Source organism: Rattus norvegicus, chromosome 10 (assembly GCF_021556685.1).
Source record: "Rattus norvegicus strain SHRSP/BbbUtx chromosome 10, alternate assembly SHRSP_T2T, whole genome shotgun sequence".
Lineage (NCBI taxonomy): Eukaryota > Metazoa > Chordata > Mammalia > Rodentia > Muridae > Rattus > Rattus norvegicus.
This window is the reverse complement of record NC_141543.1, coordinates 36,572,651-36,852,937: the sequence shown is the minus strand read 5'-3', so window position 1 is coordinate 36,852,937 and position 280,287 is coordinate 36,572,651. Positions and strand designations below refer to the sequence as shown.

At 46.1% G+C, this 280,287-nt stretch overlaps 5 protein-coding genes and 2 long non-coding RNA genes across 28 annotated transcripts; 3 read left to right on the top strand and 4 right to left on the bottom strand.

The window, feature by feature from the left end:
• Window positions 1-23,605: 23,605 nt before the first annotated feature.
• On the bottom strand, window positions 23,606-27,768 carry Med7 (mediator complex subunit 7). 4 transcript variants are annotated; one of them, NM_001286183.1, is made up of 3 exons: window positions 27,717-27,762; window positions 24,949-25,117; window positions 23,606-24,562 (listed from the first exon to the last, which is right to left on the bottom strand). In NM_001286183.1, exon 3 carries the CDS (start codon window positions 24,543-24,545, stop codon window positions 23,844-23,846), a length of 702 nt encoding a protein of 233 aa, NP_001273112.1. In that variant the 5' UTR covers window positions 24,546-24,562; window positions 24,949-25,117; window positions 27,717-27,762; the 3' UTR covers window positions 23,606-23,843. The 4 variants fall into 4 exon arrangements, with proteins under 4 accessions (NP_001273112.1, XP_087425356.1, XP_087425357.1 ...); XM_087569230.1 differs by lacking the exon at window positions 24,949-25,117 and having other exon boundaries at window positions 23,608-24,562; window positions 27,717-27,768; XM_087569231.1 differs by lacking the exons at window positions 24,949-25,117; window positions 27,717-27,762 and adding an exon at window positions 27,537-27,625 and having other exon boundaries at window positions 23,608-24,562.
• A 20,611-nt stretch (window positions 27,769-48,379) lies between these two features.
• Garin3 (golgi associated RAB2 interactor family member 3) lies at window positions 48,380-63,788 on the bottom strand. Of its 4 annotated transcripts, none has more exons than XM_087573558.1 (3): window positions 63,515-63,780; window positions 62,080-62,354; window positions 48,380-49,830 (listed from the first exon to the last, which is right to left on the bottom strand). In XM_087573558.1, exons 1-3 carry the CDS (start codon window positions 63,555-63,557, stop codon window positions 48,490-48,492), a joined length of 1,659 nt encoding a protein of 552 aa, XP_087429684.1. In that variant the 5' UTR covers window positions 63,558-63,780; the 3' UTR covers window positions 48,380-48,489. The 4 variants fall into 4 exon arrangements, with proteins under 4 accessions (XP_087429684.1, XP_087429686.1, XP_087429685.1 ...); XM_087573560.1 differs by having other exon boundaries at window positions 63,519-63,621; XM_087573559.1 differs by lacking the exon at window positions 62,080-62,354 and having other exon boundaries at window positions 63,519-63,788.
• Window positions 63,789-67,166: 3,378 nt separating this feature from the next.
• Itk (IL2-inducible T-cell kinase) lies at window positions 67,167-128,579 on the top strand. Of its 5 annotated transcripts, none has more exons than XM_087573378.1 (17): window positions 67,167-67,487; window positions 88,550-88,651; window positions 90,443-90,524; window positions 92,267-92,395; window positions 95,754-95,794; window positions 100,189-100,340; window positions 102,113-102,178; window positions 108,015-108,069; window positions 112,451-112,533; window positions 113,353-113,486; window positions 113,866-113,940; window positions 115,906-116,077; window positions 117,512-117,728; window positions 119,082-119,146; window positions 119,231-119,349; window positions 122,187-122,344; window positions 126,276-128,579. In XM_087573378.1, exons 1-17 carry the CDS (start codon window positions 67,350-67,352, stop codon window positions 126,345-126,347), a joined length of 1,860 nt encoding a protein of 619 aa, XP_087429504.1. In that variant the 5' UTR covers window positions 67,167-67,349; the 3' UTR covers window positions 126,348-128,579.
• Window positions 128,580-140,782: 12,203 nt separating this feature from the next.
• On the top strand, window positions 140,783-260,412 carry Cyfip2 (cytoplasmic FMR1 interacting protein 2). 11 transcript variants are annotated; one of them, XM_087571628.1, is made up of 34 exons: window positions 140,797-140,864; window positions 141,064-141,151; window positions 154,128-154,276; window positions 160,109-160,248; window positions 162,050-162,139; window positions 165,668-165,745; window positions 167,638-167,739; window positions 172,081-172,262; window positions 174,046-174,142; window positions 175,274-175,402; window positions 177,300-177,404; window positions 179,734-179,825; window positions 181,769-181,886; window positions 185,600-185,719; window positions 186,261-186,386; window positions 190,491-190,657; window positions 191,151-191,298; window positions 193,362-193,436; window positions 194,415-194,568; window positions 197,828-197,984; window positions 198,423-198,519; window positions 199,718-199,794; window positions 202,660-202,768; window positions 204,974-205,093; window positions 209,168-209,367; window positions 211,996-212,083; window positions 228,273-228,416; window positions 229,933-230,023; window positions 231,070-231,200; window positions 246,726-246,798; window positions 247,647-247,741; window positions 253,622-253,860; window positions 255,358-255,505; window positions 257,751-260,412. In XM_087571628.1, exons 4-34 carry the CDS (start codon window positions 160,132-160,134, stop codon window positions 257,916-257,918), a joined length of 3,837 nt encoding a protein of 1,278 aa, XP_087427754.1. In that variant the 5' UTR covers window positions 140,797-140,864; window positions 141,064-141,151; window positions 154,128-154,276; window positions 160,109-160,131; the 3' UTR covers window positions 257,919-260,412.
• LOC148002836 (uncharacterized) lies at window positions 203,616-210,470 on the bottom strand. The gene is made up of 2 exons (XR_015631551.1): window positions 210,414-210,470; window positions 203,616-203,914 (listed from the first exon to the last, which is right to left on the bottom strand). It is a non-coding gene; the product is annotated as an uncharacterized LOC148002836 (long non-coding RNA).
• Fndc9 (fibronectin type III domain containing 9) lies at window positions 212,195-216,880 on the bottom strand. The gene is given in 2 exon segments (NM_001430325.1): window positions 212,195-214,753; window positions 216,763-216,880. A coding segment is annotated over 1 exon segment (681 nt). The 5' UTR covers window positions 214,747-214,753; window positions 216,763-216,880; the 3' UTR covers window positions 212,195-214,065.
• A 9,625-nt stretch (window positions 260,413-270,037) lies between the features above and the next one.
• Window positions 270,038-272,278, top strand: LOC148002835 (uncharacterized). Of its 2 annotated transcripts, none has more exons than XR_015631550.1 (3): window positions 270,038-270,139; window positions 270,571-270,705; window positions 271,872-272,278. It is a non-coding gene; the product is annotated as an uncharacterized LOC148002835 (long non-coding RNA). The 2 variants fall into 2 exon arrangements; XR_015631549.1 differs by having other exon boundaries at window positions 270,038-270,153.
• Window positions 272,279-280,287: the final 8,009 nt, after the last annotated feature.

Genomic DNA, 280,287 nt, shown 5'->3' with positions numbered 1-280,287 from the left:
GTGTTAAGTTCCAGCCATGTCATTTATGACCATGGTACCACCTAAGACTTCAGCACTCTCAGCCATTAGCAAGTGACATTTATCTAGACACCTTCAAAACCGAAGCTTTCCCACAGAGGGAAGTCAGCTCCCAGGCTGTGTAATTTCTGAAAGCCTGGTGGGTTTCCGCTGTGTCAGCCCTTCCTGAGCTCCCCACCACTCATCTTTATGCCTTAAATGCTTTTAATCTAAATATCTGTGGGAAACCCTGCTAAAACATCTAAGTGAACTTCCACAAAATCATGGAATGGGGGCTGCTCGAGAGGTGCTGTTTAATTTCCTTATTTTACAGACAACAGAGACTCAAGAGAATGGCAGATTCAAGGCATGTGTCTAGAGTAATAAGAAGCCCCCTAAGCCCTAGGCTTGCTATAAATTATGTTGCATGAATTTAATGTCTTTACTGTCAGTCTATATCACGATTAACAACTTGCAAAATTTATTTCTGTCTAATGGAGAGAGGATTAAACTGGAAGTCAGGGGCCATATTTAACAAAGATTCTTGAGTGTGGCTTCTAAAGCACCAGCTTGCAGTAGAACTGCTACTGAGACCAACTCCTACTGCTTTGCTCTGTCCTGCTTGGTTTCGTCTGGTTTAACATGAGGTCTGTTGTAACCTAGGCTAACCTGGAACTCTATGTAGCCCAGGCTAGCCTCAAACTTCACACACACACACACACACACACACACACACACACACACACACACACACACCCCTCCTCTACTGCCCAAGTACTAACAGTATACATAGGTCCCACCATGCCCATTTCTGTGAGCGACTCTGTAAAACACTGGTCTTTTTCCATTTTGTTTTGTTTTTAATTTACTAACATGCAGCCCTTGAGAGAGTCTATAGAGGCCCACCTGGTCCTCTGCCTGTTTGTAAGGCACTCGGTTCTGAATCTTTTACAAGCTAATTTTTTTTCTTCTTAGTGGGTTTTTTTTTATTGTCATGCTAAAACACAAAACCGGCATCATAAACGGCTACATTTAGCAGTAAACATGAGAGAGGGGAAAAAGCCAGAAGTACAATAAACCCCTCTATGGAAATACCTTATCATTTCCACAGCACAGAAACTGAAACAATCTATTAACCAACTAGTCAAAATTACAGCCCTTGGAGGGGTTTTGCCCACACATATGAGTATTGCCTAAAGCAGATTGCTAGTGTTTTATTGAATTAGTTTTTTTAAAAAAAAAAAAACTTAAGTGATATTTAATTCATCTTCGTATTGCTGTTGCTATAATTTGCTTATTTTTTGGTACAGAGGATCACCATGTAAATCAGAAGACAACTTGTAGTCAGCTCTCTCCTCCCACCGTGTAGGTCCTGGGGATCAAAGTCAGGTTTTTGGCTCCATGATAGATTGTCTTTACCCACTGAGCCATCTCCCAGGCCTGTCTTTGTTAGGGTTCCTATTGCTGGATTGAAACACCATGACCGAAAGCAAGCTAGGCAGGCAAGGGTTTGTTTGGCTTGCACTTCTACATTGCTAAAGTAATTTTAAAAGAGTCATAGATATATTATGCCATCTTCTCAGTCTTCAATGTGTATCTACTTCCAAAAGAGGAAACCCTGCCGTGTATACATGAGACCACTACTATTCGAAATAGTTACTGATGTTACTGTATACTATGTGTACTAGACCACACTCATGTTCTTCTATCGCAAAAGTATTATTCGATTGATTTGTTTTTATCCAGACTCAGACCAGGCGTCTACATGCAGCTGGTCGTCGTAGCCTGATGTCTCTTTTAGTCGGTGGCAGTCTTTCCTTCCTTTCTTTCCCAGGCACTTGCTGGTTCTATGAATCTGTTCTCTGGGAACTGCTCTACATCCTGGCTTGTCTGGGTTCTTGTGGCGTCTTTTCACTTTTGGTTCCTGTTTCCGTTACAGTTCCTGAAAGTGGTGTTCAGCTCTTGAGGTGTGGCGAGCATCAGGTTGGCGTGTTTGCTACAATGCCTCACGGCCTGCTTTAGGTTTGATATCACAACACAGCTATCTGATGGCTGCACCTCCAGAGATGACAGATCGCTCGGCCTTTGGCTTTCACTTTTAGCACTGGGTACTGAAAATCTTTATCTCCTGCAGTATATTTTCATCCTTTGCCACAGACTCATGGATTCCGCTGGGTGAAAATAAACTGCGTGGTGGTTCATGCCTATGATCTCAGCACTCGGGAAGTTGAGGCAGAAAGACTATTATGAGTTCAAGGCTGCCTTGAACTACATGGTGAATTCTAAGCCAGCATGAAACACTGAGTGAGATCCTGCCTCAAATGGGGGAGGGGGAAGGAGACAAGGGAGACATAGCTAAGCGATGAGCGCTTACCTACTAGATCCTTACTATTACATAGCCGTGAGTGGTGCCCTACAACCGTAAAACCGTAGCCCTAGCACTCAGAAGGGGCAAGCAGAGGAGGATCAGGAGTTCGAGGTCACCCTCTGTTCCAGCTTGAACTACACGAAACCTGTCTCAAAATAAAAAATCGGTTCCTTTGCAACTCACATTTTGTGTCTGTCTTCGTTTGCAAGGGAGATTACCAAAGACCCACCCGTATCCGATGATTCCGGAATGACATACAACTATATCATAAACTGGGCGAGACGGACTGTGAACTCAAGGCCAGCCTGAGCTCTGTGGTGAAGCTCTGTGGTGAACTTTGGGTGGTCAGTGCTGTGTGCCAGATGGTGCGGGCTGGCTGTAATGATTTGAAGGACGGACGCTCTGCTACGGATTACATTTGAGACTCTGCTGACTCCTGAAATGCTTTTACGGTCTCTGTACTTTTGTTCTTGTCTGTTTACTTTCAACACATTTACCCTTCTACCAGAGCCAGCACTGGAAGACATATTTTAGACACACTTTACAAATTCCTGCCTTACTAGTGACCACCTCCCCCAGTATGGTTCCAGCACATTTCTACCTTGATTGGCCAACGTCGTCTCGCCAAAGACCCAGTATATTCTTTTTTATGCTGCAAGTGGCAGAGAACCCAGCTAAAATTACCTTCGAGGCAACACAAACCTATTGACTGACAACAATGAGAACCAGTGGACAGAATGCCTTGGATGCTTCCGTGAAAAGATTTATACGTGTTCACACAAGTGGATTACACATTCATTCCTCAATAATCACAGTCTCCAAAGAATCAAAACAAACAGTGCTCATTGGTCCCCACCTATGTCACCTCCCCAAACCTAGTATTAGTCTCAAAACTAGTTCAAGAGTGACATTCTCTATGATCAAGCATTGGCTGATCTTAAGAAGGCGCAGGAGATAAAGCTATCCAGGCAGAATTGCTTAAAGTCAAACAAATAATAAAGGCACAGAAAGATAAAGAGAAGGCACTGTATGCAAAAATGTTTGCTTAATAAGAATTAACGTTTCCTTAACTATTATACATTGATTATATAAAGGACAATGTATATTACTGTCTACATGATCCCTGATGTGTTTCCCTTGACCTTTGTCATTGTTTACATAGTAGTGCTGACATAAGTTCTTTCTTAATAAAGTATTACAAAATACAAAAAAAAAGAGTGACATTCTCAAATAAAAGTTGCAGTGTGAGAACATGAAAGGGAAGAAGATGGCTAAGTAAGCTCCTCCAGCCGTGTCTCCCCACAGACACTCTAGTTGAGAAAGCTATTCACGCACCAGATACCTATACAAGAGGGAAAGCCGTGTACGAAACCAAATTTGATAACCTGAAGAAATAGAGAAATTACCAGAGCTATACATTTTCCCCAGACAGAACTAGCAAGACTTGAAAAGACAAATGGGTCGATAACAAGTAACAAGGCTAAGTCAGTCAAAAAGAGCTTCCCACTGAACAAGAAAGAGGGTGAAGCACTTAGAGTATAAGCTGCACTCTTGCAGAGGACCCAGGGGTGGTTCCCAGCATCTTCACTGGGTGGCTCCCACCACCTGTAAACCCTGTGCCAGGGGATCTGATGCTCTCTTTTGGCCTCTGTGGGCACATCCACATGCACACACACACACACACACACACACACACACACACACACACACGCACACAGAGAGAGAGAGAGAGAGAGAGAGAGAGAAACAGAGACAGAGAGAGATAGAGAGAGACAGAGAGACAGAGAGAGATTTTAAGAAGTGATAATCAATTTCCCTGAAATAATTCCAAATTATGAAGAGAAAGGAATTCTCCCAAACACCTTCCACAAAGCCAGAATCACCCCATGCCAACACAAATGAGGACACAAGAAAAAAAAGAACATGACTGGCTAATGTCCTTGGTGAACATGGATTCAAAAATGCTCAAAAGAACTAGATGTGGCAATGCACACCTTTGAACATGGAATTTAGGCAGCAGATATAAGGTTCCCACATTTGGATGCTTTAAATTTGATAGTGACTTTAAATACATAGTAAGTTGCCTTAAATAGAAAGAAAGGAAGGAAGGAAGGAATGAGGGCCGGAAGGAGGGAGGAATGAATCTGGGGTCTGGTGATGTGACTCAGTGTTTGCTTGCAAGCATGAAGCCTTGGGTTTGATACAAGTACCAGAAAAAAAAAAAAAAAAAGCACAATAGCACGCACCTGTAATCCCAACATATGGGAGGCAGAGGCAAGAGCATCAAAAGTTCAAGGTCATCCTTGACTGCATATGAAGTTTGAGGATAGCCTATCTCAAATAAAATTTTAAAGAAAGCATTCTCGTTATAATAGCTACAAAATAAATGAGTAAATAAATACCTCAGAATTAAGTTTAACCACAGAGGTGAAATATCTTGACCATGAAAATGATAAAACACTGATAAAAAAATTAAAGAGTTACAGATGCAAAAAGTACAGAGTCTGGAAGAATCCACACTCTTTAGGCTCATACTAATTTTCAGGTTAATGCAACCCCTATCAAAATGGCAATGGCATTTTTGACAAGACTAGGAAAAGACAGCCTAAAATTTACATAAATACACACACACACACACACACACACACACACATACACGAACATGCACATGTGCACAGAGTCCTAGAACAAAATACCAGGATACTTGAAATAATAAAACTTTTTACTTTAGATCTTAAAGCCACAGGAAACAGAAGCAAAAGGAGATAAAGAAAATGGATCTAAATCTAAAAATTGTCTATACCACAAAGAGAAAAATGCAGATCAAAATCACAAAAAGATAACATCTATCATAGCTATTTTAAGACGACTGAGTGCTTGCAAGAGTGGAAAGAAGGAAAACCTTGCAAACTCTCGGCGGGAAAGTAAGTTAATATACATAACAAAGAGTGCGGAGGTTCCTCAACAACATAAAGAGAACTACTGAGCCATCCAGCCATTCCGCTATTGGCTATATACTCAAAGGAAATGATGTCAGGAGGGCAGAGAGTCATCTGCACACCCTTGTCATTACAAAACTAAGAAATGGAAGCAACTTAAACATCTAGACAAAGTAGAGGCAGAAAAGCTCATCCTAAATGTAGACAGAACCATTCCCTGGGCTGGGGTCCCATGCAGAACAAAAAGAGCACAAGTTAAGCACCAGCACCCACTCCTCTCTGCTTCCTGTGAATATAAGGAGACAAGCTGTCGTCCTTTCCCTGAAGCGAAGGGCTGTATGGTCAAACCGAGCAAAGGCAAACCCTCCTTCTTCAACTTGTGTTTTGTCAGGTGTTTTATTGCACCAACAATGAAATCACTAACGGGACTGTCTTTCCAAATAAGTTTAGATGTTGGACTATGCCTATAGCTAGGCTGATAAAGAGCTCGCCTGGCTCGCCTGAAACCCTGGGTTTTATCCCCTGTACCCAGCAAATCAAGTGCATGCTGGTAGTCCCAGCACTTAGGAAATAGAAGAAAGAGTATCGAGAAGTCAAGGCCAGCCTAGTCTCAAAAACAGAAAGCTACCAAATTACGTATGCTTGTTCTTCTTAAAAGAGAAAGAAGCGCTGTGTGTTTCACAAGAACTTCAATGTCACCCAGGAAGAAACCAGCTAGGGTGGCTGGTTATTTTAGATTGCCAACCTGATGGGATTTAGAGGTACCACAGGAACAAACCTCTGAGCGTGTCTGCGAGAGAACTCCTAGATTAGGATGACGGGGTTGGACAGACACATCCTAAATGTGGACAGAACCATTCTGTGGGCTGGGGCCCCATACTGAACAAAAAGAAGCTTTACCCAGAAACTCAGAGAACAGTGGACCAGCGAAGGCAGGCTGTCTTCCCAGCTGGTCAAGAGACTTCTAAGAGAAGTCAGATCCTACTGGAAACAGCAAATGTCCTCATCACGGAGGAGATGAGAGGGCGCTGGAAAGACTGCCCCTCATCAGCTCTCTCAGGTCCCAGCGACGCCGCTGCAAAGGATGAAAAGGGTCCACCAGTGAGAACGCTCTGCTGAGCTGTGACTCGCGGTGGGAAGTCCTGTGGTCTCATCTTGAAAATGAAGCCCCCGCTATTGCGCGGAGAGGCTGTGCAGATGAGAAGTGGTCTGACCTGTCCTTTAGACTGCTCTACAGTACGGCTCTCTTCTCTCTGCCAACTTCCTGAGGTTCACAGGTTCAGATAGCTAGGTCTCCACTTCAGGTCACAGACACACCCACCACCAGTCAGTCCTGATGAGGTACCTTCTAAGCTTTTTGTTTCTTCTTTCTAGTTTGTCTTTATCCCGGCTTCATGCACCCATTCTATTCTGATCAAAGACATCCATTTTAAAAGATCGTGCTTAGGAATGGATACAGAAAATGTGGCAACGGAGTACTATTCAGCTACTAAAAAACAAGTGACTTCTTGAAATTCATAGGCAAATAGATGAGACGAGAAAATGTCATCCTGAGTGAGGTGACCCAGTCACGAAAGAACACACATGGTATGCACTCACTGATAATTGGATATTAGCCCAAATGCTCGGAATACACAAGATACAATTCACAGACCATATGAAGCTCAAGAAGAAGGAAGACCAAAGTGTGGATGCTTTATTCCTTTTTAGAAGAGAGAACAAAATACTCACAGGAGGAAATACAGGGACAATGAGTGGAGCAGAGACTGAAAGAAAGGTCATCCAGAGTCTGCCCCACCTGGGGATCCATCCCATATGCAGTCACCAAACCCAGTCACTATTGCTGATGCCAAGAAGTGCTTGCTGACAGGAGCCAGATATGGGTGTCTCCTGAGAAGCTCTGCCAGAGCCCTACTGATACAGATGAGGATGTAACCAGCTAACTATTGGACTAAACAAGAGGACCCCAATGAAGGAGTTAGAGAAAAGACTGAAGGAGATGAAGGGGTTTGCAACCCAATAGGAAGAACAACAACATCAACCAACCAGATCCTACCAGAACTCCCAGAGACTAAACCACCAACCAATGAGTACGCATGGAGGGACCCATGACTCCAGCCACATATATAGCAGAGTATGGCATTGTTCAGCATCAATAGGAGGGCAAGTGCTTGGTCCTGCGAAGGGTCATTTCCCCAATGTAGGGGAATGCCAGGACGTTGAGGTGGGAGTGGGTGGGTGGGAGTGGGAGCATCCTCATAGAAGCAAGGGGAGGGGGAAAGGGGCCTGGGAGAAGGGGAAAGGGGATAACATTTGAAATGTAAATACATAAAATATCCAGGAAAAATAAAATAAAATAAGTCATGCTTAGCTGTTTTCCAAAGTGCCTAATCCACACTATCTGTCCATCGGCAGCAAGGATTCTTCGGATACTCCGTGTCTTTGCCAGAATCTTCTCGACAGACAATATTTTTTCAATAAAGGGGCTGGACAATGGTTTCACAATATGGCTTTAATGTTTAAAATTTGTTTAATGAAAACTATAATAGAATGTTGTATAAATACAAATGTATGGATTATTCATGACTCAGAAAGCAATACTCATTTAATCTGGACTCAAAAATATTTGTTACTCTACTAAAGTCCATTCGATGCCTCATTCTAAGTCATCTGTTCCTTCCTGACCACGATACTTTGCCTCTATAGGTAAGTATTATCCTTGATATTGCAATTTTGTGGTAATAATCTTTTTCGGTTATTTCTTTTTCTTTCTTTTTCTTTTTATTTCAGTCTTACATATCCCAGGATGGCTTCAATCTCCCCATGTAACCTAAGATGACCTTGAGTTTCTCTTTCTTCCAACTCCCTAATACTTTGATTATCTGTGTCACCAAACCCAGTGATGGGACCAAACCCAGGGCTTTTAGCATGCCACTCTATCACTCCAGCACCGGCACCAATCATCAGCCTTCTCCTTGTCTTTTTAAAAGTTTTACTACTTATACACAGACCTCAAAGTTATTCATATAACTCTTCTTGGCTTTGAACGATTTATGAATGAAGTCATGTGAAATGTGGTGTTTTGTCATTTATTTAACTGGATGGTGTGTCTAGAATCCTTTCTGGCTATCTGTGCCCTTATAGGTTAGTTGTTATTGAAGTTTTTTGGAGAATGGATAAACTTCAAATTACCCATTCTCCTTTCTCTTTACTTCTGCGAATTTCATACAAGTATACAATGAAACATGATCATTCTATTCCCCAGACCCCTCCCACCTTCCTCGTGTCCCCAAGAAGTCCCCCTCGATACATCATGAAGCTTTTCTTTTGTTTCATAACCCATTAAGTCCAGTTAATGCTGTCCTTATCTGCATGGGTATGGGCCATCACTGGGGCATGGATAACTTACAAGAGGTCATATCTTCCAAAAAGTTGATAGTTCCCCCTCTCAGCTATCAACCACCAAAGGCTACTCCATAAGGAGGGACAAAGACTATCTACTCCATCTGTGCTGGAGTTTGGCTGGCTTGATCCTTGCAGAGATCTTTTTCTGGTAACCACTGATGCTGTGAGATCATGATTGTCTTAGCCATCTTGTGTCCAGAAGACAACGCCCAACACCCAGATTCTTTCTATCCCTTCTTCTGAAATGTTCCTTGATTCTTGAGGGAGGGGGGACAGCCATTAATATAAATACCCTGGTTACACCTGAGCACTGTCTCTTATTCTTAGCACACTGACCTGGCTATACAGCTCTCCTTTTGACTGCTGCACAGTACAGGAAGTTGCTTCTCTGGTCAAAGTTAAGAGCAGCATGGGTCTTTTGGCACTAGGACCTAGGCTAGGCCAATGGGGACCATTTAGGCTTTTTTTAAGTGCTGTTGGTAGTGTGAGAGTTTAACAGGTTTAAAGTACACTCAAACTAATAGAAGAAAAAGTGGGAAAGAATCTCGAACACATGGGCACTGGAGAAAATTTCCTGAACAAAGCACCAATGGCTTATGCTCTAAGATCAAGAATCAACAAATGGAATCTCATAAAACTGCAAGGGTTCTGTAAGGCAAGGGACACTGTTGTTAGGACAAAACGGCAACCAACAGATTGGGAAAAGATCTTTATCAATCCTACAACAGATAGAGGGCTCATATCCAAAATATACAAAGAACTCACGCACAAAGTTAGACCGCAGGGAGACAAATAACCCTATTAAAAAATGGGTTTTTTAATAAATTCACAGCTGAGGAATGCCGAATGGCTGAGAAACACCTACAGAAATGTTCAACATTTTTAGTCAAAAGGGAAATGCAAATCAAAAAAAAACCCTGAGATCCCACCTCACACCAGTCAGAATGGTTAAGATCAAAAACTCAGGTGACAGCAGATGCTGGCGAGGATGTGGAGAAAGAGGAACACTCCTCCATTGTTGGTGGGGTTGCAGACTGGTTCAACCATTCTGGAAATCAGTCTGGAGGTTCCTCAGAAAATTGGATATTGAACTACCTAAGGACCCAGCTATACCTCTCTTGGGCATATACCCAAAAGATGGCCCAACATATAACAAAGACACATGCTCCACTATGTTCATAGCAGCCTTATTTATAAAAGCCAGAAGCTGGAAATAACCCAGATGCCCTTCAACAGAGGAATGGATACAGAAAATGTGGTACATCTACACAATGGAATATTACTCAGCTATCAAAAACAATGACTTTATGAAATTCATAGGCAAATGGATGGAACGGGAAAATATCATCCTGAGTGAGGTAACCCAATCACAGAACAACACACATGGTATGCACTCACTGATAAGTGGCTATTAGCCCAAATGCTCGGATTATCCTAGATGCACAGAACACATGAAACTCAAGAAGGATGACCAAAATGCGAATGCTTCACTCCTTCTTTAAAAAGGGAACAAGAGGGGCTGGGGATTTAGCTCAGTGGTAGAGCGCTTGCCTAGGAAGCACAAGGCCCTGGGTTCGGTCCCCAGCTCCGAAAAAAAAACCAAAAAAAAAAAAAAAAAAAAAAAGAACATTTTGGGCTGGAGAGATGGCTCAGAGGTTAAGAGCACCGACTGTTCTTCCCGAGGTCCTGAGTTCAAATCCCAGCAACCACATGGTGGCTCACAACCATCTGTAATGAAATCTGATGCCCTCTTCTGGTGTGTCTGAAGACAGCTACAATGTACTCATATAAAATAAATAAATAAAATATTTTAAAAAGGGAACAAGAATACCCTTGGGAGGGAATAGGGAGGCAAAGTTTAGAACAGAGGCAGAAGGAACACCCATTCAGAGCCTGCCCCACATGTGGCCCATACATATACAGCCACCAAACTAGATAAGATGGATGAAGCAAAGAAGTGCAGGCTGACAGGAACCAGATGTAGATCTCTCCTGAGAGACACAGCCAGAATACAGCAAATACATAGGCAAATGCCAGCAGCAAACCACTGAACTGAGAATGGGACCTCAGTTGAAGGAATCAGAGAAAGGACTGAAAGAACTGAAGGGGCTCGAGACCCCATATGAACAACAATGCCAACCAACCAGAGCTTCCAGGGACTAAGCCACTACCCAAAAACTATACATGGACTAACCCTGGGCTCCAACCTCATAGGTGGCAATGAATATCCTAGTAAGAGCACCAGTGGAAGGGGAAACCCTTGGTCCTGCCAAGACTGAACCCCCAGTGAACGTGATTGTTGGGGGAAGGGCAGTAATGGGGGGAGGATGGGGAGGGTAACACCCATATGGAAGGGGAGGGGGAGGAGTTAGGGGGATGTTGGCCGGGAAACTGGGAAAGAGAATAACAATGGAAATGTAAAGAAGAAATAACCCAAGTTAATACAGATGAAAAAAAAAAGAAATACCCAAGTTAATAAAAATGGAGGAAAAACACCCGCGGATCCCGGCCCGCAGCAGCTCTCTGCTCCCAGACCCGGTGAGAGAGAGACCCAACCGCCTGGTCAGGTGGGCACTCCTGAGGCTGCAGAGCAGAAGAGACCACCAACACTGCTCACCCCTGCCCACATCCCTGGCCCAAGAGGAAACTGTATAAGGCCTCTGGGCTCCCGTGGGGGAGGGCCCAGGAGCGGCAGGACTTCTGCGCCTGAGACACCGCCGGAACCTGAAGGAAACAGACCGGATAAACAGTTCTCTGCACCCAAATCCCGTGGGAGGGAGAGCTAAACCTTCAGAGAGGCAGACAAGCCTGGGAAACCAGAAGAGACTGCTCCCTGCACACACATCTCGGACGCCAGAGGAAAAAGCCAAAGACCATCAGGAACCCTGGTGCACTGAAGCTCCCGGAAGGGGCGGCACAGGTCTTCCTGGTTGCTGCCGCTGCAGAGAGCCCCTGGGCAGCACCCCACGAGCGAACCTGAGCCTCGGGACCACAGGTAAGACCAAATTTTCTGCTGCAAGAAAGCTGCCTGGTGAACTCAAGACACAGGCCCACAGGAACAGCTGAAGACCTGTAGAGAGGAAAAACTACATGCCCGAAAGCAGAACACTCTGTCCCCAGAACTGACTGAAAGAGAGGAAAACAGGTCTACAGCACTCCTGACACACAGGCTTATAGGACAGTCTAGCCACTGTCAGAAATAGCAGAACAAAGTAACACTAGAGATAATCTGATGGCGAGAGGCAAGCACAGGAACCCAAGCAACAGAAACCAAGACTACATGCCATCATCGGAGCCCAATTCTCCCACCAAAACAAACATGGAATATCCAAACACACCAGAAAAGCAAGATCTAGTTTCAAAATCATATTTGATCATGATGCTGGAGGACTTCAAGAAAGACATGAACACACTTAGGGAAACACAGGAAAACATTAATAAACAAGTAGAAGCCTACAGAGAGGAATCGCAAAAATCCCTGAAAGAATTCCAGGAAAACACAATCAAACAGTTGAAGGAATTAAAAATGGAAATAGAAGCAATCAAGAAAGAACACATGGAAACAACCCTGGATATAGAAAACCAAAAGAAGAGACAAGGAGCTGTAGATACAAGCTTCACCAACAGAATACAAGAGATGGAAGAGAGAATCTCAGGAGCAGAAGATTCCATAGAAATCATTGACTCAACTGTCAAAGATAATGTAAAGCGGAAAAAGCTACTGGTCCAAAACATACAGGAAATCCAGGACTCAATGAGAAGATCAAACCTAAGGATAATAGGTATAGAAGAGAGTGAAGACTCCCAGCTCAAAGGACCAGTAAATATCTTCAACAAAATCATAGAAGAAAACTTCCCTAACCTAAAAAAAGAGATACCCATAGACATACAAGAAGCCTACAGAACTCCAAATAGATTGGACCAGAAAAGAAACACCTCCCGTCACATAATTGTCAAAACACCAAACGCACAAAATAAAGAAAGAATATTAAAAGCAGTAAGGGAAAAAGGTCAAGTAACATATAAAGGGAGACCTATCAGAATCACACCAGACTTCTCGCCAGAAACTATGAAGGCCAGAAGATCCTGGACTGATGTCATACAGACCCTAAGAGAACACAAATGCCAGCCCAGGTTACTGTATCCTGCAAAACTCTCAATTAACATTGATGGAGAGACCAAGATATTCCATGACAAAACCAAATTTACACAATATGTTTCTACAAATCCAGCACTACAAAGGATAATAAATGGTAAAGCCCAACATAAGGAGGCAAGCTATACCCTAGAAGAAGCAAGAAACTAATCGTCTTGGCAACAAAACAAAGAGAATGAAAGCACACAAACATAACCTCACATCCAAATATGAATATAACGGGAAGCAATAATCACTATTCCTTAATATCTCTCAATATCAATGGCCTCAACTCCCCAATAAAAAGACATAGATTAACAAACTGGATACGCAACGAGGACCCTGCATTCTGCTGCCTACAGGAAACACACCTCAGAGACAAAGACAGACACTACCTCAGAGTGAAAGGCTGGAAAACAACTTTCCAAGCAAATGGTCAGAAGAAGCAAGCTGGAGTAGCCATTCTAATATCAAATAAAATCAATTTTCAATTAAAAGTCATCAAAAAAGATAAGGAAGGACACTTCATATTCATCAAAGGAAAAATCAACCAAGATGAACTCTCAATCCTAAATATCTATGCCCCAAATACAAGGGCACCTACATACGTAAAAGAAACCTTACTAAAGCTCAAAACACACATTGCACCTCACACAATAATAGTGGGAGATTTCAACACCCCACTCTCATCAATGGACAGATCATGGAAACAGAAATTAAACAGTGATGTCGACAGACTAAGAGAAGTCATGAGCCAAATGGACTTAACGGATATTTATAGAACATTCTATCCTAAAGCAAAAGGATATACCTTCTTCTCAGCTCCTCATGGTACTTTCTCCAAAATTGACCATATAATTGGTCAAAAAACGGGCCTCAACAGGTACAGAAAGATAGAAATAATCCCATGCGTGCTATCGGACCACCACGGCCTAAAACTGGTCTTCAATAACAATAAGGGAAGAATGCCCACATATACCTGGAAATTGAACAATGCTCTACTCAATGATAACCTGGTCAAGGAAGAAATAAAGAAAGAAATTAAAAACTTTTTAGAATTTAATGAAAATGAAGATACAACATACTCAAACTTATGGGACACAATGAAAGCTGTGCTAAGAGGAAAACTCATAGCGCTGAGTGCCTGCAGAAAGAAACAGGAAAGAGCATATGTCAGCAGCTTGACAGCACACCTATAAGCTCTAGAACAAAAAGAAGCAAATACACCCAGGAGGAGTAGAAGGCAGGAAATAATCAAACTCAGAGCTGAAATCAACCAAGTAGAAACAAAAAGGACCATAGAAAGAATCAACAGAACCAAAAGTTGGTTCTTTGAGAAAATCAACAAGATAGATAAACCCTTAGCCAGACTAACGAGAGGACACAGAGAGTGTGTCCAAATTAACAAAATCAGAAATGAAAAGGGAGACATAACTACAGATTCAGAGGAAATTCAAAAAATCATCAGATCTTACTATAAAAACCTATATTCAACAAAATTTGAAAATCTTCAGGAAATGGACAATTTCCTAGACAGATACCAGGTATCGAAGTTAAATCAGGAACAGATAAACCAGTTAAACAACCCCATAACTCCTAAGGAAATAGAAGCAGTCATTAAAGGTCTCCCAACCAAAAAGAGCCCAGGTCCAGACGGGTTTAGTGCAGAATTCTATCAAACCTTCATAGAAGACCTCATACCAATATTATCCAAACTATTCCACAAAATTGAAACAGATGGAGCCCTACCGAATTCCTTCTACGAAGCCACAATTACTCTTATACCTAAACCACACAAAGACACAACAAAGAAAGAGAACTTCAGACCAATTTCCCTTATGAATGTCGACGCAAAAATACTCAATAAAATTCTGGCAAACCGAATTCAAGAGCACATCAAAACAATCATCCACCATGATCAAGTAGGCTTCATCCCAGGCATGCAGGGATGGTTTAATATACGGAAAACCATCAAAGTGATCCATTATATAAACAAACTGAAAGAACAGAACCACATGATCATTTCATTAGATGCTGAGAAAGCATTTGACAAAATTCAACACCCCTTCATGATAAAAGTCCTGGAAAGAATAGGAATTCAAGGCCCATACCTAAACATAGTAAAAGCCATATACAGCAAACCAGTTGCTAACATTAAACTAAATGGAGAGAAACTTGAAGCAATCCCACTAAAATCAGGGACTAGACAAGGCTGCCCACTCTCTCCCTACTTATTCAATATAGTTCTTGAAGTTCTAGCCAGAGCAATCAGACAACAAAAGGAGATCAAAGGGATACAGATCGGAAAAGAAGAGGTCAAAATATCACTATTTGCAGATGACATGATAGTATATTTAAGTGATCCCAAAAGTTCCACCAGAGAACTACTAAAGCTGATAAACAACTTCAGCAAAGTGGCTGGGTATAAAATTAACTCAAATAAATCAGTTGCCTTCCTCTATACAAAAGAGAAACAAGCCGAGAAAGAAATTAGGGAAACGACACCCTTCATAATAGACCCAAATAATATAAAGTACCTCGGTGTGACTTTAACCAAGCAAGTAAAAGATCTGTACAATAAGAACTTCAAGACACTGAGGAAAGAAATTGAAGAAGACCTCAGAAGATGGAAAGATCTCCCATGCTCATGGATTGGCAGGATTAATATAGTAAAAATGGCCATTTTACCAAAAGCAATCTACAGATTCAATGCAATCCCCATCAAAATACCAATCCAATTCTTCAAAGAGTTAGACAGAACAATTTGCAAATTCATCTGGAATAACAAAAAACCCAGGATAGCTAAAGCTATCCTCAACAATAAAAGGACTTCAGGGGGAATCACTATCCCTGAACTCAAGCAGTATTACAGAGCAATAGTGATAAAAACTGCATGGTATTGGTACAGAGACAGACAGATAGACCAATGGAATAGAATTGAAGACCCAGAAATGAACCCACACACCTATGGTCACTTGATTTTTGACAAAGGAGCCAAAACCATCCAATGGAAAAAAGATAGCATTTTCAGCAAATGGTGCTGGTTCAACTGGAGGGCAACATGTAGAAGAATGCAGATCGATCCATGCTTATCACCCTGTACAAAGCTTAAGTCCAAGTGGATCAAGGACCTCCACATCAAACCAGACACACTCAAACTAATAGAAGAAAAACTAGGGAAGCATCTGGAACACATGGGCACTGGAAAAAATTTCCTGAACAAAACAGCAATGGCTTATGCTCTAAGATCAAGAATCGACAAATGGGATCTCATAAAACTGCAAAGCTTCTGTAAGGCAAAGGACACTGTGGTTAGGACAAAACGGCAACCAACAGATTGGGAAAAGATCTTTACCAATCCTACAACAGATAGAGGCCTTATATCCAAAATATACAAAGAACTCAAGAAGTTAGACCGCAGGGAAACAAATAACCCTATTAAAAAATGGGGTTCAGAGCTAAACAAAGAATTCACAGCTGAGGAATGCCGAATGGCTGAGAAACACCTAAAGAAATGTTCAACATCTTTAGTCATAAGGGAAATGCAAATCAAAACAACCCTGAGATTTCACCTCACACCAGTGCGATTGGCTAAGATCAAAAACTCAGGTGACAGCAGATGCTGGCGAGGATGTGGAGAAAGAGGAACACTCCTCCATTGTTGGTGGGGTTGCAGACTGGTAAAACCATTCTGGAAATCAGTCTGGAGGTTCCTCAGAAAATTGGACATTGAACTGCCTGAGGATCCAGCTATACCTCTCTTGGGCATATACCCAAAAGATGCCTCAACATATAAAAGAGACACGTGCTCCACTATGTTCATCGCAGCCTTATTTATAATAGCCAGAAAATGGAAAGAACCCAGATGCCCTTCAACAGAGGAATGGATACAGAAAATGTGGTACATCTACACAATGGAATATTACTCAGCTATCAAAAACAACGAGTTTATGAAATTCGTAGGCAAATGGTTGGAACTGGAAAATATCATCCTGAGTGAGCTAACCCATTCACAGAAAGACATACATGGTATGCACTCATTGATAAGTGGCTATTAGCCCAAATGCTTGAATTACCCTAGATCCCTAGAACAAACGAAACTCAAGACGGATGATCAAAATGTGAATGCTTCACTCCTTCTTTAAATGAGGAAAAAGAATACCCTTGGCAGGGAAGGGAGAGGCAAAGATTAAAACAGAGACTGAAGGAACACCCATTCAGAGCCTGCCCCACATGTGGCCCATACATATACAGCCACCCAATTAGACAAGATGGATGAAGCAAAGAAGTGCAGACCGACAGGAGCCGGATGTAGATCGCTCCTGAGAGACACAGCCAGAATACAGCAAATACAGAGGCGAATGCCAGCAGCAAACCACTGAACCGAGAATAGGTCCCCTATTGAAGGAATCAGAGAAAGAACTGGAAGAGCTTGAAGGGGCTCGAGACCCCAAAAGTACAACAATGCCAAGCAACCAGAGCTTCCAGAGACTAAGCCACTACCTAAAGACTATACATGGACTGACCCTGGACTCTGACCCCATAGGTAGCAATGAATATCCTAGTAAGAGCACCAGTGGAAGGGGAAGCCCTGGGTCCTGCTAAGACTGAACCCCCAGTGAACTAGTCTATGGGGGGAGGGCGGTAATGGGGGGAGGGTTGGGAGGGGAACACCCATAAGGAAGGGGAGGGGGGAGGGGGATGTTTGCCCGGAAACCGGGAAAGGGAATAACACTCAAAATGTATATAAGAAATACTCAAGTTAATAAAAAAAAAAAAAAAAGAAAGAAAAAAAATGGAGGAAAAAAAAGGTAAGAGTAAAATATTGAAGAAAAAAAAAAAGGTGTTCAGGAAGAAATAAAGGCACACCCCTGAACATGGGTGTGGACTTCTGAAAAGAGTTGTCCTTTTTATTTTAGATGTTTCCTCTTCATTTCAGCCACATACAATGCTGGACATTCTCAGATACATAAATGCTGCTCTTCGTGAATCTTTGAAATGTCTGTCCAAAAGTAAGTCAATGGCTCAGAGGGCACAGACATCTGAAATCTTGTTAAACAAGGACTACTTAGTTTCCAAGAGTCCCTCCAACAGCATATAGAACATATTTGCCGGATGACAATAGTGTGCACCTGTGATTCAAACAGGGAGAAAGGAAGGAACACAATTTGAGGACACAACGGGTTACAAAACAATACTGTATCTTGAAAAAGACCACAAATCTTGAGCCACCATATTGTGGTTTTTGGGGTTTTGTTTGTTTGTTTGTTTTTGGTTTTGCTCTTTTTTTATTTTTTATGGTTTTTCTCAAACTGGTAAGGGTATGGAAACATGCCATGTGGTTTCAACTTACATATCCCTTGTTACTAACAAGAACCTGATTGTTTGTACGGCATTTGAATTTAATGTCGGAGAAATACTTGTTCAAGTCCTTTACCCAGTCTGCTGGGTTTCTGTGTGTTTCATATTGACTAATACAAATAATTTATATCTTTTGGATGTCAGTCCTCTACTGCCTTCATCTGAGGCAAATATTTCCTCCCACACTATAGCATTTCACTGTATGGTTTGTTTTTGTGAACACAACAATCTCTCTCTCTCTCTCTCTCTCTCTCTCTCTCTCTCTGTGTGTGTGTGTGTGTGTGTGTGTGTGTGTGTGTGTGTGTGTGTGTGTGTGTGTCTAAGTAGATTATCTGCACTTTGTACATATCTACTACCTTAGATGTCAAATGTCTCAGAGCCCCTGGAATTGGAGTTACTGATAGCTGTCAGCCACCATGTTGATGTTGGGAAGCGAACCAGGATCCTTTAGAAAAGCAGCAAGTATTTCTAACTGCTGAGACATCTCTTCAGCTCGGGAACAATGTAATTTTATTGTAATGGAATAAACCAATCTTTTCTTTTGTGAATAGTAATTTTGTATTTTATCTTTAGTATAAAGATTCTCTTATTTGGAAGTTTAAAAAAATTTGCCTTTATTGGCTTAAAAAATTTGGCTGATAGGAGGGGCAAAGATGGTGGCCTGAAGTATCTTAAAGCCAGCTGGCTTCTTGGTCCAGTTGGGCTGACACTTCCCGGTGCCACCCACCGTGGAAGTCTGAAGACAGTTTCTAGGAGTAAGTTCTCTCCTTCTATACTGGAGTCTAAGTATTAGTCAGGCTTAGTGGGAAGCTCCTGCACATGCTGAGTCTTCTCTCCCAACTGTGATTCCATTTCTTTAATAAAAGCATAAACAACTTTTGCTTTAATAAAAAGTAATAAGCCATTTTGTAGTGAAGTCTTTAATTCTCCTGGAGCTGAGTTTTTCATGTTTTACTTCAAGTCCACCTACTGAAAATTCCAGCATTTTCCATTTGTAATGCCATCTCTGTGATGTTTCAAAATGATAGACAGACAGATTTCCTGGCCTTCAGCTCCATGCCTATTGTCTATCTATCTATCTTCCTGCCAATGCAACATTTTGCTTTAATTACAGAAGCATGATACACTGATATCATGCAGGGGAGATCCTTTCCTTTATTCTCTTTCAAGGACTCTCTGGGTCCTTTTAACGGGACCTACGAATCGCAGAACCAGCTTATCCAATTCTAGAATGTGGTGGAAAACTATTAACTTGCATTGGAGCTACAAATGAACTCAGGATAAATTTGGCCTCTTTACAAGCTCAGCGTCCCAATCTACAGATTTTGTTTCTATTTATATTTAGGTTTTTAAAAATATTGTCTTATTTTTATAGAGAAGTGTGTTCTGTATAAAACTCAATTGTTTCCAGATGTTTTCTAGGTCTTCCACACTACTAAAGCTATTTTACATAGTATGCTTATATTTTTTTCTTCTTTTTTTGGCATTTTTATTTATTTTTTTTTATTAACTTGAGTATTTCTTATTTACATTTCGAGTGTTATTCCCTTTCCCGGTATCCGGGCAAACATCCCCCTCCCCCCTCCCCTTCCTTATGGGTGTTCCCCTCCCAACCCTCCCCCCATTGCCGCCCTCTCCCCAACAGTCTAGTTCACTGGGGGTTCAGTCTTAGCAGGACCCAGGGCTTCCCCTTCCACTGGTGCTCTTACTAGGATATTCATTGCTACCTATGGGGTCAGAGTCCAGGGTCAGTCCATGTATAGTCTTTAGGTAGTGGCTTAGTCTCTGGAAGCTCTGGTTGCTTGGCATTGTTGTTCATATAGGGTCTCGAGCCCCTTCAAGCTCTTCCAGTTCTTTCTCTGATTCCTTCAACGGGGGTCCTATTCTCAATTCAGTGGTTTGCTGCTGGTATTCGCCTCTGTATTTGCTGTATTCTGGCTGTGTCTCTCAGGAGTGATCTACATCCGGCTCCTGTCTGTCTGCACTTCTTTGCTTCATCCATCTTGTCTAGTTGGGTGGCTGTATATGTATGGGCCACATGTGGGGCAGGCATATGTTTATATTTTTTATTTTGGACAGAATGCTGACCTAAAATGTATCATTTAACATTTCTGCAACAATCAGTAGCTGTTTACTAATCCATTATCTTTAGATTGTATGTGATTATTTATGCTGAGGGTTATTTTCTGTTCAGTGATCGCTTATTTTCTTCCTTTTCAGTGTTTTACTTTTTGTGCTTTTCTGGTTAGGAAGCTTTGATAGCAGGCATCCTTGGTTTGTTTCTGTTCTCAAAGGAAAGGCTTTCAACTTGGGCAAAAACACATGCTGCAGAATATTTTTTTAGAGTTGCTGTTTAAGGCAATTCCCTTCTATTCTTGCTATTTTTAAGTTGCTTTTCTTTTTATGAATAGATTCTAATCCACACAAATTTTACGTCTATTGAGAAAAGTGATTTTTATTCCTAAGCCCATTGTTTAGCAAGTTACATTAATTAATATTCCACATTCTTGAAGTAAGTAAAAATTGGCTGGAAAAATTCTCTTAAAAAACGTATTACCATTTTTAGTTTAATATTTGGCTTATGCTAGCTTTATAAGACTTGGGAAATGTCTTGTCTATTCATTCACAGAGTTGCAAAAGATTAAAACTTTTTATTCTTTGTGTATGTGCACAAGCATGTGTGGGAGTCTCTTATATACCGGCAATGCTTATCAGGCTTCCTTGCCTCAGAAGCTATTTAAACTTGAAACATTTTTTGATGAGATCTCCACCTCCACTTCTAGTTCAGTTTTCTTCTGTCTTTGATTATTTTATTTACATCCCAAATGTTGTCCTTCCCCCGTACCTCTCGAAGAAACCTTGAAAAATGATTCAGGTTTATAAGTGCTGATAATTTTCTGAGCGTCTGTCCTCTTCCCCAAAATCTTTAAATGCGTTAGGCTAAACTTGTCCATGTTTTATTACTTACTGCCTACAATGTCCATTTTTCTATTATTTGTGCTCTAACATTTTTTTTTCTTTGTCGTCCCCTATTCCCAAAAGGAGTAATGTCATTAAAACCCCAGGCTCAAGGCCTAGCCTAGCCTCTGGGGCACCCACAAACCATTTCAGATCAGATGCTTCTGAGCATGTGACTGGTTAGCCTGAAGCTTGAGTACACTGTTTGGGGTTGAATGGGTTTCAGAAGGAATTAGGGTGGGGTGTTGTCTTTACTGACAGGATTACTCTGGGACGACTACTATAACTGTAATGAAAATGAGCATCCATGGATATTAATAAACCAAATCAAAGCTACACAGTCAATAGAGGCCAGACTCTAAAACTAAAGGTTGCTTTTGTTTGTTGAAGGTAGCTTTTCTGTGTGTTGTACTTTGTTAACATGTCCTTCAAGGTCGCCCACATTAGCCTGGAAATCTCACCCTCTTGCATGCTCCACCCTCCAGAGTGCTGAGATTCCAGGAGTTCGCCGCTACTTTCCGTCGAGGTATGGGTGCATTTCAACGGCCATCCCCGATTCAACCAGAATGTGAAGCCTAAGTGCTGAGTGAGCAGTTCATAAGCAGTGCCTCTGGGTCCTCTCTGCAACTGGCTGCAGTCTCATACACTTAAGCAAGACTGCCACTTACAGGTAGCATCATCACATTACAGTATGCAGCCAGTTCTTAAAATCTTAATGCTAAATATCAATGGTTTCCTAAAGTTTAAACTCAGTATACTTGCATGCAAACGTCACATTGAGCCCCATAAGTTTTCCGTTACTCGCAAATGACAAGTACAACCAGAAGCTGAATATGGTGACACCTGCCTAGAACTCCAACACTGAGGCCGAGGCAGCAGGATTACTCAGATTGAGACCAGATTGGTCTACATAGTACGTTTCACGTCAGCCAGGGCTACATGGGAAGACTGTCTCAAAATGCCAAAAGTAAGTAAAACTTTTAATGAGTGGTAAGAATATTAGCTGACTTTTATCTCATTCAATCCTTAAAATGATGCTATGGAGAGTTTGTCGTTTTTACTTGTGTAGTGTATTTATTGTCATTATCAGTGTGTAGGAATCAAAGGACAACTTCAGAGTCCATTCTCTTCCTCAACCATGAATTCTAAGCAAACGCCCTTACCAAATGGCCCTACATTAGTATCTCAGTGATAATGTTTCAGGATTTAAACTAAACCACGTAGCCCATCAGCCAAATCTCAGCCAAACCTACTCTTATCTCATTTTAAACTCCCACAGTGTAGAAACTTACATTTAAGTGGCCCCAAAAAGTTCAAATTTCAGTGTCTGTATTTTACTCCCACTACTCAGATATAATCACTGGATTTGAGCAGCATTTACCTATCGCCCATGACCGCTGTCCAGCCACAGCAGACAAGTGTATAAGACAAATTATACAGCTCTCTGTGCCTATTACATAGATTTACAGTTTATCACCTAATGGAGACGAGGAACCAAAAAGGAGGGAGGACATAAAATCTCTGCCAATTTCTTACCCCAGGTAGACTCCGGCCCAACCAAACCGTAAATGCTAGGTTTCAATTCTCAGGAGTCTTAGGAACACTACCTACTAAAAAAGGTTTTAGGTAGAATTACAAGCACCATCTTAAGATACGGATGTCTTAACCGACAAACCATGCCTCTTCAGTATGTTTGAAGAGAAGCCATTCCTCCAATCCACAAATGTATCCTCTCGAGTCTAGTGTCGTGAGATATTTTACAAGGGTGGATTTCCATATTAGAAAACTGGAGTAGCTCTAGTTATGATTTCCAGCAGATAGACAGAGAATGAAGTTCAGTGCTTTGGCTATCAAACTGAATACCTACTTTCTAACCTGATTGTGCCACTCACTAGTTGGTTAAGTCAAGCTCTCTGAACCTCTTCTTCCTCATCTGTAATGACTGAAATGGACTGAGTTGTGGATAAATAACTTTGTATGTGATTAGAACACATGGATCTGAAAAGGATATAAACTGGGCAAGGTATTCTGATTAGGCTACTTTGGAAGCAAGACTCTTCTGAGGATGGTATAATGGCTACGTGACTAGGATACAATCTTAACAAACACATACCAGAAAAAAATATAATTGAGACTAAAGAGCAGCTGCTCCACGGAGGCATCTACTTGAGGAAGCCTATATCCATCTGTGAAGGCAAAGTATATACATTTCCCATAGAATTGGACCACAACACCACGTTATTACCTGACTGGGGCAAAGAAGAGCCCCTATCAAATATTCTGTGGAGAATAAGGAGAACAAAAGCTGCAATACTGAGTTGCTGGAGTCATCCGGAAAATAAACATTTTACATTGTTTTAGAATAAGTCTAAACATTTTATAACTTCACAAGGCTTAGTCTTGAAGCAAATAACTTTTTTTCCCCCAAGAATGACAATTTGGTATTACTTCAAGTTTTTATTCCAACTCCAAAAAATAGGACTATCCCAAACAATAGCAAACATTCGGCTTTTTTATGGCAGTTACTCAGATATACTTGCCAGCCTATTTAGTGTTAAATTACCACCTACAGCATTTCAACTGAAAACAGTCTCTATCTTTAGTTATCCCTCTTAAGACTGTCTGAGAGAACAAAAACTAATACATGATGCTATCACTAAAAGGAAAAAAGGAATACTCTTCATGGCCTTTCATTCATTTCATCAATTAACACACATAAGGCAGCATCTTTTTCTATAATCTGGTCCCTTCTGTGACCTGAACTTTCTCTTTGCTGTTCATTCTGCCCAGTACAATTGCTGTTATCATCAGTATCCATCGGCTCCGTTTTAACTCTCATCCCTGCTTCTGAGTGAGGTAAATCATCAGGCAAAGAAGCCAAGCAGTTTTGAATCATTTCAATTACTCGTTCCAGATGTTTCTGAAACCTCTCAGCTGTTTCAAGGCGCTGGCGTTTCTGGACCTCCATCATGACTCTCAAAGTCTCTCTTGCTTGGTGGGGTCGATATTCATTTATAAGATGATGCACATGTACAAAAAGCAGCTTAAGATCTTCTAGCTTTTCTTCTCGTTTGATACTCCCAGGACTCCTTATTAAGATGTCTAAAAGGTCTAAGAAATTAATCAGTATAGACATATTGAGTTTTCTCAGTTCTTTCTTATGATCAAATTGCATAGGATGAAGTCGTTCAATGCCCTGACTTTCTAAAGGGCGAATGATAAGATCATCGCATTGGAACTGGTTGCCAAACATCATGTAACTGTCTTTGATTGGAGGGGGAGGCTTGGGAGCCAAGCCTTCCTGAATGTTTTCATCTGTATATTCCTTGATGTACTGCATTGGAGGTGGGGGAAGTGCACTCACTTGCTGTGGTTCACCCATTGTGGACAATCAAGAACCTAAAGAAACAGAACACAGTTCAGAACGGAACATCACCACCACCTCCCCACTGCCGCCCCTAACGAGTGACTTCGGAATATGGTCTTTTTTCTGACAGTACGGGGTACAAGACAAGATGATCTTAGATTTTAAAGTTAACATTTACAACAGGGAATAGCTATCAATTCTTTTCTAATTAAATATTTTGTTAACACCCATATATTTTCCTTTGTCTCCTTGGTGCTTTCAATGGCAGTTAATAAAACAAAAGCTATACCTTTTTTCATCTATAAAGAGAATCTGAGGGAACTGGAAGCTGGGGCAGGGCAGGGTGTGAGAGGGTGGGTCTTGTGACATCGGTCACTGTGTCATGAAACTTCACTGATGAGAGAAAAAAAATACCAACCTAAGACCAGAGCAGCCTGATCAACACAAGTACAATGTTCAGTACAAGTTCGTTGTGGGTTCAGACCATATTATCTTCAAGCTTCCTGATGGGAAGTATAAAAATTGAGAACTTGTTGGCCAGCAAAGACAACAGGTGTGCTAATTTCACCCTAGGGAGACAGGTAATCCTGGCAAAGGAGGAAGAAGTGAAGAGAAAAATAAGGCAAAGCTATGGCTTTATGAAGATCTGATTAGTCCCTTGTTAGACTAATGGGATAGAGCAGGGAAGGTGCAGAAAGTTGCACACAAAGATGGCCTTCCAAAAAGGTCTGCCCTCTGTCTACTTTGTGATAGCATGAGTTATGGTTCCAACATTCAAGTATAAATTCCCATTGTACAATTTCTGCAACTGACAGTGGACAATGGCAGGCTCCTTTTTACTGTAGAATCACCACTTACACATACTTAGTCACGGACTCCCAGGTACCATGTCTTCTTTACAATACCTGCTCTGGTCCTACGGCCTGCTGTGTCCTGGCTCTTAACTCTATTCACCCAAGACTACAGGTTGTTGCTTAACTGAATCAGGCTTTAAAATGCTGAATCGCCATGTTCACTGCAGTGAGGATAACAGAAGTGAGAACCATGAGACATGTCTAGTGTCTAACTACACACCCAAGTCGAGGTGTGCAAACCTTGTCTATGAAGGAAATTCTGAGAACACGGAACAGCCTCACTTGGAAATCCTACGATTATTTTTAATCTCTTCGAGCCCTTCTCACCTGTTAAAGAGCACTCATATGATCGTTCAGTAAGATCTGTTCTGCTTGTTTAAAAAATGATGTTAGCATTAAGGACTCACACATTGTAGATAACCTGACAAATGTAAATAAAGCATTCAAAGTGGGAAAACAAGCAGCAGAGTCCACTGCGGGTTTGCAGAGGACTTTATTTACTGTTATTTTTAAACAATTTTTTAAACTGCCCTAAGCATGATGGTTGTTGAGTCCTAATGATTGAGAAGCATGATAGCTGTGAGTTCAAGGCCCATTTGAACTACATGGGCCAGCCTGTGCTAAAGATCCATCTTTAAAAACCAAGAAAATATTTTAAAAATATATAAAATTGGGAGTAAGATATGGTAGTGGTCTGCAAGATATTAGACGAGTGAGGAAGCAAGCATGATCAAAACACACATGTTTGTGTGTGTGTATAAAATTCTCAAAGAACAAACATATATTCTGAAAACTAAGAGAAAAGGGTCTGTATTGGGGGGCTTATACATGGTATATGATATACTTCTTTTTCATGCCTGACTCCTTTTGGTAGGCATACGTTGAAACCTACTCTGGGAAAGAACAGTTATATACAAAGTCATATGCCTTATTTATTTCTCTTTTCCATAATCAAACTACATATGGTGTCTATCAATCTCACTTTGCTTTCTACTGTACAGTGATTTCCAAAACCAAACACTTAAGATTCTCTATACGTCTTGACAAAAATCACTTGTTAAATTTCATACTTCTAGAATTTTCCAAGGTTTCTGAGGGAAGCCTCATCTTACAAACATCTTATAGTACAGTTTTATTGACAATTGGCATTTTAACATCTTTTCTACATAAATTTAACACCTAAGTCCCAACACTGCAACATATATGGTCAAAATACCCTCTGCTTTTCCAATTTGAGTTTAAGTACATTATACAATGAGAAGATTCTTGAGCGCTTTTTCACACTGAGATTCAAGGTAACAGGGGAAAGTAACATACAGGTTCCGTACACCTGGAATACATTAAATCTGAGGGAAGTCACTTCAAATTCTTCAGGTCGTCCAACTCAACTATTTCAGGGTATATATACCTAAGATACTAGTGTCTATTTGCAGTCACATCAAGTCAACACCCAGCCTAAATTTCGTCCCCTGAGGGCTTTTGAAGATGAGATCTGCGCTTCCCTTAGCCACACCCATACTAAATTCCCATTTCCCAAAGGTTTCTAATAAGTGACCGGCATCCTCACTTCTATCTTCCTAACGGCACAACTATTCCCAATTTGATTTTAGAAACAAGAAGCCAGTTTCCAATGTGCAGAAGTGGGTAAAATGTATAACGGGAATTTGTACTCCGTTTTTGTTTTGTTTTGTTTGGCTGTTTCGTTTTGTTGCGCGGAAGTGCAAACCCCGATAACTCAAGCATCCCGTTTTAGAGCCTGCCACCTTACAAAAACCGCCCTCACCGGTTTAAACTGAACTTTTCAGAGCCGCTGGATGTCCTCACTTGCTAACACTAACAAAATTCAGTTTCTAGCATTTGCTTGGGGGGCGGGGGGGGGGGAGTGGTCGCAAGCTCAGACACTTGGCTCACTTGGTCCCTGTCCCTCGTAAAGTCTGGTACAGGATAAGATCCGCCCGAGGCTCTCCCTCCCCTCCCCCAGCCTCCGCGCTCCCAGGTGGCTACTATCATTTTACTAATGCCGACAGGGCAGGCTAAGGCCACGACACTTTAAAAGCCCGTGGCGTGGGGACGAGAACTCGGACCTCCCAACCTCCGGTCCGGCTCGTCGTCCGGTCCGCGAGACGCCCGGAGCGAGCCGCACTCCGCGCACCTTCGGCCAGCCGCCTGCCTCAGGCCCCGGGGAGGCTCCGCTGAGGGACGTGGGAGGAAGGCGAGCCCGGGCTTCCCAGGTTGTCCCGCGCCGGACCTCGGCGTGGCGCCGGGAAAGACGCAACCGCGGGGGCGGAGAGACAGACTCTGGCTGCGGTCGCCAAACGCCGCGCCGGCTCACCTCAGCTCTAGCTTTTCCCGTAGCGACTTTTTCCTCAGCGCAGCGGAAGCACAAGTTCCGGTTGCCTTCTCAGGAAGAAGCCTCTGACGCGGGCCTTTAATTGGCTACGAAGCCTGTCCTATAGCAGGTCCTACTCCCGCCCTAAAGATACTGCGCATGCGCACTCCCGCGTCTCCCGCTTCTCCCGGGAAAAGATCTCTTGTCTATCTTCTTGGTCAGGTCAGGAGAGTGTTTCTTCATACTTCTTGTTAGTAAAAGAAAGTACTCTCTAGTAATTCGACTCCTCGCCGCCCACCCCCTTTATATAAGACTCTTAAAATTAAATATTTGCCTTATATAAGTCAGAAAATACAGATAAGCAATATTTAAAAATATCAATGCTAACCTTATCATCAAAAAAAATTTTTTTAAAGCAAGTTGTACTCCATGATATATTCATACATACATGGGGATATTTGGGAACATGATTAAGACTAACATCCTACACCTTCATTTTCCCCCTTCCGTTCACTTTTATTTTCATTTAGGAATTCAAAGATGTATATGACAATTCTTCCACAAACCGACAAGTAAAAAAAAAAATTAATGTAATTTTTAAAATTAGAAGGAGTGGGCAATTTCACTGTGTAGCCCAGGCTACACATGGTTTCAAATGTCTCTTCCGAGCCTCAGGAAAGCCAGAGGTTCAGAAATGAGCCATCAGGACCAGCAAGAAAACTTTCCATTTAGGCCTTCCCCCACCACACATATAAAAGAATTGTTAACAGATGTCCTAACTCATGGGAGTCTTAAGAACGCTTGTTGCAAATTAAAAGTGAGATAAGACTGTTCTGCTAAAACAGCTCTGCTTCAGAGACAAGAATGTCCCAGTTTCTTCCTTTAAATATGTGAAGAATTGCAGGCATAAAAGCGAAAGAACAGTCTACTCATCACCAACTTCCACAGCTATATGCTCCCCATCAGTTCGCCTCTAGTCCAGTATGAGCCTCTCAAAGGTAAGGGCTCTTCGCTTTTTCCCATGCCCATAGCATTACTATCTTACTGAAAGTGTACCAGGGGTTGTTACACTGATCAAATGAGTGTGTGTTCACACATGGATATATATGTCATATAACTTATTAGAGTGGCTTACAAGATGCAGTTCAACTAGTCCAACAATGGCTGCCTCCAACCTGAAAGGCTGAGAATCCCGTAGCTGCTCAGTCTAAGGGGCTGGATGTCTCAGCAGACCCCACCTGGCGTTGGAGGCCTGGAGGATTTTTAGAGAGCTGCTGCTCTTCAGTCTGTGTTGGAATCCCAAAAAAGTTTGGATCTAATACTGGCAAAGGAATGACACAGCAGTGGGACAGATGAAGTTGCCAGTGAGAATGAGAGCAAGCAACGAAAGAGCAGTTTCCTTTCTTCTTGTCCTTTTATCTGGGCAGCTACAAGAAAATGCCATTCGGTCTTTCTGCTTCTAAAGATTAGCCATCACCCAAAGTTAAATGAATAGGGGTTCAGATGTAACTCAGTTGGTGGAAAGTTTGCCTAGAATAGTACATATAACGCATAGGGGGTAAAAACGGAAGGATCCGAAGTCCAGAAACTCAAGGCCATTTCAGCTACATAGTTTAAAGCCAGCTTAGGCTGTGAGAATTTGAAAGGGGGTTGGGGGAGGGGAGGACTTTTCTAGTTTTCAAAATCAACTACCATCTCAATATTTGGATTCAGACTCTCTGTCATCCCAATTAAGAGCTACCCTTTCCTAAAGGCCGATATCTTTTAGTTGGCTTGTGATCTTTGCGTTCTCTCCCCCATCAGTGTTCCTTTTGAGTAAATGCATCCATTGTTAACATGCCCGAATCAAGTGTTCCCCTGACTCCTACGTGTTCTACACCAGAGACTTGGCAGTGTTATTTCCAGTCCTCATTGTACTCAATCTGGCTCAGTACTTGGCATATTTGGTCTTGGATCACCCCGGGGACTTAGAGCTGTGAAGCCACTTCTCAGTCAGAAGCCATCCACGTGATGGGACCCAGGTAATACCATTCAGATCCCGGAACCCCTCCCCTCTGCACTTCAAACCCTAACTCTATACTTCAGCTTTACCCAAATGCACTGCATCCGTTTGCAAAAAGCACCCCCTCCCCTTCCTGCAGTAAAAGCCACCATACCGACCTCTCACATTGGGTTTACTTCACAGTGTTTCAGGTATGAGAAATTGCCACCACACCCGTGACTCTGTTGTCGCTCATCCTTACCTCCCAAATGGTTTCTCCGCTTCCACGTTTGTCCCCCATGATCTTCTTCCCACACTGTTCTGACAGAAAAGATTGGACTCTGCTCAAAATTCTCCAAGGCAGTTTCCATCGCATATAAAATGAAGTCTGATGCCCCTATCGTGGACATTAGAAAGCTTGACAAAATGATGGTCCCCCAAACCTTTTAATATGTACGAAACATCCTTCTTAGGGTCTGCCTCCAACTGAAGTCATCTTGCTGTAGCATATTCAATCTGCTGTATTCTCCGTCTGAATGCGTGTTGATGAGCACAGAAATGGTTCCCATTTCATTGTCAGCACCTAGAGCAGTGTCTGAGATGGGCAAGTGTTCGAGAAATATTTATTGAGTAAATAACAGAGTATCTCCTGTAATTTGAGGGGATATATTTCATAATCCCTAGTGACTACCTGAAAGCATAGTTTCTAACCCTGTAGATACTGTTTTATTATGCCCACCTATAATAAAGTTTAATTTATAAATAAGCACATATTTATAAATGAACCACTGTAACTGACAATGAAATAGCATAGCTATGAGAACATATTGTAATAAAATTTTGTAAGTGTCGTCTCTAAGTATCATATCACTAATTTACTTGAAGGAAATACTTTATGACTTCCCATTGACATAGGCAAATAACCAGATTAATTCCTCTCGCACCTTGAAGTCACTATTAGGTAAAAGAAAGATTGCTTGAGCACAAACACAGCAGTAATGTAACAAAAATCTGATAAATCTGATAATTTATGGTGTCTACTATTATACATATGTACATATGTACACACACATATATATGTATATATATGGCAGGTGGCATATAATAGCATCTATACTTCGGACAAGAGGATAATTCACACCTTTGGCAAACCAGACTGAATATTCTCCCACTCTCTTCAAACTGATGAGCCCTTTAAAACACAAAGTACACAATTTTCCACTGGTATATTTATGTTTGAGCAATTGGAAGCAGAACCTTAGATAAGTGAGGACTCTGTGGTCATCAGTTTCACGTGAAGCTGTCATGTGACTTTAATAGATAGACCACACCCTGCCCGTAGTCATAGCCCTGCAGCATGACTTTCCTTTCCTCTAGGGTTTTGCTATCATAATCACTGGATTGTGAGCTTCTCAGTCCACACTTGGGTTTTTTGTCCACACTCATTTTTTTCATCCTGAGATAAAATCCTGGATGTAGCCCAAAGCGCAAGTGTCTTACAGCTAGTGACATCATCAAGGCAGAATGTCAGCTTCTCGAGTCTCATTTTGGTGTTCTTGTCAGTAAAATACAAAGGAATGGTGCCCAAGAAGTCCATGTCGTGATAGGAGCTGGTGAAAATAAGGCTGTAATAAACACTTAGTTTTATGTAATATTTGCTATATTTGCAAAATCTGAATGGAAAATTTAACAAGGAATACATCTATTCAATACATCTTTATGGTGTCTCCCGTCACGCCAGGCACTTTTAGAAGGTTAAGGACACATATCCAGACTTCCAACGGAGAGACGGAGACAAACAAGGTGCAAACATCCTCAAATAGCGAGAAGGGCCATGGAGACAAACTAATGCACACGTGTGATGATGGTGTGGGCTAAGGCTGGCTGCTTTGCAGAGGGCACCTAGGGGAGTGACAGATGGTGACTTTGGCAATCATCTGTGAATATGGAAAGAGGTGAAAGTTTCAGGGGTCATGGAAAGAGCGACTGGAACAAGACCAAGGTCTCCATGATGGTCTTGAGTTAGAGTCTAAAGGGAACCTAGGCCCCCACCCCACCCCCCAAATCCTCTGTAGCAAGCACATCCGTGCCCTCTCCCCAAGCACAGGAACAAGTGAACGTAATGTTAAAACCTTTGGGTTGTAATTGCTCTGCATCTCAGCTCGCCCTTGGTGACTGTGTTTTTGCTTTGCCCTTCCTAATAGATGAGCAGCGGTTTAATTCGTCATTATTTGGTGTTAGGGATCTTTCCTTTGGCTATTTGCTATGTGCATTGAGAAGAACTGCTCAATTGTTTTTCACTCAATTTGAAAAATTGGCTTGCCTTCTCTATTGAGTTGTGTGACCACACACACACACGCACACACACCACACACACACACGCACGCGCGCGCACACACTCTCACTCTCTCATACACTCTAAGTATAATAAGTTATTTACTGGATATATGTGTCATAAATATTATTTAAAACTTATGGTTGATCTTTTTACTTCCCCTAATAGTATCTTTTAAACAGCAAGTGTTTTTTTTAGCTTCAGTGAAGTCCTATCAATTCTTATTTTTTAAGATTTATTTTTTTATTTACGTATTTCTGTGTGTGTGTTTGCCTACCTGTTTGTATGCACACCACATGCATGCCTGGTACCCACAGAGACCAGAAGAGGGTTTTGAATCCCCTGGGGCTAGAGATACAGATGGTTGTGAGCCACCATGTGGAAATCAAACCTAGACTGTCTGCAGGAACAACATGTGCTCTTAACCGCCGAGCCACCTCTCCAGACTGACACTTATTTTCTTCTATGGCACCTACTCCATACATTCTATCCAAGAACCTATGTTTATCCAAACATTGTAAGGGCTTTTTATGATTTTAAGATTTGAATAGATATTTCTAACTTTGGGCAGATTTATTTCCATGCATAGTTTAGGTAAGACTCCAGGTTCCGTTCGTTTATTTGTTTGGTTGGTTGATTTTTGTGTGTGTGTGTGTGTGTGTGTATAGAAATCTAATTTCTCACAGCACCTCAGCATCTCACTGATCCTGCCGGTATTGTGGTGCCATTGATAGGAAGCATGTTTGTAAATAGTAATAATAATAATAATAATAATAATAATAATAATAATAATAATCCCTCTCAGCAGAATAATTAGAAGCTAGCAAATGAAAATAGTTGCAGCCAGCATCTCCTTACTCACATCTTGCAATATATACTATATATAGTAACATATAGTGTGTATTTATGTGTGTGTGCATTTGTATATATACATATCCATACATTCATATATAGTCTATATAAGTAAAAATATAAAAATAAAAATCAGATGTATGTAATCTAAAGGATGCACTTCGAATGAAAATTGTTGCTAATGAGTTTTCCTATGAAATACACAGTATAGTTTCAATCCATAATAATCAGTTTTTGGTTTTGTTGCTGTTGGTTTATTGGTGTAAACAGATTTATCACTAACCTAACAATGAAAACCTGGTACAGCTTGGTACAGAGGGGCAGTTGCTTTGCTTCTTATATTTTCCTACCAGCAGGGGGCAGCAGTAACTAGATCCTCTGAGTTCAGGCTGTGTGGCTTCTTCGCTCATCTCCCCCATAGTCTCCCACTTACCATCTGTCCCACACAGCCCTGCCAAGCTGCTGTGTGCTTAGTGCTGGTATGTTATTTCTCACCTTCTATTCAGATAGCCAGGCTCTCTGGGTCTCTCTGCTGTCTATCCAATAATAGACCTCAGGCACCCATCTCAGAGGGAGTCATTTGCTAGCTTTTTGTTTCCAAATGCAGGGACTGGGAAATGCTAGATGCTTCTATGCTGCCAACATGGCTGCCTGTGTTGTCTTTGCATCTTGTTCTCCAGTTTTTATTAACCTGTAATTGTGTGCCTGTTTTATTTGCGCAGCTGGAAATAAGTTGCTGCCCTACCTGGGCATTGGCTCAGACAATCTCGAACACAGCCACTGTAGGATATTTTTCTAGTGAGAGATGGATTATGAATAAAAGTGAAAGCAAGCAGAGAACACTTCCCTGCGTCCGATATACGCTGTGTATAAAGACAAGCTTCCTGACCTCAGCATCGCTCTACATCCGGGTCCATTTGGCCTCTGATTCAGGGGAGGGAGAATGGGGATGTAGCTCGTGGTACTGCTGGTCACTTTGAGCTTCTGGGTTTACTCTCCAGCACAATCTAAAAGGGGGACAAGGGACAACACTCAATAATTAAGGCAAGAAATAAGTTTAATAAACTTCCAACAATAAATTTCAGACAAGAAGCGTCTATAATAGACAAAATATGACCATTTTAAACAAGGTCACCATTTAGTTCAGTGTCACCACTGAAAGGCGGTCTACACAGCCCTTCACATTTGAAGATTGGACTTATTTGCCAGACTGCAGGGGTGACAGGCTCTTAGGCTTTTTGTAATGCACCGATCTTCCAGGGTTGATTCCTCAAGCATTTATTGTCCTCAGTGTTGCAGATACAGTGTTCCAGGCACTACACGCAGTTGGCCTTTTTACTGTCTGCATGATGTTTTTAAAAGATGTATTTATTTATTATGTACACAGGGTTCTGTCTGCATATATACCTGCACGCCAGAAGACGGCGCCAGATCCCCTTATGGTTGTGAGCCACCGTGTGGTTGCTGGGAATTGAACTCCGGACCTCTGGAAGAGTAGTCAGTGCTCTTAACCACTGAGCCATCTCTCCAGCCCCTGCCTGAATGATTTGGCCATTCCTTAAATATCATATAACTGGAGCCACAGATAGTGTTTTCTGGTAGTTTTCTTGTACTTCATTCAAGATTCTCCCATGTTTTTCGTGACTTTATATCTTCTTCTTCTTCTTCTTCTTCTTCTTCTTCTTCTTCTTCTTCTTCTTCTTCTTCTTCTTCTTCTTCTTCTTCTTCTTCTTCTTCTTTTTACCATTTAATAACATTCCGTCTGTGAGCATACTTCCTTATCCATTCACCTGGGGAAGAGCATCCTGGTTGCTTCCAGGGGGTAGAAACTGTGTCTAAAACTGTAAATCTCCACAGAAAGACATACATGGTATGCACTCATTGATAAGTGGCTATTAGCCCAAATGCTTGAATTACCCTAGATCCCTAGAACAAACGAAACTCAAGACGGATGATCAAAATGTGAATGCTTCACTCCTTCTTTAAATGAGGAAAAAGAATACCCTTGGCAGGGAAGGGAGAGGCAAAGATTAAAACAGAGACTGAAGGAACACCCATTCAGAGCCTGCCCCACATGTGGCCCATACATATACAGCCACCCAATTAGACAAGATGGATGAAGCAAAGAAGTGCAGACAGACAGGAGCCGGATGTAGATCGCTCCTGAGAGACACAGCCAGAATACAGCAAATACAGAGGCGAATGCCAGCAGCAAACCACTGAACTGAGAATAGGTCCCCCGTTGAAGGAATCAGAGAAAGAACTGGAAGAGCTTGAAGGGGCTCGAGACCCCATATGTACAACAATGTCAAGCAACCAGAGCTTCCAGGGACTAAGCCACTACCTAAAGACTATGCATGGACTGACCCTGGACTCTGACCTCATAGGTAGCAATGAATATCCTAGTAAGAGCACCAGTGGAAGGGGAAGCCCTGGGTCCTGCTAAGACTGAACCCCCAGTGAACTAGTCTATGGGGGGAGGGCGGCAATGGGGGGAGGGTTGGGAGGGGAACACCCATAAGGAAGGGGAGGGGGGAGGGGGATGTTTGCCCGGAAACCGGGAAAGGGAATAACACTCGAAATGTATATAAGAAATACTCAAGTTAATAAAAAAAAAAAAGCTGTAAATCTCAGTCCCTACGTTGTTATACAGGAATAAGTTTTCATTTTGAGACCAGTGAGCTCATGGGTTGGAGCTGGTGGCAAAAGGATTTCCAGCTTTGTTAAAAAAAACTAAACAAGAACAACAAAAAACCTTTCACAGTAACTCTACAACTTCATTCATTCATTCATTCATTCATTCATGAACAAGAGCTCCTGTTGTACTTGCTGATAACGTTAGCAACTCCAGCTGATCTTCATACTGTAACGTGATAACGTCATGAGACCTGGACCATCTTTTCCTGTGTCTATTTGTCACACTTCTGCGTGCTACGGGGGTTAAACCCACGCCAGCAGATTTGCACAGCGAACACCTTCACCTGCTGAGCCACCCCCCTACCCTTGCTGTGTGCGTTTGAGTCCTTGAATATTTTGGGTAATAACCTTTATCAGATGTGTCTTTTGCAAAGTATCTCTCCCACTCTACGGCTCATCTCCTCCTTCTCTGGAAAGTATCTTCATAGAGCAGATTCCTCCTGTTGTTCTAACAAAGGCTGCCTTGTGCTTTCATAGGTTGTATGTTGGACGTGATGTAGTTTCGCATTTTACAGGCAAGCCTATGGCTGGGGTTCTGTTGATTTTTATGATACGTTAAGGTCTTTGAGTGTCTGGTTGCTTCTATTACAAAACTATCCTGCCTCCAGTGAGTTGCTTTTGCCTCTTTACCAAGATTTCACTCTCTTTTCAGGCTTTCTACCCCGCCCCCATCGGTCTGTCTAGTGGCAGAACAATGATCTATTATTACACCAATTCGCGATGAATCTTAAAACCCAGTACTGCTAATCGCTTGGCTTTGTTTCCTTCCAGTGTTGCCCTGGGTGCATTGAAGATTTCATGTCCTTCCTTATAAAGAGTCAGGTTGTCGGTATCCACACAGTAACCCCTGGATTGACTAGTTATTCAAATTGGAGACGATTATAGGTGATTACATGAAGTAGTTCAGTAAGTCCCCTGGTCTACCTGCTCCAGTTTACCCTGACAGTCCATCTCTCAGCTTGATAGGAGAGCACAATTATTACAGCCAAGATACATTACAGTCAGGGACCCTTTCCGTCGCATGGTGCCTTTCCAATATCCGTTTCCCTCACAGCTCCTGGCAACCACCCGCCTGTTGTCCGTTCTGTAACATTTTTATTCCGAGAACACTGCATAAGTGGAACCAATCAGTGTGTAATTAGGGCTGGCTTTCTAATCAGAACAGTCCTTCAAAGTCAGGCAGGTCGATTCATAGAAAGCCTACTTTTTTCCCTTTATTCTATGACATGGTTTTAAGAGGCTATTTTAACAACCGAAGGTCATCATTCAGGACTGCTTTTTAGTATGTGGGAACTTACCGTAAACATTCATGTAAATATTTTTATATCGAGATGCACCTTCATTTCTCCGGGGTAAATGCTCAGGAGTGAAGTTGCCATATGATATTTGCGTGTTTGGTGTTTAAGAAACTACTAAACGTTTTCCACAGTGGCTGTGTCTCTTTACATGCCCACCATCGATGTGTGACAGGTGAGCGACATAATTTCCTCTGCATCACTCTTTGTATGTTCCCTATTTATTTATTAATTTTTTTACTTTAACTTTCTTAATAGTCACATAGGATTATATAATTGTGATTTTAATTAGCATTTCCCTAAAGGGTTTTATGGATTTATTTGCGTTTATTTTTGGTGAAATTTTTATTTTTTTATCTTTTACCCATGTTTTATTGGATAGTTTGGTTTATTTTTTTTTTAAATATTTTCATTTTTGGTTATGTGTGGGTAAGGGGATTGTGCACATGAGTGCTGTGCCAAAAGCAACCAGCAGAGGGCATCGGATCCCGTGGGATCCCTGGGGCTCCCTTGAAGGGTGAGTTGGTGGCGGTTGTGAGCCACTGGGAACAACAACCAGACCCCCCTCTCTGATTGTGATCTGAACTGATGACCATCTCTACAACCCCAGACGGCTTTCCTAATGTTGACATCTGACAATTTTAAAATATAGAAACTATTCCTTCATGGGCTATTTTGATACACAAATATAATATTTTTTCGAGTTTTCAACTTGCTTTTATTTGCTTACTAAGATCATCCAAAGGACTAGTGTTTTTAATTTTGAAGATGTGCAAAGGATAGTGTGTTTTCCTCTATGCACTACATTTTCAAATTCTCCTATGTTTTTTTCTTAACACTTCTTACAATTTTATCTTTTATTTGAGTATATCTTGACTGAGTCTTGGCTCACTTTGACTGCCGTCTAATAAGGTTTGACACTAATCACAATGTGCATTTTCTTTGTTTGTTGCTATGTAGTACCATATATTGAGAACCTTTCTCCCACTGAGCTGCCTCTGCACCTTCTTTGGGAGCACGGTAGCCGTCTCTACACTGTGTTCCATCGACACGGTGTGCGTTCCTCCATGTAAGCCACACAGTCTTGGTGACTACCACTCTACGGTGTCTTGAAATCGGGTAGGCTCATCCCTACTGTTTAGTTATTCTTCTTTTTTATGTTTTTTTTTAATCTGGGAAGTTGTATTTATTTCTCATATGCATACATTTTTATGTAATTTTGTTTCTACAGAATATCTTGTTAGGGTTTTAACTGGTAGCGTGTCACACCCATAAAACACACTGGGAAAAACAGAAATACTAAAACCTTGAATTCATGAATTGGATGTATCTCTCTAACGGCTTAGCTGTCTTGGTTTCTTCCCTCAATGCTGTGAACAGGTTTTTTTTTTTTTTTTAGACTCACATGTAAATCCTTGTATTTTGTATTCTGTGAACTCGGTGAACTCACTTCTCAGTTCTCGGAACTTTATTGTGAATACCTAGGGAGTACCTACATAGCACTCACGTTATCTCCACCCAGGGAGATAACGTTCTTGCTCAGGGCACTGCCCACAATTCCGGACTCTGCTGAGTGAGTGCAGACCTTCTTTCTCACTTGGCTTTGAACCTTGAGAAGCACGGACCTTCGTCACAAAATAAAGTGTTATCTCAAGGGGTTTTGTGCCGTTTCATAATTGTTCCGTTTCTGTTATATGAGAGTTCATCGTGAGTAGGGGTTGAATTCTGTCATATTTCTCAATGTTTGATGTGATTGTGTGATTCCTTTTTCTGTAGCCTATGTGGTGAATTCAGCAATCGATTTAAGATATTTCTAACCCACTTGGTCATAGTATATAATTGTTGTATACGTTGTAGAACCCTATTTGCTAGTAGTTTGCTGGGGATCTGTGTACCCATGAGGGACATCAGTCCAGCATTCTCTTCTTTCTCCTCCTTTTTCCATCTCTAAAATAAGTGGTTTACCTTCTTGGGTTTTTTTTAAAAAATGTTTATGTGTATGACTGCTGTACTTACATCTAAGTCTGTGTACCACGTGCATCCCCAGTGCCTGCAGAGGTCAGAGGAGGTTTCAGTTGGCCTGGTACTGGAGTTACAGATGGCCGTGAGCTGCCATGCAGATGCAGAGAACCAAACACAAGTCTTCTTTAAGAGCAGCAAGTGCTTTGATTCATGAGCCATCTCTCCAGCTCCTTTTCTACCTTGAGGCAAGGTCTCACTGTGTACCTCTGGCCTTTAAGTCAACATCTTGACGCCTCAGTCCCCTTGCTGCTGGGATGGCGTGTACCTAACCACACCTAGCCCTTCTCTTCATTGCTCTCTCCCGTTTTGGAATCGGAACTCGACTAGCTTTGTGAGGTAAATGAACAAGCGTTCCACCTTCTAGAAGGCACCGTGTTAAGCTGATCTCACTCCACATTTTCCCTCCCACCTCAGCCTCGAGGATGCTAGAGTTACAGGCAGCTACGGACCGTGTTTCTTTTAACTTGGAGAATCGTCCAACGAAAGCATCTTGGTTAGGTCCGTCCTCAGGGGAACCGAGTTAAAATGGCAGTTCAGTATCTGTTTTGTGTGTGTACATGCTGTCTCACTTTCGGCTTCACTGCCTTTTGCTGTTGTCCCACTGTGCCTTGTCTGTTTGGACTTGACTTCCACTGCTTTAGGTTTTCTCTTACGGCTTTCATCTTGGGATGAGGACGTAAGTCATGCAATGGAGACTTCTGTCTTCTGTTGTATACAGATGATGTGAACATTTGTCTCCACACTGGTTTGGCTGTATTCTACAGGCTTCAATAATATTTTTATTTCAAGTCTTTGCATCTATTTCCTTTTAGGCTCTAAAAACGGAGGAGGCTATAGCCCCTGCCGTAGAACAAATCCATTCTTAAGCACCAAAAGCACAAACCGACACAAAAAGGAAACCGTGGATTTCCTTTATGATCAAGGATAGTGAGAATTGTGCCGGTGAGATTTTGGATATGAGGAAGGCTTGATCCCTGTTATCTTTCTGTTGTTGATCTCTGGCTTCATTCCATTGCAGCCAGATAATACACAGCATCATTTCAACTCTATTAGGTTTTCCAGCATATTTCTAATCTGAATGTCTTATCCATGCTTTGTAACGGCTTCAAAATAAAGCGTCTCGGCCGATGGTGAGTGGAGTGTCCTGGAAACACTACCTGGATCCTTGTGGTAGAGAGCATCTTTGATGTATTCTGTAGACATGCCGGGCTTCGTCTAGTGGTCACCATGCCGTTGAGGAATGTAGAACTACAAATGGAAATCCAACTGCAACTGGAAACTTGTTTCTTTCAGTTTGATTTTCACTTCCCATATTTTATGGCTTTCTGTTTGATGGATACAACGGTAAGATTGTTGTTTTCTTGGTCCCTTTAATGTCCCTCTGCCTTTCCCTCCCTCCCACAGGGCTCACCCTACATAGCCCAATTTGTAGTTGGTTTGTGGCTTCCCTTACAGGGATCTCAAAGTTTTACACTTCCTGTCACCTGCTTCTTTCTCCCCCTTCCCCCAGCATCTCTCTCACTAGTCTCGCTCTGTAGTCTCGCCCCATGACGGTTTGCCTTCACCACCTTGCCTGGACAGTGTTTTTAGCTTTAGGCATCCACTCCATGGCCGGATATGGTGCAACATGCTTAAAATCTCCACTTTTAAGAGGCTTAGATGAGAGGTCCATGATTTCCCAGCTACTCTAAACTACATAACAAATTACAGACCGGGTGGTCTACACAGTAAGAACTGTAACTACGAAACCACACACGCAAAAAAAGTAAAGACACCAGCATCACAACCTGCGAGTGGTCTGACGACTCTTGGCAAAAAGACCCTGTTATCGTTGCATTTCTGTGAGTCTGTACCTTAAGTCTGGAACACTGGTTGGTAATCAGCTGCCTGTTCCTTCACTGCCCTGGCAGCAGAACTGCTGCTGTGGTGATAAATATTGCTGCTGAGACTATCGGTCTTTATCTGATGAGGATTTAACTTGATAGCCCGATTGATATCTCCCTCCAGAGGAAGGGGCCTGCTGCTTTGAGGCACATAGGCATTTGTGCATGTTTCCTTTGGTGACTTATCAAGGTGGAAGGTGCTAGGAGGACACACAGCAGAGCCTGCTGCGGTGAGCAAGTCCCCCGCCTCCATTTTACCTTAGTGACGTGTGCTACTCGTGGGGCTGCTTGGCATCCCTTCATACTGGATACAGTAGAGTCATGTTTAACAAAACAAAGAAAAGCCCCACCAAGAAGGCAAGAGTGTCAAAAGCAGACCAGAAGGAGAAAAGGTGAACTAGAGAAACCGAACTGTTTGTAGCTGAGACTGTTTAACCTCTGTAGATCTGAACTATGGACTGAAGACTTGGGAAAGTCTTCTTATCTTCTTTCCTTTGTATGCCCATCTCCCTTACTCCCAAAGACTTCTCCAAAGCCCTGCTCAGACCTTTAAACTACACCTCTCTCATCCTATCTGTACCCGTTGTTGAAGGATCAACTCCAAGGCCATCTAGGTTTCCAGTATTTCCTGATCGTCGAATGTTGAAAAATCACAAGGTTAGGTTTTTTGCAAGTACCTCCCCCATGCAGCTGCTGAAGGCTTCTTGTTACTGCAAATCCACCATTCCCCCCCAAAATACCTTGTTTCTCTCTCTCTGCAAACACATTTGTTCCTTTTTAAAATTTAGATTTATTTTGTTGCTACTTCATAGCTGTAATTTTTGCTACTGTTATGAATCATAATTAAATATCTGTGTTTTCTGATGGTCTCAGGCAGCCCCTGTGAAATGGTCCCTTGACCAGTGGGGTTGTGATCCACAGGTTCAGAACTGCTGCTTTTCTACAATTGTTTGCACCATCTGGTGCCCTTGAGGTCCGAAGAGGGTTTTGGATCTGGTGGAATTTAAGTTACGAATGGTTGTGAGCTGCTAGGTGGCTGCTATGAGTCAAACCCAGGTCCACTTCAAGAACGAGTGCTCCTAAAGCCACCTCTCCTGCCTCGACACATTGAGTCAAACCCAACTTCACCATGCAAACAATATGCGCACATGTGGGTTTTAAACTTCATATATATTATATAGTTTAAAAATTAAATAAGGCAGTTTATCCTAAAGGTTTCAAAATTTTATAGTTTCATGCATAATATAGCATACTTTTGGAATTACTTCTGTGGTATACATAATTCATATACTTAATTAGTATACATTACTATGGAGTGTTCAGTTTCCTTTACGGGGGGAACCCTGTGAACTGAGAACAGGACTTCACTCACTAGACAAGAGCTATAAACCTCTGAGCTCCACTCTCAGGCCTAGCTTGTCACTTATAAATATATTGAAATAGTTAAATATTATGACAATTCCTTTGTAATGTCACTTAAAATTTTAATTTTATATTTATGAAAGACATTTCAAAATAATGTGGTTTGTCATAAAGCTCTCTTCTACCTAATCAAAAGAGATAAACTTTTTGTTTGTTCATCTATTGTTGTTTTGTTTTCAAGACAGGGTTTCTCTGTGTAACAGAGCCCTGACTATCCTGGACTCGATAGACTTTGCCACTGCTGAAGTACCTGCACATGTGCCTCTGATACCACACACCCTCTTCTTATTCCGTAAATACCTGCACATGTGCTTCTCACACCACACACCCCTCCTCTTATTCCGTAAATACCTGCACATGTGCCTCTCACACCACACACCCCTCCTCTTATTCCGTAAATCATTTCTATCCTGAATTTTGTGTTTATCATTTCTTTGTTTCTATATAGGCTTCCAGCAGATGTGCTCTCTATGCATTATAGACTCTTACTTTTTTATTTTAAAATTTATTTTATGTATATGGGTATTTTGCATGCATGTATATCTGTATCACGTGCATGTCTGGTGCCTGCACAGGTCAGAAGAGGGCATCCAGATCCTGGGACTGGGGTTATAGATGGTTATGAAGGGCCATATGGGTGCTTGGAATTGAACCTGAGACTACAGGAAGAGCAGCCGGTGCTCTGAATAGCTGGGCTATCTCTCTAGTCTCTGCTCTACAAGTGGAATGGCATTCGATCAGCCTGTCTGGATTTTATTAGTGCGTGTTATATAAAATTCATTCATGGGAGCATGAGTAGCTGCTGTTTGTTTTCACTGCCGAATAATAGGGCCCCGCAGTCATATACCACAGTTTATGGATTTTCCTGTTTGATGAATATTTGGTCTGTGTCCAGGGTCTTATTACAGATTGTTTTTCTATAAACATTTTCTCTGGCTGGCTCCTGATAAGTGTTTCTCAGAGTTTCTCCAGGGTAGGTGTATATCAGAGGAAGGGGAATTGTTAGCATTTCCTAGACCAGGGGACAACAAACTTTTCCCTAAAGGGCAAGGTAGTAAATATTTAAACCAGGTAGGCTCAGAATATACAGCGACTCAAATCTCCCATATTAACATGAAAACAGCCACGGACAGCACTGGCTACAGCTGTGTCCAATATTCAGGGCAAGGGAGATGACTCAGGAAAGGGCTTGCAGCACAAGCGTGAGGACCTGAGTTCGGATCCTCAGCAAACACATTAAAAGCCAGGTGCTGACACAGGGAAATCCCTCAAGTTCACTGGCCAGCTAGTCTAGCTAAAAGGGTGAGCTTCAGTTTCAGTGAGACACACTGTCTCAAAAATAAGGTGGAGGAAGAATGAGGAAGACACCCGACCTCAACGTTTGGCCTACAAGCACGCACATGCACACACATCTGTGGGTACTTCTGAAACACATGTACATTCAAACTCGGTTCACCTTAATTGAAAATCCAAGTGCTCTGTATTAGATCTCAAACTCAGGACAAATGGCTAACTGGGTACCTATTTAACATACCGAAGCTGACCTGGCCACCAGGTTCTCCCTGCATCCCTTAGTCCCTTCCCGTTAAAGGATATAGTGACATACCCTGTCCCCTATCCTAATATTCTCCAGCCCAGGACCTGAGGTGCCACCCCCCAGCTGCTCTCCACATGTAATTCAGCCATTTTGGTTCCCTGGCACCCCCTTTTCCCCTGCCCTTTACCTTCCTGGCCTGCTGGAAGGTCTGCTGGTTTCCTGGCTCTCAGCCCTTCCCTCTCCTCACACAACTGGGCTCCAGGTCATGTTCACTCTGGACTCTCAGATGTCTGTGCCCCTGACTATGTTCTCCCTCACATCTACAGTAAACCTTCTCCTCTCCCATACCTGAGAGCAATCATGTCCTTCTTTTTCTCGTTCTTATCTTTTCATTCAATCTTCAAGACTTGGTCATCTTGAACATGGCCCTCCAATCCTAATCTAGATGAAGCCTCCTTAACTCTTCTTTCTGCCTTTTGACCAAGAAATTCTTACGAGACTCCAATTATATAGATGTTTAAAATAGGTATACATGTAAAATTGTTGCTAAAAATGATTCAATTGGTTGTGGGTAGGTATGGTGTATTAATGGAGAAATCTCTCTCAAAGGCACATGTATTTGAACATCCGGCCTCTAGTTGGTATTACTGTTTGGGAAGGCCATGGAACCTTCCAGAGGTGGATACTTGCTAGAGAGAACATCATCACTAGGAGTGGCTTTTGAGATTTTATAATCTTGCCTCACTTCCTGTTCTCCCTCTCTTTGCTTCCTGTTGTGGTCGAAAGACATGACCCGCCAGCTTCCTGTTCCCACTTCTGCTCATAAGGCCTGCATCTGTCTGTGCCTTCCCTGCCTCCAGAGACTCCCTCTGGAAGGGTAAGCCACAATAAACTCTGTCTTCTCTAAGGTGATTCTAGTCCTGTGATGACAGCAGCAAAAGAGTAACTAATACAGGGCGGCAACCTGAACCAAGGGAGTATGCAGACCCCTGTGGGAGTCTGAGAGTTAGTAAGTTAATTTCAGAATATAACTTTAAAAGGTATTAATGGAACTGCCCTGCGTTGGTGGACAATTTGCTTCTAGAAGACAAAGGGTTTTGGATGTAAAACACAGCACAAGCCATAGGAATATGTCCCTTCAGGTATTTGGACAAGGAAGTCCCAGCAGTCTCACACAGACTATTTTCATCTGCCTCATTTGTCTTTCGTGACTGTGGGGTGAGGCCCTCCTGCTGAAGACTCGATACTGTGACTAGGGACATAAAGAAACCATTCTCAAACTGACTGAGAAGCTTCCTCTGTGCTGGCTGGCTAGCTAGCAGTATGGCAGCAGAAGGTTCTATACAGGCTGCCGGGAGGGAAGACACGACAATGGCCTCGCCTAGCACTGGACCCTGTATGCCCCTCACTCATCAGGCAAGAGTGGCCAATGCTGCGATAGTCACACATTTGTTACAGGGCGACTGATTGATTTCCGGTTGGCTCTGAGGCCTGATCCTCGGGAGAGATGTGACCGTTTGAGTGAGAATGGTCTCCATAAATAGGCTCGTATGTTAGAACACTTGGCTACATGGTCATGCTGCCAAATAGCCTTCTAGCCATGAATGTTTATGTTCATACCCATAGACCCGGGCTATGGCCAGAGAAGCTTCCTTATGCCATGGGCAATAGTCAATGGAGAGATGTTTGGAATAAAAGACTGCATGCTCAGCCCCATACGGGGCATACATGCTCTGTACCTCATTGCAAATGCTCAGGGAACACTGTACCAACAGGAGGGTGAGGAGGAGCCCTGTGGAGGGCTGTCTTCTAGGCGTGGCATGGTTATTACATTTGTAAACCCGCAGCAGCTGTGGTTCCCTGCACATGGTGAAGCCACACACACTTAAGGCATAGGTGGGGTAAATGATCTCCAGGCCCCACTCCTTGTTGAGAGGCTAATGGCAGTTGATAGCTGCTTGGAGAAGGGGAATTCTTACTTCCAGAGGATTATACATTGGTTACAGAATGACTGAGTTTTTGTAGACTTCAAAGCATGTTCCACAGGAGGGACGTGGTGGTTTGAATAAGAATGGCTCCCGCGGGCTCATATGTTTGAATACTTGGTCCCAAACTGGTAGAGCTCTTTGGGAAGGATTTGGAAGTGTGGCCTTGTTGGAGAAGCTGTGTCACGGGGTAGGAGCATTCCACGTAACAGTGGATGGCCCTACACCCTTGCAGATGTGGGCAGCACTAACTAAACTTTAGATTTTTTTTTTTAAATAAAGCTGAGAAGGTGACCTGCTGGGAAAGGTATGGGGGGAGTTGGAGGAGAAAATAGGTAATAGATGTCATATTTCATTATGTACAAGTAGGAAATCCTCAAGAGAAAAGAAAAATGAAAACATTATTTTTAAAAAGTTCTTTGGAGCCTCCACCCAGTGCCACAAAGCCGGGGGAGCAGAGTAAACCTGAGACAACCCTCCATCCAGTGCCATGTGGCCCAGGCAAGCAGAGCACGGCCGAGACAACCCTCATCAGGTACCACGTGGCACAGGCAGGACTTAGCACTCCTGAGATGACCCCAGACACCCAGAGGCCCGGGGCACCTCTAAGATGAGCAAGTAAATGCAGAGGGAATATGAAAGAGAGAGAGAAGCAGAAAGTGTCTAGTCCTCAGCTGAAGATCTCTTCTCACCAAAGGCCAAGGGGATATCCCTGGTCTGCCTGGTGTCTGGGGCTGTGTTGATGTCTGAGGGCTCTGCAGAACTGGCTCCACCCCTCACTGGTCACATGGCAGCCTGGGTCACTGGAGTGATGCCCCTCTTCACCCCATCCCTTGCCACCCCTGAAGCAGGCTGGAGAGCTGGCCCCACCCCTCACCAGCCTTAGTACCTTGGAGAGTGCACTCTGCACCTCAACTGGCAGCACAGCCCTGCTGGCAAAGGCAGAGCAGGAGAACTGGCCTGTCAGATAGCTGGGGCAGTGTTGGGGAGCTCACCCTGGTAGTGTGGGTATGAGAGAGCTGATAGGTTGACCAGCTTAGCTACCACCCAGGCCCAGATCAGGGGCTCTGAGTTGGCCCACCCCAATGTCTACCCCATGGATGAACTGCTGGGGAGCATGAAGGGGCCAGGCCTATAGATCCAGGCTGCAGAATCTCTATCACACAGGGCAACAACAGGATATCTGAGAGAAGTCCTGGTGAGGATCCAGTGTTGATCTCACAGATGCCAGAGGCCTCGAACCAGACGGATGACTCCTTGCAATGAACATTTGCAAGTCAAGATGTGTGAACAAAAGGGTACAGTGTGTGACACACTGACACACTGCAGCTTCCACAATGAGATTTTTGGGGGGGGGGATTTGGTTGGGGTTTTTGTTTTTTTTTTTGTTTTTTGTTTTGACGAGAAGGGTGCAAGGGTGGAGGGTAGAATGGAGAGATAAGTAGGATTGGGGTGCATGATGTGAAATTCACAAGGAATAGAGAAAAACTCCTTTGGAATACATTGTATCGTTTATTAGGGAATAAAGCAAATTTGCATATGAATGAGATGCATGTTATTTTTTCATAGAAATTAAATATTGGGTCTAGAGAGATGGCTCAGTGATTAAGCGTGTCCTGCTTATGCAGAAGACCTATGTTTAGACACTTCAGCTCCATGAGGATCTGGCCTCTAGTCCCTAGGATACCTGCACATACACACACACACACACACACACACACACACACACACACTCTTTAAAATAATGAAAACAAATACCTAAAAAGTCAAATCACAACTGAACATTTGATACTTCAAGATAGAACATCTTCAACATTTTTCAGACTTGACCTATGCTTTAATAATTATCATTGCTCAGATTACCACTTGGCATAAATACATACTACAAAATGACATAAACAAGTTCAGGGCTTTTTTCAGAAATTATGAGGAACTGATCCCCGATCTCAAGCCAACATGCATTTATCAGTATTTTATAAAACCATCAGCAACTCGAATAGCACTTTTCCAAGTCAAGCACATTCACACAGTCCAGTTCCTTTCTGAGAGCAGAGAACTGTTGTAAGAGCACTGCAGCCCCTAGCTTGCAGTAGCCTTTACTGAGTGGTATTTCGTACACCTTTCATTGGTGAATGCTGTGAGAGCGTGTCCAGTGAGAAGTGTGTTCAGAGTCAAAGCTGCCCTGCAAGGTTATCTCGGGTTCATTCATTTCGATTTCAAATTCCTCGCTTTTACAAATTCAGAAAGCTTTAACTGTTGCCACATTTTTGTTCTTTGTCTGTCTGCCATTCTGCATTTAGGATTTGCAGCTACAGTTTAAGAAGTGTTGATTTAGATCATAGACTTCCCTATGCTAATTGCATGATAAGGCCACAGCATCTTCTTGCTCTGTGTCCCCTCAACACGGACAAGACTCACTGACCCCATTCATGAGTGACCATTTGGGAAGGAAGGGAGAATGGGTACCCAGTTCCCGCTGTGACTCATGCCCTACCCTTAGGAACCAAAGACAGAAGGGGCTAAAACCTGCTCTTACTTCAGCATTGGCTTGCCAGGACCTGTACTGGGAGGACTTACTTCACTGGAGCACTCATTGTCACAGAAGCTACTGTGAAGTCACTGTCAGGGTGTGACAATGCAAACAGAGGACAGAATTCTTTTGGAGTTATGTAACTTTTATTATTGAAACTGCCATCATGGAAGCTGGAATGCGCTGGTGCTCCTCTGAGCCCTGGTCTCTGTTGCTGCTTCCTGCTGTGGGTCGTCTTTAAATGGGTTTGGTTTCAAGGATGATCTTCTCCATTGACTCAGAGGCCATAGTATCACTGAACTCTAAGTCCTTGCTTTTCTCCACCGTTGTCTCTATGTCTTGCTTCTCCACCAACTTCGTCACAATATCTACCCCTCCTCTTTCACCTGAGGTGTTCTCTGTTTTTAAAGTAGGCCTTACTAGGAAGGCCCTGAAAAAAGATCTGATCTTAGTGGCTCTCTTACTCACAAACCCCCCACTAGCTGCTGGTCGGTTCTTCCTGGATTTGTGACCAGTCCTGGACTCACTTCTGTAAGAGGAGCTGTGTCTCTGGTCCCTTAAGCTGCCACGCCCTTTCTCCTTTTTGTCTTCTCTTGTTTTCCCGTGGCCAGATACAGACCGGTAGGAAGATGTTTTCCGGCCCTTATCCTTGCTTGAACTATGGCGACTTGCTCCGGTCCTTTGGTGGTGAGAACTTTTCCTGCTACCCTTTCTGTCCGATTCTCGTCTCTCTCTCTTTTCCTTCTGTGTTTCAGAGCTAGTGTGAGACACCTTCTGGCTCCCATCCCTTTCACACATGTAGCCTTCACTCTGCAAGGTTGACACTAGGGGAGCTTCAGGTTTATCCTCAGCAGGCCCCTTGGTTGTTATGCTGCCTGCAAATGCCACATTCAGGCCAGTGTCTGGGGAGCCATAAGCATCACCCTCTGCAGAAGGGGACTCCGAAGTAAAACTGGCAGCTCCTGCCAAGACCACGTCCACACTTTCTGTGGTTATGTTTGCAACAACTGCCATGGCCTTGCTGGACTCACTTCTTTCTTGATCTTTCGAGGCCGTTCCCGTCAAACCTGTGGCTACCTGGCCCGAACCTGGAGACTTGCTTGTTGTTGCTGCTATGCTTATAACACCTGAGACTGGGCTTGTAGGTGTCCCTGCTCTTGCCAAGCCTGCCAGGGGGGTCATTACTGCTGCAGCTGTGTTGCCACCTGCCGCCCTTGCTGATCCTGTTGCCCCTGCCGCCCTTGCTGACCCTGTTGCCCCTGCCGCCCTTGCTGACCCTGTTGCCCCTGCTGCCCTTGCTGACCCTGCTCCTCCTGCTGCCCTTGCTGACCCTGCTGCTCCTGTTGCCCCTGCTGCTCCTGTTGCCCCTGCTGCCCCTGCTGTCCCTGCTGTCCCTGCAGCCCCTGTCCCCGCTGCTGCCCCTGCCGCCCTTGCTTTGGCAAGTCCTGTAGTAAGAATGGCTGCAATATTCGGTTGTGTTCTCTCTCCTCCTGCAAATGCAGCAGAAGTGGCTTCTGACACATCTTGGGATGTTTGAAACTTAGAATCTCGATCCCCTTCTCCATGGATTTCTGAGACCTGTGCCAAAGGGGAGAAGAACCAGTAAGATAGAGGTGACAGAGAGGCCAGAGTGCTCAGCTCCTCTCCTTCTGGAGCTCAAACCCAGGGGCTTTTTATTGAAACCGTATCTGAATTCCCATGACAAGATCCCTTCCACAGCACTGCGGTCATGGCCACTTAGACTCAGGGGTGCAATTCTAGGGCAAAAGGAAGCAAAATGGGCTCTCCATGTTTGTGTCTGTCTCTGCAGGACACATTTCTACACCAATGCAATTGTTGGCTCAAGGGATACCCTGACATATTGACAGCCTTGAAACTAGTTGTCCGTGTACACACATGGGGATTGTGCTTACTGAAACACACACACACACACACACACACACACACACACACACACACACACACTGGTACAGGGTAGTAGATCCTGGCTCAAGGGAAGGAAGCAAAAGGTGTTCTACACAAAAAGCTGATTCCAGAAATAGACTAGTGGCTACCAGGACCTGGGCAGGCTACTGGGGAGCAGGAACATAGAGAATATGGCTAATAGATAAGAGGAATAACTTCCTATGTTCTATGTTCTATGGATATCTATGACTGACAATCATTAATCCTATTTATCTAAATAAGAGGATTTTGAATATTCCCAGCACAAGGAAATGACAGATATCTGGGGTGATATACATAACCAGTCACCCAAATTTGATCATAACATATTAGATATCAATATCAATGTCACACTGTACCATATTAATATGTACAATTAATATATATTAATCAAAATTAAAAATTATTTTGGTCAGTGGTGGTAGTACCTGCCAGCAATCTCAATATTTGAGAGCCTAAGTCAGGAGGATGCTCAGTCCAAGGCTAGCCTCGGCTACATAGTGAATTGAGTTCCAGGCCAGGCTGGACTACATCTTGAGAATTTGCATCAACAAAAAGAGAATACATATAATGTACCCCCTTCGTTTAATATATTATATAATATATATACATAATATTCCATAACAATTGTAACACATTTCCCAGGTGGGCCTAAGAAAGCCCTAACGTCTCTGTGGGGCCTGCTCTGAGATGCTCCCCAAAGCTCCCCATCCCATTTGAGTCTTCAGAAACTTACGAGTGTGCTTTTGGTTTCAGTGCTTGTGTCTGCAGTGGGAATGGATGGGTTACTGATGCAACTGTTCACTGGTGGCCTGAGGAGATAGACAAGCTTTTCCCAGTAACAAAAGAGGTCTTCCCTTGCGTCAGAGGAGGGACACAGCTGCAGGTAAAAAGTTCGGCCAGTGGCAAGCTTCAGGCGTAACTGCTGCTTCTCGTGATCATGAATGGAGATCTTGACAAACTTCAAAGGAAGCAGCCTAGTGAGCTCTAAGGTCTTGGAAGGCTTGTAACCTCTCCCCTTGATGAACCGGGCCCGCCTGGCATGTTCTTCACAGACTTTAGCTGGTCGGGCCAGCAGCATGACGTCAGGTAGCGGAAGGACCGGGCTGGTCGATGCGATGCACACAGTCACCATTCGGACGCGGTTGTGAACGTCAATCACCTCTCCCTTTTTGCTAATCTGGATAAAGTCGCTCTCAAACATTGGTGCATACTTAAAAATATCGTACTCTCCTCCCTTGTACAGCTGCCTTTGTAGGTTTCCCATGGAGGTGTTGAACACGCCCATGGACCGGTAACTGTGAGCAGTGTAATAAGGTAGCAAGCATTCACTGCTCATGGTTCTCTTCATTCCGGGCATCTCTGCCAGCCACAAATCGTGTCCCCGAGAAAGGGAGGGAGTGAAGGCAATCGCCCATCTCCCAGCAAGGTTTCTGCCCACACCTCCTCACACCTGCACAGTTATCCTCTGCCATCCTTTGTGACCTGTCACCAGCACATACCCCTTTGTCCTGCCCTCCCAAGCAGTCAACCCCTCAAATCACACCAACAGTCTCCTCCACACCCAAGCCACACCAGCCGCTGCCAGAGTATAGGTGTGGGTGTTGCTGGGCATTTAAAAAAAAATCAGACTGTTGGAATGCTTAAGTTATAAGCCATTCCGCTTGTGTCAGCATCTAAGTCGGGTAGCCCCAGTTCCGTTGTCAGCCTTATTACAGATTTCCCAGGACTGTTTTCCTACAGATACATTTTGGCTTCACCGGAATGGCCTCCTGGGGATAGAATCCTCGTGGCGGAATGTGGTTTGCTACAGAATCCCAATCTGGCCTCAGTGTATAACAGCACGTCTGAGCAGGGTTTCTACGGCTGTTAAAGAAAGGGACCTCAGCACTTCCTGCGACATGCCAAGGCTAGAGTTTTTATCAATACAGTTGGGATCTCTACAGCTTTCTTGGTCACTTTTCCATTTGGAGAAAGTTAATTTTTCAAAGCCATAGAAGTTAGAGCAGGAAACCAAGGCTGCAGATTCTTGCTTGGGGTCAGAGTTGAGCGCTGGATTCTAAGCCAGCCTTGTCAACTGCTGTCAGAGGGTTTCTCCATGTGGGGCTGTGGACTGTCCAACTCCAGCTCTCCACACATAAAGAGGCTTGATGGTCAGCAGTGTGTGGAGTTGGGTGTTGCTAGGAACAGCAAGGACTCAGAGGTACTTGAATCACTGTAGGATTCCCCCGCATTTTGTGCCTTTGACCTCACCCCTGTGCCTGCCTCATAAACCACTGAGGTTTGGGTTCTTGGAATAGTTTTTCAGAGAAATTGTAGCAAATGTGCCTTTCTTTGCTTGGCAGAAGGTGATGAAGCTGAAATCCCCCTCCTCCAGTTAGAAAAATATTTCTGAGGTAAACCCACACCCACCCACCCCTACTCCCCACCCCATCCCTCAGACCCAGTGGAGAGACTGTAGAGATCTTGAAATAAACTCCAGCCACAGAATACGTTCTGCCCTCATGTTCACCTCAGCATGGAGTGCTCTGTAGGTTTTCAGTAAAAATGGACCTGTGTCCACCGAGGCTAACTCTCCCATGCATTTCTGCAACAAAAAATTTCAGCAAGCATTTTGTTCATTACCAATAAGGGAAGGAATGGAAAAAACAACGTTGTTTGCCACAGAAGAACTAAAATACTTTTCTAAGGATATTGACTTCTCCAAAAAGAGTGGCAAAGTGTCTTGCAAGGGGATAATGATTAGGAGTCCATAATATTAGACATTATTGACAAGAAATAAGACACTAGTTGCCCCCCACATCCTCCCAACTCATTGTCAATCGGCCCTGTCTCCATACAATGTACATTATATATTGTACTATTCATATTATAAAGTATGTATTCTCCCAAGTCCATCACAGATGTATTACTGAAATGAGAGGTTTGCCCAGCATGTGTGAAACTCTGAGGTGGATCTTTTGCACTGAACATTTTTATTATTTCCTTTTTGATTGAGATGGGGTTGGCCAGATAACTCAGTAGATAAAGGCTTCTGTTGCTAAGCCTGGTGACCTGAGTTTGATCCCAGGAACCCACATGATAGAAGGAGAGAACCATCTGGCAGAAGCTGCCCTCTTGACCTCCACACATTCATCATGGTGTGTACACACACACACACATACATTCTCTCTCTCTCTCTCTCTCTCTCTCTCTCTCTCTCTCTCTCTCTCTCCCTCCCTCCCTCCCTCCCTCCCTCCCTCTCTCTCTCTCTCTCTCTCTCTCTGTCTCACCTGAGATAAATCATGGTAATATTGTTGAGAATTTAGCTGTGAGCCAAGCATGGTCCTAATCAGTTTATATTAAGAAAAGATTTCTCTTCACAACATTCTTATAAAATGTAGGTCTGACTACCATCCTTATTGTACAGGGTGGAGGTGGGGTGGCATCAAGGCTCAGAGAAATTAGACAACTTCACTAAGGTCACAAGGGGGTGAAAGAAATGAAAGTCCCTAAACATACAATTACACTAGATTGGGCCACACTAGTGCAAAGGTAAAATGTAAATACTATGCAACACAAATGTCCCTAATTTAACGTCCTTTGTACTGAACCCTGTCTTGAGAAAGCAGTGATGAACAAAACAGATAAGTGAACTCTGTCCTGTGGAGCCTTGGAAACACTGTGAGCCAGTATGCGACACAGGGTGTCCAATGCTGATAAGAACTGTGGAGACGTAAGTAGGCCTGTGGGACAGGAATGCTACCCGGAAGAACTGAAGAAGGCACAGCAAAGACCCAGCTTTGAGTTGTCAGTGAGATTCCTGAGCATGCCAACATTAGTGCCAGCATCTGTGTACACTTCCTGGGCTTTTTCCTGCCAGCTCTTTTCCTTGTTTGATTGTTTTGTCCTATTCTGATCTGTTCCTTTTTATTTATCTTATTTTATTATTCTTTCGATGTCTATTTGTTTTCTAATGAGAGAAAGAACTGATTGGGAAGGGAGGGGAGGTAGGGAGGGACTGGGCAGAGGGAGGGGATGGGAAATCAGAATCAGAATACATTGTATGAATAAAAGCTATCTTCAATAAAAGAAAAAAGGAGGAGGACAAAGAGGAGAAGGAGGAGGAGGAAGAGGAAGAGTTGGTGACTTTTGAGGAAAGGCATAAAGAGGGTCAAGGGAAAGCCAGGCAGGAGTCAAGCTTGAGGAAGAACTTCTTGAAGGCATAGGAAGAAACCACAGCCATGCAGCAGAACATGCTTGGCATGTTTAAGGAAACTCCAAGGAGGCTGGGGCCAGGAATGGATGAAGCCGGGGAAGTGGGGTTGGAGTTGAAGCCAAGAGGCAGCTAGTCATAGGTCTGATGAACTGACAGGAGGGATTGTCCACATCTGCTGCAGCCCCAGCTCAGATAAAGCTGGGTCAGTGTTGCCACAGAAGGCTTTCATGGTGAGCCACAGTGAAGCAGAGTTAGTGGCTTTACTAAGTCGTTAGGATGTCACATAGGAAAAGGACAGTCGACAATCCACGGCATGGGCGTAGGCTTTTCAAGATAGAGCCATGCTCGGGTGTGCACTGCAGTCATGTCTAGGGTCCTGTGGCTTTCTAAGTTTAATCCCCAAGCACATGATTACAAGGGTTAATAATTAAGCAAATCCTAATGTTGGAAGTTTTTAAATACATGAGCTGGTACACATCTTTTACAAAAACTCTTAGGTGTGTAGGCCAATTTGCCACATTGTGCGAGTAGAGGTCAGAGAACAACTTATAGAACTGAGCTTTCTCTTTGTACCCTGCTAGGGGGACATAGTTTGTTCCACTGCACCTAGAACCTACATGAAAAGAAATAACACTTCTGGTTTACAGATGTTCAAGACCTGTACAACTACATCCTTAGATCAACAGTGATTCAAGCATAGATACAAGAAATAGCTGTATTCAGATCTTACTCTTGTTCAGAATTTCATGGCATGAGAATGAGAATCCAAATTCAAACTTAACTCCCTGATTTTTAAAGCTGTGTAGAAACGTCCTTTCGCTTTCCAGAGTTGAAAATCAAACAGATGGCCCAGCGTTGAGATACGTCTGTTGATTGCCCACCATGCTGTGCCCATCACTATGCCAAGGGTATGCAGGTTGTCAAAACACATTTCAGAAAATGCGAACCACAACTCTCAGGCAAGCATAGGAATCAGTGTAATTCACTATTCCAGATGTTTGAAGCTGGTTCAGGTGAGAATTAGAAAAAGACACTGGCATTAGAGAAAAGAATTTAGAGTGCCATTGCCAGGTTAGAAAGAAAACCAGTTGATTGTCCCCAGTGCATTGAAACTGTGAGCCTTGGGGTTGCCATTTCTGCTGAGTGGAAATTATTTGTGTCTCTTGAATGAAGGTCTACAGGTTATTAAGGAACTTCACAGAACTAAAACTCCAATCAGTAATATATAGCTTTCACGGAAGGTTGGCATGTGATGGTTGTCCAATACCATAGATACGCTATAAATAATCAAGTCATACAGTCTCACTGGTTCAATTTTTTGGCATGTGAGACATATCTTATTAATGTATTAAAATTAACAGTACCTGGTGTATGTTTTGCCTTAACTAAATAATTTATACCTGCATGTATTTAGTGTGTCTTCCCAAACCCACCCATGAGTTTGTGTGTGTATGTGTGTGTGTGTGTGTGTGTGTGTGTCTGTGTGTGTGGGTGTCTGCTCATGTGTCCATAGACAGTGTGTGTATGTAGGGTCTATGTGCATTTATGTAAGTAAATATGGGCACACACATGCCATTACATGCATGTGGAGGTCAGAGGAAAACCCAGCCGCCTCAGCTTACACAGCAAGCACCTTTACCCGCTGAGCCCTCTCACTGGCCACTAACGTTATTCTTAATAAATCATGTTATTCCAAGAATGACAATAGAATGTGATACGTAATTCTTAAGTAGTCAGTGCAGTACCCTGACTCTCATCCACCCTATGGGATAATATAAACTTCAGGGTGGGGGTGTTAAATAACACTTTAGTAAGATACAGTAAGTGCACGTTGCCTACGTGTTTTTAATATACTTTTTCTTCAAAGGGAATGTCATGGCACACACATGGGCTATGCTCTCTCCTCAGAGAGTCTTTAAGCTGCAGAACATTCATTAAAGACACAAGAGAAACAGGGAGGCAGATAGACAGTTGGCAGAGTCACAGTGGATGAGCAGAACAGAAGATGCATCTAACATGTATCACCGTGCTTAAAACCAACAGTAGCTTTTTGTAAGAAGGAATGCCATCAAAAACTGGTTCTAAAATTCCTTGTCTGTGCATTTTAAATGGGGCTGAGGCAAGGTGAAGGAAGAGAGACAAGACCGTATGTCATGTGTTGAGTATAGACACCCACGGCTATAGACAACTGGAATCGAGCATTTACTATGCAAAGAGGTTAGAGGTCGATAGAGTTTGTTCCCCGTTAGTATTTTTGAACACTGGGCAGAGAGCAGCTATATATAGCCTTTTCAATGAGCCTGCAGCTTGGGGAGGAGAGGGGGGAGATGTTATGAGTTAGGCAGGATGTGAGGGTGGGGAGATTTCCATACTATACACAATACATGCCTACTGGGTAAATCCCCAGGCCTAAAATATAATCCACAGTGCTTTCATGTTGGGTGCTACAAGGCGGGTGGCGTAGGATGAGCCGCACTTTGCCTTGGGCACTGGGACTTGAGGAAGCCAACTTGATTTCTGCATTGCCTTTGTGCTGTCTGGGAAGACCACAAGGTACCCAAAACTTCCCCTGAGGGCCAGCATGCAAATCAACCAACTCCTGCCTGGTGGCTGAAGGGAAAGAAGCTGGTATACAAGATACCGGGCAGCCGATCAAAAGAACGGTGATGCTCAATGCCACGGTCCACCCGTCTCCCTCCTCCTCCTCCCTTCTGCCCTGCTCAGTCGTACTCAGCTGTACTCAACCAAAATTCTTCCCTGATCATCTGACTTTTAGGACTAGTCCCTGAATTTCTTACTGTGCTCTATTTATGCAATGTGAGATATTCCACCGCGAGTCATATCTTTGTTTACTGACTTGGGCTCTCGTTCAACCCGACCCTGATACAGCAGGACTGGAGCAGCCAATGAACCCTCAGTAGGACAGGGTTTTATAGGAAAAGGGAGCAAGTGCGGGGTGTCTCGTCTGGCAAGCCTCTAGTAGAGTGACTGTTGTAAGTTGGCAGGTGGGTGCTCTCAAGCAAGACTGTGAACAGTCACGATGGATCCAAAAGAACATCTGAAACAGTCAGGCTAACCTTTGACTGTTGTTAGGAAGTAGCTAGGGAGTGACTCTGGCCAAGGACAAGCCTTGGGGTCCTTCCTGGTACATGGGTACAGCTTGGGTTCAGCTATTGGTCGAGTTTTCAGGCTTTTTTTTTCTCTTTTAAGACGGAGGATGGTCCCATGATGGAGTAGGTTTGGCCTCTCAAGATAAAATAATCTATCAAGGGGTAAAGATGTGATCAAGTAAATAATTTAGCTCTGAAAAAGATATCAGAAAATGTAAAAACATTATCACCGAAAAGTGAGAAGCGACTTTAAATTTCATTTACAGACTTGATTATTACATCAAAAATATGCGACGCTTTTGCAACTAGATTCGTATTTAGATTTTGTTTTCTATCTTTATATTTATTTTACATGGCCAGATAGGTGTTTTACCTGTATGTCTATGCACCACATACATGCAATGCCCTCAGACGCCAGTAGAGGGCAAAATTTCCTGGGACTTTAGTTACAGATGGTTGTGAGCCACTGGGTAGGTACTGGGAACTGAACCTGGGTTCTCTGGAAAAGCAGCTATTGCTCTTAAGAGATAAGCTAGCTCTCGAGTTCCAGTTAGATTTATTATGGTGGGCACACCTTTAATCCCAGCATTAGGGAGGCAGAAGCTGAAGGATCTTTATGACTTTCCAGCTTTGTCTACATAGAAAGTTCCAGAACAGCCAGGATTACATACTGGGATCCTCTCAGAAAATAGAATAGAATAAAATAAATAATTTTAATAAAAAAACCCTTAGTTTTAAGCTTCCTGGCCATTTCAGCTGTCACTGACAGTAACTTCTCCTCTTTTTTCTGAATCTCCTCTTTCCACTTCTTCCTCCCCTCCTTCCTTCTCCTCCTCTTCCTCCTCCTCTCCTTCATCATTGATTTCACTCTCCTCCTCTTCTCCCCCTCCTTCTCTTCTTCTTTATTCTATGTGTATGTACATATACCTGTATGAAAATATGCCATATGTGTTTAAACGCCCGTGGACGCTGGGAGAGAGTATTGGCTCCCCTGGAGCTGGAGTTACAAGTGAGCTTCCTGATGCACGTCTGGGAATGGAAGTCCGTCCTGCTGGATGCACGTATCACTGACTTCTAGTCAGACTGAAAATTTCTGATAGTTTATTCTTTTATTTCAAATTAGAAATTTAAATACTTTAACATTATTTTTGCTTTATGTGAGTTAAAAAGGATGTATCTACCATTCTGGTTCCACTTGTTAGAAATGTGCTATATAAATTTTCTTACATTAACGTACGCGCGCGTGTGTGTGTGTGTGTGTGTGTGTGTGTGTGTGTATACATGTATGTGGGTTCCCACGGAGGCCACAAAAAGGTCCAGGAGCTGGAGTTACATGGAGTTCTTAGAGAATCACCCCTCCCCACTCTCAACCCAGACAGCTGCATAGAGCTGACTCATACTGCACCCCAAACCTGGGAAGACTTAGAATTTCATAACCAAATCCCATTGCCATGGCTGTGTTCTATATGGTTGCGGAGTCCACTGAAATAAATCCAACATATTCAAACACCAGGTCAATAGGACAACAAAATTATTACAGTGAAGGCACTGCTGATGGATCGGGGCCGCAGAACAGACTTGGAAGCTGTGGGGAGTTGGCGAGCACATTTAAAGGATGAAGCCATAGAGAGAAGGGAGCTGAGTAAGCTATAGCATTGTCCACTCATATTTTGACACAAGGGATTGAGCAAAGGGATTTTCCATCCATCAGGATAGGAGTTGGTTCCTGGGCCCAGGAACTTAGTTTGATCCTGCCAGCAAGATGGAGAAGTTGTCTTTGAGATGTCTGGACTCAGATAACCGTTTCCTTATAATAGAAACTTGTCATCTGTCGGGAAGTCCCCAGCTCCCCTAGCGCCTGGGACCTTGAAATTAGTTTCTCCCTATGATTAAGTGGAGTCTGAAAATGAAATGTTAGTACTTAGAATAGTTTTCTTTTGCTCATTCCCAACAATGTAAGCACCCTCCCCAAGCTAAGCCAACGACTGAAGGGAGATACTGGTGTTACCAAACCAAGGGGATAGGCTCCTTTTGCTCTACCCAGATAGAAATTGCAGGCAGTGACAGAGAAAGCATTTGACGATCAGGTCTTCTCGTATCCCTTGGCGTTTGACAACAGCAAGCAGGTGGGAGCAACAGTCAGTGGCACCTTCTAGCGTTACGACTCCCACGCAGACCTCTGGGAGTAAGATCCTTAGCCCTACAGATGTGACAGTTCTTGCCTATGCCTTAGAAGTCAGGATTCCTCAGCTCTTAGAAGTGACCAGTATTACAGTTTACAGGCCTGGCATATGCAAGATACTGACCTTAAAGGAGTGAGAGGTCCCTGGAGTTCTTTCAGTAATGAGAGCCTGCAGTTTCTCTTCTCTGGCCCTTTGCCCATCGTCAACCTCAGCTCTCTGACCTTTTCATACTTCATCCATCCCTCTTCCTCCTGCCCAGGAAGGTCTCTCAAATGGCCAGCCTCTTCATGTGGCTACAGTTCTCGTCACAGTTGCCACCGACTGGGAGACGGCTACTGCTGCTTCTTCACACTGCTGTCATCCATTCAGTCTTATGGCTCTGCCCCTTCTTTAGCTGCCAAGCTTGTCAGTTCTGCGACTCAGTCTGAAAGCTACTCTGAGGTCACCATTGTGGTTACCCTGCAGCCTTTTCCACCATTGCTGCTCCACTGCCTACAGCCGCCTCTCTCTTCCCTTTACTAGCTCAACATGGTGCAGTCCTCTAGAAGTGGTCAAGAAAAGACCGCTGCAAAGAAATCATCGTGGGGCCCAGTGTGGCAGCTGCAGTTAAAGCAGCCCATGGGGGTGGGGGGGCAGCAGTACTTAGCAGTCCACTCTCCAAGTGAGGCTAGGAGCTCACTTATATAGCTTAGATGGGTGTTTGCGCCAACTACAGCAAATTTCCCATGCGAATGAAGGCCTGTGTTTGCAACAGTCCCAGCACTGTCCCCTCTATACCAGCTGTAGCACTAGGCCACTGTGGTCAGTGCCTCCACTCCCTGGCCTAGGTGGAAAGGGTTAAGAACCATCTAGCATTCACCAAGGTTTGGGATATAGCCAACCAAACCAAACCAAACCAAACACAACAAACCACGGTACAAACTGAACGTCCATGTCTGGAGCGTCACCTCCAAGAACCAGAGCAAGTAGCTCTGCGTGCAGGGTAGATTCCTCATGGAGTCTGCACAGTTTCAGAACAGCTGGTGCTGGCACGAGGGCAGACCAGGTGGGTATTTAACTGACAGCCTTTTGCTCAAGGCAGCTGGAGAAAGCGCAACAGTTGCAATGTAAGAAGTTAAGTCGCTGTATAGTAAACTGAATGTGGAAGAATGGGAGGTGCTTATGAATGTTGAAAATGAAGGAAAATGTAGATGCCAAGGACCTCAAGGGCATATGATTAACACCAGCAATGATGCTAAGACTGTTGTAACAGTGCTGAGCCCCTACCTAGTGTCCCACAGACAGTGTCCAGCCTCATTTGTGTCACTGGGACTCATTTCTTCTTCTTTAATTAAAAATTAGCTTTCCAACATAATATACAAAGTAATGGCCTCCACGGACATTTTGACCCCTGCCCTGTTCTTATTCATCCCTTTCTCCCACCCTCCTACAGCCTCCTGCTTCCTCATGTCCCTTTTCCACACCTCCCCAAGGAGCCACCTGCTCACCCTCCAGTCACATGTGTCCATCCCCCTTCCTTTTAGACCTGTTCTTCATGACCCCCTCTCTTACTTTCATGACCAGCACCCCTCATAACTCCAGTGCCCCCCTACTCATTTAAGTCTAGGATCCACTTATAAGAGAAAAAAAACTGTGCCATTTATCTTTCTGAATTGGACTTGTTTATTTTAAACATGGTGGTTTCCAGTTCCATCAATTTCCTGGTAAATGTCATTTTTCTCTAGTGCTAAATAAAATCACACACACACACACACACACACACACACACACACACACACACACACACACACATATATATATACATATATATATATATATATATATATATATATATATATATATATATATATATTACATTACATGTTTCTTAATCCATTATCTGTTAATGGACATCTAGGCTTTTTCCACTTTGTATTTCTAAGATGCTTTCAGGAAGTATTGGTGAAATATCCAGGCCCCAAACATGATAAAATGTCAGACTGTTACTCCTAGCAGCCACCTTTGTGCCATAGAAGGCAACTTTAGTAAGCAGAAGTCCGAGCAGAACCAAGGAACAGCAAGCAAAATTCCAGACATCATTGTAGATGTACCTGGACCCCCCAGAATTAAGTTGGATTGTTTTGTTTTGCTTTGCTCCCCCCACCCCAATCTGTTGAAAGACATTAAGTGAAGCTTTCTCAGTTCACTTCAGGCTCCAAAGGCTCATAAAATATAATTAAAGGAGTGAAATATTTCTGTATAAAGTATGGGTGTTGTCTCACCCACTAAGACACAGAAGAAGCAAAACCAGTTCTGCTGGTAAATGTCCACTGTCCCTACTCCCAGACTTCAGAAACCAAGGCTTAAAGAATCAGGGGACTGAGTCCTTGGGGTTCTGTAAATTTCTTCTTACCATCAGCCAGGCAGAAGAGTCCTGAATGTTTGTGTTCCCCTGAAGCCAGGTAACGGGGACTTTAAAGGTGGTTTGATTGGGCCTTGGAAGTGGAACAGTTGTGTCTAAGTCCCAGTAAGACAACAGCAAAAGTTTGTCAACAGAGAGAACAGGTGTCCTTGGGACTTGTGTCACATCAGCAGGGGCAGGGTAGGAGTCTTGGGATCGTGGGTAGAGACGTAAAAGTCGGTGAACAGCAAAGAGCGGGGCCAGTGATGGACCCTCAGCAGGAAAGCCTTGAAAACAGAAAAACTTGGAACTAGAGTTTTCCACAAAGAAAGAAAGCGTGTGTATCTACATCACACCCCAAGGTTGCCATCATATTCCGTTCCTTGCCTTTGCTTCTCCTTCTCCTCTTCTCCTTGTCTGTCTCCTCCTCCTCCTCCTCTTCCTCCTCATCCTCTTCTTCCTCCTCCTCCTATTCTTCCTCTTCCTCCTCCTCCTTGTCTGTCTCCTCCTCCTCTTCCTCCTCCTTCTCTTCCTCCTCCTCCTACTCTTCCTCCTCCTCTTCCTACTCCTCCTCTTCTTCCCCCTCCTCCTCCTCCTCTTTCCCTCTATCCTGAGCCTGAATTCGTATAGCAGAGTTGCAGCTGGTACCTCAGGGAGGAAGAGGTAGAACCAATGGAAGAGTCGGTGTGTGTCCTATGACAATGGGTAAGTCAGTATGCATCAGCTGATACTGAGGTAAAGCATCCATGAGATGTGTGCTCAGAGTGCCTTTTTATTGCTGTGTGTGTGTGTGTGTGTGTGTGTGTGTGTGTGTGTGTGTGTGTGTGTGTGTGCATTGAGTCTATCTTTATGTGGACAGGTGAATGTGGGTGCAGGTGCCCATGGAGTCTAGAAGAGGGTGTCTGCTGCCTTCGAGTTGGAGCTGTGAGCCACCTGTTCTGGGTCCTGGAAACCAGACCTGGTCCTCTTGGTCCAAGAGCCGTGTATGCAGTTAACTGCTGAGCTTTTTCTCCAGCCCTGTGCTTAGAGTTTGTATGAGCAACGGGGAACTGGTCTGGCTGTTCTGACGTGTTCATTACAGATGCCAGTGTATAGACCCCAGGGACAAACTCCAGTGTTTGTCACCCAGTCACAGCAGTTGTCAGTTCAGGAATGTCATTTCCCTATGTTTCCTCCCAGGCCTCCACAGCATTCTGACGAACGAGATCTCAGACACTGGGTCACTTTATCAATCATTAGTGCAGACCCATAAAACATGCAGCCATGGTGTCAGTAGCGTGCCTTAAATTTAGTAACAGTTTGATTTCATCACATACCCAGTCAGCATTTAAGCTCCCCGAGATGACTTACAATACCTTTACACAGTTGATTTGTTTGGCTCTGAATTCTAAGTCTTCCCATATCGAAACCATCCCCTGAGGTCCTTTTCTCATTCACAGATTCCTACCTACTTTATTTGTTGCGGATCCTGGTTCTTTCGTCCTTAGCATTTGGTGTATTCTGGACTTGCCCAGCTACGTCTCTTCCTGTTCTCCGCCACGTTCCTTCATCTCTTGAGCTTCCGGGCAGGTCAGATTTAGATCTAAAGCTCCCACCAGAGTCATATGTGACTCTGTTCTCTCTCCACAAGGCATCCGTGTGGGTGGCTTATTTGCCTCCTAGCGAATTACAGCAGAAGCCACGTAGTGTGAAGAGTGGTCAGCCTGTCCCTGTGCGGTCACTTCTTACTGATTGCACATTTCCCTACCGACCCGTGACACAGCAAGTTTAACATCACTAGGGTCATCAGCCACACCCGGACTGTGAAGTAGCAATGCTCTGTCTTTCCTTTTTCACTGTGTATTATTAAATATCTGGTGTCTAAGCTGAAGTGTAATCCTCCATAAAGAGCAGAAGGATCTGGTTTACTTTTTTCCCAGTCTCCAGAATATTACGTTGGCTATTCATCACCCTCTGAAAGTAATCCCTGGGGTGGGCTATTTTCAGCTCTCTTTTGAGCTAACTCGTCACACAGTTTTTGGTGCTCAAAATCATTCCATCAGTAGCTAGTAAGAGCCCTTTTGTGTCGTCGAGGTTTTAGTTACTGATAATTTATTTGGTTTCTTTCCCCTGTGTGTGGTGTATGTGTATGTGTATGTGTGTGACTTCAGGAGTCTTCTGTCATCCTCTGTGTTCTTCATTTCCTGGAAGAACAGCCAATGAAGATGTCCCACTTCATTGTCCCACTCTGCAGCTGGAGCACCTGGTTTTCATCTAGGCTGGCAGCCATCTACCTCTAGGAATCTACCTGCCTGGCTCCACCTTTCCAAGTGCTGCAGTTAGAGGCGTGCAGGAGACCATGCCTGGCTTAGGACCTGAACACAGTCCTTATGTTATAAAGCAAGCACTCTTGACCACTGTGACATCTCCCCAGCTTCCTTTGCGTTATTGTTTGATTTTCTTTCAGACAGGGTATCACCAAGTAGCCTTGTGCTGGTTACAGGCACTGGCTTTTGGAATTTGTCTCCCGTAAAACAAACATTTAAAACCAAAATAAAAATAAAGAGACTGTCTATCTTAGCACGGTAGGGGAAATATTGGGGTTCTAACATTACGTTTAAGAGTGGGCATAGAGTAGTCCCTGTAAGTGGTTTGCAGTGCTCTGTGTTGTAGAAAATAAATTTTTTTTTATCGTACTACATGGAGACTTTGCAAATGAAAGACAGTAGTGCCTCATGTTCTGCTTTCCCCAGTGAAAAATACCATATAAAGCCTGTCAGTCATTGTGCCTGAATCAATCTGGCATAAACCCACCCTTTCCAAAGTAACTTACAGTCACTGAGAAGGCAGTACATGAGATTACGTGATATTAAGTCGGGTGTACACCAGTAACAGAAACTAAAATAACAGAGTCCTAGAAAATGTTAATGGTGTATTTCTTTTTACATTAAAAGGGATGATCCTCTGCTCTCAGCCTTTTGTCTAAGAAGGAGTGTGGAAAGGGCACTCCACAACTAGAATGAATGACCCGATCTGGGGCCATTACAACCCCAGACTCCTCCTAGCATGGGTCCATTGCTCTCACATGTAACGTCCACAGTAAGTAGTATAAAATAGTTCTTCCAGTTCCAACCATCAAGGTAGCACCCTGGTCAATAGGAAGAGAAAGGAGGGGGTTGGAAGATCCCCACTAAGGAACCCCCTCCTTTTCCTGAGTCCGCCTCCTAAGAGCTGAGATTACAGACGTACAGCATCACATCCCGCAGGATGCTTCCAGTTCTGCCATAGTCTCCTGGTCAGAAAAGAGTTGCATGGCTATACCAAGTTACAGGAAAGGCTAAAAATAATGTAGTCTTTATTCAGGCTGCCCAGATGTCCAGATGATCTCCAGGCAATCAGTTACCCTGGAGAAAAGAAAGAGAATGAAAATACTAATCTTTGCTACAAACTGTATTTTTAAACATCTACCTCTTTTGTACATATTTTCCTGTCTTAAAATCTTAGCATATCTTCTCTTACCTTACCTTCTCCTTCCCTTCCCTTTTCCTCCCCTCCTCTTATCTTCCCTCTTCTCCCTTTCCCTTCCCCTTCTCTTTCCACTTTCCTTCCCTCCCCTTCCTTCTCCTTCTTTTCCCCTTCTCTCTCCTCCTCTTCCCTCCCATCCCCTCTCCTCCCCTTCTCTTCCCTTCTCTCTCCTTCCCTTCCCTCCCCTTCTCTTCCTTACCCACCTCTTTTTGCCTTCGTTATTAAGCAGTATCCAATACATGATGTGAAAGGAGGCTATAATTAGCAATTTACATCTAAAACTAAACAGGAAAGTTGTTCCTCCCCTCCCCCCCTTGTCTCATCCTCATCCCTCTCTGCTGTGCTGGCTCTGCTTGCACTGGGACTTCTTGGTTATTAACTTCTTGGTCACAGTGGACCTCACATAAGTTCTACACCATAACGTTGTCCTGACTAAGCCAGACCCTGTGTATTATCCACAGATGAGGTTCAGTTCCCAAAGAACCCTTATGAGGAGGTAGCTTGCTATCTGTCTGTGTGTCCTGCCTCCTACTAAGGGTCCTCCTTATGTTAGAGGAAAATAGGTGAGGAAAATCTGAAAGGCTTCCCAGAGAAGGGTGCATGCTAGCTGAGGCTGGCAGTATCACTTAGGCATTCACCAGAAAAGAAAGAGACAAAAGAATTCATTCAGACACAGGACACCCCATTTGTGAAGTGGCATACCCAGAAGACTGACAGGACACCCCAGAAGCCAGGCAAAGGTGTCAAAAGGGGGCCCTGCAGTACCGCATCTCAAGCCCCCATTGCTTCCTTTCATGGACGAAGGAAATGATGTTCAAAGCCACTGACTGGGCAGATGGTAGGTGGTAGGGATGGAATTCAAACCGATAGGTAGAACAAGCAGCTCTGAGCAGATCTCTCCATGCCCTCATCCCCACAACCAGTGACTGTGTGAGGTTGGGTGACAAAGGGGAATTTACACTCCAAGTGGAGTTGCAGTGCCCATCTACTGACCTTAATATAGGGATCCTGTCCTAGATGACTATTGTGAGATGGGCCCAGAGTGGTTCTCAGGATGATTAAATGGAGCAGAGGTAGGAGGATGAGGTTTCGGCAATATGGAGCAAGCAAAACTTGGCCTGCAGTTTTGGGGTTTGAAGATGGAGAAAAAGAGTAAAGACTGAGGACACCAGGGTGTCCCTCAGGAGGTAGGATAGTCCTAGAGGCAGTATCCCCTAGAGACCTGCCAGAAAGGAACACAGTCCCACAGTCACCATGATTGTCACTCAACCAGACACATTTCAGACTTCTAAACTAGAGAATTGTAAGGTAACCCCATGGTGCTTTGAGCCACTAAGCCTGTGGGAATCCCTAATAAAACAATGGGAAACTTACATACAAGCTGAGCTCCACTGAATCCTGGACCCCATCTCTTACTCCCTTGTCTACATGACTTAACTGTTGCAGAGGCTAATCCAGGAGCTTTAAGAATTAAAATGGAACTCCTCTTATAAGTCTAAATTTCTTCAACCCTCATTTCCAAACCATGTAACTAAGGGTATGCATGTGCCTCTTAGCTCGGTGAATTTTGAAAGGATGTGGTCGTGGCCTTTGACATCAGAGGAGGGAGCTCAGCGGTGAGGCTGGCTGATGCTGATAGAAAAGATAAGGCTAGAGGCAAGTTGCCTTTGAACGACTCTCTAAAGATCAACTGCATCCTGTCGCGTTCCCAGCCGTTCCTCTCCTTCAGTCGAACTCAGGGGTGATGCCCGAGGCGCCTCACCTTTCAGAACTGGACCATGAACAACTTCATCCTCCTGGAAGAACAGCTGATCAAGAAGTCCCAACAGAAGAGAAGGACTTCTCCCTCGAATTTTAAAGTCCGTTTCTTCGTCTTAACGAAAGCCAGCCTGGCATACTTCGAGGACCGCCATGGGGTATGAGAACACTTACTTTGTGCTTTGTTTATTTGCCATTCTGTGTTTGGACTGAGTTGATTCATGGGATAAACCTGGACGCCTGGAATATAGGCACAGTGTGCTTAGCAGCCACAAAAGAGACTGTACCAAATGCAGAGAGTCCTGAGACTCCAGTTGTTTAGACTTGGCTATCTCAGTTCTACAACCTGTAGGTTTGACCTTCATCCATTTCTCTTCTCCACACGGTCATGTTTAATTTTTTTAAGCATAGAAATATCTTACATGGTGAATGTTGTGGACAGAGCTTTATGCAAAAGTGAAGTATATGGCATTTACAGTCTGTAGGGCGGTAAAATATTCATTATTGTTGGTGATTAGTACATAAGGGGCAGCCTAGCCCAACCTCCCTGTCTTACAAAAGAAATGCTTCTTAGAGTGGTGAACGGGAGGTCCCATGTTAGGTTTTTATGACTTGAACTCTCTTCGTCTCAGTGGTCATCAGTCCCCCGAGGCCATGGGATCATGCTTCCATTCATGTAATATTCTAAAGTTGTAGGGCACATGGTAACCCTCTTCATGGCAGAACATCTCAGGAGACAAGGGGTGTAGAACCCAAAGTTTCTGCCAGCAGACCAGGGATCCCTGCTAGAGGGTCTCTGGCTACTCAGCTAGTTGTATCTAATGACATCTTCATGAACAGAAGCAACAACAAAAGCAAATGAGTGTGTGTGAGTAATACAGTGTGATAGAAGCACTGGGTGGTGCCAGGAGCTCAGCCCTAGGTGAAGTCTTTTCTGAAGCAGCCAAGGGCCAAGAGCATCAGCAGGGGCAAGACTTGGTCTTGCAAGAGAATAGGGTTGCTTTCTAAAGTAGCCTATGTCCATCTTGACAACATTGTTACTCTGAGACTACAGAAGCTACAGGCCTCTGGATCTATTGACACTTGTTGCTTACAGTGAGGGGGATTAGGTAAAGGATTATTGCTATAGCACCGTTCTCTGACTTGATATATACATTCACACATATATTTACATTTCATTCACATTCCTATTTACACATTAACACATTCACGTTTTTGTTGGACCCAATCACCTGTCTCAGACACTCCACAAGTATTCATGCATGCTTACATACACACATATACTTACACACATACATATAGACAAACATATACATTTGGATAGATGGGTGGATGGAGCAGAGCCCTCCAAGCTAAACTATCCAACTAACCACTTTATTTCTTTTCTCTGGCTTTTTTTTATACTTTCTCAGACAAAAAGTTCTTTTAGAAAATTGCCTCAGAGATAAAATGTTACATAAAATGGGAGTTTCAGAAGAATGCTGACATTTAAGTTCAAAGGAATGTTTCATTCGATGAGCTCCTTATAAGTTCAAAGCAACAGTTTTTACATGGCCTTGCCTTATCATAGTGCACACCTGTGGTTGTATCCTTGGACCTACATGTTTTTCCTTGAACACGAAATTTGTCCCAAGTTTATTTCTCTTTTTAGTGTAATTCTAAAAGCTCATTGTATTTCTTATTATGCAGCCTATACTTACTATTCTGCGGAGTGGGAACATTCTATTCTTGATTCTAATCTTACTACAAGTTTCTAGCAAAACAAGTAAGACCATCTCTTCAAACTTTCTTCCTAACATTATTTTATTCAAATCAGGAATTCTATAGAATCACTCATTCATCTAAACAGCATTAATTCATGAGAGTTCACCTTTATGTTGATCCGCAGGAAATCTGATCAATAGGGTGGGCTAATGCCTAGAGACTATCAATTGAATAATGACAGGAAAGGCATATCAACTGCAAGAAGCAATCCTGAGATGAAGTCTCTTTGGGACCCTGCCATCCAGCTCACCCATTGCACATCATGCAACAAAACAGCGGCCCACCTCTGGGAATGCCACCTGCTAGCCTTAGCCTAACCTAGATGGCTCCTGACAGGGTCGGAGTCAAGTAGTCCCTGTGTCAGTGAGTCGCCCTGGGCAAATATCCTTCTCCGTCAGACTTAACCTTCGTAAGTACACAGACTAGACATCAATCCCAAGTCCCACTCTTTCTTTTAGAACCTTTTTGTTTGTACACAGTGGCTCTTGGTTAATCCTCCTCAAGTACTTTTCAACGCTTGTTTGATTTCTTGTCATATCACTGTAGTATGTTTACATCTTTTGAGAGGCAGGGCAAAGATGGGTTTTAGCTTGGTGCTCACCAAGGCAAGGATGCTTCTGTTCCTTGCTGGTGTCTCACTAGATCCACGTGAGGATTTTCATCAACTTGGAGCAAATCACTTGGAGGGGGTAAAATGCCTCACCTTTTAAGTTTCAGGTAAAATAATGCCGCCTCTCTGTACTTTTGCAGTGAAGAGAACCACTTGTCTTCAGCAGGGTCTCACTGATAGCTTACTAATAGATTAGAGGCAGATAGAATGACATACATTTAGGTCCCATTGGTCAGCGGCCAGGTGCCGAGCTGTGGGCCTGAAGGATTAATAAATCACCTGTCATCAACTCTGTTTCTGTGAATGGAACATGAAATTCGTGTTTCACAATGAAAGCAAAGCACCTTTAAATAACTTTTCTCTAAATGGATTTTATACTTCAACCAGTTTTTTAAAATAGTTTTTAATTTTTGAGATTATAATGTAATTGCATCATTCCCTCCCCCTTTCTTTTCTCCCTTCTAATGTCACTGTATAACCCAAGCTGGAGCTTGAAGTCATCTAGCCTCAGCCTCCAGTGTGTCTCGATTATGAGCAGATTATGGTGACACCACTCCTGCTTTACCGCTCAAGAATCATAAAAAATTCCTAACACAAGCTGGATGTGGCGGCACCAGCACTAAGGAGACTGAGATAGGAGGAGCAATACAAGTTCAGGGGCAGCCTGGGCTCCATGATGGAGTCCAGACCAGCCTTGGCTATTTAGCAAGACTCGATCTCGAGAAAGCAAAGAATTAGACAAATAATCCAGTCTGGAGCCCTTGGCTGTGGTGTCTAATGTTTCTGCGATGGACAAATGTGTATGTCATTTCTTGCTTTCTACTGCCAATTGTTTATAATTATATCTAACATTTTGAAACTTTTCTTTAAGCATTACAGAGTTTTTTATTAGTTAGTTATTCAAGGTCGCTGAGTTATTATTGTATATGCCCTGCCTATAATGTATTTCCCAGGCCATCAATGAACACAAAACAGTGTACCACTTAGGAATGGATAACACTGTACTTGTGTGAAGAACTTCTTGGTTTTTTTCCAATAAAAACTTCAATCCTCCTCACCTGTGAAGTGGGTATAAGGTACCCATCTCATGACAACATGGCCCAGACACAGATAACCTGTGTGAGCTGACCTGTTGAAATTAACATTTAGCAAATAGAAAAAAAAAGTCAGACACTGGCAAGTTCACACAGTTCACGTTAAGACATGGCCAGCTGTTACCCCGTCAGCACCTAGCAAGCATTCACCATTGTATGTGTCATGTTCACGTCCCTGAGGGAACTGGCAGGCTAGCATAAGTTACTTGTCTTCAAATAGTGGGAAAAATTAGAAGGCAGGATCAGAGCCAGACAAGAGGGGGACCGCTGACGGGAGATACACACCCATCCAGGGCTACACAAGCTGGAGTCGCCCCACTTAAGCCCCTAGCGTATGCAAAATTGTGTTCCTTAAAGTGCAGATCTTCTGTCAAACTGTAACACCATGTGAGAAACACTCAAGAACAAATGCTAGCATTTCACAAATCAAGTGTTCAGTCCAACTGTAAACATCCATGCCCACCGTCCTACGCTCGGAATGGAGCAAATGTCTATTTAAATATGAATATAGTTTGGGGATCATATGCCTCTCTCCCTGAATTATGCTGTGGAAGTGGTTCTGGGCTTCATCCTGCTGAGGCAATGGCTAGAAGGACACGGGGTGCTCGCTATGGTACCCTTCACATAAGCACAGCATCAGATGCCCCCGGGGTGTGCCACGCATCTCTGGCATCTGCAGTTCTTTAGCCCGGTAGCGTGCTGGTACAACGTGACAGTCACTCTGTTAGTAGAGGGGAGCTGTGGAGCCATGATTTGTAGCGTTTATTGATTGCTCTGTTATAAATAACTCCTTTATAGAACTGGGATGTAGGGCAGTTAAAAGAGTATCTGCTGAGCATGCATGAAGCCAAGTTCCGTCCCTAGCCCTGTGTAAAGTAAACATGGGGGTGCACAATTATAAACCCTCACTCAGGAGGCAGAAGAGAACCAGAAGTCCAAGGTCATTCTCAGCTACATAGAGTTCGAGGCCAGTCTGCAATGTAAGAGAACCCGTTTCAGAAAAGAAGAGCCCCTTTGGCCATTCAGTTAATCAGTGTGGATCATAAATTCCTGAAAATGTAGCGGCTTGCTCTCATAGGCCAGTATAAGACAAACGGAGCGCACTACTGGCAGACTGAAGTGCAGTCTCCGGGGAGGTTGATGACAACTGAACCATAAACAAAGGAGCAAAAACAGAGAGCCCTGAGCACCAGACGGAAGGAGCAGCACGGATGGAGACAAACAGTGCAGGTTCGAAAAACCAGTGTAGCTGGTAAGAGCTGGGTTCAAATCCCCCCCCTCACTTTCTAGGTATGATATCGCTGGCAAGACATTTCATCTGTTTAAGGCATTTTCCTGTTTGCAAAGTCAGGGCCCTGATGGTTCTCCCTGTTCCACAAGGTGCTGAGTACACTCTAAGAAAAGCATATTGTGAGCTTCATGCTCACTGTGGGACATGGTGGGCTGGTCATCATGCGTCATACTCTGAAAGGCCCTAGGGAAAGGAAGGATTCTTTATTCTAATGACTCTGCACTTAAAGGATCAAGCTTACCAAGCTTCTTGTGGCATGGGGACAAAAAGAACAGCCAAGATCACTATCCCGGCTATTGCCCAGGGCTATCCCCCTCTCTGAGCTGCAGTCTGACCCATGCAGCATCTCTGAATGAACGAGGACAGGTGGGGAGATGGCCCCTTCCTGCTTTTGGTAACCATTATGTTGCATCACCAAAACACACTTTCTGGTATCAGACAGATCTGGGTCAAAGACCAGCTCTAGTGTGACTTTTGCTATAAACCTCATAATGCTATGAGATCTCGAAACAGCCATGTATTTGAGAGATTGGCTAGTCCCCTTGTTTTCTTTTCAATGAGGTGAAGGTCACCATCATTCTAATACTAAACAGTGACTAACATTGGGGACTTCCTGTCTGTAGGTGTGTTCACCTGGATTGTCTCGAGTAAACACTACAATCATCCTATGAGTAGGAGCTGTTACTCCCTTGTTCATAAATCAGGGAAGGAAGTTCGGAGGGTTTAAATAACTCCTCTGAGGTCCCTTATGTCTCCAGAGCTCACACAGTTCCATGGCAAATGGTGCTTCTTACGGCTAGTGTTACTGCCTGGTTATTACAAAATGCCATGTTCTTTTGCTCTGTAAAGGGTTCGACAGTCGACACCTCGTGTCCTCCGGATCTGTCACAGTGAAGTACATTATGAGCTCTGTCTCTTCCGTGCACGCCCCAAGACAGATCTCTCCCTACTTCACTGTCTGGAGCTCTAAAATAACATGAAGTTTTCCTCACATTTGCTACTGATGTTGCTGCAGTCCACCAGCATTTCCTCAGGCACATTCCCAGCAGAAGTCCACGTGTCCCATCTAGCCCTGCTGCTCCTGTGCGATCGCCTTGCCCCACCACACGGTACATAGCAGTCTAGCTGAGTGCTCACGTTGTGAATGTGATCGGTTGATACGTTTCTCATCATAAGCAAACAGACTTATGACAGGGTTATTCCCATTGACCCGGGGCACTAGAATCTAAGGCACATGTCCCTCTTTGTCTTTGCTCTGGGCTCTAGTCACACCACGCCTGTTCATCTCTAAATGTCCCTTCCTTAGAGAAGCCTTCCTGGATTTCTGTAGAGTGGGTCAACCACCCATTATGTTCTGCCATAGCAATGTGTGCCTTTTCTTGAGGGTCCATGCCAAAGTCACAGTTGCCCATTCACTAACGTGAGCCTCCATTAGACAGAAGGTTTATAAGGACAGGTATCTGATGGTACCATCAGTCTCCACGATGCTTCCTGCCTCTAACAGTCATTAGATTTTGCTTGTTTGGTTTTCTTTTTGTTTCTTCCTGTAGAGAAAGTAGAAGGAGAAAGGAAGAGAACAAAGGAAGAAAATGTAGATTGGGCGTGGAGCGGAGTTAGTGTAGCTCAATTGAACCCTGTTAGAAAAGGGCTCCATACTCAGAGTAATCTCATGACATGGGAGACCAGAAGGGAGGGTTTAGGATATAAGAATAAGTGGAGAAGTTTCCATTCCATGAAAGAAATAGTCACGACCATGTCTTAAGCGAGAAGTGGGAGTTGGGTGGTCAGAACTGTCAGCTAGGTCAGAGACACCTGTAGGAAGTCCCCAACTGTTTCTGGAGAACCATTGACTCTAGTCTCCTTTCCCCTGAGTCTTTGGGTTTATCTTTCCTCCCTTTGGGTTTATAGTAGACCTTCTGCAGTCTAGTATTCTTCCTTTTTTTTTTTTCGGTTGATTTGGTTTGGTTTGGTTTGGTTTGGTTTGGTTCTGGATTTTGGATTTTTGAGACAGCGTTTCTCCGTGTAGCCCTGGCTGTCCTGGAACTCTTGCTGTAGACCAGATTCACAGAGATCCACTTGCCTCTGCCTCCTGAGTGCTGCTGGGATTAAAGGCACATACCACTTGTACCCAGCCCCAGCAAGTATTCTTAAAACTACCAGAGCCTTTCTGCTGGAGACTTTTACCACCCATGGCCCCTCCTCACATCATCCCAATGTGATTTCATTGATGCTACCTGGGGTCCCATGGACAGTTGAGGCTCTATATCAATCTGTCATTGCCACAACATCAAGTGAAGTTTTAAAATTACCACTGTCTACCTCGAAGCTCTGTGTACTTCATTTTAAGTACCCGGAGTACTTAATTTTTAGCTATGGCCCCCAAGAGCCTTCTCTGCCCATCTCTCTGATTTCTCTCGACACCACCACATTTGCTCTGCGTGCCTCTCGCACATCTTCCTTCCTGAACTTTCAGTGCTTCAAGTTCGCTTTTTCTTTGGGGCCCTGACACTGAGAACTGGAGTGTGGCATTGAAACGTGAACTACGGGGATACTGTGCCTCTGCCGAGCACAAACTCTGCAGTGACTCTTGGAACAGCCAAGGTTGCAGCGAGGCTGCTTGCTCCTTTCTTTCCAGCTCTTCCCAGGTTCACATCTTCCCTCTCCACCCTGTGATATGCTGGGCGTGATGGTGAACATCTTCAATCCCAGTACCCAGGAGGCAGAGGCAGAGGCAGAGGCATCTCTCTGAGTGACTTGCACACCTTTTCATTATTTCCTGCAGGAGAATAAAATCAGACTCAGAGAAATACTGAGGAGAAGAGCACCTAGTTTGGAAGAAAGGATTAGCCAGAAAGCTCAAGAGCAGAGTTTCTGTGGGTTCCAAACAAGACTCACACATTGAGGACCAAGCGAGAGGTCAACACACTTGAGTGCTAAGGAAGTTGGCTTAGCACTCATCTCAAATTTTCATGGGCCACCTGCTCCATCTTTACCTGATTTCCCTGACTACTAATAATAAATTTTCCCATCTGTCAGTGATCTATTCAGACATCAGAAAAAGTAGGTCTCCCAGGAGGTGAGTTTTGCCAGGATATGAGTTGGAGTTCCCAGAGGAGGGAACTGCTTCTGAGTGCACATAAAACTCCCTGTGTAGACCACCTATCTGCCTTTCAAAGTCAATACAAGTTTTATAGATTTAGTGTAATGAGAGCTTGGCACGAGATGCCACGTCTCCACATATTTTCTACAGTTATTCATAAGTTGTTGATACGTACAAGCTTGTAAAAGCCATCCACAGGGGGGTTTGTATACAGACTAGTTAACCAACCTAAAAACTTTAACAGTGAAGCAAGTTAATTCAAAAAATGCTTAAAGGATAAGAATAGATTCTTCTAGAAAGAATAAATTCAAATAATCAGCAAGTTTATGGGGGGAGGTGTTCAACCTAATTAGCCATCAGAGAAATGTAAGTCAAAAACACAATAAAATATAATTATGTCCAGCTCCACATCCATTTTTTTTTCGGAGCTGGGGACCCAACCCAGGGCCTTGTGCTTCCTAGGCAAGCGCTCTACCACTGAGCTAAATCCCCAGCCCCTCCACATCCATTTTTATTAGGTTGTTATTTTGAGAACATCATACCTGTGTACTATGTCTACATCACCTCTACCCTTCTCTGCCCCTTCCAACTCCTTCTGTGCCCTTCCCTAATCCATGGCCTCTTCTTTGATTATTATTGTTACATACAACTCAGTGAGTCCACTTAGCATTGCTCCTGTGTACATGTATGTGTTCAGGGATGACCACTTGGGATTAGACAACCTATAGAGGGACTCAACCCCGGAGGAAACTGATTCTCCGTCTTTTAGCAACCATTTACCAGCAGTAACTCTTCCTCTAGAGGTGGAGGCTGGTAGAGTTCCTCCATCTATGTGGACATGTCAACTGGTTTGTTTTTATCATTATGCTCGCCTTGTCCAGACCATCGTGTTGTGGAGAGTTCACAAGTGCGTTTTTCCTGTTGTGTCTAGACAACACCACCTAGCAGCAGGCCCACTGATCTTTTGGTTTTTAAAATAATTCTGCTCCCTCTTTGGTGATGTTCCCTGAGCTTTCAATGTAGGGGTTGTGCTGCAGCTGTGTCAGTGGGGGTTGAAATGCCCACTCTCACTTACTGTCTGCATTCTGACCAGTTGTGGACTTCCGTAATCATGTCTATCTGTTGCACAAAAGATGAAAGATGAGAGCCACACCTATCAGTGGGGGATAAAGATAAGTATTTAGAATACAGCTAGACATTACATCAAGAAAATGACAGTACTGGGTTCTCCTCTAGGGTCTGTGCTTCTCCAGCTGGCTCGTTGGCTAGGTTTATAGTACTAAGCATGGACTCTGTCCCATCAAGTGGGCCATAAGTTCAACTAAACAGGTGTTGGTCCCTCCTAAAATGAAAGTGTCACTATTGCATAAGGGGATGTCTTGCTACAATAGTCACTGTGGTTTGTAGGCTTCAACACCTGGGTAGGACTGCCGAGTCCTCCTCTCCCTTGGCAGCTTGCATAGCACCTTCTGCAAAAACACTTTTTAAATTTTTATTGTTTGTTAATCATTTCTTAATACCTACTATGTCAAAACCAATGAGGTGGGCGTGAGGACTACAGTGGTGAATAATACGGGGGAGGTGTTTGTCCTCATAAGCAGGCGAAAGAGACAGCCCAGAGTGGAGTACACAACAGCACAAGGTAGATACAGATAGGCAGGCTGTACGGCAGACCTCAGCAGCAACTGGGGCAGAGTTGGAAGGAAGTGTGGTTAGAGAGGGAATCTGTATCTGGGCCAGAGTCAGAGTTTGTGGGATGATGGAGATGCCAGTCAAGTGAAAACAAAAACGTAAACCCCAGAATGTCAAACTGGACAGTGGGGACGGCAAGCCCAAGGAGCCTGAGGTAGATAAAAGACAGAGAGAGTCTGAGCGTACTTTAAGAGAAGGCTGCAGTTTGAGGGTGCAGAAGCCAAGCTGAAGAGCCACGGCGGGGCATGGCAAGAGTCTGATCGTTCTCCCAATGGCAGGAAGCTGCCAAAGGGCGGAAGCTGCCCTGCAAAGGCATTTGTTTTCTGTTTGCAAGTGGCTGCTCTGACTGCAGTGGGGATGGCAGATAATCCGCAGGCAAGGCCAGGGAGCAAGGAAGCCAGGGCGAGGCTGGTGACCCAGCTCGTGATGTCTCGTTCTATATTTGCTTTGTAATTATTTCACATTTTAACTCTATCGTGTCTTCCTGAGGGCTTGTCTAGAACCAAGGATAGGTGGGGATCAGCCTGTTTTATTACCTGGGTCACGGCCAGGTAACCTCTAGCAATGAAGATGGATGGTGAATACCACAAAGCAGAATAGAAAGACTTTGGATTATTAAACCACCAAAAGTAGTTAATAAAACTAGATTCAAACTATTTTGTGCAACTTTTTGTGTAAACTATCAAATTACCATGCAGATATAATTTTAAATATTTATGGTTACCATCCATAACAATTTTATATTCTACTCCCCCACTCATTATTTTACATAAATACACTTCCGTATGTCTACGGGAGCTCAAAACTAATCACTTTCCCATATATCTGAATTTTTAATGGTTCAATCCACTTGTTGCAAATATAAACTTATTCGTTTTATGTACCCAGATGTGTATGGATGAACATTCAAGTTGTTTCCAGGTACAACGAAAACACACACATAGTAGAAGACTGTTCCTTTCTTTTTAAGGTTTCAGGATGCATTTCTGTGTGTGGAATATCATAGAATAAGATATTTCTTACTTTTATTTATTTAGTATAGCAGTAGGTGCCTGCAGGCCACAGTCCACAAGGGAAGTCAGAGAACGGCTTTTGGAAGTTAGTTCTCTCCTAATGTGTGGGTGATGGGGTCAAATCCAGGTTGTCAGTTTGGGGGCCAGTGTTTTTCCCTTCCGAGGCATCTCACCAGCCCGGGATAAGAACATTTTCTGGACTCAAACATTTGTTGCTCTATCCTTTTCCAAAGATAAAACAGTGTGCGAGCCACCAAAAGTGGTCCTGTATTTGCTGTGGAACCATCCCTATTGTCTAAGAATCATTTATTTTTCTAAGAAGTAATTATTCTTTTTAAACTTCCACAGCTGTATTTTCAAATGCTTTGCTTTTATAGGCATCCTCCCATATTACATCCTTATGTGGATGAAATAATCCGATTCAAAGTCGGCCGTGTGCTTGTGTGCCCGTACACTAAGATTGAAGGGATACCCAGGGCTTGCTCGTCTGCACTACGGAAGTGTCACTAATGACCGCTGACTAACTGATCGTCTCGGGCCCCTGTGAGGCTCACATGGATGAGCCCTAGAGCTAGATCAGTTAGCATTTGATCAAGGAACGAATAAGGAGCAGGAAGCTCTCATGTAAGCCAGTCTTTCTGTTCTCTAGTGGTGCCTTGTAACACTCAGCCAAGTTTCAAGCTTTGACCATGGCTAAGGGGATGGGATTCTAGGCACGTGGCAGAGCTGCCTAACAGAATCTGCTCGCCCTCGCCACTCCCTCACTGAGTCTTCGTTTACCTTTGTTTACCATAACATCAAGGATTCGAACTAGATGAGCGGGATCCCACGCTTTTCAAACTCTTTTCCATACCTTTAATTCCTCACAGCTTCTATGAGGAGTGACTCTTTAAATGGTGACAATTTACTTCACATTTCCTTTTGGGGTAAGTCTGTTTATGTGCGTTGAGTCTGGGGTACGTGTGTTAGTTTATAACATGCTGTCCAGTCCTGTTTGAGGGCATGAAACAGCAGTAGAAACTAAAGCCTGGGAGACAGACTTCAGGGATGAAGACCAGGAATTACAACAGTACACAGAGCTGTTTCCAAGAGGAAACAGGATCCAGGATCCAGGACAGTTTGATGTGTAAGGTCAGGGTCAGTGGAGATGGGGGAAGGGTGTTCCTCACCCACCCTTAACTCTGTAGACGCCTGAGTCCCTGGATGCAGTGAGCAGATGAACCTGCTGTCCCAAACAGACCTCGGCTCGTTCTCAAGGAAGGCAAGTCTAATGAAAAGAGAACGGGTACCCTCACTTTGTCAGCACAAAAAGCTGGAACGGTCAGGAAGGTTAAGCCTGGCCCTTGCACCAGGAAGCCTCCCTTAGCTCTTATCAATCATGGTATAGCGTACTGGGAAAATAAAATACTTTTGAACTCTAAAAACCAAAAGATCCACCTCAGAGCTCAGGGGCATTAGGCCAGGACTTTCCTTGGTGTTTTTTCACCAGTTTCAAATTGCTCCAGTCGGAGCCTAGAACAGACTGACTGTCGGGGCCTGGGCCCTGCCCTGTACCTATTGGGCCTCTCACCTCCGCACTCCTCATCCCCATATTCCCACCTTCATCTCCGTACAGAAACAGACAGAAGCAGAAATGCTGTGGCAACCGGGCACTCACAAAAACTCCCTAACATGTCATAGATCTGCACAGTTTTTAAAGTTACCAAATGCCACATAATAATAAAATTTCCCTTCCTTGTCCCAAACTCCATTTCTCTAACCCTACTTCGACCAATATCAGCCAGCAAGGCGACTCAGCAGATGATGGCGTTTGCTCATTTGCTACCAACATCAGAGTTCAAGCCCTAGGACAGAGATGGTGCAGAGAGGGAACCAACTCCCAGACATTGTACTCTCCATACACACACACACACACACACACACACACACACACACACACACACACACACACACAAATGTAAAAGAAGTTAACAAACATAACCAACTCCTTCAGATTTTTCCAAGATGCCCTATTCATATACTTGTAATACAGATAGAAAAGTCTCTTTCTTTTTTATATAACAGCAGCATAGTCTACACATCCTACTTAACTCCTTTTCTCTCTGTATTGGTTAACAGCCTCGTTCAGAGATCAGTCCAAGGTAGACTCTGTGTAAAGAGCCTTTTCATCTTTAATGAATGGAAAATGGCTCGTTATATGGATTAAACATTTCCATTGTACACTTAGCATGCCTCTGACTGCTTTGTTTGTACAAGCAACGGGAATGAATAACCTTGCAAAGTATGGCACTTTTAGTGACTATAACCACGACTGTTCATTAGTCAGAGGCAACCAATGGACGTTTGGACTCACGGGGGATGTGGAGATGTAGTTGCTACTGGTGCCCAGTGGGTAGAAGCCTGGCCCAAACGGTCAACAGTACAGAGGCTGAGAAGCCCCACTGAAAAGAAGGCACATCCAGATGTGGACTTCCTGAGTTTAAAGATATGTACAGTGCTATTTACTGACCAAGTCGCTGTCCACAGAAGATGCACTTTCCCCCAGGCCTCGTGTGTGAACCTTATTCTCAAAACCTCAACCACCATTATCTGATGCTTTGATCTTTGCTGGTCTGATAGGTTTAAAACAATCTAAGTGGAATGTGTTTGCATTTCTGTCATCATAGCAACCAAGTGTCTCTTCCTATGTTTTGAGAATCATTTGGATTCCTCTTGCCCATTTCTCTATCCAGATGTTCATAGCTTGCAGGAATGCTTGGTGCCAGCCTAGTGTTAACTTGTGGGATGATGTCACAGGTGAGGCAGGTACAAGATAGAATGAGGCCAGTCATTGGATAAGAAGGAAGGATGGGAGAAAAGTTTGAAGGAAGAGGAGGAGAGAGAGAGAGAGAGAGTAGCTGGGAGACAACATGGAGGCTGACGTTAAGATTCCATGCTGCACCTTTACAGGTTGTTATAAATGTTCTTAAGGGATGGATGTGTTCAGGGTTTTGTATGTTTAGGTGAGCAATTATATCTTATCAATTGGGTCAAAGGTTATTGTGTTGTGTGTTCTTTCATGTAGAGATTTAAGTGTAAGAGAGTGTGCAGCTGCTAGAGACACTGGGCACCGCAGAGTTGGGAATGTGTGTTTCTGGCATGGAAACCTGCCTTGGGAACTAGGTAGGTAGAGAGATTGCTGCCAGACTCAGAGAGAGGCCTTCAGCAGTGTGGTATGGGATGGAGCAAAGTGGGTGAGAGGCTTTGCTGACTGAGAATTAAGATATCCAGCAGATACCTTGGGGCACTGCGGTGCAGGATCTAAGCGGGATAAAAGACAGCATTTTAATTTTTTTATATATATATATTTTTACAACAACAGAAACTTTCCTTTCCACTCCCAGAAGATCTTTATTCACCTGCCACTGATTCTGGAGCTCATATCCTAACTCACTTCCATACTGTCCTGGTGTCCACACACCGCTTTCTACTACAACACTCCTGCCTGCTGCTGCTCCTCACAATTGGCCAATTAACAAATACCATTTAAATCGCCCCTGTGAAGTGATCTCCTGAACTGCAATGAAGCTGTTCCCTATCTATGTTAGCTGCAGACTCTTTAAGGCTTAATAATAAAATAAAATAATACATTTTCCAAACTCACTAAACATCTCCCATGCCCTCCCCTGGAGAAGTCACAAACTAGACATGCTGAGAGATGGTGCACAGGACCTGGAGGACCTGTGCCGACCATGTGACACTTAGTTCTTTCTGAGACCTGGTCCAGCGTTGGAGCCCAGAGTAACCTGGAATTGATCATGCCTCGTTCCCAAATGCTGGGATCACAGGCTCGCTCCAACATGCCCAGCAACACATACTTCTTGTAAACAGATCTAAACTAATATTTTTATTCCATTCTCTCTCTCTCTCTCTCTCTCTCTCTCTCTCTCTCTCTCTCTCTCTCTCTCATCTAATGTGAATCAGGCTTAAAAATTATTGCTGAATCATTGCCTCACAAAATACACATGTCCACAGAAATCTCCATGGTTTTCCTTGAACAAAATGAATAAAGGAAAATGGCCACCCATGGAGAACATCAGAGAAGCTGCCATGACCTTGAACATCCAAGGAGACACAAGGGCAGGTGGCAGCTGCTGCCTGGCTACAGCTTCTTGTGAATGGGGTTATGAGGTTACCAGGGCAGAGGTCATTTTACACACCCAGCTTTTTCATTTGGAACTCCTTTATCTTTCCCTCCTATTCCTCTGTCCTTGCTGTACTGCAGTGTGGTGTTTTTAATGCTTTTGGATCCTTTAAAAATACTCTTTAGAGTTTTGTTCCTTTCATTTTTCTCATGCTTACCCTTTTAAAAACTCCTTCAAGTATCATCGAACATATTACTTCTACTATGAAACTCTTCTATTTTGCCCCATGAAAAAACTGGCATTAGCAGCGTGCAATCTCTTTTCCCCCTCTGCATCACTTTTTTTTTTTTAGATATTGTCTATACTAATATCTACTTTATCTGTTTCAAAAAAAAGTGAGGATTCAGCCATTGCTTTAAGTCGTCTTCTTCTTCTTCTTCTTCTTCTTCTTCTTCTTCTTCTTCTTCTTCTTCTTCTTCTTCTTCTTTTCTTCTTCTTCTTCTTCTTCTTTTCTTCTTCTTCTTTTCTTCTTCTTCTTCTTCTTCTTCTTCTTCTTCTTCTTCTTCTTCTTCTTCTTCTTTTCTTCTTCTCCTTCTCCTTCTTCTTCTTTTCTTCTTCTCCTTCTCCTTCTCCTCCTTCTTTTTAGTTTAACGTATCTCTTCCTTGTTAATGACTACAGAGTTGTTGCAGGGTGGCTGAAGAGCATAACTAAGTCAAGCATTTGCCTGTTGATGAATGTTTAAGTCTCTTGGTTCTCTAGCGTAGTAAGTAACACTGTGGTGAGTGTTGTTTCTTTCATGTCTTTACACATTTGAGCAGTCGTTTCCGTGGGGCAAGTACCACATGAAAAACATATTTGTGTTCATTACCTCGATACAATAAAACAATAAAATGTATGGGTTTTGGTAAAATGTTCAAACATCATAAGAATATATAAGAACAAATATAAGAATATATACATATACATATATATTCTTATTTTTCTAATATATTGCTCTTTTTCTGCCCCTTATTGCCAAACCTCATCTCCACCCCACTGGTTTCTATTTTTAATAATTTTTTTGAGAAACTATCATAACTTGATTAGGGAAGCCTCAGTTGTCCTCTAAAAGTTAAATAAGAGTATACTTCTGTCTCTTTTCTTTTTGCCAAATTCTCACCTTTTGCCTAGTCAGGGCAATACTATTGAAAAGATGGCCGACACTAAAAGAAGCAAGATGCTTTCCACTACATCCAGCTCCGTGGTAAATGACAGCAAGAAAACATGGCCGAAGGGAAAGCCAGATGACTACAGCTAATGTCTGAGTGAGGGGTCTCCTGAAATCGGGGAAAGAGAAGAAGGCACAGTGGGAGGAAGCACGGACACTTGAAGCATGCCTTGCTAAAATCCTGATTGTAACTAAGATTTGAGAGTGGGGCTGGTGGCTCCTCTCGTAGTCTGACATCCGGGTGGGCCAACAGAGAGACACACTCAGGAGGCCAGGAAAAACTGCCCTGCATATAAAATCATCTTTAAAATATTTTTAATACAAAGTTACTAAGAGGTTGAAAGCCTTGCCTAAGCATAAACAGCAAGAGAGTGAGCGAGGGTTTGAACCCTGCCCGACCTGAAGACTTCCCTTCTCCTCCATTCCGCTCTACCAAAGTAGAAATTCTGTCGCTCATCAGACACTCGTGAATGTCCCCTTGAGGGTGTGTGACATGTAACTTGATATTGATGTATCCACTGGACTCAGCAAACAGGGATGGCACAAAGGGGCTGCCCTGCTGTGAAACCAGGGATCATGCCCAAAGCCAGCTCTGAACAAGCCAGAGCAGCAGAAATAATACTGCACTGAACCACAGCCGGGAGGAATGGGCTGCGGAATAGGCACTGAGTTTGGGCAATGGAGGTTTCCTGTGAGCGTCAGAGCAAGCACGGCAGTCCAGGGTCTCTCTTCACCAAGAATGAGGAAGCTGGCCTTCCCGAAACTCAAACTTCTCACATATGTACTGGAGAAACGGTACTTTGTTGGGTCACATTAAATGCATTGGAGCGTAGAAAGAAGTTAAAAACATTACTGACTTTTATTACTTTCCCTTCCCTCTCTCTCTCTCTCTGAAACTCACAGCCCAGTTCTATTTTATATAAACTATTGGTTCAACAAGAGGGTTTAGAATCCACAGTCTTTGTGCAGTTTTGTACGTAAACCAGGTTGGATTGTGTTTGACACATAAGCTATATCTATAAACACATGGAGAGGATGTAGCGCTTCTTAAATGTTTATGTCCTTATGTCTTTATTATAATTTGAAGATGTTTTCAGTTACTTGTTGTACGTGGTATTATGTCCCGTGAGAACATCCTCACACAAGTATATATTGTGTGGTACGCATCCACGTAACCCTCCCCTCCTCCTGCCCCCCTCCTCCACCTTTGTTCTCTGCAGTTTCATTTCTACTTTCATTTCCTATGTGCACACATGATTTTATGTAACTACATAAAATCCAGGAACTACACATGAGAGGAAAACATACAACCTCATCTTCCTGAGTCTGGCTATGTTGTCACCAACTGCATCCATTTTTCTACAAATTACGTAACTCTTCTGTTGTGTCCCTCTAGAGTCTTGCCTTTACTCTTGCTACCATCGATAGACACCCTGGTGAGCCCATCACTTAGTTGTTGTCAGTAACGCCGCCGTGTAGTTTCTCTGTGACTTGGGGCCCTTCAGGTAAATGCTCAGGAATCACTGGCTCGTGGGCTAGATCTGCTGTTGGTTTCTAGAGAACCCACCCACCATGCTGACTTCCAAGGTGGCTGGACTGGTTTGCATCCCTCCTAGCAGTCTGTAAGGATCCCCTTCTGCCACACCCTTCCCTGCATTTCTTTATTTGTCTTCCTAATGATGGAAATTCTGACCAGGGTAAAGACAGAATCCCAACAAAGTTTTAATTTGCAATCCCGTGACAGTGAAGCTCAGCCTTTTTTCGTATGTGAAATGGCATTCGAGATTCTCTTCTGGGAACCATCTGTTCATTTAGTAGTCGAATGTAATGGTGGGTCTGTTTGCATTCCTGTGGTTGGAGGGTTTTAGTTCTCTATACATTCTATATGTTACTCTTCTGTCAGGTGTATGGCCGGCAAAGACTTCTCTCAGACTGTCTCTTTACTCAGCTAATGGTACGGTACTCGCTGACTGTGCAGAAGCTTAACCTCATACAGTTCCATTTGTTGACGGTTGGCATTATTTCCTGAGTTGGTGTAGCATTGGAAATGGCAAGAAAAGAGACGATGCTACCCAAAGTCTTACGACCTTGTGTGGTGCAGACAGTCAGAAAACAAGGAAGAGTAAGGACAGGCTGACAGTCTCTCTGTCTGCTGGTGGCTTTCGTGGGGTTTTCTTGGCAGGCCTCACCCTGATGTTTTTCAGAAATAGCACAGTTGTTTGGGAAGATTGCAGGCAACTATCATTTCTCACAGACTGAACTGTGTTTAACTCCTGACCGGCTGCTCCCATTGACTGCTTGGGGAGGGAACATCCATGCACGCCTGCTGTTTCCCAGATGCAATCTTGTGAAATTCAGGGCGACCTACTGTCAAGGTCTCCAGAGAGACTGATAGGACAGATGGGTTGGAGGGGAGACCCAGGCAGCTACCAGAGGCTGAGAATGTGGTTAGTGGTGGACAGTCAGGCCTCTCTGACCAAAAAGGCTCATCTGAATGACAGTTAAGGCACAAGTGTCTCTTCAAGCCCATGTGTGGAATGGATGGATACTAGGAACCCTCTGAACAGAAAGGAAGACTCATGTGATGTCTAAACCCTAATATAGCAAGTCCAAACTGAAGTGTGTGGAAAATACAGGATTCAAAGGTTGGGACTAAAGAGGAATGCAGCCGATCAATTTTATGCTCAGTTTGAATGATAATAATTGAGATGCTTGGGGTTAAATAACATTGTTATCAAAATTAGTTTCATTTGCTATGGCTTTTCTGAACAGGTTTACAGGAAGGAAATTATTTTGAGAAGGGTAGCCTTAATTAAGTAGCCCAGGATGGTTCTAAACGTGTGGAAATTCCCCCACTTCAACCTTGTAAGTGCTGGAATTATAGATGTAGGCTACCATGCCCAACTAAAAAAACTTGAAATTGCATGTAAGGTTCACATTCGACTTCAATTTTTATTAGACACTGCTGGAAATTCACATAGAATTTTCACCCTATTTTTTCCTCCAGATACATTTCCCTCCACTTTATGACCTAACTGCAAGGAGATACTTAATTAGCACTTTGCTTCCAGGCACTCTGCCCTAGTGGCTCACCTCACTGAGAGTGCTCACCCCTATCTGGTCACAGACGGCCCCTGCTAGACTTCCTGATCTGTTGAAAGCACCCTCTCTCCTGAGGGCTGTCTGGATGACATTTACCTCTCCCATAGCCTTTTCAGCTCTTGCATTGGCTTTCTGACCTTCCAAATGTGTGAAGGAGTTACATGAAGATCCTTATAAACCTACTGAGCTGGCCTACCAAACACCACAGCTTAGCAGTGCTAAGAGAGCACTGCAGAGAGCCTGGTGGCCACTAATAACCATCAAGACCTGAGTTCCAATCCCCTGGCAACCATGTAAGAAACACTCTGGCAGTGTGGGCCTATAATTCCAGCACTGGGGAGATGGTGACAGGAAGGGCTCAAGGCTGGCTAGTCGAGTCACTTGGGAAACTCTAGGTTCAGTAAGAGATTCTATCATAAAAATGTAAGGTCAAGAGCAGTTGAGGAACTCATCTCATTTCCACCTCTGGCCTCAAATACACACACACACACACACACACATACACACACATACACACACATACACACACATACACACACATACACACACATACACACACACATACACACACACATACACACAGATACACACACACATACACACACATACACACATACACACATACACACATACATACACACACATACACACATACACACATACACACACATACACACACACACACAAATTACACACATAAACTGTTCATCTTGACTGCGTCAGGATTATAAAAAAGGGTAGAAAAATTAGTCCCTATAAATATTTACTTCACATGTAATTTTTCATATTGTTTTATTTGCAACCATGAGTAGATTTGATTTTGTATTTTAAAAAAAGACTGGAGCAATTTTGCAAGGGAAATTGGAAAAGAAACACCACAAAGTTTTCCTGTATTCAGCGGGGATTCATTCTGCCTCTCACATCTGGGTTGTTTCCATCCCTTCCGTGCCCCCTCAGCTAGAAGATGAAGAATGGCTCCCAGGCAGAGGATCGAAAAGCAGGACTGATGTCAATTCTGGAGAACTTGGTGGTGTTACCAAGTCTACCCATGTGTCTGTCACAGTTCTCTTGCAATAGTCAGCCCTTCCTTAACCTTGGAAAGTGCCCTTTGTTAAATGCGCCGGCCATAAACCAGGCAGTGTAGTGACATCCTCCTCCCTTATGCTGTAGTCAACCCTAAAGGGCAAGACTTGTCCTCACAAGCTATGAATAGAAGGGTTCTTGGAAGCTAGATGATCCGCCTGAGTTCATGGCTCTAACAAGAGGCGAAGCCTCTTAAAACCCACTCCGCCTCCACCTCTGTTGTGTTGGTTTTACCCCTTCAGAAAGAATGAAAATCTACACTCTGTTCTCAATGGCAGCCACATTCTAGCACCCAAGAAAGGTTCTGCCTTCGGAAAGCATTTCCCAATCTCATCTTCCCTAGAGCGGGATAGTCCCACAAATAGAATCTGTCTCACTGGGTAAGGTGACCCATCTCCTAGAACCCATTTCCTAAAGACAATGGCATTTATACACAGGTAACTTGAACATCCTTATCAAAGAACATACCATCAGTTATTCAGAAAACACATCTAGCAAGCTCCCCAAAGGACTGACGCCTGGGACCAGCACGATTTTATGTGAAAGGGCAAGGCGGCTGGCAAAGGTAGTTACAGAGAAGGAATGTGTGGTAGAGGTGTTACTGTGGAACTTTGAATAACCTAGGGACACGGGGAAGCCACATGTGGCAAAGACATCACTAATAGTATGTCTCACTGTCCTGTCAAGCCTGAGCACAATTGCTAATGAGCTCACAGATTGCACAGAACAGGGAATGTTGGCATACATGTGACTTTGTCCCCACTGAGTACAGAACTCGGCTCAGCCGTGAGTTTTACAAACATTGCTGGGTCAGCAGGACCACGCTGTATGGCACTACGGCTAACTGAATAAAAAATCAGTCTCCGTCATGACCCTTTAAAGGCCCTTCCCCCAAGAGCTTCCTCAGAGTCCCTCTCAGACTGAGCCAGGTAGCAACTTTGGGATATTTCTTTGGCTGGCTTACAAAGGGAAGGAGAATTTCTGAAGAGTAAATTTCTGGAAACGATTTGCATTAAAACATTGTCTTCTCTCTCACTTAAAAGGACATAATGTCTCTAGTAGTAAATTTCTGGAAATGACTGGCATAAAAACGTTGTCTCCTCTCTTACTTAAATGGATGTAATATTTCCTCACAGAAGAAGCGCACGTTGAAGGGCTCCATCGAACTCTCCAGAATCAAGTGCGTGGAGATTGTCAAGAGTGACATTAGCATCCCGTGCCACTATAAATACCCTTTTCAGGTAAGCACACTGAGACTACAACTGATAGCTTCCTGTCTGTCCCTGGACGTGGGGAAAGGATGGCTCTCCCCCATGCTGAGAGCTTAGACCAAGCCCATAGGAAGGCTTTTTGTGTTATTCTTCCAAGCAGTGACATTCATTCATTCATTCCACAAAGGCATGGACTCTTGAAAAGGTTCTTGGTTTCCCATGGTGCTGGGGATTGAACCTAGGATTTTACACATACTATGCAAGCCCTCTGCCACTTACTACAGCCCCAGCTGTGAAAAGGTCCTAATTCCGGCTTCTCGACTGGAGTTTCTGAAATTTCACAATCTGAAAAACATCTGGAGATGGTTGTACTGTCCGCCACCTGCAGAAAGTGAATGTTTCCATATAAATGACAAGAGTTAAGCAGTATTAAATAAGTAATAATTTTCAAAGGGTCAGCAAAATGGCTGACCACATATGTGCAGGCCTGGTGGCCTGAGTTCCGTCCCCTGATCTCAGAAAGAGAGTGGAAAGAACTCTGAGAATTGTCCTCTGATCTCCACATTCAAGCTAAGATGTACTCTCATAGTGTGTGTGTGTGTGTGTGTGTGTGTGTGTGTGTGTGTGTGTGTGTGTGTGTGTATGAAAGAAAGATTGATTGATTTGAAAAGTCAGTTTGCCAGTTACTACTTTGGCAACATTGTAGATGTTGAGTAATCACTTGCTCCTAGAGTGCTGCCTTGATAGCACGGGTCACAGATCTTTCTCCGTGAAGAAAGCTCCATTAACTGGTACGAGTACCTTTTAGTCTTTATCTTGCCCACTCTCCTTTGTGTTCACAGTTCCAGTGGAGTGGATAACTCCTCCCACATCCCAGACACCTCTCTTGTCTGCCCACTGGAAGGCAGATATTCCTAGGCTACTTTTTTCCAGTGCTAGGAATTGGACCTATGATCCTGAGCATACAATAGGCAGGTATTCAAGCTCTGAGCTCCATCTCCAACCCAGACGGTCCATTTTAATAAGTCACAGAAAAGAGCTTTAAAAAAAACACTAGAAAAGTAGCCCCCCATGAGTTTGGTCCCCTCTCCCCTCCTCCTCTCTCTTCTTCCCTCCCTTTTTTTCTTTCTTCTTTTTCATATCACCAGGCTGGCTTGGAACTTGGAATCCTATGCCTCAGACTCCCCGAGTGCTGGGATTCCAGATGCCCCACCACACTCAGCCTGAGGTGGAAGTTTTAAAGACGAAAGTCAAAGAAATGACAAATTCCCAGTAATTGAATGTGTCAATCACAAATGACTCAGGAGTCTGGGGGCAGAGTACTTATGACATTTCAAAGATTGGTTAGCAGTTTCCTGCTTTAGAGTGGTGCTTGGGCTCTGCACGATGCCACCTTCGAGGAAAGGTGAGCTAACACTCAGGTTCCGTGCTGGGGAGCTCCTGGTGGAGCTTATACTTCAGTGAGAATTTAAAGAGAATCTTCAGTCAATGTCCGTCATCTAATAACTTACTCTTCCATACACTGGGGAGGCTTCTCTAATGACTGAGAAGTCAAAATCAGATATGAGCATGGTATCTAGTCAAGAAACCAACTTTTCTTTCTCTTATTTCATAAATTGGGCAAATACCCCCTGGTGGCACGACACCCAGGAGAATCCACCTACAAGGTGACCCTAATGACACAGCACCCAGGCACTTTGATGAAAAGCACACAGGTCCCCAAGTCACCGAGATTAAATGATGATTAATACTGAGATGGACCTGACGTGGGTTCCTCACTTCTGGGTGCTCTGTTCATCTTGGACTCTTACGTCCTTCCAGGTCATGCACGACAACTACCTCCTGTACGTGTTTGCTCCAGACTGCGAGAGCCGTCAGCGCTGGGTGCTCACCCTTAAAGAAGGTAATTAGACTCCTGTGCTGAGTCACGGACGGGCCTGGATCCTGTGCTGGGCTTGGGCTCCATGAAGGGACACAGGGGACTCTGTGAGCAGCTGGTGTTATCCATTTATCGTTGGTCAGTGTCTGTCATGGGCTCAGGAGCAGTAACAAGGGATTGGCCAAATCTCGCTCACCACCTGTTCATGTAAGGCTTCAAGATAAAAACGGTTCCTGTATTTTTAAATCATTTCAAAGGACTGTACAAGCACCCACATGATACCCTTGATTTTGCCTCTTGGCTAGTCAAAACTAAAATATTTACTATCTGGCATTTAAAAACTGTTTGCTTACTCTAGTAGACCAAGGAAGGTTAGAATGGGAGCCCATTCAGTTAGATCACAAGACATCCTGCCTCTTCCTTCTGCAGGGAACTTCCTTGGGCAAGTTCCTAACTGCAGACTCCCTAGCTGTTAAACAAGAGAGGGAAAGGCACTAACAGAACCTCTCCTAGAACTAGCAACCATAGCCAGTGTCCAGGAAGCATTAGCGTGTTTGTTTGTTTGTTTGTTTATTTGTTTGTTTTCAAGATAGGGGTTCATGGAACCCAGTCTGGCCTCCAATTTTCTAAGTAGTCAAGGCTGACCTTGAACTCCTCATCTTCCTGCCTCCATTTCCCTGATGCTAGTACTACAGGTGTGCACCACCATGCCCAGTGAGCTACTTCTTCAGCCCGGTATTCCTGACAGCGTAGTTAGACCCCACACAGTGTTTACGTCTGTGGGATGTGGAGACAGGCGCTGCAGTGAAAATCCAGAAAGTGCCGGTTGTTGTGTCTTATCTGGACCTTCGTGTGTCTCGGGTTCCTCTGCTATAAAAGTTATCTAAGCACAGTCTTAGGGCTGTTGTGAGAATTACATGAGTTAGGACAGTTATGGTGCCTTTAAAATCGTATGAACAGGACCCAGCAAGCACTATACCAGCTACAGAGTGCTCTCATGCCCGGTAGCCATGGCTCGCAGACAGACACCAGGGCAAAACCAATAAAGAACCCCGTCTGCACTCATTTCCCTGTATCTTATATTTGGGGTTTTGATATGAATGTAAAAACTGAAAGGAGCATTAGAGATTAACTAATGTTGAGGGTTTCTTGTTTTTCAGTAACAGAGTCCCGTTTAATCCTAACAAATTTTACTTCAAAGCCACAAGCCTAGAGGGAACAGAAGCAGAGGGCCTCAGGGCAGCTGGGTTGGTAGAGTACGTACCTATTTGCGTGGAGCCCTGGATTGTAATACCAGCACTATACATGACATGGTGGCACCTACCTGGAATCCTGGGACATGGGACATAGGGGCAGAAGAGCATGAAATCTTTTCTTAACTGAAAAAAAAAAAGGCAGAGTTGCTGTCATTCAAAGTGACAGAGACGGGAACCCCCACCCTCCCAACTTCCTCCTTAACCCCTCATTATAGAGCCCACTCATCCAGTTGATGGCATAACAGGGAAATCTGGGGAAACCGAGGCTCAGATGAGGGTTCCCCGTCCTACAGACACACAGCCAACTGGAAGCAGATACGGAAAAGACCGAGATCCGTTGCTGCTGCCTGACTTAGCCCGCACTTCCTGAGTTAACATCCTACGGGGTTGCCTGACTGTTCGGGTTGGGACTTGGACGGCCTCGCGGTCCGGGCTCAGGGAGTGAGAAGATGGGCGGTGCTTGATCAAGTGGCCTAGAGATGAGCCCTCCATTGCTTCCAACTCTTTCAGAAACGAGGAATAACAACAGCCTAGTATCCAAGTATCACCCTAATTTCTGGATGGATGGGCGGTGGAGGTGCTGTTCCCAGCTAGAGAAGCTTGCCGTAGGCTGTGCTCCCTACGACCCAACGAAGAATGGTAAGACTTCGGGAAAGAGATAAAGAGGAAACCGCTTCCCATCAACAGGGCGTTAGAGATGGACGGCTAAATTCTCTGTTTCCAGAATTCTCACTGGGGCTCCTCCATCTACCACCAGTCTTTCATGCTTTGCCCTGTCAAAAACTGATACACTCCAAGTGTGGCCATTGGTCAGCCATCTATACTACCTAGAAGCTAGTTATGGAAATAATACATATGGCTCTGCCCTAGTCCACAAGATCAGAATGTTCATAGTAACAAGATCCATGAGGGACTGGTAGAGGCAGTAAAATTGGAGATGTACTTCAGTAGCCTATTGGGGAATTTGAACAGTATTAGATGTAGACCAGAGTGGGAAGCTGGCCTCAAACTCACAGAGATCTGCCTCCCTCTGCCTCCCGAGTGCTGGGATCAAACTATGTGACACCACTGCCCAGGCTACCTTCTTAGATCGTAAAGTACAGAGACAGCCTTAAGTACACCATATTTATTTCTTTTAGTGACGTCACACCATGCATGTGTCTAATTATATAATTCAATTCTAAAGGCTTAAGGGAGAGAGAAAACTTCTCTTAACTTTAACTCTGGCTTCTTCCTTCCTGATCTCCAGACTTGCCTTGGGCCTACTTAGTCTCAGAGAAAAGGAACCCATAGTCTAAACGCAAAATAGAAACAAAAGAAAGTTTGTTCTTGGCTTTCCCATCAAAAGCTCAGTCCTGGGGGTTAGACTGGGTCTTAATTTTTATCAAATGCCGTGGTGACTTGGAGACCTCCACCTCCCACTAACTGTAGCTCTACTCAAATGCACTTCACAGCATCATACTCTGCTTCCTCACAGCTCTCTCCGGTGAAATGAACAACCTTGAGCAGTTCGAGGTAACACAGAAAGGGATAGAAACGATTAGTTGCTGTCCTTGCATTTTTCTCATCCCTTGGCCTCTCCTGCCACCGATACTATTTCTTACCCTGTGGTTTTTACTGCCCTAACACAAGGCGGATATAACACTTGGTTGGGTTTTCCATGGCTTCCTGAGTCACAGCCTCTCCTCTCCACTTTAAAAACCACGGCTGTTCACCTTGCACTCGGGAAAGAAAGAGTCAAGGTCATCAGTCTGCCGACCTGCATGAATATTTTGCATTGTAGAGATCACGGCCCACTCCTTGGTGAGTTGATCCGGCTTGCTGTATCTGAGCAAAGAGAACAGGTTTGATTGTGTGGGTCTCCTTACAGGGTTGGCAGGATGCCTGGCTCCTGAGGGGAAGCCCTCCCAGAATCAGAACTGGTCTCTGATTCCTTCCAAGGGTACTTCCTTGGGCCCTTGGAGAAGTCACCCAGTGACCTGGGGCTCTAATGTCCTCAGTGCTAAAGTGGTAATGAGAAAGGTCTCAGAACCTTAAGGTGATGTAATCCCCCACTGGATGCCCTTCTAATCTGCTTCCGCTTTGCATATAGCTTGCATATAGCTTGCAGGGTTCATCAGCAGGGTTCATAGGCTTTCCCTCACCCTGAGACATGTGGTTGGGGTCCTACAAGTGATTGAGTAACTCACTATGACTACCCTCAGGAAGGACTGGTCTTCGCAAGCTCCTCCACGCTGTCTCCGGTAGCTGAACAGCTCTCAGCCACAACAGCCCACGGCCATCTCTTCTGACGTAGTTAAAGAGCACCACTCCCCATAGCTTTAGCGGGATCACAAGCAGGTTTGAGCACACTTCACTGTGCACACAGCACATCGTATTCCTGGGGTAAAGGCTCATAAAATCCCTGGTATTGAATACATCAATAGTCTATGAGCACAGGACTCTGGGATTACACACACACACACACACACACACACACACACAGAGAGAGAGAGAGAGAGGAGAGAGAGATCCTAGCCACAACCTCTTCTTGTGTAACTTTATGTTCCTTAACTTCTCAGAGCCCCTCAGGAAATTTCATCATCAACAGACAGAATACTAGGCCACGACTTTGACTGACTGTCAGAAAACTCGGAGCTCATTCCCAGCCCTTCACGAGCTCTCAGTCCAGGAGCATTTCTTATTTGCGATGAAGGCATCTGAGTCTGAGATCTAGCAGCGTCTGAGAAACAGCAGAATGGTTGAGAGGAAATGACCTGGCAATACACATTTCTTCCACCATCGCCAGTCCCAACTACACAGAGGGAGAATGGGAACAAAAAAGAGCAAGGTCACCACAGAAAGAGAAAGTGACCAATCACAGACAACAGGGCAGAGAAAGGGTCATTCTGGTCATTCTAAGGTTAATCCAGTTTCCTGGTCCAAGTTCCAAGCTAAATTGAAACCAGATGTTACCCGACTTTGTGTGTGTGTGTGTGTGTGTGTGTGTGTGTGTGTGTGTGTGTGTGTGTGTGTTTTGCTGGTGACTAAACCTGTGGTTCTTGGATACAAATGATCTACCATTGAATTTTTAATAACCCCAACCCAGAAGCCAGAGTTCTGGTTATCATGATTTCTCTGTCTGTTCTCTGTCTACACAAACTAATGGGGTTGAACACCAGTGTCCACATATGAGCTTTATCTACCACATCCATGATGTGGGCTACCTTCACATGTACTGTGTGTAGGGATGAAAACCTTACAGCTCGGCTATAAAGACCATTCTCCTATCTCCAGTGCTTAAAGAGATCTGCGTCCTGAACTACAAGCTGTGCACATATCTTTCACACTCCTCTCTCTCTCTCTCATGCGCACGTGTGCACGCGCGCGCACACACACACACACACACACACACACACACACACACACGAGGTAAAGATAAAGGAAGCAGATAAGGATAAGAAAGAAAGATAAGAGCTGAGTGAAAGGAGATATGAAGACAGAAATAAGAAGAGAAAGAGAGATCGATTTGAAGGTGTGCAGTTTGAGTGAGGCCTCGAGACCATGTATTTAAATGCCTCCAGACAACTAAAAGCAACCCCAGCCCACTCAGAAAGCGCAGAGCCTTCCCACCTCATCAAACCCACAGTGGCATCAGGAAGGTAGTGAGTCACTGTCTCTGAGTCACACGTTCCCACTCCCGAGCTCAGAAGGTAACACGTGTATTCATGGAAGTCTCCACCTGCAGAGAAGATCCCAAATCTTAGCCCCCTCCCCAGTCAGGGGATACAGAAGAAAATGCCAAAATACTGACTTCTGGAAGTTCCTGGTATCTTGTAGAAAGGGGAATTGGAAACTAGCAAGTGGAAGAGATAGAAGACAGGTTCTACCAAAGTTGACTCCGGTGTCTCTGTTTCATCATCTCCTTCACCCCTTTCTCTCTTTCCTTCCTTGGGCCCCTTTTCTCTGAAAGGCTGGGGTTTCATGTTCATTTTCTTTCTCTGTTTTCTTATTTCAGCTTCAAAGAAGCCTCTTCCTCCTACTCCTGAAGACAACAGGGTAAGTGAGGTGGGCCTGTGTGCTGTAAGCCCAACTGTGGTCTCTGTGCCTGTTAGGTCTATGTGCTTGTAGTAGACAGATACTGGGGTATATTTAACACGTTGTGTTTGGGGGTGCTATGTAGTGCAGTGGTTCTCAAACTTCTTAACACCATTGCCTTTTAAAACGGTTTCTCATGTCATGGTGACCCCAACCATAAAATTATTTTCATTGTTATCTCATAACTGTAATAATGCTGCTGTTATGAATCATAATGTAAATATCTGATACTTGACCATGTTTAGAACCACTAATTAAGTGGGTCTGTCCACCAGAAGGACCAGTGAGGTTCTGAACCACCACCTTGCCTTATACAGTCCATAAACACTGGTACCAAGCTATTTTTATGCCTCACCATAGAGCACTCCAGTAACAAACCCCTGATAATACTTCATATATTTCTAAGTACGCCCAAATTTAACAAGAAGTCTTAAGGCTTTCCCCAAGGCTACTCAGGTACTAACAGGACCTGGAGTTTCTGGCATATGGATATAGAAGTAGTTGTTCTCTGGATATGAGCCATAGACCTCCAGCATCAGCCACACTGGAGAACATGTAAGAATGAAGAGCCCTAAGGACACACCCAGACCCACTGCAGCCATAACCCTGGGGAAGATGCACTTTATCTGCCTACTAATTATTTCCCATGATCCTGAGATATACTCAAGTTTGAAAAGCACTGCTCTGTGGTAAACTGGTTTACAAGACTTGACATGAGCCAACTCCAGAGAAGAAAAAATAAGGAAACAAGCAGCCTTCACATTCTGGCCCTGTTAACATCAGTGCTACCATTCAAGTACTCTCCCTCAGAAACTTTCCACATTGTCCCCCTCATGCTTCCTCCCAAAGAATGAGCTCTGATTTTCACCTCTAGTCATCACCATAATGTCTCAAAACTGGCAGCATCCTCAGTAGGGAAGCTCTCCTCAGCTGACTCTCAAACAGCACAGCAGAGACACATTGTTGCAGAAACCGAGTGCTGCTCTTTCTGACTGAGCATCTCTCCAACAGCCTCCTTGCAGCTGTGACTTGGAAGCCCACTGCCCACTGCCCCCTTTTTCCCCTTAGAAGGCCCACCCACACCCACTGCTCTCTCAGAAGTTCTCTCATTCCTCCCTTACCCTCAGTGTCAGTGGAAGTAAAGCCAGAATATGCTGCTTGTCCACCACTCCTCCAACTCCACCATTGGGACTTTCGGGTTCCTTAGAGATTCAGTGCCTGTGGTGTTTTGTGAGCAGTCTCATCACAAGTTTGGCGTCCTCCATGTTGCCCATATGCCTAAAACCAGTGCAGTGTTTTTCTTATTCCTTGCCACTTGAAGTCATTTCTCTCATCCCCTCCCTACCTGCAGGGCAAGTGGCATCTCAGGTTGAGAAACAATATTTAGCACCATATTTTCTGTCCGTATGCTCTGTCCCAGCGTCATTTCTCTTGCTGTCGCAAGATAACCTGACCAAAAGCAGCTTAGAAAAGGGTTTATTTGGCTTAAATTTCCTCTATCATTGAGGAAAGTTAAGGCAGCCCCTCCAGGCAGGAACTTGTAGGCAGGCTTGATTGCTAGTCCACACAGCCTTACCTCCAACAAAGGACCACACTTCAAAGCCAAGGACGTGTGGCAGAAATCACAGATGCTTGTTACCTAGCCAGCTTTCTTGTGTTTTTCAGGGCTACCTGCCTAGGGAGTGGTGCTGCCCACAGTGGGCTGGGCCCTCCTATGTCAACAACAAGGCAATCCCCCACAGACATGCTCATGCTCATAAGCCAATCTGATCTAGGAAGCTCCTCATTTCTCAATTCTCTTCTAAGACAATTCTTAATTGTTCTAGCCAAGACTTGTTCTACTTGAGGAAGACTTTGGGGTTGACCTCAAGAGGAACAGTATAGTTATTGTTGGTCAAGATGGAGGATATCAATGGTCATAGGAACCCATAATCACAGGCTTTCTATTCCGTGGCTACACATGAGGCCAGGTCCAGATGTCTAAACCCAAGTTATTTCCAGTTCTCTCACCCACAGAGCTCACTACTTTATATCAGGTCCCTCTTAGTTAACCCAGAAAAGCTTCCTAAGGGGCCACATAAATGTGTCTGCTTGTGCCCTTCTCCCTGACTCCCAAGCAAGGAATCCTTTTGCCACTTCTGCCTGACCTTTGAAGTCTCTCATCATAGTGGAGCTCAGCTCACCTACAAGGAGAGCTCCTAGAGGCCAGAACTGTTCTTAGCCATGCTGTAGAGTGACTAAGAAATGAGACCTTCACCTACTGCAAGCCTCTCCTACACAGCCAGAGCCTCAATTTGTCCTTCTTGTGCCTCTGGCCCTCTTTTTCTACAAATGCCAACTCCTGATTTAATCTAGTGAGTCTCAACCACATTATACCCTAATGACTCTATTTTATGAGAAATGTTTTATAAAGATCCTTCTGTCACCCTGAGGGGAAATCCATTAAGTAGGGCCTAGAGAGACGACTTGACAGTAAAGAGCAATGACAGCTCTTTGAGAGGATCCAAATCTCTTCCCACACCCATGCTGGGTTACTCAAAGCCAGCTGCCTGAACCTCCAGCTCCACCTGATCTAATGCTTTCTTCTGGCCTCTGAGATCACCAGTACTAATGTGGCGTGCGTGCACACACACACACACACACACACACACACACACACACACACACAAAGAAAATGAAAAATAAGTATTTTTTTAAATCTTAAATAATACAACTTATGTAAACAGAAACCTCTAAAGAGAACCAAAAAATATATTATAATATTAAAAATGGGAAAAAAACAGAATAAGTTGATATGGTGCCATGAGTGTATGGGAAGTCATGGTGAAATGTCACTGACAAACTCATTGACAGAACCCACTGTATTTGGAAACTTAAGTGCAATAGATACAGGGATGTTTTATTGATGGTTCAGTTCTAGAATTTCCATGAGTGATAAGATTTTCCAGAATGGCAAACAAGTCCCCAAAGTGTCCTAAATTAAACCAAGTGGAAGCGCCCTCTGTGCACAGCTAATGACACTCCTGGAAAAACCAGCCCTTTACGTTGAGTAGAAGTGGGATCTAGCCTATGGGTCTTCTTGATTATTGTAAAAGTCCAATGAGCTATCCATTGTGCAATAGAGGCCTCTTTTTTTTTTTTTTTTGGTTCTTTTTTTTCGGAGCTGGGGACCGAACCCAGGGCCTTGCGCTTCCTAGGTAAGCGCTCTACCACTGAGCTAAATCCCCAGCCCCGCAATAGAGGCCTCTTGTGTATTATAATTCTATGCATGGTTTTCCCCATGTGGATGTCTATTGGATATTCAGAAGTTGGAAAGTCTGTGAGACACTGCAGAACCATTTTGCGTCCCCGACCCTCGCTTTTTAAATACCTGTAGTACACTTGGCAATATCTGATGACCCCATTATGTGTTCTACATGATGCCTGGGAAGTGTACCACCATTGTCTGAAACTCTGCCCTAGCCTTTTGCCTTTTCTTTTAAGGGTTAATCAGGGAGTTGGGTCTATAGTAACATGAACAACTTATCACTTTGGTACCTTCTGTAGGTGCTTTGAACACAGTTTATCCATCTGTTAGTTCTGTGCATGGACTTGGGTCCACAGGCTCTTAGCTCTCTGGAGGACCCAGCCCACCACCCTATTTCAAGTTCTATAAATACCCAGACTCCAGTGTACTCGAATTTGTGACTTCTCAACACTACATCACCTTCTAACCAGTAACTTAATCTTTTCCCATATTTAGCCTGTCCCTAAATCTGTCACTCGGTTCTCAGGTGGGCTCACCTTGATCTCTGGCAGTTGTTTGTCTTATGATCTATCCCTCATGTCATTAACAGCTTGTGGTAATTGAAATATGGTATGGAACAGAGGCGTAGGCCAAGGTTTCTGCAAGAGGAAGAAAGGAGCCAAATGTTACTGTGGAGGGAACATTGAGATGAATTCTCTGGGAATTGGCGATTACTACAGGACACAGATTTCCCATTCTGAATGAAGTATTGGTGAAATGGGCTCTTGAGGCCCTGCTAGCCTCTGATTTGATGGATCTGGGCAGACCTGTGAATCAGATGAGCCAACATAGGAACCAATAGATTTCTGTGAAAAGTGAATGGCTCCTTGGAATTCACTGGGATCAGCATCTACCTCACAGAATGCAGGAAGTGGGGCCTGCTGCTCCGCGTATCTGTTCAGCTCCACGATTCCAACTCATACAGAATGCCTATTGGAAGAAAGCAGCTGCCTCTGCAAATGGCCCTAGTGGACAGAGAGAGCTGACAGGCTGACCTAACCTAAATCCAGGGTCCCAGGGACTCACTCCCTGCTCATGTCTTTGCTTGGTTTTATTGTCTCCTCCCCAGCGGTCATTTCAGGAACCTGAAGAAACCCTGGTCATTGCCTTGTACGACTACCAAACCAACGATCCTCAGGAGCTCGCGCTGCGGCGTGATGAAGAGTACTACCTGCTGGACAGCTCCGAGATCCACTGGTGGCGGGTTCAAGACAAGAATGGGTAAGGCAAGCTACTGTGGGAACAGAACGACTGTGGGAAGGAACGTCTCATCTCCTGCTGCTGCCCCGAGGCTGAGCAGGGATGCTCCACCGCCATACCTACTCCCTGTGCCTCATCTTTAGCCACTGTCCTCAACTGCTGTATTTTCCACTCACATGGGCAGTCTGGGCACTTGGCAACTTGTTCTGTTCTGTTCTTGAATTTTTAAATGCATATTAAATACACAGCACTGTGATGTAAGTGGAAAGAAAAGGCATGTAAAGGTGACACAGAGTGGCGGTCATGTTAGAACGTCTCAGACAATACCCGAGACTCCATTATGAGATCAGTCTTTAAATGATGTCTGGACACAGGTTCTGCAAATGCTAATGACCTAATGTGGGGTTTGGATGAAAAACATCTCCAGAGTCCTTGTCTAATATCAAACAATTACTGTGACCAATATTCTAATATACTAATATTAAGTGTTACTATTAGGAGTATCGCGTGTACCATGTGCATGCACTGGGTCCCCTGAAACTGGAGTTACAGGTGGTTGTGAACCACAGGGTTGGTGCTTATGGGAGTCAAACCCAGGTCGTCTGCCAGAGCAGCAGTGCCTTTAACCACTGAGCCACTGCTGAAGCCCCTACTGTGTTATTTTGAACAGAGTTTGAGTGGAGACCAGGCATTGTTTATGTAGCATGACAGCCTTTAGGTGCCTACATATATATGCACATATATCCCAATTCTAACTATAGAAAGGTTGAGTTATGGTAAGTCATGGTATGTGATATTTTAATTTTACCAAATTTGCATACCCCCCAACAGGATTGTAGAAAAGCCAACTCCGGCTGTTATTAAGCTTTGAGAGGGTAGAAGAAGGATATCTTTTTGTTCCTTGGCAGAATCTGGAGACATTTTACATGTAATCAAGTTTACATCACTCATTTCACCGATTAAATCTGGAAGCTAAGAGAGTTGAAGGGACTCTACCAGCTTTCTGGTGGAGAGAGGGGAATACAGAGCACCTTCATATCTACAGCGCTATCACGATAAAAAAGTGTTCGGAATATGAATATGGATTACTTCTTGCCATGTTGTTTCATATCTCTATTATTAATTTCAACTCAAATGTGGCACTTCACCTTGGCATCGAGCCTGACCTTGACCTTGTTTTTAATCTTATGCAGGGTCTCATACGCTACCTCAGGCTGGCCTGGCACTAACTGTGTAACCCAGGCTGGCCTCAAACTCACAGCTATCTTCCTGCTTCGGCCTCCTCAGTACTAAGATCACAGGCATGGGCTGTCTGTTCAGCTTGACCTTATCCTTATCTCCTGGTTCTTTATCCGAAGGTGCTCAATTAGGGAGACTACAAATTTAAACGCGTATAGCATCTACTGGAAAGAGTTTTAAAGACCTGCGGTTGGAAAGTTGGGTTCTTATATCTTAATTATTTCAATTTTCTTACTGTGGAAAATTACTAATTATCACAAAAATTAATTCTAGAAAATACAATTTGAAAGGTATTTTTTCCAGTAGAGGAAATTTCATGTTGAGAGCAGGCAACAAGTAGAGCCTTGCAAGTAAAATAGCCGGGTGTTGCTTTCAACCAAGCACATACCTTTGTCACTTCCATCAGCTATCTTATTCAATTTCTTATGCCCTATCACAAGTGCCAAATACTGTGAGGCTTCCTATTCTTACATGGCATCCGTAGATGAAATCTATTAAGTGGAGATGTGAAAATCACTCCTCTGCTAATCTGAACACTGTTTCCCTCTTTACAGGCATGAAGGATATGCACCCAGCAGTTACCTGGTGGAAAAGTCTCCAAATAGCCTTGAAACCTACGAGTAAGATGCTGTATTTTTTGACTCACTTGTTTGTGCGTTGTTTGGTTGTTTGATTGGTTGGTTATTGAGGCAGGGTCTTACTGGGTAGCCTTGGCTGCTCTGGAATACACTATGGAGACCAAGCTGGCCTAAAGATCAAAGATCGGCCTGACTCTGCCTCCTAAGTCCTACCGTTAAAGGCATGTGCCACCATACCGTTATGTTTAGTTTCTTAGAATGATGGTACTAAGATTTTCTTCCTAGGTCAAGCATGAATTATGGGTTGGCTATAAGAGTATCAAATGGTTCCCTTTTCAGGCCTGCTTTGTTTTCTTCTAGTCTCTCATCATTAAAACAGTAAGGCTTTAGCTCAAATGAGGGGAAAGCGAGTGTGGTTAGTACACACCTTCTCCTTTTGTAACAGGACAGTTCTTAGGGGTCTGGAGAAGAGTCTGTGGAAGAGAAGATCCTGGGAATCCCAAGTGTTGGTGTCACTTGAGAGAAAAAATCCCTGGGAATAGTGGATAATACATCAGCTGACTTAAAGCATGGTTGAAAACAGAATTGCCAATATCAGAGCAGCATTCAAACCCACAGATATCTGCTTAGGCAGTGCTAAGTGTTTACTACTAAGCTATCACTTAGGAAAAGAGTATACAGGTTCAATTTTAGTGGAAATATCGAATGTTTGTTAGATAAAATTCGATAGAGTGTACAAAGTACCCACCTATCACGTAGCTCTTGTTTCTGAATGGCATTCCCCACTAAAGAGAACTGTGACTTCTGAAAGCAGTGGAGAAAGCAGACTCCAGGGTTGAGGGGAGGAAGGAACATGATGAACTTGGAATGCCTTCTTGCACTAAAAAGTAAAGAACTGATTTTTTTTTTTGAAATTTTGTTTCAGTGATTTAATCATATCAAATAGGCACAGAAGTGAGGTGTTTGTTTTTTAAAAAGCTCCTACTGACCAGACTGGAATAATTGAGTATCAAAATAAATAAGGATAGTAGTAGACTATAACTCTTTGAACAAGATAAAAATATATAATAAACAGATCGATAAGTAAGTAAGTGACTGTATAAATAAGACAAGGTTCTTTCTCAGGAGAATATGGAAGGCTGACCAAGCTTGAAAAGCACTGTGAACTTGTTCACAGTGTCAGTTCTGGCAGAGTCAATGAATGTCACCAGGAGATGAACTATCATAATGGTAGTATATTTATAGGCTCAAAGATGTCACTTCTTAAATCAATTGTAAGTACAAAATGAAGCTAACTGGTGAACCCATCTTATGAGCAACATTCACCTCATTATGGCTCCAAATATTGTCCATTATCCCTGCTCCAAAACATGCCCAATATGAATTTAATCACGAGGCTACAGCGACAAGTCCAAATTAAGGAATATTTCTATAAAATATTGCCTTTATTCTTCAAAAGCAACTAAGTAGGATGAAAGCCACAAAGGGCTGAGAAATTGGAACCTGTTGAAGGAAACGAAGGAATGTGGTGAGTGAATGCACAAGTAATCCTGTACTGGATTTATAACCATAAAATAGGTTTCGTTACCAAAACAGTATGGGAAAGTAATACAATCTTGATAAGGTTTGCAAATAGACAATATATAGAGATATAGATATTAAAATTCATGGAAGCAGACCATGGAGTACTTAGGAGTAAAAGTCTGCTCTCAAGTAATGCAGGAAAAATATACAGGGCTGATGAGACGGCTCAGTGGGTAAAGTGCTTGCTGTTCACTGATGATGGTGTCCTCCTGAGTTTGATTCCCAAATGTGAGTAAAAATGAAAGAAGAGAACTAACTCTACAAAGTTGTCCTCTGACCTCCTCACTCATACACCATGGTGAGTATGTAACACACACATACACACACACACACACACACACACACTCACACACACACCATAGACACACAATAATAAATAAATATGATGATTAAATTTGCCTAGCCATATGTCTAAATTATCTACAGAGAGTAGTAAATGTGTAAGCATCCAGCCACTGGTTCATCCAGGTAGAGGGTCAATAGGAGTTCCTTTACATTGTTTTATAACTTTTGGGTAAGCTTGAAAATTTTCAAACTTTATTATTATGCACACAAGAGTGTGCCTGTGTGTGCCTATGAAGGATATATGGCGATCAGAGTACAATTCCTGGAGTTGGTTCTCTTTTTCCACCTACGTGATCCAGGGATTGAGCTTATGCTGTCTCAGCTTTTACTAGCTGAGCTGTCTTGCCTGCCTTGAAACGCAGAGTTGTGGAGCTTAGTCCCAGTGGGTACATACATCCACAGAACACTCCCTACCTAAGGCTCAGGGAACACTGTAAGAGATGAGGCAGAAAGACTGTAGGAGACAGAATATTTGGGAGTTTACTGTGAGAACGAATCTCCTATTATTGTCAGAAGATACTCCCATAAAGTCTCACTGATATGACAGTTCAACCATGATCTGAACAAGGGTGGCACCAGTGAACATGGCACACTGGATGGAGAGATGCCTTACACAAAGAACTAGGGGAAACTGAGAGCAGAAGAGCACACTGATTGGTTGTCCAGTGCCAAATGGTCAACCCTGAAAGCATATACACAGCGTTAGACACACCGAAGAGGTTTTAGTTAGGGAAAGAGAGGCTCTGGATTTGAAAGGGACCAGGGAGGGTATGTGGAGGGGTTTGGATGAAGGAGAGGGGAGAAATGTTTTTATTAAATTATAATCTCAAAAGTTAAGAGAGGGAGAGGGGGAGAGAGAGAAAGAGAGAGGGGGAAAGGAAGGAAGGAGAGAAGGAAGGAAGGGAGGGAAAAAGGTTCTTGCCCCCCCCCCCCAAATCGAGCCTGGTAATAAGTTAGTAAGCAGAATTCCTCCATGGCTTCTCCTTCAAGCTCCTCCCTTGAGGTCCTGCCTTGGCCTCCCTTGATGATGGCCTAAGGACAAAATAAACCTCCCACAGAAATTTTAAAAAAGGGGTTGGGGATTTAGCTCAGCGGTAGAGCGCTTGCCTAGGAAGCTCAAGGCCCTGAGTTTGGTCCCCAGCTCCGGAAAAAAGAACCAAAAAAAAAAAAAGAAATTAAAAAAAAACGAATACTCATTAATATAAATGAATACTCATTGAATATAAAACATCAGAGAAGAAAGATATGAGATAACCAGAACCTCTACCAACCATTAGGATCCGATGGCCAATGCAATGTGAATAGAAGCCAGGAACCAGGGGCTATCACCTTCTCAATACTGCCTTTCAATGCTCTGGTCGAATATGTGTGAAAAGCCCTTCCCTGAGCCGAGAGATGATTCATCCTTCCCAAGGATGTTTTTGCTGAGATGAAACATAGAGGAGAGATACTTAGCTGAAATAATTGTTTATAGTCACAGCCTTTGAAGGAAAAGAAAAGTGGTCGTTTATCTCAACCGACTGCTTGGCTGAATAGCTGTGTTTGTTTTGGCCTTTAATCAAAATCCCTTTGTTTAGGATTCAAGAAGCAAATTTAAGGCCTCAACAAAATAAAACAGTAGGGAATTGATGGACCCCTAGGGGCAAGTAAAAATGTATATCCCTTTACCTAAAGGAATTTTAAGTAATTTTCATAATAAAAGCCATGTGGTCTGTGAACCAGTTTGTACTACCAGCTTGCATTTCCTGGGTTATGGAATCCCAGCTAGGAAATGATATAACAGAAGGAAACGTTCTGATATTTAATATATAGCTGGATATAAGAAAGCTATCCATACTCTTTATTCCTTAACTTAGGTTGGACGATTTTGAGGTACAGTTTGCCTAAGAACTCAAGAACATACCACCTGCTAAGATATCATGGGTTGCTAACTGGACTCAGGTTTTCTGCCTTAACCTAGAAGCAGGGCCGTGGCCAAGTTCCAGCAGCCTACGAACTCCTGGGGGTGGGTTCCATGATCCCTACAGTGTATCCCGAAGCTGCAGGTGGTTCTGAACTCAGTATGGACTATGCTTTTTCCTCTATATACAGGCTATGGGAGAGCTTACTGTAAATTAGAAACATCGAGAGATTAACACTAATGGCTAGCAATGATAGAGAAGTTATAACAATAGACTACCATAAAACCGCCATCCTAACTACTCTTGCATAGAGTAAGGGTCACTTGAACACAGACCCAGCAGTACCGTGGCACTGTACCTGGTGACCCTCACAGCAACCCAGTGAGTCATAAGTAGGTATTGTATGTAGTGTATTGACTGTTGCGAGGGTGACTTATACCCTGCATGGTTGTCACGAGATTTCATCGTGTTACTCAGAGCTTAGAATTGATAACTTCTAGAATTGTCCACTTCGTATTTTCTGGAACCATGGGTTGACTGTGGGCAACTGAGCTCACCAAACAGCAAAATCGCAGAAGAGAGGTTACGGCACCTCACCCTCTGTGAGCTTTGATCCCTTCTTGGGTAAAGACAGGATCAGAGGAGACAGGAAAGCAAAACACTGCAGTGCAGACATTCCTTCACTCCCCCCCCCCCCCCCCCCCCCGTGCACGGAACTAAGCAGACCTCCAGGGAGCGACACCATTGTCTGCTGAACCCAGACCTGTTTCACACTTTAGAGCACAGCTCTAGCAACCCATATGCATTGCTGGGAGCTTGGGTGGGATGAAGCACACTTGTTGGCCATCTGGGAGGCCATGAATACAGTCTGCTCTCCAGACCGTGTTTTAACAGTTCCATGGAATCCCCTGGTTCTCTTCTTCTTGGAGGCTCTCAAGTAGCCAAACAGGTTCTGTAGACACTATTTCGTCCCCCACCTAGAGCCTCTCCTGCATTTGTTAAACTCCAAAAATAAATTGTCGACTGATGACCATTCTCCTTTTGTGGTAGGCTTTCTGGCCCAGAAATAAGTAAGACCCTGTAGGCGTCCTTTACCAGGAAGTAACTTATTATGTCAGCCTTTACACTTCTAGAGAATTATTATCCAAGTGCTAGAGGACTCTGAATGCTACTGGGCTGAGGCGTTTATCCATGTTTTGGCGTTTACGTGTCTTATATATGATCGCACATGTTCAGTTGGATACTTTACACTCCCATGAATGGCTGGAATGAGGATATGGGCGAGTAAGGGGTGAAGGAGGGGTCACATCCCCACGGGACAGTTGACCAACTTACGTGTCTGCGCATCCTACTGCACGGACTCCTGATCACCCTGCACATACACACACGCATGGACAGTGGATAGCCTGCATGGCCATTTCCCGCCTTTCTTCTTCTTAGCCCTGGGGGAGTCCCTTTCCCCCACCGCACTTTGTGATCGGGATGGTCGAAATATGTCTCTGCATTGTAACAACATTCAGAAACTTCATCCTTAAAAATGATTCCTGGTTCGCCATTTATTAATCACACTCATCAATTACAAAAACTTTGCAGAAAGTCTGGGGGGCCCAATCTTAAGAAGAAAATTATAACAACCATTTTCAAAGGATATTTGCCAAACTTGCAAATTAGTATCAACGTTTTTTTTTTTTTAATGGCTGCCTGTCACCTTCCTACTACAGCACCCACTGACATTATGAAATGGGGGAGGTGAGTGTTTTCTATAACCCTGTCATGGAAATTTTCCAGCCTGCACAGAAGTAGAGAGCACAGTACAAAGAAGGCCCCAGACCTCAGCTTCAGCCATTACCAGTCTGATGCCGACTCTTGCTCCACTCTTATTCTCCTCATAAACACCTTACTACCTGGAAATCGTCACAGCTTTCCTTCTGAGTCTGAAGGGCTGACAGAAACAGAGAGCGAACACGTGGCTTTTGAGCATCCTCTTTTATCAGTAAGCGATGGAGTTTTCAAACTGTGACCTGTGGCTTGTTCCTTTTGGCTTTCAGGTGGTACAATAAAAGCATCAGCCGAGACAAAGCTGAAAAACTTCTTTTGGACACAGTGAGTATCTGCGCCCTCGCTAAAAAGAAATTGTACGGTTTCCAGCCGTGTTATGGTTATGCAGTGTGGTGGACTCCTGTGTTGGCTTAACAACGGCTTTCATGTCTGAGGACAGGTATTCTGAGGATTATCAGGCTAGACAGCTCAGGAAAGGAGGCCTGGGGAAGTGCTTGGCCTGGATGGGCACTAACACCATCTGCTGCCATGACCTTGGCTTCAGGGCTGCCCTGCTTTTCCTTGTCTCTGCTACTCAGGAATGGGTTCTGCCTAAAGGGCCTGTAGTTTATAGGAACCCTACAGACTTTTCACCTTCAATTGCACTCTGGCAGAGAAAGTGACCTCACCCAGGGATCTTAGAGTTAGGGGAAAGAGGGCTGAGCAGAGAGGAAGCAGGATTTGATGGGATGGGCCTCTGTTCTGCCATCAATTCAGTGGGTGACTGTGGGGATTTCTCTAGTGCTTTCTGGGCCCACATTTGTCAGTGAGGACAAACTGAACATCAGAGTAAATCAGGATGCCAGTGATCTGTTAACCCCTGTGTGCTCCTGGCCCTGTGCAGTTAGTCACTGTCACTGGACCTGAACTCCCCTGGGAACCAACACTCACTGAATAGTTATAAATGGGTGGAAGGGATACCAGGATCAAAGGCATTGGAAAGTGTACCCATAGCGACAGGAACTGAGCTGAGTCTTCTTTGAATACTGGTGTCTCCTTGGTTCTCAGCAATTAGTCATCTCCCGTGGTTCCCAATAGACCTCATATCTGAATTGCTGCAGGGTGTTTGAATTGCAAATTCTTAGGGGCCTGTGACATGGCTTAGTGCGTTTAGGATTGCGCCGTCAAGACTGACAACCTGAGTTCAATACCCAGGACCTGCACGGTTGAGGGACAGACCTGATGCCCACAGTTGTCGTCTGACCTTGGCATGCCTACCACGTGCATACATCCTGCCCCCACACACATGAAATAGAGAAATGTAACAAAAATATATATTCTAAGATTCCATGGCAGATCTGTAGAAACAGGACCTCCAAAAGTAATCTAAATTTTGATTTCTCTCCTCCCTCCTCCCATTCATTTGGTTTGGTTTTTCAAGACAGGGTTTCTCTGTGTAGCCCCAGCTGCCTGGGTACTCATACTTTAGACCAGGCTGGCCTCAAACTCAGACCCACCTGCCTCTGCCTCCTGAGGACTTGGATTAAAGACTGGTTCCATATTTTCATGTACTGGATGTAGGGCACAAATGTAGCCAGTCCTCTCATTCCTCAGGCTGTGTTGCTGGGAAACAATGAAGCTTGACAAGAACTAAGTACAGAGAGCACAGAACTGGGACCCTGAATTATGCTGCGTTTAAACAACAAGGACATTTTCCTTACATTCCATTCAATCCTTAATAAAGTCAGTGTAGAGCTTCAAGCAGCCCACATCAATGACAGAGGAAATCAGTTCTTGTTGTTGAGAAGTTCTTTTCAGGCATTTAAATGCATTTTGCTTTCTCAGGCTGTTGAGATTCACTCTTGCTAATACTTTGAATTCGCTTACCTAATACTCTCTTCCTTCTTAGGTAAGTCTGAAGGCAGACTTCAGAGGGGCCCACTAAGCTTTAGTCTGGGTTCTGGACATTAAGAATGGGATGAGGTTTTCTTTCTATTTCGTTATCGTCTGACTCAATAGTGTTGCTTCTCTGGTGTACTCAGTCTTCTTGTCTCACAAGTACATGCATCTTAAGAGGTAGATTATATTCATTTCCCATTATTAACTAAAGCTTTGGGGTTGGGGATTTAGCTCAGTGGTAGAGCGCTTGCCTAGGAAGCGCAAGCCCCTGGGTTCGGTCCCCAGCTCCGAAAAAAAAGAACCAAAAAAAAAAAAAAGCTTCTAGGTTACAGATATGATATGTATATGTGTGTATGTGTCTATTTCTACATTTTACTTCGTCCCCATTAAGTAAGCTTAGATTTAACTGTATCAGTCACAAAACACTTAACAACTACTCATTCCATGAGTGAGTTCACCAAATGCTTGCTGTGTTTTTAAGTTATCATGGCTGGGCTGGCCATGAGTATCTGTGGGGGAAACTAAGAGCACAAACTCCAGCCTAGAGATATGACACCAAGAGCTAAGAATGCTTACTGCTCTTGTAGAAAACCAAGGTTCGATTTCTAGCACAGCAGGGACGTGTCTGCAAACAGAGAGAGAGAGCATAAGGAAGTACGTAAGTTACTCTTTTCTCCTCTCCTTCCAGGGCTATACGAATATTTCACCTCCTAACAATCTCTTTTGTTGTTGCCTCTTTATTTTTTCTCTGAATGGAGCAATAAAAAAAAATCACTCTGAGATATTGTCTGTGTTGAAAGGTAATATTCAAGTCAGTGCCCCTGCAGCCCTCTTCAAGGGCTGTGTACCTGTGGCTACCTCAGCTCCTTGCAAGAAGTATGTGGTAAGGCACTTGCTTTCCTCAGACTCTGAGCTGCTTCAGCCCCAAATGAGACTCCATGTTGCTGTCACCAAATGTCGCTCACAGGAACTGTAGTGGAGAAAGGCAATGTTTGGGGGAGGCTGAGCTTTCCATGCTTTGGGGACCTGACAGTGACCTTGCCTGTCAGTCACCTGGTGTTTACAGAGTACTTACAGCCCTACAGCTGAGGACTGCTGTAATCACATCTTGTTTACAGAAAAACAATGACTCCTTTGAAACAGGAACACCAACACAAACAGCCAGCTATCAGTAGTTCGATAAAAAAAAAAAAAAAAAGATGTTTACGCTCCTCTCTTCAGACAGTTGGTGAGCGTCTGGTCTTTTGGGTCTGTTTCTTCCTTTAGAATAAGTGACATAACCAGATAAAATCTGCCTCTGCTTGAGGTCTGTTTCTTCCTGTCTCAGTTTAACCCATCACACTCCAACCAGCCAAGAGCCAAAGCTGTGTGATTTGGCAAATGGTAAAAACTGTGGATAATGCCCATTGAGCAAAGCCGTCAAACAAAAAGTCTCTACTCCCAGCAGCCAGAAGGTGGCTGTCAGCTGGCAAATGGAAAACAAGTATGGCCTGACCTTAAAGTGGAGTGTCACTGGGCCACAAGTAGGAGTGAAGTCTTTACACCTGTTACCACCTAGGTGGCCCTTGGAAACAATAATGTAAATGAAAGGACCCACTCACAGAAAAACACATATGAAAAATGTCTGGGTTGGGGATTTAGCTCAATGGTAGAGCGCTTGCCTAGCAAGCGCAAGGCCCTGGGTTCGGTCCCCAGCTCCGGAAAAAGGAAAAAAAAAAAAAGAAAAAAAAGTCTACATAAAAATGTCTAAAATAGGCAAATCTATTTTCAGAATGCTCATTAGAATGTATATTAGCATGATCCCTCTCCCTCCTTCTCTCCCTCCCTCTCTCTCTCTCTCTCTTTCTGTGTGTGTGTGTGTGTGTGTGTGTGTGGTGTGTGTGTGTGTGTGTGTGTGTGTGTGTGTGTGTGTGTGTGTGTATTCATGCAAAAACTCTCCTTTGGGACTGATGGGTAGAGGTGTTTCTGTGTGTATATAAACCATAACTGTATGACTCCTGTATAAGGTTCCTGTCTAATTGTGACCTTCACTTATGACCTTCACAATGTCTAATTTCAGTAAGTCATAATTAACAAGCTCTGCAGATGTTCACAACCGGTAGGAGGAGACCTAGGGATTTGGTTCTCAAAACCGTTCAGATTTTACAGTTCCCATCCGGAATGTGTGAGCTGGCATGCCCATTGCTTATGCTGACTCCTCCATCGGAACAAGCAAAAATGCCAGCATTCCTTCTACCCACCCCCTCTGTCTCTGTCTCTCTGTGTCTCTCTCTGGCTTTTGGTGTATCTCTCAACTAGTAGCATCCCACTGTTTCTCCATCTGCCCTTCAGTGAAATCTGCATTGTGAGCAGGGCTCCAGAAATCAAGCCCCATTCAGGAACTGAGGGAGCTTATCAAGATAAGTTTCGTGCCCCTGAGGAGGTGTAGAACAGGCTGGCACATCATGGAGCAAGAAAATGAACTTGCTCAGGCACCAAAGTTCAAACTCCAATCCCACTGCTCACTATCCTTAGGCCAATGGGAAATCCACTTACTCCCTCCAGCACTCACTTACTGACCTTGTTGTCAAAGAGGATAATGGTATCCAGGCTCCAACACCGAGGACTGGGAAATGTCTGTAGAATCCAGTGCCTGGTGAACTGTAAGGGAGAGGATCTGTGTCTGTCTATCCGTACAGGACCTCACATGAACAGCTGGTGGCTGCCACTACTGAAAGCCTGTTCCGTGCCAGTTAGTGCCTTCTCCTTCTTGAAGCAGGAGAGTGGAGCTAGGTTCCAGAGACTGGGTGTTAGATCACTAACCTTTCACTCTTTCCACCCAATCCAGGGTAAAGAAGGAGCATTCATGGTCCGAGATTCCAGGACACCCGGGACATACACAGTCTCTGTCTTCACCAAGGCCATCATAAGGTATGCCACTCGCTTGGCACAGAGGAATCATGACAGCTGCTTTTGTGTGACAGTGTAGATGTAGCGAGATCCGCCCATACATCATGCAGAGCCTCACTAGCAGTGGTGTGGCTTCTTCCAATGCTCCTGTAAAGTTAAAGCCCCAAGTTCAAGGGCAGGACTAGAGAGATGTAATAAGAAACAGAACTGGCTGGATACCAGATCCTTTCCTTGACTTTGGCAAGGCCTGGAGGCAGAGCTCTGAAGACATCACATACTTGCTTCTGTATGTGGTGAGCACATCAGGTAATAAATATATAGAGTAGAAGAAAGTAGTTTCAACTACAACTGGAAATAGACCAATGCCAGGTCTTGACATGCTAAAAATAAAACCTGTCTGCCATATTGAGAGTCCTGTGTGGCAGAGACTCCTGAGTGTAGGTGCATGCGTGCAAGTGTGTATGTGTATCTGTGTGTCTGTGTGCAAGTGTGTATGTGTATCTGTGTGTCTGTGTGTGTCTGTGTATGTATGTGCTTATCTCCAGATTCCACCCATGAGAGAAAGCATTCAATACTTGTCTTTCTGAGTCTGGATTTTTTTGTTTACCACACTAATCTTCTGTTCCATCCATTTCCTTATGAGTATCCTAATTTCTTCTTTACAGTTAAATAAAATTACAGTGTATATATGAAGCACTGTTTTTTAATCTGTTTCTATGCTAAGGAACATCTATGATGACTCCATATTTTGGCTATTGTAAATAGTGCAGCCATAAACAGGCACAGTCAAAAATCCTCACGCCGTTCTGGTAATAACTGTGTGTGTTCATTTGTTTCAAGTGAGAACAACCCCTGTATAAAACATTATCACATCAAAGAAACAAATGACAGCCCCAAGCGGTACTATGTGGCTGAGAAGTATGTGTTTGACTCCATCCCTCTCCTCATCCAGTATCACCAATACAATGGAGGAGGTAAGTTCTAGGGGACCGATCCCCACAAGGAGACTTGGGAAGAAATGACCGAGTCCCCACTGGGTTCTTTATGCAGCCCCAACTGTCCATAAATAGTAACTCAAGATGCAAATCAGAAACAGAAACAGAAACAAGCAAAACAAAAAACTTCCAAATGCCCAGGATCCCCATGCCTCCCACAGGAAATATCTGCTCTGAGGTCACCTTGTCCCTGCCCTCCTATGCTTAAGGATCCTCTCAAGGGCTCTGTGAAAACGGTGGTGGGACTTTTGGAATTTGGAAGTACTATTTCACGTACCGTTCTTTTCCTGGTGATTTAAGCTAGACAATTGCCATGGCAAAACCCTAACCATAGCCTTTGGTTTTTCTGTCAACCTAGGTTTGGTCACTCGACTCCGGTATCCAGTTTGCTCCTGGAGGCAGAAAGCCCCTGTCACAGCAGGGCTAAGATATGGTAGGCAGAAGATGTTGGACATTTGAGCTAAAACCTACATACCTAAATGTCTAGGACAAATTCTGAGAGTATTTGCTATTAGCCTAACTGTTCTTTAAATGTCAGATGATTTGGAGAGATGGTAAGAGTGATCGATCACATGCATTTGTGTAAGACCAAACACATTTAGTAAGACCAAAGCAGTGCCCTTTGGTTTCAATTGAGGCATTCATTGGGCACTACTTTATACAGAGCACCCTACTAAATGGTGTTGAAAATGTCAGAAAATATCCCTTAGCACTGTGTTCTATTCTACCCTTTGGCACTTTAGTTATACTCTAACTTGTTGGGTCTGGGTCTTCTACAAGGGCTGGGAGCTGTCAGCATCAGAAATGTTTATGTAGAATAAAGTTAAGTTTTGAAGATCTAGGACTTTAACTCAGTGGCAGAACATTGGTCTAACCCGAGTCAGGTCCCAAGTTTAATCCCCAGTACCAGAACAAAAAGGCGGGAGGGGAGGACTGTACCTATAGGGCCCTGGGGCCTACTATGAAGTCTGTCCTCCAAAATAGCTTCTTGACTCTCTACTAGAATCTAAAGGCATCTCAGTTCACATCCCTTGGTCCAACACCAAAATGTGCTGTTTGAAGAGGAGACTAATCTAATCATCCATTGTTGTAACCATTGGTGGTTCTCAGACTTCAGTGTGCAGCCAGTCTTTCCAAACACTTATCAAACAATGCTGATCCCAGGACACTCCCTGCTGCTTACCAAAACACTCCCCGAGAGCATGGCCTTGGAGTCCACATTATAAACAAGCAGCCCAGTAGCTTTGACCTAGGTGGGCAGGGAAATGCTTGGAGAAACACTGCCATAGAGTCTTCATATGCAGCCCTCAGCATGTGTTGCATACAGAGGATGCTCACATGCTGTCTGCTCTTGAGTCTATACCTCAGCTTGACAGACATGTGGCTGTACCATGCACCAGGAAAGCAGAATATATCATTATCCTCCTCATGAAAGTAAGGCTACTCTAATCGCTGAATCCTAAATTGTCCTGGATGGCATCACAGAGACTCTCTGGTCAGCCCCACTTATTTTGTCAGTAGGAAAATGAGGCTTAACTCCTTTTATTTGTATACTAAATACTTACCAAGAGCCCGCTCCAGGACTAGAGAAATGGCTGAAAAGTTAACAGAAGTTACTGCTCTTCCAGAAGAGCCAAGTTCATCTCCCAGCACCCAGATTCACTTATAACTCACTCCAGACTCACAGCCACTTATAACTCCACCCCAGGAGATCCAATACTCTCTTCTGGTCTCTGACAGTACCTGCATTCATGTGCGTTACACTCAAACAGACTTACACCATACTCATAAATAAAAACAATTCTTTTTTTTAAAAAAAGTCCTGCCAGAAACAGTTCCCTGCACAGGTCCCCCATGACCCAAGAACAGATCTTCAAGCTCTATTCTTGTCAAAGCCTAGCACAGTGCTGTGAGCACAGAGGGCCTCTAAATTCATCCACGAACATGTGAAAAATGCAAAGAAAATTTCCTCTGCAATAATGGCATAAAATTACAGACCTGGTATTTGCAAATCTCCATGTACTCTAGAGACTGAGAGAGTGGGATTACAAGTCTGAGACCAATCTGGGATGGATGATGAGTCAGTCTCAAGAGAAAAAAAAACATAATAAACTCTTTTCAATCAGATGCAGCTAAAAAAATGTTGGAACCCTATAACGATTAACCTTATTTGCCTTCTTTATCACACATAACGCCATTGTCTTTTTCTCTCCTTGCTCTCTCCTCCTCATCATGGCAATTTCAAAAACATGTCCGATGTTAAATAATAACTACTTATGACGGTCTAAGCCATCTTTGAGTCATAGTAACCATAGGCTAGATAAGACTGTATGTGTTTCTGAGATTCATATCTTATTAATTGCCCTCTCTAAAAGCTTTTCCTCTTCCTCTGTTCCAGGGAAGTGGGTGATCCAGCCCTCGGAGCTAACTTTCGTGCAGGAGATTGGCAGCGGGCAGTTTGGACTGGTGCATCTCGGCTACTGGCTCAACAAGGACAAGGTGGCCATCAAGACCATTCAGGAAGGGGCGATGTCAGAAGAAGACTTTATCGAGGAGGCAGAAGTCATGATGTGAGTCAGAGCACGGGTGTGCAGGCGTGCTGACAAGGAGGGCCTGGGCCGTGTTTGTAAAATTCCACTCTGATGTCTTGGCATGCCTCAGCTGTAGACTCCTACTACATAAGGAAAAAACAAAAAGAACCCTGTTAGGCCTGAGGAGACGGAGATGGCTCCAGTGGTGAAGTGCTTACTGCATGCACAACCACCAAGGCCTCAGTTCAAATCTGAAGAAATCATGTTATTAAAATAAAAAAAGAAGTTGGATGTGAAAGCATGTACTTGGTACCCCAGTACTGGGGAGATAGACATAGGCAGGTCCAGCCTAGGATACTTGGCTAGTTCCAGGCCAGTGAGTTCCTGTTTCTAAAGAGAAGGGGGGATAGGAGGGGAGGGGAGGGGAGGGGAGGGGAGGGGAGGGGAGGGGAGGAGAGGAGAGGAGAGGAGAGGAGAGGAGAGGAGAGGAGAGGAGAGGAGAGGAGAGGAGAGGAGAGGAGGGGACTGGAGAAAAAGTGGTTAAGCGCACTTGCAGTTCCAGAAGATTGGCACAGGCACACACACAGTGCACCCACATACATGCAACTGTACAAAGAAAACAGAGCCCTCCAAATCAGCACGAGCAAAGCACATATGAAATCATGGAGATGGTTGCAGACTGCACAGGGCCCGTGTCTGCAGGTCTGCAGCAGGTCTTTTGCACATGTATTACGGCTTCCACTGGGTGCTTTTATGGGAAACGTGGGTATGTGGACAAGTGAGGTCTCTGATTCTTGTGCCTTCTCGTTTGTCTCTTGTCCAGCTCCAGTGTGTTTGTTTTTGTTTATCTTCTTATATTTTATTCGTATCTCTTTGAAGCCTATTTGTTTTCTAATGAGAAACAGAAAGAGGGTGGATCCAGATGGGAGGGGAGATGGGGAGAAACTGGGAGGAGTTGGTGGGAGGAGACAGTAGTCAGGATATGATGTGTGAGGAAAAAAATCTGTTCTCAAAAAGGAAGGAAGGAAGGAAGGAAGGAAGGAAGGAAGGAAGGAAGGAAGGAAGGAAGGAAGACAGGGTTGATGATTCCTCAGGAATAATACCCATAGTTGACCTGTGGCCTACACAAAGAGAGGGAGTGGGGAGAGAGAGGAAGGGGAAGGAGAGAGGGAAGGAGAGGAACAGACAGACAGACTTCAGCATGATCTACAAGACCTGCTATATGTCTGGCTCTCTGGTCTCCTCTTCCACCCATCTCTGCTGTGGCCCACACTGGCCTCTATCCATCTTCATTCATACCAGGTGACTCTCTGATATGCCCAGACCTTGGCTCCCACGACCCTTTTTAGTTTGGGTGTGAGGTTTGGTTCTCTTCTCAGAACCATGAATTGGGTGAAGTGACGTGCCATCATATGCCCAGCACTCTTGGGATACTGGATTTAGGTCATCTCATCTCTTGCCTTTTTCTTCCAGGAAACTCTCTCACCCCAAGCTGGTGCAGCTCTATGGGGTGTGCTTGGAGCAAGCCCCCATCTGCCTGGTGTTTGAGTTCATGGAGCACGGCTGCCTATCGGATTACCTTCGAAGTCAGCGGGGTCTCTTTGCTGGAGAGACCCTGCTGGGCATGTGCCTGGACGTGTGTGAGGGCATGGCCTACCTGGAAAAAGCGTGTGTCATCCACAGAGACCTGGTATGAGTAAATGCAGGGGGCCAACACCTGCAAGAACAGGGCAAAGGAATGCATATTCCCCTGTAATGCAATGCTACCAAATCTGAGGGAGCATCACTAAGTAGCGTGTCCCACACGGCCTTCCCTCCTCTCGACCTCTTCCTGCTCCACCCACTTCAGGTGGCCCCTGATAGGGAAATGTTTCCAGTGCTCAGATCTGAACTACACCGGGCCATTCCTCGAACATGTGCCCTCAGAGTTTCAATCCACATTCTTCCAACATACAACTACTCCTAACTCCCTTCTCTGTGCCTCAGTTTCCCCCTGTAAAAGTGAAGGGGATAGGCCAGAACACTTTCACTTTGTAAAACCTATTGTTTGCATATGCTGAGTGTCCGAAGTGATGGTTTCCTTATGCCTTCTTCCCATGTATGCCTCCTATGCTTTGATCGTATTCAAACTCTTCCTCACCATCGCTTGTCCCTGATCTCAATGGCTCCCTTCCTCTTCACAGACACTTCCACTTCTACCTGCATGCTTCATTCATTCATTCATTCATTTTTAATCTAGATCTCATGTGTGAGGAAAAATGACCCATGCTGTTTGTCCTTAAGTGTAGCAATTTCACTTAACCAGATGTTCCCCAGTTCCATCCCACTTCCCCCATCGCATCATTTCATTCCTCCTTGTGGCTGAGTACCCTCCCCTCCACCCCCTCACCCCAATCCATGTCTATACACATCACCTTTTCTTTACCCCTTCTCTCATTGATGGGCACTTGGGCTGAAGCACTGTTTTTCTACCAAAGCTGCACCCAAACCTGAGGGGCAGCCTGGGAACCTCTTACAGGCAGGGATCATGAGTAGTCATGTGAGCCCCCAGTTGGACAGGGAAGTACTTTTCAGTATGAGACCCACCCACCTGTTCTCTTGTCTCCCAGGACTCTTCATGGACTACCTAAAGGATACTGACAGGGGCCAGGTACTCTCCCCACTAAGGATAGCATTAAGGGGATTGGCCTTCTTATTAATCACTTTCATATTAATCGCTTGGGAGGCACTGCAGGCAGCCCCAATGTCAGCACTGCCTACCCTGTCAGGTTGCATTCCAGTGAATTACTGGCTGCACAAGGCTGGGTCTCTCTAATAATTAGAAAATAAACTCCTCATCCTGATAAAAGGGCTTGCACACTCGGCAAACTCGCTGAGTTTCCAGCTAGCTCTGCAGGCTGTCGGTGATGCTCAACATCTGTAAGGCTCTGAGTGACTTTGTACAGCAACACAGAGAAACAAAGCCTAGTGACAGGAGTCCCTTCCTCTCCTGGCTCACCACCCACGACTTTATTTCTCATTTGCCTACCTGTCTCTGATCTAGGCCGCCAGGAACTGTTTGGTGGGAGAAAACCAGGTCATCAAGGTGTCCGACTTCGGCATGACAAGGTAATGGAAGGGTGTGGGATCAGCTGCCGTCAGGAAGGAGACTCAGCCCTGCACTGTTCTGACCTCTTCCTCGCCTCTTCCCAGGTTTGTCCTTGATGATCAATATACCAGCTCCACGGGCACCAAATTCCCAGTGAAGTGGGCATCCCCAGAAGTGTTCTCCTTCAGCCGCTACAGCAGCAAGTCAGATGTGTGGTCATTTGGTAAGTGTCACCCTGAGCCCGCCCCTGTGTGATCTGGAACTGTGCACCAGCTGTTTCCTTCTCAAATGCAAACAAGTCTACTTTGTTCTGACCCCTGTGTGGAGAAAGAACCCACGAGGGCCTGCGTGAGAACAGCCTGAAATGTCCGAGCAGCCTCTTTTTGCTGCCTTTATCTCTAGATATCTTTAGAACGGCTAAGAAATTAAAAATAATAATGGAAAAGGAGACTTGGGGTAGCTACTGTGAGCTGGAAAGCTGGAGTTGTCGGGAGATTGGAATATGAAGCTGAAAGCAGGACCTTGCTGGGTCCAACATTCCCATACTCAATCCTCCGTAAGCTCTTGTCACTTCACCATGGTTTCCTGAGTGTCTGTTACACTCCTGGGCTATTCAGGGGCTGAGAAGCAGGAGGGCACAGGGCAGAAGAGACTTCTATCCTCTTGAAGCTAAACTTTTGGGGAGAGGAGACAGATGACTGTCACTGAAGTGGAGTTTGGGTCCGTGAGTGCTGTGACTCAAGGAAAGCAGCATTGGTAGAGAGTATTTAGGGTGGGAGAAGGGTCCATTTTACCCAGTACGCTCTGGAAAGGCCTTCTAGAAGTAACTCTTGGACAAATGTCTCCATTCAAATATTCATGAAGCTGTGTCCCTGGCAGGGACGAGAAAGTATGAAAACTCAACTACATCCAGAGATAGCAAGAGTTCCTGAGTTACAGGGAGAACAAAGACAGCAGTAACAGTTGGTGGGAATGAATGACACTAACATGTGGGAAAGGTTAAATAACTTGCTGAGTTTGACGTCAGTCTAACTCACAATTTGTGCACACAAACAGTGTGCATGAAAGTGTACCGAATAGCCGCTCCAATATGATGACTGTACAGATGGCACTTCGGAGAGAAACTGCTTTGGGTTGACCTTGCTATTCTATGTGAAAGGTTTTCCAGGGCACAAACTCAGTGGCACGAGCATGGGAGATCAAGTCTCCCAGGGTAAGAATCGGTGCTGCAATCTTCACTTTAGAATGCCCTATTCCCACGAGTCCAGAACTTGTTAATTATGAATCTTTCTGCTCTGTTCCTTAGTTCAACACACACACACACACACACACACACACACACACACACACACACACACACACACACCTCTGGGCTTGGCTGTTACTGTTAACAGGGTAGAAGTTACAGGATGAATTTGGAGGCAATTGTTCTGGTGTCTTCCTTGCACAACTGTCCACAAGTATAGAAGAAGGCCAGAGACAACTCGTGGCTATCTCTCTGTGGGTTATAGAGCCACGGACACTGCCAAGGTGGCACCCAACAAAGATGTTTAGAGTGTGAGCTATACGCACTTTCACCAGCACATTGCAGAAGGGAGTTTGGGAAGTCTTGGCGTGTCAACCCGAGGATAGTCTACTGGGTTTTCCAGAAGTCTAAAGTGCATCCCTTCCTGAGATGTGTGATTTGAAAAGAGTCCAGGAATGAGGTTGAGAGACAGGGGTAGAACAGAAACAGGTAGGAGCAGCAGGGCACACTGGTGCATAACACGGGGGGAGGCAGAGGCAGATCTCTGAGTTCCAGGGCAGCATGGTCTACAGAGAGAGTTCCAGGACAGCCAGGGCTTTTACACAGAGAAATCCTGTCTCAGAGAAAAAAGACAGATAGGCGGACAGGCAGATGGGAAGATAGACAGGTGGACCGACAGAAAGAGGAAGAAAAGAGAAAGACAGACAGTAGTATGTGCAAACCACAGCAACCTGCAGGCTACGAGCCTCCTGCCTGGCTCAGCCTTGTGGGTTTTGTCATAAACGCAGTCTGTGTGATTTATCCCATTGCTTTTATTGAGCGAGTCAGCAGCCTCTATAAACTCTGCCTCTTCATGCCTCAGAGGGTTCACGTTAAAGCAGTCAATACCCAGTAGCCCCAACAACTCACTTCAGAAGACACCTTACTAGAAATCCTAGCACCTTGGGACACTGAACAGTCTTCCTCACAGTCAGATTCTGATTTCCAGGTCTTTGGGCATCTCAGAGGAGCCTGCAGGTTAGTGACCCCAGGAGGAGGGTATTAGGGTGAGGTTCAGAAGTCTCCCATTCGAACAAGTGTAGGAGCTGGCTCTTAGTGGGTATTTGAGAATCAAACTTTGGGGAACTCCATCCTCCAGTCCTGTAGTTTTACCCCTCTGGTCAGGACACCAGCAACCTCCATTTTTTTTCTGAGTCTGTGATCTGTCAGTACACGAGAGAGACAAAGCTGAGGCAGCTTGTATATGGATGAAGGAGTGAAGAAACATGCTGTGGGAAGATGCTTTCCCCTCAGTGTCTACAAACAAGTTAAGATTCTGTCTATGAAATGCCTGACACCACAAATGGTTTAGACTTTAGATTTGGAATATTTGCATGTATGTGTACGTAAAGGTATTTATAGCTATGGTGTGGGGTAGGAGAGAGAGAGAGCAAGAGAGCTTGGGAATGAAACTGAAGTCTAGACATAAATCCATTTGCTTTGTATATACCTCAGAATCTCTCCAGAAGAACTAGTGGCCTTTTCAGGACTCCTCAAGCACACGCACACCCATGGCGATCACTCATACACACACACACACACACACACACACACACAGAGAGAGAGAGAGAGAGAGAGAGAGAGAGAGAGAGTAAAATAATATTTTAAAATAGAACAATGAAAAAAATTAAGGGAAGGCCTGATACTGCACTTCCAGACGTCTAGAGGGGTAGACTTAATACTCACTCCAAGGACCCTGTTGCTTGTGGGCGTGAGTCTCTCTGGTACATGTGCACCTTCCCCCTAGCTGTTTTTCTGTTCACTGCTGCTTCTAGGTGTACTGATGTGGGAAGTCTTCAGCGAAGGCAAAATCCCATATGAAAACCGAAGCAATTCAGAGGTCGTGGAAGACATCAGCACTGGCTTTCGGTTATACAAGCCCCGCCTGGCCTCCCCTCATGTCTACCAGGTCATGAATCACTGCTGGAAAGAGGTCAGTACACAGGGAGATTCCCCCTGGATCGTAACACACACTTTCAGGGTCCGCATCAAGCGAGAAAGGACATGACCTACAAGGATGGGGATCAAGGAAGACCATAATAAACAGGCAGGGCTTTGTACATGTTTCTGCATATAATCATGTTTTAACTATACGTACATAGGGAGTACAGTATGATCTTTCAGTGTGTGGTTATCAATGTGTACTGCTCTGTGGTTCCTTGGCTTTTATTGTTTATTTCTTTTTTATTGTTGAGTAGTACTCCATTTGTATGGACATACCATAGTTGGTTTATTCATGTGCTTACTAAAAGGAGCTCTCAGTTTCCAGCAATTATGAGAAAACCTGCTATAAGCATTTACTGCATGTGAATCTATTAAAGTGAATCTAACGGACATAAATTTTCAACTCGGTTGGGTAAATGCCTAGGAGTGGCTGCTGGAACATATGTTAACACTGTTTAGTTGATTTAAGAAGCTAAACGCTGTCGGGTTGTGTTCCTAAGTCTTTTGCCCATTCTTAGCAGTAATGATGGATTCTGGTGCTTTTGTTTTTATTGGTTTGTTGGTTTGGTTGGTACTGCATAGACCCAGCTTTCCTGGAACTCACTGTGTGGACCAGGCCCTGAACCCACAGAGATACACCTGTCTCTGCTTCTGCCTCCTAACTGCAGGAATTAAAGGTGTACACCCCCATGCCCGGCCCTGCTGCGTCTCATACGCACCAGTACTGGTTATGCTGGACATCACCATTCCTACAGAGGAGGGGGAGATTATATTTTATGTTGTCTCATCTGCCATTTCTTTAGTGGCTGGCCGTGCTGCGCCTCTTTTTGTTTGTGTGCCATCTGTAATCTTAGTGAAACGCTCAGGTTGTTTATTTCCTATCGTTGGCTTTAGAAGGGTTCCTTATCATTATATGCTTTGCAAATGTGTTCTCCAAGCCTACAGTTTACCTTTTCATTCTCTTAGCAATTTCCTTAATGCTTTTACTTAAAAAACTATGCGTGTGGGTGTTGTGCCTATACACGTGTCTGTGCACCCTACTTACAAAGTTCCACAGCGAACAGAAGAGGACTTCAGAACCCCTGGGACTGTAGTTTCAGATGGTTGCGAGCAGCCCCAAGGGGCTGGGAATCAAACCCTGATCCCAGCAAGTGCTCTTAACCACTGATCCATCTCTCCAGCCCTTACTAGTGTCACTTAAATCACATTATTTATTTATTTCATGTGTGTGTGTATGCAGCCCCGAGGGTGGCGTACACTGTTAGTATGCACCTAGGTAGGTCAGAGGACAACTTGCAAGGGTCAGTTCTCACCTTCTGCCTGTGGGTCCCAGGGATGGGGCTCAAGCTGTCAGTTAGCAGCAAGCGCTTTTGCCTTCTGAGCCATCCCACCGTCCCTCTGGACAGGGTCTCTTACTGAATGGAGGTTTTCCAGTTTTAACAAGTTCAGCATCATTTCCCCCATGAATTGCGCTTTCGAAGTTGTAGCTAACAACTCCTCATGAACAGAAGTCACTCAGAAGTCACTCCGAACAGTCACTCAGAACAGTCACTCAGATCTCCTCCAATAAGGATCTCGTAGAGGTTTAATTTATTATTTCTGTATTCTTTTAAATCTTTGCTCCTTCTCAAAATCATGACCACTTTTTAATTGTGATTGCTGTGCATGCACGCATGTGCGTGCGCGCACACACACACACACACACACACACACACACGCATACACAGATATACAAACTCAAACCTACTCAGTCCACTTAAAGTTATTTGTATGTGTAAGATTTGGGGGATGACCACTGGTAACCACTCAGGGGGCTCATCCCTGGGGAAGACTACGTCTCCTACTCCCAGCATTCCTCATTTGCATATAGTTCCCAGTTCAAGGGTGAGGCCCGGTAAGAATCACCCCCTTCCATTTTGCATGGCTCTTGGAGTCCTTGTTTCGGCAGCCATGGGGGCATGATGGGTGAAGCTAACCTGTCTAGGAGACACAGTCTCAGGACAGATTTCCTGGTCCTCTGGCTCTTACAATCTCACCCTCCCACAATGATCCTGCATCACTGGGACAGAGGTCATGTTACAGACGTGTTCGTGGAGGCTATCTACTCATTCCCTATATCTGACCACTTATGGATTTCTGTAACAGTCTCCTTCTGTCGCAAATGGATGGGTGGTTTGTTTTTTATTTCTTTTTAATGAGGAGTGAAAGCCACACTTATCTGTTAAAGGATAGATATTTAGAGTACGGTTAGGAATTAAGCTGGTTTATAAAGTGTCATAGGTCTTCTCTTAGATCTGTGACATCACCAGCCCCAGGTAGTTGGGTAAGTGCCCAGTACCAGGCACGATTGTCTCCCTGTTGAGGAATCTTTAAATCTAATAGGAGAGCTGTTGGCTACCACCAGTATGAGGGCCAGTACTGCATCCTTAGGGTCATAGTGCCATGCTCATAGCCACGTGGTTATAGCTGGGTAGGATTGCCCGTGGCTTCCCTCTCTTGGAAGATTTCCAAGCACCTTTCAGTGCAATGAAAACTAGACCTAAGGGAGGAGGCTTTCAAGTCAGATTCAGCTTGTCTCCTCGAGGTCTTATGTCCAAAGTGCATGGTGTCTTCAGCAATCAGCAATTACCTTCTACCTCTGGGAGGCGATGGAGGGCAACAGCAAGTCTATGTTGTTTGGGAGGGTTTCATGGGCTTCCACGACCAGCAACTCTAAAGGGAGTTTCTCAGGCCTAGTGTTTAGGTTTTTGTTAGTCTGTGGTTCTTGGTGGGGAGCATTGTCAGCCCAAGTGGGTAACTTTATTTAAACCACATATGTATACGCAGACCTATATGCCTTGCATATAACTCTAGGTAAATATATAATGTGATTCCTGGTGACTTTCTCCAGACATCCTTAGTGCTGTTTACTGTCACTCTTCCTATTACTGACTTCCCTCTCCCACCCCCAGTCAAGGCTGCCTCCCCCATTTTACTCTTGAAACCACTTGTCCTATGGTTTCACCTTTGACCTTCAGGTTCATGATAGACTAGGGTCTACTTTTTTGTGAGCAGCCTAGGTTTGCTACTTGAACTGCTGGTTCCTATGTGAGAGGGCAGTTAAAGCACTGTTTGTTGTCCAACTTATCCCACTGTCTGCTTGCTGTGCTCATCAGGGTCTCTCAGGACCCCTGTCCTGTCCCTCTGATCCACTGTTTATCTTTTCACCAGTGTCACCTGATGAGGAACTTTACAGTAAACCCCAAGGTGGGGCGATAATGTCTCCCATCTCTGTTTTTCTTCCTCCATTGTATTTGTTCTCTGAGACTTGTGTCTCTTTCATATACATTTCAGAGTCAGCTAGTCAGTGCCACGCAACCACGTGCTGGGTGGTTCGGTTGGCGTTGTGTTGAATCTGTAGATCACATTGTGAGGCAGTGACAACTTAACACTAGTGTTGGCTTCAAGCATCTCTGATTTAACATAATATTACATCCTCCTTATATATATCCTATACATACAGTGTAAGCTTTAAACATAAATATTTCCTTTTTTGTTACTTAGTGCTGTTGAGATACATTTTGCATGGTTTGCTTAATTCTCAAAACCATCTCATGAGCTAGACTTCATCTCCTTTTTACTGATGAGAAACCTGATCTTCAGAGAGGTTTTTGCCACCTGTCCAGTCTCACACAATGGACAAGTGGTGGGGCCGAGATTTAAGTTCAGTGCCATGTGTATAAGGTTCTGGGTTTGATCCCCCTTTTAAAAAAGAGGCAAGAATTAAAAATTAGGTCATCTGGTCTCGGACTCTCTACAGCCTGCGTGGAATCATATTTTGAACTCAGAGTGGATGTTGTTATTAAATTCTGGCTTGCTTTAAACTTTGCTTGAATGCACAGGTATGAGGAACTTATAGAGATCTCTTTGTTACTTTCCAGAAACCGGAAGACCGGCCACCCTTCTCCCGGCTGTTAAGCCAACTGGCTGAAATCGCAGAATGTGGACTTTAGCCGGGACTCATTGACCAGCCACCGCCATGAATCCTGAGCGAAGGAACAATGTCCCTTTTCCAGAGCATTAAAAGCTGCCACCAGCCCAGGACCCCCACAGGTGCCTGGACCATGGCGGCAGCACCTGTGCAGCCACAACTGCAGCATCCTAGAAGACGCTGGAGGGCCAGCCGCCGAGCCAACAGCTGGGCCGCAGCTGGAGCAGTGTCTCTGTGTCTGCCCCATCCCAGCCTCTTGTCATATGCTGTACTCGAGGCTCCATTGCCCGCTCTCAGGAACAGCCCTTCCCCTTCTCAGCAATCAGGAGAGGCAGATGTAGGCCACGCTCTTCTTTTTATTATTATTTTAAGAATAGTTCAAGTAATCTTTAATTTGACCCAACGAGACTATATGCCTATTTTATGGATGGGAGAGTAGGAAAGCACCGTTCTTTTTCTAAGAAACCCACGGGGTGGTTAAAGCAGGGTGTTCTACTGCTGCAAGGCTGGCAGCCATAGCTTCCTGCCACACACGAGGCAGAGTGGATGCTTGTGCCAGAGGCCGGATGTCATACAACTTCAGAGCACACTGCCACCTCTCTTTGATGGGGCACAGCGAGCTCCACTGGGTGGATAGAGTGGGGTGACACATTCAGAGCCCATGGCTGGACCACAGGGTGTCTGAGTCTGGTCAGGAATGAGAGGGCCTCCGATGGTGGGAATAAACGGGTGCAGAAGAAGTCTTTGGGTTGTTACTGATCCTATGACCCTGTGTAATGGCGAGCCACGTGCGTGACTGGATCTCCTGTTCTGCGTAGAATGCTGTGGCGATGACTACAGAATGTTCGCCACTCCAGCCTCTCAGGAGCGGCGTCCACACGGCACTGCCCACATGAACCGAGATAGGGCAGCACTGTGATGATCATGTTACTTTGAGACATTGGGTTCTCTCAGGCCCTAGGGGTTTGTTTAGCAGTCTGAAGGTTGAGTCAAGCACTGGGCGGTGCTTCCAAAATGCACAGAATGTTGATTGGCACTTGCACAGGTGACAGGCATATAGCCCGCATGCTGGTTATTCCTGAGGAACCGCAGTTCATCCCAAGCCAGACAACTGTCCTGGTGACAGAACTGGGAAGGACAGAGATTGAGACGCCACCCAAATATAATCCAGGGCAGCCTCTTAGCTCTTCTCAACACTGCCTCCTGCTGAGACCGGACTGCTAAGGACGGTAACACAGGAAAGTCAGACCTTAAGCAGCCACACCCCCACCCAACCATGTTGTTCCTACATAGAGCACTGGGGGGCACAGTGGGACCCTCCAATTTGAAACGGACTGTTCTCTTTCTTCATCTTCATCCTCACCTTCATCTGAGTTCACAACCCTCGAGCCACTCAAAATTAACCCTTTCATTCTCCCAGCCTACCAGAGTCACATCGCCTGAGGCCATTTATACAAGAGCTTCAAAGGTGCTCTCAACTAGCCTCCTGCAGACTGTTTGCTGTAATTATCCCTTCAACCTAGAGCTGGATCTCTTGTGAGGAGGAGGATTCCCTGATGCCAGGCACACTTGATTTCCCTGCAGTGTTCAAACAAAGCTCCTAGAAAAATGATCAGAGTCACAGATTTCCTCTTCCTAAGTCACACAGCATTTTGTCTGGCTTGCACTTCAGATGCATCACTTCCGGCTGTAATCACCATGTCCAGCTAAAACTCTGTCACTCAGAAAACAATCTTCCTCAACTGGCCCACACTCGTCTCTGTTTATGTCTCAGCCTACTGTACATTCTCTTTTGGGAACCCTTAATTAAGAGACGGTTTCTGGGACATCCAACCTAGACGCTAAACACTGGAACTGAGAGATGTCTGTGGTGTGGTCTAGGAGACTGCCCTCCCCCACCATACCGTGGTCTTGGCCCTCTAACCTCAAATGTGTGGAGGCTTTGATGGGCGTGTGTGCACCGCTTACTCCAGTGTCCCGCTTAGGAAGATGGGATTCTCTTCTGCTGGTTTCTGTCTTACATTTTTGTAAATGGTGCCCAGTGTTCACAGAAAGGTTTTGGTTCGAAATGTATTTTGTAGGTTTTGCAATTCGTAATGTTTGGGACTACGTATTTATGCCTGGATCGGGAGAGTATTTATTGCTTGTGTTCCAGATAAAAGTACTTCAGATATGTCTTACCCTCTGTAGGAGGCACAAGTCAACAGTTGCTTATGGAAAAAAAATAATAATAAAGTTACATGTTTTACAAGTACAGGCTCTGGGAACTTGAGTTTCAAGTTGCTGACACATCAGTTTGCTTAAATAAAAGTGGTCATGTGGTTTCTGAATGAAAAGAAAAGAAGAAAAGAAATAAAAAGAAAGACATGGCTGTCCCTAGGTATGGCGGAGAAGGTTTATTGTAGATATGAGGGAGAGGCAGAGGTAGAGACATCTGGGAGAGTCCAGAGTAAACTTGACCCTGAGCTGTGCCCTGTGGGGAGATGTGGGAGGAGAGAGGGAGGAGCCAGGAGACGGGAGGGTAGAAGAAAAAAAGCTGGGTGACCAAAATGGCTGGATCCCACAGGGAAGGGCAGCCCAACACGTAAGCTGGAGAAGTTTACGTTAGGGGTTGGGGCACGCCAGACATACGCTGTAACAGGTAGTAACTGGGGGATGCCGGGAGAACCTGGAGGCCAGATCCACTTGGAAATGTTAACTAGGTCCTGAGTTTGAGACCTGACAGTTTCATATTTTACAAGTAAAAAACTACGTAGCCCTCAGTGGCGTGTCGCACGCACACAATGCGTTATCAGGTGTTTTCTGAACATCGTGTACTTGGCACAGGGTACAGATGGTCACAGAAACTAGGGCAGAAGACTAGAAGTTCCTAGCCGAGAAGTCAGGCACAGTGTCTAGTCAGATTAGAACATAGCCATTGAAGTGACAATGGAAGCGTTGTCTGTGAAGACGACTCTAGGAAAACAGTGATAAAATTGATCTGGGTAAGGCTGACACGGGGGAAATTTCCCGGCACTTCGTTCCTCAAAATGTCACCTGAGGGCCAGCAGCTGGGTTATGAGCAAACAGTCTAAACCTTCATCTTTGCCTATTGAAAGGTCTTCATTTTAACAAGATCCAGGCAGAAACAATGCATACTAAATTCGAGAAGCACCCCCATGGAGAATATAACATCTAGTCCAGTTTTGGAGATGAATTATAGATATTTTTAGGAAGGCAAGTGGGTAGAAATAATAGAAGAATTTTCAAGTTGAGGGAATAGACTATTTGGGGAAGTTATTAGTTGTTTCTGGGGCATCAGTGTGTGTGTGTGTGTGTGTGTGTGTGTGTGTGTGTGTGTGTGTATAAAAATATAGACACTCACATTTGCTGTTGGATGTTAAGAATGACCAGAAATGGCTAAACTGAAACAAACCATAATATCTAGGTGTGTATTTAAAATCGGGGAAGGTGAAACTTTACTCTCTAGGTGAAGATGTCATTAATCAGGTAGAGAGAATCAGAATTGCGCTTAGAATTACTTTCTGATAGCAGTAAAAGGGTTGAATGGAGAAAAGCAAAGTTGATGGGAGAGAAGCAATCTCTTCAAGTCTGTTTCTGGTACTTGCTCACAGCGCTGGGCCGCTGACCATACTTATACACTGTCTGCGGTGTGGGTAACGCGCAGCTACTGTGCGTCAGAGGTCCTCGGTCATTGCTGACAGTAATAAGTAGTTACTCCTCTCCAAATCCCCATGGATTATAAGCTTGGTGATCTGGGTTTGGGTGTGTTGGAAACCTGACATGTCTCAGCTCACAGATGCCCAAGTCCACTGCAGGGATCAGTTCCTTCTCTGTGGGCCCTGGAGCATGGGGACTAAGGCATGGGTCTTCCACTAAGCTATGAGGAGGACTCAGTTCTGGGCTTGGTCCAGGACTAAGATCTAATCACATGGGAAAGTTCTAATGGGGGCTGAACAGATTTGTTCCTCAGAATTCCTCCTGCAGGCTCCCTTCTCCATGAATCTTCCAGCACACAATCCCACTGTTCTAAGGAAGAGAGAGAAGATCTCCCAGAACCAAGATGGGGTGTGAGTTTAGAGTAAGAAACTATCTACATGGGAGGCATCTGGGTTGAGGTTAGAATTCATATTAGTTTGCAATGGCCTTAAGGGTATACTAGTTTGGTGCACCAAAGCCTACTCCCTAGAACCATCATCTCAAGGGTAATGTAAGCACTATGTGGATGTTGGTGGGTCTTCAGTATTTAAACGATGACGTCAAGGTCCAACCCCAGCCCCCTATCCAACTCACCCTGCAGCGACCTGACAGGGCCACAGAGCCATTTGAACTTGCTGGATTCCAGACCAGTCCCCACCAGGAACCCTTTACCCTACCCGCCCAGTGCAGAAACATTCAAGCATCTCTCAACTCTCTTCAGAAAGATTGCTATTTGCAGTAGATGGTGATTAACATGGAGACTCGCAAATGGCCGAGGTACAAAGAGTAAGAAACAACAGATGCTCAGCCCCAAATGGGACATCGATATCACATTAACTCTTCCCGAGACACAGGGGTGGATCATTGTGGAAGAGGTGATGGGAGGACTTTAAGAGCCAGAGGTGGTGAGTGCCCTCTGGACATGACAGCAGCCACAGGAACTCACAGCACTTATGACAGCACACACAAGCCCCATGCAAGCCCAATCCAAGACCATGCAGCAGGGAAGCAGACACAAAGTCTCACCCCACGCAGAGGAACTATTAGCAATTAATAGGCGCTGGGTGAGGGAGAGCTTTAATCACTTCGAAAGTGTTGTCCCATGCTTGAGGGGACGGTCACATACATCCAAGATTGCATAGGTAATCTTGGTCTTGATGGGTGAAAACCAAACAGGGTGGGAGGGAAAGGGATGGAGCTGGGAGGAGTCGGGGAGGAGTGGGTACGATTAAAACACACTGTTTGAAATTCTCAAAGAACCGATGGAATACAATTCTTCCTGAGAGAGGCGCCTGCTTGGAACTCCCTGCTGATAGATGTTGTCTTTAATTATGGGCCCATTAGGAAGTGCATGAGGTCTCAAATGGACAGTTCCAAACCCATGGTCACCCAGATGGCCCTGGTTAAACTCAGTGGGTCACAGAACAAAACAAAAAGACATGAACGTGGGAAAGAGACTTGTGGGGAAGGGGAGGGGTGATGGGCAGAAAGGAGTGTGGGGAGACAGTAATTAGTAATGTATGTATGTATGTATGTATGGATGGATGTATGTATGGATGGATGGATGGATGGATGGATGGATGTTGTGTGTAGTCTTAAAAGCACACTTATTCTTTCTCGGGAGCTCTTCCTGAGTTTCCGGCTACGTTCTGAGAATAGCCAATGCCATGCTGCCAGCTGGCATTTTCCTGAGAGCACCACCCGTTTCTCTCACTGGCTTTGCTAAGCTGCTGACAACCACCCTTCCCGAAAACTCTGGGAGCTGCTGTTCACACACTACAAGCTAACCATCCCGGCTGGCTCTGCCAACCACCAAGGACCGCCCTGCAGCTGTGACCTTTCTCCGGCCCACCTGAGTTGTCTCTGATGGAAAACACCAGACAGTCTTAGTATTTTATAATCAGCCAGATAACACAACCGCTGGGCACAGAATCTATCGTCCTAAACTCATCATCAATCTTATATCAGAATTCTTCGGTGGTGGAGGTTGCCACCGTTTCTAATAGCCCCCAGGCCTACATGGTGTCCATCATGTTTGCTCTGCAGCCTGGTTCAAATCCCCAATCCTCACTGAGTCTCCCTCTCTTCCTATTCAGCCCGGAAATCCTGCCTCATCCTTCACTCAGCGATTGTCTTCTGCCATCTTTATTGACTCAATCAAGAAACAATTAGGGAATTAGATTTTAGTTATCAGTTTCTCCCCCTACACACACACACACACACACACACACACACACACACACACACACACAAACACACCCCAAAGTTATCCAAAAAAATTTAATAAAAGCCTTTTTATTATGGCGGGTGACCTTAGCTGTGACTCACCACACTGGGGATATGGAACCTGAAGAAGCCACCTCCTGTAGCTAATCAGGAAGCCAGTGGAGTGACAGAGACTCCAACCCACCCACAAAACTTCCAACCCACAATTTACCCTGTCCACAAGAAACGCAGGCACGGGGATGGAGAGAGACTGAGGGAATGGCCAACCAATAATCAGCCTTGAGACCCATCCCATGGGCAAGCACCAATCCCTATCACTATTAATGATACTCTGTTATGCTTGCAGACAGAAGCGAGTCATAAAATGAGAGGCTCCACCTAGCAGCTGACTCAGACAGATACAGACACCCACACCCAAACAGTGGATAGAGCTTGGGGACTCTTATGGAAGACTAGGAGGAAGGATTGCAGGCCCCTAAGGGGATGGGAACTCCACAGGAAGACCAAGAGAGTCAACTCACCCGGACCCTTGGGCTCTCAGAGTCTGAACCACCAACCAAAGAACATACATGGCCTGGACCTAGGCCTCCCACACATATGTAGCAGATATGCAGCTTGTTCTTCAACTGGAACGGAGGCTGTCCCAAAAGCTGCTGCCTGTCTGTGGGATATGGTCTAGCTGGGCTGTCTTGTCTGACCTCAGTGGGAGAGGAAGTTCCTAACCTCACAATGACTTGAAGGGATACCCCCAGGGGGGCCTCCACCTGCTCAGAGGAGAGGGAAAGGGAGATGGGGGAAGAATTATGGGAAGGGGTGACTGGGAAGGGAGGCAGTGAGTTGAGATGTAAAGTGAAGAAATAAAAAAAAATTTAAAACCATTTTAGAAAAGCTTCTCCCCATAAAATAATGTGGTTTGGGCTTATAGAGCAATGGAATCATGCAGATGCTATTAGCAGCAATGACTTATTTAACTCTAAGGTGAGTATTCACCTACTGTGGCGGTTTGCATACAAACGGTCCCCATAGGCTCTTATATTTGAGGAGAGGGATTATTTCAGCTTACAATTCTATCAATGAAGAAAGTCAGAGCAGGAACTCAAAGCAGGAACGGGGAGGCAGGAATTGAAGAAGAGGTCGTGAAGGAGTGCTGCGTAAGGCTTGCTTGCCCTGTTTTCTTATAGTACCCAGGGCTGCTAGCCCAGAACTGGCACCAGCCACCGTGAGTACCCCCAGGCACGCCAATCACCAATCGAGAAAATGTCCCCACAGGCTTGCCCACAGGTCAGTCTGATCGGGATCATTTCTCAGTTGAGGTCAGCTGGCCCATTTCTGTTCCCTTGCTCTTCCACAGTGTGCAGATGCTGCAAAAAGAACCTCACCTTCTTCCTCAGGGGATGGAGAATGAGCTCTCGAGACACACAATGTTCTGGAGCCTTGGTCTTGGGCTTCCCAGCCTCTACCACTGTGAGAAATAAACTGATGTTGCTTACAATTACCCAGTCCAAGGGACTTTGTTGCAATCGTCCAAAGAGACTGATGGAAAGAGTTGTGACTCAGACTCCAAAGGCATGAGGCGGTCACTTGAAGTGGAAAGAGTCACTAGAGAACGCCACCTTGAGAGGAAAAAACTTGAGTGTGGTACAGAGGAAGTCTTCCCCGCTGTCCTCCTTCCCTCCCCAGTCCTCGATTGCTGGGACTTCATGTTTGTCCAGCCTAGCTGGAGGCTAAACCATAAGAAAACCCTCCTGGAACAGTTCAGAGAGGTGAGTCTCAGGGCAGCAAGCAAAGCAAGAATTCGGGAGTGGGCCTGGGGGAGCCAGACGCAGGTACAGACAGCAGGCTTTCCTGCAAGGAGTTCACAAGCTGGTATCATATCTAAGACAGAAGTGGGTGGTGTGTGCATGCAGAGAGAGAGAGAGAGAGAGAGAGAGAGAGAGAGAGAGAGAGAGAGAGAGAGAGAGAGAGCGCGTGCTGGGCCTCATAGTTTGTGGATTGTATATTTGACTATTAGCTGAAGCTTATTCATAGCTATGAGAATTCTGTGATATTCTTCATGCAGTTCCCAATTGATGAAAACAGAACATTCTCTCTCTCCCTCTCCCTCTCCCTCTCCCTCTCCCTCTCCCTCTCCCTCTCCCTCTCCCACTCCCTCTCCCTCTCCCTCTCCCTCTCTCTCTCAGTTCTCTTTCTGTGGTCTTTTTGTGATCTACTTAATGTCACATTACTGTGCTTTGTGTTGGTGGATTTAGCGTTTGATGTGGCCACATACTGGAATAATAAGGGGTTGGGTTTTATTTCCCCAAAAATGCAGAAAATAAATCAGGGAAATGTATCTGATAAACATTGTTTGAGCAATAGTTATAGGACCGTTAACCACAGTATAATGTAATGAATAAAAAATGAATATGAGGAGCTGGGTAGAGTCCTTGCTTAGCATGACAGAGCACTGGGTGCCAGCTTCAGCACCATGTGAAGTGAGTGTGGTGACGCAAACCTGGAATCCAAGCAGGGAGGTGAAGGGAGGACCAGAAGGGAAAGGTGAGCCTCAACTACACGGCACAGTAAAGGCCAGTCTCTTGAGACCCTGCCTCAAAAAAGTGCACTAAGTGAAGTTGGTTTTGAATAGGAAAATGCATGAAATAAGAACACACACACACACACACACACACACACACACACACACACACACACACACGCCTCGATTGGCTGAGAATCTATGACTAGGAACAGAGGGACCTTATCCTTTATTTTTCCCTAGAAACAGTGGCTCAGTATTCACAAGTTCAGCATGTGTTCGTGGTGACCTGAACTTAACTTCTGGGTAACAAGAATTGTCTATAATTAGAAAGGGCCAGTGTAGGTTATCAGATGGAGCTATGGCTCCAAAAACAACAAACACACCAAGAAATAAGTACATGCATCCGAGGAAGCAGGGAGGGCATCACAGAGAGCCTTAGGCACAGTGTGAAGGGTGCCTGAAAGTTCTCTGGGAGGAGAGGTTTGAACAGTCACTTCGAGCACAGTCAGCATGCAGGAGGATATCCACCTTCTTTCCCTACATCAGCCTACCTTAGCACCACACCACAGGCCTAATAGCGTAAGTATTTGTTGAACGAGCTTGTCAGATTCTGCTTCCTTGCTCTCTTGGTTGATGGCTCACTCCCAATCCCTCTACACCCTCAGAGCTGTTACAGAGTTTGCTTGAAGTCTGATTTGGAGATAGACGTACCCACAAACTGCTCAGACATCTGCTTCTTTCCTATGTTGGTCTCTGGAAGCACTTTGTTGCCTAGGGATGTTTGATCTCCCTGGCCTTTGTGGGATAACATCAGGAGTGGGTGTCCCAGAGAAGGAATCAGAATTAGAGAGGTTATTGACATCCTCTGGGATGTGGAGTTTGGACTGTGAAGCTTAATCAAAGCCCCAAGTCCTCCTTAGGGATCATTTGAAAATGCAGTCGACATTTAGCTCCCATTCTTGAGCTTGTCCCATGTTCCAAACTCTGCTTAGCCTGTTAGAGAAGTTGTTTCATTTATCGTGCGCAAGATCCTAAGGGGAGGTACAGTAATATTTTCCCAATTTTACAAATAAAGAGAAGAGGGCTCAATGAGTTGTGGAAACCACTTACAGCCCTGCAATTAGTAAGTAGAAGAGTGGGAGCTTCAAATGAGCCCTGGCTATCTCCAAGTTCCACTGCTCATAGCCATTCTGTGAGAGCATGATAGAGCCACCGGCCTCTGAGTGCGCAAGGGGACCTGGGGCCCTGCCTTGGTTTCACTGTTGCATTCCAAATCTATTCGAGTTTTCTAAGACCCTCCTTTGAAGTTATTATCTGAAATGATCGCAAGTAGGGTTTGTTTAAATAAAAATGAAGGCTTCTTTACCATCAAGGCTAGAGCTTCAAGGGAGGTTAGGTCTCTTGATGGGTCAGAACAAAGGCAGTGGCAGAAATACAGCATGGAGAGAGGGTGTGCCTTTCAGGCAGATGGAGTAGCAGTGTCTCAACTGTAAAATAAGTCCTTAGATTTCCATCTATAACACAACAGAGCTACATATTAGAACTTTATGAGCATGGAAGGAACCCAGCATACAAAAGCACTGACACGGCGACTGGCTTCCAATAAGCAGTCAGTGAATTATCAGGTGAAAGGTGAGATCTCTCTCTCTCTCTCTCTCTCTCTCTCTCTCTCTCTCTCTCTCTCTCTCTCTCTCTCCCTCTCTCTCCCTCTCTCTCTCTCCACTCTCTCCTCTCTCTTCTCTCTCTCTCTCTCTCTCTCTCTCTCTCTCTGTCTCTCTCTCTCTCCCTCCCTCCCTCCCTCCCCTGCTAGCTGTCCTGGCCTTGAACTTACAGAGATCCACCTGCCTCTGCCTCCAGAGTGCTGAGATTCAATGCATGTACCACCAATGCTGAACAAATGTTCCCCTTAGCAAATACTTTTGGAGTCTAAGAACTAAAGCAACCGACTTCCTCTGAGAAAGATCTAGGGTCTGGTACCAGTCAGCGTTCTGAAACCTTTCCCCTATGTGGGCCTGAGGCAACGCGGAGCGTTATATAGCAACCGATCTAAATTGCATAACTGGTTATGAGGTGTCACTCTGCTTCCTAGCAATGTAAATGCTTAGAACCAATGCTTAGAACGAAGTGACACAGTGAGTCCACGGTGGTGTCTCTGTCTTTCCATCTGGAGTTATAATTACTTCCTCCTCCATTTTGCATTTATATACTTTTTTCCTTCTTCTTACAAAATTCTTCCCCGGTTTTTTATTATTTTTACTTTTCATTATATGCACTTATTCTACATAAATGTGTGGGCAGATCCGTGACACTGTGCACACGTAAAGGTCAGATGAGAACTCGTGGAAATCAATTCTCTTTGTCTACCATGTGGGTCCCAGGGATCAAACTCATATCATAAGACTTGGCAACAAACGCCTTTACCTACGTCAGCTCTGTTTTAGCTTTAATATACTCTATCCCAGCAATGCACATTAAGAGTGTTTTTGGAATAAGGCAGCAGAGATTTTTCTCTGGGAAAGGGAAATGACGCATGCCATTGTAGAGGACAGCGAAGGTTTGGATCCCTTACCTTGGATAAGGTTGTTAGCCACCCTCAGTTACAGTTATGGGTAAAGCACATGATTGTGTCCCCTAATAGAGTAGTTGTAGAAGTTAAACTAGGTGACTCACTGGGTAATAGCCATTATGTTCTGTTTTCCCATCCAAGTCCCCCACCATTGGTGGCCGTGAAGCCGTGTCTGGTACTGGTCTTTCAGGGGCGCCTTTTCTACCGGCAAGCACTGTTGCTGCTCGTGGAGCCCTCATGTATCACCTGTAGCTTGTCAAATAGCAGAACAGTTCTCGCTCGGTAGCCCCCAGTCTCCTCACTGCTGATGGTTCCGCCTGAGCTGAGAGGGAAGGAAATCTGAGGGCAGCAGACAGACAGCTTACACCTCTTAACGGTGAGGTGTGAGGGTTTGCCTTGAACAGTTCATTCAACCCATTTTTCTGAACTGTTATTTTTCCAGACTCTGTGCCTGGCTCTGAGGATGCTTCAGGACGTGAGACGTAAACATCCCTTCTCTCTCTCGGATAAAGTCTAATTGGAGGACGCAGGCAAATGTAGATACGGCTTTGACAACAGAACAATAAATGGCATGTAAGAAGGATGGCCAGGGAGTTACAGAAGCGTAAAGGGTGACTCCATATCTAGCCCAGCCAAAGGAGGGATTTGGGAGGAGTAACCACAAGGCAAGTACCAAAAGGACGAACAAAAGTCAAGTGGGTGACCTGGGAGAAAGTGCAGAAGAAGGGTAGAACCAGAGAACTGAGGCAAGAGAGAAGCTCGACTTGTGCAAGGGCCAGACAGAAGCTAGAGCAGGTTTAAGGAACTAACGGGATCCTTTTAGCTGAATCATAGCAAATTTGTTCACATGGGAAGAACTCTGACAGGTCATAGATCATGAGGTCCCTGTGAGGCCACCCTAGAGGCTGGGCTCCATCCCGAGGGCAGTGTGGAGCTAATGAAGCACTCTTGCTCTGAGAAGCCAACACCCTCTGTTTCAACTTATGTAATTCTCTACAAACAGAGGGATGTTGGAGTGTAGCCAAGCTAGTTAAATTTATAGATGGGGGAAACCAAGAGAGGGAGGTAAAACTTCTTGCTTAAGATTTCTCTTCAGTTGGTTGCAAAACTCAAACACAAAGGCAAGTCCCTGGCATTTGGTGTAAAAGCCCAGGCTGCATCTTCTCAATAAGCAGGCAGAACCCAACAGCCAGGGAAAATGAAATCGCATCACACACAGCCACACGTATAGTAATGGTTGTTTTACGTTATTGTCTCCAAACAAATTCTCTCTGAAAAGTGAAAAGACAAAGAGAGAACGACATGGAGAAACGAGTCTCTGAGAAAATAAAAGCACCTCAAATAACCTGCCCTTTAGGATGAAACCCCAAGGAACTGGGATTCTCGTTCGTAAGCGACTGCAGTCACTGTGGACTGAAAATCTGAGGATCCTGGTTGGAAAAGAAAAAATGAATTTTAAAGTGAGAAGAAACCTGAGTTCTGTTTTTAAAGCCGCCCCCCACAAACACCCCCTCAGCTTTCTCACATGGCATCAGAGGGGGGGGGAATGTATGTGTGTTGCTATATATGTAAGCCATCGCTTCTGAAATAGCAATTTAAATTAGACAAGTGATGTAACATCAAACCACGAAGGATCGTGAATCCTGAGCCCTTGGGGAAGCATGTGAGATGCAGCTAAGTCTTCTCAAGCCCTTTTCTGAGATTTGAATACAGTGGTTTCTCTATCAGTAGCCATTTACAGGGAACAAGTTTGCAAGCCCAAATCTGTGGAGTCTAACAAGCATTGCAGAAGGTTCCCGTAACCCAAGATTTTTTTTTTTTGGTTCTTTTTTTCGGAGCTGGGGACCGAACCCAGAGCCTTGCGCTTCCTAGGTAAGCGCTCTACCACTGAGCTAAATCCCCAGCCCCGTAACCCAAGATTTTATCCCTTACTGCTATATACATAATCCAGAGTCTCCAGTCCTTTCCAATTAGTTCCCCTAAGAGGTACCCATCCAGGGCAGGCTGCAGAGATGACTCAGCAGTTGGGAACAGTGGCTGCTCCTCTTGAGGACCCCAGTTCAATTCCCAACACCCACATGGCAGCTCGCAACTGTCTGTATCTCTAGTTCCAGGGGCTCCATGGCACCAGGCATGCACGTGGTACACATACATGTGCATGCAGGCAAAATGTCCACGCACACAAAGTAAAATAAACCCCTTTTTAAAAATACCCAGGGCAATCATTATTTCCTTTACTGCAGGTACTGGGTCTTCCGGGCAGAGCAGTGCTATGCTGGGGTGTGTACAGGTCAGAACCTGGTGCAGCCGGCCTCATGTCTATCTAAAGGCTTCCAGGCTGCGTCTCAAGGAGCAATGGATTCTTTGAAGAGCCCCTAAGCAGCGTCTAAGAAACCTGCCCCCTCAGCTCCTTCCTAGGTTTGCCTAAAAGTCTGTATATCATGCTTTTGTCCACGAGTCAATTCGATCTCAGTGGGATTGACACGGACCATATATGCATATTCATATACACATATACATGCATATATATACATACACATATATATGCACACTTATATACATATAATATACGTTGTAGCTTTCTACTGTAAGAAATGGAAAGGAAATAGAAGTTTCTCTTCGTTTTAAAATTATTACATTTATTTATTGTGTGAGTGTGTATATGGTGTGTGAGTGTGTGTGTGTGTGTGTGTGTGTGTGTGTGTGTGGTGTGATGTGCCTATATGCATGTGGGTGGAGGTCAGAAGACAATATACAGCTGTCTCTCTCCTTCCTCCTTGTGGTTCCTGGGCTCGAACTCAGGCTTGGCTGCAAGCGCTTTCACCCTCTGAATCCGCGCCCTCTGGGAAGTTATTCTTGACCATAGGTGGAGCACTAAGGAGCAAGCTCAATTAGTGGAAGGGCCCAACGTCTCACTCAGCCTGCTCCCTCCTTTGGGAAACCGCTGTCACTGGACTTCTGTCAGGTCAGTTAACGCTGGCAGATAATACGCTCCAAGCGAGCAGGGGCTCTACTGTACACTAGTGCATGCCTGGCTCTGGGCAAGATGCTTGGAACAAAACAGGTAGTCGATAAAGATGTGGTGAATAAATGACTACTTGAAAATAATTTGACACCGGGGAGATGCGAATGGAGCCGAAGCTTCCTTCCTTCTGGGGTGGCAGGTGTTGCTGGTGATGCTGGCGGCAACAGGAAAATCGTCCCTCCTCCACCTCCAGAGTCGGGAGCCTGGCTACTCTAAGGCTGGAAGGTGTGGGTTCAGCGCGGCCCTGGGAGAGGAGGTTGCAAGTCAGGGGTGCGCAGGGAGCCCCTCGCCGCAGCCATTTCCGGCTCTTTGTGTGACAGCAGCAGCGGCAAAGGGGCCGGCCACCGCGGCCAGAGGAGGAGCCCCAGCGAGCGGAGGGGCGGGGCCGCGGGCGGGGCGCGGCGGGCCGCCGGCGCAGCGGCCGAGCCCGGCTGAGCATCCTGCGCCCCGGCGCGGGGCCCTGCGGTAGTCTCGGGTCCCTCCCCTGGACCTGTCGCTGAACCAGGTAAGGGAACCTTAGAGACATCGTGGCTGATGAGGGGACCGAAATGCTGCCCAGGCGGAGGATGCGCTCCTGAGGATGCGCGAAGGGCGGGCGCCACTTCTCCCAGCCCGCTGGGGGCGCTTGGCTTGGCGCCCGAGGCTGCACGGCTCTGGGTCCCTGGAGGCCCAGCTGCAGGCCCCGCGTTGCCCCCTTTCCCCAGGGCTGTGCCGGGAGCCCTGAGCAGAGAGCGTATCCCAGGAGTCGTGGGTACAACGCTGAGCTCCGCGCGGCAGCCGCAGCCGCAGCAGGTGCGTGGCCTGGCCGGAGCCGCCCTCCCGAAAAGGAGACAGGGATAGTCTCAGGGACAAGGGACACCTGCAGGGACCACGAGTCCAGCGGGGGCCACATCCCTACGCCCAGGTACTGCAAATCGCCGTGCGGTCCCCGCCTCTGCGGTCGCGGCCACCATCGTTCAGTCAAGGCCAGAGAGAGCTGCCTGGGCCCGCCTAGCAGGCAAGGGGGTACTGGGCGCCCGCCGTGAACCGAAGCCGGGTGGGGCTGGGGCCGCAGTGGCACGGTTTGGGAGTGGAAGGCTCTGATGAGCCGGGAGGCATGGCTGACCTGCTTCGTAGCGTTCTGGCCTATGCTAGCGCCTCTCCCCTGGCTGGCTTCCTCCCCTGGAGGAAGAAGGTGGGGTGATGGGATGGAATCCTAGGGGACAAGGTTTCCTTCGTATCTAGCTGCCCACCTGTCTGTTGTGGGAGGTTGCCACATCACCTTCAGGACGGTAAGCCCTCCTGTGAGTACAGGAAGGGAGGGAGTAGCTTGTGGCTAAGGGTGGGGGCAGGGAGCATGGTTCAACCGACTGATGGTTTTTCTCCGGTGACTATCTGGGTGTTTTCCAGCCCAGACTCTGAACTTGACTGGCCCAGTTCCTTAGTGCCCACAGCCTCACGTTTGGGCAGGAAGACTTAGGGGACAGACTGTGGACTGTTGGCTCCTAAACTACCATTTCTACCTCTTGCCCCCTCCCCTTAGAAGTGACCAGCATTACTCTTGGGCACAGGCCCTGCTAGAACCCATGCCTAGCACTCAGTGCAACCCCTCCGCCCCCTTGTTGGAGGACAAAAATATAGATTAATATCTATAGTCAGGACTGTAAAGTCCTTGAAGGTAGTTGTCCCCCACCACCATCCCCCCCTTGACTTTCTCCCCCCTCCACGAAATGCCCTGTGCCTCCCTTCTCTCCTGTCAAACTTGCTTGAGAAAGGAGCCAGTGAGTGGTGTTTATCTTGAAGAGCTAAATACAAAAGGTTTCCCCATTGGATGCAGCGCAGGTCCTCCGTAAGTCATGGGATCAGAAAGGAAGCTGAGGATAGGAGACATTTTAATAGGAAGCCAAGCTGAAGTCAAAATATTTGGTATCTCTAATGGTTGGCTTTCTGATGTAAGCTAGAGGAGGCACTGATACTGTGGTCAAAATGGCATAGCTGGCAGCTGGCAGCTTCAGTCAGGGCTGCTTTGGCATGGTGGGCAGGAGTACTGTGGGAGCCTGTGTGTGTGTGTGTGTGTGTGTGTGTGTGTGTGTGTGTGTGTGTGTGTGTGTGTATGAGAGAGAGAGAGAGAGAGAGAGAGAGAGAGAGAGATAGGTCAGGGGTTACTGTCACCAGAAGGCTTTTGTCGATCACCAGTCTCTACTTGTGTGGTGTGAAATTTGCCTCACTGGAGCTAGCTGCCATCTGCCCTGACGGTTATGAAGCCACAGACAGCGCACTGCTGCTCACAAAGCCAGTGCCCCTGCGTACTTCTGCTTGCTGAGCCCCGGGCCGGTGGCATTAGCTCACTAATCTTCTTTATTATATTTCCTGGCCGGTCCTGACTGGTTGTATAGGAACCCAAGACTGCCTTGTGGTTCCCTCTGTGGCGGAAAATGGAAAGGAACGGCGTGAGTTAGGCATTAGGCCAGAAGTGGGTGGGTGGGGGAATACAGCTGTGGAGGTTTGGAGACTCTGGCTCACATCAGGTCACGTGGTGAAGTGATTTAACAGCCAGCGACGGGGCCCTGGTAACAGAACGTGCACCCTCCGATTATCGTGCCCCCTCAGTGATCACTGAGCCTCTGAGGCCGCCATTGACCTGAAAGCTAAATTAGGTGATGAATAGGCAACAAGCTAATTAGCATTGGGAACAGCGTTGCTGGAAAACAGTATAGGGCTCCTGTCCTCACATCTCAGCCTCAGCCTCCATGCTCAAAGAGGCTTCTTTGGGCCACTGTTAGCCCCAGGGTTCCACCAAGAGCTTCACAAAACGCCCTTTTTTGTGGTCTCCATGTGGCCACCATAACAATGAGTCTATTTCTTTACTGGCAAGCATTAATTATTCACTTATGGTTGACGAAACCAGATGTCAGTCACCTCATTGGAGCCTCTGTGAGAGGCCTTTGGTCTTGTCAAGTTGAGAAGCAAAGCCATATCTAGGGTCCAGCGAATGGCCTTGCATGTGTAGCTGGGGGGGGGGGGTGGTTGGTGGATGGGGAAGGCAGCAGAATGTGCCTTGCAGGCTGTGAATCCTGTGAATCGGAGGCCAGCTGTGGTGGGGGAGGAGCTGGTACTTCTCTGGATGTTCTTAGTAAACGAAGGGTGCCCGAAAGTGCTGGATAGAGCGTGTGGCGTGCTATTTATATCCTTATTGTTGCAATGCGTTATTTTACAAGATCGCCAAGAATCTGGTTCATGTGCGCAGTCAATCCACGGTCCTCTCTGACCTCTCCACTTCCGGGGCTTACCTGAATCTTGCTTTTCCAAGGGGACTTGGTCTGCTGGATCAGTTGAGGTACGTGCCAAAGACATTGGGAAGGCATGTGATCAGACAAGGTGTTGGCCAGGGCTTCACCTGGCTACTGCTGAAAGTGAATGTGGTTGAACTTGAGTAGGCAGGAGGAAGAGGTGGGGGCAGGTGAGCAGAGGTAATTCTCATGTTTCAGCACACAGAGCCCGGGAAGAATGTCTTCCTCTGTGTATTCAGCATTTTGCAACCAATTCAAAAACATCAAGGGCAAGTTTGGCTTTCCATCTGAGACAGGCAGCAGCACGGTGAAGTTAGGACTTGGGGATTCCTCCTCGGCTTGCTGTGCACTTTAACATGACCTCTGCCTTCTCTGACTTTAACAACTGAGCAGTGTAAAGCGGTCAACTATGCCTGTCACCTGTCTGTTGCCACCAAAGCCCTGGATGACACAATGTCTGTGAATTCCCAGGTTAAAAAGAAGCCATCGAAAGAGGAAGAGAACGGGGCTCCCGAGCCTGGCTCCTTTGGATGCGTGCCTCTGTTCTAAAGGAACTGTTTATTAAGTGTCTTTTGAGTGTCAGCTTTAAGAGTTCGTTCTGTGGCTTCTCTGTACCTTGAAGCCAAAAGGAAACCGAAAGGCACTTTGTGGCTCCCAGGTTCTGTCATGTCCTTATCTGTATAAAGACACATCAGAATTCACTCAGTGTGTGGGGGATATCTGTCAGGATGCAGAAGGCAGGACGGTAGCTTTGGACCTATGGCCATCGACTAAGGACTACGTGGGTGATTTGCCTTAAGACATCCATTTAAACAGTGCTTTTTAGGCCCCGGCAACAAAGGAGAAGTGAATGGAGTTTAAATTCTTGAGGGAAATGGTTTGAGAGGACAGGGCTGACTGCAGCAGACTCTCATGCTGCCATTTTGAAAGCCTAGTGTCATCTCAGAAGCAGTATAATGGACAAAGGAAAGCAAATAGAACCTTCCAAAGGAGGAGACCCAGTGATGACCTCATGGTGGGGGTGGGTATGTTTTGATTGGGTGCTGACCTCAGTGGCCAGTCTTCTCACAGTAGAAGTTCTCAGACTCTAATCCCTAGGTGGAATGGAGGGACTTTGTATGGTCGTTTTCAAATGAGTTGCTTTTCTTGTTGTTCTCAGAAAAGTGAACGGCAAAAGCAACTTAAGGAAGAAAGGGTTTTCTTTTGGCTTACAGTTGAAGGGGGTACAGTCCATTGTGACAGCAGGAACATGAAGCAGCTGGTCACATAGCATCCTGAGTCAGGAAGTGGGGGAAGATGAATGTTGGAACTCAGCTTGTTATCTGTTTATTGTTATCATCGTCGTCGTCGTCGTCATCATCATCGTTTCTTTTTATTTATTCTGTAATCAAAGCCCATGGGGTGGTGCCACTCACACAACACTGAGGGTAGACTCTCCCTCCTTAGTCAAATCTTCCTGGGATCACTTTTGGAGCTTACATCCTGTTAGGTTGACAGTTACGATCAACTGTGACAGGGTGTCAGGCTTCCCACAGAAAGTAAAGGTGGTAGACCGATTAGGAGACTTTGGGAGACTCCTAAGTTTGGACCAGTTTGCTCTAGGAGGATTAAGAAACAAGCTAGGGTTGACTGAGAGATTTGCCCAGCTTTCCCTGAAGGCCCATGTGTTGGTCTGTCTATGCTGGGTCCTGGGAGTGGCACCGTTAAGAGGTGCGGCCCTGTTAGAGTAGGTGTGGCCTTGTTGGAGGAAGTGCGTCACCGTGGACATGGGTTTTAAGACCTTCATCCTAGCTGCCTTGAAGCCAGTATTCTGCTAGCAGCCTTCAGATGAAGATGTAGAGCACTCAGCTTCTCTGCCTGGATGCTGCCATGTTCCCGCCTTGATGATAATGGACTGGACCTCTGAACCTGTAAACTAACCTCAATTAGCTGTCCTTATACAAGTTGCCTCGGTCATGCTGTCTGCTCACAGCAGTAAAGCCCTGACTGAGACAGCCCACGAGCTCAAAGAGCACGCAGGGCAGACCCTCATCACAGAGACTCAGTATCTCTGCACCGAGGCGTACTGAGAGGTCTTCCGTTTGTGCTTTTCAAATGTGATGCTTTATGACCAACTCCAGCAAAGTGTGAATTAGGAGGTAATAATTACAATCTGAACGTCTGCCCTCGGTGTCCAAATCTGTTACAGTTCCATGAGGGAAGGAGACATGGTACGTCTTACAGTAGGCAGTAGGAACTGTAGGGTGGACGAATCATCTACAGAGGTTTTCTTAGATTCTTAGGAGAGTAGACAGGTAAGGCTTCTTTAGACAGGGTGCCAAAAGACATGTATTTGGGTCATTGGCTCTGGCTCATGTAATCAATACATCATTAAACATTGACAAATACACAGAGCCCTGTGCCCATCCCCCCGTGCTAGTTGTAGGGGTCAGATCCAGAAAAGAAGTCTATTCCTGGCATCGGTGGCGACCCAGCGAGTTTGTAAGCGTGTGAAGCAGTTTGTGAGAGGATGGGAGACGAGGCGTTGAGTTCTGTGGGAGTGTGGAAGAGTATAGCGGCGGTGCGAGGGGCTGACCTGTTTATTCTTATTACTCTAGAAAACTGGCTTCCACAAGGCCATTTCCATACAGGCATGTAGCATACTTCTAGCATCCCCCACCCCACCCCCAGTCCCTGTCACCTTTCTCCTCCTCCCCTGTCCACATTAGTCTCTTCCTCTACACAGTTTTGCTTCTCCTTTCCCGCCTATCTGTTCACATGAGATTTTAACCGTCTGTATAAAATCTAGGTCCCACAGATGAGAGAAGACATTTGCCTTATCCAAGACTGACTTAAGTCTCTGGATTCGATGAGCTCCAGTCACATCCATTTTTTTTCTGCACACGGAATGATTTAATTTTATGGCATACATGAGCGACATTTTCCTTTTATGCATTCAGAATAGGCTGGTTTAGACTTGGGCCGGGACACGGTAGGATTTGAGAAGAGGAGGGAAGCCGCTGAGCTGTGGCAGTGGTTTGAGTGAAGGCACACAGCCAGGATGTCCTCGAAGAGACAGGTGACCCTGTACACTCTGGCCACTGTGGGCAGATGGTCCAAGCTGAGGAAGTGTAGCTTTAAGAATGCTCCTTATATGGAGGTAAATGTCCCACCTAGCACCAGAATCATTTGCCTATGGGTTAGAAATGCCCAGGGAGAAAAGATCAAGTACAGTAATTTATTTTCTTCTTAAAGTCTATGTGCTGTAAGATAGTCACGTGATTGGTATCTCACATTGCTTCGGTACCATACTCTGCAGAAAGGACAAACATGTTAGAAGTGATATGGTGGGAACACTTTGAAATCTCTCCTCGTGCTTTATAAAATGCCGCTTGTTTGCAGACCTCAGTGCTTGAACTGTGTTGCAACAACTTTTACAACACAGACTCTGACATCACGGTGGAGTGCTACTAGCACTCCATCTTTCTTATACTTTCTTGTGTGTGTGTGTGTGTGTGTGTGTGTGTGTGCAAATGGAGGCCGTGGGTCAACTGTGCAACCATGGGTATCATCTCCATAGATGTTGTCTACTTTGCCTTGATTATATTACTATTATTATTATTATTATTATTATTATTATTGGGGACAGTTTTTCATAGGCCTGGAGCTCACCAATTAGGCTGACTAGTGAACCCCAAGGATTCACCTGTCCTCACCTCTCTGGCCCTAGCATTATAAGCAAGTGCCACCAGGCCCAACTTTGACTGTTTAAAATATGGGTCCTGGTGATCAGACTCAGTTCTGAATGCTTGCACAGTAAGCTCTGTACTTACTGGGCTGCCCCACCTCCACCCCCAGATCTCAATCTCCATATTTCCCAGTAAGTGATTTGGGAGCCTAAGTCAGTCTCAGAGTCCTGTTCAGGTTGCAGGTCCCCAAAGATGCAGGCAGGTTCTGAATCCTCCAATCTGGAAACCAAGCCTGAAAGTCCCCTCTGGGTTTCCTCAGCAGATGGCTCCTTTAGCCGGAGTGTCTGAAAGCTTGCTCCCCTCTCCACACATAGGTCCCATGGGGGCTCCTCATGTGGCAGTGTGCTATAGTCCCTAGGAGGGGCAGAAATCAGGTGGGCACCACAGATAAATGACCTCCCCTGCATAAAGGACTGGTGACTGTGGCCCCAAGCTTGTGGCATCTGCTTACTTTTTGGCTGTCACCAAAAAGCCTTCCTCAAGCCACTAACACAGGAAGCAGCTGAGGAAAGCAGCCAATGAAATGGTAAGGCCCTTTGCCCCAAGGCCTATGTCTCCGTTTCCTTTTAGAAAAACAAGCAGGGCAGATAGGCTTTCTGTGGGAGCTCAAGTGGAGGCTTACTTGGGCGTCTTTGCTCCACCCCCAGGTCCCCTGAGAAGAGAGCTGCTGCAGGTGGCAGGGCCTCTGCTCCCAGGGGAAAGGCAGCCAGTGAGGCACTGCCTAGCCAGCAGGTACTGTGTACTGCCAGGTGTCTCACTGCTCTGCTGCTTGCTGTATTTCAGAATAAAATTCAAAATTCTGCTTAAAGCAATACAGGCCCCCGTGCTTTTGGGGAAAAAAAAGTGTCAAAAGATTCCATGCCTTGCAGAGCAGGGCTTCCTTCCCGTGAGGGCTGGTTCTTCAATACCTACATCTTACTCTCTAATGTGTTCAGACTGCTGCTCCAGGCTTAGGTCTTTTCTGCACTGATGGTCACCCGGTTGTGATGAATCACACCCTGTTCCCCGACCCCGTTTCCTAATCTACTGAGATCGGTTTTAACCTAAATCATGTGCAAAACCTCTATCTTATTAAGGTTTTTCGTCGAAGTGAGCAGGCCAAAAGTGACGTTCTATTTTTTTTCTTATCCCTATTTCTTTTCTTATTCGGTGTTTTGTTCCATTGGAAAGTTTAGGTTTTTTTTTTCTCCTAACATCAAGTTGAATGTCAGTTTCTGCATCAGACTCTGTCTTCCCAGATTGCTCTGTTAGTCTCTAACCAGCCAAGTCGCTGCACGCAAGAGTCATGTCCGGGTCCCGGTTTTTGTGTCACTAGTAAGAGAACTCCGGAGGATAACTACTTTTTTTTTCTTGTTTATCTTTAACTTCAAAATCGATCTCACCCCAGCCCCAGAAGTTTCCTGTCATCTGGAAGTCTTTTCTGCAGAGTGGAGCTGCAGCAGAAGCACCGAGATGAGAACTATGGGTGTGGAGTGGTCGTGGGTGTGTTTGTGGGTGTGTTTGTGGGCTGTGTGCACCTGTCATTCCAACACCCAGAAAACTGCTGTGAGCTCTAGACCAGTGAAACAGACAACAACCAGGCAGGAGAGAGGCTGGACAGCTAATTTAGGGGATCTCCATGACACAGGGTGGGGTTGTCTTTCACTCTCCTTATTCCTCCCACTGTCCCCTGCATAATCTCTGGCTCTCTCTGTACCCTACTTGTTTATGTAATGCCCATAGCTTCATAAAAATACTAATTTGGGGGAGTGATCACTTTGCTAAGACATAGTCGGATTACCTGACAACTTAACCATTTAAACCATATGGTTTCATCATTGGTAGTAACTAACAAACCTGTGCAACGACAATCACTTAAGATAACATTAGAACATGTCTAGAAGGCATCCTGGAAAGAGACCTCATACACAGATTTCCTCCAAACCCACACCCAGCTCTAGGCAACCACACGTCCACTCCACGTCTCCGTAGATCTCCAGACACTGTATAAATGGATTCATACAACGTAGATCTTTCTGTCCGTGGCGTGGTGTGTTCAAGATTCATGCCTGCACTGAGGGTCATAGTATGTATCCGGACTGAAGTCCTTTCTGTTGCTGAATACTACCATGTTGTACAGTGGTACCAGTTTTTGTGCATGGTGCACACACACACACACACACATACACACATATACACACACACACATATACACCACACACGCACACACATACATATATATATATACACACACACATATATATACACACACATACATATACACCACACACACACATACACACACACATACACACACATATACACACACAGATACACACACACAGATACACACACACACAGATACACACACATATACACACACACAGATACATACACATACACACACAGATACACACACAGATACACACACACATATACACACATATACACACACACAGATACACACACACATATACACACACATACACACACAGATACACACACATATACACACACAGATACACACACAGATACACACACATATACACACACATACACACTCAGACACACACACACACACACACACACACGAACATGAACACGCACTCATGCTATCGAAAGTTTGTGGATGTCAGAGAATAAGTTGCAGGAGTCAGTTCTCTTTTACTGTGTGGGTCTCAGAGAACTCAAATCACCAGGCTTGTCCGGGGCACCTTCACGCCCTCAGCCATTTCACCAGCCCCTCTTTCACAACCTTCATTCTAATCAGTCTCCTTTTATTTAATTGTATGCACATGGGTGTTTTGCTTATGTCTGTGCACTACGGCATACAGTGCTTACAGAAGCTAGAAGAAGAGTGTTAGATCCCTTAGAACTGGAGTTATTGACAGTTGTAAGCCTCTCTGTGGGTGCTGGGAACCGAACCTGGGTCCTCTGGAAGGGTAGCCAGTGCTCTTAACCACCAAGCCATCTCTCTGGGCATCAAGTGTGGTGAATTTACTTTGCAAAGTAAAAAGCAGCATGGTTTAATTACAGAAAACAAAAACTTTCAACATGTCCTGCTGTTGTCCCTCGGCATGTAGCAAATTAATGCCCCATCGGGCTGCATTGTGCTAGAATGGCCAGCTGTTAACATTGCTGTCTGAGTTACTTCATTTGGGAGAAAAAAAAGTGTGAAATGAATTTTGACTTGGGATCAGGACAGAATTTTCAACCATTTCCAAAATGGCTCTGAACATGCTTTTGTTGTTGTTTCTTGGCTTGTTTTTTGCTTTTGTTATTCTGTAGTATTTGCTTATGAAATGTTTTCTCTGCATTGACAATTAGAAAACCAAACTGTAGACAAGCTGAAAAAACATTGAAGATATCCTGCATCCTACAGTGTGAAATATTTGTGTAAAAAATAAATGAGTGCAGAGTCCACCGAGATAGCTCAGTGAGTTTGTAGGGAGGCAGAAGAACCAGGTTTTGGTTCCCCAGAACCCGTGTAAAATCCCAGTGGATATGGAAGCCTGGAGATAGGCTTCTCGGAGCAAGCTGGCCAGCAAGCCTAGCCAAGTCTGCAAGTTCTGGATTAGCAAGATGGTACCTGTGTATATATGATAGAACGTGGTTGTGGAATACATGCAATGTCAACCACATGCATGTTCACACACACACACACACACTAACATACATGGGAACATGCTTCTAACTGTGTATGCACACTACACACATTTATTTCACCAGTATGCAAATTGTTTTCATCTTTGATAGATGACAACATTATATGTAATGCTAAGAAATTGTTTGAAAATAAATTCCCTTATGGTTTATGACTGTTAAACATTTGATTTGCATACCTGTTTTATATATCTGTTTACCCATAATCTATATTTCTTGGGTTGAAAGAGATTATAAGAGAAAAAGTTTAAGAAGCCTCAGTGTGCGTAATCCCCTAAGAGCAGCTCCAAGCGATTCCCACAGGGTTGACAGCTTGGGTGCCTGACTTTGTCTGAGCAGACTGTTCCTGTACAGCTCTTCATGCCCAACCCACTCAGCAGAGGTTGCGTGGCCCGTCGTGGTACACTGTGGCATCCCTGTAAGATGAGCATACGTAATCGTTTCCCTGCCCTGCTGGTTTTGAAGGGGCTCCACTCCACAGGGCATGGGTCTCCATGGAGCTGTACCCTGCCACGACCACCTTCTATGCCTGCAGAGTTTCCTGCTACACTCTGGCTATACACAGGATGGATGGGAAAGCGGGCTGTGCCCTTGGGATTTTGCTCGCCTCCCCAAATGCCATCTCATTTGAACCTAATGAGACCCTTTTAATTGTTTTATATTTTAAAGTATCTTTGCATAATATTTTCCTTGTATATATAAATCTGTTTGCTTATATATGTATATGTATGTCTGTGGGCGTGTGTGTGTGTGTGTGTGTGTGTGTGTGTGTGTGTGTGTTTGTGTGTATGCATCCTCTTCCTGGATAGCTGGACAGATGGAGAAAATATCTCCTGGCCTCTAGATGTTTATGAATCTCCTAAATGATGGTTTCCTAATCTTTTCTTTCCAATTTAAGAGAGTTTTTGGTCCCGAGGAAGGGAAAAGCAGCCAACCTGGGAGGGAGATGATACGCTTAGCATTTTCCAAAAAGGTACGAAAGCAGGCATGACCTAAAATAACAGGGAACTAGAAAGAAAGATATCCTGTGAGCCTGGCCTCTGTCGATCGCTGGCATGAATGAAAGCATTTATTTCTTAGAAACGGTGATCTGAAGAAGCATCAGATAGTAGCTGCCCTCTTGAATTTGTGGGGCAGTGCTGATGGGAAGGGAAGATGAAAACCATACAGAGCTGACATCTTAGTGACAGGGGCGACGCCTGCCCGAGTGGGGGAGTAGGGAACTCATGGCAATGTTCACCTGCTCCATGGTTTACACACCATGGCCTTCAGTGGGCAGTGGGCAGTGAGAAGCCATAGCTTTAGTCTGAGCAGAGGGCTGGATTCCCGAACAAGCCAGTTTGTTGTTGTTGATTCTTCTGAAGACAGGAGATCCTAATGTGGCCAAGTTAGCACAATCAGGAAGACCCTTCTGCATAACCTTTACAAAAAAAGTAATCTCATGCGAGCCAGTCTTCTGTGTGTGTGTCTGTGTGTCTGTGTGTGTCTGTGTACTGGTTAGTTTTTGTCAGTTTAACACAAACTAGAGTTACTTGGGCAGAAGGAACCTTAACTGAGGAATTGCCTCCATCAGACAAACCTGTGGATGTGTCTGTGAAGCATTTTCTTAATTGCCAATGATGTAGGAGGGCCCAGCCCACTGTGGGCGGTGCCGTCCCTAGGCAGGTGGGCGTGGACCTCATAAGAAAAATAGTTTAGCAAGTCAGTGAGTGAGCAGAGTACCTTGTGGTTCCTGCTTCCAGGCTCCTGCTTGAATACCTGTCTTGACTTCCCTCCATGATGATCTGTAACCAGTAAGGTTAAATAAATGAACTCATTTCTCTCCAAGTTGCTTTTGGGCAGATTGTTTTCATAGCAACAAAAAGCCAACTAGGAGAGCGTATGTGTATATGCATTGCAAGGCCATGTGCACATGTGTGAAAGGCAGGACAGCTTTGGAGTTGGTCATCTCCTTTGACCTTTATGTGGATTCTGGGAATTGAACCCAGATCTCCAAGTTTGCACAGCAAATGCTTTGAGCTGAGCCAGCTTGCTACCCCATCATGTTTTTTCATGGTGCATAGCTTCCTGCTCCCACCTTACCTGCTGTTCTGCACTTGTGTAGAGCGCTCTCAGTCTGTTTCAGAGTATGGAGGCTTGCTGTGATTCACGAATTGTGACTAAGCCCAGTAAGCTGATGATTCGTACTTTTATCTTCTGACAACTTCTTCCCTGAATGCTTAATCTGGCGCAGGCTATCTTGTTTGGTATTCTACATGCTGTAAAGTTATAAAATGCTCAGAACAAAGGACAGGCGCTATTATAAATTGTGGCCCATTTACAGATCAGGAAACTGGGGTTCCGAGAGGTTAAATAACAAGCTTATGGTTCAGTGGCTATTCAGTATTGAGCAACAGGTTCAGGCCCAGCGCTCAAACCCACCCACTGCTATTCAACCTTGGTAAAACTGCCTAATGGTCTCGTTCCTTCCAGAAATTGTCAGAAGGAGCATAGCAGTGAGATCCTAACTTTAGCATTTCCAAACCCAGGTTCTCCTACCTCCCATCATGCACTGGTGCCAGATCTGTCAGTCATCTCAGCCTTGGAGGCTCTGCCTTCCCCTCTCAGAAGCAAATTACTCATCAGCTCAGAGCTTCTACTTCTCTTGGGGCAGCCAGGCCACTGGCTTTTGGTTGGTTATGAAGACACAGAATTAAACTAACTTCCTTGATTCCTCAAGCCGAGAGACCGCAACTGCCTGAGGTAAAGCAGGCCTCGAGTGAATTTGGAGTCATTTATTACTCTCTTTTCCAAAATGACAAAGCAGCCCGTGCGCGTGGACTGGACACATGGAGTTTTCTCAGGTTGCATAACAGGCTGGCCTCCTGGGCCAGAAAAGGTACGCTTGGTTTCACACAGACTTCTGTTCAAGTTTCTAGAACATCTTCCTTTCTGATTCATGTGGGTTTGGCACTGACTTCCAGCACTTGAACTAAAAATGTCTGATTTCCACCTGCCTTAGGCAGCGGATGAGCTACGGAGGCAAATCCGTTGCAGAAGCTGTGTTTCCAAGAAGACAAGGAACGCTGCCTCATGTAAACCAAGACTTCTCATTTGTTGGGGTGTTTTGTTTGTTTGTTTGTTTTTTAGGCAACCCACTTACTGATTTACTGATTTTCTTCAACAAACTATGGGATGCTGCTACCGTTTTGAAGGGGGAAACCTTAAGGGCTATTCTGGTAAATGGATGTTTTCTGAAGCGTATGAAGTCCTGAAGAAGCCCAGGTTTTAGGGGAAAGGTGAGAGGAAGGATTGCGGTAGATGACAGTGGGGGCAGGGAGAAAGGGAGAAGAGAATTCCAATAAGAACTGGGTGCTGATACCCTGAGCTGGAGGCTTTTACAGAAAGTTCCAGATAGACACCCAATTGGATAGGAAAGGAGGGAGGGGAGAGAGAGAGAGAGAGAGAGAGAGAGAGAGAGAGAGAGAGAGAATGAATCACCTTACCAGCATCACAATGTACCAACACTTCTTACTCTTGCCTGATTTTTTAAATTATATTTAAGGGTAAAAGACAAATTACATGAATCAGGGATCAAACTCAGATCAATGGGTTTGGCTGCAAGCTCCTTTACCCACTCAACCCTCTTGCTTACCCATGATTATGTTTCATTCTTCCCATTTTGTATTGCTGGGGGCAAAAACCCTGTGTCACTTTGTTCCTATTTCAGTAGATATTTCTAGAAAACACTTTTTTTTTTTTTGGTTCTTTTTTTTTTTTTTTTTGGAGTTGGGGACCGAACCCAGGGCCTTGCGCTTCCTAGGTAAGCGCTCTACCACTGAGCTAAATCCCCAGCCCCTAGAAAACACTTTTTTTTTTCTTTTTCTCCCCCCCCCACCCCCCGAGCTGAGGACCGAACCCAGGGCTTTGGGCTTGCTAGGCAAGCGCTCTACCACTGAGCTAAATCCCCAACCTAGAAAACACTTTTAAAACATAATTTTGATACTATATTACAGCCAAACATAGCAGTTTCTCCCTAGTTATCGAGCCTGCAGTCGGGATTCAGTTCCCAGTTTGTTTGTTTTCCCCTAAGTGTTACAGTTTTGTTTGGGAGTAGGGGTCGGGGGCTGAGTTCAAAATAGTTGAACCAGGATCCAAACAAACATTGTGTCCGATCACTAAATCTCACAGCTCCCGGCTGCTGTGAGTCTTCTGCACTCTCTCCTCTCTCCCCTCCCCTCTCCCCTCCCCCCTCCCTCCCTCCTCTCCTCTCCCCCCCTCTCCCCTCCCCCTTTAACTTATTTGTTAAAGAGGTTGCTATGTACCTGTGAGGTGTTAGGATGTGAATTGAAAGCAAAGGACTGAAGAGATTCTGGTGTTTCTTTTGGGCCCAGCATTCTTCCCAGGTGATGATGTATCCATCCATCAGGCAGGCAGCACGTGGTTCACCTGGCTGTTTACATTTCGTGCTTCTGGCCCTCTTGAGGACCAGTGGGTAGATCCACTTATTCATTAAGGGGTTAGAAAGCAAGTGTTCCAGTTGGCATTGTCTCAGAAAGGAAAACAAATATTGCGTCTCTTTTCTTCTGATTTGCTTATCCTACACAGCAGTCTATCTTGTTTAGGAAAGGCAAGTTACCTCATTGTGTTTTCCTGTTTTCAACATAACAGTTGGATCAGTCACCATCCAAGTAATAAGAGCCAGGAACTCTGGGATCTCAGTGATGTAAAGGCATTTATTCTTGTTCTGGTCCACTGCACTTTAGCTGATGGATGCTTACATGATCCCATCCAGGGAGAGTAGGAGCTTGAGTCAGGGTCTCCTATGGATCTGTTGCACACACAGCCCCAGTGTCTTAAATAGACAGCTTCCTTGTTATGTCAGGAAAGTTCTCAACCTTCTCAGACATTTTCTGCCCCAGACCCGGACTCATGTATTCGGTTCCTTAGTAAGAAGTCATAGTTGTAGACTGGCGTCTGAGCACTGAAGGTGCATGCTGCTTATGGGTAGGTCTTTTTGGTGGGCAGAAACACACACTTGTACATGTATGCTTATATCTGTACATATAGACATCATATTTATATCTTTATATATGTGTATTTATGTCAGGGGGACTTTGTAATGTGTTTTAATTTTACATATAGTATAAACACATACATGCATGCGTACATATTTATTGACCTGTAAGTTCTTCTGGATACTTGTTATCCATATTTGTGCTAGTTTCATTTATATTGCTGTAGTAAAGTATCTGGACAAAAAGCAACTTGAGGAGAAAGGGTTTATTTTAGCTTACAACTCCAGGCTGCAGTCCATCTCCTTGGAGAAGATATAGCAACAGGACCCTAAGGCAGCTAGTCACGTGTACACCCAGAAGCAGAAAGAAATGAATGCATGCATACCCCCTTGTATAGCTTAGGACTCTCTGCCTAAGGAATGGTGCTGCCCATAGTGAGCTTGGTTCTCCAACATCAGTTAACTCAGTTTAAGACAATCCCCTCATAGACCTGCCTATAGGCCAACCCAGTGTAGATAATTGAGACTGCTCACAGGTGATTTCATGTTGTATCAAGCCCATAGTGCAAGGATACCTTTTCCTGTGGTATTTGGGTCTTACTGATTTTCTTCAGTTGTAACAATGTATCTCCTTTCAGCCACATCAAGACTGCCTCTGTCTAAACAACACCAGGAACACATCTCATCATCACTCATTTCCTCATAATATACTCAAACATCACAGTAATATTTACACCAATGTGACATTGAAAAGTAAGCTTGTGGTTTGTTTGTTTTTTTTTAAACTTTTCCTTTTCCTTAATTTTTGTCGTTCTCAAGATGTGTCCCAGTTGGATCTACCATCTGATTACCGAATTAGAAGCCAGAGAGATGGTTCAGTTGGTAGGAGTGCTTGCCACACAAGCACCCATGTGAAAAGTCAGGCATGGCCATGTACGCCTACAATCCCAGTGCTGTGGGAGGCAAAGACAGGAGACTCTGACATTTTTTGTTGTTGCTTTGTGTGTATGTGTGTGTGTGTGTTGTTGTTGTTGTTGTTGTGTGTGTGTGTTGTTTTGTTTTGCTTTGTTTTTGGCTATCAGCTTAGCCTTGGATTCAGTGAGAGACCCTGTCTCAAGGGAGTGAGTCAATAAATTAAGGGGAGAATAGGAGATCCTCCAATGTCCCCTTTTGGCCATCACAAGCACCTGGCACACACACACACACACACACACACACACACACCATAGGATCACTTGGAACAGTTCCTTTTGGTGTGGCTATACAACTTGTTGATATATGTACTCATTTCTTTCTTTTGATCCTTTTTTAAGGGTTTGCATTTTAAGCTCAACGCTTATTTTATAACGAGGTGAAATCTGGAAAGCCTGATATGTTCAGGGAATGCTGGACTGTTTCCCTGCCCCTGAAGGCCTTGCCCTTCTTCCTTCCCCTCCCTCAAAGCTCAGCTGTCTTCATATGGCCTTCCCTTGCAGCTTTGCCTCAGTAAGCGTGCGTGTGTGTGCGCTCGCATGCATCCTCCTCTCAGATAAATGGTCCTCGAGGCTCACATACACATCCCGGAGCTCGCTGCTGCTTAGTCTTACTCAGCTTCACTGAGGAGGGCTCCAGCAGTCCCATGGTCACGGATGTTTGCATTTTTCAGGCTGCAGCAATTACACACTTTACACCCCAACCAACAGTGCGATCGACGGCCTACTCTGTGCAACCTGGCCAGTGGCCTGGTGGTCATAGCAGTTTGACCAGTACATTGCAGTCTGGATTTCTTACTGCACAAAACAGTATGCTTTTAAACAACGTCATCTTGGTCTTAGGGGTGGAGCCCCAGCAGATATTGATAAAGCTGTGTGTGTGGTTCTTAGTGCAAGCAGAACCAAACCCCACTAATACCGCATGCCCTCTCGTCTATGAAGCAGGGTCACCATGGTACATGGCCGATCGGATAGGCAAGCGGGTGAACGCTAGCTGTGTCTGGCACCAAGAAAGGCTTATTATTATTGTCTGACACACTGAAGGGAGTTGTAGGGCTTCGTAGTTGTAGATCAGGTACCCTATAAATCATTATCCCTCTCTCAAGGAGACTTAATAGAAATGATAGAGATGACGTAGAAGTCAAGAGCACATTACTGCTTCTGCAGAGGACCTGAGTTCAGTCCCCAGCACCCACATCAAGAGGCACATAACTGCCTGTAATTCCTGCTCCAGGGGATCTGATATTTTCTTCTGGGCTTTATCGGTACCTGCATACATGTACACATACCCACACAGAGGCATATGTGCATATACATAATTTGTAAAATATAAATCAAGGAATACTAGCGAGGAGGAGGAGGAAGAAGAGGAAGAGGAGGAAGAAGGGGAGGAAGAGGAGGTAGAAGAGGAAGAGGAGGAGGACGAGGAGGAGAGGCTATGTCATGGCCAGCAGTCATGCTACTTTAGACCTGAGCACCACACATAGAATTCTGAGTAGGGATGAGAGGAGAGGCATTGGGGGAGGTCACTGCTGACTTCCAAGTGTCCTCACTGGAGGCTGGCCATGCCAACTAGCAGGGTACATGCCCAGAAGGTGTGCTTGAAATTCACTGAAGTGTGAATTTAGTCAGCTGCTCTGTAGCAGCCCAGCCCCCATCTGCCCGCCCAACCTTGGGTATCCATTCCAGCTCTGTAGGGCCTCTGGACCACATGTCAGAGGTCCCCATGTGGCCTGCAATTGGACACTATTTTTCCTAACATGGCACAGTCCCTATACGTTAGTGCAGAAGAGGACACTAGAGTCCCTGGAGCTGCATTCACAGGTGGATATGAGGCAGCCAACTTGGATGCTAGGAACCAAACTCAGGCCCTCTGAACAAGCACCAAGCACCCTGTCTGCTGAGCTCTCTCTCTAGACCCAAGCTCCACTTTTTTTACCTTCAACTAAATATATTTAATATTTTTAAATTCATGCTCTTAAATTCTAAGTAGTTACCCTTTCTGTTGGAATTACGCTGCAGCTATGAATAAGTTTCGGGTGCTTGAAAGTTTTCAAAGGAGTAATTTTTTAGGGGTTCCAGTTTGCACTGCTGATTTCTAACCTCATTACGCTGTGGTAACTCACAGGGTTGGTTTTGTTTCACTTGAGGGATGCAGTTTGAGGTCAGTCACTGCATAATCAGGCAGGCCTGCAACCTGCTGTGTAACCCACACTAGCCTAAAATTCTCCATTCTTTTGCCTCAGCCTCCCAAATGCTAGGATTACAGGCATCTGTCACCATACCTGGTTTAAGATATCCTTTCCCAAAGCTATTTATGGGAACATGATTTATACACTAAGTCATACGTTAGAATTTTCACCTGTAAATTTGTGTTAAAAAAAATGACTCTTCTGCTCATAGGGTGCTGTATTCCTAAAGTAGCCGTTAGTTTGGGTTGGTCAGCTGCCCTGCTTACTTCTGGCTGTTTCGCTGCTTGGCAGAGTTAACGTCCAACCAGTCCCATTCTGCCTGGGTCCAAGACATGAAAATACCCAGTGAGGACTGGTTACTTTGGTGTGGTCCATAAAATGTCCCCAGGCCATAGGAGACATGGCAGCTTCTTCATTGCCGCAAACAAGGCTGGTTATTAAGAGTTAACAATTATATAGTCCGTGCTTCATTAGCCTGTATAACCCAGGCCCAGGTCCCCTTGATCATCCTGGCTGTTCTGGGGTGGATATTTATGCTGTACCATTATCAAAGAACGGAATTGTGGGATGTCCTTAAGAAGGACACGGGTATCACGTGTCACATTACTTCCCAGAGTTGTGCTTCTCCACCGCTCATGTGGGGACACAGTCTAACTTGGGCAAGGTTCGGCCAAGACGTCCTCAAAATGTATTTATTATTTAATTTATTATTTTCATGTGTACATGGTGTAGTGGTGTCCGGCTCATGCCATGGTGGGTGCCTTTACCCACTGAGCCACCTCGCTGACCGTGAGACTCAGACCTTAAAGGTGTAGGTAGAAGACACCCAGGAGGAAGTGACCTTGGTGACCCTTGACCCAGACAGAGGCTCAGACAGGGTGAGGACAAAGAAAATATTTTGAATGTCCCTGAAATTCTCCCTTGTCGTTTCTCTCCCTTCCTCTCCATCAGTGTGGGAGACAGACGCCGCAGCCATGACCACCCACGTCACTTTGGAAGATGCCCTGTCCAACGTGGACCTGCTGGAGGAACTGCCCCTCCCAGACCAGCAGCCATGCATCGAGCCTCCGCCGTCCTCCATTATGTACCAGGTAATGGAAAAAGCAGAGGGTAGTGGAGAGACCTGGGCTCCCGAGGTCCTGTAAGAGGATATGCCTTCAAGTGCAGGGAGGAGGAGGAGGAGGTCTGTATCGTGAAGGTGAAAGGTCAGGAGCTGATGGAGTCCCGGTGTACTCTAGGAGCCCTGTGGAAGGAATAGATTAGATTAACTAACAAATGTGTGCCAAGACAATTTCCCTCCCCTAGGGAGCCTTTGTTGATCCGTTCTGACCCCAAATTCCTTCTGGACTGTTCTGTTATTGCACCACCCGGATTATGGCAACCCCGATCTCATGAATTAAATATCACAGCTTAGAAGCCTCTGGAGTCTGCCTGGGTAATTACTTTTTCCTTCATGTACGTGACAAGAGCTCACATAAGCCCGCATGGCAACCCGTGGCTCAGGGAAGTGGGTCACAGTTGTTTGCTTTGGCCCTAGATCAGATCTGTCGATAAACCATTGTCACATTACATACGACTGTGACCCTGGCAGGCACAGCGAGGAGGGCACCTGTGCAGCTAGAGGCAGCCTGGCCAAAGACCCTTGTCTGGATGCACCGGGCTGAAGGCCACGTTAACACGGAATGTGTTAATTTGGAAATTGGGGCTATCTTGGACCTTTTTGCTAAGTCTTAAATGGTGAACTATGAATAAACATAATTACATCTTTTTTCATTTCATTCAATAATTAAATGTATCAGTCACGTGCTTGAAGATTCATTGCCTAAATCTGACTTATTTGTAGTTTTTAACATAGATTACAATTTTAATTATACAAACATATTTTAATTTGAGTAATGTATAGAGAGATTTTTCATTGTAACCAAAATAGAAAAGTATGGCATAGAAATTTCTTATCCCAACATACCCTTACTCTGTGTTCATGAACATTTTGTTTTGTTAAACACATATGGTATATATTTATTTTTTACTAAAATAGGAAATTATATATATATATACATATATATATTTTATATTTTCCTTAAAGTTTATTGTGCAGCCAGGTGTGGTGACTCACATCTGTAATCCCAGCATGCAGGAAGCTGAAGGAAGAGGATTGCGTGAGTCTGAGACCAGCCTGAGCTACAGAGAGAGCCTCTGTCTCAAAAGTCACAGTGACAAAAACTTCTCCTGTGGATATTCTTGGGCATCAGTGCAGTAATGCCACCTTAGGGTTAAGCGGCTCAGGGTCTTTTCTAGCCCACTGTCCAGACTGGCATCTATTTCAGCTTTTGCTGGGTGACTCCATCTTTCCAGGTTGTTTAATCATAAAAAGTGCGGCGGTGGCCTGACTCGTCCATTGACACCTGTGCACCCTCGGGCAAGCCGGTCAGAACGGCTGGATAAAAGCCATGCACGCCTTTGACTCTTAGCAGCTGTTTGGACTCACATAGTTAGCTGGAAGCATGGTTTCCCTGTGCTTAGATTATTTTTTTATTCACGATGACACTCATATAAAACAGATTCATGTCAGTGCATTTATTACGTGATTAAATAGGCGAAGTTGATCATCAAAGCCTTAGTAACTGGAATCTAAAAGTGTGGATTCAGAACTAAATGGTTGCTTCCGAGGCTTGGTTGAGTGAAGCCGCTCACCGATGGGAAGTAGGTGCTGTCCGTCTGCCCTCAGCTGGACTGGGGGTGAGGGGTAATATTTGAAGCCTCGGGTCAGTAGGTTTCCACAGAAAGCTCGTGGGGTTTTATTAGCAGCTGTTTGCTTGTTCCCTAGACACCCAGCCAGCTTGGATGTGTTTTCCAACAACCAAATGCCCTTCTTGCCCTCTATCTCCACAGGCTAACTTCGACACAAACTTCGAGGACAGGAATGCATTTGTCACGGGCATTGCAAGGTACATTGAGCAGGCAACGGTCCACTCCAGCATGGTAAGTCTCCGTGACCCACAGGTACAGATGCATACCCTGAGGAAGTATGAGGAACCACAGGCAGCTTCCCATACCAGACCTGTGCTTAGCTACCCCAATATGCTCTGTCATAGTCATGGCCTATGAAAGTCCATTCTGAAGTGAAGTTCCTCCTAAAGACGATAGTGACATGGCTTTGCGAGATATTATTTATTGACTCAAGGAAGCTGCTGGCCTAAATCATTCATAAATGGAACCAGTTGTTAAGAAAAAGAAAAAAAAAATGGAAACAGTTGTTTTCCATTCCTCTTAGGGTCTGACCTTAAGAGGGCAGAATTCTGTTCTTCCCTTTTATCCCCATAGACATTTGCAGAATTCTAGATTCCTCATCTGTGGGCCCCTGCACATATTTCCCTGGACCGTTCTCACTGTGTGGGGTATGTTCTGGACCGTTCTCACTGTGTGGGGTATGTTCTGGACTGTTCTCACTGTGTGGGACATATTCTACAAATCTAACTCATTTGTTATGCATTGTGTGCCTGCTATGAGCTGATTCTAGAGTTAGTGTGGGGCCAGTCTCAGTTCCTGTGAGTAAAGTGGGAAAGAGACAAGTCAACCAAATACTTTTCTATGCAGATACTTCAGGTTCACTGTCTCATTTAATCCTCACAGACCCTGTGAGGTAGGTCCTTGGTAGCCGCAATATCGCAGTTGGCCAACATTGGAGTTTCTCAACTGTTAAGAAATGGATTCAGGGTCTCACAGCTAATAGGTGGCAGTTCTAAACTTAGGAGTCTCTGGTGACAAAGCTTTTGCAAGCAAATAAAAAACTGTCCAAACGTTCCACACTGTGATAGTAGTTTAGAGTTCAGCTTTTCAAGGGACCTTCAGAAGGCCAGAGGAAGCTTGGCCACCTCTTAGTGCAGCCTTGTAACGATAGCATGTGTTGTGCCCTTTGAAATGTAGTCAGGGCAATCTGCTGTGTGATAGCGTCAGAGCCTCATAATAACCCTGGGGCTTGCAAAGGGATCATTATACCCATTGTAGAGATGAGAAGACTGAGGTCTGGAGAAATTAATAAGTGAGTTGTTCATGGTCCTACAGCTAGTAAGTCCTTGCATGAACCTGGGAACAGTCCCGACCTCTCTCTGTGGTTCTTACTACGGAAGGTTGAAGCAGTCAGAGATGACATTGGGATGGGGCTAGCAGGTGTTTCTATACCAGCAAAGACAGTTCAGGCTGCCCAAAATTGGCGTGTGTCCGTGTGTGGTACTATATATAGCACTTATGGAGAACAAGGTCTATACCTGGAAACCATTTTCGTGCCTAGGCCACCATAGCAGAATATTATGAGTAGAAGGCTTAAACAATGGTTGTTTCCTTTCCACAGCCCTGGAGGATGCGATTCCTGGACCAGGTGTCAACAGGGCTGCTCTCTCCTGATGTTTCTCTGGCTACTCTGGCTCATTCCTCACAAACTCCTGGGTGTCAGATGTCCCTATGTGTGCCCAAGTTTCCTCTCTTTATAAGGGTGACAGTCAGATTGAGTGAGAGCCTGCCCTCATGATGTCCTCAGTCACCTTTCAAATGGGCCCACCTAGAAACAGAGTCATAGTCTCAAGTCTAAATGGCCCGTAACTGAGGATTGATTCATCTCACCAAAGTGCAGATCAGAGGCTGGGGGGAGGAAACCCGGTCGTTTGGCTGCCTGTCTAGAACACGCAGAGCCCTGGCTGGTATGCACCACATCTCTGACACCAAATAAACTGGGCATGGCCTGGCAAAGGCTTGTGATCCCAACTGTGGGGAGGTGGAGGCAGGAGAATCAAAAGTCCAGGATCACTTTCTCAGCTACATAGGAAGCTTGAAGCAAGCCTGGACCAGAGACCCTACCACAAACTAACTAACTAACTAACTAACTAACTAACTAACTAACTAACTAAATAGCTGTGGATAATTTTCAGTCACGGAAGAGAAAGAGTAGAGCATTGGTTCAACCGTGCTTGACCATAATCACTCTTGGGACGAGCTATAAAGAGGCACGAAAGGAACCCATACACTGGCTGAGAGTCTCCAGTTATTGTTCCCGGAGGCCTGGAAGGTGGGGACAGGGACTCCAGGGAACAAGTGTACTGATCATGTGCGTGAGAGAACGTCAACTCCAGCTGCTGCTACGATCCCTTAGGGTCGGGGGTCGGGGAACTAGAGCCAGACTGAGGGGTCTCAGAAGCACCAGGTCACAGGCTCAGACGGGCAAAGGCTGGCTCTAAACATGATTCTATTTGTTTTCTGATGCTGCTGTGACGAATTGCATAAACCTCCTGGCTTTGTGGATAGACTGCTTGCCTAGCATTCACAAAGCCCTAGGTTTGGTCCCTAACACCCACATAAACCAGGTGGTGTGTGTCATCACTCTAGCACTTGATAAGTAGAGACAGGAAGATCAGGAGTTTAAGGTCATCCGTAGCTGCCTAGAAATACATCTCTAGAATATATAATATGCATATATTATACCTATAGGCTATTAGATATGTAATATACATCTCTAAAAGATGGTCCCAAGGAAAACCAGTAACTCAAGGTTCCCAAGGCCTCATCCGGGGCTCTTTCCACCACACCACCTTGACCTCTATTCTGGCTTGTTCTGTAACAACCGTGTCTGAACTGTCCCGAGGGCTGTCTGACTGGTTCTCGGTCCTGTTTCTGGCACAGATCCTGGGACCTGAGGATGCTGGCTACAGCCTTTTTTTAACTGAATGAAATTATGCTCACTGAGGGCCTTTGGTGGCTGAGGATAGCCACGTGCTCCTCCCAGTACCATCAGTTCCTCTTTTAGACACACACGTGTGCCCAAACAGAAGAGAAAGCAGGCAGCCCATGGTTGGTCTCGGTTGTTTCTGATCTCGGGGACAGCGTGTTACTGATTTCTTAATTAAGAATGGAAGTCGTCGCTGTTAAATAGGCTCCAAATTAAATTGGATTCTATCCTAAAAATGTATTATAAAGTGGAATGATAAATAGATTTAAAATTTTAAGTTCATTTTTCCCCTAGATATATTTGCAAGGAGAGGAAGCATAATACTAATTCTTGTCTCCTAATATTCTTTGAGGTATGCTTTCCATAGTTGGAAACCATTTAAAATGTGTGTCTATATTAATCATCTTCACAGTATTATGCAACTGTCACTGCCATCTAATTTCATTATCATGCAGACACCCTAGACGATTCACAGTCATCCTAGGTCCTCTCCCCACGTGCTCCCATCAACTACAGTCCGTCCAGAAGGAATCATAGAATATGTGGCCCTTCATCTGGCTTTCACCGAAGTTCTTATTACATCAGAGATTCTAAGGTGCACGTGACTTACCTGGGGACTTCACGGGAATCTAGGTTCTTACTCATAAGCTCAGACGGACTTGTCAGCCAGCCCTAGAGTGATGCTGCTGTCGCCTGTCGAGGTCCACATCCTGAGTGGCTCAGAGGAGAGCCTAGAGAAGTTCGTGGCCCTAGTGTTTCATCTCCCTGATGAATGTGCTTTGCCATTCCAGAATGAAATGCTGGAGGAGGGTCATGACTACGCGGTCATGCTGTACACCTGGCGCAGCTGCTCCCGGGCCATCCCGCAGGTGAGACCATCCTTGCTGGGCCTCCCTTGCCCTTCAGGGAGGCGTCGCTGCCTCTGCAGTGCCCCTCCAACTGGAACCGGGTGGCAGGAAGCAAATCCGGGCTTCTGACCCAAAGGACTTCCATAAGACTACTGACAAGGTCCACGCCCAGGGTCTAAAACCACTTTCCGGGCACATACTGTGCACAGTATTTTATTTTAAAAAGCAGTGGATGTCTCTTGCCACCCAGGCTGCCGCCAAGGATCTAAAGTAACGAACCTGATATCCCCTCACTTCTTCACCTAAACCCTCTGCTTTGCATGGTTCTGGGCACCATGTTTTTATTGGCACAAACATAGTTTTAAATCCAGATCGTTACCACAAAACCACATTGTTTCTCATTTTTTACACTGTCTGTCTTGGGCTTGTTGAAAATTCAGATAGTTTTATTACCATTGACATTTTTGCTTAATTAGTGGGTTCCATTGTAACAAAACCAACAGTCCCCATGCACATCAAGTAAACAGAGACACCCTTCTCTCTTTCTTTTAACCCTCATATTTAGGAACAGTTACTAGTAACAATTTTTTTGTACTTTTTCACATTTTCAAAGCCTGGTTTTGTTTTTCTTAAACAGTAGATTGTCTTAAAAATTTTTTTCTATTCCCTTTATTTATTCTCCTCTCAGGAAGGTATGTATGTACCATGGCATACATTGTGTCAGTCAGAGGACAATCTGTAGAAATTGGTTTTCCCCATTCAGACAATCAGGCTTGAAAGCAAGTGCCTTTCTCCACTGAACTGTCATCGGGACAGCCTCAGAATTTTGTTTATTCTGGAGAAAGGCACCAAACCAGAGCTGCGGCTCAGTAGTAAAGCATGGCTAAACGTACTCAAAGTCTTGGTGCCTGAGGCCTGAATTCTTTCCCCAGCAGTGTAAAAACAACAAAAGCAAAAACAAAATAGGTATCAAATCATACTCAACTGTTCCGTGGCCTTTTTGCCTGTCAGGTGTGGTGGTACCGTTTCATAGTCATTTCAGAGATCCCCCTTAGCCCTTCTAATGTTCGTAATGGTATATGTATATGAATGTATAGATTGTATATGTATATGAATGTATAGGATCATGTGTGAATGTATAGGATCATATGGATATGAACGTATATGATCACATATGGATATGAATGTATATGATCATGTATGAATGTATATGATCACATATGGATATGAATGTATATGATCATGTCACTTTGTCTGTTTAATGACCCACTGGCAGTTATCTAGCCCCTGACAACCATTAAAGATCACCCTTGTCCAGTGGATGCAATGCTCACCGGTGCTCCCAGCACCTAGGAGTAGGAGGCAGGAGGATCTTTAGTTTCAGGCCAGCATGGGCTACATAGTGAGTCACTATTTAAAGAATGAAACAAGCATCGGCTCCCTCTCACAGTCAGCCAGCCTATGAGCAGGCTTGGCGCATGTGCGTTCACAGAACATATGGCATGCTCTACGAAGGGTACATGCTGACTAGAAGAACCAGGCAGAGAAAATCGGTGCCTGGATGACACAGCGTAGGTTATCCATCATTCACTTAGATATGGCTGGAGAGCTTTGCTCCAGGCATACAGACAGCATAAGGGGGACAGACCAGTTCATTCAAGGACAGACCGGTTCATACAAGGACAGACCAGTTCATACAAGGACAGACCAGTTCATGGTCTTGTGCATCAGGATAAAGGGAGAGGACCTTGCAGCACTTATGGGGCCTGACAGTCTTCTACAGCTCCCTCTCACGAGGGTGACCCTCTCCATTATCATCTACGACGAGATGCTCCATGCGCACAACAGGTGATCCATGCTCAGGAGACAGCAGCCGGGAGCCTGGATGCTGAATGTGCCTCTCACTCTCACAGGTGAAGTGCAATGAGCAGCCCAATCGGGTAGAGATCTACGAGAAGACGGTGGAGGTGCTGGAACCAGAGGTCACCAAGCTCATGAAGTTCATGTACTTTCAGGTGAGTGGGGTGGGGGCGGGTCCATGGCAGGAGGCTCACAAAGCCCCCCCTGCCCCTCCACGTCTAGACTTTGGCGGCGCCATGTCATTTTGTTTCTACCCAGCCAATATTTTTGAGAGCCACCTACACCCCTGCGGGTGAGCCAAGCCAGCAGGTGTCCCCGCCTCCACAGAGGATGCGTCCTAGTGAGTATGTGTATGCTTGGAGCACGGAGTGACAAAAGCACACAGTAGTTTTAGGACATGGTAAAGGCGTGAGTAAAATACGGTTTACTACAGTCATAGGTTGCAGAGTATCTATGTGTCATTGCCGCTTTAGGGACAATGGCACTGAGCTACGACCTGGGTGACGAGAGACAGGAATATGATGGTCGAGAGAAAGGCTTCAGGAAGATGGCCCTGCAAAACCCCAAGGCCTGGAGGAATCAGTGTGTTAAAAAAAATGGAGGACAGAAAGGGGGTGAGCTGCAGAACAGTAAAAGCAAGGAAGTGGTCCAAGGGGCAGTGGGAGGGGGACAGGGACCCATGAGATGGGCACTGTGAGCCTAGAGCTTTGGGTTGGACGCTGTGGGCTGATCTGAGCTTTTAGGACATTGGTCACTAGGTAGGAAACGCTTGGAAGACGGAGGTGGGAAGAGGCTTGGAGGAGCACGGAGAGCAGTCAGGAGCTCTGGCAGAGTCATTTTTAGAGGAAGAAGAACAGGGAGAGGGCCGAGGGTCTTCACAGTGACAGGGAAAGCCGGACAATAGCATGAAAGGACAGGAGGTGTGAGCAGCCAGTCACTTTCCGGGGTCTCACTGGCAACTATGAGAGCGGCAGGGAATACTTCAAAGCTGGTCTGTGCCCCCCAGTAGATGACAGAGCATGTACAACCCACACCCTACATATGTTCCATTCATAGAGTGTTGACACTGGCCAGGATCCACCCTGTAGTCAGCAAGAGCTGGGACTGCACTGAGGAGGTGCCTCAGCCTGGGTAAGGAGCGATGCTAGGTCAAAACCAGCTCTGCTGTTTTCTAGCTGTGTGTGACTCACTTCATACGTGCACATGCGCACACACACACACACACACACACACACACACACACACACCAGCACAGGGATATGAAGCCTGCCCCTCAGGGTGGTGGAAAAGATAAACAGATACACACACACACACACACACACACACACACACACACATGCACACACACACACACCCCAGCACAGGGAAATGAAGCCTGCCTCTCAGGGTGGTGGAAAGATAGACAGTCTCTCGGTAGGAGCCCAGGAGGGCCATATGACAGCTTAAAGTGTTTCATAGCTGTTGTTAGTATTGTAGATGGCCTGACGTCCAGACCTAAAGTCTCTTTTGGGAAGCAGATCCAAGAGAGAGGAGGCATCAGAAACTGGGTGTGAAATGAAGAGCTTCCCCGAAAGAGGTGCATCTGGAAGGAAGGATGTGGGATGATACGCAGCCTTGTGCCTCGAGCGTGGCCCTTGACTGAGCATAGCAGCAGTGGTAGTTAACGGGGAAGCTTCTCAGTAACACGAGGCTCACTCCAAGCGCTCAGCAGCCACCGCGGCCATCCATAGTAGTTACTCTAATGCCTCATGAAGCATCTCCAGGAATCTGAAGGAAGGGCGGGCTTTCTCGGCTCACAGTTTAAAGGTACACAGTCCATCATGGCGACAGGCAGGAGCATGAGGCAGCTGGTCAGGTTGTACCCAGGTCAGGGAGTAGGGGGAGGTGAAAGCTGGTGCTCAGCTCCCTTTCTCCTCTTGACTCAGTCTGGGTCATGCCATACCACACACACACACACACACACACACACACACACACACACACACACACACACTCAGGGGATGCCTTCCCTGTTCCAGTAGACCTTTCCGGAAACATATTTTGTGGACATACCCAGGAGTATGTTTCCATGGCGAGTCTAAATCCCATCAAGTTGAAAGCTGAGAGTAACCATTACACCATTGTGAGCATTGCTAGTGGGGAACAATTCCATCGTGGCAAGAAGCCTAACTGGACTGGCTGTGGCCTGCTGGTCCTTGATAAGAGGGGCTGGCAGTTGGGTATGGTATGCCTTGGACATAGGATGGAGCTCACATCTGTACCTAGATCCTCTTCTCCACACACCTCCCTTCCTGTGTTCTTTTTCTTTCTCTTCTTCCTCTTCTTCCTCCTCTTTCTCTACCTCCTCTTTCTCCTTTCTCCTCTTCTTTCTCCTCCTTTTCCTCCTCCTCTTTCTCCTCCACTTCCTCCTCCTTTTCCTCCTCCTTTCTCTCCTCCTCTATTACTCACTACCCCTCCATTACTACTGTTGCTTCTTCTGGCTTTTGAACTACCCCACCACACACACACACACACACACACACACACACACACTCACACACACACATACACACACTCACACACACATACACACACTCACACACACATACACACACATACACTCACACACACACGTGACAGATGTTTTGAGATATCATATTTACTCTTGTGATTCCTCCAGGCAGAGTGACAGCCCAGCATGCTCTAGTGTCTTCACAGAACTGGGTGAACACGTCACACAATCTCTTCTAGAATGTTTCCACCCTCTGAAAGAAATCTCCTGAGCCATCATCCCATACTACCCCAACACCCTCTCCTTCAGCCTTAAGCAACTTCTAAATGACCTTTTATCTCTGTGGATTTCCTGTTTGGGCATTTCCCTACAAATGAAGTTACACAGGACATGACTTTTCAGGCCTGGCTTCTTGCAGTTGGCAGGGTGTTTTTGAGTGTCATCTGTACTGTGGCAGGTGACAGAAACTAATTGGTTTGTTGTTATTGTTGCTGTTGTTGTTGCTTTTATTTGATGACGGAATACCATGTCACTTACTGTGCACACACGCGCGCGCGCACACACACACACACACACACCACACACACACACACTATATTTCATTCACCCATTTACCAGGTGATGGATGTGGGTGATTTCCTCCTTGGGTCTGCTAGGGATGAAAGCTGGACACATGTGTGAGCTTCTGTGACACATGTGTGAGCTTCTGTGTCGTTACAGGTTCTGTTTCTCTTGGGCTCTGAGCTGGTTAGGGTTTTGTCAACTTGGCATGAGCTGGAGTCATGGGGAAAAATTCACTGACTGATGAGATTTCTCTACCGATTGACCTGTAGGCAAGTCTGTCAGACATTTTCTTGATTAATGATTGGTGTGAGGGAGGGCCCAGCTCACTGTGGGCTGCGCCACTCCTGGGCATGCGGTCCTAGATTGTATAAGAAGCAGACTGATTCAGCCGTGGGCCCTCCGTGGTCTCTACTTCAGTTTCTGCCTCTGTGTTCTTGTCTCAACTTCCTTCAGGGTGGACTGTTAGCTGGGAAATGAGATAAATCTTTTCTTTCCCACAATGGTTTTGGTGACAGTGTTGTTGATCACAGCGGTAGACAGCAAACTAGGCAAAGCAGGTCCCTGTGGTGGAGTACTGGGTCACTCAGTGACTCCGCCCTAGGTGTGCATGTTTCCTAACTGCCCCTGCAGGCTGCTGTCACCGCCACAACTGCTGTCACCGCCACAACTGCTGTATTACTGAGACCACACCACCACGGCCTGATGCAGTTCATACAACAGTGCTGGAGCTCTGGTGCTCCCCAGCTCACTTGGGGTCAAAGCACAAGCCCTCAAAAGAGCCTCTAAGAGCGGACAGCCTCTCCATTGTTGACTTTGCTCCTTCCCTGCACTCACTATAGCTCAAGCTAATCCTATGCTTCCTTAAGCCTCCGATAGCCTCGGGGGGCCTTTGCAGGTCAACTCATCCTTCCTTCCTTCCTTCCCTTGTGTCCCTATCTTTCCCCTTCTCTTTCAAGTTACTTCCCTAAAAGGTCATTTCTCGGTGATTTCAGTCTTTCTCCCTGGAGGAACAGTTCTTACGAGCCCTTCCCAGCCTCTGTCCCTTCTTCATTTCCTGCCATATCAAGTATGAAATTCTGCTGCAAAGAATTTACTTTGTTTTCTATTACTTAATTGGCATATACGATCCTTAGGGCAGTTTTTTTTTTTCTTCTTCTTGTTTTGATTTCTGCTTGACCTCAGTCCTTACAATGGCTGTATGGTATAGAGTAGACACTCAATAATCAATTGCTTGTTGGATGAACCTCTGTCTCTCCCTGCATTTCACACATCGGGGACACGGTGCCTGATAGCAAATGTGTTTTGGGGACTAATTCATAAGGTAAACTCACTTGGAACAGGTCCCAGCACACAGTCACGGTTAGCTTCGGAAGCGAGGACATCTCGGAGAAAGACTGCCTGGCACGGCAGATGAGCCCTTACACTGTTCTTCTATCTCCAGCGCAAAGCCATCGAGCGTTTCTGCAGTGAGGTGAAGCGACTGTGCCACGCGGAGCGCAGGAAGGACTTTGTCTCCGAGGCCTACCTGCTGACCCTGGGCAAGTTCATCAACATGTTTGCCGTCTTGGATGAGCTCAAAAACATGAAGTGCAGTGTCAAGAACGACCACTCTGCCTACAAGAGGTCAGAAGCCCTCCCCGCTCCCTGGGCCCTTCTCACCGACATATTCCCTAGTAATAGAGTAGCTTCCCTCAAACCTGGCCGCTGTGTCAGGGTGGTCTGAGGAGGACAGTTCCAAGCTGGGGCTTCAAAGAGTTGATGTTGGTTGGCCAGGCTCGATGCCTCAAGATGGAGTCTGGTCCTCACCTTCCCCCATCTAGGGGACAGAAGCAATTTCCGCCATGCCTACCTCACGGCAGAAAGATTATCATAAGGCACTGCACTGTTGTTTTCTGTGAGGAACAGAAGCCACCTCTTGTGTCCCAGAACTGCAAAGCCCAGGCACACATTCCTCCAGTTACCCCAGCAGCTGCATTTGGCTGGATCTCTTTTACCACTTCTCTCTCCATGGTCTCCTTTCTCAGCCAGGCCCCTGCAGTGGCTCCCCGCCAGTCCATAGCATAACCCCAGCTTTTTAGAAAAGAGCACCCCCTTCCTCGTGCATTTAAAAAGTCCCGACCAAGATTGTTATCCATCCAGCTTGCTAATCCTGACGTCAGACACTGGGTCAGGTGGAGGTGATCTGAGCGGATGACAGAATTAGGGGGCCATGTCATCGTTGAAAAGGGGGCTGGGATTGAGATGCGGCTATTCTTCTCCAGAAGCCAGGATATAGCCACCCCCAAGACAGGGAACGCTGCAAAATGGCAGAACCCCTGGGAGTTGGTTGAAGCTCTGATAAATGCTAGTCTTTCTATAACTCTGGGAAGGGTTGTCCATATCACCGTCAAAGAAGGACCCTATCCCTATCCTGCCACACCTCCCTAGGATTTCAAGTCGGCTACAGAAAGAAGAGGGCAGATGTGAAACCTGGGTTGCCCAATAGTTAGAGCCCATCTCAAGGCCAACTCGAGAGATCACAGATGGCCACCAGCACAGCATCCTTCCCCATATACTTCCTGTTATGGCCCACAACTTCCATAATGACCGCAGCCAACATCTGTGTCCTAAAACCCGTTCTCACAAGTTACTGTGACGCGAGCTGTGCCTTGCTAGGTTAAGTTGGGACACGGTTAAGCCCAGCCTGCGTCCTCTGTCAGGCACTTCGGTTAGAGGCTCCATGTTGTCGTACAGTGCTGTGCATGAGAACGTTGAGGGAAAGCCAGATCTGTGATCCGTGCTACTCAGAAAGCTGCAGCAGAAGAATCAGCAACTGGGCCTAGCAGCCCAGGACTGACATCCTTGTAGTTTTCATCAGTTCAGGCTTAGGCTACAGAGTGAGTTCGAGACCAGCCCAGAAAACTTAGCAGGACACTATCTCAGAAGTGAAAAATAGTAACAAGGTTGGGGACATAGCTCAGGGGTCAGCTTGCTCAGCATGCACGATGCCCTGGTCCAATCCCCGGGACTACAAACCAACCTGAAAATGGGATGCTGAGGTTTTCATATAATGACCAGAACACATGAAATGAAGCTTCCTGCCTGTGATTGTTCTACCAGACTCGCTGTGCAGCTCCCCAGAGATCCTGGCCAGGCTCAAGGACATTGACCACACTCCCTGTCTCATCGTTCCTTCCTGGTTTCCATTAAATGCTCCTAGATTCCGTGAGCTTGTTTGTTTGTGGTTTCATGCCCTTCAATACCCAGCAGCTGTCATAAGGGTGTAAACGGCCTGAGAGAAAGAATTGCCAAACACTTTCCTTTGACCTTGGGCTCCCTTGGGTGTTTAGAGCCTTGTGTCTCTTGTTGGCTAAGCAGGAGCAGACTCCCGGGCACCCTGTTAACTGCTTCCTTCTCTGTGTTTCAGAGCGGCCCAGTTCCTAAGGAAGATGGCGGACCCCCAGTCCATCCAGGAATCTCAGAACCTGTCCATGTTCCTGGCCAATCACAACAGGATCACCCAGGTGAGGACAAGTTCCCTGTCGGTCCTGCCTGGCATCCCAAGGAAGCAATACTAGGGCCCGAGGCTCAGGGGACTCCAAGGGAGAGGACACAGCTCAATCCACATTTGTCTCCATTGCCCTTCATGGGAGTATAGCTTCAGCCAGTGACCCCCTCCCCTCTTTTTGGTTCTCTGGAAGCTTCCGAGACAGGACTGTGGCCCTCACATCAGGCTCTAGGTTGAGGACAAGCCTTACCATAGGTCCACTTATAACAGCACTTTGGGTAAAGTCAGAGGCTCGATTTATTCATCCATAAAGTGGGTATATTCTTTTGAGACTATTATGAGAATATATCTCACAGGATTATCTTGGAAAATAAATGAAGCGTGTACAAAAAGAACATGGCCAAGAGCCTGGGAAGGCACAGTTATAGTTACCACCACCAGTTTGCCAGGGTGCATCCACTGGGCCTCTCTTCTTCCACTGTGATGGTCATAGCTGGCTCTATCTCTCTGACAGTTCAGTTAATAACAAGAGTGTCTGCAGGACCCAGCCTATACAAGAGGGGCTGTGATGCTCCCAAGGCATCTCAAAGGCCTGGCTGTAGTGGGGCCTTTTATGTCACTAGAGAAGGATATGGAGTCTCAGCCCCCTGCTGTCTGTAGAGTGTTCCCCCAGTGCTATCCATGAGTATCCCGTAGTAGCCCAGTTTGTCTCTGAGGGGAAACCTTCCTAACTGTTTTGATGCTCCTGGATCCTGCCAGGAAAGAGATCTTCCTCCTTCCCTGGGTAGGTCTTCCCCCTGCCTTTGTCTGGAAAAACCTCATAGAGACCCTCAAAATTAAACCACAATTACTGCAGGCCCCATCACTATAAAGCTGGGTTGTCCAAGAGTCCACACACACTCAACCCTCAGCACTGGCAGGGTTAGTGTGGGAGACTCAAGAGGTTAGGTTCCTGCTGTGGGAGGATGCAGGGACAACCAGCTAATGCCCAGCATCCAGCAGGAGTCACGTGCCAGCACCTGCTGTCAGGAAAGCCCGCTCCTCCTGGGATCTCAGGAGGGACCAAAGTGTGCATTTATTCTGGGCCTACTGGGTGGTACGGGAAGGTGTTTCCTCTGCCTGACCAGTGGGTGGCGCTGTTGTTTAGTGTCTTCACCAGCAACTGGAAGTGATCCCGGGCTATGAGGAGCTGCTGGCAGACATTGTCAACATCTGTGTTGATTACTATGAGAATAAGATGTACCTGACACCCAGTGAGAAGCACATGCTCCTCAAGGTAAAACTTTCCCTCCTCACAGGGTGTGTGTGTGTGTGTGTGTGTGTGTGCATAAACCAACAGTGTCATTCTTCAGGAGCCTTCCATACTCTTTTCTAAAAACTTACTTCTATTATTTTAAATATGCATGTGTGGGTGTGTGCACAGGATTTTGGGTATCCTTAAAGGCCAGAAGGGTCAGATAGTCTAGAACTAGAGTTATGGGCTATCGTGAGCTGCCCAGCAGTAATGAGTCATCATTGCTCCAGCCACATCTTCTTTTCTGACATACTGTCTCTCACTGGAATCTGGAGCTCACCCTTTAGGCCTGAATGTCTGACCAGCGAGCTCAGGAATTGGCTTGATTCTCCGCCTCCAGCGGGGGGGGTGGGGGGTGGGGGGTGTACACATGTGCACCACCTTACCAGCTTTTACATGGGCGCTAGAGATTGGACTCAGGTCTTAGACTTGTGCTACAAGCACATGGCTGACTGGGCCATTAGCCCACAATGTTCAAGACTGAAAGTGATATTGGGGTTCTTTGAGGGCATCCCATGGTGGAACCATTGTGTGTCCTCGTGTACAACCACCAGTATTCAGTCGTGGGGGCCTCCAAAGATCTAATCCAATGGTTTTCCAAGAGGCCTCACCTTTAACTAACTGTGAGGTTAAGTTTCAACCTCTTTTAATTTTTTGTTTTTGAGACGTTCTCTCTGTAGCCCAGGCTCGCCGTGGATTCTCAGTTCTCCACCCTCAGCCTCCCAGTTTGGGTTACAGGTGCATGCTTACCACATCCACCCGGTTTCACCCTCTTAACGTCATTGCCCTGTGACTTTGAAGCTTAAATGCTTGCACGAGCTCAGGGAAATGAAATTTATTGAAACCATAGCACAGGGCAGTGTGGCTTTTGTGACTCCCTCACTCCAGCTTCCTTGGGCTATCAGAAACCAGCAAAGGTTGCCCCAGCTTTAACCACGTCCCTTCCCCAGTGCCAAACATGGGTGGTTACAGCAGTTATGCCCAAGTCTGATGTCCCCCTCCCCCGCCCCAGGCTGCCTTACTACAGCATCTCCCAGCGAGTTTAGATGACATCAGATTCTCAAGCCTTCCTCTCTTTGCAGTTAGTTAGTGAGCTCAGATGCCACCAGGGGGTGCTCGAAGCCCTTACAGGACAATCTGGTGCTGTGGCTGCAGGGCGGAATGCACCAGGCAGGAAGCAGCTATCATAGGCATCCTCTGCTGCTTCTCTTAGCCACGCCCCATAAGAAATAAAGGTACAAAACGGAGTGAGTTCCTGTGTCTCTCTTTTACCTAAAGGACCGAGCAAATAGGCTGACAGATCAGAGTATCAGTACCTTCAGGTGGGGATCTGCTCTTTAACAGTGGCTCCCACGGCTCTCTCGGAGCCTTTCCATTGCTGTTTTTCTGGGAAATTTTACGGTCATTTATCATTATTCCAGTGTCTGTCTCCTGACACCTCTGGGAAACAATAAAGTCCTTTCTCTCCCAGAGGATCTATAAATGCACACGTAAATGGAGATCCTGGGCTGAACCCTTTGCAGCTAGTCTCTGCAGCACATGCGTGTGGTTCCAGCAAGCTCTCTAGCCCCTCTTTGAACCGAGACTACACTTGTTAAACCCTGACCATAACCGCTGGCCCAGAGTGGCTGCTGTGCCAATACACTAAATTCTGCTGTGACAATACACTAAATTCCTCGTTGAAATTAGGCACGCGTTTTCTGTTTTAATTTGGAGATCGGCTGTGAATTTGAAATAGCGTGTGTGTCTCTACAAGAGGCCAGTGGATTTGCTCAGCTCGCACGCATGCGCAAACATGCACCGCAGACCCCGCCCCCCTTGTTTGTTAGCCGCTCCAGAGGTGTGATGAGTTTTGTTCTTGGCCCCTTTCTCCTTCTAGGTGATGGGCTTTGGCCTCTATCTGATGGATGGAAATGTCAGTAATATTTACAAGCTGGATGCCAAGAAGAGAATCAACCTTAGCAAAATTGATAAGTTCTTTAAGGTTAGTCATCGGGGCTGGCGCCGGGGACCGGGACAGAATTACTAGAACATCGATCCTTGGGGGAAGGAATTGATGGAATTAGCCAGAAAGCTGTGGAGATGGTCATAGGCATCTATAGATCCTCGGGGAAAAGGAAGCTAGAGAAGCACAAGCCACAGCTGCTCTCACTAAAGCAAGGTCTACTGCCCACATGTGGGTGAGGCCCAGCTTCTGGACTCGGCTGGGATTCCACGGAGGCCTTGTAAGTCTTCCTGCAAGCTCCTTTTCCCCTTCCTAAAGTCTTTCATCTAAAGACAGACTTGCATCCTAGGAGACAAAACCTGTGTCAATTTTTATTATGCCCTACAGCTCATGAAAGCAAGACTAAAGACTAGATTGGTTTTTGGGTTTTTTCTCTTTTTAAGATTTACTTTCGTTGTTGTTGTTGTTGTTTTTTTTTTTTTTTTTTTTTTTCCGGAGCTGGGGACCGAACCCAGGGTCTTGCGCTTCCTAGGCAAGCGCTCTACCACTGAGCTAAATCCCCAACCCCTAAGATTTACTTTCATCGTCCAAGTATGGGCATTGTGTCTGTGTCTCACTGTGTGTATGCAGTGCCCACAGAGACCAGAAGAGGGCATTGGTTACCCTGGAACTGATGGCTGTGAGCTGTCATGTGTGTACCTGGCATCAAACCCTGCTCCTGAAAGAGCAGCAAATGTTCTTAGCTGCTGGGCCATTTCCCCATCCCTGAAACACTAGATTCTAAGTGAATTTGTGTTTGGCATTTTAGCCACTCTGGGGCCCATCCATGACAGTCCACTTGCTCAGGCTATTTAGGCACAACATTCTGCCTAAGTGCATCCCGTCAAGCACCTCCTAGATCTGACCATTTGGCCCCAAAACCTTCTAAGAAAAGCTCGCAGCTAAATTTTAAGTCTTTGGAGTCTGAACAAGGAGATGTCACATCTGGAACTGAACCTCTCATTCTGATTTGACTATAATGTTGGGCCCTACAGATGTGAGATCTGCCCTGAGGGGATGTTGTATTGTGACAGCTATTAGGTGAGATTTAAGGAGAAATGTGAGTCACACGGGTCTTGATTTGTTAGCTTTTCTCTAGAGCTGCCCATGTTGGGAAACTGCTATGTCTGCCTTTAGGCAACAGGAAGGAAGGAAGGTAGAACCAGACCTACAGAGGGTCAGCATTTAAGCTGGCTCCGCTGCCTTCTGAGTAGCTTTGAGAAAGTCATAGACGAGGCCTCCTGGAGCTCTACGTGGTCTGATTTTCTGAACAGACTAAGCTCCCTACGTGCAGATCTGTGTGTTGAGTACCATGGGAGACAGGACTGACGCTCCTTGGTTGTGTGTGGATGGAGACACTGGATGGTTGGGCGACTGGGTTCTTCAGTGCTTCGAATTAAGCCCAGGGCCTCAGCCACGAGAATTAAGTCCTCTATTACTACGTATATCCCAACTTCTTCTTTTTAAGGTAGAGCCTCACTGTGTTGCCCATGAATCCTGTGAACACAAGGTCCTCTTGCCTTTGTGTCGTAAATAATCTGGGATTACAGGCTCAGCTACATAGAGAGTATTTGCAAAGTGCCTAGTCCTGTGTCCACTGCAGGAGAGACAGACATAGGGAGACAGTAGCCTTCCTTCCGCAAGTCCTGGGCTATCTATACTTTAATGTTCAGTATCAGGTGGACAGTCTCAGGTCCCCCCCCCCCCCAGGCAGTAGCCTGCTGCCATCTGCACCTAGTCGTGTGGGGAGCAGCAGAAATCTTCTGAGCTGTAGAAAGGACCCTGTGCGAGGAGGCTAGCCATCTGGTCCTCTACTCACCGACGTGACCCTGGATAGGTCCCTTTGCTTCCTGGTATCAATTGCTTGAAGTATACAGTTGGTTGGAGGCAGGGGAAGGGCCTGTATGCTGGCTGGGACTCCTCTGGGTGCCAGGACCCCATGGCTAACCCATTAGGAGTAATTCAAGCTACCGGGATGAGGTACACACTGAAGCCTTCCACCCCGACCACGGTACAGCAGCCCCGCCCTGCAGGTGCCATCTCACAGGTGCCATCTCACAGGTGCCATCTCACAGGTACCATCTCTCTCAGAGGTGCCATCTCACAGGTGCCATCTCTCTCACAGGTGCCATCTCTCTCACAGGTGCCATCTCTCTCACAGGTGCCATCTCTCTCACAGGTGCCATCTCTCTCAGAGGTGCCATCTCACAGGTGCCATCTCTCTCACAGGTGCCATCTCACAGGTGCCATCTCTCTCACAGGTGCCATCTCTCTCACAGGTGCCATCTCACAGGTGCCATCTCACGCGCTCTGTTTGCTTCCTTTGCAGCAGCTGCAGGTGGTACCCCTTTTCGGCGACATGCAGATAGAGCTGGCCAGATACATTAAGACCAGTGCTCACTATGAAGAGAACAAGTCCAAGTGAGTGCCTGCCGTAATGTCTCTTGGCTCCTGTGAGGACGCCCAGCCTGGGCAGGGAGCTGAGGGACCATTTCAGTCCCTCCTCCCTCCCCAGAGCCCTGGGCAGGTGGATTCCTGCAGTGCCGGGAGGGAGATGGCTTGGGTGCTCTGAGCCCTTTTGCACCAGCCCTTAGCTGCCAGACTCTAAAGGGCTCAGAGCACAGCCACACCCCTTGTCCTGCTCTGCGGTGACCCCCTCCCCTCAGTGGGACAGCAGGAGTCTACTGATGGCAGCAGTCATCACCCTGGGTCAGGTCTCTCTGCTCAGGTTTTGTGACTATGCAGTAAGTACACGGTTAATGGTGTGGGTGTGGCTTGGATGGTTCCAGCAGTGGCCTGGGTTGGTAACTTCCCACTAAGTCAGCTAATGAGCATGGTTCTAGGGAATCTAGGCTAAGGCCTGGGGGTAAGTCAGTGGCTCCCAGGGGTGGCCGTGGGTGGGTGGGTGGGGGTGGTTGATCTGGTTCCACCTTTGGTCCCTCTGATCTCAGAATCAGATCTACATGTGTAATACCTACAACTAAGAGACCACGGTGGCTTATCCACATAAATCAGGCCTTGCCACTCTTTGGTCAGTGTCTTTCTTAGGTTTACAGTGAGTGCTGGCAATTAACCCAAGATCTTTTACATGCTGGGCAAGTACCCTACGGCTGAACTACAGCCTTGTCTCTCTTCTTATTTTTATTTGGGGTCATTGCTCATTAAGTAAACTCAGTTCTGTAGCCTAGGCTTACATTGACTGTGTGGTCCTCTTGCTGTAGCCAGTCTTAGTAGCTGGGATTAAAATGATACCAACAGAGACTGAGTGTGGTATAAGCACCTATGATCCTAGCAGTTGGGAGCTGGAGGCAGGAGGATCAGGAGTTCAAGGCCAGCCTCACCTACAGTAGACCCCTGTCCCCAAAAAAACCTAAGTTGCCTGCAAAGGGGTCCTTGACCTATAACCTATATCTACCTGGAGCCCCAGAGATGAGTCCTTGGGGAAATTCATGTCTGGCAGTCTTAGAGAGCAGTTATCAGCTTGTCATCAGGCAGAGTCAGAAGTTTGAGTAACAGTATCCCCCTACGAGTAGCTCAAAATGAAAAGCTAGCGTAGGCTAAGCCAGAGGAAGGCTCACTACTCATAATCCTGAAGAGAGCCCCTTTGCATCTTCTTTTGAAAGTTCTGTCCAAACCTTTGCCTGCCGACTGGCTTCCATTCTCTTGGTCTGCCTATTGAACCACTATTCTGGACAGAGGGAGAGGGGCAGAGAGTGAAGACTGTTCTTCATTCGTTTCCTCTCCAATCCAGGGTGGTTTCCCTAAGGACATCTTTCAAGGAGACAAGAGAAAGAAGAGAGGAGAGGAGGGAGGAGAAGGGGAAGAAGGAAGGAGGGAAGGAGGGAAGGAGGGAAGGAGGGAAGGAAGGAAGGAAGGAAGGAAGGAAGGAAGGAAGGAAGGGACCAAGCAAGGAAGAAGTGGTGGGGAAGAGGTACCAGCCACACCTCTCAGAATGATAGGAAGTCTCTCACCATGGGCATGTCCATGTCACCAGGCCCCTGTTGGGAAAGACAGGGAGATTTGCCCACCTTGGTTTGCTCGGCTGTGATTCTGTCCTTCTGTGGCCACAGAGAGGCTGTGATCTTGGCTCTCGGCTTCTCACTTACCTGGTGAGTATCGTGCACCGGTGTCTAGAAACACCTGTGGCGTAGTCTGGAGAAGGCAGAGACAGGGCTCTTCTTCCTAGCCATGGTGTCTACAGAGCGGGCTCTGGGGCATAGGCGGCCACTTTACCGTTTGGTTTCACCCAGAGGAGCCAGCTGTGTTGTCTGAGGACCAGGAGCAGCTAGTGTGCAGAAGGAGCCTATCCCACGAAGGCACCCGGAGCTGGGTCCCACACACAAACGCTGTGGTCTTCTCCCCAGGTGGACGTGCACCCAGAGCAGCATCAGCCCCCAGTACAACATCTGTGAGCAGATGGTTCAGATCCGGGACGATCACATCCGCTTCATCTCTGAGCTGGCTCGCTACAGCAACAGCGAGGTGAGTTCCGCGGCTGGTCCAGGCCCCGCAGCTGTACAGAGACTGGGCAGGACCAGGCAGCGTTGGGTAGGGGGAGCACACTGCCAGTCGCTGGAGGATGCCTTGCTGGAAGCGTGGGTTCTAAGTCACACTAGGATGGACGGTCAGTATCTCTGTGGCCTACATTCCTTCATCCACATAAAGGACATAAGACTAGTGATGCCCGGGGAGGATGGGGGTGGGGAGGGAGTCGCTGATGGAGAGACCATTGTTAACAGATACAGAGGTACAGTCAGATAAGAGAGGTAGTTTCCTTCCCTCTTTCTCCTTGGGGTATTTGTACTTTTATTAAATAGCAAATATTTAAGAAAAATAGGGGTTTACAATAGCCAAGTAAGAGGAATTACTTATAATGTCCTATCACACAGTAGAGTGCCTGTGTTTGATAATAATTATGGCCCTGCATGTGAAGAGAAGCCATCAGAGGTGATAGCTACACCAGGTAGCCCATCTGGTCATCACATATCGCATACATGTGTTGCATGTTTACACGGTGTCCCATCAATAGCTACAATTGCTATGCCAACTGAAAATAATTCAGACGTCTTTTAAGTGGACAGAGTTTTAGTTGAAAGTCATGACAGAGTTTATGTTGAAAGGGTCACTAAGATAATTAATGGGGTGCCTGGCATGTGTTGGGCCTGGAATAAAGGTGGAGTAACTGCTCATTGGCTTCATGGGACTCACCCCATGTCACGTTCAACGGCCAGAGACAGCGTTCTGAGCACTCTTGCTCCTAATGTCACTTAAACGTGCATAGCTATGGAATAATATATGATCTTTGCAAAACCAACGTAAATGGAGCCCAAGAAGCAGAAAAGTCATAGAGGGCTGTGGAGATGGCTCAGTGGGTAAAATATTGATCGCCGTGCAAGCATAAGGAACAGTTGAGTTAGGGCCTCCAGAACTCACGCAAAGCATGCATCTGCAACCTCAGAGCTCCTACAGCGACACGGGACACTTGTTGACCAGACAGCCTGCTGAGTGCAATGGCCAGCAACAAAGAGAGCCTGTACCAGAGAAAACGGGAAGTCAAAGCCAACAGCCGAGGTGGTCCACACTGCGTACACCATAAAGGTCTCTTCCAACACTAAGGATTAGGTTTTGAGGTTTTTTTTCTTTTTTAAATATAAGAACATTATCAGTTATATAATCTTAATTCACAGACAGAAAAAAATTAGATACGCAAAGCCAATCCCATAGAATCCTACCGTCCCAGGACTAACTTTGATTATCATATATCTGTGTGGGCACCTTCCCATGGATGCCTTTCTCTCAGATACATAATAATATGCTGTTTAATCCTACGTAGGTCTCTAACCTGAGCTTCCGTATTGTGGAAGAGGCCACATTTGCTCACTAGCTCCACCTTGTGGCCAGTGGCCATAGTAATTATCCTTCTCCAAACCCTAGCTCAGGAAGTTTCTGTGATCATAATCCAGGACATTTGAAATAGGGTCAGTCTGACCAGATACAGGCGGTGTGGTCAGTAAGCCTGGGGTTCACAAGGACCGTGTCTAGTCCAAACATTTATCTGTCTTTCTAGATGTGCCAGTAAGTGAGATCAGCAGGAAAAGCATTTGTCACGTGTTTGTGCCATCTGAGTCTAATTCTGGCTAAAGATATATTACTATTATTATCACTATCATCATTACAGTTACCTCCTGGTATTCACAAGGGATTGCTTCAGGATGTTCTATTGACACCAAAGTCTCTTGATGTTTCAGTACCCTCACAGAAGTCCCTGACAACCTACTTGCATACTCGAACCTGTCATAAATTGTCTCTATTATTTATAAACCTGAATCCGAGGTGTAAACGCTATATAGTCAGGCTTCCTCTCCGTTACTGTGGTACAATACTCTTGACAAGAGGCAACCCAAAGAAGAGTTTGTTTCAGTTCACAGTGCCAGCTTAGAGTCTGTCGCCATGAGGAAGTCACAGAGGTAAGAACTTTTGAGGCAGCAGCTCACGTCACGTCTACAGTTTAGTGTGGAAAAAGGCGAGTGCGTGCTCTCTTGCTTGCTTGCTTATGCTCAGCCCAGTTTCTCCGCTCAAACACAATCCAGTACCTCCTGTTTAGGGAATGGTGCCACCCACTGTAGGCTGGATCTTCTCACATCCAGTTAACCTAAGACAGTCTCCCACAGACATATCTACTGGCTGACCCAATGTAGACGACCTCTCCTTGAGACATCCGTCAACTCTAAGTTGTTCCAAGTTGGCAACTAGAGCTAACCATCACACCATAAATAGTTGGTTTTCTGTATGTGAGGGATAATGGCAAAATCGCACGGTACAGATGCAGCATTTTAAAAAATATTTCCCATCTGACATTGAAGAAATTCATTGGATATAGACTTCCTCAGACACACAGGACCAAACGAACGAGTTTCTACGTGTACATATTTTACAGTTCTTTATGACTTTCAGCAGAGACATTCTACAAAACACTATATAAGCTCTGAATTTTAAAAGAAAATGAGCCATCGCCCATAGAGAAAATTGGAATTCCTGTGAGCCTCTTGCCACAGTGCTTCTGTCAGCAGAGAATGATCTTTGATCTCCGTTTCTGTCTAAACATAGATAATTCTGGATGATTCATTGAGATTAAACGAGAGTCAGCAGCACCAGGACTTATGTTTGAAGGAAGTGTTTCTATATATGACGGTCATGGCTTTCATAGTGGTTCTCAACCTGTGGGTCACAACCCCTTCAGGGTCAAATGACCTTTCTCATGGGGTCACCTAAGACCGTCAGGAAACAGATATTTGCCTCACAGTTCATAACGATATCAAAATTACAGTTATGGAGTAGCAACAAAAATAGTTGCCCCTACACGAGGAGCTATATTAAAGGTCTACAGCCTTAGGAAGGCTGGGAACCACCGGCATAACACATCAGCCCTGTTTGAAATTGTTCATTAAGAGCACAAAATTGTGGGCATCTTGACGCTGCTTAAGCTGCAGGGAAGATGTTTGCTCGCAATATGAGTGCAAACTCAGTAAGGGAGAGGGCTCTGCTCAGCTGTGAGCATGGCAGGTGTCTGCAAGGGGTAGACAGTGCTGCAAGTGTTAATTTGGGAGATTACAGCTAGTGACGAAGCAAATTTGCAAAGATCACGACCGTCATGGATGACAACCTGCATATATTCGTGTGCACATATATACACATCCATGTACGTATTCTATGTGGCTACACACATGTGTGTGGCATGGGATATCACACCTACAGACTTCTATGCCAGATCCTTTTAGTCAGGGCATCACAGCTAGTAGGTGAGCTGTGATGCCATTTTGGTGATCTGTGATTAGCACCGTGTGTGAGGTAGAATATGAAGCCCGGGGTTCCTGGGATATCACAGTGCCGTGGGAAAGTCATCGCTTGCATACATACTCAGAGTTCATATCCCTGCAAAGATGTGAACCTGGCAGTTACTAGTACACACTTCCTACTGTGAATACGGTCAAGATAGGGTTAAAGCCTTTGCCGCGGGGCTAAGTGGGGATCTGTAGGAAGCCTCCTGTGGCCTTCAGCAAGACACCAGTCAAAGCCAAGTTCACCTACAAGGGCACAAGAGAACTGCACAGTTCCTGCAGGGCATCAGAGGAGGGATACTTATGAGCCTCAGGCCCATGAACCATGAAGTAAGTGTGAAATTCTGTGTCTCCCAGGTGGTGACAGGCTCGGGGCTGGACAGCCAGAAGTCCGATGAAGAGTACCGGGAGCTTTTTGACCTGGCCTTGCGGGGCCTGCAGCTGCTATCCAAGTGGAGTGCCCACGTCATGGAGGTGGTGAGTGTCCTGAGGTGGCAGGCCCCACGCTGACCTGATTCACAAGGCATCCATGGACGTCCGCCTCCCGTTGGAATTCTGTCTTTCAACATGAAATTCCATATACCACACTACTTACCTAACTGAAACGTACACTGAGGGTATTTACAGAATGGTATGACCTCAGTTAAGAATATTTTCATCATTCAACAGACAAACAAAAACTACGTCTGGGACCCAGCACCAATTTTTGTTGGTTCCCAACCTCTTGTAAGCCCAGCACAGCAGATTGTACACCTCCGGCTTCGGTCTGGCTTCTGTGACACCCACACTCGTGGGCACATCCCCACAGACAGACAGACATATAGACACATAAACAACAATAAAAGTAAGCCTTAAAAAATATTTTTAAAAACCCACATCCATCACCCTGCCTTGATTCAGCCTTTGGTATTCTGTTTATGTTCACCCCCACATCCCGTTAGCGTGTTCCCTGGTATTGCTAGACCGTTTTGTTTACGGTTCCTCAGTTGATGGGAGTGGCTGTTGCTTCTCTCCCCAGTACTCTTGGAAGCTGGTTCACCCCACAGACAAGTTCTGCAACAAGGACTGCCCGGGCACCGCGGAAGAGTACGAGAGAGCCACGCGTTATAATTACACCAGTGAGGAGAAGTTTGCTTTTGTGGAGGTGAGCCCTGCTCTCCCCACCTACTCCTGGACTGCTGCTCCCCATTCCTGGCTGGTTCTGATCCCCCAACGCTGTTCTCATCAAAACTTTCTGCCTTTTATCTAATTATTTTCCCATCCTTCTTGTTCTCAGCCAAAAGTTACTAGGAAATGACAAGGGATCCAGCTCATTTAAACATAGACTATGGAGGGTTCCTGAGGCCCCGCCCTCAGTGGAGAACAGTTCCTGGGGTAGTAAGAGCCACTTTTCTTTAGGAGTGTGGCCGTTGGTTGGTTCCCTGTGCCCCAGTGGATGACTCCATGCCCATGGGTGTATGGGCAGCACTGATTGTACTCCCTGAGTTAAAACATAATAAATAAATAAATGAATAAACATTTATGAAAGGAGAATATGAACCTGGAGGGGAGGTCCTGAGGGAGGGGGAGTGAGGATAGATATGTATGATACAATGTATCTTAGTCAGGATTTCTGTTGCTGCCATGAAACACCATGACCAAAAAGCAAGAAGGGAGGAGACTCGTTTATTTGGCTTACACTTTTGTATTGCTGTTCATCATTGAAGGAAGTGAGGGCAGGAACTCAAACAGGGCAGGAACCTAGAGGCAGGAGCCGAGACAGAAGCCATGGAGGGGTGCTGCTTCCTGTCTTCCTTCCCCTGCTTCCTACCCAGCCTGTTTCCTTATAGAACCAGGATCCCCAGCCCAGGGATGGCCGCGCCCAAAATGGGCTGGGCCCTCCGGCATCAGTCTCTAATTGAGAAAAGATCTATAGCTGGCTCTCACGGAGGCGTTTCCTCAACTGAGGCTCCTTCCTCTCTGACAACTCCAGCTTGTGTCAAGTTGACACAAAACCAGCCGGTACATAGTGTACACATGTATGACATTTTCTAAGAATAAATTAAAATTTTTATACATACACACACACACACACACACACACACACACACACACACATATATATATATATATATATATATATATATATATATGATGAGGACTGGCAAGGCAGCTCAGTGGGTGAGAGAGCGCTGGCTCCACAACCTTGAGGACCTGAGTGCAGTTCCCAGAACCCAATCATAAAACAGATCAATGATCCCACCAGAGGATAGCTGGGCTACACACTCGATTCTCTTCCATTGTTGTTGGTTTTGTTGACACAGAGTCTCACTAAGTTGCCCTTGAACTCACTTGATAACCAAGGCAGGTCTTGGGACTATAGGCGTGTTCTGTGAAGCCTGGCCGAGTTTTAGCTGTTTACTGGCGTGCTCACGCTATAGATGTTCCCTCAGTAGCCACACAAAGGGGAATGCCACACTACCTCACGTCTCCCTGAGAGTCACGTCGCTCTGTGCCCTCACGGGCCTTGGCAGTGGCCATCTTACGAATGATCTTGGTCATTCTAACGGTCATGTGGGTGACTGTCCTTAACCCCGCTGTTCTCATTGCCCAGAGTCCAATGATAACCGAGTATTTTTTCTTGCGCTCATCAACCATTCTTCCGTCAGCCTGCAGGAAGTATTTTGCCGAAGTCTTTGCTCGCTTTTTAAACGTTGCTTTCTGCCTTCTCATTACTGAACTGTGAGAGAGAACTCTTTCCAGGACCTCACCACAAAACTCTCACCATGTATGCAATGGAAGTGGCCTCCCGACCTGGTGACTTTGCCTCCCTTTTCCTTGACAGTGCCTTTTGAGGAGCACTAGTTTCCCATTTTGCCAGAGTCCACTCGTTTATCTTATTATTTTACAATATGCAAATGAGGATCCTAGCTCGGAAACCTTTACGCAGTCTCAAGTTGCAAAGATTTTCCACCCCCACCCCCACCCCCAGTCCTACAGCCTTGCCCACTCCGTGTTTGGAATTATTCTGAGCCCTTCTTCATTTGTCTCAGTGTTTTAATCATGGGTTTGTCTGTGTGAGAGGCTTTGCACGTGAGTGTCTTAGAGGACCAGAGGCATCAGAGAGCCTTGGGCTGGAGTTACAGGCAATGGTAAACTGCCCAACATGGGTGTTGGGAACTGAACTTGGGTCTGCAAAAGCAGTTAATGCTCTTTCTTAACTGCTGCGCCAGCTCTCTTCTCCCTGTCTGGGTGCTTTTTAATTTCACCTCTGGCCAGGAGCCCAGCTCTTTGAATGCTGCCTCTCTTACTAGTTCTCTTCATAATTACTGCGGCCGACCATTCTACTCTTTGGCCTCTGGGGAAACCTTCTGACAGGGTTTCTCTCCCTAGTTGCTACTGTTGTGCTTGTTTGTTTGTTTTCTTGTGTTCTATTTCTGTGATGTTCTACAGAAACAAGCCTCACGGGTAAGTGTATCACCCTTTCCGTCATTCCTTCCTGTTCAACAGAAGGTTCCAGTCAGGGGCTTTCGTTCATGGACGTGCATAGCAGGGCTTTCCTAGCCATTGGACCTTCTGGGCTTCAGGGTGGTGGGTGCAGTCAGACACATCACTGTGTGGGTGTGAGAGTGTGGCCACTGTGTGAAGACCAATTCATCATGTCCCTGATTCATCACGCACGTCCACTCTGTGTCCTCACAAGTCAGCGTGTTACCACTGGAGACTGACTGGGGAGGCAGGTTTACTGCCTGTAAACATGGATTAATAGAGACTGCGTCTCCTACCCAAGCCCTTCATTCCTATCCCCTCTACACCGGATCCAGCATACCCACCAGTCAGTCTTGAGCATAACACAACACGAGCTTCCCTCCTCTGCACATGTAGAAGCAAACGTGTCCGTGGGACAGCTTCAGGAAAAGATTCCAGTTTGGGGCTCAGGCAGCTATCGGCCACATGGGGGTCAAAACAGTGATCTGGTTTGGTCTAGTTCGTGTCAGTGTTTGTAGAGAGATCAAGCACAGGAGTGCCACCCAGAACGTGGTCCAAGGACCGGCTGTGATTTGTCACCAGTCATCGGTGAGATTAGAGCATGGGCCAGGATGACAGTGACCCGTGTCGTGAAGCACAGCCATGCTTCTGTGGCAGGGTACTAGTGTCGTTTCCTGAGCATCCCTTATTTCTGGTTGACATGTGATGGCTATGCGTACACCTGAGGTCCACTGTGACGCGTGAGTGTGATACAGTATGAGAAGGTCGGGTCGGCTCTCCTGATTCTCTGTCGCTTTGGGTTATTATTGTTGTGCGAGTTCAGAGTCCCCTCTCAGTGACTGTTTTGAAATGTGCAGCTCTGTGTGCACTGCGGCTTCTCCACTCGGGCATAGCATAGGAAATTGGGTCTCCTATCCAACTGCCCATGAACCACCCCGTCTCCATAACTGACTGCTGCACCCTTCCAGGTATCCTCTCGCATGTGTGTGTGTGTGTGTGTGTGTGTGTGTGTGTGTGTGTGTGTGTGTGTGTGTGTGTGATTCCTCAGGAGCTGTCCACCCTGGGGGTTTTTCCCCACTTAGGCTAGGCCACCTGAGCCCCAAGAATCCCACTTGCTGTCTCCCAGCACTGAACTGCGAGCACGCCACCATGCTCAGCTCTTTTCCGCGAGTTTGGGAGTTTGAACTTGGGTCTCCTGCTTACAGCGTATTTTTACTCGAAGCTCTGTAACGTGGTGCACCGGATGTGATATGTTGAATGTCCCCCAGTTCCGTCCATGCTGCTGCGTATGGCAGATTCCTTCTTGCTGGCTGCATAACCTTGCACTGTTTGCATCTACCTCGGGTCACTCACTATCAAGGCCCACCTCGGTAGAGCCTGTCCTGTCTGTTGTAGCTAGTGGTCCAGTTAACGTTGGGTTCATGTGTTTCTTCAACATTGTAGTCTCATTGCCCTCAGTTACACCCAGAAGCAAGATGGCTGAATCATGTGATACTTCTATCTCTAGCGTCTCAGGAAACACTCTTGTTTCCATGCGGTGGACGTAATTGACATGGCCACCCCCAGTGCCTTGGAGTTCCCCTTTAGCATGACTACTGTTGGAGAGGGTAGAGCTCTGGTCTGTGTGCTTTTAGCACCATTTCTTACCCGGCAGTTTTAGAGGCACTGGCCTCATTCTCCGGGGTCTCTGCAGTACCCTCTCCCGGCAACGCAGTGAAGCGTGGAGAGCAGCTGGCTTGCTGAGTGACAGCTAGGCTAACCCGTGCCCTGTGCCCACCAGGTGATCGCCATGATCAAGGGTTTGCAGGTGCTCATGGGGAGGATGGAGAGTGTCTTCAACCAGGCCATCCGCAACACTATCTACGCAGCCCTGCAGGACTTCGCCCAGGTGACGCTGCGGGAGCCATTGCGGCAAGCAGTTCGCAAGAAAAAGAATGTCCTTATCAGGTAGGTCCTAGGATGGCCTCATTCGGGACCCCACGGGACTGATTATAGGGCTGTAAGAAGATTATAAAATAGGGTCATTGTGTCCACAGCCATAGGATGACTGAATGAGATAATCCACGTGTGGACTTCAGCACACGTCATCGTGTGTATCGAGTGGACTGCTAACACGAGCCACTATTAAAACTTTATCCGTGAAGTTAGTGACGCTAATGAGATGTTGCTATGGCTCCCTCCTACTCTCCCCACCGCCAGGCCCTGTCCTCTTGTCCCCTGCGTGGCTCAAAGCTGAGCTCTTTGGTAGTTAATGGCCACCGAAGCCGTGGCGGCCACTTGTTAAAAGCATCTTGGCACTGCTGCAGCATCCCTGAGTTGGTCCAGGGATGAATGTGCGTCCCAGACACTCAGGACTGTGATGCAGGCAGTGCTGACACCCCGTTGGGTCTGGAAACAGCCTCTCAGACACCTGAGCCTAGTCCCGTTCTTCCTTCCCCAGTGTTCTGCAGGCCATTCGAAAGACCATCTGTGACTGGGAGGGAGGCCGAGAGCCCCCCAATGACCCATGCTTAAGAGGGGAGAAGGACCCCAAAGGTGGCTTTGACATCAAGGTGCCCCGCCGTGCCGTGGGGCCATCCAGCACACAGGTGAGCGGTTCCCGGACAGCCTGGCTCCTCTGACTCCAGGCCAGTCGGACCGTGGAAGGGCAACGTGCTTAACTGTGGGGTTAGTGGGACAGGGATCCTTGTGAGGAGGGCAGGACCTAAGCAGCTGCTCTGGGCTTTTTCCCCGATGTCTTGTTTTGATATAAAAAAAGGAAGACCACTGGCCTAAGATTCAGGAGACCTGGGTTCTAGTCCTAGACACCTGTGTGACCTTGGGCATGTTACACAATCTCTCTGTGCCTCAGTTGTCTGACCAGAGGTGTTAGCACCATACCCACCCACTCAGCTGTCTCCTAGCCCTGTGGAGCTCACATGTGACAGTGCAGGAGAGATCTGACATGGAGTCCACTTGCAGCACTCTGTGTATTGTACTAACACCAGCCCCTGGCAGGAAACGTACAAGTTCTGCCCTGGCCTGCTGTATGTTCCCAGGCAAGTGCCTTAAACCTCTCTTGGCTCTGATTATCACCTAAAAGCGAAAACGTTGGATGAGGTTTTTTACCACCACTTTTCTAATTTTCCCATCCCTTTCCCAAAGACGGCCCACAAGCTTGGTAAGCCTCCTCCCTTTAGAGAAAGTCTGGTTGTCAGAAACACTCTGGGTTCCCAGCCAGAACTTCTTGCAGTAAGATGTTGTCTGTGTTTATCCAGAGCAGTCTTAAAATTATTTGGGGGGTGGGAGGGGGGAGTGGACCACATGAAGTTAGGTTCTCACTGCTGGTATAGGAAAAGGTATTTCCTGGTCTATTTTCTGTGAGTCTGACTGTGACCCCCAGGGTCTTGCAGGCTTCAGGAACCCCAAGCTGGAAGCTCCTCCTTACAGAGCCTTTCAAGCCTGTCTCTGCTCTGAAGTGGGCCATCTGAGGCCCTTTCTTACCCACCCTTCTGTGTGTGTCCGTGTCTGGGCAGGGACTGGGGCTGTGCAGGGCAGATGAGTGTTTGACCAGGTTATCTCTGCAGTTTCCGACGACCAGTGTGCACAGGCTGTCTTCTGCATGTGAGAGATTCCAAAGAAGCCTTGGTAGACAACTCTGGAACATTTGAGGGTCAGAGAGCTTCCTAACTCTGAGTGCCCTGATATGGCTGAATGGCTCTCCTGCATTTTGCCAAGTTCTGAGAGGTTGATGAAGACAAGGCCTGGGAGGAGCTAGGAGAGAAGGATTGGGAGGAGGGGTGGGGAAGGGGGAGGTGCTATAAACAGAAGACAGAAGAGAGAGGGCATCTTGTGGACAATTTGAGAACTGCAGGTTGGTCACCGGAAAGCTAAGCCCCACCCCTAGATGCCATTGGGATAGGTTGACGGCACAGACATATTTAGTTGACTCCTAGACAGCCTCAAAGCTGGAAGAGTCCTGAACGGTAAACTCATTGCCCCCTGCCCCTCCGTCACAGATGGAGTAACTGAGGTCCAGAAAGGGGAAGTGACTTGTCCAAGTCACAGGATGAGTGGCAGGTAGAGGTGGGACAAGAACCCAGGTCTCCTGATGCCCACCCGAGGGGTCCGTCACAGCCTTCAGAATGTAGTAAAGGTAGGCATCTCATGGGGTTGGGCAGCAGGCTGTCCTGGTGGACTGAGTGCCCTGTTAAATTAACACAGTTGGCTAAAGCAGTGTCGCTGTAGTTAGAACTGGATATGAATCCAGTCACCATAGCCCCCTTTCTTTGGGGACCCCACAACCATCATTTCCCACTGTTCTTTGACAGTCAGAGGGAGACAGGCCTACTGTCAGGTTCATAAAGGGAGGAAATTAGCAACAGTGCTCATCCCTTACCCACAGAGGGGACCCTGCATAGGGTAGCGTAGCATGCAGATCTGTGCTTCCCAGGCCCATGGTGGGTGAGAGGCTAGGGCCCATCTAGAAGGAGTAGAGTGTAGCATGGTTGTTGGGAGGTCGGACGGAGTGTGTCACGTGTGGCCCCTGCAGTTGTGGTGGCTTTCCCACTGTATACAATACCTCTCGCTTTTCTCTCTCTCTCTTTCTCTCTCTCTCCCTGTCTCTCCTACCCTCCCGTTCCCTCTTCCTTCTCTCCTATCTATGTCTTAGGCCTGCCAGTGGTCCCCGAGGGCTTTGTTTCACCCCACTGGTGGCACACAGGGCCGAAGAGGCTGCCGATCCCTGGTATAATAACACCTCCTGGCTGGGTTGGTTTGGGTGCCTTCTGCGGGAGGCAGCAGGAACGGCCTAGACTGGCTCCTCAAGGCCACTTCCGGCCCTCAGATTCAAAGACAAATGGTGTGGGGGGAAAAACAACTAGAATAGCAGAAAGAACAACCCTACTGCACTTGGGCCCTTTGCATGTCGGGCACTCTGTAAGCAGGCGTTAAAGTCTAATAGCTTCCTGTGTAAGTATGGATTCTTAGCCAGAATCTCTGGAAAGCTGTGCAATGCACTCCAGGCCACCAGAGGGCACCAGCGTTCACTGGCAGGTTCAAAACGCAGGATCAGAAACCAGGTGGTGGTGGGGGGAACCTGTTTTGAGCTTTGTCCATTGCATAACTCCTCCCAGCGCTAGAACTGAAAGAGATTGGGTTGAGAACTTATCTGGTCCAATTCTTCCTGTGAGAAAAGGCAACTGGAGCCCAGAGTGGAGGCTTTGTTGTCTAAGGTCACACAGCAAGTCAATGGCAGTGCCTGGCTTTGAACCTGGCTCTTTTGATTCCTGGTTCAGTGCCCCATCCATGCTGTTTCCATGGTCATCTGGCAGATCAGAGAGTGACATGGATGATGACACCCTTGGCTAAGCAGGGCAAGCAGGAACCTTAACTACCTGCCATTGTCAGGTCACCTAGGGGTGCCGTGGGCCCTCGGCAGAAAGCTTTGCAAAGCTGGTCAGTCTCCCTCACGGGAGATGAGGGCGGGTGGCCAGCTCGGTGGTGGAATGCTTGCCTGGCATGGGCTGGGACCCAGAACAGCAGAGAGAGAGAAGAGGTTTCTGTAGTTCCAAAGTTACTTCTCTGCTTAAATCAGTGCTTCCTTAAGACAGTTCTCTTTACGAGCAGAAAAACAAACAAACGAGGAAGGTGGGAAGGGAAGGCAAAGGCAAGTTCTCCCTCAGTGCTGCAGGCCACCCTGACCCTCTCCCCCTTTCTTTTCAAGCTGTACATGGTGCGCACCATGCTTGAGTCGCTCATCGCAGACAAGAGCGGCTCCAAGAAGACACTCAGAAGCAGCCTGGATGGCCCTATCGTCCTTGCCATCGAGGACTTCCACAAGCAGTCTTTCTTCTTCACACACTTGCTCAATATCAGCGGTGAGCCTCAAGGGCCCTCAGCAGCAAGAGAGAAGACAGGGAGGGAGGGCATCCACCTTCTAGAGCAACCAGTTCAATCTGGCTGGAAGTTGTAGAGAAATGGCGTCATGAACCACCGGGGGTTACATTTTGCTCCCAAGGGCAAAAGAATTATTTAAAAGAAGAAAAGGAAGGAAGGAAGGAAGGAAGGAAGGAAGGAAGGAAGGAAGGAAGGAAGGAAGGAAGACAGATAGACCTAACTTTCTGTCACCTTGAGGGAGCAGGGAAGGCCAGGCTTTGTTGCATTCATTCTGACCCAAATGAATTTGTCTAGTAGACATCCATTGCTAGTTAGGGAATCACACCAGGGATGCATTGTCTACAGCCCAGCATGTACTAGATCAGACATTGGTTGGTAAGCAGCAGCTAGAAACTCTGTTGAACTGCCTTAGAGATGATTCCATTGCTGCGAGGAGACACCATGACCAAGGCAACTCTCATAAGGGACGACATTTTTGGGGGGCTGGCTTACAGTTCAGAGGTCTAGTCCAGTATTGTCATGGCAGGAAGCATGGCGGCATGAAGGCAGGTGCTGGAGAGGAGGCTTGAGAGCTGTACACCGGGATCCTCGGTAGCAGGAAGAGGCATTGCCACACTGGGCCTGGCTTGAGCATCTGAGACTTCAAACTCTGACCTCCAGGGACACACTTCCTCCCACAAGGCCACACTTCCTAATAGTGCCAGTCCCTATGAGCCTATGGAGTCTCTTTTCTTTCTTTCTTCCTTCTTTCTTTCCTTCCTTCCTTTCTTCCTTCCTTCCTTTTTTCTCTTTTCTTCCTTTCTTTCTCCCTTCCTTTTTTCTCTCTTTTCTTCCTTTCTTTCTTCCTTCCTTTTTTCTTTCTTTTCTTCCTTTCTTTCTTCCTTCCTTTTTTCTTTCTTTTCTTCCTTTCTTTCTTCCTTCCTTTTTTCTTTCTTTCCTTCCTTCCTTCCTTCCTTTCTTCCTTCCTTCCTTCCTTCCTTCCTTCCTTTCTTTCTTTCTTTCTTTCTTTCTTTCTTTCTTTCTTTCTTTCTTCTTCCCACCTCCCCTCTCACCCAGATCCTCTCCTCCTCCCCTTCCCTTCAGAAAAGAGCAGGCCTCCCAGGGATCTCAACCTAACGTGACAAGTTACAGTAAGACTAGGCACATGGCCTCATATCAAGACAACCCAATAGGAGAACAGGGGCCCCAAAACGAAGCAAAAGAGTCCAAGACAGCCCCTGCTCCCACTTTTTGGAGTCCCACAAGAACACCAAACTACACAACTATAGCATATATACAAAGGACCTAGGTCAGACCTATACAGGCTCCCTAATTATTGGTTCAGTCTCTGAGCCCCTATGAGCCCTGGTTAGTTGATTCTGTGGGCCATGATTTTGTGGAGTCCTTAACCCCTCTAACTCCTATATTCCTTCCTCCTCCTCTTCCACAGGACTTCCCAAGTCTGCCTAATGTTTGGCTGTGGGTCTCTGCATCTGTTCTTATCAGTTGCTAGATGTAGTCTCTCTGATGACAGCTATTCTAGGCCCCAATCTACGAATATAGCAGAATATCATTATGAATTTTTTCGTTGATTTTTTTTATGCCAGTTATGTTTAGTTTTATCCTAGGTCACTGGTCTGCCCTGCCTCTGGTTCCTGGCCCTCCAAGCAGTGTCAGGTGTGGGCTCTCTCTTGTGGCATGGGTCTCAAGTTGGACCAGTCACTGGTTGGCCACACCCACAAGTTCTGTGCCACCTTTACTCCAACATCTTTCAGGGAGGACAAATTGTAGGTCTGAGGTTTTGTGACTGGGTTGATGTCCCAGTCCTTCCACTGGAAACCTTGGCTGGTTCCAGAAGATGGCCAGTCCAGACTCCTTGTCCTCCATTGCTATGAGTCTTTGCAAGATTCCAAGGAGTTTCCATTACACTAGATCTCTACCTCACCCTCAAAGTGCCCCTCCCCCAATTCCAGTCATCTCTCCCAATACTTTCTCCTTCTATCTCCCCTATCTGATCTCTCCTGTTCCCATCCCCACCCAGTTGACCCATGAAATCTATTCTAGTTCCGCCTCCCGGGGAGAGTCTTGCACCTCTCCCTTTCCTGAGGCCTCCTTGTTACTTAGCCTCTCTGGTTCTCTGGTTCATAGCATGACTGTCCTTTATTTTACAGCTATTATAAGTAGGAACATACCATGTTTTTCTTTCTGGGTTTGGTTTACCTCATTCCGCATGATTTTTTTTTCTAGTTCCACCCGTTTAACCTAAAATATTCATAACGTCATTTTTAACACTCCACTGTACCACAGGTTATTTATCCATTCTTGGGTTGAGGGTTTATCCATTCTAGGTTGTTTCCAGTTCCTGACTATTAGGAATAAAGCTGCTGTGAACACAGTTGAGCAAGTGTCCTTGTGGTAGGATAGAGAGTCCTGTGGGAATATGCCCAAGAGGAGTACAGCTGGGTCTTGAGGTAGATCGTTTCCCAATTTTTTGAGAAACTGCCATATTGATTTCCAAAATGGCTGTACAAGTTTGCCACCAGCAGTGGAGTAGTCTCCTTGCTCCACATTCTTGCGAACAGGCACTATCACCTGTGTTTTTGATTTTAGCCATTCTGACTTGTATACGGTGGAATCTCAAGGTCGTTTTGATTTACATTTCTATGAGGGCCATTTTCATTCAAACTACCATGGGTACTCGTTCCTCCTAACAGGGGAAGCTTCCAGACTACCCTTCAACCTCATGCCCTCCTCTTCCTCTTCTCTCAGAGGTTGAATGGAGAAGGACAGAGAGAAATAGGAACCCAGTGACATGGGAGTCTTAGTGTACCTGAAAAAAAAAAAAAAAGTCCAGGCATCTCGTTAGAGAATGACCTAAGTTGGGCTTTCTAGACTTCCCAACAGTAAGGGAGCCAGAATTACCACATACAGGAGAGGAGGGAGCCATAGTTCCTTGAAAGTGAGCAATGTGTGTTCTCAAAACACTGTATATAAATCACACTTCTTTAGGGTAGCTCTGTAAGGATTTACTAGAAATGGTAGGATGGCAAATGCTCTTAAAAATAACCACCCCTCCCCACATAACTTGCCCTGTCCCAGAAGCCGACAGATGCCGTTCACCACAGACTGTACTAAGCTGGCTTCATGCACAAGACAGCAAGATCGGGGAAGGGCTGTGTGCCTGGCAGTGACAGCCAATAGATAGCAAACACCGTGCTGTGTGATCGCTTTGTTAAGCCGAGGCTCTCCCTGTGCTTGCAGAAGCTCTTCAGCAGTGCTGTGACCTCTCCCAGCTCTGGTTCCGAGAATTCTTCCTGGAGTTGACCATGGGCCGGCGAATCCAGTTCCCAATTGAGATGTCCATGCCCTGGATTCTAACGGACCATATTCTGGAAACCAAAGAACCTTCCATGATGGAGTAAGAGACAGGATTGGGCCAGCCAGGAAGTTCCTGGGGTGGAGTGGGAGGGTGGCTTGCCTCTGAGCTCTTTGCTTGACAGAAGAAACTACTGAGTAGAGATTAGGCAATAACCCCACTCCAAGGTCATTGGCCCCAGCCCTACCTGCCCTTCCTGTCTTTGTCCATCTCTTAACGGCCATGCTCAGCAAATCACCTACTCTAGGAACCAAGAAGTATCCCCCTAGGCTAAAGTTTTTAGGCCAGGGGGTCTATCAACATCATCGATTCTGATACCTGTGTGCAAACTGAAAAACAGGTCCTTCCTACATGGAGGCACAAAGGACACGAGAGAAGGGAGGAAAGTTGTCTTCAACTCCAAGCCACCTCTCTCATCCCTCACACCTCGTTTCCCCAGCCAGTGTGATTTGCCCTCCATGACTCTGTGTTCCTTCCCAGGTATGTCCTCTACCCCTTGGATCTGTACAACGACAGCGCCTACTATGCGCTCACCAAGTTCAAAAAGCAGTTCCTGTATGACGAGATCGAAGCAGAGGCAAGTGGCATGTTTCCTTCATCCCTGGGGTCGCCCGAGATGCTGGGCTTATCCAGTACTTATCAGTTGTCAGATGGGGGAGGGTGTCAGTGACTCTTCTCCAATGAGCAACGCTCATGATTGCTGTGGCTGTCAGACAGAACAGTGTAACACGGCCTGCTCCTTCCTCTCCTCATCCCTAGTCTGTGCTATACCATAAGGTGCTGCAAGGACCTTCCTGGGCATATACACCTCAGCTTGCAAATGGTGCCATCTAACCACTCCGAAGGCAGGTCACGAGCTCCAGAAAAGACCATGGAGGGGCTGGGAATGTCAGGACCAGAATTCAGAATTGGTTCTAGAAAGGGAACATGGGGTCTAAATGAGTACTCCTACATTGACCCTGTAGATTCCTTATCTCTAGAGGGCACATTGAGTATCACGAAGTTCAGAGGCCCAGGCTGGAGGCCCCAGCTACCTGGGTATGAAGCCAGCACCGTGCACAGCACCCGCTGTGGGTTTTGATCTGTGTAATAGTGGGTGTCAAATACAAGTACGGAAACTTTCAAATAAAGGGTTCATCTTGCAGAGCTGGGGACGTAATAGGAAGGAATCAAAGATCAGTCTCCTCCTTTGGCTCTGTTTCCTGCCTTGCTCTTGCCAGAGCCTGGTTTCTTCAAAGTCCCACGTTGGCCACTTTCTGCTCTGCTCATTGATAGAAGATATGGCTCTGATGTGGGGTGTGACCTTGTCTTCCCACAGACTTCATAGTCTCCCGTGAATATTGTGAGACAGGGCAAATCCCAGAGGGATTTAAGGAAAGCTGGAAGAAGGGGACTTTTCTGTTTCTAAGAGCATCCTCGAAGTTAACTCTACAGAGCAAGGAAAACCAAATACAAGGAGGAGACAAGAAAGTCTTTGGGTTCACAGGCTGCTAGGGGGGTACTCGCAACACCAGAGGGCGGCCTTTCATTTGTGTTCCCTGACCAAACGGGAGCAATGGGGAGGCTGGTTCCTGGGCTCCTCTGAAGCCAGCGAGGGCAAAGGGCCAACCTCAGTACCTGTGCATGGCCACAGGGGCTTTCCTCTCTTTACTCTTTGTCAGGACTGTTCTGTTGCCCGAGAATGCACCTCGGCGACCCCTGCCCTGGTGCCCTCCCAACTGCCCATTCGGTGATGAGTCCAGACAGGACCCACTGACCTGCTTTTTCCTCACCAGGTGAACCTGTGCTTTGATCAGTTTGTCTACAAGCTGGCTGACCAGATCTTTGCCTACTACAAAGCCATGGCCGGCAGGTAAGGGGAGCCTAGGCTGTCAGTAGCGACCTTTCTTCAGCCTCATACCTGTCTGTCTGTCTCCCTTGTTCCGCACTTAAGGAAAAAATGAAGCGATTTCCACAGGCTCAGGCATTTGAGACATGTTGTAAAGAAGAATGGATGGGTAGTATACAAATACACTACACTTCAATAGAAGGGCAAAGAGTGGTGTGTGTGTGTGTGTGTGTGTGTGTGTGTGTGTGTGTGTGTGTGAAGGATATTCATGAAGGAAGACTGAGATTCTGGGAATATATGGTAGATGAGCCTGAGCTAGTCGAGGCCCTCTTAGGGAAACAGTGTCTAAGGAGGTGAAACAAGGGGAAGGATAGGTGCAGAGTGCGCAGGCAAAGGGAACTTCCTGTCTAAGCCTTGGCAGAGCAAGAACAAAATTAATAGCTCTCCTGCCTGCATCAGGCTGGTGAGAAGCCTGAGTTACTTCACGGCGGTGGCCACTAGAGGGCGAGGTGTGTCACCCGATGCTGCAAGCACGATCGGAAGGGGGCATCCCCCACCATGAAATGGTCTCCGAAGGGCAGGGGTGGCTTGACTTGATTCTTACTTTTAAACTTCACTTTTTGACAATATAAATCTGTGGAGAGTGTATTTAAGGTGTGTTGGGTTGGAGGGGTGTCAGGTTTATAGACTTTTCAGTATTTACTGAGAGATACTGATTTAACCCTCTCCCTCCATCCTCAGTGAATTCCTGGGTTTTAAAAACCTGCCGTGGTACTATTCGGGAAGGGAACTTTCTGTAAAAGTATCGTGGTTCTTGCCGGAAGCTGAGATGTGCCAATCAGCCAGCCCGAGGGTGATTCCACTACCCACCCCACCCCCACACACCCCTGTGGAAGTGACTGACTTCATTTGACATCGACAAACTTGACACATTTCAGATAGGAGTTGGCGTGGTGCGAGCATGAGATCCTCGCTCACTAAAAAGGTTGAGTCCTAACTGATAAACAGAAAGCGCAAAGGTGCGTCCATCGCTAAGTAGTCACCTAATAGGTATGAGCAGATCAGGTAGGAAGCTGTTACTACGGAGAAGGCAGTATTTCATTTCTGAGAGAATTGTGGTCCTGGATATGCTGATCCTTTCTGTATAAACAAACTTGGGGTCTCTCTGTACTTAGTTTATAAAATCTCCTCATCTGAGGAGCTAGATAGATGCTTCAGTGCTTAGGCGCTCTTGATGGTCTTCCGGAGGACCCGAGTTCAATTCCCAGTAGCCACGTCAGGTCGCTCACAACCACCTGGAACTCCAGGGGATTTAAAAAAATTCATCTTTAAAAATAATATACCCCCAGCTGGGTTAGCGGCACCCGCCTTGAATCCCGGCACTCGGTAGGCAGAGGCAGGCTTGTGAGTTTGAGGCCAGCCTGGTCTGCAGAGCTAGTCCCAGGACATCCAGGGCTGTTACACAGAGAAACCCGGTCTCTATATACACACGCACACATACATGTCCCCATTTGAAAAATAGCCCTCGACAACTTTCCCTGCAAGATGGGCGCTCCTCCAAAGGATGGAAATCGAGAGGAGTTGGGAGTTCAGAAAAAGAAAGCACTAGAAAGCACCAGGTTGATCCATCTGAGGTAAAACGAAACCACAAGTGGGAGCCACCCGGGACGGCCCTTGGTACTTAGCAGCAGCATTTTAACGAGGGAAAGAAACAGCTGACATTTGAATGATATATTTTATTTCATTCAACAAAGTGAAGCCACTAAAATGTCAGCATGGAAACAGTGTAGATACTTTTAACAAGATACCCCTGCTTTCTTCTAGGTCTCCTAAATCTGTATGCACTCAGCAGGGGACCTCAGTTTGGGCCTGCCTCCTTTGAGGCATGCAGTAGGCACCATGGTTGCTGGCTGCAACTTTGGACTGTGCCAGTTTAAATGCCTCTTTCCTGCTTAAAACCTTTAAATGGCTCCCAGTCCATCTAGATATCCCAACTCTCTACAGGGGTTCTGTGGTCTCACATGATCTGGCCTGTAGACTAATATGATGAACCTGTTTTTTGCAAAATCTTCTTTTTTTCACCCTGACTAAGCCTCCCTTTTGTCAAACAGACCACACTTACTGTGTGAGGGATAATCTTTACCTTGGCTTTACCGTGATCGCTGAGCTTCTGTCCAAAGAAACCACCTACAAATACCTCCCATGATTCCTAACTCCAAATGATGCTACACTATTGTTTTCAAGTACTAGGGATACTCTACCACCTATGTCTCAATGTGGAGGATAAAAATAGCATACACGACTTACAGGACTGTTGCGACATGAAAAACAATTGTATATGTCTGCCCTTGTGGGCATGTGCGCACGTTCATGTGTGTGAATGTGTGTTTGTACCTGTGCATGCGGGTGTGTATATATGAGTCTCTGTGTTTGTGTATGTTTGCATGTGTATGTGTTGCCTGGTGAGTGATAAGAACTATGCACGTGTTTCCTATTACAAACCATTTTTCCCTGATTGTTCATACTTACCAGTCTCTCTTCACTGGAAAGTCTATACCATGAGGACAGGGAAGGGCCTTGGTATCCCCAGTACCCAGGATTTTCACTGGGAAATACTAAGGATACACTCAATTGTTTTTTGTTAAAAATTAAGAAAAGAGAAGCCACCTTGGGTTGCCCATCTCTGACTTAGAAATTCTATTTTACATATTAAGACTCTGCATCCAGAAGTTTGGGGAGCCATGTCTAGAGCGGCCTCAGTTCCATTTGAGATATTTAAGATCGTGTGTTCCCGGTGGACCCCATGGGCTGGCGTAGACGTGGCTCGGCTATTGAGAAGCCATTTGCCACCATTTTTTAATGCACCTCTGTCACACTTCTCTCTTCCAGTGTCCTGTTGGACAAACGTTTTAGAGCTGAATGTAAGAACTATGGAGTGATCATTCCGTACCCGCCATCTAACCGGTACGAGACACTGCTGAAACAGAGACACGTCCAGGTATGGTGGGAGAAAGCCGTGACGGGGGGTGGGGGGGTGGGAGGGGCTGTAGTGGGGGGCACAGGCTCTGTGGAGATAGTGTAGACTTACGTACGTGCCGGAAGTGTCCGTGTCAGGTGCAACAGCCTCAGAATCGTACAGATAGTACTGAGCATCCTTTGTGCATGTTTAAGACTTCCTGGCGTCTCTCCAGCTGGCCTGAGAAGCAGTGAGCAGGACCATAGCCTACCGTCCTGAAGTCACCTTGTCCTCACCAGCACTATCACACAGACACAGGTAGACCCACCCCTGAAGTAACTGAGAAGGGTTGAAACCCCTTTAAACCACTTCAAGCTAACCCTCAGGTAGAAACTGTGTTGTAGAAATGTTTGATCCCAATCCGGGTTTCTATCCCACCTTGATCATTCAGTTCCCAGATAAAAGACACACAACTTTCATCGTTTACACTAAGCCTTCAACAGCCCAAGAGCTGGGCAGATAGCTACCCTCTGTGCTGTTAGAATCTACTTTCCTATTGATAACCCCGAGTTATTACTGTTTTATGTGGGCTGCTCTTAACTCCAATTGGCCGGCCTCAGAGCCATGTTTTCAAGCCTCACCCAACCCCTGGTGGCTTCTCTCCCTCCTCCCTTCTTCTCCCTCTTGTGGTTCTCTTCCCCCACCCAGGTCACTCCAAACCCACCTACCTCTCATCTCTCCCAGGACTTGGCTGTAGTCAATTTTGTTTAACTAATAGTTTAAAATCAAGGAACAAAGGTTTGCACAACAGATGCTTGTAAAGGTGAGCAGTCGCTCACAGGCCTAGACCTGCGGGTATAGAATTTAATGTCACAACCCATAGCAAACCTCAACAAAATGGGTTTGTTTTTATTCAGCGGTTTTCCTTAACCTTTACCCCAGATACAGGGAAAAAACTGCTGGGAACGAGAACACATATCCTGATTATAAAATGCTAATCTAAGCTAGAAAGGTATAGCAGATACAGACCCCAACCCTCCCTGCAGGTGGCTGGTAGCAGAAAAGCCTGTGTGCTGTTCAATCCCTGTGGTGGTTGTGTGGTCCTTGTCTCTGTGAAGGAGCAGAATCAATGTTGAGATGATCAGGAAAGAATTCATAGTGCGCTCTCTGGACATCCATTGCCAGTGTCTAGTCAGAAGAGAGAGAAAAACAAGGCTCAGCAGACAAGCCTCAGATGTTGCAGTGCAGCCAGAATTAGCCACAGGATCCCCTTAGGGGACCTTAATTGGTTAGTAGGAAATGTATCCTAAGACAAATACTACCTAAGAGTAATCATGTAGCATAGTGCACACAGCAGGCGCTCAATAAATGGCTATTGTTGTCTTCGTAGCATCTGGGATAATACCCATGTGGAGCCCAGTGGGAAATTACCTTAAGGTATATTTTCCACCCTTTGATAAGCCCTTCTATATGCTTGCTTTTAAAATCACTCCCATGAAGCCATAAACTAGGCCATCGCTAAGGTGGCCACTGGTCCCTGGGGACCATGAACAGGAAGACACAGAATGAACCTCCAGACTGGATCTAGGGTGTCAACAGAAGCATTGACCGGAGATCAGAGCTTGCTCCAAGCCTCCTCCCACAGCCTGAATGAGTTGGGTTTTTTTTGTTGTTGTTGTTGGTTTTTTTTAACCTCAGCGGGTTTTATATAAATCAGTGGTCCTCAACTTTCCTAATGCTGCGACCCTTTAGAACAGTTCCTTGTGTTATCACTACACCTCCCCAACCATGAAATTATTTATTGCTGTTTTATAACTGCAGTTTTGTCTGTTACGAGTCATAATGCAAATACTAGAGAGACAACCTCGAGGGGGTCATGACCCACAGGTTGAGAACCATGAATGTAACGCCTTGCAATAGTATAGTATATAACTGTCTCCAGGGTAGTCAGACTCGGAGTGATGGTTGTTTCACTGTATTGAGTTCATTTTTCTCTTTCTCCCACAAGCATATGTACCCGTCACACATACATCATATGTACATACGATATGCCAAAAATAAAAGATTAAATAGACATACCCTTCCTTGCCAGGAGACTTTGTGATACTGTCTATATTCTACATATTGTCATCCCTTGCCCCAGTAATGCTTTTTACAGTTTTATTACAGTTCCCTACAGTGCCTTGTATCTAGTTGTCAGATATCTGTGTAGATATTAAGTAACTCTCCCCCGCCTCTGCCCTTCAGCTGTTGGGTAGATCAATTGACTTGAACAGACTCATCACGCAGCGGATCTCTGCCGCCATGTACAAATCCTTGGACCAGGCAATCAGCCGCTTTGAGAGCGAAGACCTGACCTCCATTGTGGTAAGAAGGGGGGCAGAGGGGTAGCTCTAGGCTCTCTGCTCTTGGATGCTTCAGATAGATGCCTAACTGGAAATAGCCGTTAGCTCTTCTGGCCCAGTTCAAGAGAGGCAGAGGATTTCTTTCACACCCGACCAGAGTGGCTGGGACAACACAGCTTAAATGGAGTGGGAATGATTTCACCATTCCTTATGGACTGGCAGCCAGGCGTGCAGAGTGGAGACAAGTCTCTGGAAGATCAGAGGTGACCATCCCCCAGGTTGGGCCGTGCCCTTAGGATACACAGAGTGGTCAAGCAGGCAGGGTCCTAAGAAGCTAGAGAAAGTATTACAAGGTCACTTGAAGGGCATGTGGGGCTTGAGGGCCTAGAAGGGCTCTGCAGTGGATTGTTTTGTTGTTGTTGTTGTTGTTGTTGTTGTTGTTGTTGTTGTTGTTGTTGTTCTTTTGCTCTGCCTGGCCTCCATCTTGAAATGCTGAATGGTTTTGAACTCCACCCTGTATTTTCACTTTGCACCATGCCCCCTAGAGTTTGCAGCCAGCTTGTTGCACACTCAGCAATAAAGAAACCTGCACCTTCCAGAAAACAGCCACTGGAGTTGCTCCTTGTCAGTCTTCTTTCCAAGAGGTGGCATAAAGTGCATTGAACTAGGTCACCAGAGTCCCACAGACTGATTCTCCCAGTCCTGTCCCTGACCGTTACTAACTGTTATCTTGAAAGATAACAGATCTGTTAGCTTCACCAAGCCTGTTTCCTACCTCTAAAGCGAAGGAGACCAAATTAGCGTCTACTTCAGAGAGTCGTTAGAAGGATGTAGCAGGAACTCATCTGGAAAGAATTTGGACTGGGTCTTTGTAGTTGATAAATGCTTAATAAGTAATAGTTTATTTTTTAAAGAAAAGGAGGGAGAGAGAAAGGACTAGAGGGCTGCAGTGGTCTCCTGGGGTGTAGGGATATCTACAGCATCTGTTAGCAGGATGTGACCCAATCACTCACCTGAGACTTGCATCACTTATAAGAAACTGCAGTATAGCTCACATTCCTGAAATCACTTGGCTGCCTCTAACTTGGGAAATACAGTTTTGTCCGTGTTAAAACGTCCTCGGTGCTTATCTCTCAAGGGGTGGGAGTTTGAGTTTCTTCTCTTTTGTTTATCTGTGTATTCTGGCTTCCCGCTAATGAGCATGTTTTTGGGTGGGAGGGTGGGGGGGAGGTGTCCATGGCCTCTTCCCACTCCCTGGGAGACACTGAGTGTTCTCTTGGCTAGAACAAAATGAAGACTTGAAGTGTAAGCCCTTGTTTAATCAGATGAGACATTGATCCCCACCCAGAACATCCTCTCCCTGGAACCCCCTGGGGAGACACTCTCCTTGTGGGTAGGCATGGTTCCTGTGGGCCTTGGCTGAGAAGCCTCTGCCTCCTGGCAGTGGCAAAAACCAATGGAGGAATGTGCCTTTCCCCTCCGCCTTCAAAACTGTTAATGTGGGAGTCACCACGTGTGACTTAGGGAGCCGGTCACCTTGTTGTGCAAGTGCACTGAGCAAGGAGTCTCACTGACTGGCAGCCTGTGGGCTGTTTGGCTACTCGAAATCTTGAGTCAACATGTAACACTTGGAAGCATTCAAGTAAGATTCCAGGAGCTGGGACAGCACCAGAGCAGCGTTTGCAGAGGGCAGCAGTTGCTGGGCTGACTACAGACTCATTCCAACAGGACCAGCTCTCCTAATTGTCCCCAGAACCCCACAGGCCCACCTGACTGGCAGCCCACCTGCCCCGGCTATGTTTAATTCTCAGATGCCTGTTGGAGTCTCCCTGACCTCTCAGAGCTGTGGTCGCTTTGGTGCGGCTAGCCCCTTCCTCTCTTCCTTCCCACTCTCTGTCCACTCGTTCTTTGAAATTACCCACTGGGCTGTGCTTTCCCATTTTGCTTTTGCACTGAAGTTCCCACATCACAGAGTTGAGTGCTGGCTCCTTTTGTCTACCCTTGTATCACTAACACAAGTTCATGAAACCTAAACTCATAGAACCATAGGACAGACCTCGTTCCCCCGCTCTCCTAGTCTTCCCCCAAACAGGGTGGGTACCACAGTGTGATAAAAGGGCTCAGTGATCTTAGAAACCAACGCATTAGCAGTTACTGTTAGTGTTCGTTTGCTGTGCTACCCGTCCTCAGCAGAACCAGCTCAGCCCCAAGAGACAGAAGCAGAGAGCTGCGTCTTTACCTCTGCCCTTCATTCACTTCTTGGCACAGAGACTGGGAACATTGTTCTGACTGCCACTCCGTGGTTGGAATCCAGGCTTTAGCATTCTTTAGGAACATCTAGAGTCCACCATCCCAAGCCCACTGTAGCATAGCAATAGTCACAGTAAGTGTCAAAGCACCAGGGCCAGTACTATCAGATAGGGTCCCCCACCGGCCATGATAACCCACCCTCTTTTTTTTTTTTTTCTGGTTCTTTTTTTCGGAGCTGGGGATCGAACCCAGGGCCTTGTGCTTCCTAGGCAAGCGCTCTACCACTGAGCTAAATCCCCAACCCCGATAACCCACCCTCTTAAGACTCCCCTTTCCACCCGACCTAGTTTCCCATCTGTGGCCCGCCTGGCCCTGTGCCTTTAGCATTTGCAGTTATAACCCACACTCCCAGCTTATAGCTGTGCAGTGTGAGTTTCAGAGTACCCCGGGCAGCAATGTTGAAAGCGTGAGCTGAGGCCTTGACCTACCGAAGTGGACTTGTCAGGTGCAGGCGGTTGTGGCTGATGAGATGGGAGCCAAACTTTTGTGACCCCCCTACCATGTCAATGTGGTTTTAGAATATAAACAGATATAAATATATAGAATATAAATATAAAATGTATATCACATTCCCCTTTCAAAGGACCTCCAGCCTCTTGCGTTTCTCCAGGCAGCTGTATCAAAGAGACCAACAACTCATGATGTAGAGTGCAAAGACCCAGAATGCCATCCCAAGCACTTGTCCTTGTGTGACCTTGGGCATGTGGCCTTCTGATCTTCTCATTCCCCCTCTGTAACAGGAAGAGTGGCCTCATGGTATAAAGCTGGCCTCACCAAAGCATGACCAGAGGGGCCTCTGGTGCCACAGAACTCGAGCTTTTCCCCCTCCTATTTAGATTTTGTATAATAATGATTGACAAGTTGCAGAACAGTGAGAAGTGAACCCCAACCAGAAGAGATTCACTATCACTTTATTTCCCTACAAACACAGCACCCCACTCTGCCGACCCGCACTCAGAGCTCATCCCCTGCCTGAGTACAGATGATCAGAGCTCCTGCCACACATAGGACACAATAACAGTTCCTGGTCACTGGGGTAGAGACAAGACTACTGGGGCCTCAGGGACTCTGGACCTGCAGTCCAAAAGAGGAAGCATTCTACACACACACACACACACACACACACACACACACACACACACACACACACAATGTCCTCATTGAGTTAAGCTGGCAACATTGCCAAAATCTGGAAATTCATATCTCAGCAGACTAGTTAACCCTAAGAGGGTGGTATCTCCTATTTATTTGACACCTTTTGTAGGACAGAGAAATCACCTCTACTGAGATGCAGTCACACTATTACTTAGGACACCGACCCTAGGGGAAAGGCTTTTCCCTCACCCATTAAGAAGTCAGAAAGATACAAACATACTTTCTACCCCAAGGGCTTGCCATGGTCAGCAGTCTCTTTCCTGGTTGCTGTAGCCCCTCCACCCTCTCTTGTGTCTTGAGCTTTTTTTCCTCCCTATTTCAATTGCGATTCGTTAGGATAATAATGATTGACAAGCTGCAGAGCAACAAGAGGTGAAGCCCAACCGGAAGTGATACCCAAGAGTATCAGAAGAAAGGGAGATTGCCCCATGCCACTGAATGGGTCCTAGTCATATAGGAGGCCAAAGTTGCCTGCGAGTGGGAGGGTCTCCTCTAGACATAAGGTGTCGTGTGTGTGTGTGTGTGTCTGTGTGTGTGTGTGTGTGTGTCTGTGTGTCTGTGTGTCTGTGTGTCTGTGTGTCCGTGTGTGTTACTTGAAACTCTTTACCAGCTTTGGTCCTCCCTCTGTCAGGAGCTAGAGTGGCTTCTGGAGATTAACCGGCTCACACACCGACTCCTCTGTAAGCACATGACGCTAGACAGCTTCGACGCCATGTTCCGAGAAGCCAATCATAATGTGTCTGCCCCCTATGGCCGCATCACCCTGCATGTCTTCTGGGAGCTGAACTTTGACTTCCTCCCCAACTACTGCTATAACGGCTCCACCAACCGGTAAGGGAAACCCCGTACACTGCGTACTGAGCTGGGCAGGACAGAGGCTGTGCTCATTTCCCTCCAAAATGGGCCCAGCGGTCCTGTTGGCCCCAGACAAGTGTTTATCTGGAGCTGCTCCTTGGTAGGCTCGGTGCTGGGGGTAGCAATGCCATGGTGAACACCACACCATCCCGCTGCATGGGACCTCTAACCCAACTTGACCCAGCCTAGAAATGACACAAGCCTCAGAGAAGGCTGTCTCCTCCAAGGAAGGGATGCAGGAGGGGAGTTGTTAAGGATCCGCAAGAACAAGTGAGGCAGACAGCGGAAGTCTATTACGGGCAAACCTACCTAACGGAGAAGCTGGAGTTGGAAGTAGATGAAGGGCAAAGGCAGCCTGGAGCGGGCACGAGCTCACGGATAAGCACTGGAAAAGCCAGAATTATTAAACATGCAGGCTTTTTACTTCACTATAAGAAGTTGACGTTTTCCAACCAGAAACCTGGGAATGGATATACTAGCACCTGGTGTGCTTTGCTGTTCTGTAAAATCAGCCCTCACCAAAACCCCCAGAGTCCTGAGTATTGGTCCTCAGTCAGTAGAACCCATCCTCATGAAAAAAGGTCCCGTGTACTTTGTAAAAGACTTTGCTGCCATACTTGGTATAAACCCGTCCTTCCTAGTCACTTATCCTGAGTGCTGTTGCACGGCCATCAATAGAACCCATTCTTGTAGGAAAGGTCACAGGGGCTCCGCTAAGGAGATGCACTTTGCAGAGGAGTTTTGATGTAGCCATGCCTAAAGCTTTGTTGTGATAATTGCCACAAGAAAACTTTTCCCCAAAGTCTTACTGTGTTTAAATGTGGAAAGACAGACAGACAGACAGACAGACAGACAGACAGGAAGGAAGGAAGGAGGAGGAAGGAAGGAAGGAAGGAAGGAAGGAAGGAAGGAAGGAAGGAAGGAAGGAAGGAAGGAAGGGACTCCACTTGGTGTCAGAGTCCAGAAGTATTGACCCAGCCCCAGGTAGCTAAAGATGAGCGGAAACTGTGATTCATCCTCACCTGACCTGGATTGTTCTCTGGTGGATGTAATGTCTGCTGGGACCCCCGCAGCCGCTGCAAAGATAAAGTAGGGACAGACCATAAGCTCCCTGGGCCATGGTGTGGTCATCATGTGTTCAGGAGGCCTGAGACAGTTTGATGAAGGACGGTGCCCTGATCACACTGTCCATTTGTGAGGACATGCACACACCTGAACATGTGTGTACAAAACAGGCCTCTTTGCAGAGTGGAACTTGCCTCCTTGAGCTCCGGGGCAGGCACAGAAGTACAGAGAAGACCTAATCCTTTCCCCACACAGAGCCTTATCACCTGTATTCACAAGCCAAACTAGGACAGAAGGATGACTGAAAAGTGTGTGCAGCTGAAGTCTTTGAGCCCCTGAGCCCCAGGGTGGGGTGAACTAAATCCACACTGAATGAATGGAAGGATATGGGAAGAGGCTACACACAGATGTGCCTGAATCTGTACATGAAGCAAGACATGCTCAGCTTTATAGAGATTTGACTTTATAGCACATTTTGAGTCAGGGCTATAAACTATGGCTTGATCACAAACTATATACCCTATCTTGTCGCCAGCCATGACACCAGTACATGAACTGAGACTGGCTATGAATAGCCCATATCCTGGGAATGGTGCCATCTCTTTGGGGTGGATTCTGTGTCCTCCATTTGTGTGGTGTGTGTGTGTGTGTGTGTGTGTGTGTGTGTGTGTGTGTGTGTGTTGTTGAGTGCATGTCTGCATGTTTGAAATGTGTGGGCATACAAGTATGTGCATGTGCATGAGGTCACGCACATGGAAGCCCCAAGCTGATGACTGGAGTCATCCTCGGCGCTCTTCCCCCTTCACTGAGACAGGCTCTCTCAATCAACCCCAGAGCTCGCCTGTTCAGCTAGGTTGCTGAGCTGGATTTCTCTGGGGAGTCTCTGAGTCCACCTTCCACTTTCTGAGGCTGGACTTATAGGGGAGCAGCTGCAGCCACTGAGCATTGTTCCCTGGGATCCAGGCATCCCAACTGTGGTCCTCATGTTTCCACGGCAACCACCCATGGCCTCCCCAACCCAGCACTCCCATGTTTAGTGGGGAGTTAGGGGAAAACCCTAAGAGCAGTAGTCATGGCGTGAAGATGATTTAAAATTCACAGTCCCACTGGAACTCAGCCATGGTCACGAGGGTGCTGTTGTCTGTGATATTTTCATGCCTGTGGGCAGAGCAAGCAAGTCCTTCTGGCAGAGACCTCCAGCTTGCAAAACTGAAGGATTTTCTGCCTAGCCCTTTACAGGAAGAGTTTACTAACTCGGCGTCTAAACTAGACTGGAGGTGGCAGATGGAGCCCCAGAGGCAGCCATCTTCAGACCACTCTGACTCTTGAGCCTCCTGGCCCCCAAGTTTCCCCATTTTTTGAGAAGCATGGGGAAGCCCGCAGTAATCAAAGGGGAGGAAGTATCAGGAAAGTCTAGCTCCCCTGTAGGCAGCCACCTAGGACCTGCTGCAGGTGTCAGTGCGTGGGGCTCCTGCTGTCTGTCCCTTGGAGGATGTCACCAGGACTCAGTTAACTGCTTCCCTGTCTCGTTTCTTCTAGCTTTGTCCGCACTGCCATCCCTTTCACCCAAGAACCACAACGGGATAAGCCCGCCAATGTCCAGCCTTACTACCTCTACGGATCCAAGGTAAACAGTCCTGTCCCATCTCCCCTGTGATAGATGGAAAAGTGTTCCCAGAATCAGCAAGGCCACAGGGCGTGTTACTCAAGAGGATCATTGAGAGCCAGGCAGAAACCACTGCAAGTACATCGGTCTTTATTGGTTCAGAGCTAACAGGGATGGGGTAAAAGGCTCTGGCAGGAGGGAGCTGGGCAGGAGCTGAGGTGAGGGGTGAGCACTATGCCGAGGTTGGTGGGTCAGTGGGTACATGGGGAGTTTCCTTGTGGCTTCCCAGTTTCTGGGCTCTGCAAGTACTAGAGCTTTGCAGACAGAGCGTGAAGGCCATTGTAGGGGTCTGGAGCTATCTCTGAGAGGAAGGTCTCCTACCTCATGTGGCTTTTTCACATGCGCACATCTTCATGCCAAGTAATTGTCCCCACAGGGTCCATTCTAAGTCCTCAGTCTTTCTGCCCATTCACTCAATGGTAGTTAGTATATAGCCCTTGTAGGCCAGACATGGGTTAGATTGTACATGCTCAGTGCCCATCAGGGGTGAAGAGACATAACCTGTATCCACCCATACTCTCATTCCCACAGTTGTGAAGGGGAATCACTTCCACCAAGTCCCACCAAGGTCACCATATGTACAATTTAGTCCTGACAATGAGGGCTCATGAGGAAGGAATAGAGAAATGTGTCTCCCACCAAAAAAAGAGGCCAGTGGTTTTCTTGCTGACAGAACAAAAACAGCCACCTTTGATCCCGTTTCCAAACTAAGCAGAGATAAGCCAGGTTGACTATGATGTTGTGAGGTCAGGAGAGCCTTAGGAGTGCGGTGAACCCAGAGAAGCTGTGGCTAGGACACCTACCAGGTATGAGGAGGATGCTAGAGGGGACAGGTGCCTTCTCCAGAGAGGTCAAGCTAAGGTAATTTTCTCAAACCTAGAGAAGCTTTTCATCCAGGTGTGGTAACACTCGCCTGTCCTAGCCCTGAAGGGGCTGAGGCAGAGGAACTGTTCTGAGTTCAAGGACAGTCTAGTCTACGTGGCCAGTTCCAGTCAGCCAAGACTGTTGCGAGACTGCACCCCCATACACAGAAGACAAAAAAAAGAAAAAGGAAGGGGGGGAAGGGAAGAATGGGGAGGGCTTTGCAGAGGTCATTTCAAGAGGCTCACAGACATGGGTCACAAACTAAAAATCACACTTCCCTTCCCTGTTCTCTTTCCAATCTTATGTTATATAAAGGAAAGACATTTATGTTAATGTCTAGTGCTAGTCTCTTCAGCACTGCCTGCCTCCCTTTGTATCAAACACCAGAGAGCAGGTCTTAGGCCCAGAGTCATTCATTGACTGGCAAGGTGGTCATCAAACTTAATATTATTTTGGGTGTTGTATTTAGTCTTACTTCTACTCCCTTCTATTTACAACCACAGGGGCCTGGGTTTTTGTTTCTGGGGTAATACAAAGCTATCTTCTAGGACTCTATGTTCTAAAGCTGTGTTCTATTTAAATAAAAGGCCTTGACTGCTAGTGATAAATAGTGAGAAGCCAGTCTGTGGCTTTTTTTTTTTTTTAATGAACCTGGAGGTGCAAGATGTGGTGTGTGATTGCCTGAAAGTTAGAATAGGGCCTTGGGACCTTTACAAAGAATGACTGAAAACGTAGCTCATGGTCGGCCGCTAACCCAGCATTTCGTCCAAGTACTGTGCCAGATTCAGGTCTAGCTACATTTCCTGTCCATCACAGAGCCGTGGTTGATTTTAATATTGAAACAGGTCTTCAGATCTTCACTAGGCCTCCAAATGGACAATACTGAAACAAGGCCTTGTCTGCCCCTGACGTGCCTTGAGGGTCTGTGTTTTCCAGCTTGGGGACCATTGTCATATGGCATCTATACAGCACTGACATGTGAGAGGACAGAAGCAGGAGGTCTGTAGACAAATTCTCACACAGGACCATTACAGAGAGCATTTTAAGCCTAGGGAAATGGGGCGTCTCCTTACTGCTGCTCACTCCTTATAGTGAGGCAGGATGGCTGGTTGGTCACCAACCTCTCTAGCTAAGGCCACCACATCTATGACATCCTGGCTGGCTTCAGCTTCCAGTTCAGCTTCAGCTCTGGCCCCAGAGTTCTTGCGTGGCAGTTCCTCCAGGGGGAACCCCTGCAGGTCTTCTTCCCTCTGACCAAGAGCTGGGGTCTCCTCAGGCCATCTTACCAACCCGTTGGCTTCCTCCATGTGGCCAGCTCTGTAAGACCACCGAGGTTCATGACAACGGATGCACCAGAACTGGAGGCAGATGAAGGCCAGCACTGCAGTGAAGCAGGCCAACAGGATAGCCATCAGCACCCAAAGGGAAATCTGGGGGTCCACCAGGGAGCCCCCGGCAGCCAGCGGACTCTTATCCAGGGTGTGGAACATGGTGCAGTAGTGACTGTACGGGAAGGCAGCCTTCTTGCAGCTGATGCAGAGGAAGTAGAGAGTGGAAGGAGCAAGGTGTTCCAGTGCCACTGAGGTGATGGTTCGAGGCACCTTCTCCTCTCGATGGAAGCTATAGCGCAGATAGCTGGAGAAGATACTGTTCCAGTTGGGCCTATACATAATATGGTAGTAGTCCTCCAAGCAGGGCTCTGAGGATGACCAGGAGACGATGGCTCCTGTATAAGACACGTTCCCAACCTCAATGTTCATCCCGGTTCTGGAACCAAATCACAGTGAAGAGTGACATCCTCCTCCCTCAGTATTGGACATAACCCTAGCCATTGCAGGTTGAGCTCATGAGATGGCCACAGACACTGACGTCATTATATAGACAAAAGAAAATGGAGGTCCAGAGGTTATGCTAGCAAACCAGCAGCAGGATACAGGTAGGAATGAGGACTGGCTCATGACAAAACTTGTAGCCCTCAGGCTCAAGATATGCCAGCATGGTCCCAGCCACAGCCCATCCTGACTGAAATCCCTTACTGACAACATTGTTCTCAGCCCTTATAAACACTGGCAGTGTGAAGAGAGCTCCATGGAATCTCAGCCTACCTTATGCTTCTCAGCCCCATTCCTTCCTGACCTCCTGCCTCTGCTGCGAATGCTGTGAACTGTTACCTAGAACATTCTGCCCAGTGGCAGAGACTCACTCTGGTCCCCCCACCCCACCCCACCCCCAGCAGCGATCCACCTCAAAGCTCTGCCAGTATTTTGTTTTGTCAAAGCCCAAGGTACAAGAAATTAGTTTCCATGGTCAAGCTCATCAGCTCCCAGGATAGCTTAACGTCTAATAGTCTCATAACTTCTAAAAGTAGCAACAGTACTACGACTTTTGTGACTTTCTAACCCACTGGTTCCCAACCTTCCTAATGCTGCAACCCTTTAATACAGTTCCTCATGTAGTGGTGACCTCCAACCGTAACATTATTTTTATTGCTACTTCATAACTGTAATTTTGCTACCGTTATAAATTGTAATGTAAATATTTGTGTTTTCCAATGGTCATTTGACACCTCCCCCCAAAGAGGTTGTGACCCACGGCAAGTAAACAGTTGGTGCATTCAGGCTGTGCTAGATGGCTTCCTCTACAATAACACACTCCATTCCCACCTTATCATTGAGCAGTCTAGAATATCAGCTCATAGGAAGAGAGAAAACTTACACTCAGCCACTGTGTGTCAACGTAAAGCCACTGAGTTTAGTAATAGATTATTATTATTGTTATTATTATTACTAGTTATTACTAATGAGGTGCCCTGGTTGGCAGTATGGCAGGTTCAGATTGTAAGCCTTTCGGCTTTGGTAAGAGAGAGGCATCAAGGTTTTTGGCTTTTCTTTCATTCTGTCTGAGAGAGAGAGAGAGAAAGCTCTCTTTCTGAATTCCCCCTGATCAAACATCTAGACAAGGGTAGCCAGCCTCTATATGTTCCCATCTCCCTCTGCTTCCTCCATTCCCCATCCCCAGCCAGAAGTGCGGATGCCGCGGTAGATAGAAATGGTGCAAATGGGCACTTTTAGCCGGAAGTGAAGATTAAGCCAGACTGATTTCTGTTTTTATGCTTGTGCTGTTAGAGTAGGTAAGCCAGGGGAAATGCAACAAGCATGAAGTAATTTTTCCATCCTTGCTTTTCATCTCTCGAGACAGTGAAATGCTTGAGAAAGCAGATTACTCCTTTCCATGTGGCTGGGAATTTCCACCCAGTAAATGGGCAATGCAAAAGACAAGACATGGGTATGCAGACCCTTCCAGGGATGGCTGTTGGGAGGAAACTGGTTTACTCTCCCTCGGGTCTCTTGATGCATGCCCACCTCCCCACCCAGGGACCTACACGTCCAACAAGCACACTTCCAACCTCCATAAATGTGGCGGAATTCATACCCTGTGATACACAGGCACCGCGCTCTGTAAAACCCTCCCATCAGGGTAACTGGGAATCCTATTCACACACCTTCCCTTCTGTTTGACTCCCCTCTGCTGCTGGCTGTCTTATGGCCTGGCTTCCCTGTGGCAGACATTTTAAAGAGCTTCTACCGAGGATGCTTCTTCAGCATCTCCAGCTTCCAGGGACGAATCCATCTCCCTGTATTTATTTTTCTTCCTGTCTCCTGTTTCTAAACTCTTCCATTTTTAGCTATCCGGTTCCCACAGCCTGGCCCCTCTCCAGGCAGAGTGTGAAAGGAAAAGCCATTTTTATTTCCAAGGCGGCCGTCCGTGTCTCTTACCTGATACTCGCAGTATATCTGGTTTAGACGTCTCCCCTCTGAGAGAGTGGACCAGATCCCAGATGATGTGTTCCTCCCTCCTCCGCACCAGGCTCTCCTTGATGTCTCTCTCACCACTGAGTAATTCCACTGTCGCCCCCACTGCTCACATTATTCATTCTTCAAATCAGCATCATTCACCATGGCAACCAGCAGGCATCTACGCACAATGCTTTCAGGGATCAGTCTGAGTCGGCTTTTGCCAGTGAAAGGAGCTTTAGCTCCTACAGCCAAAAAATGGGCAGCACTCTGCAGGATAGCATATTCTTATGGTTCTTCTGTGTTTTCTCTGTAGTTGAATTGTTCTCTCTCTCTCTGTGTATATCTCTCTCTGTCTCTGTCTCTGTCTCTGTCTCTGTCTCTCTCTCTCTCTCTCTCTCTCTCTCTGTGTGTGTGTGTGTGTGTGTGTGTGTGTGTGTGTGCATGTGTGCATGTGAGTGCATGTTCAGGTACACAGGTACATGTTATACCTGTGAAGAATCAGAAGGCAGCCTGAAGTGTCATTTCTCAGGAAAACGCCCACTTCCCGTTAGAGACGAAGTCTCTCATCAGCCTGGAATTCCATCAGGTAGGCTAAGGCTAGCTGGCCAGTGAACTTGGCAAGCTCTGAGAATACAAACGCACACCACAGTGCCTGGCATTTTTATGTGGGTTCTGGGGATTGAATTTGGGTCCTGAAGCTCCTCGAGGTAAGGGGTTTACTGCTGAGCCACCTGGCAGGCTGACTAGCGATTATCTTACTCTATCTAGTTCTGTGGATAATGGTTTCCAACGCAAAGATGCCCTTCTCAGCTCCATGGCCAGCCACAAACTCACCCCCATCCTCTCCTTCTCCCCTGTAATCCCTCCCCTACCTGGATATCTCCTTCCTCCTCCTCACTTCCTGCACTGCTTTTGGTATGGTTCTGGGCAAGATTCTTTTATCGTCTGGATCCCAGTTCCTTCATCTGTAATCTTTGAACACATTTCAAATACCTGTACCCTTGCCAAGATTGCTCAACCATTATATCCCTTGAACTGGGTTGAATGGTGGCTCCTCGACATCAACTTCAGAACATGCTTTATTCAGAAGTAGAGCCTCCATGGACAGTAATTAGTTAAGGATCTCAAGATGAAGTCATCCTTGATTAAATCTATTGGCCGGAGTCTTTCTAAGAGAAAGGAGAAGGTTTGCACCCATGGAGACATACAAAGGAGGAAAAGCCAATGACCATGGGTGGGGGTGACAAGGAGCAGTCCTGCAGACATGTTGACTTTGGGCTTCCTGTCTACACAGCTGTGTGAGAAGGCATTCTGTCACTTTTGAGCCCACCATGTTTGTGCCAGCTTGTCACGGCATTCTAGGAATTTTAGCACCACTCTCCGCCTGGTTGGGCTCACAGTCAGCCTTGGAGTTCTCAGCACAGACAGAGGAACAGCCGCTTGCCAGTCAGTCACCTGACATTTAGGAGAGAAATGGAAGCTGGTTAGTGTTCTTGGGGCAGATGGGACCCAGTCTGCTTTTTCTTTGAGGACTCCTGACTCTGTTTATCCCAAATCTCTTCCTGTTCTCCTCAACATTACAAGTATATATCACCCTCATCTGTACAAGAGCCTGAACGTCGTGTGTGTGTCTGTGTGTGTGTGTGTGTGTGTGTGTGTGTGTATGCGTGTGAATGTGTATGTCCATTCAGATGCCAGAAGCTGATATCGGGTATCCAATGTCTTCCTCAATCACTAGCCACCTAATCTCTCGAAGCACGATCTCTTACTTGAATGAACCCAGAGCTCACTGATGTCACTGATTTAAACTAGCCGGCTAGCCCTGAGGATCCTGCCTCAGCCTCCTGTGTGCTGGGATTACACGCAGGCCATGTTTGCCCAGCATTTACATAGATGCGAGAGATCTAAACCCAGCCCTCACAATTGCGTGGTAAGTGCTTCACCCTGGGAGCCCTAGATTTGGATTTTACATGCATACATGCATACATGCATACATGCATACGTACGTACATACATATATACATATGTGTACACACACACACACACACACCCCTATATGCCTCTCTGGCTGTGATCGACCTCAGAAAGATGCACACATACGCTTCTGTCTTTGTGGGAACTAAAAAGCTAATTCCAAAGAAAAGAAAGCAGCGGTCCCACGAGCCTGGAGAGGGTGGGAAACAGAGGTCAGGTAGGAAAGGTGCCGCTGGAGAGAAGGAAGAACTCCCAGCGCTCTACAGCAGGGCAGGATAGCTGTGGTCGACAGCAATCCATTGTTTCCGAGTAGCAATAGAGAGGATTTTGAATCCTCTGCACAGAACTGTCTGAGGTCATGGATATGTCAGGCCTCGCTGAGATCTGTATGTACTGAGTGTCACGCTGTATCCCATAAATACATACAGTGACTATGTGTCAGTGAAAGATATGTTTTCAGAAGTCGGCTTCCTCCTTGGTTCTTGGACAAAGCATCCAAGTCAAGCTATGAAGGACACTTGGTGAGCCAGAGGAGGCTGCCTAGTGAGTCACCACTGCCAGGGCAAGGGGCTCCGGAGGCGTGGAGTCCCGGGGTGCACGGTGTTCTTGATCAGATAGGTGCTCTCTGTCTTCCCCTTGGCATTTACTCTCACCAGGAGCCTGCCTTAAACCTGCTCTAGGCAAGCCCACAGCAAGTCCCTTCTCAAATGCCACTGGTGGCACCCTGCAGGGCTTCCTCTCCCCACAGAAGGCCAGCACTGCAGCTCGCAGGTGTCCTTTCAAAGGTTACTCTGAGGGGAATAAAAATGGCAGAGTTAGCCTGAGAAGGGATGTGGCAAAACTCCATCCTCTCCCCGCAGAGTGGGATCTGCTCCCACTGAAGAACCAGGGCACTTGGAGAATGTGAGGCCCCGCGGCCCCCTCATTTCCCAGTTCCCAAAACCAAAGGACGTAGGGTTGTAGCTCGATTGGTAGAACGTCCACCTAGCATGCTGGGCTTAGTGCCTGGCCCTTCACCGCCCAGATGTGGTGGCTCCACCTGTAATCGGCACTCCAGAGGTGGAGCAAGGGATCAGAAGCTGTAGGTCATCCTGGGCTATGCCTCTTAAAAACAGTGAAACCAAGTCCCACGAGGAGACACGGCATTCCTCAGGCTACATGTCCGTAAAGTGGCTGGGGTGGAGTCCCCGGCTCTGGTATTACCACTTGCCCACAGCAAGTGGAAATCAGCCTCAAATGAGGGTCCCTGGTGCCTACTGGGAGTGAGGAAATGACCTGAGGGTATGCCTCTGTCCCTGAGCTAGGTTGATATTTGGGAAGGTGTGGTACCCAAGTAGCAGACCTTAGGACAGCGACTCTCAAACTCCTTAATACTGCAACCCTTTGATACAGTTCCTCAGGCTGTGGTGACGCCCAATCATAAAGTTTTCATTGCTACTTCATAACTGTAATTTTCCTACTGCTATGAATTATAAGTATCCGATATGCAGAGTATCTGATAATACACACCCTGTTGTGACCTACAGAGTAGGAAACACCACTTTAGGATGTCCAGCTCAGAGGCAAATTGTGGATGTGTGACCTTAGACACAGTCCCTCCCTCCCCCATGCTCAGCGATACAGCACGGACGTCCGCAGTGCCTGCTTTACAGTACCGATGACCGCATCCATGTCTGTGACGAGCTGGCTTTAGACACAGTAGTGCACGCTATTAGGAGAAAGACGTTGGTCGAAACTATTCTCTGTGCTTCTTGCAATTCTGCCTTGAGGCCCTCAAAAAAGCAAGATTCACACTACCAATTGCACACACAGCCTTGCTTTGTTCACCCCCTTAAATCAGCATTGTGAGTTTTAATTTTCTGGTGCATCACTTGTTGTGCATAAATGAAAGGATATGGAAAGGTTCGAGATAGCACACAACCCAGAGATAACCCCTGGCAACACGTGGTACGCTTTCCATTTTCTTCTGTGTATTCACATGACAGCGTGAGACCGAAAACAGCAAGGATGGAAAGCCAGTCAGGCTGACCGGACTCTCCCAGAGCCGGATTACAGGACAGTGGTGCTTCAAGCCTCGGCCGTGTGGTCAGAGTCCGGGCTCCTGACTGGTCCCCAACGGCCAGTGGCACTGCTTGCACTTGGGTCTCTGTCGCACCTGCTTTGCCTTGAGAGGTAGAGGGACAAGACAAGGCACAATGGATTCCAGAATGACAGGGACTTGCAAAGAGCTGAGAGGCCCCGCAGAGAGCATGCAGCTGCCTGGAAGTAACTGAGGAAATTGTGGGAAACGGCAGCTCACTGGGGGACCTGCCAGCAAGCATTTTCTTTTGGGAACATCCTGTGCTCTGGAGTCCGAGTACACCTGCCTCAGAACTGTCACACAGGAGGATGCCATCAAAGTGAATATATGAACAGGCAATTTAAAAAAAAATCTCTTCCCTGAGCTCTATGATATCATACAGCTGTCTTCAGAATGCTACAGATGTCAGCGCAAATGATTCGCTCTTTTAATCACTGCCCAGTATTCCAGCTTTTAGAGGCCGTTGGCGTTTCCTTTTGTTAGCTCGCTCGTCACAAGCTACATTCTGCCTCCGTCTCAGCCATGAACTGATTGATTATAGCAACTCTGTCCAACTCTTCCCAACACATCCCCATTAGGTCATGGTCCAGAGGGTCCAAGCCTCTCCAGACAACTGGGTCCATCTTCATCAGCCTGGGTGTCAACACATCTCACGGTACTGACCTAGGCTGTTGACACCAACCAGCCCAGGTGATAAAACTATCAAGAAGGCTCACAAGGGCACAGTCACCTCCCCTCCCTCGTGTCCCTGGGCTCCACCACATGGCATCCTCCATCAAAGCTTTTATGATTATAGCTGCACCTGCTTGTCTCCCATGGACTTTGGCTCTCCTGCGGTGTTGTCTCGCCAGCTCTCACGGCTAATACCAGTTCCCACAGACAGACATCCTCATCCTGGAACTCTTACTGCTTTAGAACAAAGTCTTTGTAGGTGTGATTAATGAGAGATCTTAAGACGGCAGAGGGACCTGCATTGTCAGAGTGAGCTCTGAATCATCGAGAGTTACCTTACAGGAGAATAACCTAGCAGGACAGCATGATAGGAAGAGTGAGAAGCTAGGAGAGATGTGGTCACAAAATAGGGGTCTTAGCACCTCAAAGAAGTGAGTAACAGATTCCCTGCTGGAGCCTTCGGGAAGAATGAGGACAAGCTAAACCTCAGTGGGGGACCAGAACTGCTAATTTTGGATTCGCAGCCACCAAAATATATCAAGATACTGGGTTCATAGTAATGTCTTAGAGTGGCCACAGAAAGCCTGCTGGGCAGCATAAAGGAGTTACAAGGTGGAAGATGTAGGTGTATTAATACACACCTTTAACCCCAACAGTCAGGAGGCAGAAGAAGGCTGGTCTGTTGGGATTTTGTTGCCAGTGTGGCATACATTGAGAGTTCAAAGCCAGCCAGGGATATGTAATGAGACTGTCTGAAAAACAAGAACCAAAAATACCCTTGTCAGGAAGCAGGACAAGTGTCTGTGTGTTGGCAAATGAATGCTGATTATAAAGAAAGGGGTCTGGGGGCTGGAGAGATGGCTCAGAGGTTAAGAGTATTGGCTGTTCTTCCAGAGGGTCCTGAGTCAATTCCCAGCACCCACATGGTGGCTCACAACCATCTATAGAGAAAGGGGTTTGGGTTAGACGTGGCTTTGGTTTCCTTCAGAAATCTAATCTGTCATCTGACATTCCAAGTGTCACAGAGTGGGCATGATCTCTTGAAGCTGGGAGGTTCTGTTCCTTTTGACTTTTCCAAAGCGCTTAACTCATGGCTCAAGAAAGGGACTTTGTGTTTTTAGGTCCCTTTAGGTCCTTCTTTGGGTCCCTTTGGGTCCATCAACCCATGGACAGAGCACCCCAGAAAGGAACTCAGAGGCTGGATGGACCCCAGCCCCACAGCTAAGGATCAGGTAGTGACAGGCAGGCAAGTCAGTGCTTTTCCCAAGCTCTAACAAGGGATCTGAACCTGTGACTTAGGTGGTTCTGATCCATGAAGCATGTTCCTGTCCAGGGTGTGTGGTGTGTTATTCCATGCATCCTGTCGATACTGACCTGCAGTAGTTTTAGAGAGCTAAGCTACAGCTAGCTAGCTCTCCAGCCCCAGTCAGAGCCCTGTGTTTGTTTGTAGACTGCTGGCACCCACTAGAGAAACCACAACACAAACAGGAAGTAAGGATGGGTTTTAGTCTCGGGATCTCTGAAAATAGTAATTGTGATTCCAGAGAGCAGAGAGGCAGTGTACTTACAAATTGGGTTAGCCATGTAATAAAACTCATTGTTTGGAGTGGCTGGCAATGCCCACCATCTGGTTGAGGTGCAGATGGTCAGTGTTAGGCTTGTTTGGGTTCAGTTTGGTTTGGACTCTGGTGGGGATCAAGTCTCCTGTAGACTAGCCTCACACTCCTGATGCCCCTGCTCCCTCCCACCTTGGAAGTGCTGGAATCACAGGTCCGACCCATCACAGCTGGTACAGCGGTAACTGTTACATCGGGTACATTTTCCCCAAGATTGTTTTTGTTCGGTTCTGTTTTGTTTTAGAAGTTATCTACTAGTGATACTTAATAGCACCCACCAGACCAAACTCAGCATTTCTTTTGTTAAAGTCTTGTGGGTAGGCCATCGTGATAACCTATTGGGTGAAGGCTCCTGCTACATAACCCTGATGATCTAAGTTCAAACCTGACCCCCAGAAGTTGCCCTCTGACCTCCACATACACACACTCTGGGCATGCACTAGCATACATACATATACATACATAGGATACCACATAAAATTAAATTTAAAGGAAACTGCCATTTGCTATTTTGGAAACTATAACCTGCTCTAGTTTATTTCTTGATCTAAGTTTAAACGAATCTGGCTTCACATGGACTACTAGGTATCTAGTTAGTCTCCCATCAGACAGCCTCCACCATCAGACAGCCTCCACCATCAGACAGCCTCCACCATCAGACAGCCGTCGCAACCTGAGTTAGTGAGCAGTGAGTGAAGATGGTTTGGTGTGAGAGATGAGTGACAAATGTCCAGAGTCCCAAGTCACACTGCATTCCTGTTTTTTCTTTGCTGAACATCAGAAAATGCCCAGGCTTCCCTATTCCCACATATTCTCAATAGGGCCCAGCCTCCTGCTGAGCCAGCAGGTCAGAGGGGTGCCCTTTGGGGGTGTGTGTGTGTGTGCATGTCCTGTTCTGCATGCGTGTGTTTCCTGTTGCATGCGCGTGGTGGGTTTGGGGATGGGGTGGGGAGCTTGTTCACTTAGGAGGTGGAATGGAAGTCTACAGATTTCATGCTGGCTCTACTGCCTCGTAAGCTTCTGACATAGGATTGGCACCAGAGACCTCCTAAGTGTGCCAAGTGGGCTGGGGGAGTGTGTGGCATTTTGTGTAACCCTTGTATGGTAAAAATAATTCCAAAGTGTTTTCCCTCTGCCTAAAACTGAGAAGGCCTACTGAACAGTCTGCATATACCTGAAAGTCTGTTTTCTTTGAGCTGCTAGGAGGTGCTGGGTACTGGGAGGTCCTCAGGGGAGGACAGAGGCTTGTGGGATGGCTAACAAGGACAAGCTCCTACCAAGAGAGCAGTGGGGATGACATCTTGGAAGGTAGTGAGCGAGTGCCTCTCTCCCAGCGTCCTCCCCTGGGTGAGGGCTGCCCATGTGTGCTGGGCTGAACTTACTTCTGCCATGCTTTGAATGTAGAACAAAATCTGCATTTGAAGGCTCGTTCTGTCATGTGCTCCCAGCCCTGATTTCTGTCCTGTCCCCTGTGGGATACACACTATGTTGTTTAGACCTCATGTATTGAGGGGATCACCATGGTGGCCATGGTTTCTCAGGGGCCAGGGCCGAGAAAGACACTGTACTTTCCTCGTCTTTCTCGGAGAAGTAAGATTAAGGATTTCCATGGGTGCCTCCATGCCTAAGGAAGCATCTCGATTACTGCTTTGTGTATTTTCCCTGTGAAACTTCAAGTGCCATCTTCTTAGGAGAAACCAAGGGCTGGAAATAATTGCTTTAAGTACATCCAAGTAGTTAACTAGGGCTCTGCAGGAGGTTGTGCTGTAAGTTCAAGGCCAGCGTGGGCTGCATAGTGAATACCGGGCAAGCCAGAGCTGCATAACAAGAGTCTGTCTCACAAAATAATAATAAGCAGGGATCCTGGGATTCGAACCTAGCTGTGACTGTGCTCTCCCTAGGGCCCATCCGGGAGTCTCAAGGTAGGACAATAAAGACTCAAAACAAAACAATAGCTGGTTGCAGTCACCACTCCTGTCTCAGTTAGGGTTTACTGCTGTGAACAGATACCGTGACCAAAGCAACTCTTATAAAGAACAACATTTAATTAGGGCTGACTTACAGGTTCAGAGGTTCAGTCCATTATCATCAAGGTGGGAGCATGGCAACATCCAGGCAGGTATGGTGCAGGAGGAGCTGAGAGTTCTACATCTTCATCTGAAGGCTACTAGCAGAATACTGGCTTCCAGGGAGCTAGGATGAAGGTCTTAAAGCCCACACCCACAGTGACAAACCTACTCCAACAAGGCCACACCTACTCCAATAGGGCCACCCCCTCTAATAGTACCACTTCCTGGGCCGAGCATATATAAACCATCACAATACCCTCCCCGTACCCGTCTGAAACCAGCCTACTGTGTGTGCAGAGGCAGAAATTCCTTTCACGGACCTTTGGAGATTTAGATGATGTTCTTTCCTGGGATCATAGGAGAAGCCCAGAATCCCTAGTCTGAGTGTGAATGAGGAGACTCTTGGGACAAGGTGAGAACTCTGTCACATGTCTCCCTGGCCACGAGCATGCCAAAACTCTGTCTCTAGGGTTCCCTAGTATTTTAAAACTGCGGGAGAAAATTCAAAGCATCGTTCTGCATTTTAATCTTTTGGAAAGTAAGTTAGGCTCTGGCATAAAAAATGTTGGGGGGCGGTTGTTACGTTCATATAGGGATATAGTTATATATAGTAAATTGTACTTGGCTTTGTTTGTTATAGCAAGGGTGACTGAAATAACGAGTTCTTATTGCCTATGGCTCTCCAGCCTGGAAAGTCCAAGTTCAAGATCATAGACTGGGGTGCTGGCAGATCTAGGTCTGCTCTGCAAATGGGCATTCTGTTATATGGCATAGAGAGAGAGCAAGCTCACGTGTCTTTCCTTATGGAGACACCAAGTCCCATTCACCAGGACTTGACCCACCCAAAGTCCCCAGGTCTTTACGCCATCACATTTGGGGGTTAGGATTTCTGTGTGTAAATTGGAGAGGGACACAGCAGCAGGTCCATCTTTGCATGGGTTACGGTTTCCTGAGTCTTAACAACTTTATCAAGCCACCCAGGCAAGATGTGGTGCTTCCCCATCTCCCTGGAAAGGACCCTTCCCCCTTCCAGCTAAGCCTGTTTGGTCACTGTGCCCCTCCACTCTGAAGGAGCCAGAAGAATATAGAATACGGCTTTGGACCTGAACCAGATCACACCTCCTAGCATTGTGTGCGTGCTTTCCAGCCCCTCCACGTGCTTGCTGGATAACATAGCCTCGTACAGAAGCACTGAGACAGGTTTAGTCTGCATATTACATTACATGACCCGACTCAGGGTTCACACAATCACAGTCCGCACACTTTCAGGACTCAGCGTGGACTTCAGTGGACATTGTACTCAGAGATTTCCCTTCCTACATAAACCACCCCACACATTTAAACACGACACAGGCTATCTGTCCTTCTGTAGGTTTAAGCAGTTTCTTGCAATAGCTCCAGGTCCTCAGTGCAGAACACTTTTTTCTCGTGCTTCATGACCCCCTGTGTACAGGCACGAGCTCGCCAGACACGCTCAGCGGGCGTTCCAGTTTAGCATGCATCCACTTTACTGATGGGAATGCTAACTGTGTTCCCCAGCTTCACCCACCCTTAATGTGACAGAATCTGAGAGCAGCGATGCGCACATTGTGAAGGTTAGGATAATTCACGTAGAGCGAAGCATATTACACTCAGAGCGCAGGCCGAACCTAATTAAATCTTCCCGGATGACTCAGGAGGGAGTGGAGGCCCTTTTCATGCCTCCACATGCATCACAATGGTTCCCACTTAGTTCGTGTAGAATCTCTAAGGAACCAACTGACAGAAAACTAATAGCTAATAGCAGATGGGGCAGCCTTCTCATGCTGGCATGCTACGCACAAGATTTTAAAGAACGGTTAAGAAAATCATGCCCAGAAATAAGGTGAAGCCTTAGCAAAGGAATTGAATATCTAAGTAAGATGATTTCAACCCCTAAAAAGGAAGGAGAAACAAGAGATAGAGGTCAGAGTCGGTCATACCTGCTTCAGGTCTGAGCTTAGTCACTTAGGGACTGTGTGACCTTGAGCAAGCATCTGACTACCCGGAGCCTCAGTTGCCTCATCTGTGAAGTGGGGCTAAGATGGTTACAGATCTCATTTGTTTGTTGTGTGTGTTGGATGGGAATGCACAGGTGAGCCCCACAGAGCATGGCATGAGTGCTTCTACACAGCAGCCCTTCACAAACACCAGTCTAGGACCTGATGTCTTGGCCATGCACTCTCAGGCAGTCAGGAATCTCCTGTCTTCACCAACTGTGCTGGGGTAGAACCCAGAGCCTCATTCATGCTAGGCAAACAGGATTTCACTATGTAGCCCAAGCTGGTCTTGAATTCACAGTCCCCCCGCCTCAACTATCTAAGTAATAGGATTACAGATGCACACCCAGCTCAGAGAGGTCTCTCTGACTGATTCAGTTAGGGTTTCCTCCAGGGTCCATTGGATGGTGGTGGTCCAAGACCAGAGCTCTGGGTCCCACACCAGTCCCCAGCCTAACAGCTCTACTGTGTGTCTTGTGCATCTGAGCACTTGTGACATCCGTCCTGTGACGGAGTGCTGCCCTGAAAGTTCTGACACCGGTAATGTAACCCGATACCCATCGTTCACAGAGGGGGAAAGCAAGGCTCAAAGCCTGCTGATCTTCCTGGGTTCTCAGACACAAATCGCATGACCTCCAGGGCTAGCCATCACCAAACAGCTCATAGGTGGAAATGGCCAAGAGCAGAGAAGACGGTGGTCAGTCAGCCGTCCAATCTTTCTGTCTGTCTCACATCCAATCTCTAGATACCAAGTCACCTCTGGGAGAAAGGCTGTCACTTTATCCCAGACCATGGCTTGATTTAGGGAAGCTTCAGTTTGTCTGTGGACAGTCAGCAGTGGCAGGCTTTCTTGTATTCTCACCCCTTGCCCTTCTTCCACTGGCAGCAGCTTCTCCAGCAAACTACTGATGTTTGCTCCGTCCCTAGTCACTGGCTGCATCTCACTCCAGGACCAGTGTCTCAGAGAGGGAGCCCTGGCGGCAGCACGATACCTGCAGGACTCTCCTCGAGGATCCATTAGAGCTTCTCTCACTTTCCTTATGTCAACCTCTGTTCCCAGCCTCTCAACATTGCCTACAGCCACATCTACAGCTCCTACCGCAACTTTGTGGGGCCCCCTCACTTCAAGACCATCTGCAGACTGCTGGGCTACCAGGGCATCGCCGTGGTCATGGAGGAACTGCTGAAAATCGTCAAGAGCTTGGTAAGGGAAGACTTGGGTGCTGCTGCAGATGTTCAACAGCTGGGCACAGGGTTGGCGTTTCTGAGCTGAAAACCAGCTCTGCCAATTTACGTCACCCCCAAGGAGTCCTTGGCCTTTATTTCTTGGTGGTTCCTACGCATCTTCTGGCATATTTTTTGTACCTCTTATATCGCTTTCATTTTTACTTATGTGTTTGTATGTGTGATTGCCTATGTGTATCAAGAGCATGCAGTACCCGCAGGCACCAGAAGAGGGCGATATATTTTCCCCACAAGCAGGGTTGCAAGCGCTCATGAGCCACCGATGTGGATGCTTTAGCAAGAGTAGCCAGTGCTCGTAATCACAGAACCGTCTCTCTATCCCCTCTTAGCTGTACCTCCCCCCACCCCCATTTGTGGCTCAGAACTCACTCCTTGCTTTTGCTTGACAAACTGAGAAATCCTGATTCTGACATTCAAAGCCAGAGCGCTGGTTCTGCCCAGCTGTGTTCTCCGGATTGAGGGCGATGGGCTGGGTGTGTTGCTCATTCGGCGTAGTGCTTGCCTGAAATATACACCGTCCTTGGTTCAGTCCCTGGTATCCCCATAGAGCTGCGGCGGTACCAACCTGTAATTCCAGCATCTAGGAGGGCCGTGTGTTCAAAATCGCCCTCAGCTACATAGTAAGTTTGAGGCCATCTTGGACTACATGAGACCCTTTAAAACCACCAAACAAACAGAAAAAAAAAACAACAAAACGAAAGTTGTAGTGTAGTAAATCCATGACTCATGTGGGGCCATTTTTTTTTTTAATGAGCATGGCAACATCTCTAATCATTTACCACACTTTGTACCCTTGGGGTATCTTTTTGACCACTGCAACCAATATACAACCAATTGGCTGTCAGGAAGTCCCGTATCCCTTTACCAACATTCTGTGTGCGCCCCAAGTATGGCCCTCTGAACCTTCGTTTAATTCCCCGGGGTGCCGCTGACGCAGGGCCTAAACATGGAAGCGATTTCTCTGGAAATCTGAGCTCCTGGAGAGAAATAACTTATAACCAACCATATACAGAATAAACCAAAGTCACTCAGTCTAGCTCTTGAGAAACCACCCTGAGAAGCTATATAGGTCATTAAGGACTGCCATGCCGAGTTCAGAGTAAAACAGGAAGGTGTCGTAATGGATTAAAGATGTCTTGTCTTGGGAACGAGGGGGAGGAATGTGCTGTGATTTTTTTTCTTCCATGCCTAAATTAGATGGCGTGAAGTTATCTCCACAGTTCCCCGCCTACGTTAGATTTAATCTCATATCAACAGCACCCCCAACCCCGAAAAAAGCCACCCCACATCCGTCATAAAGTTCACTCTCTTTTTGTCTATACAGACAAGGGGAATATTCGCCCCCATTTAAATACTCTGCCACAAGCCTCACCAGTAACCTGGTACCCCACTGTGCCCTACATCCAGCCTGGAGGTACACAGAGCGGCAGTGGGCTAGCCCACGCCAGCTGGTTCATCTGCCTCTTATCTTGCAGCTCCAGGGTACCATTCTGCAGTACGTGAAGACACTCATAGAGGTGATGCCTAAAATATGCCGTTTGCCTCGTCACGAGTATGGCTCTCCAGGTGGGTGAATGGACATGAATGCTCACCTGAGGTGGGGCAGGGCTGCCAGGTAATTGACATCTTTGACCGTGCCTGCCGCTGACTGGTTAGCCTTTAATCCCTTGAGCAGTGATATCATCCTGTGTCAGGAGCAGCCAGCGATCCAAGGACGCCCACTGGCCAGGGGAGTTACACTGCAGGTGGTTCTCGTCCTGTGGGTCAAACGACCATTTCGCAGGAGTCCCCTAAGACCATTGTTAAACACAGATGTTTACATTACAATTCATAACAGTAGAAAAATTACAGTTACGAAGTGGCAGCGAACATAATGTCCGATTGGGGGTCAGGACACATGAAAAGCTGTATTGAACAGTGGCGGCACTAGGAAGGGTGAGAGCCACTGGCTGAAACAGTGAAGAAGCTTTTGGTCTTCCACACCTCTAGCAGGCCTTCCTGTTTTCCTATTCAGAGGGGGCGGGTACCCCAGGATGGCATAGATAGACTGAGGCTGGAAATGGGCATTTGTTTTAACCACTCAATACGGGAATAGATAGAAGCTATACATTTGGTGCCTTATGGGGTTTTTTTTTTTTTTTTTGTTTCCAAAAGACATAATTTTTCACTTGAGTGTGACTGAGCACAGGAAGAGGACGAGGCTACAGGCTCTAGAGTCCAAGTCCAGCTGCTCCACTTCCTGGCTGTGTGACTATGAGGGAGTTACTTACCCACTCTGACCTCATCTGAAGAGGATGATAATTCCTAGTTGATAGTATGCTGAGTAACAGAAGAGTATATAGGTAGAACGCCTAACTCCATAAGTAATACCTATAAATAATAATCTTCCCGCTAAAATTCCAGGTCCCTGCTGAAGGGACAGAGGGGCCACAGCTGTTTCACTTGGGATTATGGGCGTGTTTCATTTGGCCCCAAATAATTTGCGTCAGCCTCCTGAGCCAGCCTTACACTGGCAGGTAGACGTTCACTAAGTCTAGGGTTCAGTTGTCACACCCTGTAAGCCTAGCTAACCTGTGTCCATGTCCCACTGCCCTCCCCTTCGTGGCTGTCAGGGATCCTGGAGTTCTTCCACCACCAACTGAAGGACATCATCGAGTATGCAGAACTCAAAACAGACGTGTTCCAGAGTCTCAGAGAGGTGGGCAATGCCATCCTGTTCTGCCTCCTCATAGAGCAAGCTCTGGTAAGTCCTGAACCCACAGAAACCATGGTGTGCCCACACTGAAGGGACCCCCCACACATACCCAGATGCCAAGGCTTCAGCCCCGACAAGTATAGTCTCATTCTTGACGATCAGGAGTCCCGTGGGGACCAAGGTTCTGAAGACACTCAGACCTGGGCTCTCCAGCGCTGACTGCCCCCCTCACTGGTCTGACCCAGTCCTCAGAGCAGGTAGCCAGGTCTCAGTGGTCTATGCTTTTGTAAAGCACAGTGTCAACAGAGCACTGGGCTAGGGGAAGGAGCCGCCATTGCCAGCTGCTCCCTGCACCCTGTGCGCTCGGGAAGGATGCAGCAGGTGTGGATCCTGCTGAATGCAGGGGCAGAATCATCCCAACCAAGAATGGCGAGAGCTGTTAGCTACAGCAGGCACAGGAAGCGCAGGGCTGTTCCTCCATGAACAAAGAAAGCATGGGGACCTTATCCAAGGAACCTATACATATTTATGCCAAAAGTCACGTGTTTAGGAGCTTGCCCAGTTAAGGACTGTTCCTGGCGTGTTGAAGGTCATCATTTTGATGTATGTTGTGGTAAAAATAAAAAAGGGGCGGAACCGGTTCCCATGTGTACCCTCGCCGTCCTACTCTTGTAAGTTCTGGCTCCATGGGGCCTTAGGAACTAGTGCTAATTTATCTCAGCAGCTCCACGCTGCCCCCAAAGTACACTCTCTGACCCAGGCCACGCCAGTTTCATGCAGCGACCACCTATCTTACAACTCTCTTACTGTGGACTCTTCATATTCCAGCATCAACCCCCTGGTGCCAACGGTGTCTTCCCTCTGGTACCTCTCTGCTGCTGCTCTGTTTGTATTCCCAACACCCGCCCCCTAATAAAAACTCCCAACAACCCGTTAAAATTGGGACTTAACAGACTGTAGCCCAACAATCAGCTTTATGTGTTAAATTCTCAATCCACACGATAAACTCACAACCAATTGATAAGGATATAAACCGCCCACCTAATCAGATAAGTTTGCTTACAGAAATCCATCCCAGCCACCTTGGCAACTCAGGACCACCAGGATCTGAGTCATCTTTCTCTATCTCCATCTTGATTCTTCCTTTCTTCTCCTTCTCTCCTGCCTTACAAAAACTTTGTCCCCACCTTGTTTTTTTACTGTCCAATCATGGCCTTGACATCCCTCACCTGCATATAAATATCAACTTACTGATGTATAAAAGGTTTTTAAAAAAAAGAGTATTTTGCCTGCATGTATGTGTGCGCCATATGTGTGCAGTACCGTCATAGGCCAGAAGAGGGCATCACATCCCCTGAAACCGGGTGTGGATGATTATAGGCATCCTGTGTGTACTGAGAACCAAGCCTGGGTTCTCTGAGGGAGCAGCCAGTGTGCTTGACTACTGAGCCATCTCTCTAGTCCCTAGAAAGGAGAGCTAAAAAGGGATGTGGTAGACAGAAATGCCCTGGGCATGCTCAGTTGCACCATAAAGTTTTAGCTGAGAATACTTTGAGGGTGTGGGCCCCCAGGGTATCTGCCTGGTTGTCATGGAAACAATAATGATGATATCTGAGGTGCTGCGAGGAGTAAGCACGGGGCCTGTGGGGGGAGAGGCAAAAATAGCCAGTGGTGTGCATATAAACTGACCTGAGCATTCCAGGGTAGGTTAAGGGGAAGGTTTTTATAGTAGCTATGAGGTAGAGAACAGCCAGAGGCATCTGGAAGAGTCCAGGGCAGGGAGAGAAAGTAGCAAACAGAACGTGCCCAGCTGACTGAACAAGGCTGAGAGAAGCCAGAGCAGAGCCAGGATGGTGGCGGGGGATAGAAAGAGGAGGTGTGCAGGACAGCAGAGAGGGGGAAGATGAGACAGAGAGAGGAAAAACAGATGAGGGAGACTGCATCAAAGACAGAGAGTGAGGCAGAGAAAGCAGCTGAAACATGAGGATCAGAAGGAGAAAGAGTAACCGTGGGGAGGAAGGCCCATGAGCCAGAGGGAGTTTAGCAGAGGGGAGGAGGTTGGAAGTGCTCAGATGCTAAGGCTTTGGAATGCAGAACAGGTACTTGTGGTACCGAGGGAGCTTGGGGGCCAGCATGTGCTCTGGTGTGCAGATGGGCAACAGTAGCATGGTCAGAGCTGAAACAAGGATGCCTACGTATGTAGACACATCTCAGGAAGCCTGGGACCAGCCCGTTTGCTGACTAGTGGGTCATCTGCATCCCTGGTCCTGTTCTACTCCTGGGACTTACCCAGAGGCTCTCCACATTCATTCCCACCATTTCCCCACATGCAGTGGACCCAGTGGCTGACTGGTACAGTGGGAGGAAATGGAGAAGGGCACCACCGTGGGGGTGGAGGGATGTGGGGGTACGTAAGTCTTTGGGTCCACTGGAACATACTCTGGGCATCTCCTCCAGCTGCACAGAACATGTAAGTTGCTAAGACCTGGCTCGCCGACTGTTTGACTGCTGCAGGGGTTAGATAGCAGCCACAAAGAGTCATGCATCTTTCTGAAAAAGGTACACAAGCAAAGCTCTCACAGGAAAGTGCATGCATATGGTGCACATAGGGACATTTGCTGTGACTGACTGAACAGGGTACCAGCAGGGATGGGGAGGAACTATGAGGAGGATGTGCTGTTTAAGATGATAGAACTCGGTGTCTAAGAGCAGAAATCATCCACGATGAACAGGCATAGAAAGGACAAGCAGGAGCTGAGGGCAAGAGGCAGCCAAGCTGCAGGCAACCTCTGGCTACAAGACACTGGCAGAAGCTGTTGGGGGCTTCTGAGCAGGAGGGGGTGGGGAGGCGGAACTGATCTCTTCAAAGGTATTGTTGGCCACTAGGAGAGAGCAGCAACTGGACAGAATGAAGCAGGACATGGCTGTTGTTAGCCTGGGTCCACGGAGGAGAGAGGCATGAGGTAGCAAGAGATGCCACAAAGGCAAAGACAGAAGGAAGCGTTAACTGTGAGGGCTGCAGAGTTAAGAGCCGAGAGGATCATTCACTGGTCTGTGTCATCCTGGGTGAGCCTGGGCAGCATGCTATCTGCCCTTACCGTAATTTGAAGAACTTGGACCAGCTGCTCTCAGACCCTCTCTCGCTGCCCCAGGGGCTCTAAAATGGCACTGTGGCGTACCCTCTGTGGGAAGTAATTGTAGTCTCTTTAAATGGACTCTGGAGACAGCTAATGGCTCCTCTTCCTGATAACAAGTAGCACGGATCAGTGGGCCTGGGTTGCTATAGCAACATAGCCTTCAGAAGTCGCAAGGAGAAGTAGTAAAAATTGACCAAGGCCTCAAGAGCACAAGGAGAAGGTAGAAGGGGGGAGGGGCAGACATGTGAGCCCCCGCTTTCAGAAGCTGTGAGAGCCTCACTTCAGACAGGAGATGATGCTGTCACTGCGGGCTAACTCCAGAGGAAAGATCTTTCCCAGAGCCATCGCTAAGGGCAAAAGGACACTCAGCATCTATATTCTCCTAGCTGGCTCTACCCTGCCCCAGAGCACACGCACAACAATGTGGAAAATAAGTCAGCAGCAGAGACAGACTGAAACAGAGAGCTATACAAGTGTGTGTGCTGGCCCCGGGCCTGGACGGCTGGGCAAAGTGAGGTGACATAGACAGGAGTCGTGTTCCGAAAGGCAGAGGGCGCTCCTACTCTGTCTATTCTGCGCTGACTGGGTTGGCAACAGGGCATGGGGGTTCCAGAGCCTTTGGGGCTTAGAAAGTGGAAAATAAATATGTAAGTGGTGTATCAATTGTTCCTATTAAAAAGGCAAAGACAGAAAAGATGGGAGGAGACAAGGAAAGGAAGGAAAAGGAGGGGGAGAACAAAGGAGAGGACGGGAAGGAGTTAGTGTGGGAGTGGGGGAGGAAGGAAGACGGAGGGAGGAGGGGAAAGCTAATGGCCTTCCATGAAAGGGCTGTGGAACCAGACCATCCATTCTTCTGAGACTGACACTTCACAGGAATAAGGTCAAACAGTAGTTTTTCGTCTTGAGTACAAGAGAGAGCACAGAATAAAAAAAAAAAAAAAACCAAGTTCATAAATGCAATGTAGGATTACGAGTGTAAAACAGCCAACCTACAGTGTAGCCCATTAAGGAACAGACAGAAACTGATCAGGCCTAGTGATCGTCAGTTGTCCCTAGATTTCAGGAAAGAGACATGGATTAGTGGTCAATAGAGGCATTTAGCCATACCAAAAATGGCTGAATACTTGGAAATCATATTGGCGTGTAAGCAATGACCTGGTCATCGGTTTAAAAGGGTAACTGTCACTAGCTGCAGGGGTCGTGGGAGAATCCTGTTGCCTTGTTTTTGCCAGACTTTCTGCCTTCTCCTAGTAGATTTTCAGCTTTTACTTGTCATGGCTGTCATACTGATAAACTACAGATACCTTCTTTTATTATCTGTGACCCGTCTTTCTCCGTCGGCAGCGGCAGCTCAGCTTTAACTTCAAGGTATGAAGAACGTGCCTTTGAAATGATAAATGTCTTCTCTTCATTAAGTTGCATGATAAGGGTCTCAAAATTGAGGCTGAGGCAGGAGTATAAAAGATCAAGTACCTGACTTTTTCTCTTCTGTGGGGTTGCGTGGGGTCTTTAAGGGACACGTGCAGTTGGGTGTGTAAATCTTAAGTGAATTATGAGTCCCTTATAAGCACCAAGCCCATGTAACCCCCACCAAGTCGAGAAGCAGGGCAGTCACCACAGCATAGGCATTCTCTGTGCCACCTCCGTACCAGCAAAGCCCCATGGCTCTGACTTCTGCCTCCAGAGCTTAGTTTTCTCCTTGAAGCCATCTAACTGGGATTACGCTGTATATTTCCCCTTTCCTGTCTGATGTCTACCGTCTGGTGCTCTCTGTGCAGCTTATGTTACAGGTGGTGCTGGTCATGTTAGTAGGTGAGTTAGAGTCTGTTTTAGAGCAACTAGGTGCTAATGGCTAACCTTAACTTGCATTCTGATTGTGTCTAGAAGCGTCTAATGGGTGAGTAAAGCACACCCTCCAGGTGTGTCCATGAAGGGCATTCCCAAAAAGGCTTAACTAGAGGGGTGACAGGAACTGACTCATCCTGAATGTAAATGGCTCCATCCCATAGGCTGGGGATGTGAGTGGGGGAAAAAACGGGAGGTGGGGTGGGGTATGGAGTCGGAGAAATAGCTCAATAATTAATCACCCATTGCTCACATGAACCGGCTGTAACTCTAGTTTTGATGTTACCTGGCGCCCTCTTCTGGCCTCTGATGGTACTGCAAGCATGTGGTGCATATACATATATGCAGACAAGTACCCACACTATATATATATATATATATATATATATATATATATATATATATATATACATATATATACACACACATATACATATACATACATATACACACATATATATATACATATACACACATACACACACACACACAGTGTGTGTTCTCTCTCTGCTCTCTGGATATCATAATACAGGCTTCTGTGCCTTGCCACACACCTTCCCTGCAATAATGAACTAAGACTCCCAAAACTGTGGGCCAAAAGAACCATTTCTTCCTTCACCTACCTGGGGCATTTTGTCACTAGCAATGATCGCATTTGGGGCTGTTGACAGTTGGGTACCCTTATGAATTAGATGTGGTGAATACTGGATGTTGACAGGAGTGTGCTGTCAGTAGGTAGACGGTTGAGTCTCATCACAGCCGTCCCGGGGCTGCCCCAGCATCTCACCGTGGTTCTGATTGATCTGAGGGCACCAGGCTCTTGCTGCGTGTGGTTGGTCAGTCGGACTCCCTCTCACGTAAAGTACTGTTAAGAGCTTCGTTTACCTTTAACTCGGGCTTCCCCAGTGGCTTGTAGGTGGCGCATACATATATTATGTCTCTGTGCATTGTAGGTAGAGTGCAGTGGGCTTTTGTGGGTGAGTTGTGTCTAAGGTTGGTAAGTTCACCGTTTTCTCCCTTTGTGGTTGGTGTAGCCTTTCGGGGTGAAACAAACCACGGAGTGCATTATCCAGAATTCACACTGTGTTTAGAAGAAGATAGAAACCCAATTCTGTTTGGTTTTATATTGAAACGATGTCTTCCTTCTAGGTGCAGCATAAATGCTATGGTGCACCTATGCTCAGGTCTCAAGGAGATCTTCCTGTCTCAGCCTCCTGTGTGCTGAAATCACAGGTGTACAGCACCACACACACCCATCTTGATTGTTCATCAAGTATCCGTTGATGACTCGTTATAGCAGGCTGTAGCAGCTGTTGAGTGGGATCTGTTTCTCCTGTCCTCCCCTCACCTTGGTGATTCCTATTTCCCCAAGGATGACTCTGTGATCCCCACGTTCTTATTCACACTGTGTGTGGTTTCTTACACATCAGTTTTGTGTTACACACACACACACACACACACACACATACATGTGTGTGTGCGAGCGTTTGTTTAAGACACAGACGTCCCCCTCCCCCAACACATACAGGCGGGGCAACAAGCCTCCCACTTACCTCAGTGCTGTTGCCTGTTTCTATCTTTGTAGTGCAGTGGGCCACACTCAAAAAGTCCGTTGCTGAGAACTTTATCCCTACAGGTGAGGAGAGTCTCAGACTCAGCCCTGCTGGCCCTGAGACCACATAATCCTTTCTTGGAGGCCTGTTCTGTATTTTACAGGATGCTGAGCAGCAGTTCTCGGCTCCATCCACTAGGTGGCAGTAGCGTCTTCTTCAGCTACAACAAGGCTGGCTCCAGATACTGCCTGACCCTATTGAGAGAGTCCCTTATCTAGGGCAACTTCACCGGTTTGGTTTTTTTTTTTTTTTTTTTTTTTTTTTTTTTTTTTTTTTTTTTTTTTGGCAGATGGGGAAACTAGACGTTTCCCAGACTGGTTAATTTTTATTCTCACTCAGCCACTTTAGGAAGCTTTGATTTCCTCACATCTTTGTGAACCGTTAACAGTGTCTCTCGCTGTGATCAGACCTTTTGAACAGATGCCTTTTGATAAAACATGGTTCTGAGGGTGCCAATGTCCCCAGGATTATAGCTAGCCCAGGAGATGGGCCGGGAGCCAGGTGTGGTTCAGAGTGCAGAAGTCACCCACTGAGGGACAAGGACATGTGCACAGCCAAGCTGGTTAAGCTGGTTAAGGAACTAGTTAAACTGGTTAAGGAGCTGGTTAAGGTACTGGTTAAGGAGCTAGTTAAGGCTGGGTGGCTAAAGGCTTTGCATCCTGCAGCTGAGTGAGCCAGCCCCACGGGTGACCTCCTGCTTCTGCACATTCTCATTCCTCTCTGTTTTACCTCCTCTGGCGACTGAAGTCAATCCCCAGTCGGAGAAACGCAGATAAGCAGAAACTGAACAAGGATCACACTGTTGTGTTAAGATAGCCACTGCTCACTTCCTGAAGGATATTTTTCCAGAGGCTTGTATGCCAGCCTTTCTCCTATAAAACTGGTCGTTGTGTTAGCTTTAAAAGTCTGCTGAGCCAAGCGCAGAAGGTGGATGGCATCTGTGAGGGTGGTGGAGACAGCAATGAGAGGGAAGAGGGTTTCCACCTTCTACTTTACACCCTCCATCCTTCAGGGCATCGCAGCAAACAGTTATGTCTCCCTTAAAAGGAAATGTTTGGGGGCTGGGGATTTAGCTCAGTGGTAGAGCGCTTACCTAGGAAGCGCAAGGCCCTGGGTTCGGTCCCCAGCTCCGAAAAAAAGAACCAAAAAAAAAAAAAAAAAAAGGAAATGTTTGCACACTTAAATGGATATTATCCGGAGGGCTGGTGTCTCGACACGGGCTGGCTCCGATTGAAGACTTCACCCCGCAGGTTGTCAGGAGGGAAAATGCTGCTGCTGTTAGCAAAGGGAACGTTGCTTTGCGGGCCACAGTGTCTTGGCTACAGGTCTTTCTCTGTTGATCAGATATAAATCTGAACCAGGATGATAATTCTATTATTCCCTTGACAGCCGAGCGTATGGGGGGAGGGTAAGAGGTGAGAGTCACCTATGCCATTACTCAGAAGAGGTGGAGGGGGAGAAAACAGCCTGCCCTGCACTTTGCAACCTACCCTGGCAAGGAGACACACAAAATGCAGGTTTGCACTGCAGAGAGCTGCTGGGACCCAGAAGCCCGTGCAGCAGGAAGAACACGGTGAGTCCTGGGTGGACTTTTATCCGCCAAGAGAGACCCAGATGAGGAGGCAAACCACTGTTCATACTTTCCATGCAGAGGGTCGTGGTGGGTGTGGGAAGCCTGATTTCTGGCCTGTTCCACAGGAAACACACTAACAACATATGTGCCCATATAAGGGAATGTTTAGAGCTCTTGCTTGCTGGCTAGGCCTGGCCCCGAGCCCCCTTCATACCAGAAAGCCAGAGTCCAGATGGGGGTAGCGGGAGGCGCTTTGCTTCATTTGTAAGTCAGTTCTTCAGGCATCCTCGACAGAGACAGCCACCTAATACATGAGTGGAATTTGCCTTTTTATTGCCTTAAGACTCGAAGCCAGATGTTGCTTAAGAAAACACTCTTTTGAGATTGGCCTCATGATTCTCTCTGGGAAGTCAGCTGAAAAATGGTCATTTTTTTTTAACCCAAGAGGAGAGCTTAATAGAGTCAAATGCCGTTTTCCACATAAATCTGACCTCATTACAATCACATGGACTTTTTCAATGTAAGCACGGCGAATCTTGGTAATTCCCTTTAGCCAAGAGAAGCCATGTCCTCGGCCTCAAAGGCTCAGCAAATTGCCAACATCCTGGGTTTTGGCGTTTGATGGAAGTCCTTCCGGCCCCTCGATTTTAAATGAAGTATAATAGGGAAAGAAAACATTAAAGCAGAAAACCGCGCAAAATTAACCTTCGGATGCTTTGAAGACTTTTGATGTGGGTTCCTTACAATAAATCAGTTTGGGATCCTGACACCAAACGCCTGTTCACTTTTACTTAATTCTGCTGACAACAGATAGTTGTACAGGAGGCCTGGGCCCTGTTAGCTCTCTAGGCCTCCCTCACCAGTGTGTTAGCGGGCGTCGCAGGAGCGATGCACAGTGCTGTGACACTGGGTCTGTGCAGGTGGTCACCAAGAGCAATTCTACTCCTCAGTGACACCCTGAGCACCTTCTGCAGAAGTAGAATGATCACACCCCGGTCCCCAGCTGAGGCGACACCGATGCTTTCTCTTCTGAGACGGGCGTCTTCCTGTATACGCAGGGCGGGCCTCAGACTCCCCTCACGCCTTCCCCACTCTGCATTACTGGCTTTGGCACCCGTCCTGGCTTAAGCATTTCTCTTTGTAGTTTCTCGCTTTAGAAAACTCATCCTGAGGACTGGGGAGGTGGGTCCGAGGGTAAGGTAGAAGTGGGACAACTATGAAGACCTGAGTTCAGATCCCCAGAAGCACACATCAGTAACACCGATCAATGGTCCTTTGACAAGATGGGAGGTGGAGACGGCAGGATCCCCAGAAAGTCATAGGACTGGCCAGCCTGGAGTGCACAGCATTCAGTAAGAACCAGGGTCTAAGGCTAGAAAGTGAGGACCAACATCTAAGGCACCATACCTGCACCCTCATATACATGAACACACACACACTCACACACACTCTTACATACACACGATTATATTCTGACCTCTGCACATGCACCATCATCACATGAACACACACACACACACACACACACACACACACACACATGATTGCACTCTGACCTCTACATATGCACTGTCACATACACAAGCACACATGCACACAAAAGAACTTTTTAATTCATCATGGTTCAAAAGCTATAAAAATATTTTATGAACAGATGAGACTTTGATGACACTTCCTGTGCTGGTGAGAAGTCTTTACCCTTAGCTGATCTCGGTGCTTGGTGTTGAAGGTAATTTGCACAGCAGTGGGGCCTGGCTTTCGTCTGTGATTCAGAACAGTGACAAGCACGGTGACAGACTATCCCTGACTTTCCAGGGAAGGTCTAAGGCTAGTCATCCTGCAGCAATGGAGGAGGGGAAAGAAAAACCAACCAGGAATCAAAAAAGTCAGGAAAAGAGGCCGTGGGTGGTTATATCAATTAAAACACAGCAGGAAGACACAGGCGGAAGTGATGAAAACTTGTGTTTCTTCCAGCCACCTCCATTACATGGGAGGTTCTCTTTGGTAGCATGTACCTCTGAGCCACTTCTGTCTCGTTTGTAAAACTCAAGCCTCTGCTAATACTGAACTCTGCCCTAGCTATCTGATTCTTTACCAGGAAGTGTAAGAAAAGTGTAAGAAAAAGTGTAAGTCAAGAGCAAGAAAATCCTAACGGACTGCAGAGTTGTTCAATCCAGATTAGAAAGAGGCCATCTGGGACCTACAGGGAGTTCCAGGTCACAGCTAGATGACTTGCCTTCCATTTTGGGGACTTTTATGGGAAAACAAACAGACAAACAAACAAACCAAATCCTTTCTCATTGTGCTCAATATGGGGAAATACTTAGACATAACTCCTCTGACGGCCACGCCTTTTTCATGGCAGAGCTGAGGCAGGAGCATGCTAAAAGGAAGCTTTATGGAGCCAGGTGTAGCAGCACACACCTGTCACCCCAGCACCTGGAGAGCTGCAGCAAAAGAATTCAGAGTTCAAGGGTATCTTTGGTTAGGTATTGAGTTCAAGGCCAGCCTTAACTACCTGAGACACAGGAAAGAATGAGAAGGCGGTGGTGGTTGATTTGGGTGGTGGGTAGGTAGAGTGGTAGGCCACAAAACGACACAGCCAGTTTCTCCAGGGAACATCAAAAGAATCTTTAAACAAGTCCAGTTCAGTTGTATTGCTCTGCCTTAAAACTTCATCGTACTGAAAATTCAAACTCAGCCCTGACCCACAGGCCCTCCACCAGCCCTCCCATCGCCTCCCTCTGCTCCGAGGTCTAGCCACATGGCTACGTCTGCAGGTGAAGATGGCTAGATAAACTGAGGCTCATTCTCTACAGGTCTGCGTCAGCATAGGGCCAGATCCTACTGTCCTTGAGAGTCACTGGCTTCATGTCACCGTCACCATAACACGCATGCATCTCCTCCAGGAACCTGCTAGCACAGTGACTAAATTCTGTGATTCACTACTGGTTTGAACTGTCCTGACCTCAGTGGCCACAGTAACATGGCTGCAGATTGCTATGCCCTTATATGCACCCCAACTGACGCACGTACAGAATTCCCACTTGGCTTGTGTCCTCCTCTGTTCTTAGAAGGACCGTGTGTCAGGTCTGCCCCACTCACTACTCCTCCAGCACCCTGCAGAGCCTGGAGCATACTCTGTCCTACTGCTGAGTGGGTGAAAGGCTTAAATCCCCTCTGCCCAGACTCCGTCCTAGCGCTCAGTGTGTGGTACTGTATTTTTCATCTCCTGGATGGTATTGAACCTCTGTACAAGACATACGATGGTCCCTAGTCAGTGTTCGCAGGGTCATTGATTAGCCTTGCGTCGGAAGCACGGACTACGGCTGGTGAGTTCATTCTGCAGCTTAGTGTGAGACCTGAATAAATGGAGCAGTTTTCTAGTCTTGGAAAAAAAAATAAAAAATATATATATATGTATATATATATGTATATATATATATATATATATATATATATGGCAGATACTGGAGGGGCTTGGAAGCTCCTAGAGCAGTGGTTCTCAGACCATGGGCCCTTTGGGGGTCAAAAGACCCCTTCACAGGGGCTGCCTGAAACATATATTTGTATTATGATTCATAACAGTTGCACAGTCACACTTATGAAACAGCAATAAGTGTCACCACCTCCCACTCCTGAGGCCTGTGCCCTTGTGTTATCACAGCAGTGGGGTTTTTTTTTTTAATAATATTTATATTTTTGTTCTGTGTCTGTGACGTGCCCCGCGTGTGGCCTAAAACAAAACCAAATGCTGTTATCAGCACACCTACGCAAACAGCACTCCTGGCTGTCGGCTGCTCACAGATACCGGAGGCTTTTGATTTTAAAATTCCACGTTAGTTGTTTCAGTTGTCTTTTCCTGTAAATTTAGTTTTCAGAGTTACACGCGGTTGATGAAGAAAATATAGTTATTATATACATACAGGGTAGAAAAAAAAAACCTGAAAATTTACTAAATGAGGCATTTGTTAAAAATATTTCATAGTTCAGGTTGAAAAGAACTTATTTCCATCAGTCATGGAGAGAAACTTCCAGGCTTGCATAGGAAGACCCAAACTCCCAAACTCGAGAGAGATTCGAATGTGTCTCTTATCCCTCACATGCCTACACACCTAACTTAAAAAAAAAAATGAAGACAGGGTTTCCTGCAGTCCACATTGGCATGTAGCCAGGGAGGGCCTTCAACTCCTGATCCTCCTGCCTCCACCTCCCACTCACTAGGTTGGAGACAAGCCCGCCATCACCTAAACTACATCCCAGCCCCCAACATTCAGCTTTTATTGTGTGATTAGTGATCACGTGTTATATAACCAACACTGTGCTCCTGTTTTGGTGGGGTAGCAAAAAAGGCAGACCAACCTGTACAGGAAGGTTGTCTGTACTTTAGGGAGGTTGGATTACAGTGAGAGGTACGTATTCAATCACCATGTGCTGTATAAAACACAGACTGAGCTCAAATTTGGAAAGGGGAACAAACATGATTTTTTTTTTCTTTTTTTCGGAGCGGGGGACTGAACCCAGGGCCTTGCGCTGAGCTAAATCCCCAACCCCACAAATATGATTCTTAAAGGACACTTAATGCCACAGTGGGTAAGGGGATCAAGGGCCTTCGAGAAGTATCCTTCAGGGGGTGGTGTTGGAATTGAAAGCTAGAAAAAGGGAACTCCCTGAACTGAGGAGAGAGGTGGGTTCAAGAGCATGCTGGAGAAGAGAAAAAGCTTCCGTGGTGGACACAGAGCCAGGGACATGTGTTAAGACCAGTGTTGGGTGGAATTCACAGGCCAGGAAAGGACCTTGTCCAGTGGGGAGCGGCCTGCTAGGCTCCTGATAGATACTTTGAGATACTGATGAGAGGAGAGGGAAGCCAGCCGTCAGCCCAGCCTCCACAATGGAAGCTTGTTCTGCCCTTCACACAGGCCTTTGTCTGCCCACTGGCTGTTTGTATCTGTGGCAATGATCTCAGCTAATGAACAGCAAGCAAGTCTCTCCCACACAAGGTGTGTAGCCACCTCCTCATACAAATGGACACTTAGTTCCTCCTCCCGGACCTTCCTGCTTTCTGTCAGAAGGACGCTCCTCGATCGCCTTCTCAACCTCCATGGCCAAACAGCACTATAAAGTAAAAATCAGGCAGGCAGGCAGGGTACCCACATCCAAGAGTCCCTGAGCCTCTAGTTTGCAAGCTTTGGGCAGAGAGGGCTTCATCTCCTGCAGAGAGTCAAAGTTTCCTGTGTAAAATAAACTTGAGCTACTGTGTTGTTCGTCTAGAGCCATCTCTTCCTTTCTCTGAGCTCTCGGGTTGTTCCTAAGATCGTCTATCCACAGGAACGGAGTAGAAGGTGATGATTCAGGTGTGGACAGCCTTCTAGCAACACCCCTAAGGGCAAGAGAATGTTTCATAAGAAAGAAAGACTGTGAGTGACTGACTGTGGTGACTGGGTCAAGTGTGCTTGCAATAAGCTATATATCTCCTCTCTACGGAGAACGCAATCTACACTCAGCCCATGCCATTGGGCCCCACATGATGTCATGCAGGGTATACTGTGAGCCCCATTGTGGCTCTACTCCAGCTTGTTGGCCGCCCACGGCCTTCGCACTGGAATGCGCTCACCTGAGTCTATGTGGCTACCTTCCTCCATGTCTGTCCTATGTTCAGCTTTTACTCCTCCCTAGGGAATTTTCTAAGTGACCCAAATTAGTTCTTGCCTCCTTCTTGGTCCCTCTCTTGAGCGATCACTATCTGACATTTTCTTTGTGTTCACAAGTCTTTACAGGGATTTAAATGGCACAAGAGCCCAGATCTAGTCTAACTTGTTCGACATCATGTCCGCCTAGCCTAGAACCGTGCCTGGTATTTTATAAATATCTGTTGGGTGAATGGAGGGATGGGTGGCAGTTTTCTCATGCTCAGATAACTATCACGTGGACAGACAGCTTCATTTATTCACGTGGGGTAGCAAGCATTTACCTACATAGGTGAGTACTGATAAATTATCGTCTGCAAGGCATTTAATCATAAGCGATTGCTGGGAGTGAGATGAAAAACAGAAATGCTTCCTCATGGCCCTTAAGGAAGGATAGTGTTATAGTAAGAGTCAAGGAAAGAGTCAAGAGACGTAGAACAACAGATGGGAGTCAAACGATAAACAGAGAGGAAAATCACCATCTGAGGGACAGTCAGGAGTGCCACCTGCAGGGATGCCGAAAGAGGGACTCGGAAGGGATTCGATCTCCAATTTCCTGAAGATATTTCAGGATTCCTCTCTCGTTGCTGCTCTTCCAGATGCCCCGGATGGGAGGGCTCCATCCAGATGGTGTTAGAGTCAGCCCAAGAGCCCCTCTAGTCCTGAGTTTCCTCTGCTTCTTATAACTCCTAAGAGTTAAGTTTGACTACATCCTGGATCTCATCTCGTGTGGTGCCCACAAAAGAAAGGAGGGGGAGACACACAGTAGAGGGGGCCTTCAGCTGCCCCCCGACCCTCATGCGCCTTGTCCTGAAATCAGCAATCAGAGGCTGGTCCTTAACTAAGTCTGTTAGTCAAGTCTTCCCTTTAACCCTAATCAACTGTACCCTCCCATCCCTGTGGTACAGGCTTCCTTTTGTGTGTAACCTGTGTTCAGCAAAACCTACGTTCTAGGTTCTCTTCTCTTGCTGGTTATCTATTATGATGAAAACTGATCCAGCGACACAGACATTTGCTCAGAGCCATTCTGGATAACCAGGATTCACCAAAATACACACACACACACATACACACACATGTGCATGTACATATGTGCCCCCCCACACACACACACACCAGTGATCCTCAGACATCACTCCTCTAGAGCAGTCCACCTTATTTCTGAGATAAGGTAGCTCACTGGGTGTACGAGGCTAGCTGGCCAACATGTCCAGGAATCTAACTTTGCCTTGCCAGTGCCGGGATTATATGCACAGATTACCACGCTTGACTTTTTACATACGTGCTGGGGCTCAGGTCCAGCACCTTGCCAACTGAGACAGCCTCCCCTACCCCACCCTCCACTGTGTCTCAGCTATCTTCTTTATTCCTGTAGACCTCATGACCAGCCAACCAGAGTGAGGTAGCCCTCAGCGTTGTCCAGGCCCTCTAACCTTCATTCATCTTAATCCTTCAGCAAAATCCTTGTATGGTGATGGGTAAAAATGGTTTGGGCTCTCATGAGCTAGGCGTAAGAGGCTATGGACTCTCTCTGTCCTCACTACAGCCTGTCCTCATTGTGATGATGAGTAGACTCGAAGAAACCAGCAAGCTACCACTGCTGTTAAGAATTCCCAGAACTTGAGCACTCGAGCCAGCAGAACTGGGGTCGAGATTTTAGGAGTGAATTCTAATTTAATGTGACAATCATTTTCTCCCCCCCCCCCCCATCTCTGCAGTCTCAAGAGGAAGTCTGTGATTTGCTCCATGCCGCACCCTTCCAAAACATTCTGCCTCGGGTCTATATCAAAGGTAAGAAACCACCAGCTGCAGTGACAGCCTTCTTACATTTGATTAATGCTCGCTTTACAAGAATATTGGTGTGAGTATGGACACACATGTGCCATGGGAGGCCAGGGGACACCCCAAGTGACATCTTCAGCTTTCAGTATGAGACAGGGCCTCTTTGTGGTTTGCCATTACGTGTGCCAGGTTAGGTGGCCTGAAAACTTCTAGGAAGTCTCCCGTCTCCACCTCCTTTACCATAGGAAATCTGGGTTTACAGATGTGTACTACATGGTCCAACTTTTTATATGTTCCTGGAGATTCCAACTCAGGTCCTCACACATCCCCCACTTCCCTCTGCTCACTTCCTAATCCCCATCAACCCAGCCATCCAGGAAGGAGCATAGTGTTTTGGATGCCTGTGGAAACATTAAGGGATTGGGAGTGGCTCTCTAATTGGGTTCCTTTATCTGATCTCTTTGCCTGTTTTTTTGAGATAGGGTCTGTCACTGAACCTGGAGTTCGCTGTATTGGTGAAACCGGCTGCCAGCCATCCCCTGAGATCTGCCTGTCCCCTCCTCAATCCAAGCCTTGTTTCTTCTAGGCTAGCCTTCCTGTGTCACTCGATCTAGCCTCGAACTTCCTGAGTGACAGGGAATGCACCATTTCACTAGACGGATGAGTCTGTTATTGATCCAAGCTCGTGGGAGATACCAATCCCTCAGGATGAACTCTCATCGCAGTCTCCAGAACCAAGGAGAAAGTTCTGCACACGCTCTCCAGGTTTAGGGACACAGTGACAGCGTCAGGTCCTCTGAGAAGTAGCCCCCTACCCCCACCACACACTCACTTCCTGTTCCTTTGTTGGTCCACAGAGGGGGAGCGTCTGGAAGTCCGGATGAAACGCCTCGAGGCCAAGTACGCCCCACTTCACCTGGTCCCCCTGATAGAGCGACTGGGGACGCCTCAGGTACAAATCCTACATCGCATACCCAAAGCATCCCAAGAATGGAAAGTTTGGGGTCCAACCTCCTTGTTTTACAGACAGGGAAACTAAGTCACATAGAAGGGAAAGTGTGTCCAATATCATAAATCTGGGGCAAGCTGGGATGAGGTTTCCTTTCAGGCTTGAGTTCTCTTCTCTACCCCGGGGTTGTGAGTTCTGCTAAGAAAGAGGGAAGGAAGTCTTCTTAAAGCAGTATCCATCAGAGCCCTGCCAGGTACCAGAAATTCTGTAACACTGTCTGAGTCAACACTTTACATCTAGGTATCTTAAGAAACTCAAGATCACGAGACACTGTGGTTATGTGGTTAGTTGTCTGTGAGGTATTAATCTTATGCAGGTTCCCTCTCTTATATGACTAGCTTGTGTCACATTGACATAAAACTCGCCAGCACGCCAGTTCATTATGACGGCAGCCTCTGAAGCAAGGTGGAGATAGAAACAGGGTAGGGGGATGAAGAATCAAAGATGTTTTGAATTTTTCTATAGTGCTCCAATTATTTTCAAATTTGCCTGGGCTCATGTTGAGTCTGTAAAAGCTAACTTGAAAATAATAATAATAATAATGGTCCCAGTTACTATGGACACTGAGTTGGATAAGAGAGGATGCCTGCCCGCAGAGCACTCTCAGGCTCTGTCCGGAAGCAGGACAGAAGAGAAATAGGGGGAGAGGCACCAAAATGTCCGCTGCTGCTTTCCTTCAAGTTGATTTAAGGCAGCCTCCCATTTGAAGGCAAGCAGGGGATGAGGCAGTCAGTGCAGGACATTTAGAGGTGATCAAGGTGTTTATTGCTGGCCACAGTGACTACTGTCCCAGTTCAGGAGTTAAAGCTACCCTTGAACTCAGGTTCCTTACTGGGCTTCTCACAGAAGGACCCACACTGTCAGCAGAGGGTAAGAGGTAGCCCCTCTCCATAAGGCCAAGCCTCATCTGCACAGACGTCAAACTGAGAAGTTGCCACCTACAAGAGGCCCCCACTGAAACAGTGACTAACCATAGGAGGCGTCTGGGTCTTTGACTCACAGCAGGGAATTCAGACATTGTAAAGAGTCCTCCCACTTTTGGGGCAGCAGAGGTTGAACAGAGAAAATCCTCTAAGAGGATTTCCTTTTAGGGAGAAATCCCCCAAGCCGGTGTCATGCTGGCTTGTTGCTGCTCTCAGGGTGTCATCCTACAAGAATCCAGTTTTGAGAGCCTGGGGCTGGAGTGTGTTTCTGCTCATGGCTGTGCATTCCTTCCCCGTTCTGCCGAACACCATTTCCTTTCAACTGATAGGAATTTCTATTCATCCCCTGTTGAGTATTTAACAAGATCCTTAGTAAGAGAGGGCATGCCAGTTTGATAAGTCGCCTTTTTCTCAAGGAATAGTCTTAACACTACAGCCCAGCTCAACCTGAAAATATAGTCAGGGGTTACTAGGGAGTGGAAAAGTGGAATGGGGGATAGACTATAGGGGTGCGATTGAGGTACACTGTTCCTCATTAATATGTGTAGGTAAGGTGTGAAGAAGACAACTAAATTAAGAAGTAAATTCGGGGCCAGTGAGATGGCTCAGTGGGTAAAGACACTTGCTGCCAAGGCTAGCAGGCTTGCGTGAGTCCCAGGACCCACGTGATGGGAGGAGTGAATGAGTCAATGCAGGTTGTGCTCTGAGCTCTACACACGCACCGGACATACATGTGTGCACGCATGCCGAACGCACACACACATACTTAACGATAAATTCAATCTCGTCAACCCATAGGCAAAATAAATAAATAAATGCTGGCAAATTGTGAACACTGGAGCTGGCCAGCTAGATGTTCTCTTCCGCTGGATCTTGTATGGTGTCTGGGTCAGTGACGGAGGTAACTGTCCTGGTAAAGCCGGGAAGGTTTGGGCAGTGTGGTCTTAACCACTTGTTTCTGAGCAAACTGTGGTGACCTGGTTTTTCCGTCAGCACCGTGATTCCCAGCTCTTCCCTGAAGGTCACACAATCTCACATGGGACATTCTACTTCGCTGCCTTTGTTTTCCCAGCTCTGAAATGGGATGGTAGCTGTTTCACCTCCCAGCTGGCCTGCCCTTTTAAAATCCATATCTTGGGTTGGGGATTTAGCTCAGTGGTAGAGCACTTGCCTAGCAAGCGCAAGGCCCTGGGTTCGGTCCTCAGCTCTGGAAAAAAAAAAGAAAAAAGAAAAAGAAAAATCTGTATCTTCTCTTTTGAAATGTGTTATATTGTTAACAGCTCGGAAAATGAATCATGACAGAGGGTCAAGCCACTGATCATGGAGGAAAGGTCTCTCCGCTGATATTCCTCTTGGTAAAAACTCATTACGAGGCTGCTTACCTTCCCATGTACTCACTGTAGGTGTTCATACCTGCTCTCTGTCTGGGCTCAGCCTTTTGCATGTTACTGAGGAAACATTGATGTTTGCAGAAAGGTTAGGGAATTTACACACACACACACACACACACACACACACACACACACATGTGGTAAGGTCTCCATCTCTTTCCTGTTACTGAATAAGTCAGAATTCCTAAAGATGCAAAGGGCCACAGAAAAGAATGCTGAGAAGCTCTGCTTAGAATCAGGTATTTCATGGAATGGGAGTTTTAAAGGGGGCGGGGCGCACACTTGGGAAAGACCCCCACTGTGTGGAATGGAAAGTAGGTAGGAGCTCTTTTAAGCACCATCCTTTATACATTAGAACAAACCACAAAGTGGCTGCATTTGCGATGAGCACTAGATGGCCTCTTTATCCTGTAGAAAGTGAGGGTTGGGGTAAGCATTCACTGGGTGAAGGTCTTTCCGTGCAAACATGAAGACCTGTGTTCAGATCCCCAGCACCCTTGTAAAAACCAGTGGTGGTAACAAATCCGTCACCCTAGCAATTGAGAAGGGGACAGACAGACATCTCAGGGGCCGGCTGGCAGCCAGTCTCAACAATGCAGTGAGCTCCAGGTTCAGTGACAGACCCTATCTTAAAACATAGGCAACAAGATCAGGTACCCAAAGTTGACCTCCGACTTCCACATGCACACACACAGGCAAAGCACATGTGCACACACATCTAGGGGCATGTACGTACAAAATGATTTACCAAAAAATAGACTCACATTCAAATAGCAAAGATATCAACAAACGGGAAAAGTTCCACGTTGCCATCAGTCCGTGAAATGGGACCCCCCAAGGCCAAGGCAGCTTCCCATCTCTCCGTTTGATAAAGACATTTTTCTTCGGAGCACATTGACAGCTCAGGGTACGAGGCATGGGCGTCACCTAGGAAGTTGTCTGGCCAGCATCCTTGAGACTCAGTCACTGTCACATAGCAAAAATAAACTTTGGGGTGGGGGGGTTGGAGTTTTTTGTGACAGGGTTTCCCAGTGTGTCATTGGCTGTCCTGGAACAGCCTGTAAACCAGGCTGGCCTCCAACACACAGAGACTTCCCCCTGCATCTGCCTCCTAAGTGCTGGGATTAAAGGCTCCCTTCGCCACCATCCAGCTAGCAAAACCTTTTAAAGTATTTCCATTCTCCAACTCCCACCAAGACTAGAGATTTCTCCAACAGCATACATAACAGGAGACAATGCTCACAAAATGTCCCGTCCACAGGCAACTGCTTTAGAGTTGTCCCTCACAGTGGAGATTCGTGAAAAGTTTAAAAGAACCTGTGAGGGTAGAGAACTAAATACGTTTACCAGAGGCTGTTTTGGGAGAGCCATCTAAAAACCATGGCACTGAATGTGATATGGAAATGAGTTTTTAAATTAGAGACATGCTAAGAAAAAATGTAAAAGAGATGATCTGCTATCTTACGTACATATATATCCATATTCATAACTGTGAACGATCTTCATATATCTGTATTTTAAGAAAGCTCCTCTTGTATAGTGGGATAAGTGGAATATTGCCTTTCTTATGCGTTATTTAAATTTTCCCCCAAACTTTACCCGGTGAACATATATTACCTTTGTGGTTCACAGAAAGAAACGGAAGGGCAAATACTTCCTCAGAGAAAAGGGTCAACGCCCCTTCTGTTGGCTGTGGTGGATGGAGAACTGAAAGTCCAGCCACAGATTTGATAAAAATCATTTGCCAGTGTTTTCAGACCAGGATTCTCAGGTGCTGCCTGATTCAGAATAACCAGACAGACGGCAGATTAATTAGAATACTAGAAGTCCCTTGATTTGCTGATGAGAACATACACAGGCCCTTCATTTTGAGCATCCCCCAAGGAGCCGTGTTCTTCACATGCGGAGAGCTGGGTAGAACAGAGCAAACTCAAGACCAGAATCAAGTACCAAGCTCATACTATCTTAGGAGCGCTTTGTCTGGCTAGCCATGGCAGCTCGAGGGGTCTCCTGGGTTGCGAACTGTCTGCTGCACAATCAAATTGATCCTACATGAATCGGGGTGCCCTCCTGACTCGTGAGACAAAGGTGTTTCAAACATCCACTAACTCTTCCCTAACTCATTTTTCTCCTTCACTTTATAGCCGTCATGGCAACTACACTCAAGGCCCACATTCATCATGAGCTCTGCTCCCTGATTTCTTTCCTTCCCTGGATTTACTTAGAGGCTGCCCTCTGTGGTTGGGGGAGGGGAAGGTCTCCAAGGAACAGGGCTTTGAGGGGGAGGTCTGGTGGTCCTTTCCTGTCTCCTCCAGAATGGGCCCCTGAGAACCCTTCCTCCCCCCGGGAGCTAATTCCATATGTGTCCTGTGAGTCTGCAGCCTCAAAAGCCAGCTTTCTTTAGCTTTGTTCCCAGACAGAAAGACCCGACTTTGACCTTAGACTGTAATACGTGTTCTGAGGAAGCTTTCGGCACCTTCGTTCTTCGATGTTTTCACTCACAGCACAGACCCATGTGGGAGGCGGTTGTGTGTTTGATGTGCCCGTCTGCCTGTCTGATTGCTGGAGATGCAGTAGCCAAGACCAGATGAGACGCTTGTTTGCGTTACTAATAGAGACCATGCACCATTGTCAAAGAAGGGTTGCAGACTAGAGGAAATGATTCTCCGGAGTCAGCGGCCTATTTTAAAACAGTAACATACGTTCCTTCTAGCACATTCCATGGCACAGAACTATTTCGAAGGTGAAAAGCCCACCCATTTCCCGCAGCCCATCTGCAACCCACGACTAACTTGACTCCCCCTAAAATGTTTTCTACACGCACACCCCACGCATGTGCTGCCATCTTCTGTGGGGGCTGTGCTGGTGTTTGAAGGCGTTGTAGTAAATGTCATTTTCTCCAACTTGCTGGATTTACCTCATAATCTAACTTGTAGAACTAAGCTTCGTTGAGCAGAATCCAAGCCTTATCCATCTCCTTGGCTGCACCTCTGAGCCTCAGCGTCCTCGTCCGTGACTAGAATAATCTACCCGTAGAATTGGACGGAGCTCTCTCTCATCAGGAGCCTGGTGTGCCACACACCCTAATAGTGTTACGCTGATAGGGGCACTTCTGACTTCTGGGTACCTAGTTAGCCATCCCGGCCTCTCCAGTGCCTCGATTACAAGGCCTGACTTACTAATTTGGGTTCTGGAGGACAGAGCTTGTGTCCTTGTACCTGCACTGACCCTATTTCTTCAGCCCCAACTGGCCTCTGAGACCAGTATGTGGTCAGATAAGTTTTAAAATCAGTCTTCTGTTGATGGGATCATGGGTAGCAATGACCATAAGACTTCCATGCCCTCAAGTTCTCAGGCTCGTTCCCCTGCTCTGGGAAGAGTAGCGGTTCCAGTGAACAAGTTCTAGATGTGGCTGGCACCAGTGTTTGGGACTCTCTAGTGGAAGTGGGGCAGATGGGCTCTCAGATGTGGACGATGCAGTGTTAACCTACGTACGCTTCCTGTCCCAGCAAATTGCCATCGCTCGGGAGGGTGACCTGCTGACCAAGGAGCGGCTCTGCTGTGGCCTGTCCATGTTCGAGGTTATCCTGACCCGAATTCGGAGCTACCTGCAGGACCCCATCTGGAGGGGCCCGCCACCCACCAATGGCGTCATGCACGTGGATGAGTGTGTTGAGTTTCACCGGCTGTGGAGCGCCATGCAGTTTGTCTACTGCATCCCTGTGGGGACCAACGAGTTCACAGCTGAGTGAGTGCACCCTCTCCCCTCCCCTCACCACGGGGATGCACTAGCCAGAAAGGAGAAGAGGGGCCGAAGTGGCTCGAACAATGATACATATTGGTCACTATGCCAGTGCTGGGCATGACAACAGTGGACTGTTCTTGGCCTCCAGAGGTTAAAGGGGACCAACAGAATACGGAAGCACCTATGTCAAGGTGTCGCATGGGGCTGGTTGGAGACAAGGGGAGATTGTAAACCCCAGAGAATGGAACTTGGTTCTCAGACCTGAATTTTCAGACTAGAACTAATCCTGTGGCCATATCAGGGATGGGGTCTGTGAACGGGGGATAGTAAACTGGGAGATCAGTAAATGTCTGTCAGCAGAATCGGGGCCCAAGACTGAAAGAACGAACCCCGTGAGTGTCAGCCTTTGGCCCTGAGCATTCACCTCACCCCTGCAAGACTCCACGTAGGAAATGGGGAGTCTTTAGATCACCCTCAGTCCCATCAGCAGAGAAAACAGAAGCAGAGCCCCCCTCTTCCTGAACCTGTCTAGCATCATACTGAGGGTGGTGTGGCAGAGGTGATTAGCCGGTCCTTTGGGGACTAAAAACAGGGAAGGAAGGGGTGGGGAGGAGAGGAGAAAGCTCAGCTGGGGGTTGGGGGGAGGGCTGTGTCCTTCCAACCCTGTGACGGGGGAAGTGGTGGAGCTGCCCAGGTTCTAACTACCTTAGAACAGAGGAAGTGACATAAGAATGACCCTATAGTCATCCACAGGTCTCTTGGGCATTGTGGCCTGTAGGAGCCAACACAGCCTCCTCTAACTGGCCTCCCATGACAAGCTATGTGAGTCTCAAAGTCAATTAGCATTGAGGAGATGACTAATTGCAAGCCTTAAGGACCTGAGTTCTAGCCCCAGAAGCCATGTCTAAAAGCCAGGGGAAGAGCTGGAGAGATGGCCCAATGGCTAAGAGTTCCATACTGCTGTTAGAGGACAAGAGTTCAGATCCCAGCACCATCAATGGCTCACAATTGCCTGCTAGTCCAGCTCTAGGAGGGCCCATTGCCACCGGCCTCTGCCTCCTGTGGGCGCCTGCATTCGTGTGTGCACATCCATACTGACACACCATTAAAAATACACATTTCCAAAAGGCCAAGTGAGGCATTGTGCACCCGTAATCCTGACACTAAGAAAGCTGAGACTGGAGGATGCATGGAAGCTCGTTGGCCAGAGTCACTAACAGTCTCACTGCATTGGAGAGCCAGATTTAGGGACAGAGACTGAGAACACAAGGTAAAAAGCAATTGAGGGTGACCCCCAACCTCAACCTCTGGCCTCCATGTGTATGTGTGGGCACGCGCACACACATAGTGGGGCAGGAGGAGAGACAGAGAGAGGGAGTCTGGTTGGGTTTTTCTTTGTGTGTTCCTCTTTTCCTCCAAGTTGACTGCGTCTCCTTGGGGAAGCTGGCTTTGGCGAGGATGTCTCCCCTCAGCTTCTCACTGTTTCCTTGCCCACCCCAGGCAGTGCTTCGGTGATGGCTTGAACTGGGCTGGCTGCTCCATTGTTGTCTTGCTGGGCCAGCAACGGCGCTTTGACCTGTTTGATTTCTGTTATCATCTGCTGAAGGTGCAGAGGCAGGACGGGAAGGATGAGATCATTAAGAATGTGGTAAGTAGATATGGCTGGCCTGCAAAGTGAGGGCTGGCAACAGGCTATCTTCAGGAAGGAGTAGCATAAACTGCTTATGGAGGGAGAGCGATCACTATGCACAGACACTCACAAGTTGGAAACATTCTTGGAAAAGGCCTGCCCATACATAACATGCTATGATAGATTGGGTAACAAGCCTGGACTCCTGACTTCAAATGTCCCTTCCCTGTCCCAAGCAGACCCTGTTGGTGCTGGCCACCATTGCCACAGCACACCAGACATTACAGCCATGGCAGGCACGGGGACCAGACACTATAGCCGTGGCTGTTGGGTGCTGTGGGAAAACAGAGCCTTTAAACTGAATGACAGGAGAAGGGACAAGGGCAGAGGTCTTCATAGTGTTGGGACTTAGGTTGAATGGCAGGCAGTACATAGGGCTAGTGGCCAGGTAGATTCCAGACACAGGGAGCAGCTGCCACATAAGTGGGTGGCTAACATACTGGTCCTCAACCTGTGGGTCTTGACCCCAATGGGGCAGGGGTATTGAATGACCCTTTCGCAAGGGTCGCATATCAGATATCCTGAACAGCGGCTACTTACATTACAATTCATAACAGTTATGAAGTAGGAACAAAACAGTTCTATGGCTGGGGGTCACAACCTGGGAACTGTATTAAAGGGTCACGGCACTAAGAAGGTTGATCTGTGTGGTCAAGCATCCTTACAAAAAAGGGAGTTTTAAGAGTTGTGGTCATTGTAAGTAGCTGTCTCCCAGTATCCAGTTCAGTGTTACTTTAAATACCCTCTCAGTATCATATGACATCATCCTCAGGCCTTGAGCTGTTTCATTTTTTTTCCTGCGGAAGTTTTGTGTCCATTTAAATGACTCCCCGGTTCCTGACAGCTGCCATTTTTCTTTCTGCCTCTGTGGATATGATGACTCTGTGTGCCTTATATAATGTGAATAACACAGTCTCTGTCCTCTTGTGATTGGCTTATTTCAGAAAGAGGCTCATCCATGTCACACTGTGTCGGAGTCTCCTTCTTCTATAATTAACTAGTACTTCATCGTATGCGGACACAGTCCACTGATGGGCCTTTGCATTGCATTCACCTTAGCAACTAGGAGTAGAACTATGAACTTAGGCCTCTTACTGAGTCTCTCCTTCAGGTTCTTTGAGGTATACACTCAGAAGTCTAAGTGCTGGACCATCTGGTAATTCCCTTTAATTTTCGAGGAATGGCCAGACTGTCTTTCCTGATGTGTGCACCATTTTATATTCCCACCACCAACACCCAAGAACCCATAGATCATTGGGTCATTGTGTGTCTTCGGTAGAGAAATGCCTTTTGAGTCCTTTCTCCAGATTTTAATTGCTGGTTAAGTTTTTCTCACGTTTACTTCCTTTGTGAGCATGCGTGTGTGTGTGTGTGTGTGTGTGTGTGTGTGTGTGTGTGTTTGGAGAAGCCTGCTGCAGCACACGTTTTGGGGGAGGGGTCTGAGGCCAAGTTAATGAAGTCAATTCTCTCGTCCCAACATGTGGGGCCTGGGGATCCCCCTGAGAGCCTCCGGCTTGGCACCCATTGAGCCACTTCACTGGGCTTGGATTATAGCATTTATATATTCAGAATAACAGCTTCTTGCCTTTTTTATAAATACATCCTTTCATTCCGCTCATGATATCCTTTAATGCACCCAAGTCTTCCCTCTGCATTGGCTGCTAGAGACTTCGGTGTCATAGCCAAAAAGAAAAATTGCTGCCAAACCTGACATATCCCGGTGATTTACTCCTGTGCTTTCTTCTAAGAACTTCATAGTTTGAGTCACATTGAAGTCTTTTATTCACTCCCAACTCCCACTTGGATGCAGTATATCGAATAAGGTCTGACATTCACCTGCAAGTAGGGATCCAGTGTTCCCAGTGCTTGCCGAGGTTGCCCCTGACACTCACACAGACTTCAGGTGGTCTTGCCGTCCTGTCCAGAGTTGTTTGATTACACACAGTTCGTCTCTAGCCTCACAGTTCTATCCCATTGGCCTTCGTGACAGTCCTGCAGTGCTCTGATTACGGGAGCTTTGTCGGAAGCCTTGAGACTTGCAAAGGTTATCAGCAACCTTGGGCATTCTGTTTGGGAACCATAGAGAAGATCTTTAAAGGAAAGAGAAATATGACTATTGGGATGTCAGACACCTGGTTTCCAGCCCCCTCTCCGCCTCCCACTTTACCCTGATCCTAACCTAAGCACCCTCATCCTTCTACAGCCCCTGAAGAAGATGGCTGACCGCATCAGGAAGTACCAGATCTTGAACAATGAGGTTTTTGCCATTCTGAACAAGTACATGAAGTCCGTAGAGACAGACAGCTCCACGGTAGAGCACGTACGCTGCTTCCAGCCCCCAATCCACCAGTCCCTGGCCACCACCTGCTAGGTAGGAAATCCTGCAGACCTTCAACCCAGAGGAGGAGGAGGAGGAGAAGCAGGAGAGGGAACACAGTGGTCAGCCTGCAGCAGGTCCAGCTGACAGTGTGGGGGACAGGCCTGGAAGGAAAAGAAAAACCTCCCCAACACATCTATACCACTCCCAAGGGCTGGGCTCCCGCATGCTCTCCCATGATATCTCCATGGTGGGTTTCTCCATAGTGTAAATGAAAAAAACAACAAAAACACAGGGCAGTGTGTGCTTTCTTCTTTCTTTTTTTTTCCACCTTAACTGTGTTTAAGAAGTACTGTTTCCACCCTAACAGCTGCCCACCCCATCTGTGATTACTTCCCAAGACCACCTCCCAAAATCGTAACTTCCTACCCAGTGTCTGTATTTGATCCAGCACCACAGTCTTAGAGACATAGGAGAGGAGAGTGGAGCCATAACAGAGATATCAGCCTGGCCCAATTGTATGCCCGAGCTTACTCACCCATCTTCTGTGGCTTCTCCCTCCAGTGTCCTGGTCACTTCACTTCCTGCTCTTGATATTAGGGACTCCACTACCAAAGTTAGATCCCTGGAGAGCCAGGAAGAGGTTGCTAACTGTCAAGACAACAAATGATGCTGAAAAGGGATCTTTTACAGCCCCCCTACCACCCACCCTAGACCGTCCTGGCAGGACAGCCCCAGAGAGAAGAAAATAAGATTTGTGAAACCACACTGAGTGGAAGTAGGGGAGAAGATGCCAGGGCCTGCTGTGAGGAAAAGATATATCCGTCAGCAAAGGGCACAACTCCAGATTTCTCCCAAAGGAAAAATGTTAGGCCTTGTCAATGGTGTGGGAAGGTAAGGCACCCCTGCTCCTCATACAGAGTCTTAGCCCTTGGCCACATGGGAGTGCACACGGTCAGTCATAGCGCTGCACATCACATTAGCGAGTGACCAATCGGTGACTGCTTAACACAGAACCTGATCTAGGAAAATCCCCCAAGAAAGAAAATCTAAAGGGGTTACTTCAAATGGAGACAGGGTAGCAGGGAGGAAAGAAATCTTTATCAACAAGCTTTCGATCTCAAGACCCCTCCACCCAAAAAGAAGTCTTCTTTAAGCAGACTGGAATGTTCATCATGTTGGCTACTAAAAGATTCTTGGAACGTTTTATTCTTTTGCTCTCAACTTCCTGGTCTCTTCCTTTTGCTCAAGCCCCGTGCTGGGGTAGAGCTTCTTTCACAGGGGTGTATTAACGTCCGTGTTCTAGACTAACTAAAACACCCCTGCACAGTCTCCACGTACAGCAGATCTTTAAGGAGACTGCCCATGTCTCCACACAGAGCTAGTCATCTGACCCACAGAGAGAGGACATAGCCCTGAGCCCCCAAAACATAGGAAAGAATGAGAGATGCTCCTCTGCCAGCCTGGGGAGGAGGAGAGCAGACAGGAGTAACCACTCCCTCCCCCAGTAAGGTGACTGTTATCCGTCACCGTGTTTTAACCACACAGAGCTGGAGAGGTGTGTGTAACCAGCACTTTGACAGACACGGCCACGTACCCCAGGGAAGTCATGTAAATTAGAACCCTTGAGGATGGTACACTAGAGTGTTCATTTCTGGACACTAACTCTCAATCTCTGGGAACAGGGCCAGAAGATCAGCCTTTTCCCAGTTAAACGTTACTGCATACCACAGACTCAGAGCCTTTGCTGTAGCTTGGATTGCTCTGTAGTCTCTCTGAGCACGAATGGGAGTCATTTGTAGGGGGCGTGGCTTGCAAGGGAAACTGTCCAGTCCTCCCGTCTGGCACTGTTAATTCTTAGTCTGATTATTTTTCAATGACCAGAGATGTATCCCAGAAGCAGATCCCACCTTCCAGCTCTTCAGCTCCGGCTGGGGATAGTGTGTGATTAACAGACTTCTCTCCTAATCCTCCCTCGCTGCTCTGTAGAAATGTGGGCTGTTTACTTCATAAGGCCGCCTTCCTGGCAGCTCATCCCTCCTCCCCTGTACTCCTAACCCCAACAGTTGACCCTCTGGGAAGAGTCACATTCTCAAGAGATTTGATCCCAATAAACCAAGGTCCTCACTTTGAGGACAGAGATTCCATTTCTGCAGCACTTGTCTGCAGACACTGAACAACTTTAATGCTCTTTCCTCTCTAGTGATCCTTGTTTCCCACCCCACACCCCTCTTTGATTTTTTTTAATGTATTTAAAAATCAAGAAAAAAGCTTAGATTTTAAAATGTTTTAAAAAGAATTCTGTTTCAGAGACTGTCAAATGTGTACCATATTTGTATTAAGAGTTGTTGGGGATTTTTTGTACAATGAATTTACATTATTTATGGTGAACTTATATTTACGCTTGTGATCGAATAATGATGTTAAATTCTTAAATCATATTTGCTATGCAGCTGAAGATGATATTTTGATTTGTATTTTGGGGGTACCTGTGTTGAGTTGATAAAACATTTTCATCTCCATTAAAACTGCTTCCAAACCAGTCAAACCAGCATCTTTGTCCTGACTTCTTGGCCACATTCCAGCCTTCATTGAGCTATGGAGGCCACATTAAAACTAATTAATGCCTACACAAAATGAAATAAAATGGAAGAAAATTACAATGTGCCACATATATGCGCCCTAAATTAATAAATTATTTTGTTTTCCACCCAAATGAATTATACCATTAAAAAAAAAGTAGCTGGGTAGTAGTGAAGCACAGCTTTAATTCTAGCACTCTGTAGGCAGAGGCGGGTGGATTTGTGAGTTCGAGGCCAACCTGATCTACAGATGTAGTTCCAGGACAACCAAGGCTACCTAGACCTGAGACCCTGTCTCAAAAAACCAAAAGTAAGGGGGTTGGGGATTTAGCTCAGTGGTAGAGTGCTTGCCTGGGAAGCGCAAGGCCCTGGGTTCGGTCCCCAGCTCCGAAAAAAAGAACCAAAAAAAAAAAAAAAAAAAAACCAAAAGTAAGATAGATAGATGATAGATAGATAGATAGATAGATAGATAGATAGATAGATAGATAGATAGATAAATAGATAGATAGATAGACAGACAGACAGACAGACAGACAGACAAACAATAAAATAAAACTGACTTGGGGTTTAGGAGGATGCTCAGTGGTTAAAACCTTCGTTGAGCCAAGCGTGAGGACTAAAGTTCGGATCCGCAGAAACGTACACAATGCCAGGTGCAGACAGCTCATCATCTGTAATCCCAGCCTCCGAAGTGGAACAGAGGACCTCAGAGCAAAGCAGCCAGTGAGCCTGCCATGCACTGAGCTCTGGATTTGATTGAGAGACTGTCTCTCAATAAAAAAGGCTGAAGAGCCCTCTGGTATTCCTGCCATCAACTTCCAGCCTGCATATGCATAGGCTTTTACACATGAGTGTGACCCCAGACGATGCCCACATACACACAGAAGTAGCTTTGAGAGGAAAGATTGGAAAATAATATTCGAGGATGCCTAATGGATATAGATAGGGACCATGCTACATCTAACCATTCTTTTTAAGCATCTGCCATCACCGTGTAGCACACACTTTACACACATCTTTATAGAAGTGTGAGAGACTATTTCCACACAGATACAAAGCAGCAAAGCTGGAATTTCAAGAGTTCCAAAGCCTAGGCTAATCCTCAGACCAGATCCCCCAAACTAGATTTGAAAATTTGGTCACCGGGCTTTCAGTGGGTCTAGAGCAGTAAGATTGATCAGAGTCTGGTATCAGGAGGGAACCCAGATTTCCTAGTGACCATCTATATCAGCTGCACGCTCGAGCCATCGGCAATCACCTTGCTGCTGTGGTATGAATCAACCTTCAGGCTCCCAAGACCTCGCTTTTCTATCTAAGCCCCCTTCCAGCTATTGTTCTAGACCACATCCCAGCAGTGTCCTTTGAGGGGCCTGGCTACCAAACACAAAATCATTCTTTCAATGACCTCCAAAATTTGTCATTTTTGCATGAACTGATGTCTGATATTGCCATACATTTGAACTAGCTTGTCTCCATCATAGTAATTTCCGAAGAGATACTTAAGAGAGGGCTGTTTTCTCAGGCTTGCAGGTACCGGTGAAGGATGCAAGGCTACAGACTCTCAGGAAGTCAACGCCACCCACAAAAGAAACTGATAAAGCTCCCACAGTTGACCCAAAGAAAGAGGTCAATATAAAGAATTCCAAAAATTCTCTTAAAGGAGTTGAAGGAACTACAGGAGTATACAAAGAAAACCTTAAAACAAATGTTTTAAGGGAAATGGGGAAATATATGAAAAAATAGAAAGGGGCTGGAGACAGAGAGAGAGAGAGAGAGGGAGGGAGAGAATGAATGAGAATGTTCAGCAAACATTAGGACATTAAAGAAAGGAAGGACCCAAACTTTCCTAATTTGAAGAAAGACACCAACATAGACACAAGAAGCATAATGATCCAAACCCAAAAATTAGTTCACCATAACCTAGAATATTCTAAGTATTAAAAATCAAAGCGAAGAGGTGAGGAGGTGACTTCCTCAGTAAATGCTTGCCTCACAAGCGTGAGGATTTTTGATCAGGTGAAAAGCACTCATGTAAGCTAAGCAAGGCAGCATGTATTTATAATCCCTGCGGGGAGATGGGGTCTAAAGGACCTCTAGAGCTGAGAACTGGCTAATCTGACCAAATTGAAAAGCTCCAGGCTCACTGAGACCTGTTTCAAGAGCTAACATGGCCAGACATAATAGCACACACCATTAATCCCAGCACTTGGGAGGTAGAAGAAGGTAAATGTTTGAGATCAAGACCAGCCTGGTCTATATAGTGAGTTCTAGAATAGCCGGGGCTATACAGAGAGAGAGACCCTGTCTCAAACTAAATAGGAAAAAACTAACAAGTGAAACATGACTAAGGAAGATGCTTGATATTGGTGTCTGGTCTTGCGTGTGACAGACAGACAGACGCATGCACACGCATGCGTGCGCACGCGCGTGCACACACACACACACACACACACACACACGGGTGGGGGAGATCAAAGTCAAAGGGAAAAAAATCTGTGAACAAAAAGAGATAAGAAAACATCACACAAAAAGTCAACACTTTAATGGTGAACAGATTTTCCATCAGAAATTCTGCAGGCCAGAGACAGAGAGATAATATCTTCAATGTGCTGAAGCAAAAATACAATCTTGCTGGCCACAAATGTTTTATCAATCAAAACTGTCTCTCTAAAATGAGAGAGAATACAAATGCTTCAAAGCAATTCAGAGCCAGGGAGTTTATTACCACTGCAGGCTTTTGGAAAGGAAGACTTTAAGCCCTAACAAAAGCCTGTTAACTCATAAAGTCCACAAAAGCACAAAACAATGACACGAATCATCCAGAGTCATGTTCAGAATATTATGGGGTATAATGGGTATAGAAAGTAACTTCAGCCATAGCCTAAAATTTAAAAGAGGAGAAGAAATGATAATGACTCAGCTCAAGTTTTCAAGGGATGTATATTACAGAGCGATAGGAATTCTGATATCAAACCCTCCAATGTGGGAGTGAGGCTAGGATCTCCAGATGTGGGCAGTCAATATCAGGCTGTTAACAGCTTCAAATGATTCTCACAAAATGGTAACCACAAAGCAAAAATCCATATCAGAAACGGAAGAAAAGTCAAAAGAATTCAAAGCTACAAAATGCATCTAACCACAAAAGGCAGTGAAATCAAAAAGATTTGCAAAGGAACCAGAAAACAGTTGACAAAGATTTAGTAGGAAATATTTACCTAACAATAATTTGTCTTAAGCAAACATGGATTGAATTCCTCAGTAAAAACACTATGAAGAGACTCTTGTTCTGTTTTTGTTTTGAGACAGCATCCCACTGTGTTTTCCTAGCTGACCTTGAACTTGCAGAGATCTGGCTGTCTCTGTAGAGTTGATATTAAGGGTAGGCATGCACCACCATGCCCAGCCCAAATAAATGGATTTTTAAAGGCACAAAGATGTATGATGTATGCATACAAGAGACCTACGTTGCTCTTAAAGAAGTATAGACAGAAAGCGCTGAAGAAACGTGCCACGCAAATGGGAAACAAGAAGATCCAGGTAGCTTTATACGACAGAATGCTCGCACACTGTTCAAAGGCATGCATGCCTATTGACGGTACAACAAAGGAGCCAGCTAATCCGGAGAATGCACCAAATGTAAATATATGCTCATCCAACTTAGCAGCCTGTAAGTATAGACAACAAATATTAAAGGGCCTGAAGGAGAGACGGATCACAATGTGGTATTGGGAAAGGATTACAATATCCCACTTTTAAACCCACTGAGAAAATGAAGAAGGAAATATGGGAATTAGGCAATGCTTTAAAAACTCCCAACAGATGTTAAGTGTGCTCAGCTGAAAAAAAGAAAAGGCAACACTGAACAGCAGTACAAATTCCCCCAAACACATCTTGAAGAAATTCTTGCAGCCTCAGATGCCAGAATGCATGGGGTGCCAGCTGGGCCCTGAATGGCTAAGTGTGCGTATGCAAATAAGGTGAAAAATGCAACCAATCAAGGAAGAGTTGCCAAACCTGGTAAGGGAGGGGAAGACCCTTGAGCTGCTGAGAGTTACTAAAAGGCTTATGTCTCTATAGAGACTGGGGTGGTCTCCTGCACCCTGCTCGGGGTAGACTAAGTGAGTGAGAGAAACCCCCGTCTCAGAAAACAAAACAAAACAAACAGAAAAACAAAACAAACAAAAATGAAGGAACAAACAAAACCAACAAAGAACAAAAACAGAAAGAAACTAAGAGTTTGAAGGAAACAGCCTTCACCTGTGAACATTATCTGGATAATGTTATCAGGCCTGTAACCGTGGCACTGACTTCAACCTGAAACCCAGGAATACTTCTGCCCACAGACAGCACACATCTGGAATTTAATAAGAGACACGGTCAATTATTGCAACTCTATCTTTTTTGGGATCTTTCGGAACAAGAGCCAAAAGACTAAGTATTTCGTGGATCTACTCAAACATCAAACATTTAACCAAACATCAAATTTTGCTTTCTGACAACTTTCAGATGCTAAATGAAGTTGCTGACAAGACAGCAATGGGATTAAATTTAGCCAAGCTAGAAAATGCACTAGAAGGATTCAGGAAAACGGCAGAACACCCTCAACTATATAGAAAAGCGTGGTCTTCAAAGAAAGTAAAATGTTGGGTACTGCTTACTTAGCACACACATTTCCTTACTATTGATACTACAAAATCCAAGGGCATCTCCACTCACATTTACTTTGAAGGGATTTAAACGCTTTTTATACATACGTTTTAGAAAACAAGTGTGAAATTTACAGAAAAGGTGTACATGTGCGGATAATCCACATTGCAACAAAATAGGAATCCACCTTCAGCTCGTGCTGCTGTACAGACTAGCCCTAGCATATGTAAACCAAAGCTTGCATGAGTGAAAGTGGTGAGAAAAACCGTTGAGCCTGCCACGCTGTCCAGGATACATTTATAATGTTCCAGAAACAACCATTTAAAAGAACAAATCAAGAAATGCCTATAAATTTAGATACTTAAGAGAGTTGCATGTGCTTCTCGTGTAATGCGATAGAAATATTTTTTTAATGTTCCTGTTATAGCAATAGTCACACATGGCCTTGTCATTGCCATCAAATGTCACATGTCATGTGCATGGCTGACTTGTGACGCTAAGCATTGTTTTAAAACTCTTACTGGGAACTGTCCCGTATCAGAACAGAATTTCTTCAAACTGAAGTTAGTTTTCTAGAAGTCATCCTAGGGCTATGACACAAAGTGAACCATAGACTATTTTTTAAATCCTAATAGTGATAATATTCAGTGGTGGCACAGGCCTTTAATCAAAGCACTCCAGAAGCTGAAGCAGGTGGATCTCTGGGTTTGTGGCCAGCCTGGTCTACAGAGTGAATTCCAGGACAGCCAGAAAACCCGGTGTCAAAAACAAAACAAAACAAAACAAACAGAAAACCTGGGCAGAGAATATTACAGGGGCCAGAGAGACGGCTCAGCAGCAGTTAAGAGCACTTGTTCTTTGAATGAACCCAAGTTCAGTTCCCAGGACCTTACTAAATGGCTCACAACCTCCCATAACTGCACTTCCAGAGGATCTGACACCTGCTTCTGGTCTCCAAAGGCACTCACATACACAATATCACATACCCAAAATGCACATACATACACTCACACTTAGACAAGCACACACACGTAATAGAATAAATCTTTCTTAAAACCATTACCGTTGCTAGCATTCAGGGAACAAAACACAGAGTGCATAGAAGAACTTAGGGTACATGTTTTAAATCCAGCAACTCGGAAATATCTAAGGACTATTGTGTTTAATTAGACTGGATGTTTGCCTACTTTGTCATATTAAAATCCTGATTTTATTTCTACTTAGTGTAATGAAGTGTCAAGTCCCAGTGACAGCATATTTTATGAGTTTATTAGTTACATGGAACTTTTAATTACTTAGAGACATATGGTATATGCTACCTTTGCCCCCAGGCACTGCCACATTAAACAGGATAGAGCCTGTGGTGGGAAAGAGATGAAGACACCTACTTGATCCGTGGAGGAGGCAAGTCACCAACTCCCACAGCCAGCCCCCACTTCCATATGGTTTGATTTATCCCATCCCCCCCCCCAAGCTTCCTCCCGTGTGATTCCCACTGGGTCCCAGATGCTCTGCTGTCTAGCTGCCCCAGGCTTCCTCCAGAGGAAAGGACAGACCACGAGATTTCCCTGGGAAAACATGCTACCCAGTGCTATCAGAACAAAACCCAGGCTGCCTGTGAGCTCCACCCTCATTAGTCTGAATAAAACCCAGGCATTTCTGCCTCGTGGGGTTTCCAAAGGACAGGAAAAGGAGAAATCAAAGAGAGCCAGTTGTATAGGTCTTAAAACACTCCCTGGCAGGGAGCCAAGACTTTGGGTGAGCTCGAGAAAGTAAAGTCAGTTCAATGGTGTTTGCAAGGGTAGGGTTGACTGGGTAAGACAGAATGCAGCTACCAGCCCCCAAATATTCTCACTGACCTCCCCTCCCTACAAATGTCAATACCATTGCTCCATTTTATACACAAGGACCCAAACACAATAGAAGCTAGGCGGGTTCATCACTGGCCCAGGATTCTCCCTTGCTCCCTGAACCCTCATACTTGCCTCAGTCTACCAGAAATGTCACCTCACCCTATCTGGTAAGGCAAACCCAAGCGAGGCCTTTATTCCCTTGGGGGTGAGTCATTAAGAAAAATGGATTCCCCTGTGACTCGAGGCATTTCCCAAACCCCAACTTCACCCAGGGCGGGTTTTTCCACCCTTCCTATCTTCAGAAGAGCTTGCCCAGAGCACTAGGAGACAGGGGACTCTACTCCTAGCTTCCTTATCTCGGGCTCCATTTTCTTCATCCCCCAAATGAGACTGATGCTCTCTGGGGATTTCTTGCCCAGACAGCATAAGATTTTCCAAGACCAGACTGTGTATGCCCTAGGGGATGTGGTGAGAAATCCTGAAGGAAATCTCCTACCTCAAGAGGCCCCTAGCAAACTTCCGACATCCGTGAACATTCAGAAATAGTAAGGGGACATCGTCTTTAGACAGTCACAGTCAGCCTCAGGTTCTCCAAAGGAATCACTAGAGTGCTTGAAGACTTAGAAAAAACAGCATCTAGCCATTCTCGGAGGAGAGGGAAATGATAGAAGACACAACGTTATATTAATTCCCTGCATCTGATTTATTGGGTTAATTCAAATGGAGTCTCTTGTAGCAACACAAATTTATTATCTTTCGGAGAGCAAAGAAATAAACATCATCTGGTCCAGTCACTGGGCTAACGTCAGGGTGTCGGGAAGCCTGATTTCCTCTGGGCACATCAGGGCAAAATCTGTACCTGGTTTCTGCAAGCTCGTAGAGGCTGCTTGGCTGTGGCCATATCACTTCAACGAAGGCTTCCACACTCCGTGATGTTCCCAGACCCTAACCCTTCTGAATCCTTCGTTCAAAGACCCTTTTGATTATATTAGGGCCACCTGGGAAACCCAGGCTACCGGTCCATCTGGAGATACTCAAGTCTCACCAGCATGGCTGCTTAAATATGACCTCAGTAAGGATGACATCACAAGACACGCTAACGGGGAAGGGGAAAGCTCGCAATGTCTCAGTGCAAAAGAACCACACAGAGCTAAGAAATGCCGAGAATGGGAGAAACAGCCTACTGAATGCAAGAGCTCATCAGTGGGCTACCCGGTACCAAATGGTCTAAAACCATGTACACGCAAGTAACAGCGTACAGCCTGAGAAGGTTGTATTTATAAATATAGGAATGTGTAAACTCACACAAATATAAATGTAACATACATATAGAAATATAACAGCAATATTTTCTAAAAGGCCATGAATTTCAAATAGGACTGGACGACAAGGCGATGACATGGGAGGGTTCAGAGAGGAAAGGGGAAGGGGGATATGAACTGATTACATTACAATATCAAATAATAAAATATATTTGAAAGATATTCAGCATAATCACACAAAGTCTTTTCATGGGTGTGAGGTACCAGGTTCCATCACTTAAGATGTGGACAGGGGGAGGGGAATGTTGACATTCAGCTGAACTACAAGCCCTTTGGCAAGACTCCACTTTCTTTTACAGAGTCAAAGCTTTCAACCCAGCAATTCCGCTTCTAGAATTTATCCTACTGTACTAACTGATGACATGTATAAAGACACTACCCAGAGGCTGGAGCGATGGCTCAGTGGATAAAATACTTGCTGAGCCACCATGTGGATCAGAGTTCAGATTCTTGTGCGTGCGCACGAGTGTGCACACCCCCCCCACACACACACACACATGAGGGCTGATTACTGGCCTACTGTAACAGCAGCTATCTGAAGGCGGAGACAGGGATCCCTGGGTCAAGCTGGCTGGCTTGTCTAGGAGGACCAATTTTCTCCTAGAGATTCTGTCCCACATTTTCTCCTGCCTTAGCTCTTGTTTCCTGCTAAGGAATGAGGATAGTTAGTATTCAGTGGTGGAACTCTGTGGCCACACATAACTGCAATTATCTCCTGGGACCATCAGTGACCAGCTCTGGAACCTTGGACAAGGCTCTTCAGTAACTCAAAACACACACACACACACACACACACACACACACACACACACACACACACACACCCTTTGAGTGATGCACACATTAGACGCTAACAGTGTGACCTTCCCCCAAATGAAGACCATGTGTCTCTGGCTCTACCAGGGTCCGACTAAAGGTCAACCTCTCTATAGAACAGATGGGCTGAGGGTGGAAAGCAGCAGACACGGAAGCACTAAGATCTAATGGGTTGGTAACAAATCAACAGTTACATTTTTTTTTGAAGAGCAAAATGTAGATAATTATCACTAGTTGAGTTTAACTGGACTGGGGGGGGGGGAATGTGTGTGTTCTGATTGGTCCACAGCTTTGGTCTGCGGCCAACCCTAAGGCAGAAGGCTCTGTGCCTCCTCTGCCCCTGTGGGGGGTAACTCGGGGTCCTGGCATCTGTGATGGCAGGAGTCATGTCCTGGACCTCAAAGGGGTTGCTTACACGCCACTGTCTCACTTGGTTAGCCCTGGGGAAACCTCAACCCACGCTCTGGATTCCTGTAGAGTTTCTCAAACAGGTTTGGCAAGGGAACCTGAATTTCCGGTGTGGTGGTGATAGCAGAGTTACCCAGCAGTCAGTCAGTCTGGGGTTCTTCCCACTGTGGATCAGCCCCGGGTCCCTCTCTCCTTGGAACATAGCAGGAGGAGAGGCTTGGAGAGGAGTGCATCTGGAAAGGCAGTCAGACTGCAGTTTAAGCACCATCCTGTCAGGGGAGGCTTTCCCAGAGATCTGAGTATTCAGTCTCTCCCTGGCCACGTCTTACTTTCTTCATACCCCCTTGTTACATTCTCCTTTGCTTTCTATTTATTTCTCTGCTTATTGGTGACATATCTACCCCTTCTAGAACGTACAATCCCTGAGAACAATGACCTTCCCTGTTGTGACGTGAATTTGTCCCTGCTCACTAAACCAGGATCCACAATGCACTGAGTGAATGCTAACTAATTAATAGCTAATATTCCTTTGCATGTCCCGGCAGGCTTCAGAAGTAGAATTGCCTTCATTCAGAAGCTACAATGACCTTCATGTAACAAAAGAGAAACACAGACAAAAAGGACTTACATGACTGGGTCAGAATCAGGTAATTAGGAAGAGGTAAGACCTGAATTTGATGACAGGGCTCCCTGGTTTAAAAGCAAATACCCTCGTATTGCACAATCTTGCCTTACCTCCCACCCCCAAATCTGTCTAGTTTTCTAAACTGACAACTTCAGCATAGATTCCTCTGTGCATAGATGAGGAGTAGGGAGAAGAAAGACAGTTCAGAAAGATGCATTAGTGTATGCCCATCTGAGACCGTTGGCCACAGCACAGGCCTCGCCAGACCTGCCCTCCAGCCTCTGGCCTCCCTCTAGCAAGGCTCTAGTGGGCCTTGAGACCAAACAACAGGCCTCAACTTCAGTGCCATAGACATGCAGGTCAACTACATTTTATGCATAACTCCAGGAGGCATGGTGGCAATTAACCTGTTACTTGGTGCCTGGTGCTATTCGACATATTTCATTTTGTCAGTTGCTTAATCACCACAGGAGCCGTACTAGGTGTATGCAGTATTATCTGTATATGTCTAATGAGTCGTCGGAAGCCCGAGGACATTAAAGAAACTGCTCCGGAGTACATGGCTGCAGAAGCTGGATAGGAAGAACGGTGAGTGCAGGCTGCTGACTCCAGCTTTTAACCATCTACCCTACAGCTCAGTGAAGAATCTGGGGTTTGTCTACAAGAGTAGGTGCCACCAGGAGGCTAGATGGCTTTGGGCAATCCATGTAAAGTTTCTGGGTAGGGATGACCTCACATGCATAAAAGGAACAGGAATCAACTTCCTCTCAAATGTGTTCTGACAGGATGGGATTTCATGACCAATTGGATTGGATATAGTTAGACTAAATTAACCAGGATTCTTATAGCAGGCCAGTTCAGTGACTTTAATACAAAACACTAGTGTGCACTGGGCCTAAGACAGGGTAGACTTCATTGGACACAGAAAGATTCTGTTCTTGTTCGTGGAACCCAGAATGGGAAGCATGTGTTAGAGACACTTGGCTGGGGATGTAACTCAGTGGTCTAGCAGCTCTGCAAAGTTCTAGCTTCTACTAAAGCCTCCTGCAGCAAAATTGATGTTACTAAAATTCTGTCCCTTGGGGAGAACAAATATCTACCCTCTTTTAAGGTCTCCACGGCAAAGCAAGGAGCAGTTCAACCAAAGTTCACTCTAGGGCACCAATAATGAGTTTACTAGGCTTACCTTCACAGTAACAGGTGGCCTTAAAAGCACCACACTGAACGGTCTGTAGCAAGCAGAGATAAGGAGTCCTCATGACTTCATAAATGGAGTCCCTTCCATTCACCCTTCCCTCACCTATAGCCTCCAGCTTCGAAGAGAGTAAGATACCACAGATAATTAAGGAAGTGTTACCTACAGCTGGTTAGGAGGGCTGGCTGGATATTCAGGTGAGGGCTCCCTGGCCTTCCCCACCCCCTCCTTCCATCAGGGAACAATAGTCAACAAGCCCCCGCTGTCTTTGCTCTTTGGCAAGCGAGCCCAACCAAACTCCTGAAGATGGCAACGGTTTAGCTTTGGACCATGGTCCTGTACAACAGTGACATAAGTTGAGCGTGACAGCACTCAGGAGGCAAAGGGTGGGGGACTAGAAGTTCTTCGCTGCAAGTGAGTTCAATATCGGCCTTAGCTACATGAGACCCTGTCTTCCCCATCCCTAGAAATGAGACAGTCTCTCTCTCTCTCTCTCTCTCTCTCTCTCTCTCTCTCTCTCTCTCTCTCTCTCTCTCTCTCTCTCTGTTTTTACCTTCAGGCCCATTAGAGCCCTCGGGTGCCTTTAGCATGGAGAGAAAGAAGGAGAACCCACCAGCAGAGCAGCTACTCAAGTGTATGAATGTGATTTTTGTTGTCCTTAATTATCTCGCAAGAATCCCAAGCTGGCCGTTGAGTCAGTTTTATTATAAGAGATCTCTGTGATGTTGCAGATGAAATGGAGCCAAGTAACCACCTTGGCTTACCATTTGATAGCTACAGCTTTGGGAATGTACACCTGTTGCCTAACTGTTCTATGCCTCAGTTTCCCCGTGTTTTTAGGTTGATAATGTGACACCAACCTCATAGGTGGCTGTTGCTACTGCAAGGGAAACACACAAAGAATCTACACATTGCTAATATTCAATAGAAGACAATTTTACGATTATTAAAATTATTATTAAATCACTACCGTCATCCTCGTCATACAGACAAAACAGAGCCTGGAAAGGCCAAGTGATTCATCTAAGGTCGTATAGCTTTTGTTAGCCACTAGTTGAGGGAAGCCCCTTTAGAAGGCCACTGCTGTCCAAATGCATCTCCAGAGGGTCCCTTTCCTTTCGGTTAAAACTTTTGGAGGAAAACTATGCTCAGGGGTGTTTCTGTCCATTATTTTTGTGGTCCATACTGAGTATGCCCAGGGTATTCTTCTCCATCCTTTTAACCTTTGGAACATGCACTCCTTGACCCTCAAATGTGTCTGCCATCTTTCCTTCTTAAACTGAGCATGCTCAGGAGTATGCACACCTACAAGTGCTTTGAACTTTCATATGTCTCTATCTCTTTCTCTATCTCTATCTCTTTCTCTCTCTCTCTTTCTCTATCTCTATCTCTTTCTCTATCTCTTTCTCTTTCTCTATCTCTTTCTCTTTCTCTTTCTCTTTCTCTTTCTCTATCTCTTTCTCTTTCTCTATCTCTTTCTCTTTCTCTATCTCCCTCTCTTTCTCTATCTCTATCTCTTTCTCTATCTTTCTATCTCTTTCTCTATCTTTCTATCTCTTTCTCTTTCTCTATCTCTATCTCTTTCTCTCTCTCTTTCTCTTTCTCTATCTCTTTCTCTATCTTTCTATCTCTTTCTCTATCTCTCTCTATCTTTCTATCTCTTTCTCTATCTCTCTATCTTTCTATCTCTTTCTCTATCTCTCTCTATCTCTTTCTCTATCTTTCTATCTCTCTCTATCTCTTTCTCTATCTTTCTATCTCTATCTCTATCTCTTTCTCTATCTCTTTCTCTATCTCTATCTCTCTCTATCTTTCTATCTCTTTCTCTCTCTCTCTATCTCTTTCTCTATCTTTCTATCTCTCTCTATCTCTTTCTCTATCTTTCTATCTCTCTCTATCTCTATCTCTATCTCTTTCTCTATCTCTTTCTCTTTCTCTATCTCTTTATCTTTCTATCTCTCTATCTCTTTCTCTATCTCTCTATCTCTTTCTCTATCTTTCTATCTCTCTCTATCTCTATCTAATCTGCATCGGCATCTATATCTATATATCTAATCTAAGCTATATTTATGCTCTCAAAGCCTCCACACTTCCTCTCCTCAGGGTGGGCACTGCTTTGGAAATGGTTCCTGTGCACTCCTTACCTGCTATAGGCAATAATTCTTCATCCTCTTGTTTCTTAGCCAAGGTTGTTTGGGGCTTTGTATTCTGTAAGACGGAAACCTGAGTTTGTCCTGGTTATGATATGAATGGCTGAGGTGAGAGTCACATACAGGCACAGGGTTGCCCTCCTCAAAATGTCTGAAGCTGGTTGAACTTTTGACATAACTCTTCTCCCACATCAGACCTCACCTCACATGCCACTCCAGAATAAGTAGGAATTCTCCTTTGGGACGCAGACCATCAACACTCAGACAGGAGTATTCAGACCAGCTTCATAGCATGCTGGTGTCCCCAGAGCCCTCACAAGTGGACTTGGAGAACAGCCTTTCCATGCAGGAAGGCACTTGACCATTTTTCCAAAGCCAAATCTGAGAGTATCCCACAATGCCAGTGCCCCATGGTGTATGCCCAGCAGAGCACACTAGTCCCAGCTTGTCAATCTAGGAGCTTCCAGTATCCAAGCATGGATAAGGTATCCAATCGCTGATGGGGATGGGAGTAGGCAATGTAAAGACAACATGGAAACACGAGGGGCAAGGCTTCAGGGTCACCAAAAGAGGCTGACTTTGAAGGGTTGTTGTCTGTCCACATGACTCTCTATTTAAGGGGAAAAGCTTTGCCATCTACTCTGATTTTACTAAAAGGAAAAGGGGAGGGGAGGCTCTGAGTTCTTCATCCTCAGTGTACATATGTGGGAAGCCAATACAGCATGAGAAGACATTGCCTTAAGTCCCAAGTGTTAGTGGCAGAATAGAGAAGAGAAGTCATGTCCCCCGTCCTCTTTCCCATCTACCGCTCAGGCTGCAGAGTCCGCAGCGAGCTGACTAAGCCCAGGGTTAGAAGATGGAACCACTAAGCAGGGAAAGTAATTTCCCAATTTACAGTTGTGGGAAGTTTGTTTCTGTCAGATTCTCCCTGGTTCTTACCTTTTCAAGAAAATTGCCAAGCCTCCTTTCTGTTTACCCAATAAACTTTTCCTGAAGCACAAAGTGGGAGGGCGCAAAGCTGGAGGTCCACTTGTCTTTCTTTGTCAAGCTGCTTTCCCACTGTGGAGTCCTTCTTCCCCGCTCTGCGCTCAGAGCTCTCTGGGTCCCACACGACAAGCACAGCAAGTCCCAACATTGGAGCACTCTTACCATTTCCCACCATTCGCTGCCCTGAAGCTTCAGGTGACTCAGAAGCAAATGTTGGGGAACAGAAAAGCATAGGGACCTGGAGAACTCCAAACCTGGACTTAGCGTCCATGTGCACTTGAGCAAGTCTCACTACCATCAGTGGGAAAACTACAAATATTGCTGCATAACAGCCTGGTGAGACGGCTTGCTGGGTAAAAGCACTTACTGCCAAGTCCAAGGTCCTGAGTTCAAATCCCCAGAGCCCATATGGTGGAAGGAGAGAAGCAGCACCTGACTTCCACACTTGCACTATGGCATGTACTCCAAACCTCTATGAAGTAAAATAACTAAATGTAACTTTTCAAGTCATACACTGTGGGCTCACCATGAAGTTTGCATGCAGTGATATTACCCTAATGTGGATTACATGAATATGAGTGATACATATGACACTCCGTAACACACCAGTCATGTAGCAATAGCACACGTTAGTGACAGCAACACAGCTGCTTTCCCATAAGGTCTGATAATCTCACAGTCTTAAGTGCATTAGACTCTCTGCACACCCACGCCAAGGCCAAGTGATGCCAAACTTCCAGCCGTGTGCCTCGGAATGAGCCCTGCCCTCGACAGTGATGTCAAACCCTTCCATATGTAGGCAGATGTTGGTCCGGCCTGAGAAGAGTGACCGGGAAACAAGTTCTAGAACCAGTCTTCTGGGTTTCATCCGTCACTGTGTCACTGAAGGGGAGTTACTTAACTTCTTGAGCCTCAGTTTTCTTGTTTTTAAGCTGACGCTAATGACAGTGTCCGGTGCATAAGCTTGTAACAATTAAATGGAACAATGGAAGTAAAAACTTAACACATTGACTCATCCTTGAAAAATGATCCCAAACTTTTAACTCACAATTTACCCTCAGTTCAGCCAAAAAGAAAGACTAGAGGGAAGCAAAAGTGACCAGGGTCGCTTTCAAGGGTAGATTGTTACCCAAGTGATGTTGATCATGATCTTGTCCTACTCTATGCCAGTTTCTCTATTCGCAAAACAAAGAGGTTGAATTTGGTCAGTCCTTCCAGGCACCTAAATAAGGTTTTGGTGAGAAGGCATAGATCCCCTCACAACGGTTTCTGTAAGGGTCCCATCTCCCCAGCCATCCAGAGAAGTGGACCAGGAAGGGGCTGGAAAAGAAGGGGCTAGCCTCATCACACCAGTGCCTTAATTAAGAGAACTATTGTAAGAGAGAGAAAAAATATCCCAGCCCTATCCATCACTGTGCAAACTGGGAAAGTCAGTCCACCTCTCTGAAGTTTTTCTAAGTGCCTGCTTGTCGTAGCCACACCAGCTATTATCAGTCAAGGGCTTAGTCTACTGGCAAAGTGCTCAGCATTGGTTACCAGTTGTATGCAGACCCCTGTTATTTGATATAGCCCTTCTTATAGCTGGGCCATGCATATGTTTGACCATTCCTGACAGTATTTCCAGTGACAATAAAGTTCTTTAGGAGAACAGCAGCCATGCCATGGACATACCTGAAAAACTATAGTTCAGCCTCTCCATTCCAATGGTCTACGTCCCCATGGTTCCTATTCAACCCAAGGAGTTGACACAAGCCCTTGCCATGAAGACCAGCTTTGCATAGCTGGGAGGGGCTGAAGACTATTACTTACCCAGGATAGAATCTAAGGTGGAGGAAGGACCTTCCCATATTTCGTGTAGTGTCCCTGGACCTAGAGCTTTAAGGTACTATGCATTGAAAACTCAAGAACTTGAGTCTTGACACCGCAATTTATGACTGAGTGCCCTAGGTGAACCTCCATTCCCTAACCTGGGAAATGGAGCTAAACACAGAGCCCGTTCCCCAAGGCCACTGTCAAAATTGAAGGAGCGCACACATAACATGCAGCGAGCATATGAATGGTATCATCTGCACTCTTGTCTCTATTCCTCTGGAGGTGCTATTTGACGACATGACATTGAAAACACCCCAACAAAGGACATTTGCAAATGTCCTTTCACTGTGACATATGTGGGGTAGTAGAGGTGTTCTGGAGTGATTCTCCCTTTCCTTCCCTCCCTCTCCCTCTCCTTCCCTCTCCCTCTCTGTCTCTCCCTCTTCCCCTCCCCCCTCCTGCCCCCTCCCCCCCCCCCCCCCGTGACCTACTACTGCTCACTTTCCTTCTGTGGCCCAGAGTTTTCTCATCGTCAACAACCCTGTCCAAGAGAAACACATCTAAGCTGCTGAAGCAATTTTAACAGGTGTCGTTTTTTTATAAAATGCCAAAGGAAAACAGAGCAACAGGAAAATAAATTAAATACCTATTTCTCTCATGTATTTCTCCGGTTATCATCTCATTTGTCCTTTGAGATCTTTGTGGTTCTTACAAGATCTGGCAGTTTATCTGGAGATGTTTGGGGGGAATCATTAAATCCAAGGGCAGAAGGTGGAGACGTGGGTATGTTCTTGGTAACCTGAAAGGAGAGGCCAGATCTTGCCAAACAACTTACAGTGCACAGGAAAGACCCTACATCAAAGGATTGTCCGGTCCAAAAGCGTAACAGAAGATGCTTGATGCTTGTAACAAACCTCTGCCTGGATTGGCTGCTTGTCAAGGGCTCATTAGGCACGTGTGGCCAATGGTTCCACCTCTGTCTGTGCAACTCTTTAGTACCAATCCTTGGACATGAGCTTAGGAAAGTCAAGGTTCTAGAAGATGCTGTTTGAACATATTTGTTCTCTGCTCATCCTTAAATAACTGGGCAAAAGATTTATTGCTGATTTACCAGTCCCTGGTTGCCTAAGGACAGAACCCATCTGTCCCTAGCTGGTCAGACTCTTTCAAAGCCTCCACCCGCCCCAGGGAGACCAAGGCTGGGTCAAACAGTGAGCCCTGTTGTTCTTGATGGGGGGAAGACAATGCTGCAGGCCCTGCTACCTGCCTGACAGAGCCATTGTGGCTTGAGCAGAAAAGGGCTTTGTCAGGATGGCAGCCGAGGAGCCTGCAGTTCAATAGGGCCCTTTATGTGTGCCCCGATAAGATTGCCCTGCTGCCAGCCTTAAGCAGCCCTGCCCCCTCCTGGAGCAGATGGGGAGCCTGAGGCCCCACAGGGTATGGAAAGCCCTCTGTGGGCTCCGTCCTCTCTCCAGCTTAAAACACAAACTTCACCTGAGCCTGGGAAGGCTCACTGAAGCATAGGACATCTACCCAGAACTCTCAAACACATTCCTCAACTGACAAATCCATATAAAACCAAACATATTGCAGAACACACATGTCTATCTCTCTTCACATATAGACACATCCACGGCAAAAATAATTTAAATATACTTTGTTGTGTTTTTTTTTAAAGGCTACTAAGAAAAGCCACCAGATCTTATGTGTTCTTAACACAAACATTTCCCCAGCATGCACGCACGCACGCACACACACACACACACACACACACACACACACACACACACACACTAATGTGAAGTGTGGAGTGGAAGTATTACTCAGCTTGACTGTGGTAATCTTTCACAAGGGGAGCACGTATCAGGTCATTACATCGCATCCCTTAAACACATGCAAGTTTTGGCCGAGGAGCTGTCCCTGTGGGTGAGGTGATTGTTATGCATGCATGAGCACTTGAGTTTGTGACAGTGCTTGCCTGTGAGCCCGGGGACTGCTGGGAGGAGGGAAGAGCCGAGATGGAAGGATTGCTAGGAGTCTTCTGGCTAGTCAGATCAACAGAAGCAGCAAGCTCCAGGTTCAGAGAGAGACTCTAGCTGCCAAAATTAAATGGGGGGTGAGGGGGCTCGTTGAGAAAGACATCAGAGGTCAGCCTCTATCCTCCAGAATGACTGAGAGCACCCACACATGAATGTACACACACAGGCATGCTTGTGCACATGTGCACACACATACACGAAGGCTTTATTTGTCCACAGTACCTCAACACAATCGGAAGGAATTGCAATGTCTAAGCAGAGGGAAGCCATGTGCATGTGCACGCCTCTGTCCTTAGGACACAAGTGATTGAGTCTGAACGTGAGGAGGGTTTGGGGCCGGGCCAGGGCCAGTGTTCCAGCCCGTACTGCAGAAATGCTGAACTACAAGAAAAGAAAAATTATCGTGTCGCCTCTTCCCTCTGGGGTAGCACGATCAGATGGAGCGATAGTCTCCCACACTCAGCCAGTTGTTCCAGTTCCTTGCTCAGTGTTCTGATTCATGCTGGTCTTAAAGATTCTCAATCCCGTTTGGGCTCCGGCTTCACACACATTCAGAGGGAGGCAGCACACAGGACCCACGGCCTTCCATGGCTGCTCCTTCCTCAATGCCTATGATAACTCTTCCTCCTCCAGCCTCTGCTTGTCCATCCTAACCACCCCCCCCATGACAGTTCACATAGAGAGACAGAACGAACAAGAAGCTGAGTTACTGGATCCTTAGGGGAATGCAAGTGACTAACCCAAAACGTTAGAGGAAGCCATGCGCCTGGAGAAACCATTCTTTGGTGACCAGATAGGAAGCCACAAACAAGATGGAGTCGGGGTGTGGTGCCTATAAGGATCAAGCTTGGGAGCTCAGGGGGCTCTGGCCTTGTTTCTCTCCTCACATGGACTAGAAAGGGAGCCTACCTCGCGAGAAGCTCGATGAGATAAATAAAACCTGTGGATATTGAGTATCCAAAGATGGCCCCACTGCCAGATCTGACCTATTGCTCCAGTGTTCAGTCTCAAGTGCCAGCTGACATCATGAGTTTCATCCTGGTTCTCTCTCTCTCTCTCTCTCTCTCTCTCTCTCTCTCTCTCTCTCTCTGTCTCTCTCTCTGTCTCTCTCTCTGTCTCTCTCTCTGTCTCTCTCTCTGTCTCTCTCTCTGTCTCTCTCTGTCTCTCTCTCTGTCTCTCTCTCTGTCTCTCTCTGTCTCTCTCTCTCTGTCTCTCTCTCTGTCTCTCTCTCTCTGTCTCTCTCTCTGTCTCTCTCTCTCTGTCTCTCTCTCTGTCTCTCTCCCTCCAACTAACCAATTAATTTACATTCTGACCGAAGTTTCCCCTCCCTCCTCTCCTCCCCTTCATTCACACCCAGCCCCCCATCCACCCATTTTCACCTTCTCCTCAGAAAATGGGAGGCCTCCCTTGGATACCAACCGTCCTTGGCATATCAGGTAGCAGTAAGACTAGGTACATCTTCTCCTACTGAGGCTGGATGAGCAGCCCCAGTAGGGGGAAAGAGTCCCAAAGGCGGGCAACAGAGTCAGAGACAACTCCTGCTCCTGCTGTTAGGATTCCCACTTGAAGACCAAGATGCACAACCATTACAGATGTGCGGAGGGCCCAGGTCAGTCCCATGCAGGGTCCTTGGTTGGCGCCTCAGTCTCCATGAACCCTTGAGGGCTCCATCCTGGTTCTTCCCGTTCCTGGCTGAGATCCAGGACAAGTTCCCTGTTCACCGTGCTCAGTGTGCTCTCTGTAGATAGTAAAGGTGTGTACCCTGTATGGTAGACATAGGGGTTAAACAAGCCGGGTCTGGTCAGGTCTTAGAACTCTGCCTGGCTGGTGGCAGGCACTTCACACTGTTGCTATGGCTCAGTTTTACTGTCACCTGCAGAGTGACACCTTCCTTCATTTTATTATCACCATCATCACCATCATTATAGCCGTGTCGAGGTATTTTTTTTGACAAATAAAAAAATGAGAAGGCTCAGTGGGAAACAGC

What these genes read in the sequence shown, in the direction of transcription:
- Itk (XM_087573376.1), top strand. Translation starts at nt 67,350, where the DNA reads ATGAACAACTTCATCCTCCTGGAAGAACAGCTGATCAAGAAGTCCCAA. An exon ending in CTACTCCTGAAGACAACAGG is followed by an intron (nt 95,795 to 100,188) that starts GTAAGTGAGGTG and finishes TCTCCTCCCCAG; the next exon opens with CGGTCATTTCAGGAACCTGA. An exon ending in GAGGAGGCAGAAGTCATGAT is followed by an intron (nt 116,078 to 117,511) that starts GTGAGTCAGAGC and finishes TTTTTCTTCCAG; the next exon opens with GAAACTCTCTCACCCCAAGC.
- Med7 (XM_087569230.1), bottom strand. Translation starts at nt 24,545, where the DNA reads ATGGGTGAACCACAGCAAGTGAGTGCACTTCCCCCACCTCCAATGCAG.
- Garin3 (NM_001025031.1), bottom strand. Translation starts at nt 51,556, where the DNA reads ATGCCCGGAATGAAGAGAACCATGAGCAGTGAATGCTTGCTACCTTAT. An exon ending in CTGAAACCAAAAGCACACTC is followed by an intron (nt 49,831 to 50,932) that starts GTAAGTTTCTGA and finishes CCTTTGGCACAG; the next exon opens with GTCTCAGAAATCCATGGAGA.
- Cyfip2 (XM_087571626.1), top strand. Translation starts at nt 160,132, where the DNA reads ATGACCACCCACGTCACTTTGGAAGATGCCCTGTCCAACGTGGACCTG. An exon ending in TACAAAGCCATGGCCGGCAG is followed by an intron (nt 199,795 to 202,659) that starts GTAAGGGGAGCC and finishes TCTCTCTTCCAG; the next exon opens with TGTCCTGTTGGACAAACGTT. An exon ending in ATGAGATCATTAAGAATGTG is followed by an intron (nt 255,506 to 257,750) that starts GTAAGTAGATAT and finishes ATCCTTCTACAG; the next exon opens with CCCCTGAAGAAGATGGCTGA.